At 38.4% G+C, this 288,358-nt stretch overlaps 2 protein-coding genes across 4 annotated transcripts; both read right to left on the bottom strand.

The window, feature by feature from the left end:
- Positions 1-45,023: 45,023 nt before the first annotated feature.
- Positions 45,024-141,966, bottom strand: SNX4 (sorting nexin 4). Of its 2 annotated transcripts, none has more exons than XM_036746028.1 (14): positions 141,740-141,966; positions 116,562-116,683; positions 110,279-110,414; positions 109,721-109,870; positions 109,263-109,310; positions 103,548-103,603; positions 98,222-98,294; positions 87,344-87,405; positions 83,320-83,385; positions 72,830-72,919; positions 52,030-52,129; positions 50,080-50,225; positions 48,997-49,111; positions 45,024-46,200 (listed from the first exon to the last, which is right to left on the bottom strand). In XM_036746028.1, exons 1-14 carry the CDS (start codon positions 141,887-141,889, stop codon positions 46,153-46,155), a joined length of 1,362 nt encoding a protein of 453 aa, XP_036601923.1. In that variant the 5' UTR covers positions 141,890-141,966; the 3' UTR covers positions 45,024-46,152. The 2 variants fall into 2 exon arrangements, with proteins under 2 accessions (XP_036601923.1, XP_036601924.1); XM_036746029.1 differs by lacking the exon at positions 141,740-141,966 and adding an exon at positions 134,912-134,973.
- A 19,773-nt stretch (positions 141,967-161,739) lies between these two features.
- OSBPL11 (oxysterol binding protein like 11) lies at positions 161,740-265,538 on the bottom strand. 2 transcript variants are annotated; one of them, XM_036746178.1, is made up of 13 exons: positions 264,772-265,538; positions 248,545-248,613; positions 219,225-219,400; positions 218,111-218,190; positions 216,940-217,122; positions 205,747-205,948; positions 201,419-201,564; positions 187,514-187,654; positions 181,464-181,959; positions 179,960-180,146; positions 169,665-169,847; positions 168,715-168,868; positions 161,740-163,479 (listed from the first exon to the last, which is right to left on the bottom strand). In XM_036746178.1, the coding sequence occupies exons 1-13, from the start codon at positions 264,924-264,926 to the stop codon at positions 163,414-163,416; spliced, it is 2,238 nt and encodes a 745-aa protein (XP_036602073.1). In that variant the 5' UTR covers positions 264,927-265,538; the 3' UTR covers positions 161,740-163,413. The 2 variants fall into 2 exon arrangements, with proteins under 2 accessions (XP_036602073.1, XP_036602074.1); XM_036746179.1 differs by lacking the exon at positions 264,772-265,538 and adding an exon at positions 264,513-264,580.
- Positions 265,539-288,358: the final 22,820 nt, after the last annotated feature.

Genomic DNA, 288,358 nt, shown 5'->3' with positions numbered 1-288,358 from the left:
AGTCTAGTTACCCTTAATCAGCTGGTGCCATTGAATGACCTTGTTCAACTATAAATCAACCAGGCAAACAATGTCAAAGCTGGAAGAGCCCTTAGGGGTCATCCAATCTAACACCCTCATTTCATAAATGAAGACCCTGAGACCCAGAGAGATGATTTGTCCAAGGTCATAAGTATAGGTATTAAAATAGCTGCATTGTGCTCCAACCAAAGGGTTAATAACATTTACCCAGTTGGGACCTTTTCAGGACACCTCATGCTGTTCCACTCACCATGAACTATAAAAACACTGCCCTCTCCAATCCCCATTTTCCAGTAAGAAAGACTTGCATACCTGGGCCCCAGTGCTATTTTCCCTTGGACTCCAGGCATTACCGCTGATTTAGTGCTATCCTGTACATGGGTTTTTTTTTTCTTAAAATGGAAAGGGGAGGTGAATAATTTCTCCTTTCCATATAAATTCCTACGTTTGTTGGCAGATGCCTTTCTAAATGAGTGCTTTCTTAAGTGAGGAATTAATTAGCAATTTTTGTGGTAAATTAGCATCTACTCTGGGAAAAGAAAAGGGAGGGAGCTCACACACCAAACATATGTGTCCAAAAGAGATTTATTGAAGGATATTTTTACTGTCAATCCAAGTTTCAGGGTTGCTGAAGACAGAGGATACTATAGTTCTTCAGGTCAGCATCCTGACAATGCTGTCTCCATTAGCTGTCTGGGCAGCTGTCCATGGTGTTAGATCAGCTGGTTGAGGGGAGAGAGAAAGGAGTGTAATAAAGATGAAATCCCAGTATATTCTCTCTCTCTCTCTCTCTCTCTCTCTCTCTCTCTCTCTCTCTGTCTATCTCTGTCTCTCTCTCTCTGTCTCTCTCTTTCTCAGTCTCTCTCTCAGTCTCTCTCTCTCTCTCTGGCTCTGTCTGTCTCTCTCTCTCTCTCTCAGAAAAGTCCCATCTTTGATATGTTTGAGTGATGTTTCACCCATTTTCCTCACTTTTCAAGAAACCCAGGGATGGGGAAGCAAGGTGTCATGTCATCTCTACATCCACATCTATATTTTGAGTTCTTTGAGTATTATAGTTGGTTAAAAGGGTCAAGGAGTGAGGAAAGGTAGTGAAGAGTCTGGCTCATGCTGATGGCTAACTATTGACTCTGTTCTCATAGACAGAGGCCTGCTCTTATGGTCTTGGCTGGGTGTTAGGAAACTTTCCAAGAGCCCTGGGCCCCTCTCCTTTGCACAGGTGCTCAGGAGCTCCTAAGAATCTGGATGGTAAAACAGAGAACAAAGGGAGCAGAGTTTGTTCATGGCCTGAATTTCTGATTTAACTTAACTCTTCTGAGGCAGTTTCCAAATGCTAAAGCATGCTATATAGTTACAGGGACAATACTCCACTTCAGATGGACCTTTGATCTCATCATTTGAAGTATTCCCCCCAACAATGCCTATCATGACCCATCTACATCTTCCCACGCAATTCTTGTGTATGGTGTCCTATAAGTTAATGACAGAGAGTTCATCCAATATTTGGGAGTAGGAAAGTGTTGCTCAATTTTTCCTGATATTACGAGGACGTTAGTGAAGTGCCCAGGCCGTCCACATGTTTGTGGCACCTAGCTCTTACCATGTGACATGCCCATCTCCTTTTCCAATTCTACATATCCCTGACTGTATCCTTGCTCCAATCCTTCTTCATAGCTCCTCATTGGTTATAAGTATTAGCCCACCCATCAAATATATCTCCATTGTCTTCTGTTTGGGTCTTGTCTTTATTATTTGTAGAATAGAATAACTGTAGTGTTCCATGACTTGCAACTATCCAATAATATGAATAGGATGTTAGTATTAAAAAGATGCAGTAAACTGGTTAACATTTGCTTTTTCCCCCCAATAATTTATGCATTGGGGCATCTTGCATTTATGAGATGGACCAGCAGGGAAATGTGTGCATGCATCAACACATTAAAAAACAACGATCAAGCAATATCCATTTATTTACATTCACGAGGGAAGGATGGCACTTGCAGCTACAAAAATCTTCAGTAGCAAACATAGCCTTATATACATGATGGGAAATTCCTAGCAGCTATAGATCAGTCATTATGAAGTAAATTGTCATGTAGCTTAGCCAGCCCTGACCTTTCAACCTTTATCTGAAGATCTTCGTGTTATAGTCTTTGGATGCTGCTCTTCTGCCTCAACCCAGGCCCTCTAGTCTACCCAAAACAGATGGCACTAGTCATATTTTCCTCTCTAATTCCTGTCTTTAAACTGCTTTACTAGGAAAGATAGCTTTTTAGGAGTCAACAAGGGGAATTGCCCCTTTCACCTAAATGCTGATGCAAGGGCGCATGTCTGTGCATGGGCCCTGTGCTCCTACAATGCTTGGAGATTAGTCATTTGAGAAAATTCTCCTTGAACTATATCTAAGCATTGGTTCATAGTGTGGCAAATCTCCCAACATAGACTTTTATTGGGTGGATGTAGTGCAAGAGTTTGCAATTTTTAAGTCTGGGGAGTGTTGTGAGGTAATGCTGGAGAAGGCTAGAGGTGAGGTAGACAAGGGAAAACAGCAATCACATCTAGGTCATGCCAAAGCTAGCAGAGCCAACAAAAGGGACTGCAGTGCTGGGAGAAGACGGTGCACCCCAGAGCACAGCTCTGACAAAAGCCAGAATACCTAAGAGGATTTCTGTGCCCAGAGAAGTCAACAAAGATCTCTGCAATGCTGTCTGGTTGCCACACTGGAAAGCTGGTGCTCTCAAGAATGCCAATACAGCAAGTTTCCCTAGCACCTTTCAGTGAGTAAATGGATATGGCCTTCCTACTTATTGTGGAGGAAGAGGGAGTTAACTGATGTCCCCAGGAGATACATAGAAATATGTGCCAGATTTTATATGTTGTTATTGCACTGCCATCTTGTTCTAACTAAATATCTTTTATTTTGAATTCATGCTTCATCTGAGTTGGGTTACACTCATCCAGGTAAGCAACCTCTGTGAAGAAAGAGCCAGCCATTCCCAAATGCTGCCCAGAGGACATTCATGGCAGCCTAGCATCCCAAGAGCAAGGAGGAAGAGACAGGAGGCAGTATGTTTTAGGGGAGTCAGATTGCCACTACTACCTCAGTCCCTGACAGAGATAGCCTAGGACCTTGAGATCCATAGCCATGGAATAACGGTTAACCCTTCCGCCCTTACCATCCCCACCACCCCACACCTACCTACCACTGACCCTGCTTCCATCCCGGCCCCACAGCCATCATCCAGGGACGCAAGCCTTGTGGAGAAAGGACCTGGCAACGGCTTCTGAACAGCCAGAGCTCCTAAAAACCCAGATCAGGGAATTCTCAACATCAGAGTCCTTGGCACTGTCAAGTGGTTCAACATCAGAGATGGATATGATTTTATCAGTGGAAATTACATTAAAAAAGAGGCATTACCATCTGCTTTGCTGCTGTGCCCTAAGGACCACGGGACCTGTCCATCTGAATATAGGCTGAAACCACCGATATGTGTTGTTTCTCCTGTTTTTAACAGGAAACTTTTAAACAGGAAACAGAAACTTTTAGTGAGTTCCTGAAAGCAAGACTGCCTCCGATTCCTCTTCGCAGCAGATCACATAGTGCTCTGCTTAATAAATGCTTTTTCATTCCTTGATTAATATAAATACATTAGTGAAGGCTTTGAGCTATAAAACTGAGTACAGGATTATCCCAACCATGCCACAGTGTACCTTACTCTGTCTAGCATGCAGGGGAACGTTACTCTAAGCAGGCAGGCATCAAATCCCATGGCCCAAGTCATCAGACTCCCCCTGGACTTCAATCTCCATACTATTCAGAGCATGGCCCCCTTTCCCCAGACTCATTTGCCTTCCATTTCTGATTTTATACCCTCGTTCCCCCACTTAAGGGCAGAGGTCAGATGACAGACACTTCTTGGGACCAATATATACTAGCTACCTTTTCTTATTCTCAGCTAGGGATCAACCACTTCCCCCCTCAGAGTCACTAGCTCATAGTTGAGGCCTTCCTCTAGGGATGAATCTCAAAGACTACACACTTTTATAATTTACAGATATAGTAAGTATAGGATAATACATACAATAGTGTATACAATAGATATATTACCTCACTTGGTCCTCATAAAAATCCTTGAAGGAGGTACAAGAATGATTATCCACATTCTACCGATAAAAAAACAGAGTCAGAGAGGTCGAGGGGTTTGCCCAGGGTCATAAAACCAGGAAATGTCAGAAGGATTTTTATGAGGATCAAGTGAGATAATATATGTAATATGCTTTGCAAACATTAATGCTATTAAAATGTCAGCTGTCATTAAAGCTATAAAAATGTCAGTTCTGCCAAAGCTTTGCCTCACTGATATAACCTTTGAAAATCCAGGGTCACACCCCCCACCACCACCATAATGATGCATCAGAGGAGGCCTTTAGGGAAGGTACTATTTAGAGAAACGTGAATAATATTATAAGACTACAAATAACCGCAGCGCCCACAGGGATCCTGTAAATCAAAGGCTCCGGGGTCACACAGGTGCGGCACCACATGGCACATCAGCAGACTCTGGATCAGGTGCTGCTTCTGAAATGACAAAAGAATGTTTTGCTCTCTTGGGGAGTGAGGTTCATCCTGTGGCTTGTATGAATAGGGGGTGGGATTCCACATCATTTAAGCTGATCTATAAGCCCATCTGCCTTTGGTCTCATTCTTAGACTAGAACATAGAGAGCTCTTCAATACCAAGAGGCGGCCTTTGATTTGCAATACATTCTGAATCTCTTCAGAACATAATTTTTAAAAGGGTCCATTTCTAAATGGCATGTCTGACCATTAACTGTAAAGGGGCCCCTCTCTTTGTAGGATATTGTTAGTTCAAATTGTAGCCAAGATTGTGGTATATGAATGTATGAAGAGCCTAGGTGGGACAGCGGACACGATGCTGGACCTGGAGTCAGAAAGTTCTAATCTGGCCTTAGATACTAGCCACATGACCTTGGGCAAGTTGCTTAACCTCAGTTCCCTCAAAATGTAATAGCATCTACCTTCCTGGGTAACCGTGAGGATCAAAGGAGATAATATTGTAAAGTGCTTAGCAATTTCCTGGCACATAGTAGGTGCTATGTAAATGCTAGTTATCACTGTTATGTCATGGAATATCATTGCCACATAAGACATAATGACTGTTGAAACAATGGAGAGTTCACAGAGACCTGGGGAGACTTGTATGAACTAATTCGGAGAGAGGTAAGCAGAGCCAGGAGGACAATTTACAAAATGACTGCAATGGTGTAATGGAAAACACCAAAAGGCATTAGCATTCTGGTCAATGCAGTGACCAGTTTCTCTGAGAGAAACTGAATAAAACAGAGAGAGGAAAGAGAACAATAAAAGAGAAAGAGACAAAGGGAAAGATTAAAAGAAGGAACCGTGAAGAGATAAAGAGAAAGAGTAAAAATGAAACAAACAGAAAAGACTAAAATGGAAAGAGGAATAATGACAGAAACAGAAAGAGGAACTGGGAGAATATCTCTCTGAGTCTCTGTCTTTGTCTGTCTCACTCAGTTCTTTCTTTTCCCATAAGAAACAAGACCATGGAAGGAGGGGGTCTACCAGCAGGCCGAGGTAGCAGAGTTGGCCTAGGGGTCAGCTGATGAATGAATGAATTCATTGGGCAGAAGGCCAGGAGAGTTCTGACATATTGAGGGAGAGGATATTTATAGTCATCAGAGGATGCTGTCTGATCTGTGTTTTCCAATATGTTATTATTCAGTTGTTTCAGATGTGTCCAACTCTTCATGACCCACTTTGGGGTTTTCTTGGCAAAGAATCTGTAGTGATATGCAATTTCTTTCTCCAGCTCATTTTACAGATGAAGAAGCTGAGGCAAACAGGGTTAAGTGACTTGCCCAGGGTCACACAGCTAATAAGTGTCTGAGACCAAATTTGAACTCAGGTCTTCCTGACTCCTGGACCAATGCTCTATCCACTGCACCACCTACCTGCCCATATATTTCTAGCTATATATAGCAATATATCTCTTGCTATTTTCACCCATTTCCATTTTTTACAAGAAAGCCATTGTTTCAAAATATATGTTGATTTATTGTGAAGTGTCTTATGAAGTTCTTCCCACAATTTCTTTACTTCCTTATCATCTGAAACAGATATCAGTGTATAAACAACAATTATTTTCATGATTATCTTTTTACAAATATTTGTCGGGGGCATTTCAATATAGGGTGGCCAAATTTCCTGGGAAATGATGTTTCTTGTTACCTTTAAGATCAGGATAAAACCAATTCTTCCACCTCCTTATTTTCAAGGAAAGCCTGTGTCTCATCTATCATTTACCCCAACTTGCTTTTTTCTTCTTGTTTCACATACAGCAAAAGTGACTGATATGGTTACTCAGTTCTATGTCTATTTATTAGACCTTGGACAAGAATTTCAACTCGGTAACTTTTCACTGGCTATGCCTTACGCCTGGAATGTTCTCCCTCTTCACTTCCCCCTCCTGGCTAGTTCCTTTAAGATGCAGCAAGAGGCCTTTCCACACCTGTTCTCCCTTCTTCTGCCCCTCCCCCCACTGCTACTGCCTACCCTCCAAGATTGTGGGGTATTCAGAAGGACTAGCACCTCTGGTGTGGGGGTTTCCAAGCCCTTTTCAGGGCTGCTTATCCACCTTTGGTGACCACCCGATTCACTCAACTCTCACTTGTGGCTCCAAGAAGCTGTAGCAAGGGCAGCAGCCACGCTCCAGTAAAACCATCTTGGTAGACATGCTAAACCAAGTTGAGGGCGACTGATAGGCCTCAGATCTGTCGGTGAGTTAGGAGAACGTCTACCCCAAGCATGAGAAGATTTCTCTGGGCAGAATGGGATGATGAGAACAATTTGCCCCAATAACCATGAAGAAGGCTAAAGCAGGTACTGTGGGGGTGCTTAGATCTTGGTCAGACATGGAAGATGCCACCATCATCCACTGGATCCCATACATTGCCAGTGGTCCTGACTCTTGTTCTGCCACTGGGCTTTGATGCTCTGGAAAAGAGTGAGGCTGACGACTTCTCGTGCAGTTCTGCCTCACTTAAGTCCAATTCATGTGCAAATCAAGGTGTCATCCCATAATGTCATTGGTTCTCTTTGAAAACAAAGGACAAAACAACATCTTCCATTTACACTATATAACCTCTATATGCCCGTGTATGAGCTCCTTAAGGGCAGGAATCATGTCTTTGGTTTTCTTGTTATCCCCAACACTTGGCACAGTGTCTGACAAATAACAAGCACTTGATAAACGCTTGTTGGCTCTTGGCCGACAGCTTGCCTCACACTTAGAGAATGAGCAGCCACGTAAAGGTTTAAGACAGTCTCAAGACAGAGCGATTCTTAGCATCCTCTGCCCCACTAGGTCACCATCATTGCTGAAATAGAAGAGAAGCATACAGGACTGAGAATCGTTTTATAGTTTTCTTCGTTTCATAGGTTGGGATGGCCAGAGTTCATCGCCAAAAGGACATATGTAACAGCAAGCACCCTAGCATACCCAGGATGGCCTGCTAGCACAGGTTCTTTAAACTGCTTTACTAGGAAAGATAGCTTTTTAGGAGTCAATGATCTTCTCTAATTACATTCATTAGTTCAAGGGAAAAGTCAGCACCCTGAACCTCAGAGAAAATACAAGCAGAGAAATTAGACCAACAGACAGGCCTGTGACTGCCTGAACCAAAGCAATATTACTATACACTTTACATACACCACTGGATCAAGAGAGCCTTTTCATTTGAGCAGTCAGGGAGCTCTGAACATATAGCTACTCAGAATCTCAACCAGGGAATCAAAACATCCTTTTCATAAGCGAACCTCCAAAGCAAAATACCAACTCAGAGTATATATATACTTCTCAGTGCCAGAAGGCATCATAACCCTCATGACTCAGTGCCTGATCAACTTAGTACCAAAAGATGTGAAAGCCTTCCTACAAGCAAGCCTCCCCTAAACAAGCTTCCCTTAATGGGTTCCCCATGAGGCCTACTAACATTACAACATATTATTGGTGATGAGTCTTTCCATACTTAGCTAGGTTGGTGCTCAGAATGTAACATCATTTTGTTGCTAGGACCATTCTGAAGCCTCCTTGGCATATCTACATTCTCCAGAGCTTGCACTATACTCACATGGCCTTTGAGAAGCCAGGGTCACCTCCACACCATGATGAGGCATTAGAAGACTTTATGGAGGAAAGGACAGTCGTATAAAAGAAAAAGCCCCAATAATTTTTTTTTCAATTGCAGTCAAGAGGACTTCTCTTCAGTCTTACTCATTCTCTTGGACTATTTTGTGTAAGGTTTCTTTTATGGGGCAATAGTCTCTCCATTCTCCTAGTCCAGAAGATGGGAGATGGTATGGGATAAGTCCCTTACGATCAGCCTTAGAAGTTTAGTCATTGTTTTCATGACCTCCCCTGTAAAGTGAAATCCTCCAACTGCAATCCATTTTCTGGAAAGGGAGTGGGGAAGAGGTGGAAGGGACTTGCCAGCCCACATCCTGTACCTAAATTGTTGTTTGTCTTCGTTCTCAAAGAGGACCGTGACACTAGGGAGGTGATGCTGTGACCAATAAAAAATAAAAATTATCTAAACAAAATCTTGACTGCAGGACATTTTGTGGAAAATCTTCCACTCAGCCTGGCGAATAGCAACAATAATTAGTGACATTCATATAGCACATCGAAATCAGAAAGTATGGAACCATGAATAGAGCGCTGGTCACAAAATCAGAAAGGCCTGGGTTTAAATTCTGCCTCTGACACTTCCTAGCTGTGAGGATGGGCAAGTCACCTGAACTTTCTGTGCCTCAGCCACCTCCCTAGGATTTATCTGCTAAGTCATAGAAGGGTCATAGGTTTAGAGCTAGAAGGGACCTCGGAGGCCATGGGATTCAACTCTCTCATTCAACAAATGAGGACGGTAGAGGTTACGTGACTTGCTAAGGGTCACATGGCTAGAAGGGTCTGAGACAAGATTTGAACTTCCTCGTGCCAAGTCCAGTGCTCTACCCACTGCACCACCTATGTGCTTAGGGTTCTGATCTGCATTGGTAGAAGGAGTTTCTACACCAGGACTGCTCCTTCACACATCATCTCATTTGAGCCTTGCCATAGTTCTGGCACAGTGAATGGAGCACTAGGCCTGGAGTCAGGAAGACTCATCTTTCTGAGTTCAAATCTGGCCTCAGACACTTACTAGCTGTGTGACCCTGGGCAAGTCAGTTAACCCTGTTTGCCTCAGTTACCTTATCTGTAAAATGGGCTGGAAAAAGACATGACAAACGACTCCAGTCTCTTTGCTGAGAAACCCCCAATGGAGTCATGAAGAGTTAGACACGACTGAAAAAACTCAACAACAACAACATATCCCTCAGGGATGGCTATAATAACCAGTAGCCACAGTCTGTTCTCTCATAAAGGAAAGTTTATCAGCTTAATCAATGGTGATGCAATGCTATATTACTTCTAACCTTAGGAAGAGGCCTCAAACACTCAGTTCCCTGGACAGAACTAGAGGCATGTTCTACCCTTCCCTTGTCCTTATTTCCTCATTCGTGTTCATATCCTGGTCCTATTTCCTGTGTCAGCTACAAGGGGGTGCCCTTCATACCCTCCCATGGCTAAGGAGGACACTGAGTAAAGGTTTCCTAGCTTCTTCTCTAGAGATTATACATCACTGAGAGCCTGAATTATGCCACTCTTCTCTCTCTAGACTGCTACCATGTGTGTTGGGGTGTAGGGGGAGTTCAGGGGAACTAGCACCTCCACTGGTAGGGCTTGCCCATCACCTTTGGTGCCCACCCAACTCTCACCTGTGGCTTCAAGAAGCTGTAGAATGCTCAGAGGTCACAACTCAGTAAACCATCTTGGCAGACAAGCTAAACCAGGCTGAGAGTAATTGACAGGCCTCAAACCCATGGGTGCATTAGGGTATGTCTGTCCCAAGCATGTAACGACTTCCCCTGGTGGAATGGGCAGATGAGAACAATTTGTTCCAATGGTCATGAAGGAGGCTGAAGCAGGTGCTGAGGAGCACTTAGAGCTTGGACATCAAAGACACTAAAGTCATCTACTACCTCCTGGGCCATCACCAGTCATCTTGACTTTTGCCCTGCCACCGGACTTTGATGACTCTGGAAGAGAGAGGCTGACGAATTAATGCAACTCTGCCTCACTTAAATCCAATTCACATGCGAGTCAAGATATCATCCCATGATGCCATTGGTCCTCTTCGAAAATGAAAGATGAACAGCAACATCACCACGCGTGTTAAAATTCCATCGCCATTTCCAAATTTAACCATCATGACTGCCTCATGAGGCAGCATTCTCCATCATTTAGCGAGACTGGAGGAATGTTTTTCAGAGATGACATAGGACATCATAGATCAAGAACTGAAATAGACCTCAGACACCATCTAGTCCAATTCCCTTATTTTACAGAGGGAAAAATTGAGGCCTAGGGAAGTTAAACAACTTGTCCAAGCTCTTATGCATAGTAAGTGTCAGAGGCAGAATTTTAACCCAGGTTCTCTGACTTTAGAGCTAGTTCCCTTTCCACTGCATCCCTATGGCATGGAAGAATCCCCTCCATCACATTGAGGGGAGAGAGAATGAAACTATGTGGCTTCTAATGGCATTTTGGACTACTGATAGAATTTGAGTTTGTTTTATAATAATAGAAACATTAAATTTAGAATTTGAAGAGACCCTAGTCCTTAGATGGATCATCTAGTCCAAAGCTGTTATTTTACTAAGTGAGAAACTAGGGCCCAAAGAGATGAAAAGAGTTACCTACAGTCACATAGGTAGGCATATATGTATATGTATGTATATGTATATGTATACGTATACGTATACGTATACGTATACGTATACGTATACGTATACGTATATGTATACGTATATGTATATGTATATGTATATATATCAGCATCTACATCTACATATAGCAGAGCTGGAATTTGAATTTACCTCTACTAACTCTAAATCCGGCATTCCTTTTTTATATAATTATACTTTATTTTAACGTTCGTTAAAAAAATGCTTGAATTCCAAATTCTCTCCCTCCTCCAGTCCCTCCCCCACCCATTGAGAAGGTAACATGATACCCATTATACATGTGAAGTCATGAAAAATGTATTTAGCCATGTTGCCAAAAATGCAAGGAACATAAAGTAAGTTCAAAAGTATGTTTCAGTTTGCACTCAGAGTTCATCACTTCTGTCTCTGGAGATAGATAGCATTTTTTATCAGGGGTCCTTTAGAATTGTATTGGATCATTGCCTTGATCAGAATAGTTAAGTCTTTCACCGTTGATCATTACAGTTTTTCCTGTTACTGTGTAAAATGTTCTTCTGGTTCTGCTTATTTCACTTTGCATCAGTTCATAAGTCTTCCCCAGTTTTTTTTGTAAGCATTCCCTTTGCCGTTTCTTATAGAACAATAATATTCCATCATAATCATATACCACAACTTTTTTCAGTCATTTCCCAGTTGATGGGTATCTCCTCAATTTTCATTTCTTCTGTCATCATAAAAAAAAGCTGCTATAAATTAAATCCAGCATTCTTTCTACTATGCACCACCTTACAACTCAGAGATGTTGCCAAGGACATTGCCTAGCAAGTTGAATTGCAGTCTGTGTGTGACAGTCCTAATGGGCCCCATGGAATGATAGAGGCATAACTAATAATTTTTTATTGAATTGAACAACATGGATTAAATATTCTATTTTCATGTTTCCCATCTTTCCATTCCATAAAGGCTGAACCCTCAAACCATCACACTATACAGAATTATGTGTAGCCCTCTGTGAAAAGGCCCATCTGTAATCTCTGAAATCTAGTGTAACATAAACTCCCATAAGTTTTCAGAGGTATCTAGATGGAGTAGTAGATAGAAGGGGAAGACCTGAGTTCAAATCCAGCCTGAGACCCTTAGTGGCTATGTGACCCTGGGCAAGTCACTTAACCTCTTTGACTCAGTTTCCTTGACTGTAAAATTGGGGATAATAACAGTACCTACTTTGCAGGATTGTTGTGAGGATCAAATGATGAAACATTTGTAAAGTATTTAGCACAGTAGGCTGAATATAAATGCTTCTCCATAATATACTAATGATCCAACACACAAGAATTTTTTTCCATTGCTACAAATTAGATCACCAAACAAATATTTTCTTTCCAGCCACAGAACATTTTGAACCAGAATTCACATGGTACAATTTAAAATCATGCATTTAATCAGTTCTGAGTTGAACAAAATTAGTCCTGAAAGAAATGCAAATAGATTTAAAGCCTATAAGGCAAAGTCAAACATGGTAGATCTTGTAAAACTGGAAAATAGTAACGTGAACTATTTCCCAATCAGAAACATAGTCCAAATATCACATAACACATACAATTTTAGAGCTGAAAAGAATTTTAGGGATCTTCAAGTTCAAGCCCAGAATTCCTGTAAAGAAAGGAACTGAGGCCCCTGGAAAAAGCGAGACTTGCCCCAGATCACCAGCTAGTTATGGACAGAGCAAGACCCGGAAGACAGGCCTTCAAGAGCAAGTCCAACTCAACTTTTTTTTTTTTTTTATGGGAGGAGCGATGCCTATTGCTTGACATCTCCTCATCAATATTTGTATGGGGCAGAAAGCATTTGACCGATCATCAGATATCCTCAGGCTCACAGTCCAGGAGTCATGCTTGACACTTCACTTCCTCTCACCCCCTCATGTCCAAACTGTTGGCATGGTCTGTCGATTTCCCCTCTGCAAAATCTCTTGATTGTGGCCCCTTCCGTCCTCTGACGCTGCCACCACCTTGGCGCAGACCCTCACCTCCTTATGCCTGGACTGTTCCAGTAGCCTTCGGTTTGCTCTCTCTGCCTCAAATCTCTCCTCACTCAAGTCCATTTCTGCTCAGCCACTAAATTATTTTCCAAAAGTGTAGGTCTGATCATGTTTTCACCCCACTCTTAAAAATCTAGTGGCTTCCTATCACTTGCAGGATGAGATATAAAATCCTTGGTTGGTTTGGTATTCACAGTCCTTCATAACCTGCCCCCTCCCACCTTTCCAGTCTTTTTACACCTTACGTCTTTCCCCTCACCATTCTCCGCCCCCACCCCACATACACACCATGTATCCTCTTCAGTCCAGTGACCCTGGTCTCCTTTTTGTTCCTCAAAAAACACTCCATCTCCCAACTCCAGGCATTTTCACTGACTCTCCCTATGCCTGGAATGCTGCCTCCTGGTTCCCTGTTTTCTTTCAGTTCTCAGCTAAAATCTCACCTTCAGGAAGCTTTTCTCAATCCCCCTTAATTCTAGTACCTTCTCTCTGTTGATTATTTCTAATTTATCCTGGATGTAGCTAATTGGTACATATTTGTTTGAATGTTGTCTCTCCCTTATTCTGTAGACTATGTTTTGCCTTTCTTTGTATCTCCAGTTCTCAGCACTGTACCTGTCATATCTTAACTTATGTTTATTGACTGACTCATTGACTGATCCTCAATAAACGAACACAGAAACTTCAATGTTCAAGAAGCCCCGAGATTCCCATCTCATGGGGTCAGTATTCTCACTATTTAACAAAAACTTCTGGGAAAGCTAAAAAGCAGTCTGACAAAACTGAGGTATAGACCAGGGGTGGGGAGCCTATGGCTTTGAGGCCATCTAGCTCCTCAAGTGTGGCCCTTTGACTGAATCCAAACTTCACAGAACAAATCCCCTTAATAAAAAGATTTGTTCTGTAAAACAAAAGACCACACCAAGTCTGTAGAAGGCCACATGTGGCCTCAAGGTCACAGGTTCCCCACCCCTAGATGAATATATGACCTAGATATAAAAGATCACATCATAACAAATTAGAGGAGCTAAAAAATTATCTTTGAGATCCATGAATAGGGAAAAAGAAAATTACCAAAGAAGGGATAGAGAAGATGAGAAAGATAAATTGGGCAATTTTGATTAACTTCAAAAATTTTTGCATAAACAAAACCAACATAGTTAAAATTAAAAAGAAAAATAGGTAACCAGGGGAGAATATTTGCAGCAAGTTTCCTGATAAAGGTCTTCTATCTAAAATATATAAGGAATTAATTCAAATTTTAAAGAAAAAGAGCCACTTCTCAATGCAGAAATGGTCAAAAGATAGGAACAGATAGTTCTCAAAGAAAGAAATCTAAGGTATCAATATCCATAATGAAAAAAATATTTGAAATAACTAATCGTAGAAATTAAATTTAAAGTAATTCTGAAGTTTCACCTCATACCTATCAGGTTAGCAAAGATGACAGGAAAGGAAAATTATAAATGCTTGAGGGGCTAAGGAGAAATTATCACTTTGATGTGCTATTGATGGAGCTGTGAATTGATCTAGCCATTCTGAAAAGCAATTTGGAACTATGCCCTACCCCCATTACTAAATGATGCTTTCGTGTTATCACTACCAGGCTTATGCCCTAAAAAGATCAAGGAAAGAGGAAAGGGAATCATATGTACAAAAATATTTATTTTTATATCAGCTGGTTTTGCTGTAGCCAAGAGCCAGAGAAGGGGGGAATGCCCATCTACTGGGTAACGAATTAGGGCATATAAATGTAATAAACTATTATTACACCATAAAAAATGACAAAATGAGAAGCCTGAGAAGATTTGTATGAATTGACATAGAACAAGGTGATCAGAACCAGAAGAACAATTTATACAATTACAACATACAACTTTGAACATCTTGAGAATTCTTATCAGTGTAATGATCAGCTACAATTCAGAGGGCTGATGATGAGGCATGTTACTCATTTCTACAAGAAGAGGAGATGAGCTCAAGATTGAAGATAAGACATTTTGGAACATGGCCAATGTGGAAATTTGCTTTACTCAACTGTGCATATTTATTACAGAGGATTTTTTTTAAGCTTTTTTTTTTTTTCAGTAAGAAGTGTATAAGGGTGAGAGAGATAGGGGCAGGGTAACAAAAAAAAAATAAAGAGGTATCCTTTCTCTTTTAATGCACAGAAGAGACCAGAAGGAAGATAAAAAAGAAACACAGATGAGTAGGACAGCTATGAAAACTCTAATCAATGCAATAATATACTACAATTCCAGAGGACTAAGCATGTTATCTACCTCCTGGCAGAGAGGTGACAGACTCAAAGTGTAGAATGATAGATTTTTAGACAGTCAATATGAGAATTTGTTTTGCTTGACTATGCGTATTTCTGATAAGGTTTTTGTCTTTTGGGTTTTTTAAGTATAGGTACAATGTAAAAGGGTGAGAGTGGATAGTGATAGGGAAATAAAAAATAATAGAATCTTTAAGGTGTCTCTTTTTAAATGCAGAGAATAGAACATAAGGAAGGACAGAAAGAAGCAGACCTCAGGACAGAACAACTACGAAACCTAAATGATGAACTTTGTTGTTGTTATTGTTCAGTGGTTTCAGTTGTGTCCAACTCTCCATGATCCCATTTGGGGTTTTCTTGGCAAAGTTACTGGAGAAGTTTGCTATTTCCTTCTCCAGCTCATTTTACAGATGAGGAAACTGAGGCAAATGGGGTTTAGTGACTTGCCCCATAGCTAGTCACATAGCTGGTAAGTGTCTGAAGCTGGATTTGAATTCAGGAAGATGAGTCTTCTTGACTGTAGGCCCAGCCCTCCATCCACTGCACCACCTAGTTGAACTTAATATATTTTTTAAAAAATCAAGCTGTTTATAATATCGACTTGCAATTTCACTTGTAGTCTTCCTTTTCTTTTCATACTATATATAATATATATGTATAAAATATATATGTAATATATATGCAAATGCCCATTCTATTTGGCGTTTGTTAATTTAAAAATGAAAATAAATACTCCTTCCTCCCCCCAAAAGTTTAGATCTTTCTTGACTTTGTCACAGTGTTCAGTACTATTGACCACCGTTTCCTCCTGTATACTCTCTCAACTCTGAGTTTTTGTTGACACTGCTTTACTGTTGACCATGATTCAAGACTATTCCAAAGGACTCATGACAAACAATGCTATGTACCTCGAAAGAGAGCTAATGAACTCTGAATACAGATCAAAACATTATTTTTCACTTTATTTTTCTTACTTTTTTTCTTTCAACATGGCAAATACAGAAATATGTCTTGTATGACTTCACATATATAATGGGTAACATATTGTTTACTTGTCTTTGTTACCTAAACTCACCCCTGGGAAGACTTACATGAACTGATGCAAAGTGAAGTGAGTAGAACCAGGAGAACACTGTACACGGTAACAGCAATATTGTAATGATGATCAACTGTGAAAGACTTCGCTACTTTGATCGATACAAGCTTGCTTTCTCAATGTGCGTAGGAAGGGCTTGAAGTAGGGAGAGAATTTGGAACTCAATATTTTAAAAAATGAATGTTAAAAAAAACAAAAAAAGCCTTTTAAAGTATTTAATGCATTTATTATTCTATGTATGTCAGAATGTTCTTTTATTATATCTGGGTATAAATGAATGGATGCCAAGTAACAATTTTGGTAATAAAATCATTTCTCTAAAAAACATTATATAGTTGATACAGGGGTGTGCTGTTAAATGTTTAGCAACTGGTTCTCCCTTCTCAAAAAAGAAACTATGCAGGACACATTTTTAAGTCTAATCCGCATTATTAATATCTTTTCCATCATTTTCTTAAGTCTAGATAATTAACAAAACACTTAATTAAGCCCTGATTGAGGTGTAAATGCTCACACTGAAATTTTATTTATATCTTTTTTTGCAGGGGGAAGGCAGGGCAATTGGGGTTAAGTGACTTGCCCAAGGTCACACAGCTAGTAAGTGTATCAAGTGTCTGAGGCTGGATTTGAGCTCAGATCCTCCTGACTCCGGGGTTGGTGCTCTACTCACTGTGCCACCTAGCTGCCCTGACACTGAAAATTTAACAATCAGCTCTGGAGAACCAGTAGGAACTGGCTCTAGCATGCTCCTGATTATATACCTGTCTCCCCGATCCTGCTCTTTGAAGATAGCCTAGAGATGGGCCAAAGCTAAACCATAAGGAGGGCAGGAAGGAAGGAGAGAAGGAAGGAAGAAAGGAAAGAAAAGAAAATGAGGAAGAAGAGGAAAAAAATCCAGTTCCATCAGCACATTGAAAAAAATCTGACATTGATTCTGACCACTGCAAAGGAGCAGAGGCCAAATTTGTTCTTTATAATTTCACAATATTCAGTTTTTATTATTTTGTAGTCCTCATTCTTTTGATTTCCATTTTTGTAATTATTGTATGTGTTGCCTTCCCATCTCTGCTTATTTCACTTTTCATCTCTTCATATGAAACTTTCCATACTTCTCTTCATGTATCATGATCATTTTCTTATCTCACAATAATATTTCATCACATTCATATACCACAAATTGTTTAGCTAGGCCCCAATTGATGGGCATCCATTTTGTTACTAGCTCTCTGCTATCACAAAAATACTTTTATAAATATTTTGCTGTATGTGAGGTCTTTATTTTTTGTCAATGATTTCCTTGGGGTATATGCCCAACAGTGGAATCTCTGAATCTCAAAAGTGTGGTATTCGAAAAGATATCCATCACATGATTTGCATAATTTGAAAGTGCTTTCCAAAATGGTTGTACCAATTCACAGCTCCAATGACAATACATTACTGTTTGTCTCTCCATAACCTATCCAACATTCAGTATACCCATCTTTTGTTATCTTTGCCAATTTTGTCAGCCATTAAACATTTATTAAGCACCTACTATGTGCCAAGCACTATGCTAAGGGTTGGGGATACAAAAAGAGGCAAAAAAACAGTTCTTAACCTCGTGGAGCTTATGTTCTAATGAGGGAAATGTGCAAACAAGGCATAAACAGGAAAAATAGTAAATATTTAAAAGAGGGAAGACACTAGAATTAAAGTGGTCTTCCTGTAGAAGATAAGCTTTTAGTTGACACTTGAAGGAAGCCAGGGAAGCCAATGTGAGGAGATTGGGAAGGAGAGCATTCCAGGCATGGGAAACAGCCAGAGAAAATGCCTGGAGGTGAGAGATGGATTGTCTTGTTCATGGAACAGTAAGGAGGCCAGCACTACTGGATTGAAGTGTATGTGTAGGAGAATAAGGTGTAAGAAGACTGGAAAAGTTGGGGGTGGGGTATTAGGTTAAGAAAGGCTTTGAACATCCAACAAAGGATTTTGTATTTGATCCTGGAGATAATAGGGAATCACTAGAGTTTATTGAGTCCAGGAGTAACATAGTCAGACTTGAGCATTAGGAAAATCATTTTGGCAGCCAAATGGAGGATGGATTAGAGTTGGGAGAGACTTGAGGCAGGGAACCCACCATCAAGCTATTGCAATAGTCCAGGCGATAATGAAGTGATGAGGGCCCATGCTAGGGTGGTACAGTGTCAGAGGACACAAGGAGGCATGCTTGAAAGATATTTCAAAGGTGAAATCAGTAGGCATTGGCAACAGATTAAATATGGCAGGTGAGGGGTGAGAGGTAGTGAGGAGTTGAGTATGACACCTTAGTTGGGAGCCTAAAGCATGGGGACAATGGTGTCACTCTCAACAGTAATAAGAAAGTTGGGGTGTGGGGTGGGGAAGGTTTTCAGTATATGAGATACAAATACAAACCTTGTATTTGTTTTGATGTGCATTTCTCTTCTTATTAATGATTTGGAGAATTCTTTCATATGTTTGCTAATTGTTTTCAATTCTTCTTTTGAGAACTCATATCCTATGACTACTTCTCTTCTGAGGAATGAATTTCAGTCATATATTTCTATTAGTTGTCTATATATCTTAGATATCAGACCTTCACTAGAAATATATAAATATTTTCCCAGTAGACCTCTTCCCTTCTTATCCTAATTTTATTTGTGCAAAAGCTTCTCAACTTCACATAATCAAAATTATTCAGAATTATCCATATTACAAAGGCGAAGTTCAAAACCAAGAAAGGAAAACGGACTTTCCCTGAGGGCAGAGTAAAAGGGAACCAAAAAAGAGAGAACAGTTATAGAATTACTGCCTGGCAGTCTGTAGTCTGGCATATGGGGGTAGAGTCGAGTCAAACAGACAGCATCTGTCTCACCTCTCCTCATGCGTGATCAGCCCACATAACCTTGTTCCTGGCATCCTTCCCCTGCTACTTGTGGCACCTGCCTCCCCCCATACTTCTCTTCTATCAGATCTGTGTCAGATCTTTCAGCTTCCCCACTTCCAGGTCCACGTCTTTTACACATCTGATTGGAAGGTGGGTTCCTCTTCAAGTCTGACTTCTTCTTGGGCTCACTCAAAATGACTGGCCCTAGACATTCATTACTGTCTTTTAAAGGTCAGACAAAGTGTATGTCCAATCACCATTTGTCTGATGGCATCACTCTCTTTTTTATTTATTCAAGAGACTTATTTGCACTTTATAAACAAATCTTGGCTACATTTCTACAGTTAGTTGAACACTTTCTTATCAACCTTTTTTTTTTAAAATGATTAAGTCCTGGGCTTTCAAAGACTGACTCCCTCATGCTAGTATAATGGATTTAGAGCTGGAAGGTACTTCACAGGCCATCTAGCCAACCACCCATTTTACAGGTGAAGCTGGGGAAGCCAAATGACTTGCTCAAGGTCATACAGGCAGCAAACACCTTGAGGCAGAGCTTGAACCAAGGCCTTATGACTCCAGACCCTCTTCACCATGCCACAAGGTATCTCCTATTTATGTAGTCAATTTTCTAAATCCAAGTGTAGGAGTTTACATTTATTTTCCCAGCTATTGTGGCTTTCAATTCCTGGTAAATTATGTTTTGTTTTATTTTCCTCGTTTGAAGATTATTCTACTTAGTAACGAAAATGTAAGCATTGTCCATTGTTATCATCACATTCACCCTGAGCAGCAGTATTTTACCTTCTTGGATTTTCCCCATCCCAAATAAAGCTGACATAATATTATGTTATTGTTGTTCATTCTTTGTTTTTGAAGGGGACCAATGACATCAGGGTGACGTCTTGACTTGCCTGTGAATTGAATTCCTCTGTGAGGCAGAGTTGCACAAAGTCGTGAGCCTCTCTCTCTCTTCTTGAGACATCAAAGTTCAGTGGACAGACAAAAGTCAAGATGACTGGCGATGGCCCATGATGCAGTAGATGACCTTAATGTCATCTATGTCTGATCAAGCTCTAAGTGCTGGACAGTGCCTGCTTCAGCTGCCTTCATGGCCTTTGAAACAAATTGTTCTCCTTCTCCTGTTCCGCCCAGGGAAGTCTCCACACTCTTGGAGTAGATGTTTTGTGTCACCAACTGTTCGAAGCCTGTCGGTTACCCTCAACCTGGTGGAGCCTATCTGCTGGGATGTATACGGGGTATTCAGGGAGGACTACCATTTCTGGTATGAGGGCTTGCCAAGACCTTTTCAGAGCTTCTCATCCCCTTTGGTGTCCACCTGTCGCCCAACTCTCCCCTGTGGCTCCAAGAGCAGCTGCATCCAGGTAAAAAGCTGACATAATAGGAGCATATGAAATATGGTGGGAGGGAAAGGTCCACATTTCTAACTAGGTTCCAGCCTTAACAGTGGTAGAGATTTGTGTTCCTGAGACTTAGATTCTTTGGAGACTCCACAGGGAGATTGCCTCAGGAGACTTCTGAGAAAGAGAAAGATAGGGTAGCTACATGGAGCAGTGAGTAGAGCACCGGCCCTGGAGTCAGGAGGACCTGAGTTCAAATCCGGCCTCAGACACTTTACTAGCAGTGTGACCTTGGGCAAGTCACTTAACCCTGTTTACCCCAGGTTCCTCATCTGCAAAATGAGCTGCAGAAGGAAATAGCAAACCCCTCCACTATCTTTGTCAAGAAAATCCCCAAAATGAGGTCAGGAAGAGTCAGACACAACTGAAAAATGACTTAGCAATAAATGTCATTTCCTGCTTATTGTTGTTGTTATATAAATTTTTTTGGTCTAGCTCTATGATTTCACTGGCTTAGAGAACTCCTGGCGAAGAAACCCCCTCTGTCAATGCAGAACAGCACTTGCTGCTCTATAATTTCCAGTCTTATGCTGCTTAACTTAGACTCTGTGGATACTGAAGAAATCTCAGGATAGATTTCAGGGGGGTCCATGAACTTGGATGGGAAAAAAATATTAGACCTTCATTTACACTAATGTTTAACTAAAATTTAGCATTTCCTTCAATGATTTAAAAATGTAATTCTGTTGGAACTCAATTTTTTTTAAAAAAAAACTAATGTTAATTTTTATTGACGTGTAGTAGCAATGCTGCTTGCAGCTGCTGTGGAGGTGTAAGACCAATAACACCAGCACACAGGAGGGCTGCTAGAACAGGTTCTTTGATTTGCTTTTCTAAACTTTAAAGGAGTCAACAATCTTACTTTAATTACATTCACTAGTTCAGGGGAAAGATCAGCACCCTGAACATGGAGAAAATGCAAGCAGAGAAATTAGCACAAACACTACAGACATGGCTCCAGCTGTCTAAACAAGGTCATACAATCACCTACATACACTACCAGATCGGGGGAGCACAGATACATCAGAGCAGTTGGGGGGGAGGGGCTCTGAACAAACAGCTACTCAGAGTCCCATCCAGGGAATCAAAAGGTCTTTCTCATAAATGAACCCCCAAAGCAAAATACCAACCTCAGAATTTATATACACTTCTCAGAGACAGAAGGCCTCACAACCCTAGTGACTCAGTGTCTAATTAGCTCAGTACCAAAAGGTGTGAAAGCCTTCCTACAAGCAAGCCTCCCCTAAGCAAGCTCCTCCTTAGGTAAGCTCCTTACCCAAAAGGTTCTATGTGACTCAGGATGTATCATAGGTGGGTACATAGGCTTATTAATGACAGAGAAGATCTTCCTATTCCATTAACATTACAACATGTAATTAAGAAAAAATAATTTTTTAAGTTAAAAAAATTATATAATTCTGTGCCGGGATCAATAGACTTGACTAGACTGCCACAAGGGTCTATGACACAAAAAAGGTTAAGAATCCCTATCTTAGAGAGTTATTTGGGGCATTAGTAGACTAAGTGACTTGCCAGGCTTACCCAGTCTGTGCTTGTATAAAGGGCAGGTCTTGAACTCCTATCTTCCTGCTCAGAGGCTAGCTTTCTCTTGTTAGACTTCACTACCTCTAGAGTAATTATTATTTTTTTAAAAAATCATTATTTATTCAGTATTTTTAGTTTTCAGCATTAATTTTCACAAGAGTTTGAATTATAAATTTTCTCCCCATTTCTACCCTCCCCCAAACTCCAAGATGGCATATATTCTGATTGCCCCATTCCCCAGTCAGCCCTCTCTTCTGTCACCCCACTGTTGGGGGCGGGAACGGGAGATGTTGGGGGCGGGAACACTTAGAGCTAGCTTGCTGCCATATTAGGAGACAAAGTAGGACTCAGCCTGTGATTGGACGATAGAGCTCGCATAGGGAGGGGTAAAGCTATAAGAGCACTCGCTTCGGGGAAGTGCGGCGTTCCGGGATGTAGTCGCGACGGAATAAAGAGCTCCCTGATTACCTCAGGTGTTCTGTCTGGTTCATCCTCCGCGAGGGTCGCGGAGGCCGGTGGCGCCCCAAAGACTCACCATGCTGCGACTTGGTGAGTGAGAGGACGGGCTAGCAGTGGGGGGACAGTAGCGCGAGTGCTGGAGATAGAGCACTCCGCAGGTGGCGCCCACAACGTGGGGCCAGGCCTTCTGCTAGGGACCGTCTGAGTCCGCTGGTCGGACTCTCCAGACAGCTCCAACCTTGAAAGGTTGGAAAGATGGGAGGGAAGAGTAGTATTCCCGCATTTTTGCCTGAGGAGAAGGGAGACGTGGCCGCGCAGTTATACAAGCTCTGCGCTGACTCCGATAGCCAGGAGGAGGAGGGGGCCGAACCACCCCCAGTGTATCCGTGGGAGGACCTTAGACGGGCAAGGCAATTTCAGGAGGGATCTGATGGGGAAGAGACCAGAGCCCGTACCACCTTGCCATTGAAGACAAAGAACAGGGAGGGAGGCGGCTATGGCGCAGTAGAAAACTCACGGGAGGAAGTGATAGGCCCTGCAGGGGGCGGGGGTCGAGATGCCTCCGCAAACAGTACGGAAGAAGCCGGAACTGGGTGGTCAGGAAGGGAGAGGCGGAGTGCGGCCAGCCCCACGCGTCCACAAACTTGGCTGGCTTATCAGGAGCCTAGAGCAGAAAAACCCGTGTGTAGCCTGGCGGCTTTTCAAAGGGGTCCAAAGAAACCTTGCACATCTGGGTTACTTGCCGCCAGTGCATCCCATGCTATGGAAAAGGGAGAGGAGATTGATTGGGGCGAATGGGGGCTTTATCCCTTATTTACTGACCCCCTTACAGGTACCCAGCGATATGGCCCCGTTCCCTTTAAAATGCTAAAAGAGTTGAAGGAAGCTATAGCTAAATATGGTCCGGCTTCCCCATATGTGAAAAGATTGATGTAATTACATCTGTCCCTTGCAACACCCGACAGCCTGCAGGGAAATTTGTAGGGGCCACTCTGGAGATGAGCTATTCCCCCCAGATAACTTGAATGCATGATAAACCGATATGGGTGGAGCAGTGGCCCCTAACTAAAGAAAAGCTCATCGCTCTTACAGACATAGTGCAGACTCTTATAAAGGAAGACAAAATAGAACCATCCCTTAGCCCTTACAATTCTCCAGTGTTTGTGATAAAGAAGAGGAATGGGAAATGGAGGATGTTGGTTGACCTTCGAGCAGTCAACTCCGCCATGTTGCCCATGGGGACTCTTCAGCCAGGTTTACCCGCCCCTACAGCTATCCCAAGAGGGTGGGCCATGATTGTAATAGATATCAAGGATTGCTTTTATAGTATACCTCTTCATCCTCAGGATAAGGATTAACCTCCAGGCCCCCAGTCTCCCACTAAAGCCTTACCAGGCACAAGAATAATGTGGAGAGATGAAGAGGGGAAATGGCATGGCCCGGTCACAGTTAGGGCCAGAAAACAAGGCCATCTTTCCTTTCATCCAGATGATAAGACTGAGGAGCCTGAAAAATGGCTGCCGCTCCATAGAATCAGAGATCTTGACTAAGAACCCAACCCGGTTCTCCGGGATGAGGAGTATTTCCTTTTGTTTTTCAGGAATTTTGATCATCGTGGGGATCGTCGGAGCTGCTCCAATCGAGCCAGGTCCCACTTGGGGAATACTCGACTGTTGGTGACTAATGCTTCAGCATTTGTGGACCCTGCAGAATCCCCGATCCAGGATTCGTTCCAATGGGACTTAAACAACACCCTCTGCTTTGTCCTGGGACGGGTGAACAAGACCTGGACATTCAATGCTACAGGGACAGATTAGGGGCTTGCTTGCCTGGCGACCCCTAGTCAATCAGACTGGGTGGGACCCTGACGTGCCCCGTTGGGCCCCCCCCATGTGACGCCCGAGTGGACATTGATGACACCATACCTTGGCGTGACTGTCAAATGCCAGGAGGGTACCCCCTTAAGGGGGAGCAAGGACAATCCTTTCGATTCACAGGACTGGACTGGGGAAATGGCACGCGATGGGTCGAAGACCCTTACAAATATTGGTTATTGTGTGGGAGAGGGGGAAGCTGTATGGGTCTCAACGCCCTTGCCTTTTTGAGAGGGGGATTGGTCTCAGTGGCCCGGGTGAATTGCTCCCCGGCCTCTGTGTAACGTCAGCCCCCTATTTGAGACCCAAGTTAACTTAGAAATACAGAAAAGCGTGGTACAATGGTTTCAGAGGGTGAAGAATTGGTTTGCAACCTGGGGAGGCCTAGGGGCCTCTACGGCCCTTTTAATTAAAGGCTATTATGGCCATGGAAGCTGGGGGAGACCCACAGGTTTGGCTCGCCGCCATGGAAGACATGTAACACCTTGGGGTAAGACGAGGCGTGCCCAGAGACGGGCAACTTCCCCGTGCCCGGCCACCTAAGACAGGCCCCGAAGGTGTTGGGTGCCTAGGACGGGTAAGGCTTAGGGTATTAGGGGACGACCTAAGACAGGGCACCTCGCACCCGGCGATGCCTGGGTCTCATTTATCCTGCTAAAGCTATCTGCAAGGCTGTACCAGGTTGTTTCACCTTGTAAAAACAAAAAGGGGGAGATGTTGGGGGCGGGAACGGGAGATGTTGGGGGCGGGAACACTTAGAGCTAGCTTGCTGCCATATTAGGAGATAAAGTAGGACTCAGCCTGTGATTGGACGATAGAGCTCGCATAGGGAGGGGTAAAGCTATAAGAGCACTCGCTTCGGGGAAGTGCGGCGTTCCAGGATGTAGTCGCGACGGAATAAAGAGCTCCCTGATTACCTCAGGTGTTCTGTCTGGTTCATCCTCCGCGAGGGTCGCGGAGGCCGGTGGCGCCCCAAAGACTCACCATGCTGCGACTTGGTGAGTGAGAGGACGGGCTAGCAGTGGGGGGACAGTAGCGCGAGTGCTGGAGATAGAGCACTCCGCACCCCACTGCCCCCATCCCCTTTTCCCTTACTTTCTCGTAGGGCAAGATAGACTTTTATGCCCCATTGCCTGTATATCTTACTTCCTAGTTGCATGCAAAAATTTTTTTTGTTGAACATCTGCTTTTAAAACTTTGATTTCCAAATTCTCTTCCCTCTTCCCTCCCTACCCACCCTCCCTAAGATGGCAAGCAATTCAACATAGGCCACATGGGTATCATTATGCAAAACCCTTCCACAATATTCATGTTGTAAAAGACTAACTATATTTTGCTCCTTCTTATCCTATCCCCCTTTATCCAATTTTTCCCTTAACCATGTCCCTTTTCAAAAGTGTTTGCTTTTGATTACCTCCTCCCCCATCTGCCCTCCCTTCTATTATCCCCCTTTTTTTTTATCTCCTTCCTCCTTTCCTGTGGGGTAAGATACCCAATTGAGTGTGTATGTTATTCCCTCTTCAGGTCAAATCTGATGAGAGCAAGATTCACTCATTCCTCCTCACCTGCCCCCTCTTCCCTCCCAACAGAACTGCTTTTTCTTGCCACTTTTATGTGACATAATTTACCCTATTCTATCTCTCCCTTTCTCCCTCTCTCAATATATTCCTCTCTCATCCCTTAATTTTATTTTATTTTTTTTTAGATATCATCCCTTCATATTCAACTCACCTTGTGCCCTCTATGTGTATATACATATGTATGTATGTATGTATATTCCCTTCAGCTACCCTAATACTGAGGTCTCATGAATTATACATATCATCTTTCCATGTAGGAATGTAAACAAAACAGTTCAACTTTAGTAAGGCCTTTATGATTTCTCTTTCTTGTTTACCTCTTCATGCTTCTCTTGATTCTTGTAATTGAAAGTCGAATTTTCTATTCAGCTCTGCTCTTTTCGCTGAGAAAGCTTGAAAGTCCTCTATTTTATTGAAAATCCATATTTTGCCTTGGAGCATGACACTCAGTTTTGCTGGGTAGGTGATTCTAGGTTTTAATCCTAACTCCATTGACCTCCGGAATATCGTACTCCAAGCCCTTCGATCTCTTAATGTGGAAGCTGCTAGATCCTGTGTTATCCTGATTGTTTTTCCACAATACTCAAATTGTTTCTTTCTGGCTGCTTGCAGTATTTTCTCCTTGATCTGGGAGCTCTGGAATTTGGCGACAATATTCCTAGGAGTTTTCTTTTGGGGATCTATTTGAGGAGGTGATCAGTGGATTCTTTCAATTTCTATTTTGCCCCGTGGCTCTAGAATATCAGGGCAGTTCTCCTTGAGAATTTCTTGAAAGATGATATCTAGGCTCTTTTTTTGATCATGACTTTCAGATAGTCCAATACTTTTTAAATTCTCTCTCCTGGATCTATTTTCCAGGTCAGTGGTTTTTCCGAATGAGATATTTCACATTGTCTTCCATTTTTCATTCCTTTGGCTCTGTTTTATAATATCTTGATTTCTCATCAAGTCACTAACTTCCACTTGCTCCAATCTAATTTTTAAGGTAGTATTTTCTTCAGTGGTCTTTTGGACCTTCTTTTCCATTTGGGTAATTCTGCCTTTTAAGGCATTCTTCTCCTCATTGGCTTTTTGGAGCTCTTTTGGCATTTGAGTCAGTCTATTTTTTTAAGGTGTTATTTTCTTCAGTATTTTTTGGGGTCTCCTTTAGCAAGTCATTGACTTGTTTTTCATGGTTTTCTCGCATCCTTCTCATTTCTCTTCCCAATTTTTCCTCTACTTCTCTAACTTGCTTTTCCAAATCCTTTTTGAGCTCTTCCATGGCCTGAGACCAGTTCAGGTTTTTCTTGGAGGCTTTTGATGTAGGCTCTTTGACTTTGTTGACTTCTTCTGGCTGTATGTTTTGGTCTTCTTTGTCGCCAAAGAAAGATTCCAAAGTCTGAGTCTGAATCTGAGTCCGTTTTTGCTGCCTGGCCATGTTCCCAGCCAACTACCTGACCCTTGAGTTTTTCATCTGGGTATGACTGCTTGTAGAGTATAGAGTACTTTGTCCCAAGCTTGAGGGGTTGTGCTGTTGTTTTCAGAGCTATTTCTACACAGCAAGCTCTGCCCCACCAGTGCTCCTCCTCCCCCAAGAACCACCAACCCTGATGGAGACTCAGATCTTAAGCAGGCTCTGCACTCCAGCTCTGATCTGCCACTTATTTCCTCTCACCAGGTGGGCCTGGGGCCAGAAGCAACTGCAACTGTAGTTCTGTCCTCAGACCTGCACTACCTCCACTGCCCCCAAGGGCAGTGACCCAACCTCAAACTCCTTTCACTCTGTCCCCGCAGTTTTTCCCACTAACCTTCTCTGTTGTCTTTGGTGTTTGTGGGTTGAGAAGTCTGGTAACTGCCACAGCTCACGGATTCAGGGCACTAGGGCCTGTTCCACCCGGCTCCCGGGCTGGTTGGTCCAGCGCAGCCCATGCTGGACTCTCCTCCTTTCCGCTGCCAGCTCTGTGCATGATAGACCTTACCCAGCAACCATCCAGGCTGTCCTGGGCTGGATCCCTGCTTCCCTCAGCTATTCTGCGGGTTCTACAGTTCTAGAATTTGTTCAGAGCCATTTTTTATAGGTTTTTGGATGGACCTGGCGGGGAGCTCATGCAAGTCCCTGCTTTCCAGCTGCCATCTTGGCTCCCCGCCCCCTAGAGTTATTATTTTTAAAGCAGATTTTTTAAAGACATTTCTTGTCCAAACCAGAACTTATCTTTCCCTCTAACCCTATCCCATTCAGTATTATGCTGGATTCCTTGATCTCCTTCACTCCAGGTATCCAACCAGTTGTCAAGTCTTGCTGTTTCTACATATTCCACATCTTTTACATCTGACCTGTCTTTTTATTTACTCAGCTACCTTCATTCAGGCCCTTATCACCTCCTGCCTAGATTATTCCAGCTGCTTCCCAATTAGTGTCCCCACCTTAATCCTCCCCTCTTTTTTTTTACAATTACTAAAATGATTTTTCTTCTTTTAAAAATTTAATATTTTTTAATTTTCCCCCAGTTTCACATAAAAACAATTTTTTTCTTAAATCAGATTTTTTTTTTTAGTTTACAATACTTAGTTCTACATGTTCTTGAGTTTCAAATTTTCTTCCCTTCCTTCCCCTCCCCCCCAAGATGGCATGCAGTCTGATATAGATTCTATATAAACCTTTGTATTAAATTTATGTACACAATAGTCAAGTTGCAAAGAAGAATTATGACCAATGGAATGAATCATGAGAGCAAAGAAACAAAACCAAAAAAGAAGAGAAAAAAAAAGAGAGCAAACAGTTTGCCTCAATCTGCATTCAGACTCCACAATTCTTTCTCCGGATGTGAATAGCTTTTTCATCATGAGTCCTTGGGAGCTGTCTTTGGGCCTTGTATTGCTGAGGAGAGCCAAGTCCATCAAAGTTAGTCATCACAGAATCAATATGTCTGTGGTTGTGCACAATATTCTCCTTGTTCTGATCGTCTTGCTCAGCATCATATTATGTAGGTCTTTCCAGGTTGTTATGAAGTCTGTATCTTCCCCATTTCTTATAGCACAATAGTATTCCATTACATTCATATACCACAACTTGTTCAGCCATTAAAAACAATTTTTAATGTTAGATTTTAAAAAAAAATTGAGTTCCAAATTCTCTCCCTCCCTCCTTTCCACTCCCATTGAGAAGGCAAGCAATTTGATATAGGTTATACATATGCAGTCATGCAAAACATACTTCTGTTTTAGTCATGTTGTGAAAGAAAATGCAGACAAAAAACTAAATAAGAAAAATAAAGAAGGTAAATAAAAAGTATGCTTCAGTCTCCATTTGAAATCCATCAGTTCTTTCTACAGAGGTGGATAGCGTTTTTCATCATAAGTCCTTCAGAGGTGTCTCAGATCATTGTATTACTGAGAAAAGCTAAGCCATTCACAGATGATCATCACGCAATACCACTGTCACTGTGTACAATGTTCTCCTGGTTCTGCTCATTTCATTTTGCATCAGTTCATGTAAGTCTTTCCAGGCTTTTCTGAGAGTATCCTATTTGTCATAAAATGATTTAAAAATTTTTAAAATAAAAATTAATTTAATAAATTTATTATTATTAAATATAATAATAAAATTATTGATTAATTTAATAAAAATTAATTTTTAAATGATTTTTAAAAATTATTTTATTTATTTTTAGTTTCAACATTCACTTCCATAAGAGTTTGAGTTCCAAATTTTCTCCCCACCTCTCCCCTCCCCCCACCCCAATACAGCATGTAATTTTGATAAAGGCTCTACATATACATTCATATTAAACCTATTTTCACACTAGTCATGTTGTAAAATGATTTTTCTTAAGTGCAGATCTCACCAATGTCACTCTCTTGCTCGATAATTCAAGTGGCTTTAAAATTTAAAATAAATTTGTTTAGCTTTTGAAGACTTTTGCAACCTGACCCAGACCTATCTTTCCAGCCTGGTTGTACACTCTACACAGCCCCTAAACTCGCTGCAATTCTCTAAGCCTGTTTAACAATGGGCCTTCCCTCCATTCCTCATACGAGTAACATTCCATCTTCTCTCTGTCTAACTTTTGCTTTGGCCATTTAGAATGTATTTTCTCCTCACCTCCACCTCAGAGAATCCCTCTCGGGGCGGAGCCAAGATGGCAGCTGGTAAGCAGGGAATAGTGTGAGCTCCTTACCGAGTCCTTCCAAAAACTTATAAAAAATGGCTCTGAACCAATTCTAGAATGGCAGAACCCACAAAACAGCAGAGAGAAGCAGGGCTCCAGCCCAGGACAGCCTGGATGGTCTCTAGGTGAGGTCTATCACACATGGAGCTGGGAGCTGGGAGCTGGGAGCTGGGAACGGAGTGAAGCAGAGCCCAGCTTGAGCGACACGGACCAACAAGACCAGCAACCGGGCAGAGCATGCCCTAGCTCCCTGAATCAGTGAGCTGCGGCAGTTACGAGACTTCTCAACCCACAAACACCAAAGACTGCTGAGAAGGTCAGTGGGAAAAGCTGCAGGAGTGGAAGGAGTTCGCAGTTCGGCTTCCAGCCCCAGGGGCAGCGGAGGTGGGGCAGCTACAGCTGTTGCTGCTTCCGGCTCCAGGCCCACCTGGTGGGAGGAATTAAGTGGTGGATCAGAGCAGGGGTGCACAGCCTGCCAAAGATCTAAGCCCAGTTCGGGTTGGGGGTTCTTGGGGAAGGAGCAGTGCTGGTGTGGCTGAGCTGGCACCTCCCCCGCCAACGTGGAACATAGAACTCTGTAGTCTACAAGCAGTCATACCCCACTGAAAAACTCAAAGGTCAAGTTAGGTGGCTGGGAATATGGCCAGGCAGCAAAAACGCACCCAGATTCAGTCTCAGACTTTGCATTCTTTCTTTGCTGACAAAGAAGACCAAAACATACAGACAGAAGAAATTAATAAAGTCAAAGAGCCTACAACAGAAACCTCCAAGAAAAACAGGAACTGGTCCCAGGCCATGGAAGAGCTCAAAAAGGATTTGGAAAAGCAAGTTAGAGAAGTAGAGGAAAAATTGGGAAGAGAAATGAGAAGGATGCGAGAAAACCATGAAAAACAAGTCAATGACTTGCTAAAGGAGACCCAAAAAAATACTGAAAGATACACTGAAGAAAACAACACCTTAAAAAACAGACTAACTCAAATGGCAAAAGAGTTCCAAAAAGCCAATGAGGAGAAGAATGCCTTGAAAGGCAGAATTAGCCAAATGGAAAAGGAGGTCCAAAAGACCACTGAAGAAAATACGACTTTAAAAATTAGATTGGAGCAAGTGGAAGCTAGTGACTTGATGAGAAATCAAGATATTATAAAACAGAACCAAAGGAATGAAAAAATGGAAGACAATGTGAAATATCTCATTGGAAAAACCACTGACCTGGAAAATAGATCCAGGAGAGAGAATTTAAAAATTATTGGACTACCTGAAAGCCATGATCAAAAAAAGAGCCTAGATATCATCTTTCAAGAAATTATCAAGGAGAACTGCCCTGATATTCTAGAGCCACAGGGCAAAATAGAAATTGAAAGAATCCATCGATTGCCTCCTCAAATAGATCCCAAAAAGAAATCTCCTAGGAATATTGTTGCCAAATTCCAGAGCTCCCAGATCAAGGAGAAAATACTGCAAGCAGCCAGAAAGAAACAATTTGAGTATTGTGGAAACCCAATCAGAATAACCCAAGATCTGGCAGCCTCTACATTAAGAGATCGAAGGGCTTGGAATATGATATTCCGGAGGTCAATGGAGCTAGGATTAAAACCTAGAATCACCTACCCAGAAAAACTGAGTATCATGCTCCAAGGCAAAATATGGATTTTCAATAAAATAGAGGACTTTCAAGCTTTGTCAGTGAAAAGACCAGAACTGAATAGAAAATTTGACTTTCAAACACAAGAATCAAGAGAAGCATGAAAAGGTAATCAAGAAAAAGAACAAGAAAAAGAAATTGCGTGGAACTTACTAAAGTTGAACTGTTTTGTTTACATTCCTACATGGAAAGATGATGTGTATGATTCATGAGACCTCAGTATTAGGATAGCTGAAGGGAATATACATACATATATGTTTATATATATGGGTAAATGTGTATGTATGTATATATCTATGTGTGTGTGTGTCTATATATATATATATATATATGGAGAGAGAGAGAGAGAGAGAGAGAGAGGGAGAGAGTGGATACAGGGTGAGTTGAAGATGAAGGGAAGATATCTAAAAGAAATAAAATCAAATTAAGGCATGAGAGAGGAACATACTGAGAGAGGGAGATAAGGAGAGATAGAATGGGGTGGATTATCTCGCATAAAGGAGGCAAGAGCAAGCAGTTCTGTGGGAGGAGGGGGAGGGAGGATGAGGGGGGAATGAGTGAACATTGCTCTCATCAGATTTGGCCTAAGGAGGGAATACCATACATACCCAATGGGGAATCTTACCCCACAGGAAAGAAGAGGGAAGAAGATAAAAATAAATGGGGGGGATGATGGAGAGGAGGGCTGATGGGGGTGGAGGTAGTCAAAAACAAACACTTTCGAAAGGGGGCAGGGTCAAGGGAGAAAATTCAATAAAGGGGGATGGGTTGGGAAGGAGCAAAATATAGTTAGTCTTTCACAACATGAGTATTGTGGAAGGGTTATACAGAGAATCCCTCTCTTGCTTCAATAAATAGGTCAAGCACCACCTTTTACCCACAGCCTTACTTGCATTCAAATAAATCCCCAGTTTCCACTCTCAGCCAGCTTAGAATGAATCAGTTCTCTATGCCCCTTCTCCCCTATTGCCCAGGTGGTACACGTCCTGCTTGTCTCTGCTTGCCTTACATTGGCACTTGTAAAAGCTTCTAGCTCCCTTTGTCTTCCTAAGTATAAAACAATGCCAGCCCTAACTCTCTTGGGCCTTTTTGGAGGCAGAATTGGTTTCCCCTGAATTTGTCCTATCATCCCTCCTAGAAACAGATAGCACCCCTTCACCATTTTGGTAGATTAGTCGATTAATCAACAAGCATTTATTAAGCACCTGCTGGTGTCAGGCAGTGTGCTAAGTGCCGAGGTTACAACAGCAAAGATTGAAACAGACCCTGATTTCAATAGGTATTGCTATGGCTGAAAAAGTTCACCTACTGGCCAGCTTTCTGGTGAGGAATCTCTGAGCACGGTTAGACAGACTCTCAGCCACAAACACAGAATCCACACCTTTATTCATCTACAAGTCCTTCCAACTTTGTAAATGTTAAAAAAGCTTATGCAAATGGAAGTCATTATTATTATAAATGGAACCTATCAACAGTGCTTACCTCTAGGTCCTCACGATAGGTTTTGGGGTTTTTTTTATGATTGGTTTTTAAAATATTTTCTGAATGACATAACTCCAGACACCTAAGGTCTGGGTACACTTTGGTTGCCTTTAACTTTTCTAACTCATTGCCTTGCTATCCAGATGACCCAAAAATGAAGTAATGTATGCAAAACACTTTGTAAACTTTAATACATTATGTAAATGTTAGCTATTATCGCTACCTAGCACTCCATAGGGGTAGCTACCAACTCCAGATATGAGCAGTCAGGTTCACTAACGTTTAAAACAGAATTGGATTTAAACACAGACACAGAGAAAGGGCTTACCGTACAAATCTCTAGAGGTGAGACACCATCCATGGGGGGAATGCTGCCACTAGAGATCTGTCTCTCAGACTTCCTGTACTGCCATGAGTGAGGCTCTATCCAGAGGGGGAGTTAGGGTTTGATCTTCTACATTAGCGCATCACCGAGGTCCATCTGGTGTCATGTTGCTTTCTCCTCAGCAGATCTCAGTTCAGACACTGCTCACTGCCCTCTGGAGCTCCATTTTCTGTGAGACAGCTCCCAGAACCACTGACTTCTACATTTTAATTTTTTTTAAGTTTTTTTTTTTTAGGGGGGAAGGCAGGGCAATGGGGGTTAAACTTGCCCAAGGTCACGCAGCTAGTAAGTGCGTCAAGTGTCTGAGGTCACATTTGAACTCAGGTCCTCCTGACTCCAGGGCCGATGCTCTATTCACTGAGTCACCTAGCTGCCCCCAAGAACGACTGACTTCGGTAACTTTATTTCCTATATATAGTTCAGGTTCTTCACAATCTTCTAATGTTTTGCCATGTTCCAGAAGATCTCTACAATCGCCTTTCCCAGGAGACTCTCTAGTAGCTGGCCCATGTGGAGTAAGGTGAATGTTTATAGCTCAAGACACCTCCAGATCAGAATACCTCTTTCCACACTTTTGCAATTTGAAGTCTTTTGCATACTTGGGTCCTGTAATCCCTGCCCTCTTTGCCAAAGGGCTCTCAGGGACTGCACTTCTTATTTGCATTCAAATAAATCCCCAGTTTCCACTCTTGGCCAGCTTAGAATGAATCACTTCTCTATGCCCCTTCTCCCCTATTGCCCAGGTGGTACACGTCCTGCTTGTCTCTGCTTGCCCTAGATTGGCACTTGTAAAAGTATAAAACAATGCTAGCCCTAACTCTCTTGGGCCATTTTGGGGGCAGAATTGGTTTCCCCTGAATTTGTTCTATCATCACTCCTAGAAACAGAACCAATCAATTGGTACCTAGAATGGTGGGAGATGGCTTAGGCACACCTCCTCAGTATCTTGAAACCCAAAAGGGAAGTATATCATGGCTTAACTGGAGACTTTTGGAATAGGAGGCAGGGACAAGGGTCCCAGGCTGTTTACAGACCCCACTCTTTATACTGAAACCAGGACTGAAGCAAACTGAGGCAATCCATCAATACCAGAACACAAATACAGAATACAGAAAAGAAACAAAACATATCATAAACTCAAATATTGAAACTAAAATATAAAGAAAGAAAAAAGCATGTCTTTTACACAGAAGAACGTAAGAGAGGATTCAAAATACATAACAATAGATTTTTATTTCAAGAAAACCTATATAATAAATAATACATACTGTTTTGAGAATTGTCCATCTTTTCTTTGTTTCCTTGTGAGTTTTCTTTTGTTCTCTGCTGTGCACTTTTTTACTTTGTTCTTTTTTTTCCTTCCCCCCCACCCCACCCCCAAAGGCTACAGTAAAGTTTAGATATATTTCTCTATAGCTATAGATATATACATACACATATATATACATACACAAATATATAGACATATACTTTCCCAAACATACTCTACTCCTCATCTTTGTTTTTATATTTGTGCATATCTCTTGTTTCCTATCCCTCCTGATTCCTCTACTTTACTTCCACCCTCTACCTTGCCCTCCTATTATTTGCCTACCCCCCTCCAAGGATCCCTCCCCTATCCTCCCATTCCCATAAATCTAAACACCCTTCTATACCCCCTTTTACCTATTCCCTCATTCTCCCCTCTAAAAATCTCTCCCTTGTCCTCTCCCCCCTCACTATAACTCTACCATTTTATTTCTTCTAAATTTAGAAGACTCTTATACTCTTCTAAATATATATGTATTGTTCCCTCTTAAACCCATTCCCAATGAAAGTAGGTTACCAGAACTACCAGTCCTCCTCCCCCATCTAAAGCCTCTGTATCCTTTCTTCCTCTTGCACTTCTTTTGTATAAAATAGTTACTCTTTTTAGCTGTTTCTAAATGGTTTTACTTTTTAAATTCATTATGAGTTCGACAATTATTAATAAGAATCTTAGACACACATTTTACATTTTATGTTATATAAAAGGTAAGCAGTCTGTTCTTATGAATCCCTTATAGTCAGTCTTCGGTATGTGCCTTATGTTTCTCTTGGTTCTTGTATGTCGAATCTTCTATTAAGTTGAAGATTTTTTAAACAAAGTCTTGAAAGTCTGAGGGTTTGTCAAATGTCTATTTTTTTCACACCAGATAATACTTAAATTTGAAGGGTATGATATGTTCAGCCACAGCTCCAGGTCTTTTGCTCTTCAATATATTGTGTTCCAAGATCTGCGGTCCTTTAATGTCTCTGCTGCTAGGTCTTATGTAATTCTAATTGTGACACCATTATATTTAAATTGTTTTAATCTTGATGCTTTTAATATTTTATCCTTGAGCTGGGGGTTTCAGAATTTGACTATGATATTTCTATGATTTTTTCTCATAGGATCTCTTTTAAGTGGTGTTCAATGGATATTTTCTTATTTACTCCTCGCAGGAACCAAACCTGTTCCTGGGATTTTTCTTCAGATCTTCTCAAACTGTCCCAGGAAGATCCTGGTTGTGCCCCAATTCTTCTTTGTCTCCACCCACACTTTGTTCACTCTAAGGTGCTAATTTAACTCTTTTGAGGGCTTGGAATTTTCTGACCTACTCTGCCATCTTCCCAGAATCCTCTCGAGTTGACTACTCTTTAAAGAAAAAAAACACCTAGCAGTGAAAAGGAGAGATACCACAGTAGTTTGTGTAGGCAAGGGGATGACTTTCAGGACAGAGAAAATCTGGACATATTTAGAAGAAGAGGCAGTAGAATGGGAAAGATTAGCTATGAAGAGACAAGGAGATAAGGGATAGAACAAGGTAATCAGTGAGTCAATAAACATTTTATTAAGCACCTATTATATGCCAGGCCCTATGCTAAGCACTTGGGGATATAAAGAAAGGAAACAGGTAGTTCCTGCTACCAAGGAGCTCACAGTCTAATGGGGGAGACTATATATAAACAACTACATATAAACAAGCTATATGCAGGATAATTTGGAAATAATCAAGGAGGGAAGGTACTAGACTTAAGAGGAATTGAGACCTGCTTCTTGTAGGAAGCTGGAATTTTAGCTGGGATTTAAGGGAAAGCAAGGAAGCCAAGGAAAGGGAAAGCATTACAGGTATGGAGGTATGACCAATGAAAATTCCAGGATTCAGAAGTGTTCTTGTCTGAGGAACAATAAGGAGGCCAGTGGGGATGGGGTGAAAGGTATGAGAAGAATGGAAAAGCAGGGAAGGGGCCAGTTGAGTTGAGAAGAGATTTGGGGTAGGGAGAGGTCAGAGGTATAGCACAGGTGTGCAGGAGGGATGTTTCTTCCTATGAAACAGAGAGAAAAGAGAGAATGGGCGAAGATACATTTTGAAGTGGAGAGGGAAGAGATTAAGAGTCCATGAAGGATGGTCTCGATCTTAGTAAAATAAAAAGTTGTGGGTATCTGCTGACAGTGAAAGGGGTTAGCATGGTGCTGAGTGCTTTAAGAGTGGAAAACATCTGAAACAGTAACAACATAGAATGTGATGGAATAAAAAGACAAATCAAAGACTGTTCACCTTAAATTAGATAGCATGAATTTATAGTTGGCCTCTCTATAATTCCTCCTTTTCTAGCTCCTTCACTTGCTTCCTGACCTCTTATGTGGGTGTTCCTCAAAAGTTCTGCCTTTGGGGGTAACTAGGTGGCAGACTGGAAGCACTGGCCCTGGAGTCAGGAGAATTTGAGTTCAAATCCAGCCTCAGACTCTTACTAGCTGTGTGACCCTGTAATGGTAATTAGGGTGGGACTTTTTTTTTTACTGTTTTCTCTTTTGGAATGCTGAGGTAATCAAATACCTTCGATGAGTTTTGCTTTTCAAATGTAATGGCAAGCAAAGAGGACTTTTTGTTGTCTTTGTTTTGGAGTGCTTCTCAGCACTAAGGAATCTTTGATTGAATTGGATGTCTTTGATGACCTGCTAAGTCAAGGGAAGGTCTAAGTCATGTGGGTTTGAGCTGCATGGTTGTGATGATCTTTGACTCTGAAGAAGTGTATATAAACTCAGAGGTTGACGGTTTGCCTTTGGGGGCACACTCATTGGAAGAGTATTGGTGATAAGACTCTGGCTAGCCGTTGAAGTAGCTCCCCCCCAACCCCCCGGCTTTGAAAAATCCAGATGTTGTTGCTTCTCTCTCTGTCAACTACGTATGTATTGCTATGGATAGACCGGTTTGTGTTATTTGCTCTGTTTATATAATTTCTGCTTATAATTTGTTTGCATTCTTTCTGAAGTTCAGGGTGCTGGCTTTCCCTCCTGAACTAATATTTAATTAAAGTGAGATTGTTAACCCCTTAAAGTTGCTTTCCTTAGAAAAGCATATCAAAGAACCCCTGCTAGCAGCCCTTCTGTGTGCTGGTGTTACTGGCCTTACACCTCCACAGCAGCTACTAGAAGCATTGTTGTTACAGACCCTAAAACCCAATGAAAGAAAGAAAGAAAGAGAGAGAGAGAGAAGGAAAGAAGGAAGGAAGGAAGGAAGAAAGAAAGAAAGAGAAAGAAAGAAAGAAGGAAGGAAGGAAGGAAGGAAGGAAGGAAGGAAGGAAGGAAAGAAGGAAGGAAGGAAGGAAAGAAGGAAGGAAAGAAGAAAAAAAGAAAAATTCTATCTTTGGTCCCTCCTTTCTTTCTATGGTTTCTTCTCTGACAATTTCACTTACTCTCCCAGATGCAACTGTCACTTCTATTCAACTGGCTCCTAAATCTAGGTCAGGGGTTCTTAATGCATGCTATGGACTTTGGCAATCTGGTAAAACTTATGCACACTGTCTTAGAATATTTTTAAATGCATAGCATAAAATACATAAGATTACAAAGGACAACAAAGATTAGTGAGACTGTAAATGCATTTTTCCTCCCATCTAAATTCTTTGACCTACTGAAATCTACTGAAACCTGGACCCCAGCCTAAGAATGCTTCCCTTACAACTTTAGCCCTAACCTTTCTTCTCAGCACCATTACTCACATCTTCAACTGCTTGCAACACATCACCTGGATGTCCCACCAGCAAATTCCACCTGAACCTTTCAAAAACTGGCTTTATCACATTTTCCCCAAACTTATTCTTCCTGACTTCACTTTTTTTTTCCCTGTGGTATTATTCCCAAGTTCAAAACCTTGGTATTCCTCTCCCTTAGTTTTCAGGTCCTGTCACCTCTACTCCTGTATTCTTTCTCAAACCTGTCCCTTTTTCTCTGTTCTCACTATTGTAAAGCCTTCATCTCTACCCAATTACTTACAGCAGTATATTCCCTGAGAGATCTGTCTCATTTCCACTCTCTAACATCTCTTTCACACCACTCTAGAGAGTTTTCTTAAACAAGTCTGATCATGTCATTGTCCTGATCCAAATTTTTAGTAGTTCCCTAATGCTTACTAAATAAAGTTTCAATAAACACTTATCAAGGTCCTGCTGTATGCAAAGTAGCACAGGGCATTCAAGGACTTTCACACGATGACAACGTCCTACTTTTCCAGCTTTGTGTCACATTATTTGACTTTTGGGTACCCCACTGGACTACTCTGCCATCCCCTCTCTATACCCTGTGTATTGAATTCCCTACACCCAGCCCATGGAATTCCTATCCTTCCTTTAAAACCCATCCCAAATCCAACCAAAGTGCTTCCCTGGCTTTTGCCATCTTGTGGGCAAGACCCCACAAAGCACTTTTCCTACATATCTTTTATGTGCTGATGTGCTACAGTTACTTTGAGTATATCACATACTCCACCTAGTCCCCGTAAGTTCTACAAAGGTTTATCTTATAGCTTCTTACCTATCTCAACCAGTCTGTAGTATACTGCTCTATATACAGTAGGAGTTTGGTGTTTGTTGAAACAAACTGAAATGTACAACCAAGGTTTCAGGCTGGTAGAGACAACTGATGCCAAGAGGAAGTTGACAGCTGGCAGAATAAGGGTTGAAGTGCACGTCTGGAGGGGTGAGCAAAGAGCAAGGTCAGGATGACTGACGAGAAGTAGGACAGGAAGTAGTAGTCCGAGAGAGGAATTTCAGAGGATGAAAGGGGGAGTACTTTTTTTTGACATGTGATTATGCCAGTGTATTGCTGAAATGGAGCAGAGGTGAAGTTCACTAGCTGAGGTCAAAAACCTTGAGCTAGGGAGTTAAAAGGGTCGGCAAACAATGTTGATCTTGAGGTTGACAAGGACGAGCCAGAAAATGGAAAGAGGTGAAGCCTGAGTTAGGTTCTGATAAGGATAGTAGATTTGCCAGGACAATGTTCTGGTGGTATTAAAGAAGGTGATTTAAGCATCAGCCTCAGAAAAGGGAAGGGGGAATAAGGCTTTATTAAGCACCTACTATGTGCCAGGCACTATGTTAAGTGCTTTACAAATCTCTCATTTGATCACCACCTGTGAGATAGCAGCTATTAGCTCCAGTTTGTCTTCCAGCTGAGGAAACTGAAGCAGAGGTTCAATAACTTGCCCAGAGTCACGCAGCTAATAAGTGTCTGAGGCAGAATTTGAACTCAGGTCTTCCTGGCTCTAGGCCTTACGCTTTATCTACTGCACCACCAGCTGGCTGGTGAAAATAGGTTGCCGGGTCACAATGGCCTGAAAGCAGCAGAGGTTAAGCAGGGTGAACTCTTTTCAACTCTCATCGAAATGGGAGGAATAGCTTCAATGGAAGGAAATGGTATCTTAGGGGAAGGGCAAATTTTAATTAATGCAAGGATGTGGAAGCCCTTATAGGAAAGGGGAGTTTGCTTGTGATAGGAGTTCCATGGGACAAAATAGACAAGGATGAACAAAGGAGTAGAAAGGAGTGGAGTGTGTCTAGGGCACGTTAGGTCTGGGCTGGCAAGGGCAGGTAGATCAGGTTTACGTTTAGTTACAATGAGAGCTTTGTTTAAGAGGGATTAAGGAAGCCCACCGACAGTTGTCAGGCAGCAGGGACACATTATGGGAAATAATTTAGTTATTTGAGTTTATAGGATTAAGCAGCCCCTAGGCTCCACTTTGGATAGATGTGTGATGGAAGCCTTAGGAAATTTACTCTGTGGGTACTAGACTTTGTGATGCCTGGTGACTTGTAGCCTTCGAAGTATGATGTAGAAAAGACTCTTAAAATTCATTCCCCAGATACTGGCCTCTGCCTTTATATCCATCCCCATTCCCCACCCGTTTACACACCCACACCCCACATGATGTTAGGACAAAATCTGAAATTAAACTCTTTTTGGATCACAAACACTTTTCTGTCATTTCATCACATGAAATGAAAATGACTTCTCAGAAAACTGTTAAGTACTAACAAATCCAGTACTTACAAGGAATCCTGCTTCAAAGTCTGACAAAAAGCTTTTACTTTTCTATATACTCTGCAGAGCACTTCAAATCCAACACACCCCTGCTAGATGACTTGCCGTAAGATGCTGCTTTCATCACAGCACTTCCCAGACTCCAATCCTTACCATGGCTCCATCATTTAAGGCCATTTCAGTGTTTTTACAGAGTAGCTAGAACGTCAGATTTGGAGTCAGGAAGAACCAGGTTCAAATCTCATCTGAGATACTACTAGCTGTGTGTAGGCAAAGACTTACAAAGCCTGTATAACACCAAGCATTGATGTGCATGGCTCAGACTTTAAGGGCCATAGAGAGGAGGCGGCCTTCAGATAAGGGAAAGATCAACGCCAGCTGAATATCTTTCTCATCCTCTTGGGTCTATACTATGAAACTCACCAGTGAGAAGATAGTCAAAGAAGGGTGAGCCACATTAAGTGAAATTGTAGCGGGATAAGGAAGGGATGGGATAGTTTGGGTAGAGGATAGGGTAATTGGACTATAGAGGCTTAAAGTTTCTCCAAAGCTTGTTAGATTTTCACAGCCCTGTGATGGGGTTGCAGTTCTTATCCTTCCTTGACAGATAAAAGAAACTGAACCACGGAGAGAACCAGAGAGAGGTCAGGGACTTTCTCATGGTCAAATAGGTAGCAAGTACTAAGTTGGAATTCAAACCCAGGTCTTACTACTGCCTCTCATAGCACTTTGTTCTGTCAACCTTCTAATGTACTTAATAATACTATGTATTCTACACATTCCACTTAGGTTTCTTGGCACCCTGCATTCTTGCCCTTCCCTTACATAGATGTATTTTAATAAATGTTTACTAATAGGACTGTGTGCAAAGTACCATGCGATAAGAAATAAAGTACTATCGTTCAGTTGTTTCCAATCTTTTGTGACCCCATTTTCTTGGGAGGGGCATTTCTTGGCAAAGATACCAGAGTGGTTTTCCATTTTCTTTTCCAGTGGATCCAATTTTGTCAGGCAATCAGAGGTTGAGTGACTTGTCCAAGGTCACACAACTAGGACAGGTCTGACGCTGGATTTGAACTTATATTTTCCTGACTCCAGGCCCCCCTCTATCCAGAGTCACCGTATGTGTACACACACACACACACACACACACACACACACACACAGTCTACACTCAAGGAGCTTACAATCTAAGGGAATGTTTTAATAAATGTTCAATTCTTTTAATTTAAAAAGCCAGTGAATAGAGTGAATTACTATCTCTATAAAAATAACCAAAACTAAGTTAACTTGGTTTTGTAATTGTTTTTCAGTCTATGGATTAGGTTGATCAGACATCCTTTGATAGGAAAAAAGTACTCTTAAATGTTGTAAAAGTACATTTGACATTAGTCCATTTTTCAGGAGTAACTGTTGCAGAAGATTTTTCCTTCAATGACGTAAATATTTATAAGGTACATGAAAAGTCTTAGGGCAGTTTTAAGCTTAAATAGCTTAATTTTGGGATTTGGGGGTATTCTGCATATGAATATACATGTAAAATTACAGTATATTAATAATAAACTCCTTTTCAATGTCATTCTAACATGGGACTGGAAAGTCTGAAATGCCATGTGTTATGGAGATTTCAGATTTAATTGTGAATTCTATATAGCAAAATCCTGGTTCTTCTGTTACATACTTTTTAAAAATGGTCGTTCAGTCATTTCAGTTGTGCCCAACTCTCTGTGACCCCATTTGAGGTTTCCTTGACAAAGATACTGGAGTGGTTTGCCATTTCCTTCTCCAGTTCATTTTACAGATGAGGAACTGAGGCAAACTGGGTTAAGTCACTTGCCGAGAGTCACACAGCTACTAAGCGTCTGACGTGAGATATGAACTCAGGAAGATGGGTCTTCCTGACTCCAGGGTCAGAATTCTATCCACTGTGCCACTAGCTGTCCCCAAATAAGTTTTAGTCAGTCAAAAAAAATTTTATTAAGAACCCACTATGTGCCAAGCACTGTCCTAAGCACTAGGGATACAAAGGCAAAAGACAGGCCCTGTCCTCAAGGAGTTCACAATCTAATGGGGGAAAACAACATATAAACAACTATGTACTAAAACAAGCTGTAAACAGAAAACAATCAACAGAAGGAAAGCACTAGAATTAAGAAAGACTGGGGAAGGGTTCCTGTAAAAGATGGTATTTAAGCTGAGACCAGAATGAAATCAGGGAAGCCAGAAGGCAGAGATGAGGAGGGAGACAGCCAGTGAATACGCCCAGAGCCAATTGTTTGTAGAACAAAAACGAGGCCGGTGTCACTGGACTGAAGAGTACATGGAGGGAATGGAAGAGGGGAGGTTTAAGAGACATAAGACTGGAAAGGCACATATGTGGGAGGGTGGTCATGGAGGGCTTTGAACACTAGAGGATTTTATATTTGTTCCTGCAGGTGACAGGGACTCACTTGAGTTTAAGGGGGTGGGGTGAGAGGTGACATGGTTCAAACTGCACTTAAGAAAATCACAACTGAATGGAGGCTATTACAGTAGTCCAAGCATAAGGAAATGAAGGCTTGCACTAGAGTGGTGGCAGTTTCAGTGGAGAGAAAGGAGCTTATTCAAGAGACATCACAAGGGTGAAATCAACAGGCCTTGGCAAGAATTTGGATAGGAAGGTTAAGGGATAGTGAAGAGTCAAGGGTGACAAGTCACGCTGCCAGCCTGGAGGACTGGGAGGAGGATGATACTCTTTCACCTGAACCTTGTCCTTAATACAAAAACAAATGTGTGTCTTTACCTAAAAACACATGTATTTTAAAATGATTCTTTAGTCTTCGTTTTGGTGTGTGTTATGTTGCAATCATTAGTGACTCACATAAACTTGAGTTGGGATGCAGTGTTGTTGTCTTTGTATTTATTTTAAAATGAGTTTAAAAGACTTCAAAATCACTTGTTATTTATATATGGTTTTTATTTTTAATTTTGAGAATTAAACCAAATAATTAAAAAACTAAAGACTGAAATGAATATTTTTTTTTGCTTTTTTTTGGCAGGGCAATCGGGGTTAAGTGACTTGCCCAAGGTCACACAGCTAGTACATATGTCAAGTCTGAGGCTGGATTTGAACTCAGGTCCTCCTGACTCCAGGGCCCGTGCTCTACTCACTGCACCATCTAGCTGCCCCTGAATACTTTTTTTTAAAGATGGAACTTGAAGACTAGAAGGAATTTTGCCTAGTGCATTTATATATTTTTTTATCTCTCTTCTGTAACCATATCAAAATGCTTTCTATCACAAAATGCCTCTGAAGAAATTTTTAAGGTTAGGAAAAATTTAGCTATTGAATTGCACAATTTTAAAAAGTAAACTAGTCCCTTAAAATATGAAGGGAAACTACTCCACAGCATCTTTTGGTGACAAGGTAAAAAAGTGAGCAAAAAAGGTGCTAATCAAGACATTCTATTGGATAGGTATCTATTTATTTATAGAAAATTTGAAAAATATTCAAGAATTTCATTTTACTTATTTGGAATGGAGCTAAAAAGAACAGTTTTGTTCCTTTTTTTCAAATTAAAGAAAACCTGATGGGAATAAGAAAGATACACTATACATTTGGCCGCTGTCAGTTTTTAGTTTGTGTCTACTGTTTGTCTTTTTTAAATGTCAAATGGAAAGGGTGTCTTATCTCAGACAAAAATGTTCATTTGAGGATCTTCTAACAGATGAGCTTTCCTTGTACCAGTTTTACCCTTCATAAAACTCAAGAGAATAATAAACAAAAAACGTTAAATCCCATTTCAGTATAACTCCTTATTTTTAAGACATTTTGTTCCAAAAAATTACATACAATGAAATACTGAAACAAACAAACAAACAAAACACCAGCAGCTGGGGACGAGTGGGAGAAGAGACCACAAGGTGAAGGAGAATGAAATCTAAGGAACGTATTCCAAGATATAGGAAATAAAGTATTAATAGTTATGAATCATTTTGTTAAATTAACACATCTCATATGAAAATTAGCACAATGCTTCTTTCCTTTATTAAGTCTGGCAATTTCCACAACAATTTGCAACATTTTCAACATGTAAAAAAGTCAAATGCTAACTAGTAGTGGATTATTGTTATTTTACATAATTAGAAACAGCAAGTTCACATTTAAGATTCTGCAAAGCTAGCAAAAAATAAAGATGCCTGGCTTCTGAACATACTGTATCATGAAAACCAAACAAAAAAAATCAATATAATTTATTCATTTTTCCTTTACAAAATTACAGCCAAGCAGTATAAAAGAAGGATGTTAATAATGAAGATACCACATATATTGTTGACATATAGATCTTATATACTGAAATGTTACATCTTGTACCCTGAAACACCATGTATCAAGAGCTAAGCCAGGTTAATTTAGGCTCATTACTCAGGTTTGAAAAAATGATTTGGAAACTTCCTTATTATATTTAACATATTCGATTAAAAGGCTTTCTACTAATTCATGACAATGGACTCCACTACTCATTTAAAGAGTTGTCTTCTTTGTTGGCAGTATAAAATTTTTGTCCAATATCAAAATTCTGGTGAAGCACAAAGTTGAAGGCATTTTCTAGTGTATGCATACATTACTCACAGGGGTGCTGAGGAGGTATGGGTGGAATAGCTTAGATTTCACACTAAGTTTCTGCTGAACTTTTGTCAAAGCAAATAGCTCAGCTATAAGGCAAGTAAAAATCACCCCCACAGCATTCTGGTGAGTTTCCACTTGGCCATCTTTTCTGCGTAAACCTCAAGAATATCATCTTAAGTAAAAACTCTCTAAATCGTTTTATACATTTATAGAGAGCATGGGCTAAAAGGACATATAAACATGACCTAACAATGGGACTTTTACTAGTTTAGAATCCTCTCAAACAATACTTAAGGACTTTTGGGGGGATCACCATTAAGTTCTTAATTTCAATGTTAATCTTCATTAAAACATCTCCTTTTTGTGCTATTCTAACAACTACAATCAGCATAAAGAACATTGTATTTACTCAAATGATTAAATTGTAAATTTCTGTGTATACCAGGTAGCAACTTAAGCCTCCATTATGTACTTGTGCTTCTGTTCTGGGGCACTTGATTGAAGAGGAATTCATTTCTATAGGATTACATCTTGCTGAAGCATTCTTTAGCATTAGTCCACACTTGAATTCCCTAAAAGAAAATGGAAACATAAATAGATGACCACAAAGGGTTCTGAAAACTAGGTACTTGATTCTCTTGGTCTATCAGATTTTGCACTGAGAGCCAAGAGATTATCAAAAAGCAATCCAAATAAACTAGGTTAATATCTAAAGTTTCAGAAAGTCCTAACTCCCATAATATGCCTATTCTAATACATAACACACACTGTCCGTAGGCCAGGAACAAGTGGTTTGGACTCCAAGAACTGCCATTATAAAACTAGAAGCATGATTTTTTTTTCAAAGAGTCATGATAAAAGTGGCATAACAGACATTAAAGACAAGTAGTATTGGAAAATGAGGTAAGTCAGTCATTTAGTGAGCATGAAAGATAAGAGATATACAGTCTAAATGCTGTACAAGTATCCAAGAAATAATAAAAACACCAGAGGAAGGTCTCAAGGGCATTGAATGAATCCTTTACGGAAGATTTATGGAAAGATAAAAAAAATTGCATAGGATGAAAGGCCTGCAAGATAGGAAAGAACTTCCTATTTGAAAGGAATTCCTGGGGAAAGAAGAAAGTGCTCTGGCAAATATTGGGTTTAGAATAACATCTTACACTATATGCTACAATAAACTCCAAGTGGATACTTGAATTGAATAAATTAAAGATTATACCGTAAAAAATTTGAAGATACCTTTCACAGCTATAGCTAGGAAGTCAATTACCAATCAAACAAGAATATAAGTGATTATATAAAGCAGATCATTTCAAATACATCAAATTAAAAAGGTTTTACATGAACAAAATTAAGCAACTAGAGAAAGAGCTGACTGGGGGAAGAATCTTTGTATTAAATATCTCCAGATAAGGGTCTGATGGGCCAAGAATACCAACAATTAACAGACATATAGACCCAAAGCTATTCCCCTGTAGAAAAGCTATCAAACTCAATTGGGTATCTTACCCCACAGGAAAGAAGAGGGAAGAAGATAAAAAAAAGGGGGGGAGGTGGGAGGGGAGGGCAGATGGGGGTGGAGGTAATCAAAAACAAACACTTTGGAAAGGGGACGGGGTCAAGGGAGAAAATTCAATAAAGGGGGATGGGTTGGGAAGGAGCAAAATATAGTTAGTCTTACACAACATGAGTATTGTGGAAGGGTTGTACATAATGATACACATGTGGCCTATGTTGAATTGCTTGACTTCATAGGGAGGGTGGGTGGGATGGGAAGAGGGGAGAGAATTTAGAACTCAAAGTTTTAAAAACAGATGTTCAAAAACAAAAAAAAAAGTTTTTTCATGCAACTAGAAAATAAGATACACAGGCAACGGGGCGTAGAAATTTATCTTGCCCTACAAGAAAGGAAGGGAAAAGGGGATGGGAGGGGAGTGGGGTGACAGAAGGAAGGGCTGACTGGGGAACAGGGCAACCAGAATATACGTCATCTTGGAGTGGGGGGGAGGGTAGAAATGGGGAGAAAATTTGTAATTCAAACTCTTGTGAAAATCAATGCTGAAAACCAAATATGTTAAATAAAAAAATTTAAAAAAAAGAAAAGCTATCAAAGGGATTTGAACAGTTCTCACAAGAAGAAATGCAAACTAATAACAATCATATGAAAGAATGCTTCAAATCAGAAATAAGTGAAATGAAGAGCAAAACAACCATACTCAGTAAATTGGCAAAAAATGACAAAAAGTAGAAACAGTCACTATTGGAGAGGCTAGGAAAGATGGGCCCAGTAATGCAATGCTGGCTGAGCTACGAATTTGTCCTATCTTTCTGGAAAGCAAATTAAAATTATTCAAAGAAAATGACAACATGTTTCTACTCTTTAACCGAGAGTCCTCTACCAGGCATATATCCTAAAGATCAATGACAAAAAGAAAGTATTAACAAAATATTTACAGCAATACTTTTTTGTAGTAACAAACAACTAGAAATGTCTATTGATTGGGCAATGACTAAACAAACTGTGGTGTATGAATGCAATGTAATATTACTGTGCCATTAGAAACAATGAGTGACAAATACAGAAAAGTGTGGGTAGCCATATGAACTGTTGTAAAGTAACCAGAAATAGGAAAATCATATACACACAATGACTAGAACAACAGAAATGGAAATAACAGCAACAACAAAACCACTGAAACTGAATGTTGGGAAATGGCCAAGCCTGGCCCCAAAGAAGGTCAGAAGGGGGTGGGGGGAGGGCTGTTCTTATGGATTAAGTTCAATGAATTAATTGCCAAATTCCACCTTGCTTAGCACTGATTGAAAATGCTAAAGACCTGAATTCAAATGGCGCCTCAGACATTTGACACTTACTAGCTGTGTGACCTTGGGCAAGTCACTTAATCCTGATTGCCTCACCTCCCTCCTCCCCCCCCAAAAGAAAATGCTAAAGAACAGCTGTGAAAACTGAAACACTTCATATAAATGCGAGTTATTATTAAGAAATAATAATGCAGTGTCCAAGATTTTGATCATTCTAGTGAAAAAAATTCTTAAATATCTAAAATATATACATCTAGAGGTTAATAGTATTATTTGTGAGTGCAACAAGTTTTTAGACAGATCCTCCGCATAAATTTACAAACTGAAAACATTACAAAACACTTAGATACCTGTCTATAAAATTTGATAAATGAGATAAAATTTTAAAAACTTAAAGATGCTGGCATTATTGGACTTTAAAAAGCAAAGAAATGAATTCTTCTGGCATCACAATAGCATTAAGATGTAATGAGATTCTAAAATTCTCCCCAAATGTACAGTTACAAATTGGCAGCTTCACTCAGGGTCTATTATGGACCTACCTTTTTGCACATACTAATCTGCATAACTGCATAGCTTATGAGAGCCTCTTTCAAATCATGGTTCTTTTGTTCTTTGAAGCGTTCAATATCTGCCCAAGCAGCTTTCACAAATTCTCTGTAATGAAATTAAGGCAGGGTCATCACTGTGCTTACTTATGTGAATTGGACTGTTTATATCAGTTACATTATTCTGGTTTATACTTTATGAATGTGTTTCAAATCACTGGGTAAAATAGTTCACTTCTGTGAAGATACACCTTTTTCTTTAATAATATATGCTTTACCACAGTATAATTCAACAAGTATTTACTGAGCGACTACAGTGTGTCAGTCTGTTTCAGGTAGTCTTAGCATGCAAAGCAATTTCAAATTGTACTTTTCAAGGAAGTAAGAGGATGCTACTTGAATTGGTTCTCCCAAACTTGGTAGATATATTTACATAAACCGCTTCCCTTTGTCATATGAAAATGTACAGCTTTTCTGTGAAAATGAGTATGGCTCATCTTTGTATTCCTACAGCACCAAGCAATCGTATATAAAGCAAATACTTAAACATTTAATGAGGTGAGTTTATCATGTGCTATGTTTGTTTTTGTGGACGACTATGGCTTTTTAAAAATGGTTTTAAAAATTTGTGTGAATGGCATTTGTCATTTTTATTCTAACAATAAAAGCATCTTTAAATTGATTCTGATTTCTTAGGAACTGGCTTTTGAGGAGATAAAAAACACAAATACTGTTGTCTAGGTCTGTTAGTTCATTACCTGATGGAAGCAAAATAAGAAGAACCAGTCAGATGGCAATTAAACGTCACAAAGTATAAAAACGTTCATGGCCAAATTTAATCAATATTTATCCTTTAAGACATCAAAATCTATAAAGCATGGAAGTTGTGCACATTTTCAGGTATGTAAATTACACAAAACTTTTAGGAGATCTTCAACTATTATGTCTTCTAATTCCCACTGCTACATGGATTCCCCTTTGAATAAGCTATCTCAGTGGAAAGCTAATCACCTCCATAGTGAGTAATATTTTATGCCTTCTAAAAGGAAGTTCTGTTACATTTCTCTGCACTTTTACCTGCCTTCCAGATTTTTAGACTTCAGTTGCTCTTCTCCTTCATTTATTTGTTCCTCTAGCACCTTTATTCTGGCTTCTCTTTGCTCTGGCGTTTCTTGACCGAACAGCTTACTAGTCATTCCTTTCAGGGAGAATGTCCTCACAGTCTAAGAGCAATTAAGTAAGTAAATAAATAAGAAGCTACTTCCTTCCCCACTCCCCATCCCCCAAAGAAGTAAAAATCTTGTGGGTATACTTTCAAAAAGTATCCTTTCATTTTAATTACAGTTATCTAAAAAGATTTTTATAACATAAAAGCAGATGTAATCTAAAAGCCAACTATGTAAACCAACTAAAAAGGTAAAAACTTGTTTCAATTTGCTTACCTCAGACTGAAAATGTCATCTACTCACAAGCCAAGAAAATTAAGCTTTGGCAACAGGTAGTAAAAGGAGAGTATCCTAAATTCATACTTCACTCCTCTCCTTTTCCCCACTCTTTGGCGATTAGTGAGGGAATGACCTCTCTTTTTACATGGTAGAAGAATGAATAAATCTACTCAAAAATGGCCTGGATTTTCCCCAGTTTTTTTTTTTTTAAATCAAACCAAACTACCTATTTCACATACCACTACAAACTACTCTCTTAACTACAGTTAGCTATGTCACATCACACACTAATCACAAAAAGAAGCAGATAAGAATATACCTAGGGCTCACTGTATCCCATCACCACTACAGGTAAAAACTGAGGGCCTGGCCCATTCACACTGGCTGTTCCCTCCTTTAATGAAGGGCTGCATGGCCTGGGGGAAAGAACAACAGACTAGTAGGTAGAAGAATTGGGCTCTAACCCTAGCTTTCTAGGTAATACATTTAAATCTCTCTAAGTTGAATAGTGGGGTGTGGTATAAAGAGACCTGGAAGTGACTTTGCCACCTGCAGTGTGACTGATCAAATCACTTTCACCTTTCTGGGACTTGGCAAGGGATGGACTAGATGACTAAGTCTCATCTCACTTTGACATTCTTTGATTCTGAATGATATTAAAAACAAAATTATATAATGTGATAGACCAAAATATAATGGTCCCCATTTTACTGTTGAGGAAACTTAAATACGTATAATACTACTTGCCCTGCTCATCTGACAGAGCTAATGGAAAAATTAAATTCAATTACCCTGTAAACTTTTAAAATCATCTACCAATATGAAGTATTATTACAGAATTCCATTATTATGGAGTTGCACAAAACACATCAAAGATTTTCCTCATAATGTCTACCTTACTCCCATGAATCAGTTTAATACCAATTCTATTAAAAACATCTACTACATACAGAATACTGGTTAACCCTAGGGTTATATAAATAGGATATCGTCACTGCCCTCATGAAGTTTAAAATAATTTTCTTCACAAGTACTCACAGAAAAAAAATTTTAAAATATGCAAAAACTCCTCTTTTAGAGTAACTAACTGAATCCTTTCAAGACAAACTAAAAATTAATTCCTATAAAACTGGCCCAGGCAACTAAAACTATAAATTGCACAACTGCCAATCTGCTTCAAAGAGGGAGTTTCTTCACCAGGAGCATTCCCTACATTGATAAAATCACAGGTCTGGATCAGTGAGGGCCCTACCGCTGCTCTCTTCACCCCCTCCCCCCACTGCTGCCATAAACATACAAATAAATCTGTTATCAGTTACCATTGTAAACACACAAAGCAACATCTACAGAGTTCTCTTCCATTCCATATTGAGCAACAGCACCAATTATTCAGCTTTTTTTTTTTATAAAAAGGTCTCACATAAATTATATACAAGTGAAGAGGTTCTTTCTGAAGCAGAACCTCTTATATTAGATGCAATGCAGCTGTATATTGATAACTATATACAATGCTTTTTTTAAACAAAGCTTAGTGCCTACAACTTCAGTCTTTTTAAGCATAAACTAAATGAAACATGCTCACCCCTGTTGCAAGTTCTTCGCACTGTTGCTTTTTGGATGCCAGATCCTGAGCAGCCATCTCCAAGTCATACTGCATTAGTTCATGTTTCCTACAAACCGCTCTACAAGGGAAAAGGAAGGCTGTCATTTAACTTTCTAATCATTTTTATAGAGAGAAGGAAGAAACTGGAATAAACACTTATAGAGGGCCAACAATGTTCCAGACACCGTGCTGAGCACTTCACAGATATCTCATTTGGTCCTCACAACCCTTTGAGCTAAGTGCTGTTATGGTTCCCATTTTACTGTTGAGGAAACTCAAGCAGACAGGTTTGCAGACCTGTCCAGGGTCACAGAGCTAGTAAGTATATGAGGCCAGATTTGAACCCAGGTCTTCCTCACCCCAGGGCTCTATCCACTGTGCCACCAGCTACCCATATCTAGAACTTTTAAAAAAAATTTAACAGCCCAATATTAAAAATACAACTAATTTCATAATTTAACCAACAGCAGAACACAGGACATTAACATATTAAAAACTTTGGTTATGTCCTTGAATAGATGTAGATATAAACACAACACATCTTAGTAATTTTTAAATATATGCATAATTTTATATACAATAAGGGACATGTATGGGAAGGGACCTGTGATTCCATTGTTACAGGGAACTCCCCAAGAAGAAGCTTCTTCTAGCAATGCAACTCACTGTCTCAGAGAGCTGTCCGGAGCACTGAGAGGGTCAGTCACTTGCCCAGGATCACACAGACAGTATGTGTCAGAGGGCAGGACTTAAACCCTGGTCAGCTTCCAGACTAGTTGTCAATCTGCTACATCAAGAAATGGATTAAAACTGCAATAGAAATAACTGGAAATGTGGAAATGTATGTTTAAGACCTTTCAAAAAATACAAGTTTTGTTTAATTTTTAAAAATTTTCTTGGGTTCTGATGAATATTTCATCTGTGCTTACTTGGGCAATACTACTAAAAAACAAAAAAGGCTATTATGAAACGATTCACAATTATGCAGTCCCTAAAACATAACCCCTCAATTAAAAACTCAATATACCACAGTGAGAATGTGAGGTGGGTGCTGTTTGTTTTCGCTGACACTGTTGGGGTTTGGTTCCATTAAAATAAAATCTCACAGGGCTGATTTTTATAATTTGATACATTAAGGACCTATGAGTTCATCAAGGAGATCTATGATCTCATCCACCATAATTAGTGTGGAGACCAACCCCTCTATGACTTAGTAAATGGTCTCAGAGCTACTGTGGCTCAAAAATTTATCACCTGTATAGCCAGCCCAACTAGACTGGGTTTCTAGTAATAGAAGTGTGTTTTATCACAAGGCCTATATTCAAAGCCTTTACTATAGAGGTTCTTAACCTGGAGTCCATGAACTTGGTTTTTAAATATTTGGATCAATGCTTCAATATTACTGGATGTCTTTATAATCATATGTACTTCATTTTGTGTATTTAAACTATTATTCTAAGAATGGGTCCAAAGCCTTCACCAGACTGCCCAAAGTCCGTAACACAGGGAAGGTTAAGAACCTCAGGTTAGTAACTTACAACTTGCCAGATCTTGTGCTCTGCTAGCACTGTCTTTAAGAACTCAGGGTCAGATCTATGCCATAATAAACTGGAGTAGGCCTTGTTGTTGTTGTTATTTTTTTAAATAAGTGGTAAAACTGAATTAAGATACCTAAAAACAATGCCATCATTTTATATTCATACTTGATATATGTTATACCATTAATTTAAAAAATGCTAGGCTGCAATCATTTCTTTATACTAAACACAGTATTTATCAGTGCCTTATACATAGCAAGTGCTCAATTGTATGCTCAATAGCTGTCTCTTAAAATTTCTAGATGTAAATAAAGTGAACACGAAACTGTTGAGTCATAAGATGAACATTACAGGATATTTAAAATGAAACTGGTCTCTTTTCCCCCAGTTTTATTATTTTTGTTGAGGAACAACTAAGCTAGGGCACCCAGACCCAAGAACCTCAAATATCCTCAATTCTTCTCCTTCCCTCATTCATTCCATATCCAAATATTTGGCAGGTATTTGACTCTACTTATAAACATCTCTTCCATCCCTCCACTTCTTTCTATTCACAAAATCATCATTTTAGTTTAGGCCCCTGTCACCTTTCACCAGGACTACTGCAATAGCCTCTAAAAAAAAAAGTTGGTTTTTTTTTAATCAACAAAAATCTACCTTCTCTCCCTTCCACCCTCTATCCCAGGGGACAAAAGAACAAAATCCCTATTAAACCATTTATACTCAAGCAAAACCAATTTCCACATTGGCCATTTCAAAAAATATCATTAAATTTCATTGTGTATTTAGTCTTTTACCTATTAGGATATGGGTAGCACGTCATTTTTAGTCCTCTGGAATCATGGCTGGTCATTACAGTGATAAGAGTTCCTAATTCTTTGAAAGCTGTTTGTCTTTACCACATTGTTGTCACTATATAAACTGTCCTTCTGGTTCTGTTCACTACACTGTGCATCAGTTCATTCCCATCTTTCCAGGTTTCTTAAAGGACGACAGTATTATGCAATAATAGTATCTCATTCATATACCATAATTTATTTATCTACTTTCCATCTGACAGGCACTCTCTGATTCCTATTCTTTGCCAGTTCAAAAAGGGCTATAAATATGCACATCTTTGTTTCATTTAGGACTAATCCCTCCCTTAACTTACTCTACCAATAATTTATCCTTGTCCTCTCCTCCCACTCCCTATTTCCCTGTTGAGTGAAATGTATGTCTCTACCCAACATGTGCATATATTCTTCCTTCCTTTGACCAGTTCAGATGAAAGTGAGGTTCAAATGTCAGCTGCTTCTCCTACTCTGTCCTCTCTATCTGTAGAGATGTCTACTTGTGCACCCTACTTACATGAAATCATTTCCCCTAATTTTCCTCTCCCTTTCCCTGTGATGTATTCATCTTCCCCTCTCCATTATTTCCGTAAGATGATCAAGATATTAGCAGAGCCACTCCAAAGCTTTTTGTCTAATTAGACTTCCTCTATAGCCCTTGATGAGAGGATTCAGTGGGAACACATAAAATGTAAATGGTTTATCTTTGCTTAGTTCTTCATCATTATCCATTCATGCTTACCTTTCTAGGTTTCTAATAACTCCTGTATTTGAACTTCAAAGTTTCTATACACTCTGGTCTCTTCATCAGGAATGCTTGGATGTTCTCTATTTCATTAAAGGCTAATCTTTTCCCCTTTCTAATTATATTCTAAGTTATTCTTGGCAGTAAGCCTATATTCTTTGACTTCTGGATTATGGTATTTTAGTTCTCTGCTCCATTATAATGGTGATTGCTAAATCATATGTGATCCTGACTGTAACTACTCTATACTTGATTTTTGCTTTCTGGTTGCTTGCAGTATTTTTTCTTTTGACCTTTGAATTGTTTGCATTCTAGTAAGGGGAGATGATGTGTCCTCATTGAACCCTATTATCATCAGAGGAAGTTTAATTAGGCAGAAGACCTGGGAGTGGTTTTCTGTTATATCTCAATGACCTTAAGAAAAGAATGAAGAAAAGAAGAGAATACATTGCAGGGGTAAGGGAAAGGAAAGTTAGGGGAAACTTATCTTATGTAATTAGGGTATACAAGTAGATTTCTATACAAATAAAGAAGTTCTGGATTTTGGATTAAATGTTCTTGGAAATTTTCATTTGGGGTTTTGTTTCAGTAGGAGACCAGTGAGTCATTTTCATTTTCCACTAAAAGTTCTGATCAATTTTCTTTTAATATTTCCTGAACGAGGATGTCTAGGTTCTGGTTTTGGTCTTGGTATCTAGATAGCCTAATGATTCTTTAATTTTTTTGTTCTTGATCTGTTTTCTAGGACATTTGTTTTGCTTTGATTGTTTAAGTCTTTCTGGTTGTCTCATGGAGTCATTGTGAACAGTCATTGTATTTGGACCATTCTAATTTTCAGGGAATTTGTTGTTTGGGCAAAGTTTTATATTTCTATTTCATTTATAAAAGCATTTTAACTTTTTTTTTTTCCTTTTAAACTTTTGCTTCTTCTCTTCCAGGAATTCTAGGTGAACTTGTACCCAAGCTATGCTTTCCTTTGAGTTTCTGCTTGTAGATATCTTGGAGTCATTTTCTTCTTCTGGGTTTACGTCTTGGGGGTCCTGTCATAATAGCTTTTTATGGTGGGACTCTCATCTGGCAAGCTCTGGTTGCTCAGAGAGACAGAAATGCAGGTTCCATTCTGGCCTGGGATTCCTGACCTGGTTATTTGTCTGCAGGCTTCAGACTGGCCTACGGGACGAAACTGAGACCCTTCTATGATCCCAGGGCCTAAGCTACTTCTTGATTTTGAACTTCCTGTTCCTGGGCACAGATCCCCTCCTCAGTCAGCCCTGGATCTACAACCCAGAACTGGGTAGCAAGCAACAAGACTGCCATTTGGTACCTGTTCCTGTTAAGATGCCCCAGGATGTGTCTGGGACCTTGTCTTACCCTAGCGCACAGCCTCTCCCTTACAATGGAGTGCTCTATTTGGCTGCTCCTGACCAGATGCTGTCCCTAGTGTCTCCCTGGGCTGGAAAAATGACTTGGTGTTAAATTTTTTTCTTGGATTTCCCTCTTAGTCTGGGACTTAGTCTGGTGAATTTACTTCATGTGTTTGCAAGAATTTGTGGGTGAAGGGGGTAGCTCTCTATAATTCTTCCTGCTATTCTGCCATCTTGGCTTTGCCCATAATAACTTTTTAATTGGGCTCCTTCCCTCAAGTTTCTCTCCTCTTCAATTCATCCAACACACAGCTGCCAGAATTATCTTCCTAAAGCACAGCTCTAGACATGTCATTAACCAACTCAACAAACCTCAATGACTCTCTATTTCCTCTAGAAAAAAATATGAACGCCTTTAACATAAAAAGCCCTTTACAATCTAGCTCCTGCCCATCTTTACAGACTTGTTTTACATTACTTCCCTTAACATATTTTACAGTCCAGCAAAACTAGCCCCCATGTGTAGAGTGCATAGCCTCTCCAGATAATGTGACTTCCTTCAAAGCTCAGCCAGGTGTTATTTCTCTAACATGAGGCTTTTAAGATTCCTTCAATTGTTAGCTTTTTCTCCTTAGTTATTTGTATTTACACAGGAGACAGTGTGGCAGAACAGATAAAATGCCAGACTTTATGAAGACCTAGGTTCAAATTCCATCTGTAATACACTTATTAACTATGCTAGTCTGCACAGTTTACTCATCTACTGTATAGATAACTCAAGAATGTTATGAGTATGAAATAACGTATATAAAATATGTTTCAAAGCTTCAAGCACTTTATAAATGACAGCTACCATGCCTATTTCCTTTCACTGTCACTACAAGTACCGTCTAGTTTTCCTCTCCTTTTTTCAAGGTTTACCCATCCACCCTTGTCTTCCCTAGTCCCTAAAACTATTTCTATTTTCCAGCAGTGGAGCTTTGCCCTCTACCATCAAATGTCTACAGGTTTACTCATCTTGCAGAAAGTTTCGCTTGACTCTGCCGTCTCTGTTACAGATCTATTTCTCTCCCTTATTTCACTTTCAAAGTTCTTGAATGAGTGGTTTCACTTCCTCATCACTTATTCTTCCTTGTTTTCTTTTTGAAGTCTTCACAATAGTGATTTTATTAAATGTTGCTTAATAAAAGCAGATGTCACAATTGTTAATTTAATAATTTACCAAACTGCAGTAACTGTTACAGTTTGCTAAGCATGTTTTGTAAAGGAAAGGAAATGCCAAAACCCAATGAAAGTTATCCTAATACAATCTAGGAGAACAAAGGAAGTTTTGTTTCTCAGACATTTAAAATCAGGTAAATACAACAGGTTAAGAATTCCCCCTTCCCCCGCTTAAGAGCTACATCTGTAGAAATACTCCGGTAAATATGAACTAGAAGGCTTTTACACTCGGAATACTACATGTTGGGTTTTGTCAAATGCAATGATGGAGACATTATTTCCTCAAGTGGCTTCAAGGTTGGTGGGTTTTGACCATTTAAATTTTTTGTCAAATTAGTAACCATTTCAGACGCTCTATCCTTAAATAAGTAGTCTTCTTTGCAATATATTTTTAAAATCCTCAGGCTATACCTTAAGACAAAGCAATCTTAATACTAAATGCAGCTCACAAGCTCTTAAGGCACAACGCTTTTGTTGACAAGATATGAAATAGTTCAAGCAGGTGTGGTGAAGGCTGTGTTGTTGAATGCTGCTGGTAAATACTGCAGAATGTTTTTTTGTCTTATATCCAGTTTTTTGTACTGTATCCAATTTAGTGACTGCTGCTCTGGAACCAGAGAACGATGACATTATTAGGATTTCTTTTACTGTAATTCAATAGCAACCAAGTTTCCTGACTTTAACCTTTTGTCAGCAAGAACCAAGTTCCCTACTGCATTAATACCTAATCAGCAAGGGCTTAACCTACACAAAAAAGATTTTATAATGGTTATTTTTTGATTGTAGCATTTGGCAGAACTGAAAGGAAAGGAAGTGGTGCTGCATGTAGAAGTGGTAACAGAAGACAATGGGGAGAAGATGAAATGTCACACAAAGTCTTCAAAGTCTTACAGATGTCCTCCATGGCAACTAACAAAGTCTGCAAGATAATCTCAATTCCCTCCAGGAAGCACAACATTCCTATTGGCTTTGCTTTTCTTGTTTTTCACTGCATAACACTGGCAATGAATTGGTAATCTTTTTCAAGCCATCAATTTCCAATGAAATACAAACATCTCAAACTAATGCTTCCAAGAAATTGGCATAATATAGAGATGGTTCATATTATGTAATTTTTATCTTTTAGTAACTTTCCAAACTCCATGAAGTCATCTCTTGAAAAAGAATTCATTTTACGCCTCACATGCTTTATACCTGTTTATTCATAAATTGTTCACCTATCCATTAAGTCTGATAAGTAATACATTCCATGTTCTTGGTATCTAGACCATGTATCCATTTTGATATTATTTTGGTAAATGGTGTTAAGATGTTGGTCTTAGAAAAAGATAGAATTGCACAAAATAATGAAAAATGAAAAGCGCTGAACCAAGAGAACACTGTATACAGTAACAACAATATTGTTTTAAGAACAACTTGGAGCTAATAAGTCATTTTGACTATTATAAATACCCAAACTAACTACAAAGGACACATAAAGGAAGATGCAATCTACATCCAGAGAAAGAACTAGTGTATAGAATGGTTTTACACATATATACATATTTGTGTCTAATGGTAGCCATGAGGGGGGAGATGCAGAGAGGGAAGAAAAAAGGGGAAAAACAAGTTTTACACGATAACTTTATCATAAATTGAAAAGGAATAATAGCGAGTTGCACTATTTAATAGATTTGCAGTTTCATGTACAATTATCCCCCCCCCCAATCTATGTTATGGAAATGCTTATTTCTTAAGTTCAGAATAAAATAAATGAAATTTTAAAAAAGAAAATGGATTCACAGCTTCTATACCACACATGGGTTATTAACAGCAAAGATTTCTTGTGTTAATTCAGGTCTGCTTCTTCTTAGACACAGTTTAATTGCTAGTTTTTCTTTGGGTTTAAGTTCTTCAAGCTTTTCAAACCTTTTCTTAATTTCCTGTCTTTTCTTCAGTTGCTATTCTTTCTCTTTGATTTTTTCTTTCTTTCTCCTTTTCTGAAACTTTTGTTTCTGTTACCTTATTTCTTCTTTGTTTTCTTCACCATCATCATACTACTTTTGCTTATCCTCATCCTTGCCTTCTCAACGGTTCCTGCTGGTCACTCTTCCCTCCTGCCTCTTTCTTTTGCCCCAGTTCCTCCATTAAAAACACATCCTGGGGGGGTGGAGCCAAGATGGCGGCTGGAAAGCAGGAACTAGCGTGAGCTCCCCGCCGAGTCCCTCCAAAAACCTATAAAAAATGGCTATGAACCAATTCTAGAACTGCAGAACCCACAAAACAGCAGAGGGAAGCAGGGCTCCAGCCCAGGACAGCCTGGATGGTCTCCGGGTGAGGTCTATCGTGCACAGAGCTGGGAGCAGAGCGGAGCAGAGCCCAGCATGAGCTGCATGAACCAATCACACCAGGAGGCGGGCGGAGTGTGCCCTAGCGCCCTGAATCAGTGAGCTGCGACAGTTACCAGACTTCCCAACCCAGAAACACCAAAGACAACAGAGAAGGTTAGTGGGAAAAGCTGCAGGAGTGGAAGGAGTTCCCAGTTTGGCCACTGCCCCTGGGGCAGCGGAGGTGGGGCAGCTACAAGAAGTACAGCTGCAGTTGCTTCTGGCCCCAGGCCCACCTGGTGGGAGGAATTAAGTGGCGGATCAGAGCAGGAGTGAAGAGCCTGCTGAAGATCTAAGTCCAGTCCTGGTTGGGGGTTCTCGGGTAAGGAGGACTGCTGGTGTGGCAGAGCTGGCACATCCCCCCAAGCGTGGAACATAGTTCTCTAAACTCTACAAGCAGTCATATCCCACTGAAAAACTCAAGGGTCAAGTTAGTTGGCTGGGAATATGGCCAGGCAGCGAAAACGCACCCAGATTCAGTCTCACACTTTGGATTCTTTCTTCGGTGACAAGGAAGACCAAAACATACAGCCAGAAGAAGTCAACAAAGTCAAAGAGCCTACAATAAAAGCCTCTAAGAAAAACATGAACTGGTCCCAGGCCATGGAAGAGCTCAAAAAGGATTTGGAAAAGCAAGTTAGAGAAGTAGAGGAAAAATTGGGAAGAGAAATGAGAAGGATGCAAGAAAACCATGAAAAACAAGCCAATGACTTGCTAAAGGAGACCCCCAAAAAATACTGAAAAATATACTGAAGAAAACAACACCTTAAAAAATAGACTAACTCAAATGGCAAAAGAGCTCCAAAAAGCCAAGGAGGAGAAGAATGCCTTGAAAGGCAGAATTAGCCAAATGGAAAAGGAGGTCCAAAAGACCACTGAAGAAAATACTACCTTAAAAATTAGATTGGAGCAAGTGGAAGGTAGTGACTTGATGAGAAATCAAGATATTATAAAACAGAACCAAAGGAATGAAAAAATGGAAGACAATGTGAAATAATCTCATTGGAAAAACCAATGACCTGGAAAACAGATCCAGGAGAGAGAATTTAAAAATTATTGGACTACCTGAAAGCCATGATCAAAAAAAGAGCCTAGATATCATCTTTCAAGAAATTATCAAGGAGAACTGCCCTGATATTCTAGAGCCACGGGGCAAAATAGAAATTGAAAGAATCCATCGATCGCCTTCTCAAATAGATCCCAAAAAGAAATCTCCTAGGAATATTGTCGCCAAATTCCAGAGCTCCCAGATCAAGGAGAAAATACTGAAAGCAGCCAAAAAGAAACAATTTGAGTATTGTAGAAACACAATCAGAATAATCCAAGATCTGGCAGCTTCTACATTAAGAGATCGAAGGGCTTGGAATACGATATTCTAGAGGTCAACGGAGCTAGGATTAAAACCAAGAATCATCTAGCCAGCAAAACTGAGTATCATGTTCCAAGGCAAAATATGGATTTTCAATAAAATAGAGGACTTTCAAGCTCTCTCAGTGAAAAGACCAGAACTGAACAAAAAACTTGACTTTCAAACACAAGAATCAAGAGAAGCATGAAAAGGGAATCAAGAGAAGCATGAAAAGGTAATCAAGAAAAAGAAACTGCAAGGAACTTACTAAAGTTGAACTGTTTTGTTTACATTCCTACATGGAAAGATGATGTGTATGATTCATGAGACCTCAGTATTAGGGTAGCTGAAGGGAATATGAATATACATGTTTATGGATATATATATATAAGTCAATATGTATGTATGTATATATGTATGTGTATATATATATATAGAGAGAGAGAGAGAGAGAGAGTGGGCACAGGGTGAGCTGAAAATGAAGGGAAGATATCTAAAAGAAATAAAATCAAATTAAGGGATGAGAGAGGAATATATTGAGAGAGGGAGATAGGGAGAGATAGAATGGGGTGGATTATCTCGCATAAAGGTGGCAAGAGGAAGCAGTTCTGTGGGAGGAGGGGTGAGGGCAGGTGAGGGGGGAATGAGTGAATCTTGCTCTCATCAGATTTGGCCTGAGGAGGGAATACCATACATACTCAATTGGGTATCTTACCACACAGAAAAGAAGAGGGAAGAAGATTAAAAAAAGGGGGGGGGGATGATGGAGGGGAGGGCAGATGGGGTGGAGGTAATAAAAAACAAACACTTTTGAAAGTGGACAGGGTCAAGGGAGAAAATTCAATAAAGGGGGATGGGTTGGGATGGAGCAAAATAGTCTTTCACAACATGAGTACTGTGGAAGGGTTATACATAATGATACACATGTGGCCTATGTAGAATTGCTTGCCTTGTTAGGGAGGGTGGGTGGGAAGGCAAGAGGGGAGAGAATTTGGAACTCAAAGTTTTAAAAACAGATGTTCAAAAACAAAAAAAAAAATGTTTTTGCATGCAACTAGAAAATAAGATACACAGGCAATGGGGTGTAGAAATTTATCTTGCCCTACAAGAAAGGAAAGGAAAAGGGGATGGGAGGGGAGTGGGGTGACAGAAGGGAGGGCTGACTGGGGAAGAGGGCAACCAGAATATACGCCATCTTGGAGTGGGGGGGAGGGTAGAAATGGGGAGAAAATTTGTAATTCAAACTTTTGTGAAAATCGATGCTGAAAACTAAATATATTAAATAAATAAATAAGGAAAAAAAAAAAAGAACACATCCTGACTTCCCTTCCCAAGATGGAGGAAACCCTCTGAAGCCCTTCCAAATTCCTCTCCAAACAACTAGAAAACTACCTCAGAATTGGTCTAGGAGCAGGGAAGCAGCTTGCCAGTAAGGCAGGAAAGGTCTGTTTCACTGGGGCAGGAGGGGAGCGAGGTCCAAGAGTAGCAGCAGCCAGCCTCAGAGCAGGGGGCCGGCAGCAAGGCTCTAAGTCTTGGGAAATACCCCAGCCAAGCCCTGCCTTCCTGCAAACCAGCAGTCCCCTAGGCAAGTGAGCAGTCTATGCAGCTCAGCAAGGGCCCATCCGAGCAATTTCAGCCCAACACAAGTCGCGAGGCAGGCCTTGACCCCACTGCTCACCAGTAGTAAAGCCCTGACCCAGAATGGGCCAAGTGTAAGACCCTGTCCCACCAGCATTGAGACCCAGTTTCTATAGCACCTCAGCAGCAGGGCCCAACTCCTGGGGCAGACTAGCAACATGATTACTCCTTCAGGGCCTGCTAGCAAAGAGGCCCTGTTTCCACAGCAACCAAGCAGCAGGGCAGGGCCCCACCCCTGGGGCCAATCAACAACAATATCCTTCCTCTAGGGTCAGCGACTTGAAAGGCAGTTACTAAGAATCACCTACCCAGCAAAACTGAATATAATTTTTCTGGGGGAAAAGTGGATATTTAATGAAATAGAGAACTTTTAAGCACTGGTAATTAAAATACAAGAACTGAATAAAAAATATGACTTCCATATACAAGACTCAAGGGAAACATAAAAAAGTAAACTTTATTACTATAAGAGCAACTAGAACTAGTATATGTACACACGGGGTGTGGATATAATGTGACAATACCCAAAAAACAAAATAAAAAGGTGAGAAAGAAAACCACACTGCAAGAAGAAGGAGGGGAGGAGAGTGAATGGGGAAAAATATCCCACAAAGGAGTCATGAAAAAGCTACAATAATGGAGGAGAAGATTTGGGGGGGGGGGGTAAACCTTACTCTCATCAAAATTGGCTCAAAGAGAAAATAACATATATGCTCAGTTGAATACAGAAATCTATCTTACCCTATAGGGAAGTAAAAAGGGACAAGGATAATAGAAGGGGCAGGGGAGAGTGATAAAAGGGAGGGTAGATTGGGGAAGGCAGTGATCAGAAATAAAACACTTGTGAGGAAGGAAAGGGTAGGGAATAAACAAGAAAGAGGGGAATAAACAAAGGAAAAATAGCATGGAGGAAATTATAGTTATCATAACCATAAATGTAAATGGGGGATGAACTCACCTATAAAACAGAAGCAGATAGCAGAATGGATTAAAAATCAGAATCCTACGATATGTTGTTTACAAGAAACAGTGAAGCAGAGGGATACACACAGAGTAAAAGATAAAGGGCTGGAGGGGAATCTATTACGCTTCAGCTGAAGCAAAGAAAGCAGGGGTAGCAATTATGATCTCAGACAAAGCAAAAGCAAACACAGATCTAATGAAAAGAGATAAAGAAGGAAAGTCTATATTGCTGAAAGGTACTGTAGACAATTAAGTCATATTAATACCAAAACATAAAAACACCAAAGGGTATATAGCACCTAAATTTTTGAAGAAGTTGAATGAGTTACAGGAGAAAATGGATAATAAAACTATGCTAGTGGGGGAACTCAACTTTTCCCTTTCAGAACTAGATAAATCTAACCAAAAAATAAACAAGAAAGAAGTTAAGGGGGTGAATGAAATTCTGGAAAAGCAAGATATGATAGCTCTCTGGAGAAAGCTGGATTAGAATAGAAAGAAATATACCTTCTCCCCAGTGGTACACATGGCACCTACACAAAAAATGACCATGTATTAGGACATAAAAGCCTCACAACCAAATATACAAAAGCAAAAATAGTAAATGCATCCTTTTCAGATCATAATGCAATGAAAATTACATTCAATAATGGACAATGAAAAGAGAGATTAAAATTTAATTGGAAATTAAATAATCTAATCCTAAAAAATAAGTGGGTCAAAGTAAAAGTCATAGAAACAATTGATAATTTCATTAAAGAAAGCAATAACAATGAGATAACATACCAAAATTTATGGGATTCAGCCAAAGCAATACTTAAGGGAAATTTTGTACCTCTAACTGCTTACATCAATAAAATAGAGGAAAAAACAAATCAATCAATTGGGCATGTGACTAAAAAAACTAGAAGAACAAATTAAAAATCCTCAACTAAACACCAAATTGGAAATCCTGAAAATTAAAGTAGAGATTAATAAAACTGAAAGTAAGAAAACCATTGAATTAATAGATAAAACTAGAAACTGGTTTTATGAAAAAAAACACAATAAAATAGATAAACTATTGGTTAATTTGATTTTAAAAAAAGGAAAGAAGAAAACCAAATTACTGGTATCAAAAATGAAAGGGATGAATTCACCATCAATGAAGAGGATATTAAGATAATTGTTAGGAGCTATTCTGCCCAATTATAAGCCAATAAATTTGACAACCTAAATGAAATGGATAAATATCTTTTAAAAAAAATAAATTACCCAGATTAACAGAAGAAATAAAATACTTCAATAACCCAATCTTAGAAAAAGAAATTAAACAAGCCATCAATAAACCCCCTAAGAAAAAATCCCCAGGACCAGATGGATTCACAAGTGAATTCTACCAAGTATTTAAAGCACAATTAATCAAAACACTATATAAACTACGTGGAAAAATAGACAAAGGAATCCTACAAAATTCCTTCTATGACACAAATATGGTGCTGATACCTAAACCAGGAAGAGCCAAAACCGAGAAGGAAAATTTAAGACCAATTTCCCTAATGAATATTGATGCAAAAATTTTAAATAAAATACTAGCAAAGAGATTACAGCAATATATCACAAGTATGACGCACTTATGACCAGGTGGGATTTACACTAGGAATGCAGGGCTTGTTCAATATTAGGAAAACTATCAGCATAAGTGACTGGGATTTACACTAGACCAATTTCCCTAATGAATATTGATGCAAAAATTTTAAATAAAATACTAGCAAAGAGATTACAGCAATATATCACAAGTATGACGCACTTATGACCAGGTGGGATTTACACTAGGAATGCAGGGCTTGTTCAATATTAGGAAAACTATCAGCATAAGTGACCATATCAATCCATATCAATAACAAAACCAACAGAAATAAATGATTATCTCAATAGATGCAGAAAAAGCCTTCAACAAAATACAGCACCCATTCCCACTAAAAACATTAGAGAACATGGGAATAAATGAAGCTTACCTTAAAATGATAAGAAATATCTAAAACCATCCACAAGCATTATGTGTACTGGGGATAAGCTAAAAGCCTTCACAATACAATCAGGGGCAAAGCAAAGATGCCCAATTATTTAATATTATAATAGAAATGTTAGCTAAAGCAATAAGAAATTAAAGGAATTAGAATAGGCAACGAGGAAATAAAACTATCACTCTTTGTGGATTATATGATGTTATACTTAGAAAATCCTAGAGAATCAACTAAAAAAAATACTTGAAATTATTAATAACTTTAGCAAAGTTGCAGTATACAAAATAAACCCATATAAATCATCAGTATTTCTATATACCACCAACAAATTCCAGCAGCAAGAAATAGAAAGAGAAATTCCAATTAAAATAACTGTAGACAATATATAATACTTGGGAATCTACCTGCCAAGGCAAACTCAGGGACTATATGAATACAACTATAAAGTCAGATCTAAAACAACTGGAAAAATATTAATTGCTCATGGGTAGGCTGAGCCAATATAAGAAAAATGACAATTCTACCCAAATTAATCTATTTATTCAGTGCCATACCAAATCAAAACTATCAAAAATTATTTTATAGAGCTAGAAAAAAAATAACAATTCATCTGGAACAACAAAAACTCAAGGATATCAAGAGAATCAATGAAGGTGATCCAGCCATACCAGATCTCTTCTATCAATCCCCCCTGACCCTTCTATTATAAAACATTAACTATCAAGGCAATCTGGTACTGGCTAAGAAAGAGTGGTGGATCAGTAAAATAGATTAGGTACAAATTACATTATAGTAAATGTACATAGTACATAGCATAAGATAAACCTAAAGATCCAAGCTTTTGGAACAAAAACTCATCATATGACAAAAACTGCTAGGAAAACTGTAAAACAGTATGGCAGAAACTAGGTATAGACCAACATCTCACACCAAATACCAAGATAAGGTCAAGATGGGTACATGATTTACACATAAGGGGGATACCACAAGCAAATTAAGAGAACACGGAATAATTTATCTTTCAGATTTATGGATAAGGGAAGAATTAAGGGCATAAGAAGATAAAGAGAGCATTCCAGAATGTAAAATAGATGATTTTGATTATATAAAGTTAAAAAGTTTTTGCACAAACAAAAGCAATGCAACCAAAATTATATAGAAGGCAGAAAATAGAGGAAATTTTGCAACAAGTATCTCTGATAAAGACCTCATTTCTCAACTATATAGAGATTTGAATCTGCTTTATAAAAATATAGGTCATTCTTCAGTTGATAAATGGTCAAAGTATATGAACAGGCAGTTTTCAAAGAAATCAAAGCTATCCATAGTCATATGAAAAAATGCTCTACACTACTGATTAGAGAAATGCAAATTAAAACAATCCTTAGGTACCATCTCACACCTATCAGATTGACTAATGTGACAAAAAAGGAAAATGTTGGATTTTGGAGGGGATGTGGGAAAACTGGGACACTAATGCACTGTTGGTGGAGTTGTGAACTGATCTAACTGTTCTGGGGAGCAATTTGGAACTATGCCCAAAGGGCTATAAAACTGTGCATTTGATTCAGCAATAGCATTGCTAGGTCTATAGGTCTATATCCCAAAGACATCCAAAAAAGGGAAAAGGACCTAGTTGCACAAAAATATTTGTAACAGCTCTTTTTGTGGTGGCTAAGAACTGGAAATCGAAGGGATGACCATCAATTGGGGAATGACTGTAATGGAATATTATCATGCTACAAGAAATGACAAGCAGGATGATTTCAGAAAAACCTGGAGAATCTCATATGAACTGACATAGTGAAGTGAGTAGAACCAGGAGAACACTGTACATAGTAACAGCAATATTGTTCAATGAAGAACTTCAAGTAACTTAGCTATTCTCAGCAATACAATGATCCACGACAATTCCAAAGGACTAATGATGAAGCATACTACCCACCTTAACAGAACTGATATTGTTTTAATACAAACTGAAGCAAGCTATTTTTCATTTTTTTCCTTTATTCAAGTTTTCTTGTACAAGATGACTAATATAGAAATGTTTTACATAATTGCACATGTATAACCTATATCTGATTGCTTACCATCTCAGGGACAGGGGAAGGAAGGATGGAAGGGACAGAATTTGGAACTCAAAACTTGAAATAAAAATATCTTAAAAAAAAAAAGAATGTGTCCTCATGTACAATCCCTCACCTGCTGCCATCTTGGGTCATATATGTGTGAGCATTAGAAGGGAAGAAGAGCTACCATTTTCCTCCAAGGCCAAATTTAGTTTTCGCTCTCTACTGAAACTACATTTTCAAAGGTCATGAATGATTTACCAAATTCAACAGCCCTTTTTTCAGCCCTTATTGTCCTTAAACTTCAGCACTGAATACTGTTGACCACAGCCTCTCTCTGAAACTCTGTTTCCTTTGGCTTCTATGTATCATATGCAATCCGGATCTTCTTCCCTCTTCTCTACTTCTTTGACTTTTTTTATTAGGCCCTGACATGTGAATATCCCCCAAGTTTCCATCGTCAGTCCTTTGCTCTTCTCTGTATATTTTCCTCCTCAAATATTTCACTGACTCTTCTGACTTCAATTATCACTTCCCAAATGGGATCTCAGCAACTGCAAACTCTATTCCAAGCTCTAGTCCTATTTCCAATGCTTATTAGATATTCCCCCTTGGAAATTTTTCTTGTCTAAATTTAGATTTAATGTGTCAGATTTTCTTCCCAACACCAGTTCCTTCATTTGACTTCTCTATTCTGACAATCAAATAAACATTCATTAAGCACCTATTATGAGCCAAGCATTGGGCTAGGTGCTGTCTCCTCCACTAGACTGTAAACTCCTTGAGGGCAAGGACTGTTTTTTTCCCTCCTTTTGTATCCTTAGCCTGCTTAGTAAAAATTTAATGGTTGATTAATTGCTGCAGATATAAAGACAAAAATGACATAATAATGGTACCAAAACTCTCTTAAACACTAAGTTCAAAAACCTGGGAGTTTTCTAATCATGAATAAGAGATGTACAAATTAGAACACCAATGATACTGATAAAGATGAAAATGATAAATGCCAAAAGGGTTTGGGAAGATAGGCATATTACTGCACATTGGTGGAGCTGCAAATATGTCCATCTATTCTGGAAAACAATTTGGTATTACATGAGAAATGTCACCAAACTATAGAAACCTAGCAATATCATTGTTAGGCATAACTCAAGAAGGTGAAAAGCAGAAAAAAAAGGTACCATTTATCGAATTTTTAGAGAGACACTTAAGCACCTACTATGCATCAGGCACTGTGTTAAGCACTGAGGACACAAAAAGAGTCAAAAGACAGACCCTTCCCTCAAGGACCTTGCAATCTAGTGGGAGAAACAACATACAATCAAATATATACAAATCAAGCTATGTAGAGAATAAAGAGGAAATAATTAACAGAGGGGAGGCACTGGAACTCAAAGGGGTTGCAGAAATCTTCCTGTAGAACATGGGATTTTAGTTAGGACTTAAAGGAAGCCAGGGAGCTCAATAGTTGGTGTGGAAAAGGCAAAGTGTTCCAGGCACAGGGAACAGACAGATAGAAAGCCTGGGGCTGAGAGATGGAGGGTCTTATTTGTGGAACAGCCAGCAAACCATTATCACTGGATCAAAGAGTATCTGTTAGGAAGTAAGGTGTAAGAAAACTCAAAATGTAGGAGGGGGCTAGATTATGAAGGGCTTTGAATGCCAAACAGAATATTTTTTATTTGATTCTGGAGGCAAGAGGCAGCCACTGGAGCATACTGAGTAGCAGGACGAGATAAGAAGTGTTTTAAGAAAATCATTTTAGTGGCTCAATGGAGGATGGATTGGAATAAGGAGACACTTGAGGAAAGCAGAATCACCAAGAAGCTATCCTCATAGTACAGATGTAGGTAATGAGGATTTATACTAGAGTGGTATCAGTGTCAAAGGAAAGAGGGCATATTTGAGAAAAGCTGCAAAGCTGAAATCCAACAGATTGGAGATTGGGGTGAGAGATTTGGAAGAATCCAGGATGACTCCTAGGTTATGAGCCTGAGGATTAGGAGGATGGTGTTGCCCTCAATAGTAAAAAGGAAGGCAGGAGGTGGAGGAAAGCTGAAGAAGAAAGATAATGAGGTCTGTTTTGGGCATACTGAGTGTAAGATGTTTACTGGACATCCAACTTGAGATGTCTGAAAGGCAGTTGGACATGCAAGATTGGAGGTCAATAGAAAAATTGGGCACGGTAGGTAGACTTGAGACCCATCGGTATAGAGATGGTAATTAAATCCATGAGAGTTGATGAGATCACCAAATGAAGTAGTACAGAGGGGGAAGAGAAGAGGGTTCAGGTCAAAATACTGAGGGACACCTCTGGTTAGAGGGTATGATCTGGAAAGAGATCCAGCAAAGGAGATAGAGAAAAAGTGGTCAGACAGGAGAAGCTGGAGAAAGTGGAATCCTGAAAACCTAGAGAGGAGAGAGTACTGACGAGGAGAAAGTGATCAACAGTGTCAAAAACTGTACAGAGGTCAAGAGAAATGAGGCTTGAGAAAAGGCCACTGGATTTGGTAACTAAGAGATGACTAGTAACTTTGGAGAGGGTAGTTTTGGTGGAATGATAAGGCTGGAAGCTAAGTGGTTAAGAAGAGGGAAAGTGGAGACACCAAATTATAGACAGCCTTTTCCAGGAGGTTAGCTACAAAAGGCAGAAGACAAAGAGGATGATAGTTAGCAGAGATATATGGATCAAGTGAGCTTTTTTCAAGATTGGGGAGACAGGGGTATGTTAGTAGATAGTAGGAAATGAACCAGTAGAGAGGGAGAGACTGAAAATAAGTGAAAGAGTGGAGGTGGCAGAGGGGGGCAATCTACTGGAGGTGGGATGGAGTGGGATCACTTGAACAGGTAAATGGGTTAGCCTTAAGGAGTTAGGCCACTTCATAATGTGAGACAGAGGAATAGGAGATCTGAGTGATGTGAGATGAGGAAGATGGGAGAAGGGACTCATGGCAAACAGCCTCAATTTTTGCTTTTTATGAGGCAAGGTTTTTAGCTGAGAGAGTGAGGGGGAGTCACAAGAACTCTGAGGAGGGATGAAAAGGTTCTGAAAAGCCACCATGGAGAGAGTGATAGTGAGTGGATATGAGAGGTACAGGATTGCCTAGTAGCAGTGAGGGCTCAATTGAGGTTGTGTAACTTAAATCTGTAGAGTACCTAGTCAGAAGAGCTGCACGATTTTCTTCACCTTTGTTCAGGAGCAACTGTGCAAAAGTGAAGGCAGTGAATGGTAGAAGTGACCCAGGGCTAAGGCCTGGCTGGGCATAACCAGCAATATATGTTAAGGAGTCTGAAGATTCAAGAGAAGAGTGTAGAGCTGAATTGGTTCACCTAGGGGGCAAGATGGGGAGAAGAAGAGAGTGGCTAGTGCAAGGGAGATAGTCTGAGAGAGAACTGAAGGGGTCAAGGAATCTGAGGTTGAAGTGTGGACAAAAGATACTGCACTCTTTGAAGAACAAAAGTTACGTAAGCAAAGGCAGAGGGAGAGGTGAAAAGCCAATAGATTGTGATCAGATAAGTGAATTTTCAGACTTTTTGCACATTTGTGGGTGATGGCAAGATCAAGGGCATGGCTAAGAAGGGGTGGAACAGTAGCTCATGGAAAGGAATGAATGAGGAATTGAATAGTTAGGGTATTTGAGGGAAAGTCAATATGTATAATGAACAAACTGTGATGTATGAATGTAATGGAATACTATTTTTGACCATGAGGATTCATAAATATAAAATAAATTCAGGTAAATTTGAAAGAATTTGTACAAAATGACATATAGTTAATGAACAGAATTAAGAAAACAATTTACACAAATACCACAAAAAGGAAAACATCAGTGAAAAATATCAGATCTGAGCAATGTAGTGACTAATTGTGACTTCAGTGAACTGTGGGTTTTCTTGGCAGTGGACATGGGTATTGAAAATTACGCCTGAATAGACAGACACAACTAATGTGTTGATTCGTTTAGCTGCCTTTATTTGTTGTGAAGATTGTACTGGGGGTTGGTGGGAAGTAGTCAGTTGGAAGTGATAGGAATATAAAAGGAAAATTATTTAAGGTTTTTCTTCTCAAGATTTGGAGTTATCTTTGATACTCTCTTCTTCTTGATCTCCATATCCAGTCAGTCTCCAAGTCATATCAATCGAGAGACTGATAAATGTTTTTACAAGTATCTCTGCCTTTCTACTCCTACTACCACCACCCTAGTTCAAATCCCTGTTATTTCAAACCCAGCCCATTCAAACAGCCTAAGTGAACTCAATGTCTTCAGTCTCCATCAATACATCTTGCAACACTGTTGCCAGATTAATCTTAAAACACTGTTTTCATTATTTTACCCATCTGCTCAAAAAATGCAGATGGTTCATCAGTGTCCACCAGTGTCTGTAGAACAAAGTACTATCCATACTACTCACCTTTACTTATCTTTTAGCGTATATATTTTTTCTCCCTTTTAGGGGAGGAAGGTGAGAGAAGGTTTTGATACAACAACGCTGCCCCCACAAGGAACTAAAGAGTTTAAATTAGTCTGTGACCTTCTAACAATGTTTAACAAAAAGGTACATAACAGATCTCCAAATATTTATTAAGGAAATGAATGAAAAACCACAGTATCTATATTCTGTTGGAGCACATGGCCTCAGCTTTGAATAACCAAGAGGCAAGGACTTGGAATTTTAGCTATACTTACCTTAATGCTTCTGCATAGAAAAGATATTCCTTTAGTTGATCTGCATAATGCTCCTCTTCTTCCAAAATATCATCAATAGAAGCTGCGTATCTGTTTTTTAAAAGACACAATGCATATATAAAATATGTATGCATACAAATTAAACAATTTTCCTAGCATACAAAGTATTAATATTATAATGCCTACATCAAGCATACGGATTTTTTTTTCAAAATTTAGTGAGGAAAGGCAATGAAACCAATGGAAAATAATGCATTTCAGCAATATTGGGAAATGCCTATCCCTCTTAACGAAGTGTTTATATATACATCTATATGTGTGTATGTGTATATCACACATATAATATTACACATATAATTTATTATGTATATAATATAAAATAAGTAGAGTCAAAATATGAAAACACATAGTGCTGTTTTCCAGCATTTAGCACAGTGCTGGCACATTATAGTAAGTGCTTAACAACTGCTTATTGACTGACTACTATTCTCTCCTCTGATCAGGTCATTTTCATTACCACACAATGATTTGTCTCTGTTCAGGCTGTTTCTCTTTTCTGGAATGAGTTCCCCGCTGTTTATCCAAGCCTTACCTATTCTTCAAGGCTCTCTTAAGGGCCTCCACCTCTCAAGTCTTATCTCCTTCATGAAGTTTTCTCTGACTAGTGGTAGTAATTTCATATGTGTTAAGCCTTATCTACTAGATTTGAATTAACATTTCAAGGACTGAGACCATGTTTTTTATTTCTTTGTGTCCCCCAGAGAGCCTAGCACAAAAACTGAGGGCAGTAGGCACCAAATAAACACTTTCTGAATGACTAAGGAAACAGAAAAAAAAATCAGAATTTACTTATCATCTATTATTTATTCCCTGTTCTGCTAAATGGAGTAGGCAACAAAAGTTGCTGAAAAAGACAATTGGCAAATATAAAAGTCATGGGTCATTTTAAATAGTGTCCCAAAAGTCTGGGTGCAGTCTTAAACTTAAGAGAAAGTAAGAAAGAAAGAAAGAAACAAAGAAAGAAAGAAAGAAAGTGGGGGCAATCTACTGGAGGAGATGGAATGGCATGGGATTGCTTGAACAGGTAAAGGGGTTAGCCTTCTTAAAGAGCTAGGCATTCAAAAAAAAAACTGGTGCAGTCCTAAACTTAAAGCTGCACGAAGACTTTTGGAACACCCTATAAAATGTTCATTTTTAAAAATGTGTACGGTAGGAAGACACAAAAATATACACTGAAATTATAAGTTAGGGATTTGCAATGTTTGCTTGGAGGAACTTTTTTCTACGTACAGATCAAATTCTTGGAAGTCACTGTTGAGAATAGTAAAAGCTTCTTTTAACTTTAAAAAAGTTATGACTGTAGATGCTAAGACAATGTTAACAAAAAGGCTTCTGAGCAACAACCAGACTGAAGGCAGTGGATAAAGTAAAGGGACAGGGAAAAGGGGAAGGGTAAACAAGCTGTTCTTAGGATAAAGATGTAGAAACAGTTGCTAAGGTTGATATTATTTAATACTTTAACAGAAATTTCATAGTGTTTAATCTTCCAAATAATCTAAGTTTGCAAATTACATTAATTCTTCCAGGTGAAATATCAAAATGAGAGGAATATCTTTTGATTCTTTGTGGGTAACCTAGAAAGCTTTAGTTTTAGTATGGGCAAGATCATGAATGCACTTAGGGGAGAAAAATAAAAATTTCCCATGATAGGCTCTGAAGTATCAGTTATGTCCCAGGAAAGGGACCTTGGGAGATACTGTAGACTATACTGTGATGACACAGTCCCAAAGTACTGGAAACAAAACAGGTTTTATACTTCTGTACTAAGCCATGTGTAACACAGATTTGCTTTTCAAAATGCAATTTGGAAGCAAAATGATATAATGGAAAGTACTAGATCTGGAATGAGGCCTGCACTTGAATCCCAGCTCTACCACCTTGGACAAGTCACTCTGGGCCTTAGATTTCTCATCTATAAAATAAAGGGACTAAGCAGACTCCTAAGCTCCTTTCCACCTATAAATTTACTTTTGTATAATCTTGTTTAATGGTTCTTAACCGTTTCTATTCACTAGTTAAATATCTAACCCTATTTTCCCTCCTCAGTCTTGAACGAAACTCTTTCCCCTACTAGTTCCCTATGAATTTCTTGGTGTTTCTCAGTTCTAGTTGGTCTGCAATTTTACCAGGTGTCAAAACTTTAATATATGGGGTTTTTTTTTATTCTGCTGCTTACAGTAACCTGAGGTCTGGGGCAAAGAATCAATTCCTGACAGAATGAGAAAGCAGAGGAGGAAGAAGAGGGCTACTTTTTCCTTTCCTCCCCCATTTGCTCCCGAACGCCCAATGAATTGTCCTAAGTTGGTCCTGCTTTACTCCTGACCCAGTTTCTCTAAAATTTTCCAGGTATCACTGTGTTCTTTGGACATGTCTTCAATACAATTATATTTCAATTTCCCCTAGCCCCTGGCTGACACAGAATTTCCTGATCTACAATAATTGTGGGGCAGAGGAGATTATTATGGACCTAAAAAAACCTTAGATTAGAGCAAATAAATGAAGGCTTGGCAGATCACATCTGAAAGACTGCCGAACTATGAAAAAGATGGTACTTTACCTATGCTATTTCAAACTATCCTCAATGCGACAAAGCAGGACTACATTAAGGTCATTTAATCAATCTGTTCTCTGCAACCATAGTTAATGATTCAACAAAGAATTCCAAAACTAGGGCTAGAATTTCTTTACAGATACTTGGGAAATTCTTTCAATTCAGAAGGCTCATCAGAAGTTACAGCTATCCAGGAATTGTTATATACAGACAAATGTACATTTGAAGTACACTTTTAAAAGATGTATAATTATCATGGACTACCTTCACAGAACCACTACATAACTATGTGTACTGTGTCAAATACCAGCCAACACCATGGAAACCCTACGCATTGCCTAACATTTTCAAAGAAAATGGGCTGCTGGAAGCTTTCAATAAATTCTTCTATTATTTAAAAATGCCATGAAAGCAATGAACATGAGCTTGGACAGACTTCAGGAGATAGTGAAAGACAGAACAGGCTGGTGTGCTATGGTCTATATGGTCACAGAGAGTCAGATGGGACTTGAATGACTGAACAACATTATTTTAAAACACAGGCTAAAAAACAACCAAAAAACAAACTCAAGGTCAGAAAGATACTTGGAAGCCTGAGTGTTAGGTTAAAATTTAAAAGTGCTCAAGCAACCCTGAGGGTAGGGATGGAGCCAAGATGGTGGATTACAGGCAACCCAGCTGAACTCTCTCAACATTCCTCTCCAAGTAACTTTAAAATAACACTTCATATCAAATTTGGAGTGGCAGAGTAAGAGGGCAGGTAAGACAATTTTCTAGGCCTAGGAAAACAAGGGAAGTTGGTAGGAGAGCTTTCTGACACTGGGGTGGGAACCTGTACAGAACCTATACACATTGCAGGAATAAGAGTAGCTGAGAAAAGCTTTTACAGTGGAGAAGAGGGGGGAGGTGAGGGGGAGCCAGTGAACCTTACTCTCATCAGAACTGGCTCAGCGGGAGTTAACATACATACTCAATTGGATACAGAAGTCTATCTTACTGAGAGGGCTAGGTGGCACAGTGAACAGATCACTGGCCCTGGAGTCAGGAGTTCCTGAGTTCAAATCCGACTTCAGACACTTAAGACTTACTAGCTGTGTGACCTTGGGCAAGTCACTTAACTCCAATTGCCAGTCTATCTTACCCTACAGGAAAGTAGGAGGGGAGGGGGTGATAGAAGGGAAGGCAGATTGGGGAAGTAGTAGTCAGAAGCAAAACTCTTTTTAGGAGGGACAGTGTAAAGGAGAAAGAGAATAGAATAAATAGAGGTGGGGAATAGGTTGGAAAAATACAGTTAGCAATAGTTAACTGTGAAAAAAAATTTTGAAGCAAGTTTCTCAAACATATAGAGAATTGAGTCAAATTTATAAAAATAATAGCCATTCCCCAGTTGATAAATGATCTAAAGAGATAATCAGTTTTCAGATGAAGTAATCAAAGCTATCTATAGCCATATGAAAAAATAACTCACTAATGATTGGAGAAATGTGAATTAAAACAATTCTGAGATATTACCTCATACCTATCAGATTGGTTAATAGAACAGAAAAGGTAAATGACAAATGTTGGAGGGGATGTGGGGAAAATGAGAGTTTAATGCACTGTTGGTGGACTTGTGAAGCATTGTGAAGAACAATTTGGAAGTATTCCCAAAGGGCTATAAAACCATGCACACCTTTTGACCTAGTAATACCACTACTAGGTCTGTATCTCAAAAGAGATAAAAAAAAAAGGACTTAAATATACAAAAGTATTTATAGCAGTTCTTTTCTGAAGGTAAAGAATTAGAAGTTGAGGGGATACCCACCAATTGGGGAATAGCTGGATAAGTTGTGGTTTGTGACTATGATGGAATACTACTGTAATACAAGAAATGATGAGCAGGATGCTCAAAAAAACCTGGAAAGACTCAGATGGGCTGATGCAAAGTGAAATGTACTGTGTACAAAGTAACAGCAATCATGTAAGATGAGCAGCTGTGAATGACAACTATTCTCAGCAATACAATGATCCAAGACAACTCTGAAGGACTTATGATGAAAAATGCTATCCATTCCCAGAGAAAGAACTGATGGTATCTGAATACAGACTGAAGTACATGCTTTTGTTTTTAATCATTCTTTATTTTTCTTGAGGTTTTTTTTTCCATGTCTAAGTTTTCTTCCACAACATGACCATTACGGTATGTTTTGCATACTACATACAGATATCCAATATTGAATTTCTTATCTTCTCAATGAGGGGTAGGGGAGTGAGGGAGATAATTTGGAACCCAAAGTTTTAAAAACGAATGATAAAAATAATTTTTACATGTAACTGGGGAAAAATAAAATATTAAATAAAAGCTAAGAAAAAAAAAAGCAGCTGAGGCTGCAGCTGCAGCTTCAGGAATTCTCAATCCAGAGATGACCAGGGGTTAAGACGACTGGTCAGAAAGAGATTACGGAGGACTCTTTGCTGGCACTGGGTGCAGCTGGCACTGACTGGTAACTCTCTTGCTCATCCATAGTTCTGGGGTACAATTCCATGGAGGAGAGGAGTGCTGGAGGTCAGTCACAAGACAGCAGTGGCCCTGGTAACAGTTCCAAGGCAAGAAGACACCTGTATTTATGGTTGCAGGGGAGCAAGGACCTGTTCTGGGTAAAGACCAGAGTGCAGACCAGGAGAGCAGTAACCACACCTCTCCCTGGATCACACCACCTTGGGAGCACCAAAAACTTGCAGAACCCCAGAACTAGCTCTGAAAACAGCTGCACAAAAAGGCCTGAAGCTTGGGACGGTGCCTCCCCACCCCCAGGTAAGCAGAGCCCAACTTTAACATAAAGTTCAAAGTCAAGAAATAGGGTGGTGATATGAGCAAACAACAAAAATAGAATTTGATCATAAAAAGCAATGGTGGCAGGGAAGACATAGATCAAGAATACAATGATTTCAAAGCAGCTATAAACAAAGACTCAAAGAAAATGCTAATTGGACCCAGGGCCAGCAAGAATTCCTGTAAGAGTTAAAGGAAGAGATAAGAATGGTAGAAGAAAAATTAGGAAAAGAAATAGTGATACACAAAAATTATGAAAAGAGAATTAACCTGGTAAAAGAGGCACCAAAAAATACTGAAAAAAAATAACATCTTAATAAAACACAATTAGTCTAACGGTAAAAGAGGCAAAAAAAAAAAAATCACTGAGGAAAAGAACTCCTTAAAAAACAAAATAGGTCAAATGGAAAAAGTTATTAAATCCCATTGAAGAAAATAATTCCTTTAAAATTAGAATTAGGCAAGTAGAAGCTAATGACTTCATAAGACAGTAACAATAAAACAAAGTCAAAAGAATGACAAAATGGGAGAAAATATGAAATATCTCATTGGAAAAACAAATAGATCAAGGGGAGGTAATTTAAGAATTACTGGATTAGGGAGGGCAGATGGGGGTGAAGGTAATCAAAAACAAACACTTTGGAAAGGGGACAGGGTCAAGGGAGAAAATTCAATAAAGCGGGATGGGTTGGGAAGGAGCAAAATGTAGTTAGTCTTTCACAACATGAGTATTATGGAAGGGTTATACATAATGATACACATGTGGCCTAGGTTGAATTGCTCGACTTCTTAGGGAGGGTGGGTGGGAAGGGAAGAGGGGAGAGAATTTGGAACTCAAAGTTTTAAAATCAGATGTTCAAAAACAAACAAAAAAAAGTTTTTGCATGCAATTAAAAAATAAGATACACAGGCAATGGGGTGTAGAAATTTATCTTGCCCTACAAGAAAGGAAGGGAAAAGGAGATGAGAGGGGAGGGGGGTGATAAAGGGGAGGGCTGATTGGGGAACAGGGCAACCAGAATATACGCCATCTTGGAGTGGGGGGGAGGGTAGAAATGGGGAGAAAATTTGTAATTCGAACTATTGTGAAAATCAATGCTGAAAACTAAATATGTCAAATAAATAAATTTAAATTATTAAAAAAAAATAACAAAAAAAAAAAAGAATTACTGGATTATCTGAAAGCTATGATCAAAAAAAGATCCTAGACATCATATTTCAAGAACTTATCAAGGGGAAAAAACCCTGATATCCTTAGATCCAGATGGTAAAGTAAAAATTGAAAGAATCCATCAATCACCTCCTAAAAGAGATCCGAAAATGAAAATTCTCAGGCATATTATAGTCAAATTTCAGAGCTCCCAGGTCAAAGAGAAAATAGTTCAAATAGCCAGAAAGAAACAACTCAAATATTGTGGGGCCACAGTCAGGATCACAAAAGATTTAGCAGCTTCCAGATTTAAGGAGCAAAGAGTTTGGAATATGATATTCTGGAAGGCAAATGAGCTTAGATTACAACCAAGAATAACTTACCCAAAAAAACAGAATATAATCCTTCCAGGGAAAAAAAAACCAGATATTTAATGAAATAGAGGACTTTCAATCATTCCTGATGAAAGGAGCAGAGCTGATTCTCAGAAATACAATGATCTAAGACAACTCTGAAGGACTTATGATGAAATATGCTCTCCATCCCCAGAGAAAGAAATGATGGTGTCTCAATACAGATTGAAGCTTACTTTTTTTTTACTTTATTTTTCTTGAGTTTTTTTTTGTCTATGTTTTCTTTCACAACACATCTATTACAGAAATGTTTTGCATGGCTACCACATGTATAACCTATATTGAACTGCTTGCCTTCTCAATAGCGGGCAGGTGGAGAGGAAGAAAGGGAGAGAATTTGGAACTCAAAGTTTTAAAAGAAGAATATTAAAAATTATTTTTACATGTAACTGGGCAAAAATAAAATACTTAAAAAAAGAAAAGAAAGGACCAGAGCTAAAGAATATTTGACATTCAAACACAAGATTCAAGAGAAGCACAAAAAAGTACACATGAAAGAAAAATTATAAAGGTCTCAGTAAAGTTAAAGTGTTTACATTTCTACATGTGAAGATGATACATCTAACTCCTAAGAACTTTATCATTATTAGACAGTTAAAAGGAGTTCACATAGACAAAGGGTATGGATGAGAGTTGATTATGTTGGAATGATCTCAAAAAAAAAAAAAGGAGTAATAAAGAGGGATTCACTGGGAAAGGAGGGAAGGGAGAGGTAGAATGGGAAAATTTTTCCCATATAAAAAAGTTACACAAGGAAGAGCTTTTATAGTAGAGGGGAAAATGGGGGGTAGGTGGGCAATGCTTGAGTCTCACTGTCACTGGAATTGGTTCAAAGGGGGAAGACACACTCAGCTGTGCAAAGAAACATAATTTATCCAATTGAGAAATAAGAGACAGGGTTGGTGGGGGCGGCGGGGGGGGGGGGGGAGGAAGGGAAGGAAGAATGATAAAAGGGAGGATGGTTTAAGGGAGGCAGTGATTAGGATCAAAATAGACTTTAGAGGAGGGACAAGATAAAAAGAGAGGGAAAAGAGAAGAAAATGGGATGAAAGGAAAGACACAGCAATCATAACTGTGAATGGGAACAGGATAAGCTTACTCAAAACGGAAGTGAATAGCAGAATGGATTAGAAGTCAGAATCCAATAATATGTTGTTTGCAAGAGATATACTTGAAACAGAAAGACACATGTAGAACTAAAATAAAGGGCTAGAGCAGAATCTAATATGTTTCAGCTGAACAAAAAAAAAAGCACAGGGTTAACTATCATGATCTCAGAGTAAAAGCAAAAACATATCTAAGTAAAAGAGATAATCAGGGAAACTACACTTTGCTAAAAGACACCACAGACAATAAAGTAATGTCAAAAGTTTTTACAGTAATAAAAGGCATAATGAGTATAGAACTGAGTCAAATTGATAAAAGTCATTCCCCAATTGATAAATGGCCAAAAGATATAAACAAGCAATTTTCAGAAGTAATCAAGGCTATCTACAATCATATGAAAAAATCCTCTAAATCACTATTGATTAGAGAAAGGCAAATTAAAACAACTCTGAACTACTACCTCACACCTATCATAAATGACAAATGCTGGAGGGGATGAGGGAAAAATAAGTTACATTAATAAGCTGTTGGAGTTGTCAGCTGATTCAACCATTGTGAAGAACAAATTTGAACTATGCCCAAAGGGCTATAAAACCATGTATACCCTTTGACCCAACAATACTACTACTAGGTCTACATCCCAAATAGATCAAAGTAAAAGAAAACTTACCTATATATAAAAAAATATTGATAGTGGCTCTTTTTATGGTGGAAAACAATTGGATATCACGGGGATGCTTATCAATTGGGGAATGGCTGAACAAACTGTGGCATATGATTATGATGGAAGACTACTGTGCTATGGGAAATGATGAGGGGGTAGTTTCAGAAAAACATGGCAGGACCTATATGAACCGATGCAAAACGAAGTGAGAGGAACCAGGAGGTCATTGTGCACAGTAACAACAATGTTGTAATAGTGACCAAATGTGAAAGACTTGGCTACTCTGAACAATACTACGATCCAAGACAATTCTGAAGAATGCCAGATGAAAAAATGCCGTCCTTCTACAGAGAGAGAACTGTTGAACTCTGAATGCAAATTAAAGTATAATTTTCTCACTTTTTTCTTGCTTTTTTTTGAAATGTGGCTAATATGGAAATACGTTTTGCATGATTTCACATGTATAACTGATATACTGCTTGCCTTCCAAGGGGGTGGAAGAAGGAGCAGAAGAGAGTGAGAGAATTTACAACTCAAAATCTATAAAGAAAACAATGCGAAAAATAAATAAATAATAAATTTGAAGGAAAAAAAGTACTCAAGCACTTAGCAAGTTTTGGAATCAAAGTGTTGGTTTGAGATTAGGATCACAAACCCTAAAGAATTATGGGAGTATTATTATGGCTGGAGCCACAAGGCTTAAAAACACCTAAAGTTTAGCACAACAATCTAAACAGGTTTTCCAAGAAAACAGATAAGCAGTAAATTGCCGGTTTTCTTGCTGGTCTTTTTAAAGTTGATACTTTTAAGCATAACTGTATCTTTGCACAGGAACCTGACTTTTAAGTTAGGAAGCTGGGAACTGAAGTATCAAAAAGGAATATTTGTGTGTCCTTAAGGATGGTGTTCAACATTAGGTGAACAACAAATTTCGATTAAGTTTGGGTATATGCACTAGAAGAAGCCTCAGTGAATCCCAAATGATGAATAAAGCTACATACCAAAAGCCGTATCATGAAGTGCCTTGAGTTATTATGAAACACCCAGAAGGCCACAGCTATGAGAATATGTATGTGAAGGGGTAAGAAGCAAAGCCATAAGGGTCAGAGCAAGAGGTTTCACTGAAATTCAGAAAATGCCAAACTCCAGGTCTACAAAAGTGGTACAGGCCTCTACTATTTGATTTTGAAAACTAGATTTCCAAAGATGTCATCTCAGGTAGTTTCAATGTTATCATCCACAAATTCACTGAAAATCAAGCGGTAGTATAAGATCCCCAAAAGTAAAGTCCTAGCATGTAGTCATCACTAAATAATGACAACAGTGATGATTCATATTTTTATGGCACTCCAGGGTTTACAAAGAACATCCCTCACAGGAGCCCCATGAGATAAATGGTGCAAATATTGACATTAAATGTTTAACTACGGGAAGTGATTTGACCCCTCTGGGACTGAATTTTCTTCATCTGTAAAATAAAAAGACCAAAGCAGATGATCTCTGAAGTTTTTTTTCTCACATTCTAAGAGTCAATGACAAATCTCCATATGTGCTCAATGTAGAAAGAACTACTGAACACCACAGACAATATAGACAAAGAATACAATAAGCATTTGTTGACATGAACTTAAATTGTTCATCTTCAAAATAAAGACAAAAACAGTGACAAATTCTATCATTAGGACACATCAAAAATTTTACATCTAATTATGCAACACTGACTTGGGACTTACACATCCATATGATGTCCTGCACTCTGTAGTCCATCTCCCATTTCTTTTTCTATGGCACTCCATTCACTAAGAAAAAAAAACAGATAAAATTATAAATATTATATAAATTAAGGATGTGGCAAGTTAACAAGCTAGTCTTCTATAGTATTTCTTTCCAGATAACATTTAAAGAGGGTGTGTGTATTTGATACCCAAGCAAAGTGTTCTGTTCAAGCAATAAAATCCAACTCAATCACGCTTTAAAATATTTTATCAGATGGGCGCACTAATACACTATTGGTGGAGTTGTGAACTGATCCAACCAATCTGGAAAACAATTTTAAAAATGTTCAAAAAGAATGTGACTAAACCACCTTTGGCCCAGAGATCCCACTACTAGGCATATATTCTGGAGACGTCAAAGACAGAAAAAAAGATCCCATATACAGGTGTCCTAAGAGTCTTAGAGCAGTTTTAATCCCTTCCTATGCTAGTAAAGAATAACTGACTGGAGAGTGGTTAAGCAAACTGTACCACCTGAATCTAAAAGAATTATTGCCTCAGTTCTGGCTCTGCCATTACTCACTGTGTGACCCTGATCAGTTCAGCTCACCTGTTTAGACTATTTCTTTATACAGAAATAAAGTAGAACAGTAGCATTAGCTCTGTAGTCACTGGATCTGGATTCGAATTCCATTTCTGGTGGTTAGTATTTTCGAGGCCTTGGGCAAGTCACAGTAGCATCCTGGGGGCTCAAGTTTCCTCATCTATAAAATGAGGGAACTAAATGGTTTCTGAGATCCCTGCCAGCTCTAGGCCTATGACCCTGTGATTTTTAAAATGAGAAAGTGGACTATATGGTTGGACTCTAAAGACACTTCCAACTCTAGAATTGCTATATTAAATTTATTAGACACATTAAAAAAAAAGCTTTATGTAACATTCATAATTTCATGTGCAATCCTCTTTTTCCATTCTTTGTATACAGAAATGTTCATCAATATCGATGTTTATCAAGTTCAGAACAAAGACTCTTCCTTTGGGGTCAATGCCCAAAAAGACCAGAGGAAGAGGAAATTGTACAGAAGTACTATAGCAGCTCTTTCGGCAATGGCAAAGAACTAGAAACTAAAGAGATATTGATCAGTTTGGAAAATGGCTGAACAAATTAAAGGATATATAGAGTGTGATAAAATACTAATGTGCTGCAAGAAATGAAGAGGACAGTTTAAAAGAACTGGGAAGGTGTGTATGAAATGATGCAGAGTGAACTGAGAAGAACCAGGAGAACAATTTATAGCAACAATATTGTAAAGACAAAAAACTTTGATAGACTTAAGAATGATGGTCAACTTGTTGGTGACCAACCATGATTTCAGAGGACTCTTAATGAAACATGCTACTCAACCCTCCCGACAGAGATGGACTCTTATTTCTGATTCTTTTTTAATTCTGCAGGGTAAAAAGTACTGTTTCTTCAACAAAACAGGTAATAAAGATCTCTGTGATTACTATTAATGAAATGAAAATTTGTTATGAAAACAACTTGTGAAATCCCAGGGAAAAAGTATAAAAATCTAGAAGGTAAGGTATAAAGCACCCTTTAAGTGCTAAAATTCTGTAGCTAAACTTTTAATTTTATTGTCTCTCTGTAATCACCATGTGGTTTGTTTTGTTTTTTTATTGATTAGTCATGTGACATCATTAGGGGATTTCTTGGCAAAGATACTAGAGTGGTTTGTCATTTCCTTCTCCAGTTCATTTTACAGATGAGCAAACTGGGGCAAACAAGGATTAAGTGACTTGCCCAAGGTCACACAGCTAGTAAGCGTTTGAGGCAAGAATTTTTTTTTAACTATTTTTTTCTTTTTATTTATTTATTTTTAGTTTTCAACATTCACTTCCACAAGGTTTTGAGTTCCATTCTTATTACCCCTTCCCCCAATCTGCCCTCCCTTCTATCACCGCCCCCCATCTCCTTCCCTTCTATTTTCCTGCAAGGCAAGATAGATTTCTATACCCTATGAGGCAAGATCTTTTGAAAAAGAAATTTATTTATTTATTTATTTTTAGTTTTCAACATTCACTTCCACAAGATTTTGAGTTCCCAATTTTCGCCCTAGTTCTCCCCTCCCCCCACCCCAGATGGCACGTAGTTTGATAAAGGCTCTATATACACATTCATATTAAAAACACTTTCACATTAGTCACATTGTAAAGAAGAAACCATGAGAAAGAAGAAACAAAACAAAGCAAAAAAGAGAGAGAGCAAATAATATGTTTCTATCTGCATCCAGACTCCATAGTTCTTTCTCTGGATGTCGACAGCATTTTCTATCATGAGTTTTCTGGAGTTGTCTTAGATCCTTGCATTGCTAAGAAGAGATAAGTCTGTCAAAGTTAGTCATTGCACAATGTGACTATTACGGTATACAATGTTTTCCTGGTTCTGCTCAATTCACTCTGCATCAGTTCATATAAGTCTTTCCAGGTTTTTCTGAAGCCTGCCTGCTCATCATTTCCTACAGCACAATAGTATTCCATTACATTCATATACCACAACTTGTTCAGCTATTCCTCAACTGATGGGCAGTCCTCAACCCTCAATTTCCAATTCTTGGCCACCACAAAAAGAGGTGCTATAAACATTTTTGTACATATGGGTCCTTTTCCCATTTTTATGATCTTTTAGCCTATAAGTGGTATTGCTGGGTCAAAGGGTATGTACATTTTTATAACCCTTTGGGCATGGTTCCAAATTGCTCTCCAAAATGGTTGGATCAGTTCACAACTTCACCAAAAATGCATTAGTGTTCCAATTTTTCCACATCTTCTTCAGCATTTATAATTTTAATGTTTTGGCATGTTAGCCATTCTGATAGGTGTGATGTGGTACCTCAGAATTGCTTTGATTTGCTTTTCTCTAATCAATAGTGATTTAGGGCATTTTTTCATATTACTATACATAGCTTTAATTTCTTCCTCTGAAAACTGCCTGTTCATATCCTCTGACCATTTCTCAATTGGGGAATGACTTATATTCTTATAAATCTGACTCTGTTCTCTATATATTTTAGAAATGAAGCCTTTATCAGGATGCTGGTTGTAAAAATTCTTTCCCAGTTTTCTGATTCCCCTCCTAATCCTGGTTGCATTGGCTTTATATAAAAACTTTTCAATTTAATGTAATCAAAATCACCCATTTTGCATTTCATAACGTTCTTTATCTCTTGTTTGGTCATAAATTCTTCCATTCTCCATAAATCTTACAGGTAAACTATTCCTTGCTGTCCTCTGAGGCCAAATTTGAACTCAAGTGCTCTTGACTCCAGGGCCAGCATTCTATCCACTGCACCACCTATCTGCAAACCTAGCTGCCATGGTTTATGAAGTCAAATTTTCAAGTTCAGCAGTCAATTTCCTGGCACAAATTGACCCCAAATTTTTTCTAGAAATCAAATCTGTAGAATTATCAAAATTTCTTATGTCTAATTTCCCATTCAAAGTCTGGTCTGCATTCCTCAGGTCTTTCCCCTATCCAATCCATCCTTCACAAAACTGCCAAAAATGCTTTTCCTAAAGTCCAGGTTTGATCATGTCACCCCTTCACTCAATAAATTCCAATGGCTGCCTATTATCTCTAAGACAATAGACTCAGTTACATATATTATTCTGATTCTGATTATTATTAATAAAAATAGTGAAGAGTAGTTCACATTTGTATAGTGTTTTGCATTTCACAAAACACTTTCCCTGAAAAACATACCTGTGAAGTAGATAATATAAGTATTTATTTTTCATTTTATAAAAGTGGACACTGATGCCAAGAGATGAATGACTTGCCCAAAGTCCCACGACAACTAAATGATGGAACTAGATGTGAAACTAGCCTCTTTGGAGTCTTACTTTCAATGTTCTTTTCACTATGGCATGAACATCATATTCTAAAAGTTCTACTGTCCAGAACCACACATTTACAAAGATACACAATTTCATGTAAGGCAAACTGACTAGAAACATGAGGATTTAGAACAATAATGCTTACCTGAAAACTCTTCCATAATTGCCATGAACTTTATAGACACCATAGAGTCGGTCTGCCACTCTCTAAAATAAATGTTTACAGAAGTTGATTTAGGTTGAGTTTATCTCACAATTCAGTTTAGTAAGAAATTATTTTTATCAGAAGATAAAAATTTTCCAATCCCCCGAAAGTTATTTTAAAAGCAATATACTAAAAAAAAATTATATTCTAAAAACAGTACAAAAGCTCAGTATAACCTTTTATAACACAAATATTAAATAAAAACTTATTTTAGTTATTGCATTATGTGTTGTTTTGACAAGTTAAGCCTCACTAAAATTTCCCAAATATTATAGATCCCACCTGAAGGTATAGCCAAAGAGTACAGCATTGGCTACACACACCATAGGTTTCCAACTGGTTCTCCGAAGCCCTTCCACAACCTAAGGATGCACTATATCCCTGATATTAATAAAACAGGAAAATCTGACTCCTAAACGCTACAAGAATCATCAGTGCTAGTTAAGCCTCTACTTAAGGAAGATACTAGTCCCTTTAACTATCTGAGGCCATCAACTGCAAGAGATAGATCAGATATATTAAAAAGCTTTCAAAATTACCACAGGCAGAACTCTGGAACTTTTGGAACTTTCCAAAGTTCTTACATTTAATTTCTGGACCCAAGCTTTTGGGACATGTTGGCTTACTCTGCCACCCCAAAAATCCTGTGTTCTGTCCCAGATTCCTAGATCTTACCTACCAGCCCATGTCACACAGCCTTTCTTACTCCTAGCCTATCTCTACACAACCACATGACCTAGAATTCTGCCCCAAAATAGTATAGACAAGAGGAAAGGGGAGAGTTGAAAGGAGCTGTAAGGGATTGCAATCTTTTTTTTTTTTTTTTGGGCAGAGGAAGGCATTTTATTACGCTCCCCGGGAGAGCGGGTGCAGTGCTCGCGGGAACACTCACACTGATACAGCTGCAGGAGCAGGGGTAACCATTCCCTCCACTCCTGCTAGAGTCATGGTTAGTTTACAATCTTTGTTTTTTACATAGTTTTCCTAGGTTATATAGTTTATATAAATAGGATAATAAGGATACAGAAGCAAAAGTGAAGTTAATTAGATTTTCCTTGTATTAAACTATATTCTTTTACTTCCCCTACTTTCCCTCTTTAACATATGCAAATGATGCAAATCAGTAGGCCTGGATTCTTGACCAAGACCAGACCCTAGATAAGCTTGAACTGGTTCAAGTGGGTTTGGCCTCTCTAATTCCCCAGACTGCCTTCTCAAAAAGCATGCACATGTGTACAAGCCTCTGACCTCTCACCTGACTGACCTTGAGGCCTGGTCTCTGCTAAAGCTGGGGTGGGGGAGGGCAGGGAAGCACACCTTTAGTTCTGTGGAAACAAAACTCTTCCTCCCATTTCTTACAACTTCCCCCTCTTCTTTTATTCAAATTTTTGTTTCCACATTTTTAATATTCCCTTACTCCCTTTCTCATCTGAATTTTTCTCCTTAATCATCACCCCCTTAAATATGGGAAGGATTGATCGACGCATTGAAAAATCAAAGGGGGCAGTCCCCTTTGTAAATACAGATACAGAGACCCAAAAGAAAATGATAATGCAACTGTCCCTTTAAGATTCAAAAGTCTCTTCCCATAAGCTGTCTGGCAGGGAACAACATCAGTGAAGTCCTCTGGTCCTTGGTATTTGTTCCAGCAATCTCCAGCATCTTCTTCTTGCCTTCTTGTAGGAACCAGCCTTCTTTCCATTCTCCTACAAAAGTTACCCTGGCACAATTTTCTAATCCTTATACCCTGATCATTTTTACAAATTCAAAATTGGAACTTTGGCCAATTGCCATGTTTAAGAAATTTTACATCAGAACCCAGTTCCTCATACTTTACATTAACTCCCTACATACTTTACTTAACATACTTTACATTAACATTTCCTCACCAGGAGGATAATATTTCACTAAGGAATTAACAGCAGACTCCAGCACCTACCTAAATACATTAGATAACCAATTCTTAACACAGTACATATATAAAACTTAGTCATGCCATGTTTCTTTGATGGCATGTACGAAATAAACCACAAGCCATTCTTCTTTTAACATTACTAATTGTAACAAAGCTTTAGACAAGCATGATATTAACCAAATAACAAAATATCCTCACAAGCCCTTGACCTAATTGTCTCCATACCATTTCCAAGAAAAAAAACCTAACAACACTAGTCCCAGTCCTAGAGTAATCTAAGATGTTCCATAATCAACTATTTTAATAGATTTACAAAACTTTCTGATTATAGAAATTTGCCACCAAGACAGTAGGGACTTAGAGTAAGGGGACCATATTTTCCCCAGCTTCCTGTCAACTCCAGGCAGAGACTGTGTCAAACTGCAAAGTGCATTGAGCCAGGCTTAGTCTGCCAGGTTTCAGTTGAGGCATCAGGTCAAGACGGTCCCACCTCAGCACATGCTGAACAGTTGCCCCCTCAACTTTGCCAAGAAATCATACCTGCAGCTCATGCCTGCCCTCCCACAGGGCTGCTGCCATCTTGGGTCAGCCTTCCTTGATACTCACACATGGAGTTAGACTCAGAAAAACAGTCAGTTAACAGTCCCATTAAAGGCAAGTTCCAATGATCAGTGACTATAAAGTCACATTGCTTCAGGAACATCCTTAAAGCTAGCTCTAAATAGCTTGCAAGCATTTCCTCCCTTTTTCATAAAATCTTCCCATTAAGATCGTAAGTTACTGCTCTGACACATTTGCATCAGTTTCTCCTCTATTTCTCTATTCTTCTCTAATTATACCTGATCTGAAAGAATTGAACCATATAATTTTTATCTTTATGTTTTAGACGATGGAATGAATTCAAATCCACATTTAACTTTTTCCATCAACACAATTCTACAACTTATCTCCTAAAGAGACTTACTTTGAAATTCCTTTCCCTAAACTGAAGATGTCTCTGATTTAGTTCCAGTGATTAATTACACTATTTGTATCAATACCTAATTGCTCTTATTTCACTTTAAAACATCTAAGGACCCTATCCCACAAAGATACAATATAACTTTATATCTCAGCCTTCGTCTATGGGATAATGATTCAATAATATTATCTCATAAAACTTCTTCCCCCCCCCTTTTCGGATTTTTGCTCCCACACTTCTTATTCACTCCTGTTCTCAATTTGTTTGAACATTAATTCACATTCTTCATCATCTTTCCCATCATCTGTTTTTACAATCAACATTTTTACCCTCCCTCCTTCATTAAAATATACTGCCCCCATACCCTGAATGGCAGTTTTGGTAACCAATTGTATAATACGGGGTATACGTAGAGGTAACAAGAATAGGCCACATAATGCTAGCAGGAAGACTCCAATAATTTGTTTCCACCAGGAACCCTTGAACCAATCAGACCAAGAAGGATTGAATGGACTGGTCCATGTCTGAACTGGGACATGTGCTAGTTTCCTGATACTATTAGTAATTTCTTTTACAGCCCATCCATTATCATCTATTTTTATGCAACGACTAGTGAGGTTGAGTTTCCCACAAACACCTTCCTCTTCTGCTAGCAAATAATCAAGAACCAATCTATGTTGCAGTACAGCCTCTCTGGTTTGGGTGGCCTGATCAGCCAGTAGGTCCAATGCCTTGGCAGTCTGGTTGGTGATAATCTCTACCACAGATTTTGAACAATTCTTTGTGGGGGGGCCACTCATCTCCCCACCCATTGGCATCCCTGGTGACTGTTAGGAAAGTATCTATCCCCCACTTGAACTTCTCATTTTGGGGCATTAGATCGTCATATAGCTGTATTCCCAATTTGTTCCCTTCTTGTCCTGCTAAAAAGAAAAATTTTGGTCTAACCAACCCCACATAGCACAAGGGATTGCAATCTTAGGTTCAACATATCCATTACACTTGCCTCCAAAAGAAATGTCTGACATAAATTTGTATTAAAACCGACTATTTACCAGTAAGTGTGATTCTTTAAAGCTATCAATCCTTACAGCTAACCTAAGTCTACCACGGAATTCAGAATTCTAGAAAAAAATTTTAGCCCAAAGGGTTTTTGCAGACTCCAACCCAAACAGGGAAAGGCACGTACTCCACTCCCTGCCGTGCCTGGTAGGTTAACTCTCCAGTTTCTGATCCTGCCCATGACATACGCAAGGAAGCTAACTAATTTTTGATTAATACTAATGAAGATGGGCAAAAGAAAAAGCAGCGAATCCAACCCTGAAAAGTAATGAATACGCAGCCTCCAGGGACCCTAAGAACAGGTTTGAAAAAAGGTTGCTTTTTTAGGATTAATCACACTCTATCATGTCATGCCCTGGGAGAGGTACAGAGGAATGGTTAATGTTTTTCCTCAGGTTGTAAGGTTTGTTCCCTCTTCCAGGAAAAAGAATGGGGAACAATAACAACAGAAAAGCATGATCCTGATAGCCAGGGAAAAGTAAGAGTTCTGTAAGGATCTAATCAAAATGAAAAGGAAACTTCAACCCCTTTCAGCAGATTTTGAACAACAAACATTCTGGAACATTACTTGAAGATGACTAATCTCCAGGTTAAATAGGAAAACAGGTGAGTGTTGCATGCAGTTTTCATTTGCAGAGAATGAGTTTGACATGGTCAGAGAAAGCACAAACAGATAAAGGGGACATCTCCTTTTTTCACTCAATACTTTTCAATACTAGAGGCAAAACCCTCAGTTACGATGGTAGAACAGGGAAAATGGAGAAAGTCTTTGGGACAAATAAACCTCTTCCCCAACTCACACATACACACTTCCTCTCTATCTACACACACACACACACACACACACACCCCTTGTGTATTTTGTGTATTTTTCTGGCTACAGAGGAGCTATACGGCAGAGGAATATCTCACATAAATACGTGAAATATATCTGTATCTTATATAAAAGTTATTTTACAAATTTAGGGTCATAATGAATAAGAGATTATTTGTTGATGAGCAGGGAATAAATAAGGAGATGCAGGGTAAGATATTAACTGGGTTCTTTAGTTACGTATTAGTAAAATGAAAATGTTTATAAAAAATTAAAGATGTTAAGAAAGAGACATTGGGGTAGGAGGGGAGTAGAAATTAGGATTGATCATGAATGGGAACTCAAAGAACAGTTTTTATAATCTGATCTAAACCAGTGCCTATTCTGGGCATGGGATCCAAAGAATTAAATAATCAACAAATACTGAGTAAGTATATACTATGCATCAAGTACTGTACTAAATGATGGGTATGGAAAGATGTAAATTAAACGGTCCCTTAATTCTAGTACTTTACAGTCTATCAGAGGAAACAAGAAGTATGCCTCTAAGTATATAAAAAGTAAATAGAAGGTAATTTATGACATCAGGCATCTAGGTGACATAGTGGACAGAATGTTGGGCCTATTAGCTATGTGAGTCTGGGCAAGTCACTTAACCCTGTTTGCCTTAGTTTCCTCATCTGTAAAATGAGTTAGAGAAGGAAATGACAAACCACCTCAATATCTTTGCCAAGGAAACACCAAATGGGGTCACCAAGAGTGGGACATGACTGAAATGACTAAACAACAATTTATAAGAAGGGAGAAGGCAGACACTAGTAACTGGGGTGAACAGGAAAGGCCTCATAGAAAAGGAGCTTGAACTGGGTTCTGAAGAAAGCTAAGGCTTTTTTTTTAATGGATGTGTGGATAGAGTACATTTTAGGCAGAGGAGGCAGCCTGTAAAAAGATACAGAGGTAGAAGATGGAATGCTGTTACATGAGGAATAACAAACAGTTATTAGTTTGGAGGGAACATAAAAGTGCATGAGGGGAAGTAATATGAAATGAATCTGGAAATGTAAGCCAGAGTGAGATTGTGAACACTTTAAATGCAAAATGGAGGAGTCTATATCTCATCCTAGAAGAAAGGAGGAACCACATTAGGGCTTTTTAAACAAGGAAATGAACAGCTTTGTTAGACTTTTGATTCAGCAATATCCCTCTGGCATCAGGGTAGAGAATGGATTAGAGAAAGACCTGAGGTAAATAAAACAATTAGGTCATTGAAACGGTCCAGGCAAAAGGAGATAAGGACCTAAAATAGGCTGGTGAGTGGACATACATTATGGAAGTAGAACTGACAAGACTTGACAACTGATCAGATATAGAGGGATGAAAGAGAACAAGGAGTCAAAGGTGACCCTGAGCTTGTGAAACTGGTTGTCTGGAGGGATGACTGCACCCTTGACAGAAATTGTAAAGTTAGGAAAAGGGGTAAATTTGGGGGCTAGGAAAATGAATTCTATTTTGGATATGTCAAGTTTGAGATGTCCTATGAAATATCCAATTGGAAATGTCTAATTTGCAGTTGGTGATCCAGGGCAGGAGCTCAGAAAGACATCAACTAGTATATTATCATGAAGTCTCACAATACACTTTCCTGATAAACCCAAGAAGCTAGAATATTCCTGGAATCTATCAGAAAAGGTGTATGTCTCTTCCAGTATAGGGCCTGGAAAGAACATAAGGCAACATGGCTCAAACTGGTCCTCTTCGAGAACGAAGGACAAAAACCAATGGAACAAATAAGAAAAAAGATATACATTAAGTTAGACAAAACTAGACTCTATACTACAAAAAAAAAAAAAACTATTCTGTACCTAAAACTTGACTATCATTAAAATATAGTATTCACTCAATATTAAATGATTCCATGAAAACATGTTAAACTAAATAGTTCCCTGGAATCCATATTATGCAAATAGGCAAAGAAATGATGTGTAGCAGGATTTTACAACTTTAGGATGAGATTTGGTGAAAAAATATCAAATTTGTTATTTCAAGAAAACCTTATGCAAGAGTTATGCATCATGATGAAAAATGCTATCATGTCTAGAAGAGAGAACTGATGAACTCTGAGTGCAGACTGAAGCATACTTTTTTCACTTTATTTTTCTTGCTTTTTTGGTGGGGGGAGTGCAAGATGACTAGCATGGAAATAAGTTTTGCATAATTTCACATGTATAATTGCTATCACATTGCTTGCTTTTTCAATGGCATGGAGAAGGGCTGGAGGAAAAGAAGAGAATTTGGAACTAAAAAATTTTTTTCAATAAACATTAAAATAAAGTATAATTTTTAAAAAGAGTATGCCTATAGTTTGTACTTAACATGAAAAAGGTCATAGAAAGAAAGGACTTAAGAGCTAAAAAAATGACAGAAAGCAGCTAGTCCAACATATTCATTCAAAAGATGAATAAACAGGGGCAGCTAGGTGGCGTAGTGAGTACAGCACCTGCCCTGGAGTGAGGAGGACCTGAGTTCAAATTCGACCTCAGACACTTGACACATGTACTAGCTGTGTGATCTTGGGCAAGTCGCTTAACCCCTGCCTTCCCCCCTCAAAAAAAAAAAAAAGATGAATAAACAGATCCAGAAGTAAAGTCACTTATTCAGAGCAGAAAAGGGTGAAAATACATCAAGGCTTCAAATCCAGTGCTTTGGAAACTATCTCACAGCCTGGGTGCTTTTGCTTTGTATGGTATTATTACTATTGTTGTTGAGAAAATGATGAAGTCCAAAACAGTATTACTCAGGTCTAGCGTAGAGAAAGAGAAGCAAAAAGGAAAAGAAGTTAAAAAATAGAAGTCAGAAAGAGATTGCTGAGTCAGGTTTGCTAAACCCAGATGATTACTTTTTATTATTTTCAAGTTTAAGAGTGAGGAAAAGTAGTTCAAGGCTCAAACACTTGAATTCTTAGCTATTATCTGATAACACTGCCACTTCTATTTTACATTGGCACGCTAGTTAACCCCAGGCCACTTGTTTCCCTGACTGATCTTGACAGAGTAAACAAAATCCATGGTGGACATGCAAAGTTTCCTTCTCCTTTTTTAATTCTGCCACATATACTCGTATATTGTTATTATCCCAGATACTTTAATTTCTTATTTCTGGCTACTTAATTATTACTGGTTTTACATACAAAGGATATCTGTTTTATAAACATAATTTAATAAGCACTTCCGTGCTTACGATGTGCCAAATGCAGTGCTAAGCACTGAATACGAAGAAAAAGCAAAACAGTTCCTATTCTCAATGAGCTTACATCCTAACACTAGCTGTATATATTTCGATGGCCAATTTTTTTTTTAAATGGAAGATAAATACTGTTGTTAGTGGTGTCCTCTTTATATTTAAGTGAAGAACCTCCCCATTCCTTCTAGTATGTCTAAATTTCCTTAACCTTAACTTCAAAAACATATTGGCCTCCACCCATATAACAGTTTTATTCCAATTTAACCAGGTCAGTTTCAAATGTTCCATTGCACATTAAGTAATCTGTACAAATATTAGCTGAAATCAGTTACTAATATTAAAGTCATAATTTTCCAAGGAGATATACACAGTCTCTCTCTCTCTCTCTCTCTCACACACACACACACACACATATACACACACACGTCTATGTAAAAATATTAAGTAATTTTTTATATAGGATGTCCTAAGAAGTCTTAGTGCAGTTTTAAGCTTTAATAACTTCAGCTTTAAAAATGTTATAAACTTAAAAAAAATCATCTGGAAGATTGTTTAAATTTCTTTTGGCCTTTTGTTTGTGAACTTTTAATTTTAATAAGATGCAGCACTGTTTTGTTATACATTGCACATGACACTTTCAACTGGTAAATTGGCAGAGGAAATACTCTTGCTTGGCCATCTGGTTTACCTGTTCTATTAGACTTCTTGTGAAGTCACATCAAAACTGCACTCTTTGGATGATCTTAAGGCTAGGATGACAAATGTAATACTTTCAATCACTAAGCAGCAGCTGATGACCTTTCTTACAAAGTCTGAAAATCAGTTATGATGATATATAGCACAAGATGGTGGTCATGTTGAATTTTAATTAGAAACACCACTATTTTAAAAGCAACCTTTCAAATGTTATTTTCTGTAAGTTTATACCATTCATACTTGTGAAGTTATTAAAACTTAAAACTGCATGAAGACTTGGGACACTATGTATACATCTGCACAATATGCATGTGTGTACAGACGTACATATATCCATATACATACTGACATATACATATGCATATGTGCGCACATATATACACAGATATACATATATGCATCATAATTTGTAAGAATGTCTTCTACATTCAAGTACATTTTTCTTTAAATTTGAGCTATGGCAATTATGTTAGCAACTTAACTAACTTTTCCAGTCACATAAAAGGGCCGCAAATTTTACCTTAAGAAATTCATCCTAAATTATGTGAAAAAATGTCACTCTATGAAATTCGATACCTACTATTTATAAGGTGTTAGCACATAAAGTAGTTTATTAATTAGATCCTAATAGAACAAAGACATGTCCCTCACCATTGTGCCAAGGACATAGGTCATCCAACAAGTATACGTTAAGAAACTGAATGTTACAGATAATATCTACAATATGCACCTTTTAATACCAAGAGAAGAGGCTAACTGATAGTTGAAGTCAATCAAAACACCTTTGCCTTTGTGATCATATCTTTCCTACCCAACTTCTTAAAATATTTACATTTGGCAGGATTAAAAGGCTTGGTATTCTTGTGTTTGCCTGTACATCCCAACAGGCTTTAGGCTAACAATGACAATTAGGCTTGTTCCTGAACATTCACAGGATAAACTTCACACATATAGGTTGTATTATGTCACTCTTAGGCATTCACTCCTAGACGCTCATTTATAGGGAAAAATACAGCTAGGAGATTTCAATCCAGACTTAAATCTTGATCTTCAACTCTGAATTCAGTCCCTTCTCTGTTATATCATACTATATAGAATCTGAGGACTCTGACAATGAGCTCCAATGTAACTTCTTCCTGAAGAATAATTCATTTAAGAATTTGCTGTTGCCTACTTGTGAGCCTAAAGCTCAGTCAGTTCTACTCCAGCTTTCAAAGTATACGTCTAGTTTAAATCAAACCACCAGACCCATAGTTAGAGGTAGCATAGCATCAGAGTGAAAATAACATTTGACTGGGAACAGAAGATCTAGGGTCCAGTATGAGCACTTAAATTAACTACAATAATATAAGCATTCAAGTCAATTTACGTCTCTGGGCCTGTTTTCATATTTGTAAAATAAGGATGGTAGATATAATGTAAAAGGCTATGCTCATATAACATGAAAATACAGGTTAGCCAAAAGGCTAGGTCAGTTTGGGAACTTCTCTAGGGATTCAAACGAATGTAGTAGGGCTGACCCGAGATACTCTATACTTCCCTGGACCTGTCACAACTTCCTCTTACAAAGACTAGGTTCTCAGTCTTTAGAATTTCTGAAGGAGTGAGAGTGAATGAGGCATCATTGTCCAGGCCCATCCACTCATCCAAAAGCATTTGGCTATCATCAGAGTAAAATTGTATTGGTATGAATGATTCACCCCTGAAATTCTAGCATCCAATTTCCTAGACTTTTTGTGCCTGCCATTTCGACAAACCTAACTGCCTTACAAGATTTTAAGAGTACTGATATAAGACCTCTTATAATAAATGAAACATTACAAGTCTTTAAGAAAAATTCAGAGTGGAAAGATTAGGTAGATCTTAAAGCAATTAGCAACATTTTCAAAATGAAATGGAAGATTTGACAAATGTGTCAAAACAAACACATATGCTAAATTAAAAACTTTAAAAGATGAATGTAGCCAAAGATCCTTTCACAAAATAGTCCAGAGAACATTTTGCATCATTTTTACAAAACACTGGGAATGAATGAAAAATTCTAAGCTATTGAACATATTTACTTAATCATGGCTAAATAACGGTGCTATCTTAAAATTCTCTGGCAAAAGGCATGTGAGGATTACTTACGGCTCTGACTCGAAGAAGGTGCGAGATGACAGATTGTAGTTCATCACCGTAGTGTTTCAGCTCAGTAAATCTCCTGGCAATAGGACACAGACATACATTAAGGAACAAGCATTTACAAACTGAAATAAAGCACTATGATCTAAGAACTGTTAATGATGATCCTGATTCTATTTTACACCAAGTTAGCTGTAGATTTTTCCTCAACTGATAGAATTAACAAAATTCTAAAAGAACACAACACATGCTTATTCGTCTGACATTTTCGAAATAAAATTAGGAGCAAGTCATGTTACAAATCTTTATTGTGTGGTAAGGGTTTTTCAGATAAAAATCATCTTGGAATTAGGGAAAAATAGACTTGTCTCAAGACTTTCTAATGGAATTTTTTGAACCTAGTCATTAAATAACAAATTCTATATGAAAATTTTCAATTACTTCCCTCTCTAGACAGGGTAGGAAAAGACCTTAGAGATTATTTAGCACAATCTCCTCATTTTACAAATGAAGAAATGGAGGACCAGACAGACTTGCCTGGGATTACACAGCTAATAAGTGTTAAAGCTAGGACACAAAGTCAGTTCTAATTCCAAAGGCAATGTTCTTTCAATTGAGGCCTCTCTCTCTTAAAAGACAGGTACTTTTGGTATACTCCGTATATGGTCTAAGGGTAGTAAGTAGGGAAAGTCAGTATGAAGGTTAATGATAAACTAACAATTAGTGCAGGTTAGTGATGTAAAAACAAAAAACCAAAATTTTTAAAAGTGCTTTTAGACTCTCTAGAGTGCCTTTTACCATCTTAATGTCCTACATGTGTAGTCATCAAAGGTATATCTCATTTACAATTCAAAGTTTCAATAGAATATATTATTTAAGAAGACAGGAAGCAAGGCTTAGAATATGAGCAATGCTCATTAATGCATAGCATGTCACAAGGTAAAGGCAATCTAAAACTGCTCAATATTTCTCCATCTCCCCTTTACATCCTACATCATTTTTCAGTCAATAAACCTTTTGAGAACCAAGTCAGGGGCCATAGGGCTCAGAAGAGTGGATGGCCATTACAAGAGAACATATCATCAGGATGGTCTCACTTCCTTGTAGTATCCTGCATGCAACAGGAGAAAATTTATTATCTCAAGCAACTTTGTAGGAGAGATCTAAAGACTGCTTTTTGTTGCCTTTTTTTTGCCTGCTGCTAACCAGGTTTTTCACTGCTTATTACTTCTCATTTATCTAGGTTGAGCATCAAGAGGCAAACAGTTCTCTAAGCCTCACTCTGAGTCTATTGCCTATGAATAAAGAGAACCTTCAGAATAACCTTAAATCCAGGAATTAGGCATGATTAGGCCTTTAAAGCCTTCCTCACAATAGGTTAGATAGATTTCTTGGTCTGGATTCCTTCCCCTCCAAGGCCAGCCAAGAACCTGCTGTACTTTAACAAAATTTCTGGGTTTAAAAATTCTGAAATGTTTTTATATCAAAGTTGCTTATTTGATCTATAGTAAGTTTAAATTGAGATAACAGGTGGCTAATGAATGTGAAGGAGGAGGAGAAAGCTTTTATTCCTCCTCCCACAGGAGTCATAATTAGAGAGACACTGGCAGATCTACAGGCTGCAAAGTCTAGTAACATACATTTAACAAACAGAATAGGACCTAAATTCTTTAAGTCAGGTACTGCTCATCTAGCAATAAAACTAGCAATGCCTGCAGACTCAAATGGGGAAGTCAACCCACTACGCAATGAAATCAAAAGAATAAACAAAGTTAGCCTCTATATACTGCTTGGAATTGAGAAGGCAGATTGTAACACAGTATCTCCTCCTTAGATTACAACAGATGTGAGTATATTATTGCATAAGCAGTATGGATAACCGAGATGTAAAGGCAGATTTTTAAGAAAGCTAATATTAAAAAAGGAGAGGACAATCCTGAGAAAGGTATTCTGAGACCAGGAAAAGAACTTGAACGGAAAGGAGATAAGTATAGGTAAAAAGCTGTTTTGGAGAATGAGAGAAAAGGAAGCATCAGTTCATAGAAGCTACAGAGAATGGCCACAGGTAAAGGCTAGAAAGCCAGGGACAAAGACTTGAGGAAAATTATTCAGGCAGTCAGAAAGAATTTAGAAAAATAAGACAGAGGCTTGCTAGAATACAAACTATTAAACTGGTATTTCATCCTGAACCCAAGAGGGGATCTGGTGATCAACACAGAACAAAGTGACTTTCCAAGGGCTGGGACTAAAGGAATGAGTTAGTTACACGGAAGTAAAAAAATAGAGAATGTAAAATGTCAAATTTAAGTAATTTTAATATCTAAAATGTTCCTACAGTACAGTTTCCATACCAAGATTTCCTCATATTTAAGTAAAATAATTTTGCAATTTAACCAGCGAGTAGGTGTATTTTGTGCTAATGACAATACTGAAGCAAGGAACAAGAAGTCAAAGTTAAAGCCTATGGCCCTAACCCTGTGATCTCTAGCGAAACCTAAAAGTCCTTTGAAAGCAGAGGCAGGAGGTCATAGACAGCAGGCTGCCAGGGCAGCTTCTGTTTGGTGGCCTTAGTTCCCTCTATCTTCCCCAATATTCCCTCCCTTATAATTCCTTTGCTGCCCTCTGTATAGGCTACCTCCAGCCCTACCTCATGCCCATGTTCAATCATTTTTCAGTTGTGTCTGACTCTTCATGACCCCTTTTGGGGTTTTCTTGGCAAAGATACTGAAGTGGTTTGCCATTTCCTTCTCCAACTCACTTTACAAATGAGGAAACTGAGGCAAAGAGAGTTAGGTGACTTGCCGAGGGTCACACAGCTAATATGTGTCTGAAGCTAGATTTAAACTCAGAAAGATGAGTGTTCTTGGCTTCTGGCTCAGCACTCTATCCATTGCACTACCTAGCTGTGTTTCTTCCTTCGAATATTCTAAATATCAACAATATGAGTGAGTATGAAGAAAAAGGCATGTCTTTTCCTCATTTTACTTACTATCATACTAAGTTTTATGTAGAAACTCTAATAAATATTCAAAGGTGATTTTAAACAACTGGTTAAGTTAGAAGGAAATATTTCTTAAATATATACTATATATGTTAAATATATATTATATGAAATAATATCTTGCATCTTAGATTTTAAGCACACAAAGGCTAGGCTTTTTTCCCTCCTATAAAATTTTTTTTTAGGATAATGGCAATGGATTATTTTTATTTTAAACTATAGTCATTAGCGGTTATACTTTCCCCCTTTAAAAGGCATAATGAGGTCAATTTATTATTGTTAATCTATTACAGCACGTTTTCACATGACCAGGTCAACTACAAAACATCAATCAAGTTAACTACAAAATTTCAAAAAGAGATATTCAAATGCTAACCAACCTGATTACTTGCTAAAAATCAGAATACTGCTATTTATATTTAGATATCTAGAACTACATTATGTAAAATCAAGTATAAGAAAGCTTATCTAAGCATGTAAAATCGGGTTGCTATGAAATCATTTATACAAACCACAGTCTACCTTCTCCTGAAGTATTAGCTAGAAACATCCTAATAGCTATTATAGCTTTATTCCTCACATCTGGCTAAAGCATTCTCAACTTAAACACATTTAGAACAAATAATTTCCTTTAGCTGACAAAGAAGTATGATGAAATGAGAACTCTTGAACTAGAGGAGACTGCTAAGATCATTTGGTTGAGTATCTTCTTTTTAATTTTTTTTTAACAGAAAAAACATATTTGTCAATAAGGTGGTAATAACTGAGAATATTGAGTAGAATTATATTCTGGAAGTTTTAGATAAGTAATACAGTAGCAACAAAAATAACAGAAGTTCCCAGGATCACAGATTTTAAGTTGGGGACCATCCAGTTCTTCTAGCACAATACTCTCATTTTATAGTTGAGGAAACTGAAGTCCAAAGAGGTTAAGTGACTTGCTCAAGGTCACACGGTTAAAAAGGAGAGTCAGTATTTGAACTCAAGTCTTCAGATTTCAAAACTAGCCCTCTTTCTACTACTACAAGATGAGTGATATCTTTAAAAGTATACCAAGAGGGGCAGCTAGGTGCCACAGTGAGTAGAGCACGGGCCCTGGAATCAGGAGGACCTCAGTTCATATCCAATGTCAGACACCTGACACACTTTACCAACTGTGCGACCTTGGGCAAGTCACTTAACCCCAATTGCCTGGCTGCCCCCTCTGAAAAAAGAGAGAGAGAGAGAAAGAAAAAGAAAAAGGGAAAAAAAAAGTATACCAAGAAAATCCGGGGAAAACAAAAAACCACCACAACAAAAAACACATTTTCCCCTACACATTATTATGCTGAGTAGCCAAATATTTCACACACACACACACACACACACCCCTGCTACTTCAATGTCTTATTATGGTATGGAGGTGGCTCTGGAATGGTATAGGATTTGGTTTTATTTGTCTGGTTTTTTTATATTGAATTAATATAATTTTTTTATACAAGAGCCACTTATCAACGAACATCCAAAGAAACCTCCCTCCAAAGCATATTCTTCTCCCCAAAAATAGTTAACTAATTCCAACTCTCTCATTTTACAGATAGGAAAACTGATAAAGAAAGCAGTTATCTTTACTGGTAGCAGTGCTGGGACTAGCACCCACATCTTTTGATTCCCAGTCAAAGGAGAAGCCTAACAGAATTAGACCACAATTCAAAGAGTGGAAAGGACCAAAAATTTGAAGAGTCCCTAACCCTCACCCCATAAGAAGGCCATTCCTGAACTCAACAGCTTCCTTTAACATAGCCATACTTACACATGAGTTATATTATTTCAGAAATTATCAATAAATATTCTTCTCATGCAATAAAAGAACCAACGTGGATTGAATTTGTGCTAGTATATTATTACCTATCAACTTTTCAATCCTATTCTCATAGGGTCTAAGATAAGTAAACTAAAAGTACAAAACTGGAGAAGGAGAAAGGAGAAAATACATTCCATCTCGACGAAAAGCAGGAAGTGAGGAAATATATTTCAAATAAAATGAAAGCAATTTTTCTAACTATTTTTTTAAATCCCTTCGACAATACTTAAGCCTACTGAAAAGAGACGGTGTAGCTTGGTTTTCTAAAAGATTTCCCATCAGTCAAACGTATCCTTAAACTGAATACTACCAAATCCAAGTTTCAAAGCCAGATTTAAACTGGTTTAAACGGAATCTTGTCAGACTTCAGTCACTACTTAAAATCTTGGGTAAATAAAGCGCATACATTCAGAAATGAAAAAATTAAATAGTTTTTGAAAAGCACAATTCAAAACAACATTGTAATTGTTATTAAAACAAAATCTTACTTGTCTGGGTTTTTCACTCTGAATGTTGCATTAAGAGCTTTTAACCTGGAGTCTGCCTGGAAAAAATAATTTGTTAACTCAATTACAATTATATTTCAGGGTATGAAATCAAACAGTTTTACTTTCCTTCTAGAATTAAGATGCTAAAATAAAATTTTCTTTACATTACAGTGTTAAATACATTTGAACAAGTGAACAAGTCTCACAAAGAAAAGAATTATATCATTAAGCTTTTCAGAAACACCACAAAAACTGGAGTGTAAACTAGGTATTAGTGAATGCCAAAGAAATGGTACAGCCCAGTAAACTGCAGTACTGGGAAATAGCTCTATGTTATTCTCAATTAATATAACAGAATACAGGCCACAGAAACAAAGTAGTTTATTACAAACAAAAGGATGTTAGGTTCTTTCTTTTTTGGGTTCCAGGATTTTAGGAAATAGAGGAGTGGATGAAAACAATTCTCGCTAGCAAACTCTATGAGGCAATCAATAAAATTTTTTCTTTGTCAAGATACAAATTCTGTTCTAACAAACATAAAGTGCTATGATGCACCATAAATTATGAACTGTCTCCAGTTAGAATAGATGTATAGCACCAATCCTCCAAATAACAGTTTCTTTAACTGAAAGATTTGTACTCAATAAACTCTCACAAGCAGCCACTCTAACAGTTGAAAAACTAATAATGGGTTCAGTAAATGGATAATGAAACACAACTTCTAACATGGAGGTGGGGGACTCCTTGGGCAGAGTATTATAAACACTACCATGCCTCATCACCACATTCTTTGTTTTTACTTATCTGTTTCTTTGTTACAAGGGAGGATTCAAAACTAGGGGAAGGGGGTGGGGAGGAATAACTAGAAATGACTGTGTTGCAAAAACAAAAAGCATCAACAAATTTTTTTTTAAAGAAGCAGCTACTCTAATGGTAGCTCCAGAATAAGCAGGAATCATGAGTAGTACTAAAAAAGTAGTTTACCCATCAATGCCAACAGATTTGTTAAAAGGCAATAATAAAAATCGCAATTGGTATGAAAAATCTGCATTGGAACTACTCATATCTACCAATACCATACTTTTATCCAATTCGACCCTGCCTTATCAGTGTTCCTGAAAAGCATCTCCCTGTAGCAAACATTTTCATTTACAGAGATTGCCAGAAAACCAACCAAACCAAAGGGAGTTAAAAGAAGAGAAATTATCCTCAAATTCTCATTGATTTTGCTGGTTTCTTCTTCTTTCTGAGATCAGGCTACTGGCCTTCCTCACCGCAGAAAACTTAATGGAGACTTACTTCAGCACTTCAAAAATCTGTGATTTCATTGGTAAGAACACTCCCTTCAATGACACATTTTTGTAATGGTAAGAAGGGTGGGGCTTTTTTTTTTTTAACTGTTTTCTCTCTGAGTGGTTCTCAGCACTGAGGTAAATCAAGTGCCTTTAATGAGTCTTGCCTGTGTTTCTTCAATTGAATCAAGAGTCTGATGACCTGCTTAAGAAACAAGGAATCCCAGTTCACACATGGGTTTGAGTGGCATGGCTGTGATGCCCCCTGACCCTGAGATGGGTATATATGATCTGAAGCTGGTGTTTTGTTTTGGGGCTCTCACTCACTGGAAGAGTGTCATGTGACTTGACCAGACGAGACTCTGGGTAGCCATCGCAAAGCCTCCAGCTTTGAAAGCCCACATGTTGATGCTTCTCTCTCTCAGGCAATTGCATGTATTGCTATAGTTAGAAAGTTAGAAGCCTGTCTACTGGTTGGTATATTTGTTCTGTTTATACAATGTATGCTTGTAATTTCTGTTTATATACTCTCTGAAGTTCAGGGTGCTGGCCTTTTCCCCTGAAGTGATTGATATATGTATGTTTAACTACAGTAAGACTGTAAACCCCTTAAAGTATTTTCCTTAGAAAAGCAGATCAAAGAACCTGTCTAGCCACCCTCCTGTGTGCTGGTGTTTTTGGTCTTGCTATTGGTCTTAGCCCCCCCCCCCCCACAGCAGCTGCTAGCAACACTGTTGTTACAATATTGCAACCTCTCTTTCACTTGGAGATGAACTCTGAAAGTTGTTGCCAAAAAAAAAATGACCCAGTAGCTAGCCTGGTGATGAGCCTCTCATATCTGGTTAGATTGCAGCTCAGACAACATACATGTACACACAATTTGGTACTAAATGAAACAAGTGAAAACAAATGAATTAATGAATGCAAAATCTCTTACAAATAAAGACTATAAAAAATTTAAGAGAGTTAGCATTATCCTGTGGTCTGTAACTAAATACACAATAAGAACCAAAGGGCTTCACAAGTCAGGACACTAAGACATTCACTTTAATTTTTTTGTTGGGGGGGAGGGGGAATGTCTGGGCCTATGACTTCATCAATGTATGGAATTCCCAGTATGGAAACTCTGTCTAACAAAGCAGACTGGCACGCAGTCTATAACTTAGTTTTATAGAGGTGCCAAGGAGAATGAGAAGTTAAGTGATTTGCCAGTGGTCACACATATCAGAAGCAAATCTTGAACCCAGATTTTCCTGAATCCTCCAAGAGCAGTCTCTCACATCCTGAGAATGAGAGTCAGTGTATATTAGAAAAAAGGCCATCCTCTTGTCCAACCCTCTACCCACTAGATCATGCTATCTTCATACAAACAGCAGTTTACTAAGGTGGATATGCCATGGATAAAAAATTGTGGGGGAAAAAATATAGTAGATATTCATAGAGTGACATAGTAGATAGAGCTGACCTCAAAGCCAGGAAGCCCTAGGTTCAAGTTCTACCTCTGACAGATTGACTGGCTGTGTGACCCTGGGCAACTCATCTGACTTTCTCAGGACTCTAGGTAACTGTCTAAGACTAAGTTGCGGAGAAAATACTGACCTGAATTGGTCAAGGGAGTTTCCTCTACCAATTAAATCACAGGTCCATCCCTATTCCTATCTTTCTTGAACCTAATTTTCTTTGGCATCACCAAATTACTGAGGCTTTTATTGAAGCAGATTACATGAAATATAAAAATCAAACACAATCACTTAATTTTATACATTCCACCGACTCTCCCCATTTACTCCCATCCCTTTGCCTCTGAAACCTCCCTAACACACTCATCACAATAGTTTAAATGTCCAGACCTTTATTCTAAACCATTTCAGATGTAATTTTTTCTAAATATATTACATACTTACCTGTTTCTTAAATTGAGCATACTGAACATAATCTCTCATAATGTTTTAAGAAGATGCTGGGCTTATACAGTTACAACTTCAAAGGCTACTGAGGTATGAAGGGCTATTCTCTCTATACTGAAAGGCACTAGCCTATATTATTTTAATTAATACCTACTTTTTAAACCTTTTTGTTTCTTCTCTTATAATCAAGGCTGTTAGCTGTCATTTCTCACTATTGTACATGTACCTGCCTTTATAGGTACTTACCCGATTTAACTTCTAATTTGCTGCTTCTAATTAACTAACTAAACAAATTAGTAAGCTTCTTAGTACTATGCTTGTATAAGCAAAGAGTCTGAGAGAGTGCTCAAGAAGCTCTCCCAAAGAGCAAAGTATGTTACCTTTATGGTGTCTATTTTGACTACACTTTTGCTTACTTTCTAATTTTTGGCCACATTCATGGTAATTGAGGCTGCCTAATAAGTGACTAATACTATCATATACAAATATAGGTATGTTGAGAAAGGATGTGCTTCCTGAAACAAAAATTTAACGTTTTTCTGAGGGAAGAAGAGAGCTAAAACAAAAACAACTAAGAATAAGATCAGGAATACACCAAGATATTTACATTTTTCAATCTTTCTTAGTCTGTTTAGTCTTTGTCACAATCTCATTAAGAAAGTAATTTTACAAATTATGCAGTAACTTTAGTGCTGCCTTTCCCAGATATTTTTAAAGTTCAAATTATATTATTACTCTAAGACTTGCCTAAATATTAAATGTCATACTTAAATTATTTAAAACAAAAAAAGATGCTGCCTTTATGGAATTACATATTTGGCATTTACAAGACTCCACATGTATTTTACACAGAATTAAAAAAATGTTTTGATACGATTTTTGTGACAACGTAGTAATATGTAGTTAGCTAGAATCAAATCCTGAATACTAACTTCTTAGATGAATCACTAACATAATACTTTTAAAAGCAAATAAATGTGTACAAAGTACCTTTTACTTATGCCCCTTTTATTAGTCTCAAACATATTATAAATATTTCTACAGATTCCTTATCAAAATAATCTGTTTTTTAAAAGTTTAAGATTTCTTTAAATCCATCCCTCAAAATGTACTCATTCCAGCATTCTCATAGATGATTTCCATAAGATAGTCCAGAAACTGACAGCATAAAGTCAGCAAGATTCCATTTTTTTAAAATGTGGGTTGAGAAGGTGAATGATTTATAAATTAGAATCAGTCTAAGTAATAACAAGAAAATTTAGAATTAATGAGTTTTCATCCTTTAACAAATTTAAGTCAGATAAGAACATTACATACCAACTCACAATTAGGAAACTGGTATTTCCAATTACTGTATTAGTATTTCCAAGTATTGTAGTTCAAGTACTGAAGAATTATCACATCAGTTACATATACACTTTTCTTATTTCTATCGCTTTGCTAAATTTCTGACACACTACTACTATGTAAGAACATTACACCTGTTAGCATTATGGGGTCTTTTTCTTTTTAAAAATTTAATCAAATTAGCTAATAAAAGACATTAAAATTCTTATTATTGGATAATAACCAGGGTTAGACTAGTTCTACCTATGAAGTAAAGCATTCTCAAGGTGACTAGGGGGCAAAATTTCTACGCTGAAGAGATAGGAAGATGCTAAGAATCAGTGAAACAATATGTTTCTTCATTTTCTATAGGTTGTGAATTTAGTTCCAGAATGAACTAACGTAAGCATCAGGCCACCAATATTCCCCTCAATTTCTTGCTAGCACAGTCTGACCCTGATGATGACCTAAAAGCTCTTTTTAGAAATATATTTACATACATGCAAATACACATACACATGTGTGTATGTGCAAATATGTGTGTATGCGTACATAAATATGAATGTAGGAGGAGGGGTTCATGCGCCATTTCTTTGCCTCTCTCCACCCAAGCTGCATTAACAACATGCTCCAAAATGCCTGTGGGACCATTTCCCTATCCCAAACAGAAATTCTAATGAATTTATAATGAATAGGTGGAAAAACCCAAGAAGGCCTGAACTTGCCTGGGTCTTGCCAAGAAAGTCTTATTTAAAATGGGTAGAATGACATTTTTAGGAATCACCTCTTTAAGCTTTTATTATATCCAGAAAATAATAGCAATGTGCCAACGGACAGATGAAATGAGACTAAGATGACCTATCTGCAGCCTGCTGAGGATGTAAGGCCAGACCACATACTGTAAAAATTTTTTCACCTTCAATGGAGAGTTTGCTATGGACAGGACTTTAATAATCAAAATTAAAAAGACATGATTATTAGACAAATATGTACTAAAAAGAATGAACTGTAGTGAGAAAAATTCTCCCACTGCTATTTCAACAGTTTCCTGATACGACTAAATTCCAGATATGGTCTTAACACAAACTAATAATGTGCAAATATGCAAGAACTTTATTGATGTTACTTTGAAATTTTTACCAAAATGCTAGGCATAAAATCTTCCTCGTTACAGATTCCCAAATTATTACCTTTAGCTGGAACCCTGTTTCATTCACTGTCTCCTTCCAGTTATTTTCCTAAAAAACAAAGCTATATTTTAGTTGTCATAACTATTACAAAACAAACAAAAAACACCCAATGCTAATACTGAACTTTCTTCCCAGGAAGAGATAGTAAAAAGAGAAATTCTTGATTTAAAAATTAAATACTCTATCACCATACAGAATCCAAAAGAGACTCAAGGAAGACCCAAATTCTTATACACTTATATTCTAAATGACTGCATCAGAAAAAGCAAGAGACATTGAACTATTTCCTATTAGGTAGGCAATATCAGTAAATACCTTCAGTAGTTCAATGAACTCAAAGTTTCAGCAAAAAGCAATGATGCAGGACACTCATTAAAAATAAAAAGATCAACCAGGCAAAGATGCTTCCAAATGTCTCCAGAAAATAAAAGGACTAAATGTGATGTGAAATAAAATACCTGTGTTAAAAACAAATAGAAGATTTTGTCTTCAGAAAGGACAGAATGTGAAGCCACTCTTAAAAGAAAGGTTTCCAAACCAATTCTTCGTCTTTCCACAAAATCAGGATCCATATTGTCTGCAGAGAGTTTATGCCAAACGAATTCTGCCTATGTAAGTAAATCAATTACTAATTAAGAAGAGCTTCAAAGCTAATTAAAATTAAAAACAAAACCAAAAGAATATACACAATTATTACAACTATATAAATGAAGTTTACCTTAAATTTCAATAAAACTCAGATCAAAATACTGGACAACAATGGTACCAATTTCTAAAATAAACATGTACCCTTTCTTTTAATCACTGGTAAACTACTAAAGTATAAAGACGTAAATATTCCATCAGTCAAGCTCACTGGTTTATGCTCACTTGCTTTACTGTTTTGGGGGATAGTACACTGTAATGGAAGCAACTCAGAATATGCTAGAATTCTAGATAATGTGTCAAGACAAAATTTATCAAAAAGAATTAAATAGAAATTTATGTTGCAGAAACAAAAACTATTAACTTCTTACCCTCTTTTCAGGCAGAGGTGGGACAACAATATGTGGATAGTAAACTAGCAAATAGTTTCTCAATAATTCAAATTCGCTATACCGTCTCCAGAGAGAGTCTGTAAGAACACTCTGGCCATCACTTGGTTCAACTGATCTAGGAAGGAAATAAAAAAGGGAATGTTAAAAAAAGATGACTTCAGAACTTACCACAAAAACCCTAGTTGAACTTATGTCAGACAAAACCTCAAAAAAAAAAAGTTAATAGGGACTCCTTAGTAAAGACATTTTAAAATACTCTTAAAAAACAACTCAGTTAATCTAAAAGAATAGATTGCAGAATATGGTAAAAAGCTCATTTATCTAGTATTATTTCCACGAATGTCCTTATCACTACAGTAAAATAGTAACAATTGACTTTAATAATGACCAAGATAATTTCAAATTGGAATTTCAACATCCCAATTCAAATAAACCCAATCCATGGGAATATACATTTCCAGCAAAGTGTTAAAATTAACTTTAAAAACAGAGAATCAAAGTTCAATTTTAATTTTACCCAATATCCAGGTCAAGGTACCACAAATTAGGAAGAAGTATTTCAATCTAATCTAAGCATCATATGTGTCAGCATTCTTCCAAATTCTCCAAGGAGAAATGTTTTAATCTTATAGAGCTGGCAATCAATGTTTCACCGACAGAAGTTTTCACATGAGGTTAAATAGGAAAAGCAAGATCTAACACATACATGTTGCAAAAAAATTAAAATATAGTTTTAACAATAATTTTCAATGATGCCAACTCAGTACAACTACCACTGGAAATGGCATAATTTTCAACATTGTTGGAACACCGATTTTTTCTGAGCTCTGAAATATTAACTCAATATAATAATTAATATAAATTACCCCCAAACCTTAAATAAAGCCATGGAATACAAAGGGAGGTTAAAACAATATTAGATAAATTACAATACTACCTAAATTAATTTACTTATTCAGAGCCATACCAATCTACCAAAGGACTATGTTATCGAACTAGAAAAAATAATGAAATTCATCTAGCGTACAGAAAAAAAAAAATCAAGAACCTCAAAGGAAGTACTGAAAAAAAAGTAGGAAATGAGGGGGCCTAACAATAAATATCAAAATGATTCGGTACTGTATAGTAAGTAGAAAGATTAATTAATGGAACACATCAGATACACAAAATACCAAAGCAAATGAACCTAATAATAGCCTAATGTTCCATAAATTCAAAGGACTCAACTACTGGAATGGGAACTCACTAGCTGACAAAAACCGCTAAGAAAAATGGACAGGAATCTGGCTGAAATTAGATTTAGACTAACACCTCAAACCATACACCAAGATATACTCCAAATGGATACGTGACGTAGATATAAAAGGTCACATCATAAGCAAATCAGAGTACGGAAGAAATTGCTTTTGAGATCTAAGATAGGGAAAGAATTCATGACTACACAATTCTGTAAGACTTAAGAATTCTGATCAACACAATGATATATACTTATGATGAATAATGCTACCTACCTCCAGATGTGCTAGACTACATGTGCAGAATGAGACACACATTTTTATATGTGGCCAATACAGACATCTGCTTTGTGTGATTATGCATACTTATGAAGGAGAGGGTGGGGAGAAAAAAATTTAAAAATATATATGTATATGTGCATGCATACATATACACATACACACACAAATACATATTAAAAATAAGCTATGGGAGGCCTTAGGGCCATGAATAATCGAGCTGTGGCGGTTACCAGATTTCTCAACCCACAAACACCAAAGAGAAGGTTAGCGGGAAACTGCGGGATCCAGTTCAGAGTGGTCCAGCTGCCAGCTCTGGGGGTGGAGGAAGTGGTGCAGCCATGGGGGTGGTAGCAGCAGCAGAAAGCTCCTGAGGCTGCTTCCAGAGCACCAGCGTCAGCCGCTTCCCCAGTCCCTGGCTCACACAGTGGGAGGAATCTAGCAGCAGATCAGAGTGGGAGTGCAAGGAGTGCTTTGTGGGCACAAAGGCAGATTCTGTTGCTGTGCTCTGCTTGGATCTGGATTGTGGTCCTGGCTGGTGGTTCTGGGGGGAGGAGGAGCACTGCTGGGACAGAGCCTGGGGTAACCGGGGAGTAGAAGTAGCTCTGAAAACAGCAGTGCTTGGACCCTAAAGCTTGGGACAAAGTACTCTCTACTCTACAAGCAGTCATATCCTGACAGAAAGCTCAAGGGTCACGTAGTTGGCTGGGAACATGAACAGGCAGAGAAAACAAACTCAGACTCAAACTCTAGATTTCTTTTTTGGTGACAAAGAAAACCAAAACATACAGCCAGAAGAAGTCAACAAAGTCAAAGAGCCTACATCAAAAGCCTCCAAGAAAAATATGAATTGGTCTCAGGCTACGGAAAAGCTCAAAAAGGATTTGGAAAAGCAAGTAAGAGAAGTAGAGGAAAAATTGGAAAGAGAAATGAAGGTGATGCAAGAAAATCATGAAAAACAAGTCAATGACTTGCTGAAGGAGACCCCAAAAATACTGAAGAAAACAACACCTTAAAGAATAGACTAACCCAAATGGCAAAAGAGCTCCAAAAAGCCAATGAGGAGAAGAATGCCTTGAAAGGCAGAATTACCCAAATGGAAAAGGAGGTCCAAAAGACCACTGAAGAAAATACCACCTTAAAAATGAGACTGGAGCAAGTGGAAGCTAATGACTTTATGAGAAATCAAGATATTATAAAACAGAACCAAAGGAATGAAAAATGGAAGACAATGTGAAATACCTCATTGGAAAAATCACTGACCTGGAGAATAGATCCAGGAGAGATGATTTAAAAATTACTGGACTACCTGAAAGCCATGACCAAAAAAAGAGCCTAGATATCATCTTTCAAGAAATTATCAAGGACAGCTGCCCTGATATTCTTGAACCAGGGGGTAAAACACAAACTGAAAGAATCCACTAATCGCCTCTTCAAAAAGATCCCAAAAAGAAAACTCCTAGGAATATTGTTGCCCAATTCCAGAGTTTCCAGGTCAAGGAGAAAATACTGCAAGCAGCCAGAAAGAAACAATTTGAGTACTGTGGAAACACAATCAGAATAACACAAGATCTAGCAGCTTCTACATTAAGAGATCAAAGGGCCTAGAATATGATATTCCAGAGGTCAAAGGAGCTAGGATTAAAACCCAGAATCACCTTCCCAGCAAAACTGAGTATGATGCTCCAAGGCAAAATAAAGACTTTCAAGAAAATAGAGGACTTTCAAGCTTTCTCAAGGAAAAGACCGGAGCTGAATAGAAAATTTGACTTTCAAATACAAGAATGAAGAGAAGCATGAAAAGGTAAACAAGAAAGAGAATTCATAAAGAACTTACTAAAGTTGAACTGTTTATGTTTACATTCCTACATGGAAAGATGATGTGTGTAATTCATGAGACCTTTCTCAGTATTAGGGTAGTTGAAGGAAATGTAGACAGAGGGCACAAGATGAGTTGAATATGAAGGGATGATATCTAAAAAAATGAAATAAATGTAAGGGGTGAGACAGGAATATATTGAGAGAGGGAGAAAGGCAGAGATAGAATGGGGTAAATTATCTCACATAAAAGTGGCAAGAAAAAGCAGTTCTGTTGGAAGGGAAGAAGGGGCTGGTGAGGGGGAATGAGTGAATCTTTCTCTCATCATCAGATTCAACTTGAGGAGGGAATAACTCAATTGGGTATCTTGTCCCACAGGAAAGTAAGGGGAAGGGGATAAAAAAAAGGGGGGATGATAGAAGGGAGGGCAGATAGGGGGAGGAGGTAATCAAAACCAAACACTTTTGAAAAGGGACAGGGTCAAGGGAAATAATTGAATAAAGGGGGCAGGATAGGATGGAAGGAAATAGTTAGCCTTTCATGACATAAGAATTGTGAAAGTGTTTTACTTAATGATACATGTGTGATCTATGTTGAATTGCTTGTCTTCCTGGGGAGGGTGGGTGGGAAGGGAAGAGGGGAGAAAATTTGGAACTCAAAGTTTTAAAAGCAGATGCTCAAAAAAAAAAAAAAAGCTGTTTTTTGCATGCAGCTGGGAAACAAGATATACAGGGAATGGGGCATAGAAATCTATCATGCCCTACAAGAAAGTAAGGGGAAAGCGGATTGGGGGCGGAGGGAGGGAGAGATGGGGTGACAGAAGGGAGGGCTGACTGGGGAAGGAGGCAATCAGAATATATGCATCTCGGAATGGGGGGGAGGGTAGAAAGGAAAGAAAATTTGTAACTCAAAATCTTGTGCAAATCAATGTTGAAAACTAAAATATTAAATAAAAGTGATAAAAAAATTTTAAAAATAAGCTATGGAATAAAACAGAAATTTTCACTTATATAAAGCAATATATCAAAAACGATAAATAATAAAATGGGAAAAATAAACAGTAAATACAGCTTCTGTATTAAGAACGTACAAAAATTCTTAAGATATAACCAGTCTTTAAAAATATTCTCACAAAGTTCAACTGACAGTAGGCTTAAGCTTTAAATACATTTGGGCTAACACCAAGTTCACGTTATTTCGTTTCAGTGCCAGCAGGATCCACATTTGCCAATATACAGCCAAACAAATGGTGACCCAGGAACATTACACTTGAGATGTAGTTTGTCTGCTTTAGAAGGCTAATTACAAATAGATTAAAAACATAAATTATAACTGACTCTTATGTGTACCCTACAGGAATCTTTTTTAAATGGAGTCTACACTTAACTGCATTTCATTTAAACTGGTAAGAATAAATCCTTAGTAGAATGTTTATGTAGCTTTCTACTCCAAAAAACTGTGTACTGGGGTAGAGAGCAAGCAAATTGAGGTTAGCCACTGGAAATACAAACATGAGAAAAAAACTAGTGAAAAAAACTTACAATTGGTTCTTTAGCTATTCATTCATTGAACATTTACTGGACTATGTGTAAGACTCAAAACATTGTGCTAACCTTTAGTGATTTTAGGATGAGGATTAAATGATTTTTTTCCTATGTAGATATCGTTAACCCTTTTAAGTGCTTCTCCCTCCTAATCTGGAGATACAGTACATGCATACAGTTTCTAACAAATTTCAACAACTTATTCGGTGGAGTAAGCTCCTATCCTATCCTATCCTCCCTATTTCCATGTTACTTGAGGCACTTTCCTTATTCTCATACTTATTCAAAAAAGAATTCTGGATTTAGAAATCAAATAACCTCCATGAAAATCACAACTCTGCTCTGTCTATTAACATGGAAGTATTTAGTTCCTATACAAGTACCAACTTATTTCTTAATATCCAACCTATAAATTAACATGAACAAAACATCCTGTACCATGCTGAGCTTGAGAAGAGAGAGAACAAAAATGATTCTTCAGACAATTGAAATTCCTTCTTACTAGGTGGCCAAGAGTCAATGTAGGGTTTCACTCAAGAGACAGTTCAGGTGCTTTTCTAATGAATTCCTTTGCTATTAGCCTGTCAGCTTAAATAGTATCAAACCTATAGAGAAGGCAGTATGGTACAATGGAAAGAGCAATAGCTCTGGAGCCCGAGGGCCTGGATTCAAATCCCAGCACTGACAATTACTGCTGGTATAACCTTGGGAGAGTCATTTAACCTCTGAGGTTCCTTTCAGCTCTAAACTTAATACTATATCATAGGATGAATCTTTCTGTAGGTTAGCTAGAAAACCCAATTACCTTTTGTGTTATTACTATAGAAAAAAATGTGTTCTAAGTTGCCAAAAAAAAACCTTTTAATTTTTAGAACACATTCTACAGACCTACTACCACCAAAAGAATAAATTCTCCAAGAGTTACTTCCTTCAGGAAACACATTAGTTAAAAAAGGCTCAGCTGCTTAAGCCTTAAAGGTTGTCCTCCATTATTCTTTTCAGGTTTTTCTTTTTTACCTTTTTGTCACAATTGACCTAAGCTCTAATCAATCTCCATTTGTCGCTACAAATTTCTACCTAGCACACTTCAAGACTTCTATTTGTAAGCTGATCCATGTTCCAATTGGGTTGACCCTAGCACTATTTCACATATGACTGGAACCAGGTCTGAGCAAAGTATGTATATGTTAAAAGACTCTATGTCCTCATATAACCCACTCTACACAAAGCAAAAAAAAAGAAAATCTTCCCCACTAACATATTTAAAAACATGCTAAAATATTAAGAACAAATTCAAATAGTTAATTGAAATATTATATCTGAAAAAGATTCTTTTTGATTAACTGCTAAAAGAGCACAGACTTGCTATAACTTTTATAACTCACCTGGTCTCAATGAGGTAAGCTGTGTAAGTTTCTTGCATGTTCATGGCATTTTTTCCAGTCCGTTTTTCTGCTTCTGAAACAGTAATTTCAATTTTCTTCGACCAAAAACTACCTTCTGTCATCTAACCAAAACCAAGGGGAAAAATAAAATTTTCACATTAGTAACAAAGAAAAAATAAACAAACACATAACATAGGAACATAGTGAAGCCATTTTTGAGACTCTAAATATAAAACCTTTCAGATTATAAGCATAAATCTTTCAGACTAGCTTGTTTTATCTTTTATAAGAATAATTCTAACGCCCTTGTTTTTGGCGGGTAAACTATTAGCTCTTCTCGCCTCCCCTCCCCCCCACTCCCCTCTCCTGTCCCCACAAGAGATATCATGCCCTTACCTGAGGGTGTTCTACCCAAAGGAAGGTAAATTCTGATGGCTGAAACCCACCTAGTTATCTTGGAGTTTACTGGCTGGATTTTTTTCTTAAAGTCCATTCCTTAAACCAAATTCACTCTGGCTCTCATAGATTGGCCAACAATAGGGTCCTTGCCCAAGCAGCACTTAATGATTATTTTGGGGCCCCAGGTGGCTCAGAGTGAATGTAAATATTGTTTCTCTTTGGCTAGCAACCCTGAGGGTCTTCCCCTCTGGCTTGTTTTTTTTTTTTTTTTTAATTAATGGGGCTATCCCTAGACTCACCTCTTAATTAGGCCTAATTACTGAATAGGCATTGTTTCTCTCAAGATTGAGAACTGGGAAAAACATTAGCTTAAAATGTAGCTGGCACTACATCCTGGGACATCTCCAGTCCTCTTGATCTACATCTGGCCACTAGACCCAGATGGCTCTCAAGGAGAAAGTGAGGCTAGTGACTTTGCACAGCCCTCCCCTCACTTCAATTCAATTGCAAGTTATGTTGTCATTTTCTTTGATGAAGGACCCTCCCCCCACACACAGAAAAAAACCTGGCAGTCATATTACTATCATTAATGGATTAGACATAAAGTAAATTTTTTTGAAACCTAATTATCACTTACCATGTTTTCAGTTACTAAAATTAAATGATTCAAATCACTGACCAAAATCAGAAATCCTCTTTATTGCTATGAAAGTGTACATAGAAATTTATGTTATCCAACCTGGAAAAACCTACACAACATAATGCTGAGTGAGCGGAGCAGAGCTAGCAGAACATTATACACAACCACAGATATATGGATTCTGTGAGGACTAACCCTGACAGATTGCTCGTCTCAGCAACACAAGGTACAAAGACAACTCCAAAGGACTCACGATGGAGAATGCTATCTACATCCAGAGAAAGAACTATGAAGTATGAATGCAGACTGAGGCACACTTCATGCTAGCCTTTCCTCCCCCCCCCTTTTTTTTCTTTTTCTCTCTTTTGTTTTTGGGTTGGTTTTGGGGTTTTTTTGGTCCTGTTTCTTCTTTCTCGTGATTCATTTCATTGGGCAAAATTCTTCTCCATAACTTGACTAGTGTGTAAATTAATTCAATGCGAAGTTATACATGAAGTTATATGGGATACCACGCCGTCTTGGGGAGGGAGGGGGAGAGGGAAGGAAGAAAATCTGGAACTCAAAATTGTGTGGAGCCGAGTGTTGTAAACTAAAAATAAAAAAAAAATTAAAAAAAAGAAAGAAATTTATGTTATCTTCCTTGGCCTACTCAAAGTTGGTAAGATTTGTTACACAGTATTTACAAATGACAAGTGATTCTTATAGGTATCAATTTTAAACTTATTTAAGTAATTTATTTTTTCTCACAACAACTACAACAAAAATTGGGACTCAAAAAGTTCAGATAAAAACCATATTCACCAGAAAGGAAGGTTTCTCCCTCCTTCTCCCAAAATAGCTTAACAATCAGGATAGTCTTAAATTCCAGTAAGTTTTTGCAGATTGTGCTGCAACAGTTAACAGGGATAAATCATTGCACCCACTCTAGGAATCCTGTCATCTGCTCTCCCCATTCTGAATTCTGCCCTGCGGCTAAACTGTTCTAACTGATGAATACAAATTCAGCCAACACACTGCATCTTCCTTGGAACTCTCCAACACACCTTCCTTCCCCAGGAAACTCATCATTAGGAAATTTCATTATCCTGTAAGATTGAATACACCTGGTACTCATATGTCATCAGTACCCTCTGCCCTTCTGATTAGATCCCCGCCTGGGCTTGGCAAAGAGTAGGCACGTAATAAATGTGTAATGACTGTCAGCTGGACAGACAAAAGGTAGAAAGGCATAGCAGTGAGAGATGCAGTATCATGTATGAGGAGCCACAAAATGGCCCATTTAGCTGGACCACAGCATCTGTAGAGAGCAATAACATTCAACAAGGCTAGAAAGGTGTTTTGGGTAAGGGTATGAAAGACTTTAAAGGTCAAACAGGACTATATTTGATCTTGAAGGTGACCAATGAATGAATGAAAGAAAACGAATTTATTAAGTGCTCAGTTTTGCCAAGCATTGTACTTAACACTGGGAATAAAAACAGAATAACCAGATAGTCTTTCCTCTCAAAGACTTCACAACTGGTAGAGACAACACATAAAAGTTCACTGGCAAGGCAGATGAAAAAGCCCTAAAGTCCTAAGGGTGCAATAGCAGATCAGATGGCAAGGCCTACGGGTGTTTAGGAAATAAAGGCAGGGCCTGGAGGACTTTAGGAGGAAGTGAAAGGCCAAATGGTAATGCCCAGTAAACCTCCATGTTTACCTGAGGGATTAGAGTTGGTAACTCACATGTTATCTAAACCAGGGCTGTCCAACCTTAGGTTTTTATTGAAACAATAGACAATATATTTTAATTTTCCATTTTAGTGAGAGCTCTGCTGTAGCTCGGCTTTGTTTACTAAAGCATTTATGTAAATTTCTACGCTTGTAGGCTGGCCACATTTTGGACAGCCCTTATCTAAACCATAAGAAGTAAAGGGAAGGAGGACTCCTTCCCCCTCCAATAGCAGCAGACCTTCTGGCCCTGCAGCTATCCAAGATGGGTTCTGAGAAGCCACTAGTGGTAGGTAACCACTACAATTTACTAAGTGAGGGAGTAATATGGTCAGTCTTGCATTTTAGGACAATCGGACAACAGTGCGAAGGACGGACTGCGGAAGGAAAAAGACCTGAGATAGGGAGACCTACTGGGAAGTTATGAAAATTGCCTAGGACTGTGCTGTCCGGAGCAAGATGGGCTGCAATCTAATCTCAAGGAGATAGCCAATCACGTGCTTGTCCCCAAAACAACTACACCCTCCCGCATACGCCATCACTCAATGTTCCCCCACTTTGCCCCCTCCCACCACTAGCCTCTAGCTCTAATGTAACTAGGACCCAGGCACCTATAACAGGCAAAATTCTTTGGCTCCCACAATCATCTATATACCTTTCCCTTCAGGTCACCTCATGACTACAGCTGGCACCACTGAGTAGGTGGGCTCTGGGGCTTCTGATGAGGGGGCATGATCATTCTAACCTCTCAGCTTTTATTATCCTTGATCCCTGATATTATTCTTAACTCCTCACTCTCCCTTACCCCTACATATTCTATAATTTACCAAATCTTGCTGTTTCTACCTCCATGACATCTCTCCTATCTATCCTCTTCTCACTGCTTAAAAATTCACCAGTTCCTCATTACCTCACCTGGATTATTGCAACAGCCTCTTAATGGGAATCCCTACCTCAAATGACTCTACTTTCCAATCCATCTTCCATAAAGCCCCCAGTGTTTTTTCCTAAAGTGCAAGTCTAACCACATCACTGTTCTACTCAAACTCCACTGGCTCAGAATTGACTCTAGGATCAAATGTTGAAATAAGTAATAATAATAATCTTCACCTCATCCTTTTTTTTTTTGCTTTTTGTGAAAGTTTTATGATGTACATTATTAGAATTAATATATGAATTTAAAAATAAGTATATACATGTTGACAGTGCATACCAACATGAGTGAGCAATCAAAACATTTTGGATACCACCAGTCCAGGTAAAAGGTAAAAGGGGCCTAAAATGGAGTGGTGGCCACATAAGTAGAGAAAAAGGCAGAAATGACATTAAGAAAGGACATTTGGCAACTGAATGGATATGTAGGGTTTGTGAGAGTAAAAAGTCAAGGATGACACTGAAGCTGCAAACTAAGAATGGTAGTGCTCTCAACAAAAATAAGCAAGTTCAAAAGAGATGTAAATTTTGGGGGAAAGACAATGAATTTAGTTTTGGGCATGCCGAGTTTGAGATGACTATGGGAATTCTACTCTGAAATGCCCACATAGACAGTTGGTGCTGTGGATATGGAGCTCAAGAGAGACAAAAGAGTTAGAAATATAAATCTGGAAATCATCAGTATAGAGCTGGTAATTAAACCAATCAATGTTAAGCTAATGAGGCCACCATGAGAGAATGCAGAGTTACACTGCAGTGGATGATCCATAGAAAGATGTCCGAAAAGTAGAAAGAGAACAAACACAGAGCAATTATGAAGACCCAGGGAGGAAAGAGTACCTAGAAGAAGGTGATCAATGTCAAATGCCACAAAGTCAAGAAAGATGAAGACTGAGAAAAGACCATCATATTTTGCAATTAAAAGAACAATCATGACACTAGAAAAGTCAATTTCAGTTGAGTGAGATCAGATGCCAGACTACAGAAAGTTTAGAAGAGTGTGAAAGCATACATAAAGCCTGCCAAAGAGTCTGACTGAGAGAGAGACAACAGTGAAGACAATCTGCTGTAGAATATGTAAGGGGATGGGATCAAAGTGCCATGTTGATGAGTTGGTCTTGGAAAAGATAATAAAGGACAATATCAAGGCGTTATGAAACAAAGAGAATAGGGAGCATACTCAAAGGTCTCTCCTAGTCCCACACCCCAATTTTATATGAATCCTACTAACCTACCTATTCCATTTCTCTACCCAATTTTCACTGCCAAACTTCTAAACATGTATCTACAATGCCCTCTAGTTTGCCACCCATTTACTTTTCAACCCCATTCTCCAGGTCTAAAACATCGGTTATCTTTGGATAAAAGGGATGAAAAGAACCAACTAGTTGCCAAATCCTGTTGATTCACCCTACAAAATCTCTTACATCTGTCATCATCTTTCTATTTTCACAGTCAGCACTCTGTTGTGAACTTGAGGAAATAATCTTGAAGCTAAGAGTATGGGAAATTAGTGACTGCCCCCCAGACCACCAACCCTCCTTCCAGCCAGGCCCCACACAGATAACACTGAAAGGATCAGCCCCTGTGGAGAAGGAATCTGCCATCCCTGCCATCACTAAGCGAACTGCCACCTACAGGTAAATCCAGAGCCCTGTGAATGGCACCACCCTCAGACCATCAGCCCAGCCCCAAAAGCTATTACCCAAGGGAATAATCCTTGTGAAGGGGCTTTCTCTCCCCCACTATCACCAACACCAACTGCTAATTACAAGCTCCCGTCCTCTTCAAAAATGAGGGATAAACAACAAAAAACAAGGAGGTGCGGCAACCCCAACCTCCTCAGCAGCTACAGTTACTCAAGACCCCCAAAAGAAAGTTTTATGACCCAAGTCCTCAGCACTGTCAAACAGTTCAAAATCGGAGCCCAAGATGATTTTCTTAACGTAAATGACAGTAGAGTTAGATGCATTACCATTTGCTTTGCCACTGAACACCCAAAAGACCATTGGCAGGGCCTTTTTATCTGACTTGCAGCAGAAACCTCCTCATCTGTTATCTTTCCCTTTATAATGTGACTTCCTTAAGGGCAGACACAGTCATGCTTACTTATTTGTATCCTCAACTTGGTAAATAATAAGCATTCAGGAGAGGGGTGGAAGAAAAAAGAAATAAGTATTTATATAGGACCTACTACATGTCAGGTACTATGGTAAGTATTTTACAAATATTATCTCATTTGATCCTCACAACAACGCTGGGAAGTAGGTAGGTGCTATGATTACCCCCATTTTACAGTTGAGGAAACTGAGGTATACAGAGGTTAAATGACTAGCCCAGGGTCATATAATTAGTGTCTGAAGCAGGCTGTGAATGCAGGTCTTCTCGGCTCCAGGACCTGCATATCCATCCATGGTACCCCCAGCTGCCTTTAAATAAATGTCTCTAAATGAATTCTAAAAGTCATTTTATATTCTATCTCTAGCACCTAGCACTGTAATACATATGAGTTTAATAAATGCTTTTTGATTTTATCTTTGCTATTAAAATAGCCTCTTATGCTACTCTCCTGATTACAAATATTCAATGGCTCCCCACTGCCTAGCTCATAAAATTTCAAACTCCTCTCAGTACTCCAGGCCTTCAATTTGTCTCAAATTATTTCCATTCATCTGCTCTACACTCCAGCTAAAATGAACCACTCAACATTCTTCTCCAGCACCATTTAAGTCACTCTCCATCCCAGATGTCTCATTTCTATACTATTCCTCTGGTAAGGCCCAACTAAAATGCAACCCTCAGCACTGGGCCGCCAACTTTGGTACTATCAACAAATCTAAAGTATCTTTCCCTCTTTGAACTTTCAGAGGTACTTTGAACCTTTCCCAGTCTAACTTTCTACCCTGCATTATATTTGTGTCAACTTTAATCCCTTCTACTGGACATTGAATTCCTCCAAGTAAGGAAATAGGGCTTATTTTTCATCCTCCATATATAGCACAGTGCTTAGCATACAATAGGTACAGAAGTAGTTGTTGAACTGAATTCAACTGGAAAAAAAATTATGAGTATGGCAAATGAGTAAAAATGGAAAAAAGGCAGAACTGAAGCTTTTATTGGCAGACATTATTTCAGTGGGCCCACAAAAGCATGGAACAGAACCAGTTGCAGGAATCTGAACACACCAAAAGTGCTGGAAAATCAGTTTTACCAGAATTAAACTGAAATTTAAAGAAATCAAAGGAATGAACTTATTTTCTCTTATCAGAAAAATAAGTCAAAACTATCGTAGGATCACTATAATCAATTTAGAGTTGGTAGAGATCTTAAAGGTCATCTAGTCCAACTCTTTTATTTTATAACGTATCAATCAATCAAAAAGCATTGATTAAGTAAACACTTATGTGATAGGCACATTGCTAAATGCTAGTATGGTCTCAGAATGATTAAATGACTTGCGCAAAGTCTCAAGTAAGCGAAACTCAATTTCTCTGTTTCCAAATCCAGCATTGGTTTGTTTGGCTTTTTTGGTTAGCTGCAAACAACTTGATTTTATCAAATGTACCTAACTATACAAAAAAAAAAAAATCACTCTGCATTACAGGAACATATGACTGAATGAAGGACTGCAATCATCTATACGGACAAATGAGGATGAGATAAAATTTTACTTTAACATGCCATCCAATTATACTACTAGGGAAAATAGTTAAAATACCTCACTCTAAAAACTTAATTGAATGAAAAAATTGCATGTTATAGTAATATTGGCAGTATTAAAGGATGTTATGAACCCCACCCTATGTGATCCTGACACATAAAAATCAACGCTGAAAGAACATGTGTCAACTACAATAATGTCTACATTGCAAGGAAGACAGAAAAAGTTTGGATAAGGCATTACCTGCTTTCCTAGAATTTACAGTTTTGTATAACACACATGCCTAAGTAATCATATTATATGATACATAAAAAGAGATGCAAGAGCAATTCTGTGATATTAGAGGAAGGAAATGTAAATATTAATGGGAAACATGGAGAAAGACTTCATAAAGGTGAATTTAAGGTGGGCTTGAAAAGATGCAATTAAGAAATGAGAAGGCACCTCACCTACTTCACTGCAAAGGTGCTGTCCTACGAATCTTAATATAATGCTTGACTTTTTAATTAAGGTATCAGGTTGCTAACCTTTTTTTTCAATTTTTTTTTTATTCCTTCTTGTAAGGGATGGCTCACTGGGAAGAGGCAGGAGAGAGGAATATATTGAGGAATATAGCTGATATAAAATCAAAAGCTATCGATAAAAATTTACTTTAAAAAAATTATAAGTTTTGCAGGTTTAAAAAAGAATAGGTAAAACTCTAAACAGGAAGAGATGGAGGTCATTACAGACTAACAAATGTTGAACAACGGCAGAGAAATGGAAAAGTATGAAGTGTGTGCAGGAGAGAATCACATAGTTTAACCTGGCTACAATCTACAGTATATGAAGGGAAATGTAATATCAATTAAGTTGGGACTTTTTTACTGTTTTAGAATGATAAATTAAGTGTCTTTGAGCCTTACTAGGTGCAAAGCCTATGTGGGTGTGAAGCCTTCAGGGTCCTGAGGGGAGCTGCTAAGACCAGACCCAATAGCATTCGCCTAAGTTCTGGTCGCTCAGATGACATCTGATGACGTCCAAAGGCTGTATAAAAAGAGAGAACAAGGCTATTTGCTGGGGGCTCTCACTCTTGGAGGAGTGTCGATGTGGAGACTCTGGGCAGCTGTAGTTAAGAGCCCTCCAGCTTGTGAACCCAGATGTTGATGCCTTCTTGGTAACTATGAATTGTATTTGGTCTGTTTATAAATTTATGTTTGTAATTTGTTTGTATTTGCTCTGAAGTTCAGGGTGCTGGCTTTTTCCCCTGAACTAAGTGAATGACATTTGTATGCTGGATTGAAATAAGATTGTTAATCCCTCAAGGCTGCTTCCCTTAGGAAAGCAGATCAAAAGAATATGTGCTGGCAGTATCCTTGTTGTTGGGCTTGTGTTGGTCTTTCATCTCCACAGCAGCTGCTAGATGAAATTGTTGAAACAGGAAGTAATGTAATCTGGGACAAGGCCAGACAAGAAGAGTAGTGACAGGTCGAGGAATCAAGCAAAAGATAAGATTCTTTGGGGGGGAGGGGTAGGGAGTAATAAGTAGTTTTAGGCATGCTGACTTTGAGGTTCCAACAGGAAAACAGAGTAGTAGATCATTAGAAACACAAAACTGGGTATATGAGAAGAGGTGAAGCTATACATATATCTTACTACCTCTAAGCAAATATGTGGATATATTTGCTTAGAGGTAGTAAGGATAGAAGAAAACAAGTACAGTGTAACAGAAGGCAAGGTATATAAGAATGTCAATACTACAGAGAGGTAAAAGAAGATGAAGACTAAAAAGGGTAGTAAGGAGTTATGGAGATTTGGTAAGAAGGAGGACATTATGTTTTATACTATGGATAAGTCAAAGAAAATGAAGAATTTAAAAAAAAAGCCATTTGGAAAGAGAGAAAGTACTACTGGCTTTTGAGAGAATGGTTTTAGTAGAGTAATGGTGATAAAAGTGTGAAGGTAACTGAGAGGAAATACAGGCAGCAATTATAGGCTGCTCTTCCTAGAAATACAGCAATGAAGTCAGAATAGAGAAATAGGATGACAACTAGAGAAAGGTATAGCACCATCAAGGGAAGGATTTTTAGAATAGGAGGAACCTGAACATGTCTGTAGGCAATGGGGAAAAAGTCAGCAGTAATGAATACATTTTAAAGTTTCCTCATCTATAGAATGAGTGGGTTGGACCAGGTGATCTCTTAGGATAAAGATCTCTTACGTCTTCCAGCTCTAGACCCTAAAACGAAGGAATGATTAATGGAGCAAGATAAAAGAGGAAATGAAAATATAAGGAATCAAGGGCAGTGGGAGAGTTAGCCTTGTAAAGAAGGAAAGCCACACCATCCTCTGAGATCAAAAGGAAGTTTAATGACAGTTGGTTTAGGTAAACAAAGTCAGGAAGCTCATGGATCTCAGATCAAGTAGTTTAGATATCTCAGTAATGTTGGAGGTTAAGGTTATTGGCTGAGAATCAAGAGAAAAGGTCAGCAAAAGCAAAGTGTTGAGGAAATATTTAGAATAGTTGCTATAGGGAAGTGTGCTGGGGAGTACATATGAGATGAACTGCTATGCATCACTGACTTGTCCAACTGAATGAATGATTATCAAAGCATTAGTTAATTATAATGATTTTAAGTTCCTATTAGAAAGTAAGTTCCTTGAAAATAGTGATTACGTCATTCTTGTATTTGTATCCCTAAAGCCTAGAATGGTACCTGGCATAGCGTAGGCATTTAATAAATATTTGATTGTTGCTTGATTTATTAGGTACTTTTTTCTGTTCAAGGCACATTGTCAAGAGCTGGGAATACAAACACAAAAGTGAGACATTACCTGCTCTCCATGAGCTAACATTCTAAAAGGGAGAGACAACATGCATATAGCTGTGATAGCAAGGGAAGGGAGTATCTGAGAAGTCATAGCAATAACTTTAAGCATAAGTAAAGATTGAATTAGATATGGATATTCCCTGTTCACTTTCCACTCTCTACTTAACATCCACAGTTAAACAGGCTCCAAGATTTGAGATCATCCTGCAACCTCTCTCCTTTCTGGAATGAGTTTGGCATTCCTCTAAGCCATCTATGTGAACCTATCATTTCTGTTGCTTTTTCCTAATGACTTTTAAACTAGAAGTTACTTAATCTCTCTGGGCCTCAGTTTCTTTATCTACAAAATGAGGAACTTCTTTATCTGTAAAAAGTTACAGTTAGACATCATAAATTGGCAGCAGACTTAGTCTGCTTCATGATTTTTGTCAACAGCATTCTGCTGTTCACAAATTAGAATAAAAAAGGAAGGTGAGACCATGAATGCCCAAAACCTTCATTGGAGGAGGGAGCTCAATTAAAAGACCACCTCATTTCTCACCTGGCTACACTATTTTGGGACTTCTTTGATTTTACCATCCCCCACAACTCCCAGTTGAGTCAAGCACCTTCACCCCATTTTCAGCTTCTTTTTGTGTGTTGGCTTCCACCATTAGATTGTAAACTCCTTGAAGGCAAGGTCTGTCTTTTTCTTATTTGCATCTCCAGCACTTAAGAGTGTCTGACACATAGTAGGTGCGCCATGGAAATGGTCTACATGGAAAAAAAACAAGAACATAACAGATGACGGACAAGGAGAATAGAGATGGAAAGAGGGTCTGAAGATCATGATGAAAGTAAAGAAGACACATGGGAAGAGTAAAAAAGGAGTAAGTGGGAAGGCAGGAAATTGCAGTCAGGAAAGAAAGTTGCAGACTTCAAGTTTTAAGCAGTATTGTTTCAAGTGATAGTAAGATAGAAGTTGTGACTACTCTGGAGAATGACTGAAGCAGAATAGTGGTGAAGGTCACAGGAACTGAATACAAGAAACTCTGATTACACAGAGTATTAAAAGAGTGATCAGTTCAGACACTGAAGTCCCTATGATGATGAAAAGGGGGGCAGTATGAACTCAAGGTAGGTGGCTGAATATAGTAGTGAACAAGTTCATTAAAAACCACTTGACGTCTTCATACACAAAATGTCTCTTGGATGAATAACATGTTTTATAATAAAAAAAATTTACATGTAACACCTCATAGTTTACAAAGTACACACACACTTCATAATGAAGACACTCAATGGAAATAAACAAAAAGTCTAAGGTAGAAAAACCGATACATAATAGTATAGAAACTCCTAAGAGTGTATATTGGGTTGTTTTTGTTTTGTTTTGTTTTTGTCTCTGGATCGCATGCCTAAGGACACAGTGCTAAACACATAGTAAATGCTTAAAAGGTATTTAAACAATACTCACTCCAACCACTCCAATTGCTGGAGGACCATGACACCAGGAAGATGATGAAAAAGCCCTAGGTCCTTATTGGATAGTGAAACTGAGAGAGGAGTAATAACCTCCCCTAAGCAGGTTAGGTTAGGTTTTTGTTATTGTTTTGTTTTGTTTTGTAACCATCCTCTAGACCAGATTAGGGGTAGGTAGGGGAAGCAGTAAATAAAGCTCTAGGCCTGCAGTCAGGAAGACCTGGGTTCAAATTTGGCCTCTAGACACTTAACTAGCTGTGAGATCCTAGGCAAGTCACTTCACCCTGTTTGCCTCAGTTTCCTCATCTGTAAAATTAGCTGGAGAAGGAAATGGCAAAACCCTCTAGAATTTTTGCCAAGAAAAACCCAAATGGGGTCACAAAGAGTTGGACATGACTGATTGATTAGATAGGCTCAGGGGACTAAAGGCTCAAGCTGGGGACATCATTTCCTGGCCAGTTGAGTACAACAAGCCAGGAGGAGCTTCAGGCACTGTCACTCGGCTTAGCTGGTGGAAAACCATGAACAACTCAGGCAAGGGAATTGGCTGAGTTCAATCAAGTTAGACTATTCTTAATGCGCATGTATATCCTTGCTGAATATTCTTCTACTGCTATCACTAAGTGAATCTCCTTTATGCTGAAACTGCTGAGTGACCTAAAGGTGTCTCATTCTAATAGAATATCTAACATCAGCTAAATACTAGGAACTGACCTGAGCCAGACCCAGTCCCGAACCCGTCAGTAGGAATGGAACAGAATGATCTGGATGAAGCAGATGTGGCAGAAAGTAAGCTCAGACTCATGCTTCAGGGGGTGCTTCTGGTAATGCTTCTAGAGAAGGCAGTTATTCACAAGAAGCCTCTCCCCATCCCTAGGACATTAGAGAGTGAACTAACTGCCCACAGCCATTAAGCAAGGAGAGACCAAAGTGACTAAGCACAGTGTACTCAAGAACAGTACTTGAAGTCATTCCCCAATTGATAAATGGTCAAAGGATATAAACAGGCAGTTTTCAGAGGAAGAAATTAAAGATATCTATGAAAAAATGCTCTAAATCATTATTGATTAGAGAAATGCAAATCAAAACAACTCTCAGGCACCACATCTCTCCTTTCTGATTGGCTAATGCTGGAGATGTGGGAAAACTGGAACATTTGCATTGTTGGTAGAGTTGCGACTGATCCAACCATTCTGGAAAGCAATTTGGAACTAGGCCCAAAGGGCTATAAAAATGTGCATACCCTTTGACTCAACAATACCACTTCTAGGGCTATATCCCAAAGAGATCATAGACGTGGGAAAGAGACCCGTATGTACAAAAATATTTATAGCAGCTCTTTTTGTTGTGGCAAAGAATTGGAAATCAAGGGGATGCCCATCAATTGGGGAATGGCTAAACAAGTTGTGGTATATGAATGTAATGGACTACTACTGTGCTATAAAAAATGGGGAACAGATAGACTTCATAATAACCTGGAAAGACCTATGTGATCTGATGCTGAGTGAGGGGAACAGAACCAGGAGAACATTATGCATGATTACAGACACACAGTATCTGTGATGACTTTGATAGACTTGGCTCTTCTCAGCAATACAAGGTTCAAAGACAGCTCCAAAAGACGCATGATAGAAAGAGCTATCCACATCCAGAGAAAGAATTATGGATGCAGACTGAGGCAAACTATTTGCTCTCTTTTTTTTCTTCTTTTTAGTTTTGTTTCTTCTTTCTCATGATTCATTCCATTGGACATAATTCTTCTTTACAACTTGACTATTGTGTAAATAAGTTTAATGTGAAGGTACATGTAGAACTTATATCGGATTCCATACTGTCTTAGGGGAGGGGGGCAGGGAGAGAGGGAGAGAAAATTTGGAACTCAAAAACTTGTGGAATTGAGTGTTGTAAACCAAAAATAAAAAATAAATTAAAAATAAAGTACACTCAGTAGGATGAAAAAGTTAAAAAAAAAAGAAAAAGAAAAAAGAAATGAGGAGCAGATGGACTTCATAAGAACCTGGAGAGTCTTATATGATCTGATGATGAGTGAAGGGTGCAGAACCAGGAGAACATTGTACACAACTACAGGCACATTGCTTCTGTGATGACTAACTTTGATAGACTTGGCTCTTCTCAACAAGGCAAGATGCAACTCCAAAAGACTCATGATGGAAAAGGCTATCCACATCCAGAGAAAGAATTACAGAATCTAAATGTAGATAAAAGCAAACTACTTAAACTCTTTCTTTTTTTATTTTGTTACATCTTTCTCATGGTTCATTTCATTTATAATTCTTCTTTACAACTTGATTATTGGGAAAGTAAGTTTAATGTGAAGGTATGTGTAGAACCTGTATCAGATTATACGCTCTCCTGGGGTGCGGAAGGGGGGAATTTGGAACTCAAAAACTTGTGGAACTGAGTGTTGTAAACTAAAAAAATTAATTAAAAAAAAAAGAACAGTGCCTTAAAGATAACTGCAGCAAACTGTCTTTTAGAGCCACCAGCTGCATTGCATTCCAGCATAGTAATTTAAGTATCCTTCAGGTTCCAAGACAGGATTTCTTAGAACTCAGTTTACCTTCAAAGCATCCAGAATGAATTGAATTTGGGGGAATTAAGGATTCTCACACCACCCCCAACCTCAGTAGAAAAGGACAAATGCAGAAGAATGAGGTGTGTCCAGCCAGGGCAAGAACCAGAGGCCTCAGTCTCTGCCATCTTGGTGACTAAAGGTCATCATCTAATCGCCTCGGGGAAAGCCTAAAGAAATAAGGTCTCCTTAGGAATTTAAGGGATTTGGATTTGAGTGTGAATGCAGAATATATTACTTAATTTTGAATGGCTTTTGGAAAACTGAGCAGATATACAAGTCTAGGAATGAGGTTTTGCTGCCTTTTGTATTGCTTTGTGTCTTTCCCAGAGCCCGGTAGCTGTATATTGAGCTGGACATTCCTTGTCTTGATGGCAAGCACAGTGAGTTGAAAATGTCATGAGCTCCTGGGTTCCAAAGTAGGGGCCAAACAGAAAAAAGAGGACCTTCCTATACTAGTAAGGGTGGCCACTGACAGGCAGGGGAACCCAAGCCCTGGCATGATCAGCCAGAATGTTTTGGAGTTGCCTGAGCCTGTGTGAAGCAGATACAAAGATAAAGAATAAAACTCACCTGGTCTTCAAAGAGCTTATCTGTTGTTGTGAAAAAACAGTATAGTTGGAGGTAAACAACATGCACAGCCAAATACAAAACATACACAAACTAATTTGCAACGGGTGGGGGAAGCCAGCCACTAGGGAGTAATCAGAATGGACCTTGTGTAGAATGGGGACCTATAAAGCAGGAGTTCTTAACCTTTTTTTAAATGTCATAGATTCCTTTGTCTCTCAGAATAATTTTTTTAAAATACACAGGATTACAAAGAAAATCAAGTATAATAAAATACAGTTATTAAAACTTTTTTTCAAAAGCAAGTTCATGAACCCTAGGTTAAGAATCTATGCTTGTGTTTGTCCTTCGTTTTCAAAGAGGACCATGATATCAGGGAAATGATGACATAACTGGCAGTTGACTTGGATTTGAGTGAGGCAGCACCGTGCAAGGTCACCAGCCTCACTTTCTCCTCCAGAGCCATCTGGATCCAGTGACCTGATATTCATCGAGATGACTGGAGATGACCCAGGATGCAATGGGAGACCATGGACCTTTTAGGCTCAGGCCCTTTTGTATACTTACTTAGAATGAGGTCATGCCCATTCAGTGAATAGGCCTCTTTAAGAAGTGAGTTAAGGGATGGCCCCTTTAATTAGAAAAAAAATCAAGCTGGAAGGGGAAGACCCTTAGAGTTGCTGTTTCAAAGAGAAACAGTTACCACTGACATTCACTCTAAGCCAAGAGGGCCCAAAATGGATTTTGGGAGGAAGGGAGGAAGGAAGGAAGGAAAGAAAGAAAGGAAAGAACGGAAGAAGAAAGAAAGAAATCTAGCCAGTAAACCCCAAGTCAAGTGGGAAGCTGCTGGCCATCAAAATTTACTTTCCTTTGGGAAGAACGATAAGGAAAGGGGCAGAGGGAGGGGTAGAGGGAGAAGAGAAGCTGAGTTATCCAACTAGCTAGGTCCCTCTCAGGAAGCTCCATCTACTCACTGGTTGTGTTTGCCCTTCGTTTTCAAAGAGGACCATGATATCAGGGAAATGATGACATGACTTGCAGTTGAAAGAATCTCTACTTAGAGAAAGTAGGAAAGAGTCTAAGAAATAGAGAGGAGGAAGAAGGGAATTCCAAATATAGGTGATAGACTAGAGATACATTGTCATGCATGGACAAAAGCAAATAAGTCAGTTTGCCTGAAACATAAGAGTACATAAGGGAGAGTAATGTGAAATTAGTCTGGAACAATAGACTCAATATAGACTGTGAGGGGCTTTAAATGGGGACTTAGTATTTTATCTTAGAGTAGGAAACCAAAGAAGTAACATTTGTCCAATACTTTAAGAATGTCAATTTGGCAGCTATGTGGAGAATGACTGGAAAAGGGAAAGAATGGAGATAAGCCAGGAAAGAGGTAATAAAAGCCAAAACTAGGGTTGTGCCAGTGGGGAGAGGGAGATGGATACAAGAGATGCTGTGGAGATGAAATTTAAAAACTACTTGGCAATTGACTGGATAAGGAGGATTAGGGAGAGTGAAGAGTCAGGGATTACTCTGAGGTTACAAGACTATGGAAGTTTGGAAGAGGGCAAGATCTGAGGGAAAGATAATGAGTGCTGCTTTGAACATACTGAATTCAAAGAACATACAGACATACCTATAAGATATCTAGTTAGAGAATACAACAGGCAGTTGATGTAAGCCTGAAACTCTGGAGACAGCCCCAGTCCTTGTGGAGCCCAATTATGTAGAAAAGGGCATGGGGAAACATAGGCAAAAATTAAAGTCCCTACTGTCAAAGAGATTCCTATTCAAGTAGCAACAGGACCAGCCCAGACCTCCCTTACCAAAGTGTGTAAAGCCCAGACCTAACATCACCTCTGAGGTCAGGAAGTAGGCTAAAAGAATGAGCAAACAAAAGAATTCCACCATAGGTATTATGGTGGCAGAGATGCTCAATTTACAACCCCAAAGAAGAAAATAACTCTAAAATATCTAGAAGCAATGTCTCAGGAAAAACACATCTTGAGCATAAACTCAACTAGATCCCAAGAGTTTTTGTTTCCTGGATTTTTTAAGTTAAAAATGTTTTCATTAAAAAAAAATTAAATATTGAAGGAAACAATTACAAAAGAAATGAGAGCTATGGAAAAAGATAATTGAAAAGGGAATTAATAGCTTGTCACAAGAGGTACAAAACCTTACCCAGCAACAAGTTCCCTGAATACTAGAGTGGACCAAATAGAAGCCAGGCAGTCCTGAGTTCAAATTTGGCCTCAGATACTTCTTGTGTGATCCTGGGCAAATCACTTAACCCAGTCAGTATCAGTTTCCTCCTCTGTAAAATGAGCTAGAAAAGGAAATGGCAAACCATTCCAGTATCTTTGCCAAGATACTTTGCCAGATACTTTGCCAAAGAGTCTGACACGACTGAAATGACTGAACAACAAAACAGAAACCAATGATCCCATAAAACAAGAAAAAGTAGAACAAAGTCAAAAGAATGAAAAAAACAGAAGAAAATGTGAGGTATCGCACAGCAAAAAAAAAGTGCAGAAAACAAACCAAGAAGAAAAAAATGTAATAATCATTAGACAACCTAGACACCATGAACTAAATAAGAACCCATCATATTTCAAGAGTTCTTAAAAAAAAAAACCTGCCCAAATCTTAGAAACAGAGACAAAAAGGAAATAGGAAGAATCCAATCACCTCTCGATGGAAACCCTGAAACAAAAACTCACAAGAACAAAACAGCTAAAATACAGAGCTTCCAGGTTAAAGACAAAATACTCCAAGCAGCCAGAAAGAGTCAAGTTACTGAATAGCCACAGTCAGGATCACCCACAATTTAGCAGCCAATAGGCTTACAACCCCTAACTAGCAAAACTATTGAGTATAATGCCACAGGGAAGACCACACACACACACACACACACACACACACACACACACACACGGAATTAGTCCTAAGCAAAACAAACTCTAAGGACATACAAAAATAGTCATATGTTTTTCTGAAGTGGAAAATGGGAATTTGAGGGAGTGACCATCAACTAGGGAATGGATCAAATAAATTTTGATATATAAATGTAGTATCTCCTGATAGAGAGATGAAAGACTCAAGAGTGCTGAGTAAGACAAATTCTTTATAGACATGGCCAGTGTGGAAATGTGTTTTGATTGACTATACATGATTGTAATGGGTTTTTTTTCTCTGCAGTTCTCAACTAGGGGAGGTGGGTTGGGATGGATGGGAGGAGGAGCTGAATTTTCGCTGATCTCTGACTCCAAACTCAGCTCTCTTTCCTCTGCACCTTAGTTGATGTAGCACAGTTATAAAATGTCTAAAAATGTTCCTCACAAGACCAAAAATTTCATCAATGAGGGCATTTTCTTTGCTGACAATCACAGAATGTGATGGTTCACACTTCAGCAAAAGATCTTATTAATTTTTCCCCCTGAGCAACTCACCACCTAGTAACCAATCTTTAGGTAATAGAGCTCTCCTAAACTAGTCCAATTAGTTGTCGGGTGACAGACTTCTTCACTAGCCCCAAAACTGAAACCTTTCCAGCTTAGTGAAACCTACCTGAGCTTGTACTCCACTGGCATGGCCTTCAAGAACTCGGGGGTCACTTCCACACCATGATGAGGCACTGGAGTAGGAATTTTGTGTACTTAAAATATTATGTAAACATAATTATCTCAAATACTACATAATTAGAATTCATAACCCCTAGCCTATCATTATCTTTGAGCTTTAAAATATATTAAAATGAAGTGCCACCATACAGTTTCCCCAAAGTCCTAAGACTTCTGGAATGCCTTGTATATATGCAATAATAATAATGATGATAAGGATGACACCTAACATTCATGTAGCGCTTTACAAATATTATCTCATTCGATCTCCACAAAAGCCCTGAGAAGTAGGCGCTATTATTATCTCCATTTCACTGATGAAGAAACGGAAGCTAACAAGAGTCTGAGGCCTCAGGTCTTCCTGTTACTAGGCCCAGCGCTCTATCCACTGCACCACTTAGCTGCCTTTGGAGCTTTAGAAAGCAAGTAAGAAAAATTTCAAGTCATTAAAATGTGAATTTTAAAATCTTACCAAAACGAATTTTATATAATTTACATAATTGCATATATGATATATAATTTATATCATTACATATGGTAAATATAATTCTTAAATAATTCTATAACATATAAATTATATCATTTATGTAATTGCAATGTTTGCAATTATATAGTTAACTAAAATTCTAAAAGTACTTTCAGAATGGTTCACAATCAAAATGTGCTAACTAGCAATTATTTTCTAAATACTAGTATATAAGACCATGAAGAAGTCAATAGAAAATAAAAACACATGATTCCTGCCCTCTGGAGGATGATAAACTAAAGTAAACAGCTTAAAGACAAACATATACAATGGCATAAAAATGGAAATGATTTTTAAAAATTTTAGAAGCCAAATTTATAAACCAGCAAATAATTTTATAAGATGCAAAAGGAAGAAATGCTTCTCTCCCCCTTATCATTAAGTTATCAGGGAATCTTAACCTTTTTTATGTCATAGACCCCTCCTGCATTCTAGCGAAGTCTAAGGACCCCATCTTAACATAATGCTTTTAAACATATGAAACCCTTAGGATTACAAAGGAAACCAATTACAATGAAGTAAGAATGTAATTGTTTTCCCATACAAGTTAACAACACTCCTGAAACCTATGCACTCACCTGTCCATAGACCTCAGCCTAAGAACTTCTGGATTAAACAAATATGAAGAATGCAGAGAAACAAGGAAAAGCATATATGAAGAGATGCAGAGGGGAAAAGAAGTACAGTTCAAAGGGTACATAATGTCAGCAACAATATAAATAAAATAACAAAAAGTACAGTGGTCGAGCTCACTTGGTCCATAGGGCAGATATATTAGAAAATGAATGTGATGTTTGTAAAAACTTTAAAAAATGAAATTGTCAACTTGTCCCAGTAAAGAAGTAGAGGATTCTGGGTGTAGGACTGGTGAATACTCTGGTTTTGCTGAACTGTTTCTTTGTTACAAGAGATAGGTTGTGCAATATCAGGAAATAAGTGGTGTGAAAAAAAACAAAAGGCATTAATAAAAAAATTTTTTGATAATCAGTTTTTGGGAAGAATGCATCCTGGAGGAAGGTTGATTTGTATATTCATGCAAAGTGTCATATCCCAAAAAACATATCAATAAATTTTATATTAAAAAATGCCAGTAAAACAAAGATAACCAGAAGATCTCATATCCGAGTATTTCCCTTACTTTTCATTTTCTCACGGGGAAAGAGTAGCACAGGAAGAGCAGGAATGGATGGATTACATTATCTTCCCTGCCCCAACCCACTACTCTTCCAAATGTCCCTACTTCATTGAGGATATTCACCCACATCCTTCCCAGCCTCCAAAGTTCTCAAGCTCTTTGTTACCCCCGAGTCTTTACCCAAAAGATACTTCTCTCTTTTTTTAATTGCCACATCTGGTGGGGGCATTTTTTCAATTCTCATACTTGTGTACATAATCACTAGTGAGACCTCTCTCCCTCTCTCTCTGTAGCATTTGATGCTGGCAGCTAACCCCGTTTTCCTGCATACTTATTTTCTCATCTCTGGACTGCTGAAAATCATTTATAAATATAAAACTCTCATAAAAAAACTTGGAGACTTTTCCACCCTATTTAAAAAATCTTCTAACTGAAGAACTGCAGTTTTGAATCCATTTGTTTAAAATACATATATTTTTTAAATCTAACAGTTCGCGAGAACAATTTCCATCAGGGAAGATGGAAATTTATTAGCCATATTTCAACTAAAACCTTTGCCTAAGTGGTAAACTGGATTAGAAAAGGTTGTCCCGGAGACAAGCTCCAAATAGACTTATGATGAAAGGGAGAGTAGCATATGATTCACATTCCCATCCTCTCATTGGTTGATCACACACTTGGGGCCAAGCCACCCATGATCCCCACTATGGAGACCCCTATTGTAAAGGGTAAGCTGTATTGACTAGTTTTCTCCTAAACCATCTCCTTCATCATTCTTATATCCACTAGTCATCTTCACATGGATTTCCCATAGGCATCTCAAACTCAGCACATCCAAAAACAGAAGTTTCCCCTTAAATCTGGCTTTTCTCCTCCTATCTTCCCTGTTGTCAAAAGTACCAATATTCTTCCAATCACTCAGGTTCACAACCTGGAAATCATCTTTGCCAATCTACTTTCCTTCACCCCAAATATCCAATCAGTTGTCAAGTCTTGTCTTGTCCCTTCTACAATAATTCTCACCCTAGCTTCAAGGCTCAGCTCAAGATCTTTTCTCAATCACCCTGTTAGTACTGCTCTCCCACCACCACCAAATTACACACACACACACACACACACACACACACAAACACACACACACACACACAATTTCTGTATTTACCTATGAGCATGTTGTATCCCCCTAGTACAAGAGTTCTAAACCAGGGCCCATGTGTTTTATTTTGATAACTGTATTTCAATGTAAATGATTTCCTGATGTATTTTTTGTCTGCATTCAAAAACATTCTAAGACAGGGCTGTCCAACCTTAGGTTTTTATTGAAACAATAGACAATATATTTTGATTTGCCATTTTAGTGAGAGCTCTGCAGTAGCTCGGCTTTGTTTACTAAAGCATTTATGTGGTGGCATATTGGACAGGCCAGTCCTTCTAAGAGGTCCAGAGACTGCAGTCTGTCAACATACAAAAAAGGTTAGAATGTAAATGCTCTGAGGTGAGAGACTGCATTTGGCAGTGTCCAACCTATGATGCATGTTTAATAAATACTTCTGGATAGATTTCCTAATCATAACTAACCTGAGCTACAGCAACAGCCTTCTCATTGGCCATCCTGCCCCCAGGCTCTCTCCCCTCTCCACAGGGCTGCCAAGGTGATACTGCTGAGGTCTGTTCATCTCACACCCCTACTTCCAAAATCTTCAGTGGCTCCCTACCTATTTACCTCTAAGATAAGATACAAAGTCCTCATCCTGGCACTTAAAAGCCATCCTAATATAGCATGCACCTATTTTTCCCAAATTAGTGTGCTGGAGTGCAAAGAGCACCCAGGGGCCCTGGCATCAGAGGACTCAAATTCAAGTCCTGGCCCTGCCAGCTACTAGCTGTGCGGCCTTGGGCAAGTCTCTCACATATCTCCTCAGCCTCAGATGCCTGTATATAAAATAAAGGGTTTGAACTAAATGACACTTGAGGTTTTCCCCCACCTCTAAATGTATGATCCCATGATTCTTCACACAATACAATTCCTCTAAAGTAACTAACCAGCTGTTCCCTGAGCTGGACATGCCATGTCCCTGTCTGTGCCCCATCTAAGCCTGACATGTCCTCTTTTCTCACCTCTAAGTTCTAGAATCTCTAGCTTTCTTCTAGGTATAGCCAAGTGCCATCTCCAGTCTTTCTTGATTTCTCACACACCCCCACACACCCTGTCCCAGTTGTTGTTTCTTTTTGCTTCCTAAAATTACTTTGTATTTACTTCACTAGGTACATACTGTATCTCTCTGTGAAATGTAAGCTCCTTAAGCAAGAGCCATATTTCACTGTTTGTTCTTGCTTCCCCAGCCCCTAACTTGGTGCCTTGTACAAAGTCTTCACTTAATAAACGTTTAATTGAATTGCTTAACTTAAAAAGACAGACCAGAGAACTTTTGCAAAGTCGGAGCTAGAAACACTGACCCCAGTAGAAATTTACTAAGTCAGAACTGTAATCAGATAAATAAGTCACTATTAAGGAGGGAAGGAAAAAATCTCAAATCTCCTACTTTTCAAGACCATCAATTTACTGGGTCTTTAAGGCACAGACACAAGCCACATAAAAAGTAAAAGCAACCCAACCGTACTCCCATTCCGCCTATTTTATCTTGCCCTAAATTCCCATACCAGAAATTTTCCACCTATCTTTCCAACCTTATCAGACATTACTCCCTTTGCTACATTTGGTTTTAAGTGTCGAACTAGAATTCTTGCTATTTTCACGCTTCCATCTACATCTTGGTGCCTTGCACTGCATAACAACAATGTTGCTAGCAACTGCTGTGGAGGTGAAAGACCAACAACAACAATCTTACTTTAATTAAACATACATATATCGTTCACTTAGTTCAGGGGGGAAAGTTGGCACCCTGAACTTCAGGGAAAACATAAACAGAAATTACAAGCAGAAATTATATAAACAGAGCAAATAACACACAGAAATCAACAGACAGACCTCTAGCTGTCTGACCAGGACATTATAGTTACCAGAGAGAGGCACCAACATCTGGGTTTTCAAAGGGGTAACTGCCAATCTCAGAGCTCATATAACCTGTTCAGGGCCCTGAGAGCTCAGCACCTACTTAGCAAAAGGGGTGTGGGAAAGACCTTTAATCACTAGCACCACATCATATACATAGTTTCCAATCAATTGACTCTTGATTCAAACAAAGGCAAGACTCAAAGACAGGGCTGAGAAGCACACCAAAACAAAAGACCCCACTTTGCTTGCCATTACATTTGAAAGGCAAGACTCATCAAAGGTACTTCACCACCTTAGTGTTGAGAAGCACTCCTAGACAAAAAAAACAAAGGCAAAAAGTCTCACCCTGCTTGGCATTACACACTGACACATCCTCCAAGCTTACAGTACTTATTTCTTCCTCATCTGACTCTTACAAACCCCATGTCCTTTAAAACTGACTTCAAGTGCCCTGTTCCATATGAAATTCACCCAGCTACCAGTGCCTTCCCCCCCAAAAATAATACTCACATTTATTCTGTACATACTTATAAATACAAAAGGTAGTTTGGACTACGGAAGAAGGCTGGCATCAGATCAGAGTGGGACCCTAAGCAAGTTATTCAATCTCTCAGTGCCACTGGTAACTCTCTCTAGGAATATAAGTTGCAGAGAAGGTACCTGATCTGAAAGAGTAGAGAAGTTTCTCACCAGGAGTCCCTTACACTCAAATGTATATGTATGTACATGTGTCCCTCCTCCTTCCCAAGAATCTAAATTCTATGAGGTTAGGGCCTATTTCATTTTTCTCTCCGTATCCCCAGGGCCTCGGCATAGTGCCTGGTACAAACCAAGTATTTAGTAAATGCTGCTGTATTGACTGAAACCATTTCAAGTCCATCCCACACAACTCTATCATCTCCGACCTTGTCCTCAAAGTTCTATAGACTAGAACTGGAGTTAGCCAAATTCCCAAATTTATACCTTACCAACTCCAACCACCTTCCAAACCTCCTATTTACCCAAACCTAACCTGCACAGGCTACCCTCCCCCCAAACAACAGCAGTAGGTTCAAATCCCCACCTCCTAATCTATTTTCCTTCCCTCGAGCCTAGTTTACTGTTCCAGCAGTCTATCACTGCAGTCCCTGCTTGCTCTCATAGACACTCTCACATACTTTGACATCCACACACACCCACGATTATCATCATCATCATTTATAGCATTTACACAGTACTTTAACGTTGGCAAAATATTTTACAAATATTATCTATATCATCTCATTTGATCCTCATTACCCCCTATTATTATCCTCATTTTACAGATGAGGAAACTGGGGCAAAGAGAGGATCACATGGTTATCTTATTAAGTATCTGAGGCAGGATTTGAACTAAATTCTTGAGTCTATCCACACTGCTGCACCTAAACTGCTCAGTCACACATTCACACTCATTCAACCATTCCCACTCACAGGGACACACACACACACTGATGCACTGGAATTCACACACTGGCAAGGACACACTTTCACACATCCAAAATCAAACACTCAGAATGACGGTCACACACTGAAATTCATGTACTGCAACTAACACACTCACAAGGACACACACCCCTACACACTCACATTCACAAACCACTGACACGCTGACATCCACTCACACCCCCATTCACAATCGCACACTCGTACACTCACACGGGGGCATCCACATTCATATACTCACTCCCAGGGACACACACATTCACACGGGGCAGCCATACACATACTCTCCTAGGGGCACACATTTACAATCACAGACTCGCACTGACACACCCATCCACACTCCCCGGGTCACACCCATTCAGTCACACGCTCAGATTGACACAATCTACACGCATACACTCCGGCTCCCGGGGTCACACCCATTCACAGTCAGGCACACGCTCAGACTGACACACTCGCACTCGGCCGTCTCCTCCAGCGCCGCCCCCCGCCCGCCGGCCTCTCTCCTCCCGGCCCTCCCCCGTCTCCCCTTCACCCCCGCCTCCCGCCGGCCCAGCCGAGCCCAGAAGCCGCTGCCGCCTCCTCCACGCCGAGCTCAGGCCCGAGCCCGGCCCGGGTCTCCTGCGCTCCTCACCGTGGCGTCCCCGGAGCCTGAGAGCCGGCCCTCGGCCCCGCATCCGACCCCGGCCGCTTGCTCATCCCCGGCAGCCACCGGGTCGGCGTCCAGGCCCCCCAGGGGCTCGGCCAGAAGCCCCGGCGGCACCTCGGGTGCTCCCTGCTCCATGGCGACGGGCTCAGCTCGCCCAGTGCGCCTGCGCAGCCGTCCGCCCCGCCTCCGCCTCGAAGCCCCTCGGTCGGCGGTCACCTGGGGGCGGGGGAGGAGGTTGGAGGAGGAGGCCGGCCAAGGGCGGGGCTGGGGCTGGAGGGGTAAAAGGGCGGGGGAGAGGGGGTGGGGGAAGGAGAAGGCTGACCAAGGGCGGGGCGGGGCGGGGGAGGGGAGAGGAGGAGGAGGAGGCCGACCAAGGGAGGGGCAGGGGCTGGAGTGGGTAGGAGAGGGGACCAAAAGTCAGGCAATGAGCTTTTATTAAGCAAGTCCCTACTTTGTGTAAAACCCGGGGTGCTAAGAAAGATAAAAGCTAGCCCTGCTCTCCAGGACCTCCTGGTCTAAAGGGTCGGGGAGACCGCATGCAAACATGTGCAAACATGTGCAAACAAGGTATTGAGGATCCGCAGAGGGGATCGTGAAGGGGGCTCAGGAAAGGCTTCCTGTAGAAGGTGGGATTTGGGGGGGAGGTCTGAAGGAAGCCAGGGAAACCAGGAGGGAGAAGGGGGAGCCAGAGAATATGCCCTGAGCCCAGAGAGGAGACCGGGGTCACTGGATCACAGATTATGGGGGAAGAGAAAGAGTAAGAAGGGGTCAGGTTTATGGAGGACCCCTATAAAAACCAAACAGAGGATTTTCTGTTTGATCCTGGAAACCCCAGGGAAGCCGCTGGAGCGGATTAGATGTCAGAGCTGGGCGATGCCTTATTGATGACCATGTAGGCCAGTGCTTTCATGGACTGGAAGTAGCACAGGGTGCGGAATTAGAGGATGATGGTACCTCTCAAGAAAAAGTGAAAACAGCAGTTACATATAAAAATGCTCTGAATTATTATTGATCAGAAGAAATGCAAATTAAAACAACTCTGAGGTTCCACCTCATGCCTATCACAGTGACTAACATGACAGAAAAGGAAAATGACAAATGCTGGAGGGGATGGGGAAAAATTGAGATTAATGCATTGTTGATGGAGTTGTGAATTGGTCCAACCGTTCTGGAGAACAATTTAGAACTATAGTCCAAAGCCTACAAAATTGCTTATGACCCAGCAATACCACCACTAGGTCTGTTTCCTAAGGTGATCAGAGAAAGAGGAAAAGAACCTATATGTTTTAAAATATTTATAGCAGCTCTATTTGTGGTGGCAAAGAACTGGAAATTGAGGAGATGCCCATTAATTGGGGAAATTAATTGGTATATGATTGTGATAGAATACTATTGTGCTATAAGAAATAGCAAGCAAGGTGATTTCAGAAAAACCTAGAAAGACTTAAATGAACTGATGCAAAGTGAAATGAGCAGAACCAGGAGAATGTTGTGCAAAGGAACAGCAATATTGTTCCATGAAGAGCTGTGATGATTTAGCTATTCTCAGCAATACAATGATCCAAAACGATCCCAGAGGATTCGTGATGAAGCATGTTATCTGCCTCCAGAGGAAGAACTGATACTATCTGAATACAGACTGAAGTATGCTAGTTTTCTCTTTCTTTTCAAGTCCTCTTGTACAAAATGACTAATATGGAAATGCTTTACATGATGGCATACAACACATATACATTTATATACATACATTACACACATACAAAACCTATATTGGATTGTTTATTGACTCAGGAAAGGGAGTGGTAAGGAAGGGAGAAATACAAATTTGGAACTAAAACTTTAAAAAATGTTTAAAAATTGTTTTAACATGTAATTGGGGGAAAATAAAATATTACATTAAAAGTTATAAACCACACTTAAAATTGCATGCTGATAAAAAAAGAAAGGATGAGCTGGTTGATTTTAGAAAAACATAGAAATACTTGCATGAAATGATGAAGAGTGAAATGAGAAGAACCAAGAGAACATTATATATAATAACTGCAGTATTGTTCAAAGAACAACTGGGAATGACTAAGTTATCCTAAGTATTATAAATACTCAAATCAATTCCAAAGGACCTATCTTCAGAAAAATAACTGATAAATAGAAGTATGCATGGTATAGTTTTACACACACACACACATCACATATCTGTGTCAAATATCTGTGTCTACTGGGGGATGGGGAAGGAAGGAGGAAGATAGTTCAGAACTTAAAATGTAACAAAAAAAAAACTTTAAAATATATCCATAAAGTTCTACAGGGCATCTTTAGGACTCTGATTATTCATTTGTTTATGTAGTTTTAATAGTCATTCCAAAGAGTAAATAATAAATATTATTAAACACTTGCTATGAGCCAGGCAGAGTGCTAAAAGCTTGGGATACAAATAAGAAAAAAAGACAATCCTTGTTCTCAAGTAGCTTACAATGGAATGTGGAAAGAATCCACAAAGGGAAATGGAAAAAGGAGGGGGCTGCTGCAAAAGAGGGTACCCAGGGTTGTTTTGTTTTTGTTTTTACTGGAAATTACTTACCTTTGTGAAGGTTGCCCTGCCTTACTAAATGAGCTAATTACAGAAATCCAGACAAGGGAAGTGATGGGGAAGAGGTGGTATGTAGTATTGATTACATGTACTGTATTTCACCACATAATTGTCGCAGATTTCATGCCAAATTTTTTTGCAAAAAAGTGGGAGGCAACCATTATGTGAACTTTTTAAAAAATTTTAAATAGTGCCAGTATTACTTAAAAATAATTTATTACTAAATTGTATGGCTGGCAGACAAACTGTACAGTTTAGCTAGTGCGGGAAGATGCAAGTCTTAGAATATCACATCATTTATCATGGCAGCCCAGCCGGCCTGCCTGCCTGCCACCCTTGCACCTACAGCTCTTCATTGGATTGAGTGACAGTATTGTTAGTTCTGCAGCACTCTAAACAAATCGCGCAAGTCGGCTTTCCTAAACATACCGACGATGTGCATGAACTGAGAATTCTAGCACTTCGAGAGATAAATGCATAGCCATATGCCACTGGTGAATACATTGCTGCTCTGTTTACCTTTTAAGCAGTGTGACAAACAGAATTATACCACATGATGGTTATGGAATGAAAGGTTACAAACCAAATTTTGAACTGAAAAAATACAGGGTGCAATAATTATGTGGTTAAATTATGTAATTACATTATGCAATCATATTTTTAAAAACTTTTTGTATCTTCTACCTTAATACCTATTCCTTTGTTTTTAAATGTCAGAGCTATACTATCTCCTTTCCCTCCCTACCACCACCCCCAAAAAAAAACCAGAAGTGAATAAAGGCTTTTTCAGTCTTCCTGTGAATTCAGTAAGATTGGTGCCAGTACTTGGGGAAAGAGAGGAGCTTTATTTATATATATTGGCAGAAGTCTAGTGCAAATGAAGTCGTTAAACTGTCCATATCCTTTGATCCAGTGATACCACTAGTAGGTCTATCTCTTTCAAAGAGATCTTCTTTCTTTACAGGAAAGATTTCCTCTTTTTTTTTTTAGAGGAAAAAGACCTAATGGAACAACAACAATAAAAATCTACAGTAGCTCTTTTTGTTGTAGCAACGAAATGAAAGCAGAGTCGATGCCCATCATTTGGGAAATGGTTGAACAAATCATGACATAAGAATGTAATTGAATATTGTGCCAAGAGAAATGATGAAAGGGAAAGTTTCAGAAAACCTAGGAAAATTTGCAGGAACTGCATATTCAAATGAACAGAATGAAGAGAATATTTTATATAGTGACAACAGTGTAAATAAAAAGAGCTTTGAAATCAATGATCAATGGAGTGATTAACCATGACTCCACAGGTATGATGACAAAGCTTGCTACCAACCACTTATGGGGTGGTGAGGAATTCAAGTGCAGAAGGAGACAACTTTGGACATGGTGTATGGGTGGATTTGTTTTACTTGGCTGTGTTGATTTGTTACAGGTGTTTGGTTGTGTTGTTTGTTTTTCAAGTTAGAGGTAAGGATGGGAGAGGGAAGCTAATAATAATGTTGCCAAGAAAAGAGAAAAAAAAGGTTAGTGAAGAATTTCAAAGAAAATGAACAAAGGAGAACAAAAGGAAGTTCAGAAGGGCAATTATCCTTTTTAGTTTTATTTTGTATACAGAAATGTTTTTGGTTTTGCTGTATGTTAAGGACAGACTACGAATATTTTAAATATTGTCTACTAAAAGCCTAGAGTATGTTGCACTCTGCATTGGTAGAGGTAGGATTCATCGAATAATTGTTCCCTTTGATCTTTCATCCATGTTTGCATGATGTTCATCTCATGTATTTCTATTATATAAGATAGTAAGTTCCCTTTTATTTCTCCTCTGTTCACTCCCACTTCCCATATCTTCCCCTTTCTCTTTTCTTTATTCTCCTTTTCTGCAGATTCCCTACCTGTGTTCATAAGACCATCAAAATGGAACAAAACCAACCCCAGGTCCTGTCTTACTTACCTTTCTCTATGATGCTTAAAGTTCTGAGAAGATAACTTATAACCATTTCATCATGGTATAGTCATTCCCAGTTAACCAATTATATACTTCTTCTATCTAAGACTTTCTTTTGACTCCTGTGTTTGCATTTCACATTGTCTACTCAGCTCTGGTCTCTTCATCAGGAATACTTGGAAGTCCTCTGTTTCATTAAAGAAGTCCTCTGTTGCATCATTCCCCTGTAAGATTACATTCAAATTTATTGAATAAGTTATTCTGGGTTGTAAGCCTTTTTTTTTTGCCTTTTATAATATCAGACTTGCAGCACTCCTCTACATTATCATGACAGCTGCCAAGTCATGTGTGATGCTGATTATGGTTCTTTGGTATTTGAACTCTTTCTTTCTGGCTGTTTGGAGTATTTTTTCCCGCTAAAAGCTCTGGATTTTGGCTATGACATTCCTGGGACTTTTCATTTTGAAATTTCTTTCAAGAGGTAACCAGTGGATTATTTCTGTTTTCACTTTGCCCTCTGGGTCTAATATATCTGGGCAGATTTTCATTCATGGTTTCTTGAAATATGGTATCTCCTTTTAATGGTTCAGATTTTCAGGCAGTCTAATGATTATTAGGTAATCTGATGATTATTAGATTATCTTGTTTTGACCTGTTTTCCAGGTCAGTTATTTTTGATAGGAGATACCAAGGCTGCAAACTCCAAGACACATAGGGGTTAAATTTAACAATCCAATTCAGAAATAACAATTTCTGTAAGCCATCAGGAGAAAGATGCTCACATACAAAGGAAAAGATATTAAAAAAATGAAAGGCTATTCTGCACCCACTAGAAAAAGGCAGGGAATGTAATAATGTATTCTGAAGAGCAATGAAGCTCAGTATATAGCCCAGAGTGACTAATCCTACAAATCTGAGCATAACTGTACAGGACAAAAGGATGTTCAGTAATAAAGAGTTTGGAATGTTTTTAGAAAGAAAACCACAACTGAAGAGATTATTTGTTTCTCAAATACTGCACCAACTAAAAGGCAGTAGGATTGAATAAATGCGGTAAGCAAGGACAGCAAAAGAGTGACAACAGAAAGACCAGTGAAAGACTTCTTTCTAAATTTTTATAAGGAGATAGGAGTAAAGGTGGAGATCTGGCAGAGATAACAATGAAGAGGTGGATAGGGAGCATTATACCCCAACCAACAGAAGGGGCAGCTAAGTGATGAAGTGTATAGACCTCTGGGCTTGGAATCAGAAAGACTGATCTTCCTGAGTTCAAATCCAGCCTCAGACAGTTACTAGATGTGTGACTCTGGGCAGGTTACTTAACCCTGTTTGCCTCAGTTTCCTCATCTGTAAAATGAGTTAGAGAAGGAAGTAGCAAACCACTTTAGCACTTTTGCCAAGAAAACCCCAAATGGGGTCACCAAGAGTTGGACATGACTTAAACAACTAAATAACATCAAAAGAAAAAAAACAAAAGACTGTTTAGAGATCTTAAATAAACCAATCTCAGAATAGAAAATAGATCTAACTGTAAAGAAACTACCAAAAGGGGGGATGGGGAAACTCCTGGTCCTGACTAATTCATGGGAGAATTCTATCAAACTTTTTGAGAACAGTTAGTATCCATATTTAACAAATTATTTTTTTATATTGAAGCGGGGGAAAAGGACCTTACCAGAATTCTTTTATGAGACAAATATAATCCTGATACCTAAACCAGGAAAATATTAAAACACAGGGGGAAAAAACCAACTACAGGGCAATATCATTAATGAACATTGACTTTAAAAATTTTAACAAAATTCTGTCAAACAGACTACAGTGGTTATTCAAGAAATCTTTTTTATGACCATGTGGTATTTACACCAGGAATGCAAGGATAGTTCAACATTAAGGGGAAAAAATCGACATAATTAATCATATTAAAAATCAAAACATCTAAAACCACATTATCATCTCAATAGATGCAGAAAAAGCTTTTAAGAAAATATGACACTTTTAATGCTAAAAATTCTACAAAGTATAGGCATAGAGGGACTTTTTTGGGGGAGGAACTTTTTAACATCAAAGAAAGCATCTATCTAAAACGAAAAGCAAGCATAATATGCAATGAGAATAAACTAGAACCTTTTCTAGTAATTACAGGATTGAGGCAAGGATGCCCACTCTTTCCACTATTATTCGATATAGTTTTGCAAATGCTAGCAATAGCAATAAGATGAGAGAAATTGAAGGCATAAAGACAGGTAAAGAGGAGATAAAACTATACACATTTGCCGATGATAAGATGGTTTATTTGGAAAATCCTAGAGAATCAGCAGAGATACTAATTGCGACAATTAATAGCTTCAGCAAAGTTGCAGGCTACAAAACAAATCCTCAAAAACCAACAGCATTTCTGTATAATAATAACAAAACACAAGAAGCAATGAAGCAATAACAGAAAGGGAAATCCCATTCTAAATAACTACAAAATACATAAAATATATGGGGACTGACCCACCAAAGCACCCAAAAGGCTTGTACAGATTCAATTACAAAGTATCCCTTAAGGAAATAAAGAACAATCTAAATAGTTGGAGGAATATCCAAATGCTCATGAATAGGCTATGCAGATATAATAAAAATAACAATACTACCAAAATTAATTGATGCTTTTAACGCTATAGCAATCAAATTATCAAGGAAATATGTTATACTACTTGATATGATAATAATAGTCATTTGGAAAAATGAAAGATATAGATTATCAAGGGAAATGATAAAGTTAAGAAGAGATGACGAGGGAATAGCACTTCCAGACCTCAAACTATATAATAAAGCAGCAATCATCAAAACCATCTGGCACTGGTTAAAAAAAAATAGACCGATGGAAAAGACAAGGCAGGGAAGAATTAAAAACAAGAGAACTCAATAACCCAGTGTTTGATGAAGTGGAAAACATAAATTACCTAGAAAAAACTCCTTATTTGCTTAAAAAAAAACTGCAGGGAAATCTGGAAAGTAGTCCGGCAGAAATTAGGATTAGACCAACAAATTACATTTTATTCCACAATATATTCTAAATGGATATGTGATCTTAATCTTACTAAAGATCATACTAAAAAAAAAATTAGAAGAGAAAGAGATCATACACCTTTCACAGCTTTGGGTAGGAGATGTGTGCTTACCCAAACAAAAGACAGAAGTAATTACAAAAGATAAAATAGATATCTTTGATTACTTGAAAGTGAAAAGCTTCTTCACAGACAAAATTAATGTCCCATGATAAGAAGGATAGTGGTCAAATGGGAAAAAAAAATCTTTGAATCAAATTTCTCTGATAAAGGTTAGTATCTAATAGGTGTGTGTGTGTGTGTGTGTATAACTAATAGCCATTCCCCAATAGGTAGATGCTCAAAGGATATGAACAAATAGTTCTCAAAAGAACACTCTAAACCACCAATAATAAGAGAAATGCAAATCAACAACCCTGAGGTTTTACCTCAAACCCTGAAGATTGGCAAAAATAACAAAAAATGGCAACCATTAATGTTGGAGGGGTTGTGGAAATGATAGGCATACTAATACATAGTTGATGGAGTTGTGAAATTGTACAATCATTTTGGAAAGCAATTTGGAATTATACAAATAAAGTAAATGGACTAAAATGTCAATACCCTCTGAACCAGAGACTCCATTACTGGGCTTATTCCCCAAGGCTTATTAAGTAGTAAGTTCCCATATATACCAAAATATTTACAAAAACTTTTTTTTTGTAGTGGCTAAGAATTGGAAACAGAGTATTTGCCCATCAATTGGGGAATGGCTAAACAAATTATGGTACATGAGTGTAAAGGAATATTATTGAGCTGTAAAAAATTATGTCTGTGACAAATACAGAGAAGAATGGAAAGATCTAGATGAACACTAATACTAAGTGAAGTAGAGACAAGAAAACAACATACATAGTAACTACAACAGCATAAATGGAAAGAATAACCACATACCATAAATAAATAAATAAATAAATAAATGTAAGAAAATGATTAATATCAAGCTAGATTCAATTGACTAGATATGACAGGACATGCCCCAGCCGGGTTTGTGGAGGTAGGAAATTCATATCTTTTACATATTGCACATGTCTTTGAGTTTTTCTTTTTTAAAAAATTAAATTATTTATTTTTAGTTTTCTTTTTTAAATTTTTATATGTATTAGTGATTTTATTTAACATTTTAGTTTTCAACATTGATTTCCACAAATTTTTGAGTTACAAATATTCTCCCCATTTCTACCCTCCCCACTGTTTCCAAGATGGCATATATTCTGATTGCCTCCTTCTCCAGTCAGCCCTCCCCTCTTTCACCCCACTCCCCTGCTGCCATAGCCTTTCCCCTTACTTTCTTGGAGGGCAGGATAGATTTCTATGCCCCATTGCCTATATATCTTGTTTCCCAGCTGCATGCAAATAAAAAAAACCCTTTTTTTTTGAGCATCTGCTTTTAAAACTTTGAGTTCCAAATTCTCTCCCCTCTTCTCTTCCCACCCACCCTCCCCAGGAAGACAAGCAATTCAACATAGATCACACATGTATCATTATGTAAAACGCTTTTACAATGCTCATGTTATGAAAGGCTAACTATATTTCCTTCCATCCTGTCCTGCCTCCTTTATTCAGTCGTTTCGCTTGACCCTGCCCCTTTTCAAAAGTGTTTGCTTTTGATTACCTCCTCCCCCATCTGCCCTCCCTTCTATCATCCCCCCTTTTTAAATTCCCTTCCCCTTACTTTCCTGTGGGATAAGATACCCAATTGAGTTATTCCCTCCTCAAGTTGAATCCGATGATGAGAGAAAGATTCACTCATTCCCCCTCACCTGCCCCCTCTTCCCTTCCAACAGAACTGCTTTTTCTTGCCACTTTTATGTGAGATAATTTACCCCATTCTATCTCTCCCTTTCTCCCTCTCTCAATATATTCCTCTCTCATCCCTTAATTTGATTTTATTTTTTTTTAGATATCATCCCTTCATATTCAACTCACCCTGTGCCCTCTGTCTATGTGTATATATATATCTATATCTATATATATATATCCATGTATATATATATATCCATGTATATATATATATATATATAGTTTATATATAGTTATATACACACACACATATACATTGGAGCAAGCTTCCACTTGCTCCAATCTAATTTTTAAGGTGATATTTTCTTCACTGGTCTTTTGGATTTCCTTTTCCATTTGCCTAATTCTGCCTTTCAAGACATTCTTCTCCTCATTGGCTTTTTGGAGCTCTTTTGCCATTTGAGTCAGTCTATTTTTTAAGGTGTTATTTTCTTCAGTATTTTTTAGGGTCTCCTTTAGCAAGTTGTTGACTTGTTTTTCATGGTTTTCTTGCATCACTCTCATTTCTCTTCCCAATTTTCCCCCTACTTCTCTTACTTGATTTTCCAAATCCTTTTTTGAGCTCTTCCATGGCCTGAGGCCAATTCATATTTTTCTTGGAGGCTTTTGATGTAGGCTCTTTGACTTTGTTGACTTCTTCTGGCTGTGTGTTTCGATCTTCTTTGTCACCAAAAAAGGAATCTAGAGTTTGAGTTTGAGTCTGAGGAGTTCATTTTCACTGCCTGTTCATGTTCCCAGCCAACTGCTTGACCCTTGAGCTTTTTGTCAGGATATGACTGCTTGTAGAGTAGAGAGTACTTTGTCCCAAGCTTTAGGGTCCAAGCACTGCTGTTTTCAGAGCTACTTCTACTCCACCGTCAGCCCAGGCTCTGTCCCAGCATCACTTCTCCTCCCCCCAGAACCGTCAACCAGGACTGCAATCCAGATCCAAGCAGGGCTAAGCAAGAGAACCTGCCTTTGTGCCCACAAAGCACTCCTTGCACTCCCGCTCTGATCCGCTGCTAGGTTCCTTCCACTGTGTGAGCCAGGAACTTGGGAAGCAGCTGACGCTGGTGCTCTAGAAGCAGCCTCAGGAGCTTTCTGCTGCTGCTACCACCCCCATGGCTGCACCACTGCCTCCACCCCTAGAGCAGGCAGCTGGACCGCTCTGAACTCAATCCTGCAGTTTCCCACTAACCTGCTCTTTGGCGTTTGTGGGTTGAGAAGTCTGGTAACTGCCACAGCTCACTGTTTCATGGCCCCAAGGCCTGTTCTAGCTGGCTGGCTGAGGGTCTGATCTGAACTGGCGTGGCCCACGCTGGGCTGCCTTCTGCTCTCAGCACCATACTATAGACCCTTCCTGGTGACCATCCAGGCTGTCCTGGGCTGGAGACCTGTTTCCCTCTGCTATTTTGTGGGTTCTGCAGCTCTAGAATTTGTTCAGAGCCATTTTTTACTGGTGTTTGGAGGGATTTGGGGGAGAGCTTAAAAGCAAGTCCCTGCTTTCCAGCTGCCATCTTGGCTCTTCCCCCTATTTTTAGTTTTCAACATTCATTTCCACAAGTTTTAAATTTTCTCCGCCTCCCTCCCCTTCCCCCTCCCCAAAACAGCATGCAATCCGATAAAGGCTCTACATATACATTCTTATTAAACATAATTTCACATTAGTCATGTTGTATAGAACAATTAGAACCAATGGGAGGAACCATGAGAAAGAAAAAAACAAAACAAAACAAAAAAGAAAGCAAACAGTATGCTTGGATCTGCATTCAGACTCCATATTTCTTTCTCTGGATGTGGATGGAATTTTCCATTATGAGTCTTTTGGAGTTCTTTTAGGTCCTTGCATTGCTGAGAAGAGCTATATTTATCAAAGTCAGTCATCGTACAATGTGACTGTTACTGTGTACAATGTTCTCCTGATTCTGCTCACTTTACTCAGCATCAGTTCATGTAAGTCTTTCCAGGTTTTTCTGAAGTCCGCCTGCTCATCATTTCTTATAGCACAATAGTATTCCATTACATTCATATACCACAACTTGTTCAGCTATTCCCCAACTGATGGGCATCCCCTCTATTTCCTATTCTTGGCCAGTACAAAAAGAGCTGCTATAAATATTTTTGTACATGTGGGTCCTTGTGCTGGGGGCTAGGGGCCTGGTTACTGGCTTTGTGTGCTGGGGCCTCAGGTTCTGGCAGCTGGAGGCTGTAGAGGCTATAGCATACCTGGTGCTGAGCTGGAGCTGGTGGTGGCAGCTGGTATGTGCAGATGCATGTGGAGTTTTACTGCATTTCCTCTGGGTTACAATGAAGCTCTCTGAGTGAGGTATTGGGGTGGGAATGGTCTGGCTGCTGGAAGCCACGTCCTAGATGGGGCTGAGCTAGAGCATGGGTAGCCATGCAATTGGTGGTTCTCTGCACTGGCATCTGCTGGTTCCCCTGTCTGTGAGAAGGCTGAAGGGGTGGTCCTAGTGTTGGTGCTTACCAGTCCACCACACTGGGGCTCAGGATCTCCTGCTGGTTTGCTGAGGTAGGGCTTCTTACTGGCTGGCCGGGATGCTTCCTGTCCTGTATTAGTCTCCTTTGGCCACAGCAAGAGGGACCTTTCCTGTTAATCTCCCAGCCTCAAGAGCTAAAAAACTGTTGTACCCCATCTTTCTACTGGCACCACTGTTCCAGGATTTTTCCTGGGGCGGTATTTTCTGGGTTTTTCAAGGTCAGCAAGGGAGAATAAGAGCAACTTACTGCTTATTCCACCATCTTGGCTCCTAGAAGTCTAGCAAATATGGACTTTTTCAATGTATTGCTTAGTTGTGCTGCTTTTTTTCCCTCTCTAAAAATACTATTTGTCATACGGGATGGCTGTCTAGGAGGGGGAAGGAAGATGCTTAGGATAACTATGATAATATAAGAAATAAGATTTAAATTTAAATAAATCAATTTTTAAAACTTATTTTAAAACAAGTTAGCAGGAGGAAAAAGGTATCTTGTAACTACTTTCTCATCTACATAAAAATTGTATGAGAATAATATATATATACACAGAGGATACACTTGATAAGGGTATTAGCAGGGGTTATAACCTAGGTCTCCTTACTCTCAGGATAATTTCTTTTCAAATCATCAGAGAATTTTAGAATTTTACAATTCATTTAGTATTTAACCTCTTTAATTTATATATGGGGGATTGAGGTGGTCCATCAGATATGAAGTGACTTTCCCAATATCACAGTCATTTAGTGGCAGAGCTGGCATTCAAACTGAGTCAGTAAGTTCTAAGTCCAGGGCTCTTTCCACCAAACTGTGTCATGCTGACTTCCAGAGCAAGTAATTCAGAGGAGATCTGATTTACTTTTTAGGCAGCTCTCAATAACCACAGCCAAGTACTCCTCATCAGTCATTGACCATCAATTATTTTGATGGTCAAGCTCAACCTGAACAGGGTTGGCTAGGGTTTCTCTGCTTGGAATCACTACAAGCTAAATTGGACAGAAGGGACTTTTGTTTTTCAGCATATGACATAGGACGTTGCAGCTTTTCTAAATAAGAGCCAAGACTGACATCTACTGGGAGACACTAGTACAGCAGGCAGTTGGGTCCTTTCAACTGAGGCATCATCAATTCACATTTATCCAGTAACTACTATGGACACTGGCAGTTAAAAAAAAAAAAAGCTACTGCAGATAATAGAAGACTAGTGACCAAAATGAAAGAATTGGTAGTTCTATTATATGCTGCCTTGGTTAGACCTCATGTGTGGAGAAGTATTGCAATCAGTTCTGGGCATCACATTTTAGAAAGGATATTGATAGGCTGGAGTATGTCCAGAAGAAAATAACCGAAATGGTAAGGGAACTGAAGTCAATGACATAGGAGAATTGGTTGAAAAAACTAGAATGTTTAGTCTGGAGAAAAGAAGACTTTAGGGGACATGATTGGTATCTTCAAGTTCTGGAGAATGGTCCTGGGAAAAGGGATTGGACGTCTTTACTTGATGATAGAAGGGAGAACTAGGAGTCAAAGATAAAACATTGTAGAAAAATAGATTTAGGTTCAACAAGTTCTTGTCGATTGACATAAAAAAGAACTTCCTAATAATTGAGCTATTCAAAAGTGTAATGTGTTGACTTGGTAGATCATGAGCTCCTCAGCTGCGGAGATATTTTATCCTCATGCACAAGTCATCATTTGTTAATATATACACCTTGTATAAATATACAATAGTAACCTTAAACCCAGTTCACTCTGAACCTCACAGACTGGACCACAATAGGTCTCTGCCCAAGCTCCACTTAATGGCTGTATTTTGGGCCCTCCTGGCTTAGAGTGAATGTCACTGGTAACTGTTTCTCTTTGGAAGAGCAACCCTGAGGGTCTTCCCCTCCCAGCTTGATTTTTTTTTCTTTTTTCCTAATTAAAGGGGCCATCCTTTGATCAGCTTCTTAAAGAGGCCTATTCACTGAATGGATGTCACCTCACTCTAAGTGAGTACCTGAAAAGGCCTTAGCCTAAAAGGGCCAGAGTCTCCCATTGCATCTTGGGCCATCTCCAGTCATCTTGATGAATATCAGGTCACTGGACCCAGATGGCTCTGGAGGAGAAAGTGAGGCTGGTGACCTTGCACAGCGCTCCCTTACTCAAATCCAAGTCATGTCATCATTTCCCTGATGCCATGGTCCTCTTCGAAAACGAAGGACAAACACAACAACGATAGTAGCATAGATGCTGTATGTCTTCCCTTTGCCATTTGTGTTACCTGAAATTTTGGCTCTTCTGAGATCATGGTGTTCCATGATGAACCTGAGAGAGAGAGAAAGAGAGAGAGAGAGAGAGAGAGAGAGAGAGAGAGAGAGAGAGAGAGAGGGAGAGAGAGGTTAGTTTGGTAAGCCACCTCATCAGGTTTCATTTTTCTCATCTGTAACATGCAGGAGATTGGAGTATATGGTGTCTAAGATCTCCTAGCTCTAATTCTGTGATCTTTTGATTTGTTCTCAATGAATTGATGTCAGCTCGTAGTGATTATTGCTTGTCTTTTGAAAGGCTCGCAAACCATCTTTTTAATAATATATTCTAGAATTTTTCCAGGAATCAAAGTCAAGCTCCATTGTCACAGAGTTTAAATTTTAAACTTCCTTTTTTGAACTAGGTTTGAATTCTGATCAACCATGATTCCACAGAACTGATGATTCCACAGGGTAGGACATCCTACCCACCTTGTGATAGAGAAGTGGTGGACTCAGAGTGCCAACTGAGATGTAGTTTTCGGGTCTAGGTCAATGTGGGAATTTATTTTGCTTCATTGTGCTTATTTGTTACAAGGTGGGTTTTTTTAAATTGAGGCGATAAAATAGATTTTTGTTCATTGAAAAATAAAATAAAATTTTAAAAAGAACTGTGCCAAAATGAAAGCTACCTATAGTCATATGAAAAATGCTCTGAATTACTATTGATTAGAGAAATGCAAATTAAAGCAACTCTTAGGTACCATGTCACAACCATCAGATTGTCTAATATGATAGAAAAGAAAAATGATAAATGTTGGAGGGGATATGGTAAAATTGGGACACTAATGCACTATTGGTGGAGTTGTGAACTGATCCAACCATCCTGGAGAGCAATTTGGAACTACGCCCAAAGGGCTATAAAATTGTGCATACACTTTGATCTAGCAATACCACTATCAGCTCTGTATTCTGAAGAGACAAAAAAGAGGGGACGTTGAAGGGGAAATACCTGTTTGTAAAAAAAAAAAAAAAAACAATAGTGGCTCCTTTTTTATGGTGTCTTTTGGCTTGAGCTTTTCTTACACAAAATGACTAATATGGAAATATATTTTACATGATCATATATGTATAACCTATATCAGATTGCTTACTATCTCAGGAAGAGGGGAGGAAAGAAAAGGACAAAAAGAATTTGGAACTCTTTTAAAAAAACAAACATTAAAAATTGTTTTTACTTGTAATTGGGGAAAAAATATTTTAAACATCTTTCCCTCTGCCTTCCATGATCAAATCCTGCTCTTTGTCTACAATGTGACCTCCAATCCCTTGACTCCTCAAGTCTCTCCCAGGGCAGCATCACTTCTACACTAGCCACACTCTCTTCCTTCCTCCATCTTGACCCTTTGGTAAACTAGTTCAGCTCTATATGGTCCTCTTCTCATGTTGCCTTATCATTATCACCAGTTGTGCCTCTCCAGACCTTAGCCTTGGAACACTCCCACCATCAGATACCTTCTCTGAGTTCCTGAATGAAGCTGGAGGAAAATCACACAACAATCCTGACTGGGTCCGCTATACATTTATATCACATAATCTCAACTAGATTCCTAATGGTGTTAGGACAATTGTTTTACATTTTCATAATTAACTCACTAACCCATTCACCACACTAACTCTTGCAAATATTTTCATCTCACCTGACATCTCCAGTGGCTGCCTACACCCCACCATCTCAGCTGAGAACTTTGCCTCTTAACATACTGAAAAAAATTGCATCCATTTGCCAAGAGTTCCCTTTTCTCCCTCCTTATCTCACATAACCCAGATGCCTTCTGCTACTGTATCTTCCCTCACTTGTCTCACGTGATAAAGTGGCCAACTCCTCTATCTGAGAAAAAGATTCCAAGTCTCCTCTAGCAGACTTTTTCCCCTATCATTTCCATTCTTTCACTTATCTTCAATCTCTCCTCATCCACTATTACCTTACTGCCTACAAGCATAGCCGGTGTCTCCCTCGTCCTCAAAAAATTCCTCCCTTGATCCTTTGCTATCATCCCATGTCTCCCACTTTTTTGGTGGCTAAAGTTGCAAAGGCTGTCTGCAATAGTTGTCTCCTCACTCTGTTCTTAATCCCCTATAATCAGCTTCCAACTGAACTGCTCTCTCCATAGTTACTAATGATCTCTTCATCCTCATCCCTCTGTACTTCTCTGCAGCCTCTGACACTGCTGCTTACCCTCTTCTTGATATTCTTTTCTCTCTAGGTTCTTCTCTTACCTCTCTGATCAATCCCTCTCAGTCTCTTTTGCTGTATTTTCATCCAGGTCAGACCCATTAAGCATGGATGTCCAAAAGGGCTCCTTCCTGGGTCCCCTCCTCTTCTTCCTTTACACTTGATGATCTCATCAACTCCCATAGATAATGAATCTGTTGATGAAGCTCATATCTAGTCATTCAGCCCTAACTTCTCTGATGAGCTCTAGTCTAAAATCTCTTACTGCTTACTAGACATCAACCTGATGTCCAGTAGACATCTTAAATGAAACATGTCCAAAACTGAACTCATTGTCTTTTTCCCACTTCCCACTTCCAAACTTCCATATCTTCTCAGTCCCCCAGGCTCACAACCTAGGAACCATCCTGGACTCCTCACTATCTGTCACCCCCTATATCCAATCTGCTGTCAAGGTGTATCCATTTCACCTTTGCAACATCTCTCAAATATGCCTTCTCTTCTCTGACACTGCCACCACCTAGTATAGTTCCTCATTTCCTCATGCCTGGACCTTTTTAAAAAAATAACCTTCTGGTTGGTCTGAAAGCCACAAGTCTCCCCCCACCATCCACTATAGTCCATCCTTCACTCAATTGCCAAAGTAACTTTTCTAAAACACAGGTATGACATGTCATCCTCTGACACAATAAAAACTCACTTCCAGCTCTGAATCTACAGTACTGTATGGCTTTCAACATACAGACCCTAGGTAAAATCCTGAGTTGAGATGCAAGAATCTTGTTTAATAAATGCTTTTGGATTCTTAAGAAATTAGCCAGATCTGAAATACTGAAATCATTTCAGGGTCATGAATCTGAAAGATTTAGATTAGCAGGCACTGAACTTAAGTACTTTTTGATTGAATTTTGGCTTTTTTTTTTAAAGGATTTCCTTTGTTAGCTCTGGGGTTCTCTAAGAGCCAAAGGCAGTATACATAACTGCTAATCTGGTTTGTCCCTTCTGGAGAATAAAATGTTTCTTTGTCAGCTGAGGGCAACAGTCAGCCAAATGCACCTCTTATTCAAATCATAATGGATATCTACTGGGTTTGGCATAAATTGTGTCAGAATTAAAATTAAAAAACAAAAACAAAAACTAGTCCATCTAGTCATCTTGGACCTTTTTCATCTTTTCTAGGTCAGCATATTTCTCCTAAATAAAGTTTCTCTGTCTAATCTGCAAAGTATGCCAAAGTCGATTTCCTAGAAGCTACTGAGAGAACTAGCTCGCTCTAGATTCTAGAATTTGGCTGAATCCCCAAAGCAGAAGAGGAAATGAAGACCTTCAAGCCAGTAAATCAAAGAGGCTTTACTGACATAAGCACATAAGAGAAAAGCTAAAGCCGGAGGAAAAGCTGAAAACACTTGCACGTGAGTGCAGACTCCAGAGGGACAGAACTATACTCAATTCAAAGGCACCTACGGGCCTGTTTTCCTGTGGGAAATCAGATGCAATCTTTTGCTGCTTGTACCAATCAATGTTTATATGCCAGTACAATTTTCATCATGGCATCTTGAGCAATACAGCGGGTTCCCAAAGTCTTAGTGTAGTTTTAAGCTATTTAAACTTTGAAACTTAAAAACTGCAATAAGACTTTGGGAACACTCTATATTTAACTCTTATGTGCTTATTTCTCCCGGGAATTTATGACACTGTTTTCTTTCTTTTTTTAATTTAAAAAAAATATTTTGCAAGAGGGAAGGCAGGGCATTGGGGGTTAAGTGACTTGCCCAAGGTCACACAGCTAGTGTGTCAAGTGCCTGAGGCCAGATTTGAATTCAGGTCCTCCTGACTCCAGGGCCGTCACTCTACTCACTGCACCACCTAGCTGCCCCCTATGACACTATTTTCTAACACTATTAGCATGCATGCCAGTGGATAAAACACTAGGTTTGGGGGTCAGGAACACCTGGGTTCAGTTTAACCCTTTATACTTAGTTGTGTGACCCTCCATATGTCATGGCCTTAGTATCCTCATTTGCATAATGAGTGGGTTAGCTCCAAATCTACGATCTTATGATCCTATTAGATTACAAGCTCCTTCAGGTCAGGAACTATCTATCTTGTGTATCACCTAGTACATTGTAGGTGCTCAAATGTTTACTGAATTACTACATGAATGGAAGTGAGCTCTTTACCTCTTGCTGCTGTATTTTCCTTGGTGGTCAGGTATTAAAGACAGTATATTTGTACCAACAACACATAGTCCATCAGTTGAATCAACCTGGTGGGGTGTGCAGAGCACTGTGGTGGAAAATCACTGAAAATGCTGGGGGAAGCTGGCAGGTACATAGATGCAGCATGACCAGTGACTTGGGCAGAGAAAAACCTTGAGTGGGTTGGGAGACAGCAACCGAGGGCAATCTTACAGCATAACAACCTGTGGCTTTTCTTTAAAGTATGTGTGGGGAATATTCTTAGCTCTCACGTATCATAATTTCTTAAAAGTCTGCAACATATTTATGTATGTTTAACAGAATAGAAAAGAGGCATTTCAATTCCAATTAAAGGTAAAGGAACATAAATGAAAAAATTCTATTTCCATTTCTCATTTCACAGCTCTTTCAGTGGGCTCAGATGAAGAACAAACTATATTTTTTGTGTGTGTAAAGATGGAGCTGCTGTTTGCACACACAAATCTTAAATGAGGAAAGGAAAATTTTAAATTGCAGATAGGATGGCAACTAAAAAAATCATCTTGAGATGCATTCTGGGTAAAGATTAAAGTTTAATGTACCAGTTTGAATACAAGATTCAGTGCCTTAACCAGGATCACAAATCCTTTAAGTGTCAGAGGAAATTGTAAACAATTTTTTCAGGGCTATTTTTCCTGAATAATGTTCAAACCATGGCTCTGGTTTTTCCCCTTCCGTCATGGATAGATCTGGCCATGTCAATTCTCTACTTAAAATGTATCCAGTGACTCTATATTGCCTATTGAAAAAAGTTCAACTCCTTTGTCTGGAATCTAAGCCTTCCACAATTTGGTACTAGCCTACTTTGTTTCTTGAAAGCTTTCTTGATGCCTTTTCTTTTCTAGAAATACCCCCTGCCCCTTCCCCTTAGCCCTAAAATTGAACCTTTCCTCATAACAAACTGGTTAGACAAAAACATGGAGTACAGTGACTTCATCAGACAACGTACAGAACATTCTGTTCTAGAAGTCTCTTGCCTCCCTTGAACATGGTGCTCTGTGCTTTCCCACCAATGAAGTACCTGGCTTTTACTCATATTATTCCTTGTCCCTACAATGTCTCCCTCTCCTTTTGGTATTCATTATGTATTACCATGTCTCATAGTTATCTACGTGTGTGTCTTAACTCATACTATATTGCAAGCATGAGGGCAGAAACTGGGTTTTAGCTAGACTGCCTAGCAGAAGGCTCTGTACACAGGAGAGACTTCAAAGTTGGCTGAATTGAAGAGAGCACCTGATGCCTTTATTGTGCAAGGTAAAGATTCTTGAAGATATGGGCTTGGAGAGAAAATTACTGACCTCTCAAATGAACAGAGCAAGAAATCTAGTGATATGAATTCCTACTTCTTCCCAATCGTCCAGTTTCTGAGAAAAGACAAAGGCTGCTGGTTGTTTTGTAGTTTTATTATTTTTCCATTTCCCCACACAGGGACTACGACTCATTTTGAGATTTTTCAGTGCATTTCACAGCAAAATGAACAAGGGAATTATTAAGTAGTTGTACATAAAGGAAATCTTTTGCATGTGTGATTTACAGTTTGTTGAAAAACTATTTAAACCTTTTTTGGATGTTCTCATTTCATTTATCCCTTTTAGTAGAACACAAGTGACAGGATCACACAGAGTTTAGAATTCTCATAATGATGCAATGGAACCAGCCACCTGAAATGACTGGTGAACAACTTTATTACAGATACACACTGATTGGAAGACTACATGAGAAAAAACAGAATAAGGCACCACTCTGGGAAAATTAAGGTAGTTTGTAATAACAAGTGTTGAGTACACAGTAAGTACTCAATAAATACTTGTTGAATGAATGTATAATGAAAGCCATAATCAGCACTATTCTCTTAATTGCCAGCAATTCTTAAGCTTCAATAAAATACTTATATAAAAAAAGAATATTTGTACCTGAATACATTTCCTAATGTTTCTATTTCATACTACCCTTTCTTTGACATGTAATGATTTCCAAAATAAAACAAAGCAAAACTACAGTTCATGTGTTCTCCATCACAATTAATAGCTCTTCCTAAATTAATGACAAATACTGACGGTTGCTTTGAATTTTGAATGAAGCGAAATCCAACTAATCCACAGGAATAGCATATAATACTGGATATTTGCTTTCAAAATGGAAAAAAATCAAGGACAAAAAAAAGTAATACATTTTTTTAATGTCTGCTATTCCCTTCACTGCCTTAGTTCAAGAAAGTCCCCAAACCTCACCACACTGACAAGTACATTTGTTAAAAACAGTCTCTCACATGTGATATTTATTAAAATCTGCTGAAAAGCATTCTGAAAGACATTTTTTCCATTCAAGTCAATTTTGTTTTCAAGTATATTAAAATGGTTCAGAGGGGAAAAAATTCTCCACGGTTATAATTCCAATCAATTTATAAATTTTTTTTTTTTAAAAAGGGAGTTCCAACAGAGATTGATACTTTTCTCAGACATGGGCACAGTCTTTTCTGAAGAAGAGAAGTGTCTCATCGCCCCAATCTGGCTGGTTTCTAACACTGATTCCAGGCCCAGTGACTGAATCTGCCTAGGTTGAGCTCTTCCTTCACGAATTTCTTTTTTGAAATACAAGCTGTGCAATTTCAGCTCCTCTGGTTTTGTTTATATGTGCAGAGAATAGTTAGTCCCTGACACAAAGCGAAGTATAGACCTTAAAAGAGGCTATGTTTCTTACATCAACGGAATCAGAGCCACTGTGCCCATACCACTGGGCCTGGCTGCTACTTGCAAAGTCAAGTGATCTGAAACTGAGCCTTAGTAGCAGGAACCAGATGCAAACGAATCACCTAATAATCCACGTAAAAGCCTGGAAGACGGCATTGTCTGCATTCTATGAAAGAAGTTGGTGGAAAGGTCCACTACCTTTCTTCAGTATCTTGGATTTTTGGTAGTACTAAAGTGCCCTGGTAGATGTGTCCTTTTAAACTGTGCCATCATAAAACAAGACACTCATTGCAATGACTCCATTCTGACAGTGTAAGGGGTAAAGGAAGCAGAAGAAACCAAATCCTGGGGAGTCTTAGCTAGCTCGTGTCACTCAGTAGGCTGTGTCACTGGGATCGTTTTCCAAAGGGGGTCATAATAAACCCAGCCTTCTCCCTGAAACGAATGGAAAAAGAAATTAGAGAAGGATTCCACTAAATGCTGTTACTCTGTAAGCAGAGATAGAAGTTGTCCACTCTGGAAGTAGAAGCCTCTTCCCACAGCAAAATAATAGTCTCTGTAGGACAGTCTGCTCTTTTGGCCCAGAGCATGAAGAAATGTCTGTACTTTTAGGTGTGAGGTAAGACCTCACCCACGACCAAAAATCAATTAATTAGCAAGCATTTATTAAGCATCTACTATCATCCAGACAACACTAGGCACTGAAGATACAAATAGAAAAAAATGAAACAATTCTTAATCAAGTGTGGCAATTGTGGTGATTATGCCAGGATACTACAGACCCATCTTGCTTACTGAAGTGAAAGAAAGCCCTTCTGCCGTACCAACGAGAAGAAAGCATGCATGTTTGACCTAATAAGGATATTTGTGGAGTCCTTTGGACCTAGTGAAGAGACAAAGGTGAAGAACAGGGGCAGAGGCATGATCAAATGTATGCTGTGGCACAGTAGGGAAGAAGATCTGGATGGAGCCTATGTTAGGGTAGCTACAACTGAAGGTGTCTTAGGGGTGGATTTTGGTTTGTAGGCTTAAATGGGAGAGTAAAAGTCAGGAGGTTCGGTGGAAAAGATCCCAAATCTTGGGAGTTTGGCTCGAAGTATAGTTTTAAGGGGCAGTTAGGTGGCGCAATGGACAAAGTGTCAGGCTTAGAGTGAGGAAGACTTATCTCTCTCAGTTCAAATCTGGCCTCAGAAACTAGCTGTGTGACCCTGGGCAAGTCACCCTGTTTGCCTCAGTTTCCTTATCTGTAAAATGAGCTGGAGAATGAAATGACAAACCACCCTAGTATCTTTGCCAAGAAAACCTCAAAAGGTGTCATGAAAAGTCAAGACACAACTCAACAACAAATAGTTTTGAGTCACTTGGCTTATTAATCAGTGGGAAGAGAAAGGAAAAGACCATTCTTGATCCTATTTCTAAAGCCAAATGATGTAAATAAAAGAGCACTGGATTAAATTAGAAAGTATGGGTTCCAAATATGTCTCTGAAACTGCAGAATGACCTGAAGCCAATCACTTACCTTGTTTGTGTCTCAGTTTCCTTACCTGTGAAATGGGATGAATAATACTATATGCCATCTACATTTAAGTGTTATTTTGAGGATCAGATAATATATTTACATTCTAAGAAAATAAAACATACCACCTAAGAAAAATCAACAGGCCTTAATGAATATATTTAATCATAAAGTGATAGGGAAACTCATTAAGAAGTTTAGTGTCAATGTGACACTGGTAGAAATTTAAGTGAATTTCACTTCTGCAAGACCTGTCTGTAAAGAGGTCTGTGCTTTCCTCATGAAGAGTATCTCCTTTACCAAGCCGACATAACTAGCAGATTAAAGAAAGGGCTAAACTTCTTGGTTACCAGTTGACATGACTTAACTGGTCACACCTGTCCAAGAGATGAGGTCCATCCACAAAACACTAGGTATAGATCAGACTGAGGTGTCTCTGTATCACTGAAAGTAACAACTCAAGAGAAGTTCTTGTTATGAATTCATTTATTCTTTCCAACATATATTTATAGAGCACAATAGTAATGATTCTGAAGGACACAAAGAAATATAATACATGGTTTTTCCTTTCAAAAGACAATCAATCTGTAGTATACTATTCAAGCCAGTAATACCTTCGAATTTTTTGGTGAACTCTACAATGCCTACTGGGTACAAAGTAGCTTGCTCCTCACCATCACGCTCTTGAGCACAGGGAGATACAATCCTGGCATCTTATCTTTACCTACTACTCCATCTACTCCATTACTAGTCCAGGAAGTAACTTATGACTCACTTCATTACTTTACTGTCTCTCTCTTCTCCTGGTCTGCCCTGTATGACAGAAAGAACGGTGAGGTATAGTAGAAAGCAACATTGGACAAGGAGTCAGGGATCAGCATTTGAGATTCAGTTCAGCTATGAGGAAGTCACCCAACCTCTCCAACTCAGTTTTTTCATCTGTAATGTAGGGAGAACTATACACAGGGTTACAGGTTGTAAACATGACATGTTTGTGAATGTGCTTTGAAAATGATAAAGCAGTATACAAATGTCAGTTGACATTTAACTAGTAAATAATGTTTTAAGATAATATCTGTTCATCTTTGATAACAATTTTACCTTAATCACAGTCATGAATTATCAAATTTTTAGCAGCATAAGCAACAAAACTTGTCTAAGATCTACTAAAACCTCATCATGACATGAAGGTAAGGCTGAGATCTTGAAGGCCACTCCAGCAGAGTACAAATTCTGTTAGGTTCCCCCAATCTGAAAAGGGGAGTCATGATGTGCTACTGTGTATTTCTGTAATTGGAGGTTATACTCACTGAGTTTGAAGAGGTTTATCACAAGACTGTTGGCTACTTGGTGATGAATGTTTTCAACCACAACGACTCAATAAGGCTACCGACTAAGGTAAGGTAAGACTACAATTTGCCTTGAAGAAGGAAATACTGATACCAGAAAACTCATGGATCTCTAAAAGTACCGAGATACGGTATAAAACATGTTTTCTCTTTGCAACTACCTAAATGTTATTATTTCCTTTTACTAAATCTAAGTTCAGTAAGTACCAAATAACTGTAGTAAAAACTTTTTTACTTATGTTCCTTCCCCTCCTCCCCTCTTTTCCCTGACCTTTATCTGTCTGAGTGGTCCTGGATTTTTCCAAAGACCAATCAAACCACACAACTATAGTCTTGTAGTTTTCCACACCAAATAGCAGCTAATCTGTTCCTTTTTGCTAATCTAGAAGTGGTGACACTGAAAACAAAGACAATTACACTTATTAATGAAAGGTGTTAAATAAGATTAATAATTAAGAGAACTATGAATAATAGTACTCTTAAAAGTCACCTCATCTATTCCCACCCCAGCTAGTCTCTTGGAATATCTCCAAAAACTTGGAATATCTCCAAAAACATCCTGCAAAATGCCATCAACTCTGAAACTCACACTTCTTCTATAACTCCTGTCCCTGGGGTCCCTCTCTCCCTCTGGTTGGAGAGGAGGGAGAGTTACTCTGTCATTCTCCACCAAGACAGCAGAACTTCATAAAGCCCATGCACCCCCAGGGAAACTCTTGGAAATGCCTCTCCCTCACCGCACCCCCCCCCCAGCACTTTTCAGCTTCTTTTTATGTCTGTATCTCCCAACAGTTTGTGAGTTCCTCAAGGGCAGGGACTGTCCTTGGCCTTTCTTTGTATCCCCAGTACTTAGCAGTGGCTGGCACAGAGTAGGTGCTTCATAAATGTTCACTGAATGTTGTCTAATAACTGTAATATTGCCCTGGATATTTTTAGTACCTTTCCCCCCAAACTGCTTTTGTGGGTACTATTTCATCATCATAATTATTATCATAACCTGAGACAAAAGGAGGTGAAAAGGCTTACTCTAGGTTTTACCAAAGTTTCTGGTAGAGTCAGGCCTAGAATAAGTTCTCCTATCTCTGCTCAGTGCTCTACAAGATCCGTGCCCTGTGGGACTAGACTATCTAACCAATTTGAGCACAAATTCTAGTCTTTTTAGTACTGTGAAGAACCAAAATTTTAGCAGAGGGGAAGAAGAGATGGGCTACAAAGCCTTGAGAAACACCACAATAGACAAATGAGAGAAGGGACCAGAATACTGGCATTTTAAAATCCCCTTCTTGTCCCAAAGGGGCATACTTTCTAGTTCTGGTATATATGCCTAAAAATGATCTGATTTTCTAACGGTTTTATTAGCTCAAGTCAAGGAGAGATTTGGAGGGTTCTGACTGCACTAAGACATGGTATGAGGTAAAAGGTGATGCTTGGTACTTGGCACAAAGCTGTTTTAGGAGGCTGTAATGCAAACAAGACCAAACAAATATTCTGTCCCAAAAGGGGAATTCATCTACTGTCAATCTGAAAAGATCAATGAAGTTCTTTTAATATTGGCCAAAGGCATTTTAAAAGATGTGTTAGAACTGCAATATTTTAGCTATCTGTGTGATTACAGAAACAGTAGCAGAAGAGTGGAAAAGAAAAGGATATCTAAGTACAATTTAGTACCTTTCTATCAATTCTTACAAATTTTAATCTTTTTTTTTTTCATTCACAGCTTTACAGAAAGAAAATTCCTTCTCTCATGTATTTACTGATGTCAAAAGCAATCAGTCTGTCTGCAAACCTGACAGGATGAAAGGGTCTTTCCTACTCTGCAAGGACACCCAATGTGCTGTTGGATGGCTATCAGAATTTTGTACTACAATCTGCCTAATGTGAACTTCCAGCTATTAGGCCAATTATCCCTTTCATATATAACAACTCTTCACCTATTTGAATTGAGGCAGTTACAATGACTCTTTTTGTTTTATCTTTTTTAGGTTAATCACCTCCTTCAATCATCCATCATATGCTATGTATTTGAGATCATTCACCACCCAACAGAAATACTTGTTTGTCAGTATCCCCTTAAAAATGTCATACCCAGAACTGAACATAATACTCTAGATGGGGTCTGCTTAAGCATAGAGGGCAATGGGATTTGGTGGATACCTGTAATTCTATTAATACAATCTAACACTGGGTTAGCATTTTTTAAAAAGACAAGAATTTTATTTTAAAAAATGCTATAAGGGACTGACAAGGATAGTTGACATGTGCCATGCTCATCTGCCAATTTGCTTACATGTCATGAACCACATGACATTTTTCTTCTCTGTTTTAGAACCCCATCTGCTGTAATTGCTGCGAAAAGAAGAGACAAGAACCTAAGATGTTATTAATATTCTCTGGACTACGAGAGGCAGTTCCAAGACCTTTAGTTTGACTCATCTATGCAGGATATATACCAAAAATGTTGACAATTATTCATCTTCCTACTTAATAATAACTGATATTTATATAGCCTTTTATGGTTTGCAAAACTTAAATTTTAAATAGCCACTTGACACCATTAGCTAAGTTTATTTTAAACTTGAGCATTAATAAGCTCACTGTAGTCAATGAAAACCACCAGATCTTTTCCAATAAATTGCTGTCAAACAGCTTTTTCTGACAAATTGGAATGAATAATTGAAAAACAAAGGATGGTTAAGCTGGGCTATTTTTGAAAAACAGATGTGAGACAGCAAGGCAGCAAACGATCAGCAAGCCAAAGTTTTCATCAAGCGGATAAGAATGAATATAAGAATGAATGAAACTTACCTCTTTAATAAAGTATTTGGTTTGCCACGGTGTGCCTGTCTCAGCACGGTGTCTCTCTTCACTCCTCTGACGCTCCTCTAGGGCTCGTTTATGTTCTGTTGCCTTATCAATTTCAGAATCCCTCAGAGACTCTGTGACATTTTTCCATAGTCGTCTGAAATCAGAAATTTTGGCTATTTTTTACATTTTACAAGTACTTTTATGAGTGAAACAAAAGCCTAAGAGATAAATTTGATTGTCTTTCAAATAACAGCAATTTTTTCTAAACCAGTTCTATTTTCTTTTCTAAACAAGATCCATAATTTCAGACCTGAAATGGAGCTACATGAATTTTGGTATTAAGGGGAACCAGTGAATATTAAAAATAAGTGTTATTGATACTTTTGGTTTTTTACATCACATTCACTTTCCTCTTTCACCCTCCAAAGGATATATTCCTCAAAACAAAAAAAAACTAACTAAATACAGCAACCGCATCTGATAGAGAAAGCAATATTTGACATTATAAAGAGTATCTTTGAGCAAGATTGCTATTACCTCTATATTTATATCTACATACGTAGGCTGCTATGCAACAGGGATTAAATACTTTAAAATTAATTTGGGGAGCATACAGACTAAATGAATTTTAATAGCAATATGTTCACTTTGGTTTCCATGGGTTCAGGAATATTTATAAGCTTGTTGAAATAGGATTAAGTCTGAAAACAGCTGATCTGAGAACATATGGACATTCGTTTAGAGACCTGATGTTTATAATAAACCATTTAAGAATTTCACTTAGAATTATAATATTGGTCATCTAGTCCAACCTTCTGATTTTATATATGAGGAAAGTGAGGCCAAAAGGCATTACATCATTTACCAAGGTCAGAAGTTAATAGAAGAAATGAGTCCAGAACCCAGGTTTCTAAATCCTGATTAGAACTCACCACACCATGACGACTTACCTAGATTCAAAAGGTCCCTGCTTTTCCAAGGGCCTTACTCTTTTTTTGGTCACAGATAATTTAGTCAAGTCCACATATTTTGTCTCTCCATTGCTGTAAGTGAACTCAAGGACACTATTCCATTCCCCTTGCACTCTGCATACCACAGTATTAGAAGTATTATGTTTTACTTCAGCTGTAACCCTAGAGACAGTGAGAAAATATAAAAATACAACTTAGTAAGTGGTATTAATCTCAAGTCTTTGAATTCTGAAATTGAAACTTCCTATGAACACTGTTTAAACTGGTTGTTTAATTCATCTCAATTTGTCAGTTGGTCTGGCTCCCTGGGGAGAAGAAAAAAAAGAGCATCATATGGTCCCTTCACTGAGAAATTTTTGATCCACTAAATAAGTCACATGCAAATCATAGTTATGGTAATGAACACGGGCTACGACAACGCTTCTACACTCAAATACTACTCAGATATTCACTAATGACAGCACATTTTGTTCTAATTTCTTTCTGATCTCATGGTGTAGTATGGCTTAGTTTTGCCTGAATACAGTAGGTTAGGTCTACACTACTTTGATATCTTGATATTCCACTTTTTTATGCACTTAAAAAAACCAAAACTCTGAATGTCTATTTCAGACAAAAACAGATATGCCAGTGCCAGGATCCAAATACAGAGATGGAATACGGCTGTTCAAAAATTAATGAAGATTTATCTGGCCAGCCTATCTGTAGGCAGGCAGGATGTAGCTCAAATGAGTGCTAGGAACAGTAACAGATCTAATAATTTTTTTACAGGTTTTATAGCAGGACAGAGGCAATAAGTTCAAATGAGACAAGAAATTAGCACCAAAAACGGTCTATGAAGGAATCTGAATTTGGCAAGTCAGGTTTTAAGGCTACAGTAGACCTGAAGTTAACTAGGGATCTATCTAAATACCAAGATTTGATCTTAAAAAAAAAAAAAGCTAAGATATTAGTTTAAAAGTCCAAGTTATCATTTGTATTAGATTTCTAAGCTATTCTATTATGGGCTGCTTGTGGGTATTATATTACCCGTTGTCCTTCATCCATAGTAGGCATTAAATGGTGCTGAAAGAAATTATCAGGAGCAAGTTGAGGGATTTAGGAACCAGGAGGTCAAAAAAGACTAGCTTATCTGACCAAAAGTAGGTCAAAGGTCAAGGAACCAAGACCTCAAGATGTTTGCAAGGAAGTCCAAGTTATCAGCTGTCAATGTTCAGTATCTGGGAATGACGATGGCAGGAGAAAAAGTGAAACTTTGTGGTTGACGCAGACATTGGTCCTGAATCTGTGTAGTCAGACAGAACAGTGATAAAAATATGATTGTGAACCCAATCCCAGGGCAAGGGTAATTTGTCCTCTGGAGTTGTTTTAACTTTTTCTTCAGTGTGAAAAGCCCCAGGTAAATAAAGATGTATCAGCTAATGAGGAATAGGAATGTAGGTGTAGTCTGTTTAAGGGCAAAATGAGATGGCCTTGCACTAAGATTTAGTTTTTAGGGGTTTGGGGTTTTTTTTTTGCATATGAACATGAATGGTCACTTTGCTATGTCTGTCCTGACGGCATGTGTTCTCAAGTTGCATTCTACATATCTTCTTCGATCCAGCTTTTCCTTGAAATTCCATCTCCTTTATGTAGCCTAACTGGATATGAGGTGATACTTAATATTCACCTTCTTCTCCATCTCCACACAAGCTCAAAACTATACTTAAAGTGCTGAAGAGGGCAGATTTAAAAGATATACTAACTTCCTCAGTCTCCTGGTTTCTGTTCCTCTCTGCAGTATACTCTTCAGTGTTATTTATTCTGATATTCTTTCCTACTCAGCTTATGGTCTTAATATATAATAATAGCTCATATTTATAGAGCCTGCACACTTGATAAACTGTCTTATAAATATCATCTCAGTTGGTCCTTATAACAACCTTCTGAGGTGGGTGGTACATGTATTCTTATCTTTATTTTATGAGTGAAAGAGGAATTTTGGAAAGTGGTAAAAGGATGGGCTTTGGAATCAGAAAACAGTGAAAAAAGTCCTGGATCTATTGCTTATTATGTGACCCTGGATTAGTCATTTCACCTCTTTGAGACTCACTTTCCCAATCCATTAAATAGGGGCAAAAACCTCTTGCCTATAAAGATGACAAATGCTGAGAATAGTCAATGTTAGAGAAGTTATGGAAAGATAAGCACATTAATGAACTGTTAGCAGAGAAGCATATGCCCAAATACTTGTAGCAGAATTTTTTGAGGTAGCAAAGAACTGAAAACAAAGTAGGTGCCCATCAGTTAGGGAACAGCTATAATTAAAATGTGGTGCCTGAATTAATGGAAATAATGAACATGATGAAGCCAGAGAAGCATAGGAAGGTTTAGATGAACTGATACGAAGTGAAGTAAACAGGCTAGGGAAACAATGCATACAATTGTTACAAAAAGTAAAGAGAAGAAACCAAAATCACTAAACAATCAAAACAGTGTTGTGTGAAACACTGCAAAGAACAGCAGACTTTTCTCAATGTTTTGATTGGCTTTGCTTGTTTATTTTCTCTTCTTCCTCTTTTTTTATTCCTTGTCCTAAGGAATGGCTCTCTGGAAAGGGGAAGGGGGAAGGATACAGAGGAAAATGTGGATGATATAAAAACAGAAGATATCTTTGAAAAAGAGCTAAAAAATTCCCTATGAACTGCTTCCTGTTCATAACTTTTAAAATTCTCTATTAAAATGGATGGTTGGCTTGGGAGCAAGGACAATACTTTCAGAAACATGGGTAATGTAACAAATAAAATACATTAATAAAGTTTTTTTTTAATTTAATCTCAAGCAGGATGATTTTGGAAAAACCTAGAAAGACTTACATGAACTGAAGCATGGTGAAGTGAACAGAACCAGGAGAACGTTGTACACACTAACAGCAATATTGTTTGATGAAGAACTGTTCTTAGCAATACAATGATCCAAGACAAGCCCAAAGATTAATGATAAAGCACATTATTTGCCTCCAGAGAAAAAACTGATATTGTTTGAATACAGCCTGAAGCATGCTATTTTTCACTTTCATTTTTTTCTTTTACTCAAGTCTTCTTGTACAAAATGACTAATATGGAAATGTTTTACATAATTGCACACATATAACCTATATCTGATTGCTTACCATCTCAGGGAGGGAGGAGGGAAGAGAGGGAAGAAGGGAAAGAATTTGGAACTCAAGACTTTAAAAAATTTTAATCCCTTCCTACCTTCATAGGATTGGTATAAAAACCAATTCTAATTTTTAAAAATATGGCATATAACCTTAGTTGCCCCTCTCACTACTGACTGAATCTTTCTATTCTCCTCTTGATTTAATTTCCCACAGTAATTAGCTGAAATTCTTTTCTTCCTTCTCAAGTCCCTAACTGTAACTATATTCCCAACACTCACAGTAGTATATTTAAATTACTTTACTGAGATCTAGAATATCTAATGGCTACATTCTCTCAAATCCCCTCTCCTCTATACCTACAAGCTTCTCTGTATTGTCATCTATTTTGTCCTTCCCTACTGGCACAAGAGAAGGGGTATCCCTAGTCTTCACTGAGGCTGTTTCCCTCTATCAGTGCTCCTAGATCCCTTCCCTCACTTTCCTTGCAGGACCTTTCTCCAGCAACCGTTTCTTCTCTCACACATATTTTCAATCTTTTCTTCACTACTGACTGTTTCTCATTTGCCTAAAAACATTCTTAGATTTCTCCAACACTAAAACAAACAAACAAAAAACAAAAACACCTTCCTTTGTCTTCTATTCTATCTAGCTATTGCTGTTTCTCTCCACTTTATGGTCAATCTAATGGAAAAAATTATCTGCACCCAATTCCTTCATTCATCACCCACTGGTTCCGTCTTCATCACCCACTGGTTGCTTAACTTTTTAAAATCTGGTTACCATCCCCATCTCTTTTTCTTATATTTTATTTTTCCAATTTACATGTAAAAGTAAGTTTTAACATTCATTTAAGAAAAATTTGCATTCCAAATTCTCTCCTCCTGCTCCATGCTCCCATCCCTGAAATGGAAAGCAACTTGATATAAGTTATACATATGCAATCATGTAAAACGTTTCCATAGTAGTCATTATTGTGAAAGAAAACCCAGACTAAAAAATTTAAAAAACCATCACAAAAAAAATAAAGTGAAAAACTTTACGCTTCAATCTTCATCCAGCCTCCATCAGTTTTCTCTTTGGAGGTGGAAAGCATTTTTCATCATGAGTCCTCTGGAACTGTCTTAGATCACTGTACTGCTCAGACTAAGTCATCAAGAGTTGATCATCATACAACACTGCTGTTACTGTGTACCAAGTTTTCCTGGTTCTGCTCACTTCATGCATCAGTTCATGTAAGTCTTTCCAGGCTTTTCCTGAGATCATACTGCTCATCATCATCCCCATCTCTTTATGTAATTGCTCACTATAGGGTTACACTTTCTGTTTTGTCCCTATTCCAAGCCATCCTTTCCATGGCTACCAAAAGCATCTTCATTATGGAGATTCATGTTACTTCCCTGTGCAAAGATATTCAGTGGCTTTCTACTGCTTATTAACCATAGTTCAAATTCCTTTGTGTAGCATGCCACATTCAAGGCTCTCTACAAATGGACATCATTCCACTCTTCCAGAGTTATTTCATATAACTCCCTTCCATGAACTCTACATTCCAACCAAACTGGAGTATATGTATGCCATCCCCTCTTCCTCCTCACCCCTTAAGGAGAACATAAGCTGCTTGACAAAGCAAGGGATATTTCATTTTTACATCCCAGCACTTAGTATAATTCCGTGTACACAGAACATGCTTAATAAAGGTTTGTTGAATACATCCTGGGATAGCTTCTGAGTCTTTACTCATGTTATTACTTATATTGCCCCCACCACCCTCATCTCCTTCACCTGGTGTCTCTAGCCATACTTTTAAAGCTCAACTTAAATGCCATCTCTTCCAAGAAACCTTCCCTTTTAGGACCACAAAGCACTGTATCTGTTCCCTACTTAGACCCCTTACTATCACATGTGGGCAAGCCATTTAAATTTTCTATTTTCCCCTATCATTTATACATCAATCAACAAATAAGTATTTATTAAGTGCCAACTATATGGCAGTAACTTTGCTAGGCATGCAGCATATGAATACAATAGGGAGACAGTCTGGGTCATTAAAGAACCTATATTTACTGAGGAGATGCAACATACTCACAGATTAGTAAAAATAGGCACATATAAAATACATACAATTCTCATTACATTAAGAAATATACCAAAACCTATATACAGCTATATAAAAACATTCTGCAAGTCTCCCAACAATTAGAGAAATGCAAATTAAAGTAACTCTGAGGTTCTAGTTCATACCCATCAAATTGGCAAAATTTTCAAACAAGGAAAATGATAAATGTTAGAAGAGCTATGGGAAAATAGATACCCTGAAGACGCATTGCTGGTAGAGCTGTGAAAAAGTCCAGCCATTTTGAAAACAATTTGGAACTACACCCAATAAGTCATTAAACTCTGTATACCCTCTGATACAACAATATCATAACTAGGTATGTGTATACCCTAAAGAATCAAAGAATAAGAGGAAAAGTCCTATATGTAAAAAAATATTTACGGTGGTTCTTTTGGTAGTGTCAAAGCACTGGATCTCAGAGGTCATCTAGTCCCTCCTCCTGACTCTACAGGTAAGGAAATTGAAGAGAGATGTTAAGTGACCTACCCAAGGTCACAAAGGTAGGTTTCAAGGAGCTGAGATTTGAAACCTCTAGGTCTTCTGCCTCTAGAACCAGCACTCTATCCACATTGTTAACACTGCATCCTGTCTGTATACCTTTGATTCCTTCTCAAGCAGATTGCCTCAATATTCATCTCTGCCTCAAATTCCTCCAGAATCATCGATGTTTTACTATCTTCAGGATCATCGAAGGTTAAAAACATACACAGATGTCCCCATCATTAAAAAAAGAAAAAGTCTTTACCTTGCCCCTAACATCCTCTTAAATTACCATCCTATAAGCTTGTCTCCTCTCACTGCCTCTATTTCCTCTTTACTCACTCACTTCTTAAGCCCTTGCAATCTGGTTACTCACCTCAATCAAAGGAAACTAACCTCCCAAAGTTACTAATGATGTCTTGACTGCCAAATTGGTGGCCTTTTCTCAGTCCTCACTCTTGACCCTTCTTCCTCTCCGCGTTTTTGTGATATTGCTCTTTCCTGGTTCTTCTACTACATCTAGCCTTTGCTTCTCAGTCTTGTTTGCTGGATCATCATCCATATCTTGCTCCCTAACTTTGGGTGTACCCCAAGAAGCTTTTTATGGTCCTCTTTTCTCCTAACTCTGTAATCTCACTTGATAAATTCTTCAGCTCTCTTTTGAATGTTGGCTGATGACTCCTAGATGTATATTTTTAGACTTAGTCTCTTCCTAAACTCCAGGCCTGTTATCACCAACACCCTATTGAATATTTCAAACCTAATATCCAGTAAGTATCCCAACATATACAAAAGAGAACTTGTTATCTTGCCATCTCCCCAAGCCTTTTTCTGAACTTTCTTATTTTGGTTGAAGGCACAACCATCCTTCCAGTCACCCAGGTTTACCAGCCATCTTGGGGTAATTATTTTTACCCTTTATTCCATATATAATCATTTGTCAATTATATCTCTATAAAATCTCATCTCTCTATTTTGAATGCCACTACCTTAATCTAAACTCTTACCATCTCTTGTCCAAACTATTGCGAGAGCTTTCTTACTGGTGTTTCTGCTTCCAGTCTCTCCTTTTTCTCAACTATCCTCCACACAGGTACCAATGTGACACTCCTCAAGTACAAGTTTGACTATATCACTTCTTCTTTGCTCAGTACATTCTACTGGCTCCCTCCAGGATCAAACAGAAACTCATCTTTTAGTATTTAAAACCATTCACAACTTGATTTCAACACTGCTGAGCTTATTGTCCATTCCTCCTCCTTGTGAACTTTATGGTCTTCTCTACCCAAACTGGCATTCTTTCTGTTCCTTATTCCTTCGCCCATCTCTACTGTTCTGAATAGGCTGTTCATTATACCTAGAAAGCATTCCTTTCTCACCTTTTCATCTTTGAGATCACTAGTTTCTTTCAAAGATCAGTTCAACTGTGGCCCCCTACATGAGGCCTTTTCTGATCTTCCTAAACTATTAATGTGTTCCCTGTCACATTTTAAATTTTAAAAAAAGGGCAAATTGAGACAGATCTCCAAGCAAGGTAACATTTATTAGCAGGGACATGGTACCTGTAAATAAAGGGACCAATGGTTTGCCTCCATTTATGTCAAAGATCATGAGCAAAAGAGCAGTTTCTCTTTTATAGGTTTTGAGGCATACAGAACAGGGTAGATGACATCATAGGATTGGGGCAATGTGATTGGTTACAGAGCTGAGGTGCAGAGAACAACATGATTGGTTGGAATTTTGGTAACTCGGACTCAAAACAACTCCCATTCTTCTCTTGTGAGACTAGGAAGTGCTTATTGTGTGAATGGAGGTGTGAAATAGTGGCTCCGACTTTTGGACAGCAAACCAGAAATCCTAAAGAACAGCATGGTGGAGTAAAGATACCAGGCCCAAATGCCCATTGTGTTCACATGCATTCTCCAAGGTCAGTTAAATTCCTTGGGGCAGGAGAGCTGGATTTTTAAACATAGCCATTACAGGCCAGCTGAACTCTGAACTACATTCAGAGACAAAGAACAATGAAATTATGAGTGGTTACAGGACAAAAATCAATTACTCGTAAATAAGACCAATAAGAAAATGACACAGGATCCATCTTAATCTTCTTACACCCATTAATCTTTATTCATTCATTCATTATGTTTTGTAAATGCATAAATGTGTACACGCTGTCTCTTCCAGCAGAAAGTAAGCTCCTTTTTGATTCAAATTTATGGGACTAAGAGCCATTCCCAAAGACTTAAAGAGTTAAAAGTTACAAATAGGCAGTTCTTCAGGAAAGAAATGTAGGCTACCAACGACCATATGAAAAACTACTCCAAATTACTAATAACTAGATAAATGGAAATTAAGGCAACTTAAGTGGGCAAAGACAACAAAAGAGAAAAATGACAAATGTTAGAGGAGCTGCAGGGAAATAGGCATACTGTTGCACTGTTGGTGGACCTGTGGACTAGTCTGGCCATTCTGGAAAGCAATATGGAGCTGTGCTTCAAAAGTCACCAAAATGTGCAAACCCTTTGACCCAGATACATAACAAAGAGATAAAAGAAAAAGGACTTGTGTGCAAATATAACAGCTTGGTCCAAAGTAGCCCAAAAATGTAAACTAATGGGGTGTGCCCTAAGGAATAGCTAAATAAAAGTTTATAAATGTGATGGATATTACTTTGCCATAAGAAATGGTGAAACAGATAGTTTCAAAGGAAATTGGGAAGACTTCTGAGTCAATTCAAAGTGAAATGAGCAGAATTAGTTGAAGAATTTATACAGTAATAACATTACAAAGAAAACCATTCAGATCAATGCAATGATAAGCCACAGCTCTAGAGGTCTGAAGGTGAAACATGCCTCTGACCTTCCACCACACCAGTGGTGTGCATAAAATGTAAAATGAGAAATACATTTTTGGATATGGCAAACATAAAAAGTTCCTTGCTGGATTATGCAGTTATGAGGGTTTCATTTTTCACTAAAGAAAACAAACCTGTTCAATAGGTGGTGGGTAGTCAGTGGGAAAGATAAATGCTTGTAAAAATTAACTGATAATTTTTAAAAGATAAAAACAAAAGTAAACTCCTTGAGGCTAGGATGGTTTAATTTTTGTCTTTGTGTCCGTCCCTAATGTCTACCACAACGCCTAGCATATAGCAGGCACTTAATCTTTACTGGTCAACTGATTACTACACAAATAACTATAATGTAAAATTATATATAAATGCATGTAGTATTAAAGTACCACATGAGATTATTAATGAATTAGGGAAATCAAGGAAGGATTCCTAGGTGAGATATGATTTAGGTATTCTGGGACAGATAATCATGGGGCAATCAGAGGCATTTCACTCAAAGAGAACAGAAGAAGCAAGGCAGGAAAAGGCAGGGTGTGCGCTGGGGATGCCAATCATGAAATATGGCTGAGGTGATGAATACATGAAAAGGAAGAGTACAAGATAAGGCTGAAGAGGTAGGGTGAAATCAAACTGTGGAGGGAATTTAATACCAAGCTAGGGACTCTGAACATTAGAAGTAAAAACTTTCTTTACAGCTCTCTTAGAAAAAGTTGTATGTTTGCAGTCCATTGACAAAGAGGTAGCACAGAGCTCATAAAGGTAGCTCTTTAAGCATGTGCTTTAAGGCTTCAAGAGAGAGCCAATATCAATGTATTACATTAGATTAGTGCAAGAAATAATTATTTCTGTCGCTTCATGAGTGAGACTAATCCTTATGAGGAATGAATGCCATTACAGAAGAATGGTATCTGTCTGACTCCATTCTCTACTTTTACCCCCAAAGATGATGGGATCTGCCTACTAGTCTAGAAGGACAAACTGATCGTTCCACAGTAATGCATGCAATCACTCTTGTCCCAAATTTCCTATTAGATAGTTTCAAAGGCTTCTCAGTCATGTCCAACTTTTCATGACCCCATTTGGGGTTTTTGCCATTTCCTTCTTCAGCTCATTCTACAAATGAGGAAATGTGGCAAACAAGGTTAAGTGACTTGCCTTCATACAGCTAGTAAGTGCCTGAAGCCTGATTTGAACTCAGGTGTTCCTGACTCTAGACCTAGTGAGTTTCCCTGATGCAGCAACAGCCCAAATTACAGTGAGAGTTGTTAAACCACCTTCTATGGTCTGAATTTAAACATAAACATCCTGAGCTCATAAATTGGGTCATGGATTACTTATTCCTGGGTTAGGGATTTTTATCCTACTTCCAGGATCCATCTAGAATTTCATCTTCTCTTGGGGAAATTCTAGAGACAGATCTTCTATCTAGAGCACAATGCCCAGGAGCTCAAAGGCTGGAGAAATTTTTTTTTAAAAAAAGTCTTGATGGATTTCATGAACTACAAATATAAAGATTAAAAAAAAACATACAAACACCATAAATACAAAAGACATTATCATCAAAACTATTAATAACTATTATTAATTCTGAATGTTATTAATGATAATGATGATAATTAAAAATGATGTTATCACATAGAGAATCATATTAAAGAAATCAAATAATACAAAGTTGTCCTTACCGGTGCAGTTTGCCACCATAGAATGGCTTAGTATGAAAAGTGATGCTAGCTGAATATCCGGTCTTTGCACAGTTGACATTGACTTTTCCACCTAATTCTACCCAAGGAACTGTTAAAATTGATCGGGCATATGCACATGGCAGGGAAAATGTGTACTCCTCTCCATGTTCCAAGAGACTAAGGATACCTGAAACATAATTATGTAACCATAACACTTTCAGCAAAAATTATAAAGGTAGTCAAAATAAATATTGCTTTTCTTTTCCTGTGTTATATTTAGAAACCATGACTACATTTTGCTCCATATACATATAACTTAGGGTCCTTACAATAACAGTATGTGCTAAAAATTTCCTAAAAAAAAAACCAAAAAACTAGAAAAACCTAGTCAACTCAGGTTGTTCTTATCACAAAACTACAATCTTGCCACAGCAGTATTCCTGGGCTGCGTGCCACAAAGAATATTATAAATCAAGGTTTTAATAAGGTCCTTCCATTGCTTCCAGTAAAAACTCCCTCGGACAAAGTGTCCAAAGCAGACCAGTTTTATACAAAATTGCATGCTTCCTTGGATCATTTCAGAGGGTGAAGCTCTAAGGCTTCAGTGACTATTAATCAATTTTGACAGTCACTAGCTTGAGGAAAATCTATGCTAACATATCTCCTCATTCTAGGGGAAGTTTAGTGTTATTAAGCCATAGACTCCAGACCTCAGGTATTTTGCTGATTTTTTTTTAAAGCATAAGAAAATAACGTTCCCTGAAAATACTAAAAATCAGTGCTCTACATGATACAACTCAGCATTTTTAATAACGAAAAAGATGATAAATACCTTTCGTATTGAAAAAGCTTATGCAATAAATAAATATTCAATATGCTTTGAGAGTTTCTGACATTCCCATTTCATAAGATAATTTGATAATCACACCTTCTTTTGTTTGGTGTTTTATGGTTTGCAAAGCACTTCCGTATAGTTTTGCTCTGATTCTTACAACCCTTAGGGGAAGTGGGGGCATGCATTATTATTCCTATTTTATAGAAGTCAGGAATCAGATACTGTCTCCAAAGTCAAAATAACAGAATTTCAAAGTGAACCATAGACTCAAATCATGTATGTCTAGCAAGTTTAAATTCAGAACAAAATGTTGAGCAAAAACATGTTTCTTTTTTACCAGTGAACAGCTGTTTTCATTCACCCATGTTACACTTTTCAATGAATCTGCCAAAAGTCTTGTGGGGATTTTAGTGTTCCTGATTAAAAAATAGCTCACTATGTTCAACCCCTTTTTATATACTGATATAGAACAAAAGTATAAAATGCTTTAAAAACGTAGGGATTTTTACAAATTTATCAGTACCTTCTTCCCACCATTACCCGGAATACCCTTTACACTAAATATGCCCAATATTTTTCCTTCCAGTTCATGATTCACTTTTACTTTGGTATCTAGTATTTTTTATAACATATGTACTTTCTTCCCCAAATAATACTTTTTCCACCTACCTTCTCCAACCATTGTCACTCCTATTGACATTCCCAAGAATTTGCTTTTAGTCCAAACATGAGCATTTACACACATCTTCCTCTCCGCACATTCTGCATAAAACCCTGAGACTGGAGGATGATGAGACACCTGTTCAGCAACAAATCTGACAGTATAGCAGTCTGCTTCCACCTGGCTCAAAGGCTCTGGCAGAGAAGCCTGATCTGGGATTGCCTGGGAGGAAGAGCTGGCAGTCATGCTGGATGCGACATCACTCTTTGGCATCCTCCAGGAGCAGTGAAACGTTTCTCCAATGATGGGATTGTAGGGTTTCTTTGCAATAGCTCCCTTACGGCCTTCATGAAATGAAGTAAGATAGTACTCTACAAAACGAATCATCCTGTCTTCAGCAGTAGTTCCATTGGTGATAGATATAAAGAGGTCTGGATGAGACATGAAGTCTGCATACATCTCCAGCAAAGAACGTTTCTCTAAAATAAAGGTAGGAAGAACCACCTGAAACCAACAACAACAAAAAAATCCAATAAGGACAAAGCTAATTTTTATGTGTAGAAATCATGCATATTTGCAGTTCAGAATTAATCTATTTAAAAAATTTTTAAAAACAGTGACAACAATTTAGATGGAAACTAAAAAAACACAGCACACCAAAAAAATCAAATGACAAAATTATAAAAGTCAAACAGGACTTAAATGAAGAGATATGAGAAGACACTTCCAACCTGCCCCTTCATGGAGGTGGGAGGTCCACAGGTGTTACACATTGCACATGATTTTGGATTTTTTCAATGTATAGATCAGTTGTGCTGCCTCTTTCCTCTCTAAAAAATACTATTTGTCATATGGAACGGCTTTCTGGGAAGAAGACAGAGAAGGATACACGGGATACTATGGTGATGTAACAGAAAATATCAATAAAAACTTATTTTAAAAAGGGGTGGAATGTTCCAAACCACTTAAAAAATAAACAAGTTCCAGAATCTGAGATCTAGAAGGATATAAAAGCCTTGCAGATTAGTTAGTAGATAATATCAAATATTTCATGCAAATTAAGAATATATCAACTCAAAAAATCAGAAGGCAGGGCAAAGGGGGTCAGATGAAAAAAAAATCTTCTCATTTAAAAAAACAGAGTCAAAAGGAAATCACTAGGAAATTTAGCAAGGGCAACCACAACCTTTCACTTTTCTGATTGCAGAGTGGCAAAAAAAACAAACACAGAGACACAGACACACATTGACATGCACATCTGGGTCCAAGTTGCAGGAAAATATGGCCTTCCCTGAAACTAGCAAAAATAAGTCAAATAAAGTTTTTGGTTAGAGGGATTACAGACTGGAACAAAGGAAAGGCTATAGAGGTATTTTAATTTTGAGTGCCAAAGAGATGAGTTGGAGCTTTGAATATTTAATTTGGGAGCTCTGGAGAGTCAAAGGACTCATAAATAAAAAGAATGGTCAAAGGATATTCTTTAAAATATAGTAGTGAAAACCAAAGTTAGATTAGGCAGGATCCAAAAACAACTGAAGTTTACTAAGAAAGGCACTGATCTGTGTTGACTCTTCTAAACTGTATCAGTGAATATTATTAAATGACTATAGGTAAATCACCACCACCCTGAGATCTCAGTTTCCGAAGAGTGGATGTACATAGAGCAACTAGTTTCTATCTCACATGAATGTTATGAAGAAAAATTGAAATAATGTATGTAAAATGCTTTACAAGTTTCAAGTTGCAAGATAAATGTCAGTTATTATGAGAGTTTGCTTTTCTAGATGGCCATGATGACTACCCAATATTACTTTGGCCTGCTGGCAGTTTTGGTGCTTAGAAAAAGGAAACCCAACCCTATTAAATATGGCAAATGTCACAGAGCACCAAATATGAAACAAACTAATTCCTTGACTTTTCTCAACTCTAGTCATCTTCACTTCTGTAGTAGAATTTTTTATACTACTATTACGTAAATATTTCTAAAATAAGACTGAGTTGAAAGACTAAAAGTAATTTCGTTTCTTTAAAAGTCCCAAAATCAAAAATTCTGGTTTCTAAATAGTCATTTTTTAAAAAAACTAAGTGATTATCTTAATAAAATAGAAAATAAAAGAGCAGAATAACATTTATCTCACACATCTAGTGTTCTAAAGAGCTCAGTGGAGCATGCAGTTTTAAGCTACTAAAGCACTAAGACTTTTGGGACATCCTGTATATATACATCTGATTTCTAACTGTCTCACAGTTAAAGGCACAATAATTGCCATTAAAGGAGTATAATCTGAGGAAAACAAACATTCTCACCCTTGTCATTAGTAACTACAAACTTAAAATATCCTTCAGGATTTAATGCTGATATCAAAAACCTCAATATAAGGGGGAAAAAATCTTCTACAGTCAATTCTTAATTATCCATGTAAAACAACAGTATCACAGATGATTCAAACATACAACCCAAAACAATCTACATTCAGCATATTACATAATTACTTTGTGGCAGATTTATTTCCTTATTTACTATTTTTTTTAGGCTAGAGTTAAAACAAGTAAACATGACGCTAGCTGGGCAAAAAGTGAAGGGAGACTGTCAGGAAAAGATAGTCTGCACAGTATTACCCACCTGTAGGTAAACAGGAATTGAATGGCATGATAAATGTCAGGCAGAGTGGTTAATACAGTTATCCCCCTTTCACATCGTGACTTTTCCCATTGTGGTTTCAATATATCATGGGGTCAGCATAAGAAATTAAATGGGAATTTTGGGGGAGTTTTGTGGAAGCTGCAGACAACATGCAAATGCCAGCAGATAACACAGAAAAAGTTTACAAGCTCAGAAATGCATAAAATACATGTATAATATTATACAATATCAAGTTTATTTTTTAATATCATAATAATTTAGACTTCTCCTCTAGTAGAAAGGGAATGCCAAAACATTTTATGTGGATTTTCCAGATCCCAGGGTGCCCCAAACCCCTGCAATGTGGAAGGGATAATTGTATAGTTTTGAGATGGTGAACAGTTTCTATATGAATCCTTGGTACAATCCGTGGTGGTGGCCCTTTCATTTAGTACAGAAGTAGCCCAAGAGACAGTAGGTCTTTAAGTCTATTAATTTCAACAAAGGAGGCAAAGTAGGAAATCTAAAGGCTTTTGAGCAGAGGAAAAATACAAGCAAATTTATGAACAATCAGGTAGTGGTGTGAAAGATAGTTTTGAAGGAGGGAAGAACAGATGCTGGAAGCACAATTAGCACCTCTTAGGAAACTGTGACAAAAATCCAGGTAGATGTTAGTGAAGAGAGGTGTCTGAAAGAACAAACAGGAGAATATAAGAAATAAGAATGCACTGGTAGGACCAAAAGGACTTGATAACTGATTGTATCTAGCAGGGGAGGGAGTTAAACAAACATCAAAGTTTCAAAGATGTGAATGGTAGTACCAGTAACAGAAATGATGACATAAAAAGGAAGGCTAGATTTGGGGGAAAGAGAATAAATCTGGTTTTGGACGTGTTGAGTCTGAGGAACAGGTAGAACCTTCCAAACACAATAGTTCAAGATGAAGATATGGTGCTTGTGAGAGAAGTAGGAGCCTTGAGTCTCTTGGGGATAATCACGTATGTAGAGATGAAGACTGAAGACTGAAGCTGTGGGGCTGATGAGGTATGCATGAAAAGTACAGGGGAAAAGGATGTAGGGCCAAGGATCGAACCTTAAGGAACATATACTTCAGAGAATTAACTTAAAAGAGATAAGAAACTCGCCAAGGAGACAAAAAATGATAGAGGAACAGAAAGAGAATCAGGAGAATCAAAGCTCTTTCGAGCCAAGTATACAGGGTATACTTGGTATACCAAGTATACAGGGTATACCCAGAAGCAGGGTATACAACAGTGGCAAATGCTGTAAGAAATCAAGGAGGATGGGGGCTGGGAAATGGCTTTGGCATTTAGATCCAAAATAATCTTTGAGAGGACATTTTCATTAATGTGGCAGGAACAAATGCCAGGTTTCAAGGAGCTGCAAGAAAGTGGGTTGTGAGCAAGGGTCAGTACTGGATACAGACAACTTCTTCAAGACATGGGAAGGAAAGGAGAAAGAGAAGACAGTGGCTGGATGAGGCTGACTGATCCAGAGGCCACTGGGACTGGGAGACGTGACCATGTTTGTAAGCAGAAAAAAAGGAATCCCTAGGGAGGGAGAGAATAAACTTGCATGGGAAAGAAGTGGATGATTACTGATGTAAAGCCCAGGAGAAGGCAGGAGGAGAGGAATCAAGGGCACACTCAGTAGACAAATCTGCCTTAACAAGGAGTAGTGATACCGATTCCCTGGAGGAAAGAATACTGATGAGACAGATATTGTGATGAGCAGAACAGGAGAGTAGAAGGAATTTCATTTTACTGGGTGATCTCAACATTTTCAGTGATACAGGCAAATGAGTCATGGAGGACGAGGTGGGGGAAAAGCCACAGCTTAAGGACAGAGGAAAAGTTTTAGAATTTTCACTGTGGGAAATGAAATAAAACATCAATAAGAGTAGAGGAGAAGGATAGCTAAGAAGCAGCAAAAGGCCATTTGAGGTTATAGATGATAAATTACTGGGCAGCTACGTGACAAAGTAGATAAAGTACCAGGTCTGAAGTCAGAAGACTCATCTTTCGGAGTTCTAATCTGGCCTCAGACACTTACTAGACTATGGACAAGTCTCTTAACCCCCTGCCTTGCTTCCTCATCTGTAAAATGAGCCAGAGAAAGAAGAAGCTAGTCCAGGTATCTTTGCCAAGAAAACCTCATTAGGTCATGAAGAGTTGCACGCGTCTAAAAAATAAGTGAATGACAAAAATACCAACAGGTGACAAATTATTAGTGGGTTAAATTAATTTGATCTCATGACCTTTTCCAGCAACACTAGGCAGCATGAAAGCAAAAGCTGACAAATCAGATGGTAGGGATTTCAGGTTGAAGATTAGTAGGTCAACAATGGCAAAACCTTAAGGGCATGGGGAAAGGATTCTAGGTTCAATAAATCAAATAAACAGCATTTATTAAGTGCCTACTATATGCCAGGCACTGGGTATAAAAACTTACATTCTCCCGAATGTCAGATGGTGGATAATGAGTCATTAAAATGACACATCACAGTAAGATCAACCTTTGTAGAAGTAGCGTGTGGAAAATCATTGGAGTTCAAGAGGTTGAGGAACTGTGTAGTCAGGATTGGAAAAATCATCAACATGAATATTGAAACCCCCATGGATAACAACAGGGGATGGACTGGAGAGAAAGACCTCAACTCAAGTGCCGAAGTTACTGAGGAACTTTGGAGAGCAAAAGATTGTTAAAAAAAAAAAAAAAGCTGGAGAGGTTGCACAGACCACAGATGAGAAAGGGTTGTATAGGAGTGAACATAGAGGAATGATCTAGAAACAGTAATGAGGAGTAAAGGCAACCTCTCCTTGTGGCTATGAGTTGAGGAAGTGAGGGATGATAATAGCAAGCATTTACATAGCACTTTAAGGTTTGCAAAGCACTTTACATAGCTTATCTCATGTGATCCTCACAATCCTGCAAACTAGGTACTATTATCGTCCCTATTTTACAGATGAGGGAAATGAAGCCAGGTGAGGTTAAGTGACTTGCTCTGTGTCACACATCCAGTAAGTGATCGAGGCGGTGTTTAAATTCAGGACTCGATGACTTCAATTTGGGCACTTTGGCCACTCTGCACTACCTAACCTCCTCCTTAGAGGGAGCCAACTTCAGGGGCATTTAGGGTTACTGGGGATGCAGGTCTTTAGGGGAGGGCTAGAGTTGATTGAAAACAAAGTGAAAAGAATGCTGGAGGAAAAGTTCAAGGACATAGGGATTTTCATGCTTTCTGTTCCACGTGAATACCAAGAAATGCTTCTTTTAGAAAAGTAAAGCATGCTATTGGAGTGGCTACTAAAAAACAAGGGAATACAGTAAAAAATACTGGCATCACAAATCAGATAACAGAAAATATATTTAACTGCGGAACTTCCTTCACAGTCAACCCACACTAGAACTTACTCTTGTTAAATCCATGCCCAGTTTAAGCTGCGACAGCAGATGTAGGATAACACTGCGCTGTTCTTCCACAGCTCCCAGGTCATCTTCCTTATTATCACAAGTGTCCTCCACTTCATCATCTGCATTTATTTCCTCAGGTTCCTGGATAGAAAACAAAGGATCTAGTATTTAAAAGTATTTATTAGCATAGCTTAAAAAAAAGGCAGAGAGAGGGCAGTGGGAAGACACTAACATGAGTTCAGGACCTAAAATAAATTACAGTGGGCCTGAAATAAATTACGAAGCAGGTAAGAATTTAAGTATAAAGTATACCCCTGAGCACAGGTATGGCAGTAACTGAGAAAAGTATTTTGCCCAAATGGAATTTGAGTTGACAAATTTTTAAATTAAGGCTCAAAAAAAACAATTGAGTGAGCTGTATCCAGCACTATATTGACGTCCCAAACTTAAGGAGACCCTTGAAGGAAATTTCAACTTCATAAGGTCTGTCATAAATGAGATAACATTAAGAAATATGAATCCAGTTCACCTTTAGGGAAGTGAAAAGTACTTGAGGCACTAGGAACCACTGTGGAAACACATCCGACAAAAGAACTACTAAGAATTAACCAGTTACTTAGAATGATATGAGTAGAAAAGGTAAAGAAGTCTCCATCTTTTTTAATGCCATATTAAGACTTTTTCTACATCTGGTAGAAATTTTTGTAATAACCAGGAACAATTTTTTAACAACTCCTTGGAGCCCCAGCAGTCACAGTTCTATTTTATTAGTGCAACTCTGAGAAAGGAACATTTTACAAAAGAGTGTAAAGTTTTTTTCCCATTGCTCTGAGAAATAATGTGAGGATCCAGTATTAAGATTCTCCATCCATAAAACAGGAAACCTTTCTTGTCAAAGACAGAACGGTCCCATGAGAGTCACCGTGGCCCCAGTGAAATCCCTACTTTGGACGGCACTTTGGACGGCATGAACAAGTAACACCTGTTCTACCAATCATCACAGTAGATACTTATTGACATCATTAGTCTTGAAAAAAAGAGAAACAAACACTGAAGAAACTGATGTCACCATTGCTCAATCCCTGCTCTTCTTGCACCGAGCTACTTTAATGTCTAACACCATGATCAAGAAGCTTTTTCTAGCAGTGAATTTTAATCAGTTTTGTGATAGTTTAAAATGACTGCTTTCTGCATTCCCCTCAAGGACTAAGGAACTTTAGCTACATAGAGATATAATAATTAATATTTGTGAAATGATAACAAGGAAAGAGCAAACTGCCAGATATTAATGAAGAGCCTTCTCCAACTTTGTTATATATGAAGTTAGGAATCCAAATGAATAGACTAATAATGCAAATACAGCTTTAGGACTATTAATAGATTACAAAGACTACTATTTCCTGGAATAATGCCATTAAAATTTAAATATAAAAGATGCCTTTTAAGGGAAAAGGCCAATGGTTTATATAGGTAAGTTGGTATACTTTGGATGGTGGGTTTTTTTGGGGGGGGGGAATGGGGGAAAGGTGTGCTGCAGTGGCATAGAATATACTCAAATTCTCCTAAGAACCTTTAAAAATTCTTTCTTTTCAGGAAATCATAGAATTGTAAAGCTCTAAGGAGACATTAAAACCCATCCGGTATGACCTGCTAATTATTAAGAAGCTGAAGCTCAAGGAAATTAAATGGGCTAACAATTATGAGAGTCACGACCTAATCCAGTCCAGCATTCTTTCTACAACACAGCTAAGAATGACTTATTAGTACAGTGAAATGAAGGGAAATCATTCTATTATCAAGTTACAGCTTTTGAAATCCTGATGTTTATTAAAGAATTTAATAGCTCTCTTCTTTCCTATGTACATTTTGCACATGTGTGCTCTCAAAAGATAAACTTCAGGGATAACAAGCTAACTTTCAAAAGAGCAAGGTAGTACCTGAGTTAATGAAAAATTAATTAATGGAAAAACATTCTAAACTTTCTAAAATATATGGAAGAAGCAACAAACCTGGGATGCTTGGCAAATTAAGTGGCAGAAGCTTTTAGATAATTAACTTCTTGGGGAATTTAGGAATTTAAAGAAATTGTATGAATTCATGTTGAACAAAGAAAGTAGAACCAGGAGAATAATATCAACAATGACTACAAAAGAGTAAGAGCAGATGATGAGCTTGGATTAAATGCAAGGACCAAGACTGGTTCCAAAGGACAAACCACGTACACTACCCTACTTTGAGGAGTGTGAAGTTACTGATGCCAAATGTTATATATGCTGACAGTTATGGACCTGTATGTTGGTTGGTTATGCTTACCTGTTTTCTCTTGTTACAAAGGAGGTTCTGGGTGGAAGCCTGGAATTGGGTAATAGTAGGGAATGACTGTGATGTAAAACCAAAGACATCAATAAAATTTAAAATGTTTTTAGAGGGAAAAAAAGAACTAAATCTTGGTGTTCCTGTTACCAAAACTAAAAAAGCTAAGACAATCTATAAAGGCTTAAAGGGAAACGTCATCATTCCACAAAATATCAGAAGCCTTTTGCTTTCCCCTAACTACTAAGAGTCAGTATAGATTTTGTTGGTGAATGTCTTCCTACCGTCTCCAAGGATCCCTTCTTTCCTTACAGCTAAAGGGAAATACATATTTGTAGAACAAGGGAATAGCAAACTGCCAGATCTATAAATCTTTTGGCCTCTGGTACACTCTCATCAGGCTGTGTGTTCAAGTGCATACATTCACTTTGGCATGCCTGGATGCTAGGCCCTGTCTTCTACCCTCAATCTACCTATGTTCCCTATTGCAACGGAAAAGCACCATGATACTAGGCAGGAAACTCACCTCGAAACTTCAGTGATAAAATATCCTTTGCTGGTTCATCCTGTCTCCCACCTGGGGGTATCCCCCAATGTTCCTTTTCTCTTCTCCTTCTACAAAGCTATCCCAGGAGGAGAAAGTGAGGCTGGTGACCTTGCATAGCCCTCCCACACTCAAATCAAAGCCAACTCCAAGTCATGACATCATTTCCCTGATGTCATGGTTCTCTTCAAGAACAAAGGACAAATACAACCTGTAAATACCATCTCTCTCTCCCTCCTCTGCCCAAAGAAAGGTACATTTCAATGGCTGAAGGCCATTGAAGGTTTACTGGTTAGTTTTCTTTCTCAACAACCAAGCCTTAAACCCAGTTCACTCTGGCACTCATAGACTGGACAACAGGTCCCTGCCCTCCTAGCACAAAGTGAATGTAAAATAGTAACTGTTTCTCTTTTGGCCAGGAACTCTGAGGGTCTTCCCCTTCCAGTTTGATTTTTTTTCCCCTCTGAGTTTTGATTAAAGGGGGCAGTCTCTAGATTAACTTCTTAAAGAGGCCTATTCACTGAATGGGTGTTACCTCACTCAAAAGTGAGAACCTGAAAAGACCTTAGCCTGAAAGGGCCAGGATCTCCTAATGCATCCTGGGACATCTCCAGTCATGAATAGCAGGCCACTGGACCCAGATGGCTCTGGAGAAAGTAAGGCTGGTGACCTTGCACAGCCCTCCCTCACTCAAATCAAAGTCAACTCCAAGTCATGTCATCATTTCCTTGATGTCATGGTCCTCTTCGAGAATGAAGGACAAATACAACAACAAGCTATCCCATAGGTTTAACTATCATATCCATAGAGATGATAGTTAAACAAAGGAGTTTATATTTTGATGACCCAGCTCTCCAGTATCTTACTTGATCCACTCAAACCCCCTAAAGATCATCCTCTATCTCTTTTGCCCTTTGTGGCTAAACTCCTTGAGAAAGACTATAATACATACCTAGGCATACAACACATAAAATACAAAGTCTATAATAAATAGGTTTCTCCACTTTCTTTGCACTCACTCTCTTCTTAAACCCTTAACAATTCAGCTTCTGGTCTCATCATTACTTCAAAACTAAAGGTGTCCCACAGGGATCTGTCTTGGGCCCTATTCTCTTCTCCTTCTATACTATTTCACTTGGTGATCTCATCAGCTCCCATGGATTCAATTACCATCTCTATGCTAATGATTCTCAAATCTATCTATCCCGCCCCAGTCTCTCTACTGACCTCCAGTTTCCTATTTTGAACTGCCTTTCAGATTATCTTAAACTGGATGTCCAGTAGACATCTTATACTCAACATGTCCAAAACTGAACTCATTATCTTTCTTCCAAAGTCTTCCCTTCCTCCAAATTTTCCTATTAATGTCTAGAGCATCACCACCCTTCCAGTTCTCCAGGTTTAAAACCTAGGTGTCATTTTTTGGCTCCTAACTATTTCTCACTGCCCCTATACATAACCTGTTGCCAAAACCTGTTGATTTCACCAAATCTGTCTCTTCTCTCCACTGATATTACCACAATCCTGGTGCAGGCCCTGAACACTTCATGCCTGCCTCAAGTCCCTCCTCTCTCCAATCCATCTTCCATTCATTTCCTAAAGTGCAAGTCCAATCATGGCACACTGCTTACCCCAAAACTCCAGGGGATCCCTAACACCTCCAGGATCAAATAGAAAATCCTGTCTGATGTTCAGGGCCCTTCTTTTTATTATTACTATTTATTAATTTTAATAGTTTAAAAAAAATCTTGAGTCCCAAATTTTCTCCCTCCTCTCAGCCCCTTTCCTACTCATTGAGAGGCAAGCAATGTTATCAATTATGCCTGTGATATCATGCAAAATATTTCTATATCAGCCATGTCACCAAAAAAAGCAAGTAAAGTAAAAAAAAAATTACACTTCAATTTGCACCCAGAGTTTATCAATTCTCTTCCTGGAGGTGAACAGCATTTTTCAGCAATGATTCCTTTGGAACTGTCTTGTATCACTGTATTATCAGAGTAGCTAAATCTTTCACAGTTGATCACTGTTGCAGTATTGCTGTAACTGTGTGCAATATTCTCCTGATTCTGTTCACTTCACTTTGCATCAGTTCATACAGGTCTTCCCACAGTTTTCTGCAAACCATCCCCCACATTTTTTTTTAAATTTAATTTATTTAATGTATTTAGTTTTCAGCATTGATTTTCACAAGACTTTGAATTAGGAATTTTCTCCCCATTTCTACCCTCCCCCCACTCCAAGATGGCATATATAATGGTTGCCCCGTTCCCCAGTCAGCCCTCCCTTCTGTCACCCTATTCCCCTATCCCCCTTTCCCTTCTTCTCTTGTAGGGTAAGATAAATTTCTACACCCCATTGCCTGTGTATCTTATTTCCTAGTCGCATGTAAAAACTTTTTTTTTGTTTATTTTTGAACATCTGTTTTTAAAACTTTGAGTTCCTAATTCTCTCCCCTCTTCCCTCCCCGCCCACCCTTCCTAAGAAGGCAAGCAATTCAACATAGGCCACATGCGTATTATTATGTAAAACCCTTCCACAATACTCATGTTGTGAAAGACTAACTATGTTTTGTTCCTTCCTAACCTATCCCCCTTTATTGAATTTTCTCCTTCGACCCTGTCCCTTTTTGAAAGTGTTTGTTTTTGATTATCTCCTCCCCCTGTCTGACCCCCCTTCTATCGTCCCCCCTTTTTTATCCTCTTCCTCCTTCTTTCCTGTGGGGTATGATACCCAATTGAGTCTGTATGGTATTCCTTCCTCAGGTCAAATCCAATGACAGCAAGATTTACTCATTTCTCCTCACCTGCCCCCTCATCCCTTCCTACAGAACCGCTTTTTCTTGCCACTTTTATGTGAGATAATTTACCCCATTCTGTCTCTCCTTTTCTCCCTCTCTCAATATATTCCTCTCTTATCCCTAAATTTGATTTTTTTTAGGTATCATCCCTTCGTATTCAACTCACCCTGTGCCCTCTGTCTATATACATATATATATACACCTACATATATACATACACACACACACGTGTATATATATATATATATATATACACATACACACACATACATATATATATATATATATGCATATTCCTTTCAACTACTCTGATATTGAGGTCTCATGAATCATACACATCATCTTTCCATGTAGGAATGTAAACAAAACAGTTCAACTTTAGGAAGTCCCTTATAATTTCTCTTTCTTGTTTACCTTTTCATGCTTCTCTTGATTCTTGTGTTTAAAAGTCAAATTTTCTATTCAGCTCTGGTCTTTTCACTGAGAAAGCTTGAAAGTCCGCTATTTTATTGAAAATCAATATTTTGCCTTGAAGCATGATACTCAGTTTTGCTGGGTAGGTGATTCTTGGTTTTAATCCTAGCTCCATTGACCTCCGGAATATTGTATTCCAAGCCCTTCGATCCCTTAATGTGGAAGCTGCTAGATCCTGTGTTATCCTGATTATTTTTCCACAATACTCGAATTGTTTCTTTCTGGCTGCTTGCAGTATTTTCTCCTTGATCTGGGAGCTCTGGAATTTGGCAACAATATTCCTGGGAGTTTTCCTTTTGGGATCTATTTGAGGAGGCGATCTGTGGACTCTTTCAATTTCTATTTTACCCTCTGGCTCTAGAATATCAGGGCAGTTCTCCTTGATAATTTCTTGAAAGACGATATCTAGGCTCTTTTTTTGATCATGGCTTTTGGATAGTCCAATGATTTTTAAATTCTCTCTCCTGGATCTATTTTCCAGGTCAGTGGTTTTTCCAATGAGATATTTGACATTGTCTTCCACTTATTCATTCCTTTGGTTCTGTTTTATAATATCTTGATTTCTCATAAAGTCATTAGCTTCCACTTGCTCCAGTCTAATTTTTAAGGTAGTATTTTCTTCAGTGGTCTCTTGGACCTCCTTTTCCATTTGGCTAATTCTGCCTTTCAAGACATTCTTCTCCTCATTGGCTTTTTGGAGCTCTTTTGCCATTTGAGTTAGTCTATTTCTTAAGGTGTTGTTTTCTTCAGTACTTTTTTCCGTATTATTTTGGGTCTCCTTTAGCAAGTCACTGACTTGTTTTTCATGGTTTTCTCGCATCATTCTCATTTCTCTTTCCAATTTTTCCTCTACTTCTCTAACTTGCTTTTTCAAATCCTTTTTGAGCTCTTCCATGGCCTGAGACCAGTTCATGTTTTTCTTGGAGGCTTTTGATGTAGGCTCTTTGACTTTGTTGACTTCTTCTGGCTGTATGTTTTGGTCTTCTTTGTCACCAAAGAAAGATTCCAAAGTCTGAGACTGAATCTGAGTCCGTTTTTGCTGCCTGGCCATGTTCCCAGGCAACTTACTTGACCCTTGAGTTTTTCTTTGGGGTATGACTGCTTATAGAGTAAAGAGTACTTTGTTCCAAGCTTGAGGGGATGCACCATTGATTTCAGAGCTATTTCTATACAGCTAGCTCTGCCACACCAGCACTCCTCCTTCCCCAAGAACCACCAGCCTGGACCTGACTCAGATCTTAAGCCAGCTCTGCACTCCTGCTCTGATCCACCACTTAATTTCTCCCACCAGGTGGCTCTGGGGCCAGAAGCAACTGCAGCTGTAGTTCTGTAGCTGCACCACCTCTGCTGTCCCTGGGGCAGTGGCCGAACCATGAACTCTTTTCACTCTGTCCCTGCAGCTTTTCCCACTAACCTTCTCTGTTGTCTTTGGTGTTTGTCGGTGGAGAAGTCTGGCAACTGCCACAGTTCACTGATTCAGGGCGCTAGGGCCTGTTCTACCCAGCTCCCAGTCTGGATGGTCTTGCCGCCGCCCACACTGGGCTCTGCTCCCCTCAGCTCCCAGCTCCGTGCGCGATAGACCTCATCCAGTGACCATCCAGGCTGTCCTGAGCTGGATCCCTGCTTCCCTCTGCTATTTTGTGGGTTCTGCCCCCCTCATTTCTTATAGCACAATAGTATTCCATCTCAATCACATATCCCAACTTGTTCAGTCATTCTCCAATTTATGGCTTTAAAAAAAACTTATTCTATTTATAACACTTTAAGAAAATTTGAGTTCCAAAGATCTGAAGACTTTTATGCCCTCATGGTTTAAAGTGTTATAGTTTGCACATAATTTTCATCTCAACAACTGTGTGAGATGTATGCTTCCTATCTATAATATCAGATGGGCAAGATGATCTAAGGTTCCTTCCTGTTCTAAATTTCAAAGCCCTTTGAAACCCAGACCCCCTTACCTTTCTAGTCTTCTCACAACTTACTCTCCACTACATACTCTTCAATCCACCAATGCTGACCTCCTGGCTGTTACATGGACAAGACACTTCATTTCTCAGCTCCTGTGGTTCCCCATGCCTGGAATGTTCCCCCCTCCTCATTTCTACCTCCTGGCTTCAAGTCCCTAAAATCCTACCTTCTACAGAAAGACTTTCCCAACTCCTCTTAGTTCTTTGCCTTGACTCCATTAATTATTTCCTATTTGCAAATATTTATTTGCTTGTTGTCTCACCCATTAGATTGTGATTAAATTTTCTTTTGCCTCTTTTTGTATCCCCAGGGCTTAACACAGTGCCTGGCACATAAGAGGCACTTAAATTCTTATTGACTGAGTGACTAACAGTCCTTTCCTTGAGCCACAGATCCTGCACCACTAACTGCCTACTGGACATTGCAAAGCAGATTTTTCCTGCAATATTTTAAACTCAACACATCCAAAACTGAACTCATCACCTTTCTCCCTAAAACATCTCTTTCAAACTTCCCTGTTTTTATCAAAGGCACCACCATTCTTCCAGTCTCCCAGGATTGTAATATCAGAATTATTCTGGACACTCTTCCTCATTCCACATAGCCAATCAGTTCTCAGATTTTGCCATTTCTACATTTACAACCTCTCTTACATGTGACCCCTTTGCTCCACTTACACAACTATTACCTTAGTTCAAGTACTTATTATCTCTCATCTAAATTATTACCACAACTCATCTAACCACTCCAATCCACCCTACACATAACAACTCCTTTTTCCTAAGGAAAAAATATTTTTGTTAAGCATAGATCTGTCTGTGTCACTCTCCTATTCAATCAACAGCAGGGGCTTTCTATTGTCTCCAGAATAAAATATAAATTTCTTTGTTTAGCTTTTAAACCTCTATTCGACACAGCCCCGATCTATCCTTCCAGTTTCCAAGGAGACTTCTCCTTCCCACATTCTTGTGATTCTAACAAAACTGATCTTCCTACTCTCACTCCCAACACTCTGCCTCCCATTTCTCTCTGTACCTTTAAAAGTGGCTGACTCCTATATCTGGAATGAACATCATCTTTACCTCTGCTTCATGGAGTCTCCTGAAGATGGCTGAAGTGACATCTTCTACGAGAAGCCTTTCTTGATTATCCCAACTGCTGGTATTTTCCATCCCCAAATACCTGGTATCTCATCTCTGCATATACTTGTATTTGTATTTACTTATATTTTTGATGTACATCTATTTGTTGTCTCCCCCATTAGACTATAAGCTCCTTCTAAGAAAGGATTGCTCCATTCTTTGTATTTGTATTTCCAGAACTTTTTACAATGCTTTGTACACAAAAGGTACTTATTAAATACTTGATTAATGAAGAGGCTGCACTAAAGGATTGAAGGTTTCTCTGCAGTCTAAAACTGTATGATTCTACAAACAATGACTGGGACTTCTCAGTGCTCCATCTTCCTTTTTTAATGCCCTTATCTCTAGCCTGATTTGCTACCCACTGCTTCTTTCATCTTCATTTTCTTACCTAATACTCTGGGGACTAGCCTCTTGTGTTTCCATGAGCCTTCACACCTATCCTCATCCACTCTATCACTTGTTTACTCCATGCTTCCTCATTTCTATTCTCTATGCCTGTGGAATCACTGTTATGTGAGGAAAATTTTGCTTTATGTTAAACTCATTTTGCACTTTTTTCTTCCATTTCCTCATCTTGACAAAAGCCTGGTATCCCTTTGAAGACATGATTTCCATGGCTGCTTTCTCTGCTGAGGATTCACTCTTCCCACTGCACTCAATTCAATGCAAGAGAAAGCGTCATTGGCTTTCTCAGTGTTCCCAAGTTCCATGAACAAACAAATGAAAACAGTGCATAGGATGGGAAAGGGTGGAAAACTAAAGCAATGAGTTCATTTGGACTCTGCTGCAATAATCCAGGGAGATGATGAAGGCCTAGGGTAAGAGCAATGGGAACGAAAAGGGTATAGATTTAAAAGATATTACAAAGGAAGAATTATATTATACCTGGTAACATATTAGCAGTAAGTAGAGAGGAAAAGAAAAGGGAAGAGTGGAGGGTAACTTCAACAGATAATATAATGTGGAAGAAATAGCACTGCATCTGAATATCTGCTGGGTCACCCTTCACATGTTCTTTCTTCTATTCTTGCTTCCAGTTTATAGTTATTCAGAACTATAGATAAGTCCAGATTAGTGTGAACAATGAATTTTCTAATATGGTCACATTACTAAACTTCCACTTATATTGCCATTCAGCTGGACTCAGTTACCATTACATAATTATAACTTTGCATAGTTCAAATTCAAATACACATGCCCACTTCAGGGAGTCCATTATTCACCATAATCAAGATCTAGTGGCATTCTATGACAAATTCATTGTATCCAATATCAATCTAGTCTCCCTCACTACTCAGAAATCCTATTTATCTACAGATTCTTTAACATACTTCCTCTAGCTGCTTTTCCAGACTACTTCCTTCTCCATAAAGCTCCCAATTCCCTACCAGGGTGGGGAATCTGCAGCTGCATGGACACTTGTTGCTCTCTAGGTCTTCAAGTGCAGCTCTTTGACCAAATCCAAAATTCACAGAACAAACCCCCTTAATAAAAGGATTTGTTCTGTAAAACTTGGATTCAGTCAAAAGGCCCTAGGACCTAGAAGGCCACATATGGCCTTGAGGCTAGAGGTTCCCCACTCCTGCAAACTCTTACAATTTCTTCTCCCTCTCTCCCTCCCCACCCCCTTACTCCTCTTGATAACCTTACTCCTAATTAAGTGAAATTACAGAGGCTATTTGGCATGAATTCCATCATCTACCTTTGTCCCTATAATTTAGTTTTTCTATTATTACAACTGTCCTTTCATTCTTTCTTCTAATCACAGAGAAAAGGGAATATTTGGCTTTTTTCTCTAATGGTAACTAATCTCTCTATTATTTGTGTCCTAGGGCCTTTTAGGGTCCTTTCCTTTCCTTTAGGGCCTTCCTTGTTCTGATGGCACCCTCTTTTCAGCATCTATGATCTCTCTCTTAGCACTAGCTCCTTACCTTCTGCCTTCTGCATAGTTGTATGACATCTTGGGAGACCACACTTGTGCCCTCTCTGGCTACCTATTTCCCTTATATTTTGCTGCCATACATTTTATATGTACAGCTTAGAACTGCTACCTTGTTTCTCATCATATATTCCCTCCTTAACGTTATGCAGTTTGGATTTTTTGCATCAATTTACTAACTGCTTTCATGAAAGTCTGTAATACCTGACTTCTGGACAAATCTGAAAGTCTTTTCTTCCTCCTCATAACCCTTGAAATCTCTGCTGTGTAAGATAATGATGAGAAGCCAAGGATAATTCCACTGGACCACAATACGAGGAAGAAACAACCTCGGATTTGAGTACTTGTTCTACCTACTTAAGTACTAAAAGAAGGAGCTATCATATATTTCCTGAAATGTTCTCCCTGTCACGTTTTCACTGACACTACCCTACTCCAGGTGTCATATAAGTTCTATCTCCTTCCCTGGACTGTCTTGCTCCTCCCATTCCATTTTTGCTACATCACAACCCTCGGGCCTCTGTTCTTGCTTGAGTCGGCCTCCACAAGCTCATTTCCCCATGACAGGCCTTAGCAACCACCCTGTATGTTTCTAATTTAAAGGGTTGACCAAAGATCTCTAAAGTTCCTTCCAGCTATAAAACTGTGATTCTCTGACTCCCAAATTTATCACACCAGTCTTGATCTCTCAGATTAGTTCTAGATCCATGTCTCCAACTGTTCACTAGACAGTTCTACTGCATTGTCTAAAATGCCACACACAGCATTCAACATATCCGGAACCAAGAGACCATCTTCCCTTTAGAAGGGAAAGGTCCAGACTTGTCTACTTTTCCAATGGTATCAAGAATAATTGTCTTTAACTCATTTTTTCTTTCATTCTTTATATCTAACCCAATTACTAAGACCTAGAAATTCTTCCTTCAAAATTTATTTCATCCCATCCTTTTCATTCGGAAGCAGCTTGGTGGTACAGTGGATAGACTTCTGCGCCTGGAGTCAGGAATTTCTGAGGTGAAAGTCAGCCCTGAAAACTTACTAATTAGCTGTGTGACCTAGGGCCAGTCACTTAATTTCCATCTGCTCCATTTTCTCAGACATAAAATGAGAGAATAATTACTTCCCAGGGCTGTTGTGAGGATTAAACAATATTTGTAAAGTGCTTAGCATAGTGACTGGCATACAACAGATGCTTAATAAATGCTTACTTCCTTTATTTCCACTGCCCCTCTCATTACCTCATGCTTTAATTACTTCATCAGCCTCCTAGACTCCAGACTATTCCTTCTCCAATAAATCCTGTATAATAGTCTCAGACTAATTTTCTCAAATTTAGCATATTGTTACCTCCAGGACAATAGTACTTGACTAAGAACCTAAATAAAGAGTCAGAGAATTCAGGTCCAAACCTCACCTTTGCTATTTTGTGACCTTGGGCACATTACCTCTCTGAACCCTACCTATAACAGTGCTTGATTAATGCAAGATATAAATCCAAATTCCTCTGCCTCAGTCTCAGCCTTCCTAGGCAATCTAGTTTTTCATTTATTCCTAACATAAAGAATTTTTTTTTGTTTCTCCCTGATTGCTTCTTAGGACACACCATGCTTTTCCCTGCCTTCCTTTCCCTGTCTGTGCAGTCTCCTCTTGTAATGCCCAACAATTCCTTGCCACAAAGCTAAATCTTGGCACTCTTTCAAGACTACCCTCAAATCCTTTTTCCTCTATGTTCCCTATTTCCACACCCTTTGGTTTTAAACCTCTCTACAATCCAACAGCACCATGAGCTATACAAGGTAATATTTAGGCTAGACTGCCTTACAATAGTTACATTTACATAATGCTTTAAGGCATACAAAGCACTGGACATGGTCTCATTTGGGCCCCACAACAACCCTACAAGGTGAATACTACAGGTACTACTATCTCCATTTGACTGATATGAAAACTGAAGCTCAGGAAGATTATGTGACTTATTTTAGGGTCACACATCTAGGAGGGAGAGTTGGAATCTTCTACATCCTGAGTACAGCAATCTCTCCACTATGTCACAATACCTCTCCATCAGCAGTTTCAAACTGTTTCATGTGTATATAATTTTTCTCTTGACAATTGAGATTCTTAAGCTTACTCTACATTCCTCATAGACCAGAGAACATGAGCACTAAAGAGTAGGCATCCAAAAAATATTTGCTGATTGACTGACTATACAAAAGAAGAGAATATGGACCATTCTAACCAATATAAGGAAAAATTATTTCAAAGAACTTGTTTTAAATATCACTTTAAAAGGAAAAAGACTAGTTGGTCAATTGTCTTATTCAGCAAAAGACTTAAAATTAGTATAGTCAGGAAGGAAAAAAAGAATGAAATTTTGTGTTGCTGGTTGTAATACTTTCTTATGTTCAAAGTACATAGGAAAAAGAGAGAAAAGTCTCAAGCTCCTTAGAAGATGCAGTATTTTGATTTTTTAAAAAGTTTTTACAGTATAAAAAGGATAAAAAGCAGAAAAGCTATGTGTTTACAAAATATTTAATCTTAGGAAAATGATGTGCTCAATATAGCAAAACAGACTTTTTCCAACACTAATGTAATATAAAAAGTAAGTCAACTTACCTCAGTAAACTGTAATTAAAGAAATACTTTTATGCTTTACAACTTCTTGATACATTTAAGGCTCACACCCTTTATCCATGAAATCCACATGTTCCCATTATCTTACCCTTGTTAGGAGTCCAGATTCTGAAATGGACGGCTCTTCTCTGACTGCCACTGGCTTACTCTGCTCAGGTGCAAAGGTTTGATCACTTCCATTCTTATAGTGGTTTGGCAAAGGTAGTTTTGGTTCCAGCCATTCGATTGTCGTCCCTGAAGAGGTAAGAGATAACTTTCGCTGTAACTTGCTCATAATATGAAAGGTATGGTAGAGTTGGCTTTTGCTTTGTTTGGAACCTGCAGAACTAGAAGCAGTTAAAACTATTCAGAGGTTCTGTAAGAGAGTCACTTTCAAACTCATTAGCATGCGCTCCAGACTGCACAATTATACACAGGAAGCTTGCAATTTGAAATCTGACACTGGATTGACATCCTAACCCTGAGAAAAGAAGCTTGCTTTTCGGTCAAGATTGGGGATGAAAAAGTATTTTGTCACCCTGATAGTCCCTATGTGAACTTCTGACCAAAAGCACATCTTTGAAAGGGGTGTTTTCTAACTATCAGCTTTAAGGATTTAAACCTAGGACCTAGTTCTTTTTGGAATTTTTTACTAAACGAGAATAATTGCCTCGAATCTAAAGGAGGAAAAACCAACTAAAAATGGCATTTAAAAAACATGGACATGCTTATTAATTTACATTCATGCTCAGAGATCTTAGACTAGACACTGCTATTCTCATTACCTAATTAATCAATGAAGCATTATTAGACATTTTCTGTGCGTCTAGAAAAATAAAGCCCCATGACAGATACCATCCTTTTCTTTTTAAAAATTTCTATCCTTTCTTTTCTGCATTTATATTTATTTTCCATAAAATGGTGGTTCTATGTGCTTTTAAGCTGAATAAATAATAGCTGGATTACTGAAAGATAGTAGTCACATTTGGAGACCTGTCATCCTCTCAGTTAATGACTCAAATGTCTTCTGTTACCCTCAACTAGTTTAACAAAGCAGATTCAATGTCTAATCAATAATGGAAAATGTTCCACTTGATTTCAGAGGCAGATCTAGGTTCCAATGAAGCCGGGTCATAGAATGCTATGACAAAACATTAAGGCTGCTGCAGTTGAAACAGTAAAGAGTAAGGGAATCACTCACACTGTAACACTGCCCATGTACTACAGAACAAGTGTAAATTACATAGTGCCCCCTGGAATATTCTGCCAATCAACTTGGTGGCATATATTTAAGTCTCACTTAACCACGGTCCTACCTGGGGAACACGAATGACTCATCCTATTTCAAGAACCATAGTAAGAGAAAAACAAAAGACTCTGACCTTTAATTTTGATAAATAAGTAAAATCAAGAATCCCTTACTTTTATGATTTTTTTAGGGAAGAAAAACCATATACCATTTAACATCATGAATAAAACTGCTGATGAAGAGCTTTGGTAAAGGGTCTGGTATTGTCTGTTCTCTAGAAAGAAATTATTTAGCTTTCATGACACTGTCAAAATTCTTCATGAGACCAGTTACTGGGCCTCAACAAACAACTCAAATTAGTAAATGAAGATCATCTACTACTAGGTATTTATGGTATCCTTGGGGTGTGGGGGGGGGTGGAGGTAGGTGGCAGATCTGTGATTTCACTGATGTCAGGAATCCCTGATGAGAAATTTCAGATGCAGATTAGCATCTGTTGTTCCACTTCTGCTACTGGACATCTGTTGGGTCACTGACAAGTGAAATGACCTGTCACATGTCAAAGGTTAAGACTTGAATCTTAAATGAGTATGTCCCATTAGCCACTTAGCCATGCTGCCTTTCTTTAAGATTAAACAAGGGAAAGGAAAGCAGTAAGCATTTATACATACACACACACACACACACACACACACACACCACCTATTATGTCCTAGAAACTGTGTTAAACACTTTACAGATATTACCTCATTTGAATATGTGAACCTGAATTAAATATACCTCACTTCATTTTCAAATTTTTCATCAAAGAGAATGAACATTTTATCTATTCCACAGTTATATTTTTCTTCACAAGTGGCTTAGGAATAAATTTCTACATATTAACTCTGAAACCATGACGATTACTTTAACGAGAGAAATTCTAGTAGCAACTCATTAAATTCCCATTAACCTGTTTGGCATTTAAAATTCTCATAACCTGGCCTCTCCCTACCTTTCCAAGATCCTTACACTACACCCCTCCACATACTCTACAATGCAGCTACACTGGTCGACTGGCTGTTTCCTCACCCAGAATGCTCCAGCTCCTTGTTGACATGTCTCTGCACTGGCTGTCTTCCAAGGTTAGAGTCCTCACCCTCCTTGCCTCTGACATGTTGATTCCCTGGATTCCTTTGAGACATCTCAAATCCCACCTTCTTCAGTTAGTACCATTCCCTCTTAGACTGCCTTCAATCTACTCTGAATATAACTTGTATGTATGTAGATATTTACATGTTGTTTCCTCAGCCTGTTAGAATGTGAGCTTCCCGAGGCTAGGGACTATCTTTGCCTTTCTTCGAATCCATAGCATTTAGTACAGGACTGGTCATATAGTAAGCTCTTAATAAATTCTTGTTGATTTATAAATCTGTGCTCCAAAACTGACAGTGTTGGAGAATAACGTCCCTTAGAATATAAGCAAATAGAAGGCAGGCCATTTTGTCTCTTGTCTATCATAAGACATTATAGAACACTAAAACTGTTTGGTAAACAACTATCTTTTTTAAGTTTAAGAACATTATTATTTTAACCTTTCCTTTTTATTCTGAATGTAAATGTAATGTTCTGCATTTCCACAGAACACAAAAAGACTATACAAAACCATAAATCTCCATTTCATACTTTTTGCTTTAAAAAAGTATGTAATAAATTCCATATATTACTTTCACAAATATTCTTGTCTGTGCTTTCTTCTGAATTTCCTCCTGTTTTCCTCTGTGCAAAAAAAAATTAGTTTCAGTAGTCTTTCGGAGGGAGAAGGGGAGAGAAGGGAGAATCAGTATTGCTAACTATCCTCTGCTCCCCTGTTACAAACTGAGAATAAGACAAATAAGCATAGTAAAACAAAATAAAACCAATCCGCATAGTGGACATGTCCAGAAATGCATGCCTCTGCATGTACCTTGGGTCGCTTCTCTGTTAGGAGTTTGGTAAATGTTTGATTAAAGGTCCTCTGGAGGCGTAGTTAGTCATTACATTGATCAGTTCTGGTCTTGCAAAGATATTTTTCTTTGCAGTGTTATGGTCCTTCTTGTCCTAGTTCTGCCCTCTTGGCTCTATGAGATTCTCTGAAATCATTTTTCATTTCTTAAGGCACAATAATATTTTACTGAGTTTACATACTGCAGTTTATTCAGCCATTTCCAATGGATGGGTGCTCTCTCTTAGAACTCAGATCTATGCTTCTCTTTTTCAGTCCCCCTTTAGGTTCAGTGCTTGTTTTGTTTGCCATTGTTTCCTCCTCAATCTTTGTCTCCCTCTTACCCTCTGCTTCATCTCCTATTTCTCCTTCTTTCTCTATTGACTTTGATGTATCTCTACACCAAACTTGTGTGTGCATGTGTATGTGTGTGTGACTGTATAAGTGTGTAAGTGCGTGTGTGTGTTGTTCAATTCAGATAAGAAATATGTGAGTCAATGACGAAGGCCCAATTTTTCACTTTTAATTCTTCTTGCTTTTGGTTAGAGAGAAGAATTTTTGGATCTTCGTACAGAATTTAAAAATATGTCAAAGACGGTCATAGCATAAAAAACCTGCAAAATTAAGTATTAAACACAGGGGAACCCAGAACCATGATTTTATTGGTGTGGAAAACTTCTGATGTGGAAAACCCTCTAACCAATTCAGGATGACCAATAATCTCTCTTCAAGGCTTGACTGACAGATTTAACTGACTGGCCCATGGTGACACTGTTAGTAACAGTAGGACTTGAAACCAGCTCTTTCTACCTCCAAGGCTGGCTTTCTATCCATTGGGCCACAGTGATTCTCCCTCTCCCTCTATACGTATATACACAAACACATACACCATATGGAGACTACAGCAAGGGCAGGGAGATGTCTGAGGTATAGTAGAGAAGTCTGTGCAACGACATTATAAATCTATCTTATAACCTTATCTGTCCACAGGCCTTGAAAAGCTAGAAGAGACCCTGGAGACCACCTAATACAAAAAAGAGGTCATGAATGAATAGAATTTCTGTACCAAAGTAAGTGTGTAATTCATGAATAAAAATCGACCCAGGGACTAAATAATGATTTTTATTAGCAAAACTTCCAGAAAAAGAACTGCAATTAGGCCATGAGTTAAAGTATAACTTTAAATACCTTTAATGTAGAGATTTACTTTTAATCCATACCCTACCTGAAGGTAAAGATCCTTTTTGATGTGATGCGTGTTGTAGCTGGAGAATGTGAAAGCAGTCATTTAAACAATTCATAGTTGCCATGGAAGTTGCTTTGAGCATTAAAAGATCTTGATCTAAGGAGGTAAGATGACCAGAAGCAGGAAGGCATTCAATGCGTCTAATTAAATCTCTTTGGTGTCCTTCAGCATGAGACATCATCTACAGAAAACAACATACCCGCTGGTCATTACTTAAGATTTTTTTTTTAAATGGCAAAGAAGAAATAACAACATTACTTTAAAGATCATATTATGTCCTAGAGCTTACAGGGCTACAAGTCATAAATCTCCAGGTTACAAGTTGAGTTTAGCTATGTAAGCTAGTAAGCTAGTTAGTTCCCTTTAAAATTAAAGGTTTGAGGAGAAGTCAAGTTGGAGCACTGAATTCCTGTAATCTCTTTTCTAAAGTGCTCTTTTCACCACAGCATGCAGCTTGATCTCATACATAAAAGCAAATGGCAAACACTGAAATATGTAGACACATATAACCATCAAAGAAGATACAGAAATCAGAAGATCTCTCTAGAGTGACTAGGGTCAGACAGTATTAACCTAGTAGTAGGAGGGTAATCAGGAAGGACACCAGGAGAAGTGAAGCCTCTCCTGTAGGACCTTGCTCATCTGGACTGGAGCCAAGGTATATGGAGAGCCACAGTATGGTCACAGTTCACAGGCCTCAAATGTTACTGGAACAAGTAAACCATGCTGTCCAGAAAAGGACATTATTAATACTCTTTGACTGCTTTCTAAATTGGAAAGGGATGTTCCACATTTTTAAACTCTATGGATAAACGAAGCCCAATTGTATCTATTCCCAGAAAGGGCAGCAAGGAAATAGCTTTCTCAGAATCCTTAAAATGTGGTACTGAGATGGTCTCTGAAGTTGGCAGTTCCTTTCACCATAATTCTGGTGAAGTTCTCCATTTCCTCATCCTTGGCACTGACTTATGAAGATCCGAGAAAGATTTTTTTTAATCTTACAGTGAATGCTAAACAAGAAGAAGGAAACGAGGCTGAGTGTCTTGAAAAATGGGAGTAGAGTCCTACATTATATAAAGTCTGATTTCTGTTGCTACTCCTGGTCTGGCAGAAACAGCTCTGGACCAGGCAGTGGATGACTTTGAGATCTATTGCAGCTGTTTAGTCATTCACTCATGTCCAACTCTTCCCTTTTATCCTCCACAATCTCTCAAAATATGTCTGAGCTCATGCTCATTACTTCCAAGACACCATCTCTCCATCTCTGTCATCCCCTTTTCCTCTTGCCTTCGATCTTTCCCATCAGGGCCTTTTCCAATGAGTCCCATCTTCACATTATGTGGACAAAGGATTTAAGCTTCAGCATCCGACCTTCCAGAAAGTAGTGTGAATTAATGACTGATTTCATCTTCTTGCTGTCCAAAGGATTCTCAAAATTGTTCTCTAGCACCACAAGTGTTGATTCTGTGGCACTCAGCTTTCCTTATAGTTCAATTTTCACAGCCTTATGTTACTAGGTGAGAAATCATAGCTTTGGTTACGCAGATCTTTGTCGGCAAGATGATGTCTCTACTTTTTAGTATGCTGTCCAGATTTGCAGTGGCTTTCCTTTAAAGGAGGAAGTGTCTTTTAATTTCATGGCAGTCATCAGGATCTACATTAATCTTTGAGCCAAAGAATATAAAAACTGACACTGCTTCCTTTTCCTTTCATCCTATTTAACAAGAAGTGATGAGAACATGTTCCCATGATCTTATTTTTTTTTTATTAATGTTAAGGTTCAAACTACTTTTTATACTCTCCTCTTTCACCCTTATCAAGTGGCTTCTTAATTCTTCCTCACTTTCTACCGCCAGAGTGGTATTTTCTGCATATCTGAGATTGTCAGTGTTTCTCCTGACAACCTTAGTTTTGGCTTATGATTCATCCAGCCTGGCATGATGTACTCTGTATATAAGTTAAATAAATAGGGTGAGACTATAGAGCTTTTCATCCTCTTTTCTCAATCTTAGCCAATTAGTTGTACCACATTTGGGTCTAACAATTGCTTCTTAATCCAAATACAGGTTCCTCAGGAGACAAGATGATGTGCTTTAATATCATATGACAAGTCACAAAATTTCTCTGTTGCTTAAGTTTTCCGTTAAGTCCTTTGATCAGAATTCTTAAGTCTTTCAAAGCTGTTTTTCTTTATAATTTTGTTGTCTTTTCTCCATGTCTCTTCATTTTGAATCAGTTCATACTACCTAGGACTCTCTGTAATCATCTTTTTCATAACTTCTTTTGGTACAATAATATTCTCCTGCATATATCATGAAGGCAGAATTCATGATTCCAAAGAAAATCATATATATGCTTGAATGGTTCAGAACCGCAGCATACAAGGAATTCTCTAAGTAGAAGGCAGAAGAATTAAAGCATTTATTCAAGCTCCAAAGCAGCAGACCCACGAACCAGTGTCCCCAATGCGATATCCTGGCCAAAAGCTTCCAGGCCCAATTAGTCCGCCTCACAAGAGTAAACCAGGAGGTTACAGAAAAACATGATGACATTAAACCAAATCATATCCGTGCTTCCCCCCTCCGGTAAGAAGATCACCCACTGGCCTCAAGCCCTTGCTCAGCACTCTCCGGTCCACACTCTGGTCAGCCCTGCTACCAGCAGCGCCTGCTGCTTCAGCTCCTTGTGCTTTGGCTGTTGCTGCTGCTTTTCCTGCGTTCTCCAAGCTGTGTTCTCTCTTTTTACAGTTTCTGACGTCATTCAGTGTTGTCTGAGCTATTGGCTCTGGTCTTAGCACCTCCCCTTAGGACCCTGGGAGCTTCACAATCAGCTTAGCACCTAGTAATTAGGGGTTTGGGGCAAACTCAGGAGCAAAGATCTAATCAGACCTTCCTCAGTGGGCCCCACCTGGGGCCCCACCTTAAGCCTATTCAAATGGGTGGGGAAAGAGCTTCTCAGATACTGATTGCCTTAACAATATACCATAATTTGTTTTTAAAACTGATTAACCTCCTTAGATTTCACTTCTTTGCTTTTTTTTTTCCATTTAATTTCCTCTTCAGGTTAAATTAGTTGGTTTTGCTTGCCAGCATTTCTTCACTATACTGTGTGTTTGACCCTCCTTTATCCAATTCGGATAAACATAAGGTTCATCTGATGAACTACTCCCTGCCTTCCTCCACCACCTCATTCTTCCTCCTTCCTATACTAGTGTGTTCTTTTAACTTTCTTGTGTTTGTATTTCGAAATAGCTTCTCAGTTCTGGTCCTTTCATCAAAAATGCTGGAAAGTTCTTGAAAATCCTTCATCACATTGAATGTTTATTTTTTTTCCCCTGAAGGATTACACTCAACCCTCAAAGGCATGTTCTTCTTGGTTGTAAACCTCTTTCATTTGCCTTCTGGGATATGGCCTTCCAAGGTCTCCTCTTGTTTCTAGTAGAAACTGCCAGGTCTTATGTGAACCTGACTTTTGTGATACCTGAACTTCTTTCTGGCTGCTTGTGCTAACGTTCATGTGGAGGCTTTGGACTTGGCTATGACATTCCTGGGACTTTTCCTTTTGGAGTTCCTTTCAGGAGATGATTGGACGGTTGTCTCCATTTTGTCCTATGGTTCTAAATACAGCATCTAGACTTTTTTTTTTAAAATCATGTTTTTCAAGGAACCCAACAATTATTAGGTGATCTCTTCTTGACCTGTTTTTCAACATTTAGATATTGTAAGACATGCAGCTATCTTACTTTGTTTTTAGTTTTTCCAGTCTTTTGGTTTTGTTCTAATGTGTCTTGCTGTCTCATGCAGTCACTGGTTTCTATTTTGGTCTATTCTAGCTTTCAGGGAGTCAAATACTATCAGTTTCTCTTCTAAGCTACACTTTTTGTAGTGACAAAAATTAGAAACAAGGTGAGTGGCCATGGATTGAAGAATAGCTAAGTAAATTGTCATAAATGAATGTAATGAAATGTTGTTATGCCTTAAGTCAACATGAGAAGGCACTGTTAACAATACTGTTAAGTAAGTTGGACTAGAACAACACAAAAAGCAGCCATAATAATGCAAATGAAAACAAGACCAAAAAGCAGCCAAATGCTGTTTAATAATTATGACCAATCTTAGTCCCTATGAGCAGATGGTGAAACACATCCCTTTCTCCTCTTAGTAGGAGGCAGGGAATTACAGCTGAGGAATGTTGCATATGCCGTAAAATGAGGTGATTGTACTGATTGATTTTGTTTAACTATTTTTCTTTTAGGGTACATTGGGAAATGGCTATGGTATTAAGAAAGCAACAATAAGGAAAGATTTTGGACAAGGTTAAAAACTTCTGGATTTGCAGGAAGAACTTGGTTCAAATCGCCCCCATAACACTGACCCAGCTGTGCAGTCCCCAAGCAAGTCACTGTAATTTCTATGTGCCTCTGAGTGTAGGTGGAAGAAACTGCCCAACCCAGGGCTGGGAAAAATGACAGATTCTCCTTGTAATTAAGGACAAAGGATGGAAGAGTGATGAGGTATTTACCTAGATTGCTATATATGTCAAAGTTTTCATGGTTGATCTTTTTTTCCTCCACTCAAGTAATAGGGTGAGTTTTTTTTTAATAAATGCCTAATTTAATTACCTCAAATAATTCAGTAAATAACCAGTTATTAAGCTTTTTGTTTTTGTCAGCTAATAAGATCATAGACTTAGAAGTGGAAGGGACCTGGGAAGCCCCAGAGTTCAACTCCCTTGTTTTACAGATGAAGGAATTGTGGCACAGAGAGGTTAAGTAACTTGCTGAAGATTACACACTGAGTAAGGTTTTGAGGAAGAATTTAAACTTGGGTCTTCCTGACTCCAAGTCCGGCACTATGTCTACTGTTCGAGGTTTTTTTCCCTTCAATTTTCTTTCTTTTTTTTTTTTAAATATTATTTAATTCTGAACTTAAGAAATAAAACAAGCATTTCCATAACAGCAGAATAGAAAAAAGAAAAGATGGGGGCAGCTAGGTGGCGCAGTGAGAAGATCACCAGCCCTGGAGTCAGGAAGACCTGAGTTCAAATGTGACCTCAGACACTTGACACACTTACTAGCTGTGTGACCTCGGGCAAGTCACTTAACCCCAATTGCCCTGCCTTCCCCTCTCTCAAAAAAAAAAAAAAAGAAAAAGAAAAAAAATGATTGTACATGAAACTGCAAATCTGTTTTATACAATTTACTATTCTTTTTAAATATATAAAGTTATCACATAACTTTTCTTTTTTTCTCCTCCCTCCCTCCTGCAGGCCTAGGGATGGCTACCACTAGACACAAATACACAAATATGTGCATACGTATATGTACACACATATGTAAGTCCATTCTAACATACTTTTATCAGTTCTTTCTTTGGATGCAGAGACCAGTTTCCTTCGTATGTGCTTTGTAGTTAATATGAGTATTTATAATAGTAAAAATGACTTAGTCACTTAATGATGTTCTTAAAACAATATTGCCATTACTGTAAACAATGGTCTCTTGGTTCTGCTCATTTCGCTCTTCATTATTTCATGCAAATCTATCCATGTTTTTCTAAGATCACTGAGCTCATCATCTTACAGCATATTAGTATTCCATCACGATTATATTACACAACTCGTTTAGCCATTCCCCAATCAATGGCTATTCCTGAAATTTCCAGTTCTTTGACACCACAAAGAGAGCTGCTAAAAATATTTTAGAACATAAAGGTTCTTTTCCTTTTTCCCTAATCATTTTTGGAAACAGAACAGGTAGTGGTATTGCTGGGTCAAAGTGTATAGACAAGTTTAACAACTCTTTGATCATAATTCCAGATTGTTCTCCAAAATGGTTGGATCAGTTCACAGCTCCACGAATTAGTGTCCCAATTTTTTCACATCCCCTTCAACATTTGCTCCTTTCCTCTTCAATTGTTTTGGCCAATCCAATAAATGCAAAATGGTATCTCAAGGTTATTTTAATTTGCCTTTCTCTAAACAATAATGATTTAGAGCATTTTTTCACACGACTAAAATGTTTTGATTTCTTCATCGGAAAACTGCCTGTTCATATTCTTTGACCATTCATCAATTGGGGAACGACTCATATTCGTATATATTTGACAAAATTCTTAGTATATTTAGAACTTGAGGCCTTTATCTAAGAATCTGTCTATAAAATGTTTTCCCAATTTTCTGCTTTCCTTCTGATCTTGGCTACATTTGTTATATAAAACCTTTTTAATTTAAGGTAATCAAAATTAGTCATTTTATACCTCACACTGATCTCTATCTCATTCATATAGTTCCTGAGTTTCTTTTGGTAGCTGTACTCCCAGATATTTTATACTCTCTAGAGTTATTTTAAATGGGGCATCTCTTATTACCTGTCTTTGCAGGGTTTTATTAGTGATATATAGGAATGTGGATGACTTATGTGTATTTACTTTATACCCTGCTACTCTGCTAAAATTATTAACTGTTTCAACTAACTTTTTAGTTATCTTTGGAATTTTCCAAGTATATCCTGATATCGTCTGCAAAAAGAGACAGTTTTATTACTTCACTCCCTATTCTGATTCCTTCCATTTCTTTTTCTTCCCTTATTGCTCTTGATAGGATTTTCAATACTAAATAATATTGGTGACATAATATTCCCCTGATTTTCAGCTACCAATTTCAGTTCCATATAGAGCAACTTAAACAGTTACTCTCATATGTAAGTATATCTCACTGAAACTATTCTTCATTTTATTCCTTTTTCTTTGATTTTTTTTTTATTCTTTAGAAAGACAATTCTTTTCAATATTGGCATTCTTTTAATCTCCCTTTTTTCACCCAATGTTTTTTCAGCAAATGGAATATAATTTCTTTTTTTTTGGTGTTAGAGTCAACATGCCTCTACTGCTACTAGTCATATACTTCCCTTTTTAAAGCATATTTATAAAAACTTTTAAAACATTTTAAAATTTGGAGTTGCATTTTCTTCAGAAACTGTTTCTACCAATCTAAAGCAATGCTACTGTATTCTGTTCCTTAGTGATGAGTGTTCCTCAAACTCAAAGATTCTTAAATGTGTCTTTACCAATAGTGATGCAGACAGATTCATTAGTGGTTTTGTTTTGAAGTTTTACTCATGCCCAGTATATCACAAGAATATTCCAGTACATTCACACACCACAATTTATCTAGCACTTCCCCAAATGATGGATACCCACTTTGTTTCCTGTTTTTCTGCTACTACAAAAGTGTTTCTACAAATATTTAGGTACATGTAAAACAGGTTCAATATAGTGATTTTTTAAATGTATTTTGCTATGGTAGTACCCTAAGTGGTATAAGATATGAACAAAATTAATGTTTTATTAAAGATTAAGATGAAAATCATATGGTTTTTAATTATTTATTACTGACACATCTAAAGAGTGCAAATAGCAAATGTTCAAGAAATTAATTATTATGGAATAAGTATTTAGAAGCAAAATGCACCTAGGTACAATTTTGTGTATCTCATAAATATTTAACCACAATCAGTTGGAGATAAATCTAACTGTTTATCCACACTCATCAGAATGTTCAATTTTAACCTACTCTGAATTCTATCTTAGGTCTGGTCACTTTTGTCTTTATATTCCCAGAGGCCTAGCACATGGCAATCACTGAATAAAAGCTTGATGATTGACTGATATTCTCCAGGAGATGGTAGATATATCTGAAAGCTCAGGCTGGCAGAGCACCTTCTTGCATCTCTTTTCTCTTCTGGAAAAGAATTTGGAATCACACTAAAAAAAAGTCACTAAACTATACAAAACTCCGTGATCCAATGATATCACTGCTATAAAGGTAAAAAACAAAGGAAAAGGCACATGTGCAAACATATTCAGAGTAGTACCTTTTGTGCCTGAAAAAAACTGAAAGTACATGCCTATTTATTGAGGAATGGTTGAAAAACTATAGTATAGGAATGTAACAGAATATTTTTGTGTTGAGATTATTTCACTATGTTTTTCCTTCCCCAGCTGCTAGCAAGGTACCTGTCATAAGCAGGCATTTAATAAATGTGTTGACAAACTGATTGATGAGAAACAATGAATATGAATAATTTAAACAAATTTGGAAGACTTGCATGAATGGATGCAGAGCAGAGTAAGTAGAACCAAGATGGGAATGTATATAATGACCAAAAGAATGTAAAGGAAAACTACATTGAAAGCTTCAGACCTCTGACCAATGCAATGACTGATTCTGATCTCGGAGGAAGGGTGATGAAGCATTCCTTCATCCTCTAGGCTAAGAGGTATTCAGCACAGGAAGGTAAAAGCTGAGACATGAGATGTCAGACCTCGCCAATGGATTGCTCATTTTGCTAACTATACTTCTTTAATACTGCCTTAGGTTTTATGTGTTTTTGGTCAAGGAAGGCATCAGAAAGTGAAAATGATTTTTTAAAAAAATCAATTAAGATATTTAGAAAAAAAGAAATTATTTCCCTTTGGAAGGTAAATAGACATCAAACAATGTTCTTGAAAGTTCCCTTTCCAACTCACAATTTCCTCTTTTAAAAATGTTCATAGGCTTATAGATTTAGAGCTAGAAGGGACTTCAGAGATCAAGATTAACCTTTTCATTTTATAGCTGAGAAAACTCAGGCAAATAGAGGGTGACTCAGCCAGTGTCACACAGCAATTAAATGTCCGAAGCAGGGTTCAAACCCAGGTCTTCATGATGGACTTATATCCAATTCTCTACTCACTCCAAGCACTGCATCTCTCAGGCATGTTAGAGTAAGTGCTTTTAGAATGGATTTTAGTAACTTTCATGCTATTAAAACTACCAATTTAGAAACCTGACACAGTAATTAACTAAAGGGGTTCTTAACCTTAACAAGCCTATGACCTTCTTTTAAAAAGATATCTTGATAACTGTAATTGAATATAATTGATTTTCTTTGTAATTCCATGTGTGATTGTATGCATTAAAAAACAAAAAAGGAGCTAAAAACTGTGCCAGAGGTCTAAGAAAGAAAAAAAGGTTAAGAATCTCTGAATTAAAGGGAGTTTTTTTAGGCCAGTAGCCTAAAAGTTAACTCTACTTATAATAGTAACCTAACTAATTTCTGAGGAATATTTTCTTTTCAAACAGGGAGAAACAGTCTGCAATTTGATAAACAGGAAAAAAGGAAAGTCAGAAACTGGTATGGTGGAAGACAAATAACATGCACATAACTAATTAGGAAGTAATAGTTTAGTTTCAATAATTATTTTCTGAATAATATTCAGGCTGCCACAAAATGTAATGAAACAAGCATTGAATTTTATAAGGTACATGAAACATGATACCTGAGTTCAAATACTGCCTTTTCCATTTACAACCTATGTGATCTTCAGCAAGCCACTAATTGTCTTTTAGCCCCAGAAGACTTCTGAGCTTCCTTCCAGCTCAAAATCTGACGATTCTTTTATTGTTTCTTCTAAATTAAGGCTTTGTAGTGAATTCATTGTTGGATGATTCTATTTCTATCAAGAAACTTATTTCTATCAAGATCAGTTAAGTCTTTGTATTCTATTTACTGTCAAATGTTTCTATTACCATCAGGAAAGAATATCCATACAGTACAGTCACTTTTACTGGGGAGTTCTAAAATAAATGAAAATCACATATAGCACAAATTCTCCTCTGTGCAGTTTTCCAAAGTGATCAGCTGCTGTCATAAGTTAACATAGGTAAGAGCTTTGCAAAACTTAAAGCACTATGTTAGCTACTACTATTCTTACTAGTATTATTATCTTAATATTCTTACTGGGCAGCTTAGGTGGTGCAGTGGATAGAGCTCTGGGCTTGGAATCAGGAAGACCCATCTTCCTGAGTTCAAATCTGACCTCAGCCATTTACTAGCTGTGTCACCCTGGGCAAGTCATTTAACCCTATTTTTCTCATTTTCCTGTCTGCAAAATGAGCTGGAGAAGGAAATGGCAAACTACTCCAGTACCTTTGCCAAGAAAACCTCAAAATAGGGTCAAGAAAAGAAATATGCCTGAAACAGCTCATCAACAACACCATTCTTACTACTATGTTTGAACAATGTAGATAAGGGAAATCAGTAAGGCTACTTCCTAACTTCTAACTTTAGGATGAGAACTGTGTCTAAGGGCTGGGTTGAAGAATTCTAGCATGTAACCTCCTGCTCCCTCCCAACTTAAATAGGTCAAATGAAGAGAAAAATAACAAAAGGAGAGAAAGGAAATAAATCCACACAATGCAATTCTTACAGGAAAAAAAAAAAACAAAAACAGAAGGCAACATCGTGATGTCAGATGGCTATCTGTGCCCTATGTTCTGAGTTCCCACTTTCTCCCCTAAACAGAAACTGCATACCTATTCAATGGAAAGCTCTTCTGGAAAGCACTTTACCAATCATTGCACAGAAGGCTCTGAACTATATCTAATCCTGGTACAGATGGTCAAGAAGAATTCATGATCTAGGAAGTGCTAAATTCCATCTGATAGCACAGGCAGTTACAATACTTAGTTATGATGGAAGAGCCATGGGTTCAAAGAACATCTAAGGCTGCTCAGAATATATACAGAATGTATTTCTGCCCATAATCTTCATGGCACAGAAGAATTCCACATCTTTCATAGATAGTACTCATAAGACTGAGAGGGAGAACGGTGGCAGCATCAGCTAATGCTCATCAGTGCTGTGTGGATAAGGTAGGCTAAAAAAGCAGGTGGCTCTTATTCATAAGCAAATGGAATTTTTCTCTGAAATTTACAAGCTCCAAAATTCCTTCTGATGACACTGATTTCCAATGATTCCTGGAACTACACTTGACAAACCAAGAAATGCTCCCGTTACGCTCCTTTTTAATCCTTCCTGTTCTTAGTGGATGAATTTCCCTGCAAAAGACCACACCTTAGACCCTGTAATGGCCTTTTCTTGGTACTTCTCACTGAGCTTGAAAAGTAGCAGGCTGGCAAGGCAGGCAACTGAAGGAAAACCAAAATGCAAACATAGCTAAATAATCTTCACAATCCTCTGTCTGATATTCTCAAAATGCTAATTGGGATACAATTATTAAAAGAATCCCAGAAATCTCTTTAAACAAAATTGTTGAAAAAGCTTTTCCATTACAACTGATCAGGTCAAAAATTCTTTGGTGTACTTTAACTTAACTACTTCATACTAACCTCTCTGACTTCCACAAGGTGGTCAGGTTGCAACTGAGTTCTTTTGCCCATGGACTGCAGTTTGGAATGTCCAACATTAAAAAGAGAAATGGCATTCTGACTCGGTCTCCTCTGTGAACCAGGAGAGTTACCACTACCTTGAGATGCAAGTGAGAAGCTCCGAGACTTCAGAGGAGGATTATTCTGTTAGATAAGCAAAGCAAAATATTTTTAAACCAAAAAAGTCCTCAAAATCTAACTCCACCATGTATACATATAGAATTTATTCATGTAAAATACTTCAGAATTACAAAAAAAAATTTTGTGGATAGCACAACTTAAGGCACCCAAAATGGAAGCCCCATACTGGTCCAGATATATTGGCCATATTCTTCTTTACCCACCCCAACTCTGGCTCAAGTAAAACCCAAATCTGGAATATAATTGATGCTTCTTTTCACTACATATGTTTTTTATTCCCTCTTTTCAAAGAGAACTAATTTTAGGAGTAAGGGCTATATTTGGAAATTGCCTATATTCAAACCAAAACAGTAAGTTTTATTACAACATCCTACAGTGAGTTGGCAATTGGAAAAAAAGGGGGGAAATGGAGAAGGCAAAAATCTAGGATCATAGACTCACAGTCCAATTTTGTAAATCATTATGCTTTTTAATTTTAGCTCTACAATTACTGGTGTTAACAGGAAGAAATGTCAAATTTAAAGAATCAACATCTTCTCTTCAACCACCATACCTGAAGAAAATAATATGTTCAGGAATACAAAATCTAAACGAACATTTTTTTCAAATGTTAATGAATATTTCTTCATGGAATATTCCAACTTTCTGATCACTGATTACATCAACGTCTTAGAAGAATGAAAATATTTATGCTTTTTTCTGAAGGCTAGACTGGAGGACTACAAATTATAAACTTGTTTTGACATTACTATGAAAAACTTCTAGAAGAGGATGAAAAGTACACATTCTAGACTAAGTTATTCTAGACTAAAGTTATTCCCTAAGTGTGTTTATCTTTCAATACATTTCCTTTTTCATTCTTCTCAGATTGTTACCTTTCAATTAGATATAAATATTACTAAATGATTCACATTTCAAGTATGCTGAGACCCTTCAAAAACATATTCTTTCACTATTTTCATCAATTAATATTACAATCCAATTCACATACCTTTCCAATAGCTTCTGTGTGATGTTGTGTACATATCTGAAGTCTGCTAACCCAATGCTGTCGTTCTTTAGCATCTGTGGCTAATAAAGACAACCTAGAAGTTATTTACTTTTAAATCTGTCTCTGAAATTTAATCAACACTTGATCGTCTATAACACTGAAGGAAGAGTTTAAATGACTAACTGAAAACCAAAAGTTTATCCTCAAATTCCAAAAACAGTCATCCCTGACAAGGCGGAAGAGTAAAGCTGAAGCCCACCAACCTAGCTAGACATTGCTGTGTATATAGGAAGTAATTCTGAACATACACAGATATTATACTGAGTAGATAAGCCACATGTAGAGAAAACAGGATTTGGCTACAAACTATGTAATTTTTCTTAGGAAAAATCTTCTCTTTGAAAGACATTTAAAAAAAATCAAATAGGAATTTTGCATTAAACAAAGTAGCTTAAAATATTTGGTGATACTATGCCTTCAGATCTCAGATAATACATTCAACTAGGACAACCTAATTACTGTGTTAAATACACACCTGATGTGTATCTAAGGAAAACACAAACTACTCCCAAATGAAAAGTTATTAAAAGTAAGATTTATGTCTAATTTTTTAAAACCACGTGTATTCAAATTATGCATATTAGTCATAGGGTAAGAGAGTGAAGGCTAACAGCTCAGATCACTGAAAGGATGGTGTATTTACTTAGGATAAACATAAAAAATACTGAAAAGGAATTCTATTTTAATGCATTTCTCAATAAGCAGGATATTATTTAGTAAAAAATATCATTACAAAAGCTTCTAGGGGAAAAGCCATTGCTACATATGACATGCTTGGTTCAATGACCATTTGGGGTAAAGTGGTTCATTCTTAGGAAGATTTTATAAACTCATTAAATATCATTATTCAACACATAAATTCAGTTCAGGGAGAAGCTCAGAATTTTGTGTTCTTCCCACTGATAGCTTGATAATTCATTAATTTCTGTTCTCCAAAAGACAAAGGAAAACAAACAAAAAAGAGGCACCAAACCAAAGTAACAAAGTAGGAGTGGTCTCAAGTGAAAAAGAAAAAACACCACATTAATTTTCACTTTAAGAACTCATATCATACCTCTGAGTTTATATTGCTCCCCGCTGGCAGCATTTACAGTGAAGGTATGAGAGTCCTCATCACTGGGGGATATTACAGCTCCAGCTAGATGCAAAGTACCTCTGGGCTTCTGATTTCTAGATTGTTCATTCACAAAGTACTCCAATAGTCCAGCTTCATTATTTAAAACGAAAAACCTATAATGATGAGGAATCTGGGTTTTTAAACATTCAAAGCTTCTCTATAAAACCTCTTGTCTGTGTAGTTATAGAAAAGTATAATCCACTAACAGTAAGAAGTATTTGGGAAAAGATGGCTTCAAATTTCCCAACGGGGAAGGATACTAAATTAACATAGGTTGTGGATTCTTAAGCTATATGATAAAAAGAGCCAGGAAAGAATTGGGTAAAGAAGCAGTTAGCTAGGGCACGGCTGTCCAACCTTAGGTTATCTTAGGGCTGCCTTAAAATAAAATTTTAGGGTCCAACGGTCGCACCCAGAATAAAAAATACAGTACACTAATAGAAAGTGGGGGAACATGCGCCATCAATAAGACAGGTGAAGGCGAAAGCAAACACAAAACAACAAAGTGACAACACAACAGTATGAAGGTAAGTGCATAATGACTAGTCTGCATTTGTACAGACGGAACACATCCCACAGATCGATTGAAAATTCTGTGCAATATGGTCCGTCCAAAATACTGCTTAAAAACACCAAAGAAAATTAATATCAACGAGATTATTTATTAGTGACGGAATTAAAAAATCTAGTATGCATTCCATGCAAATTATTATTTTATTTTTTCGTTTGAAAAAATTAAAACCCACCAGCAGTCTGCATAAAATTGAACTGCAGGCCGTATTTTGGACAGCCCTGAGCTACACAAAGGTAGGAAGCAATAAGGATAGATTTTTAATAATTCTCCTGGCTAAGTGGTCAAAGAATGGGAATGAGGGTTCTCAAAAGAACTGGAAACCACTTAAAAAAATGTGAAAGTCTGCTCCAAATCATTAAAAAACAAATGCAAATCAAAATAACTGAGGTTTTGCTCAAACTCACCAAATGGGGAAAAAAGACAAAAGACTGAGAAACTGTCAATGCTAGAGAAGCTACGGGAAGACGAGCACACTAATTCACACTTGCCCAGGGTTACTAGTTATATAGCTCGTGAATGTCTCATGACCAAATCTGAACTCAAGTCTTCCTAATTTCAGGCCCAGCACTCTATCCACTGTGTCATCTAGCTGCCTCTGAGAAAGCTCTTATAAATATCAGGATATTCAGAGCAACACGTTTGTGGTAGCAAAGATCTGGAGAGAGTAGGTGGCCATAATAAATGCTTTATGGATTGATTTATTGACCAACTAGGAACAGAACCAAGAAAACTATACATATACACACACGCAAATACATATATACACACACGTTTATATGTATACATACCTATGTATATATAAAAAGTAGGTGACAACATAAACAAAGAATAAAATAAAACAGAATGCTATATAATTATAATCAATTTCCAGAAAAGAGCTGAAAAAATTTACCTCCCTCCCCTTCAATACAGATGGAATATAGATATGGAATATTATGGATAAGGAAAATTGTATATATTGTCAGATATTGTCAATGTGTTAGTTGGTTGTGCCAACCTGTCCAAATTTTTTCCCCCAATTTCTTTTAAAATCTTTGTTACAAGGAATGGCTCTCTGTGGAGGGGAATATAAAAAAAGGCATCAATAAAAGTACTAATAAACATACACTAGAAATTTTTTTAAATTAAAACATTATCTGTGGCATATTGGTATTTATTTTATTACTGAGGTTGCATAAGTTACAGTAAAAAAGGCCAGTCTTTAAAGGCCAGTAATTTAAAGATCCTTGCTTAAGACACACACAAATGCTTTATCCCAGTACTAGTGAAAGGGACACTAGAAGAGACTGAGGACCGAGAATCATATTTAGACCAAGAAGAGACTTTAGAGACCCAACTCTTTAATTTTAAAGACAAAAAAAGAGGCCCAAAGAGAAAAATCACACAGTTAGGATTTGAACCCATGATCTTTTAAAGAATGATTTCTCTCCTAAATTCATCATAAAAGAGAGAAACTGCTGTCCAAAGAGATTCTGTGGCAGAAATTCAAGTTACAAGTTAAATGAGAACAATCCTTCTATTCACTGTAACATCCTCTGACACTGCTACCACTCTAATATAGGCCCTCATTACCTCACACCTGCATTACTGCAATAGATGGTGATATGTCTGCCTACCTTATGCCTCTCTGTTCCAATTCCTCTTCCACTGAGCCCCTAAAATGATTTTCCTAAAAGGCAAGACTGATCATATCACTGTCTAATTCAATAAACTCTAGTAGCTCACCATAGTTCTTCATAACCTAACTCCCTCTGATCTTTCCAATCTTCTTACACCTTCCTTCCCAACAAGTACTCTTCACTCCAGGGAGATGTTCACTGCTCAGCTCCAGGCATTTTCTCTGGCTGTCTACCGTGCCAGGAATGCTTTCTCTTCTGCTCCTAACTACTGACCTCTTGGCTTCCTTTAAGTCTCAACTAAAATTCTACCTCCTATGGCAAACCTTTTCCAACCCCCTTCATTCTGGGGCCTTCCCCATGTTAATTATTTTCTACTTATACTGTATACAGCTTGTTCAGTATATATTTATTTGCATGCTGTTCAGCTGTAAACTCCATGAAGGTAGGAACTATCTTTGGTAGTTTTTTGTATCTTTAGCACTTAGCACCATGCCTGGCACATAAAGACACCTAACAATTTTTGATAATTGATTATTGACAAAGAAACTGATTAAAGCTTTGCATTAGTTTAAAAAAAATTAGGATAAGAAAAAGTTCTAGTTCAAGTACTGGATTTGGAGTCATGAAGACCTGGTTGTTCAAATCTTCTCTGTGATGTGCAACTCATTAAGGTCATAAGTTATAAGATGGAACTTCTGACATCTATAAAATTACGGACCCAAAATAAAAGATCTCCAAAGTACTGATTTACCAGTTAAAAGACTAAATGAATTAAGAACTTGGCAATCATAAAACAGGCCAAGACTAGAGAAGACAAGAATTTAAAGTCAGAATATTTCAAATCCTGTTCTCTTTATACTACATTATGATGAAAATATAAATTAAGTTGAAATTCTATAGATGGGGGAGAGCAGAGAGATAATTTTAGAAAGAAGTAATTGGGGAAGGGGGTTTTTGTTCGCTGTCCAAAATCTGGCCAAAATAAGATGGAAACAGTCAAAAACACCCAAAGATGTACAGAGACACTGCATGTACTAGCAAATGAAGGGAAGAGGAAGAAGCAAATATTTGGAGAAGTAGTATGATGTAATGGAAAGAAAGGTACACTTCAACTCAGGAAACAATAAGGTTTAAATCCCATCTCTGAAACTTACTGATTGGGTAACCATGGATAAGTCATTTAACCTTTCTCAATAATAGTTTCCTCACCTATTACCAAAGGGCTATAAAAATGTGCATACCCTTTGACCCAGCAATACCACTTCTAGGGCTGTAACTCAAAGAGATCGCACAAATGGGAAATGGATCAGTACGTACAAAAATACTTATAGCAGCTCTTTTTGCAGTGGCAAAGAATTGGAAATCAAGGGGATGCCCATCAATTGGGGCATGGCTAAACAAACTGTGGTATATGAATGTAATGGAATACTATTGTGCTATAAGAAATGAGGAGGGGGCAGCTAGGTGGCACAGTGAGTAGAGCACCAGCCCTGGAGTCAGGAGGATCTTAGTTCAAATCTGGCTTAGACACTTGGCACATGTACTAGCTATGTGACCTTGGGCAAGTCACTTAACCCCAACTGCCCTGCCAAAAAACCAAAAAAAAAAAGAAATTAGGAGCATTATTATATCTTAATTATAAGAAATGAGAACTTCATAACCTGGAAAGACTTATATGAACTGATGCTGAGTGGGGGGAGCAGAACCAGGAAAACATTATACACGATTATAGACACATGGTATCTGTAAGGACTAACTTTGATAAACTTGGCTCTTCTCATCAATGCAAGGTTCAAAGACAGCTCCAAAAGACTTATGATGGAAAAAGCTATGGCCATCCAGAGAAAGAATTGTGGAGTCTGAATACAGATTGAGGCAAACTATTTGCCTTTTTTTTCCCCCTTTTTTGGTTTTGTTTCTTCTTTCTCATGATTCATTTCATTGGTTATAATTCTTCTTTACAATTTGATTATTGGGAAAGTAAGTCTAATGTGAAGGTATAAGTAGAACCTATATCGGATTACATGCTGTCTTGCGGGGGGGGGGGAGGGAGAGGAAATTTGGAACTCAAAAACTTGTGGAACTGAGTGTTGTAAACTAAAAATAAAAAAGAAATTAAAAAAAAGAAAAAAAATAAGTTTACTCATCTATAAAATAGGGAAAACTTACTTTGCTTGTTATAAGGTTTAAATGAAAATTTTTTTATGTAATCAATATATTATCTTGACAACAGATACTTTTCAAGTAACTCTCAAACAACCCCTCCTCCCCACACCCTGCAACAAAGTACATTCCCTAAAAATAGTATATTGATCACTAACAGAATTAATAAAAAAGAAGGATGTCCTTGAACTTTGATAGTATGTTACTAACACTGATTACATACTTGTCGTACTTAATTATGCATATGGTTCTTTTAGCTCTGCTTTATTCATTCAGCATCAACTTCATATAAATCTTTCCATATTTCCTCAAATTATTCATATTCTTCATTCCTTACAGTACAAAAATATTATATTATTATGTTACAATTTAAGTAATCACTGGGGAATCATTGGGCACATTTCTGTATCCAGCTTTTTGTTATCACAAATAATGCTTTTTCAATATCACTGATCAGAGTTATACTACAAAGAGATTGAAGAAAGAGGAAAAGGACCCATACACACAAAAGTTGCAGCAGCTTCTTTTGTGTCTGGCAAAGAACTGGAAACTGAGGGGGTGCCCATCATCTGGGGAGTGGCCGAATAAGTTATGGCATGTGAGTGCAATGCAATACCATTGTACTTTAATAAATGATGAAGGTGGATGGCTTCTGAAAAACTTGGGAAGATTTGTATGAAATCATGCAGAGTAAAATAAGCAAAACCAGGAGAACAACCTATAGAGTAACAGCAATCTTGTAAAGAAAATCAACTCTGAAAGACTTACTCTCAACACAATGACCCATCACAATGCTAAAGGATTTGTGATAGAACATGCTATTTACAGACAGAGAAATTATAGGATTCAGAGTGTAAAGTGAATCTTATTTTTTTTCTCTTTCTTGGGGTGGGAGGGTGGGGAGGCACAAAAAATGGTTAATGTGGAAATTTGTTTTCTTCACTATACATTATTTGTGATGGATGTTGGTTGTTTTTGCCTTCTCAACAGGTAGGGGAGGTGAGAAAGGAAGGGAGAGAATTTGGAACTGATTTTTAAAAAGTCTCTGTGCTTCAAAAAACAACACAAAACCCGAACCCCAAAATAATGTTTTTTTTGCAAACTTAAAGCACTATAAAAATGTCAGCTATATTAATTCCTGTGAAACTTCCTATGAAACTACCTACTGCCTCTTCTCTTTCCCTTCTCTGAACTTTCACAGACTTTCACATGTTTTATTAAAATTTCACCTTCCACCTGGTATTCTAGTTTTCTGTTCATGCCTATCTCCTCCAATAGACGGTAAGTTCCTTGGAGGCAAAAACCATGTCCACAAATTGTATCATCCATGTACTTAAATTGAATGCCTTATACGTACTAGGGACACACAAAAATATTTGCTGAAAAGATGAATGTGGGCTAGCATTTATAGATGTAAATTACTTTAGAAACCTTCCTAGGCGTTTTTCCTTTTTGTCTGAGAGTTCTATAGATGGCAAAGAAGAAAGTTTTAAATAAAAATCCTGTACTTGATCTATTTGGGAATAGCCAGCGGAATTGTTAAATAGCCTGAGCATAATTCTATCACAACAAATCTTTGCCTGGAAAAAACATAATGCAGGGGGTGACCTTTATTTGGAATCTTTAAAAAATCTATTTGGGCTGCAGAAGGGCTAAAAATATATGAGGACACATAATCCACACAGGAAGGAAAGCTTAAGTTAAAATGGGATATTCAATTCAGTCCCACTTTGATAAGAAGGAGGGGGAAGATCTCTGTCTCTCTCTCTCTCTCTCTCTAACCAATAAAAAAAAATTGGGTAGATACTTTTAAAAGCTGAATGATAAATAAATGGTGATTTTAATTATAATTATAAATATAATCTTAAATTATAATTTTCAAATGCTATGGAGAGATGCAACTCTTACCTTGAAGGAACTAATACAAGAAAATTAGGAAATTTTTGTAGGCAAAAGGCCTTTCAGAGAAAAAAGAAACTAGTAAATTAACATCTAGGATATTTTTCAGAAAGTGAATATCTAATCCTTAAATCATTTCTTCATATAGGAGCAAAAACTTTTTGATACTCAAGAAAAAATAAAATGATGTAAAAAGTTTCCCAAGCAATCTTCAAAAGAAGAAATGCAAATATAAACAGCCATATAAAACATCCATATGAATGAACAATCTAAGTATAATAAACGAAATATGAATTAAAGCAAGTCTGAAGCTTCACTTCTCACTCACTGGTTTGGCAAAGGAGACAAAACTGTAAATGTCAAGGAGACTACAGGAAGACAAACAGAGTAATGTACTGCTTCTGAAGCCATGAATTGGAATTCTTCTGGAGAATGATTTGGCATAATACTAGAAAAGTCAATATATTGTGTCTGTCAATGTCCTAGGCATCTATCTGAATGAGGTGAAAGACATAGGGAAAGATCCCCCTGTGTACAAAAATATTTATAGCAGTCCTTTGTGTGTGGCAGGAAAGAAGTGGAAACAAAGGGAGTGCCAATGGAATGACTGGATATTTAGTAGCATATGAATACAACAGAATATTAAAATTCTATGATAAGAATCAAATATAAATTGGAAGACTAATAACTGAAGTAAGGTAGCAGGATCAGGAAAACAATTTACAAAATGACTACAATAATGTAAAGCAAAACACTACTGAAAGATATCAGGCCTCTCGCAAACTTTAACTTCTTAAGATTGAAACTTCTTGGGTTTTTTTTTTTTTTTGGTTTTTTTTGGCAGGGCAATTGGGGTTAAGTGACTTGCTCAAGGTCACACAGCTAGTACATGTGTTAAGTGTCTGAGGCCGGATTTGAACTCAGGTCCTCTTGACTCCAGGGCTGGTGCTCTATTCACTGCACCACCTAGCTGCCCCCCAAGACCGAAACTTCCTAAAACTGAAAGTTGCACCCGCCCACCCCTCCCCTTTTTCTGGGTGGAGAAGTGGTGGATTCATTTAGAGTGTGACAGCCAACACTGCATTAGTGTGCCTATTTTTCTACAATCCTTCAACGTTGACTGTTGCCATTTTTGCCAATTTGCTGGGTATGAAGGTGCAGCCTCAAGGCTGTTTTGATTTGCATTTCTATTTTCAGAGATTTGGGGTATTTTTTCACGGTTATGAATACAGTGTAATTCTTTGATAAATGTTTGTTCAGATCCTTTAACCATTTATGTATTGAGAAATGGCTATTAAACACACACAGACACACACACAGACACACAGATACAGACACAGACACACACACACACACTCTATCTTGGATACCAAAACCTTATTAGGAAAATGTGATATAAAGATTTTTTTTTTCCTGTTTGACCACTTCCCTTACCTTAGGGGCATTAATTAATGTTCTCTGCAGAAGCTTTTCAGTTTCAAGTCATCAACGTTATCCATTCTATCTCTTGTAATTACTTCTATCTTTTGATTAAGAATACATTTCTTACCCGTAATTGTAAGAGGTATATGGTCTGCACCTCTTCTAATTTTTTGTAGTATGATCTCTCACATTAAGGTCATGTATCCATTTAGAATATATTGGGAGCGAGGTGTTGGAATGAGCCTAATTTCTGACAGACTGCCTTCCAGATTTCCCAGCAGTTTTTGTCAAGCAGGGAGTTTTTTCCAAGGTAATTTATGTTTTCCATTTTGTCAAAACACTGTTTCTACATCTCCCATGTCTGTTCCACTAATCTATCTTTATTTATCTATTCTTTAATTAATAACAGATAGTTTTCATGACTGCTGTTTTATAATATGGTTTAATATCTGGAAGTACTTATCCTTCCTCCTTACTTTTCATCATTTCTCTTGATATTCTAGATCTTTTTGTTATTTTTTTTATCAAGTTCTGTACAGTATCCTCCTGGTAATTTGACTGGTTTTGCACTAAAAGTGTAAATTAATTTTAGTAGTATGGTCATTTTTATTATATTGACATGGCCTAGCCATGCACACTGAATATTCCTCTACTTATTTAGGTTGTCCTTTATTTCGTTAAGGAGTACTTTGTAAACTGAATCTATACAAATCTTGTGTACTTTGGGAGGTTTATCTCCAGATATCTTATGTATTTTGTAATAATTTGGAATGGGTTTTCCCTTTCTATTACTGCTTCTTGTGTTTTGTTATTACAAAAAAAAAGTTGTGGATTTTCGAGCATGTATTTTGTGGCCTACAACTCTACTGAAGCTATTAAGTGACTCAATTAAGTTTTTGTGGGCAATATGCAATGTTGGAAAGGTAGACTGATAGGCACACTAATACCAATGTTGATGGAGCTGTGAAATGGTACAACCCTTTTGGAAAGCAATTTGGAATTATGCAAACAAAGTGACTAAAATGTCTATACCTTTTGAACCAGAGACTCCATTACTGAGTTTATATCCCAAGGAAGCCAGCAATAGGAAGAAAGTCCCCATATACTCCAAAATAATTATAGAAGCACTTTTTGTGTTAGCTAAGAATCGGAAACAAAGCATATACCTGTTAATTGGGAAATGGCTAAACAAATGGTAGTACATGAATGTAATAACTGTGCCACAAGAAATGCTGTGTGGGATGACTACAGAGAAGCATGGAAAAATCTACATGAAATGATGCAGAATAAAGTAAGGGGAGCCAAGAAAACAATATACATAGTAACTACAACAATGTAAATAGAAAGAAAAACACCAAAAAGTCAAAAGTAAAAATAACAAAAATATAAATAACAATTAGGACTTGAAAGAAGAGATATGAGAAGACATTCCCCCCAACCTACTGCTTTGTAGAGGAGGGAGGTCCACAGCTGTTACACATTGCATATTTTTGTACTTCTTTAATGCATCAATCAGTTGTACTGACTTTTTTTTTCTTCTCTACAAAATTATTTATTATGTGGCATTGTTCTCTGGTAGGGGGAGGAAGACAGATACAGGATATTATGGTGATAAGGGAAACTGAAATGTAGATAAAAATTACTTTTAATAAAGAACATGGGCTCCTTGAGAGCAGAGGCTGTTACTTTGCTATCTGAATCCTCATGGCTTGGCACATAATAAGCAGTGAAGAAATGCATTTTAGTTAATTCATAGGTCTGGAACTAGGAATAGTGAGACAAGGGTCAGTTGGTGACTTTGCACAGTCCTCCCTCACTCAAGTCAAAGCTGACTGCAAGTCATGTTATCATCTACCTGATGTTATGGTCCTCTTCAAGAGGGAAGGACAAACCACACTCTGTGAGTACTGAGCTGCCTGAATGGGGACCCAGCTGGCCAGTTCCAGTTGGGGAACTCAGCTCATACTCTCCTCTCTGGTCCTCTCCTTTCCTTTCCTCTCCCCTTACCTGAGGGTGTTCTGCCCAAAGGAAAGAATATTTTGATGGGCGAAAACTACCTACTTAACTTGGGGTTTACTGGCTAGATTTCTTTTTCAAAGACCAAGCAAGCCTTAAACCCAATTCACTCTGGATCTGGATTGGACAACAAAAGGGCACTGCTCAAGCACCACTTAATGGTTATTTTTTGGGCTGTCCTAACTCAGAGTGAATGTAAATAATAACTATTTCTCTTTTCGTCAGCAACCCTGAGGGTCTTCTCCTCCCAGCTTGATTTTTTTTTTTTAATTAAAGGGGCCAACCCTTGATTCATTTTGTAAAGAGACCTATTCACTGAATGGGTGAGAACTTGCAAAGACCTTAGCTTAAAAGGGCCAAGGTCTCCCACTGCATCCTGGGCCATCTCCTGACTGATATCAGGCCACTGGGCCCAAAAGGCTCTGGAGGAGAAAGTGAGGCTGGTGATTTTGCACAGCCCTCCCTCACTCAAATCAAAGTCAATTGCAAGTTATATCATCATCTCTCTTATGTCATGGTCCTCTTTGGTTTTTTTTTTTTGTTGTTGTTGTTTTTGGTTTTGGGGCTGGGCAACTGGGTTAAGTGACTTGCCCAAGGTCACACAGCTAGTACATGTGTCAAGTGTCTGAGGCTGAATTTGAACTCAGGTCCTCCTGACTCCAGGGCCAGTGCTCTACTCACTGTACCACCTAGCTGCTCCATCATGGTCCTCTTTGAGAATGAAGGACAAACCACAACTACAATTCTACTACAAGGGAGGATTCTAATTGGGAGGTGGGGGGGGGAGAGATATAAGGAGTTTTTCTGTTCTTTGTTTTCAAAAAAGGCCAAAGACATCACAGGGTGATGTCTTGACTTGTGTGTGAATTGGATTTAATTGAGGCCAAGTTGCACAATGTCATCAAGTCTTAATCTCCCAAAGTAGGTAGTGGCAAGACAAAAGTCAGGACAACTAGTGATGGCTCAGGGTGCAGTAGATGACCTTGGAATCTTCAAGGTCTGACCATGCTGTAAGCACTCCAAAGCACCTGCTTTAGCTGCTTTCATGGCCTCTGGAACAAACTGTACTTATCTGACCATTCTACTGGGAGAAGTCCTCACATGCTTGGGGTACACACCCCCCTAACTCTCTTGGGTCTGTGGACCTGATTTAGCCCATCTGCTGAGATGGTTTACCGGGGTGTGGCCACTGTGCATGCTACAGCATCTTCGAAACACAGGTGAGAGGTTAATGCCAGGTGGACACCAAAGGTGGATAAGCAGCCCTGAAAAGGGTTTGGCAAGCCCTCAAAACAAAGGTCCTAATCCTATACGGAGGAGTACAGTTACTGGAAAGTGACAGTGATGTTTTTTAAAAGCATAAGTAAGATATTTTTCTAATAATATCAAAGTTCCTCATCCCTGTGTCCAATTCAACAAGTACTGGGTCAGTATTGTGCTTGATAAGGTAGAGGAGGGAAGAAAATGGGAATGTTAAAAAAAAGGCAAGAAATTAGGATAAAACGAAAGTAGAGCAGAGACAATATATGGAAGCCCCTCACACTGGTCCAATAACAGTAAGTCATGGGAATGGGATTTGTTTAATGAACAAAATAGAAAAATAAGGTGATTTAAATATGAGGGTATGTAAGATAACAAATCAGGTTTATAATAATTATGTATCTATACACACACACATACATATCATACAATTTATGTTCAGTCATTTTCAGTTGCATCCAACTCTTCATGACCCCTTTTGGGGTTTTCTTGGCAAAGGTGCTGGAATGGTTTGCTATTTCCTTCTTCAGCTGATTTTACAGATGAGGAAACTGAGGCAAACAGGGTTAAGTAACTTGCCCAGGGTCACACAGCTAATAAGTATCTGAGGCCACATTTGAACTCAGGAAGATGAGTCTTCTTGACCTCAGGCCTAGCACTCTATCCACTGTCCTACCTACCTACTCCCAAGATAACTAATTGGAGAAAGGGAACATTAGACTTATACACACATACTCCAAGGAAAAAAAAATTTAAGAGAAAGCCCAGGTATAAGCACAAACAAGAATGGCAATTGTCACTTCTCTTTGTACTTCCTATCACAGGGCCTGCTCAAAATTTTGAGCCTTCTTTTTCTTTCTCAGTAAATGATTTCATATCTCTCTTTACTGAGAAATACAGGTATCATTACCTCAATTTCCCACCTCTTCACTTCAAAGTTTCTTTATATTTTCATTCATCTTATCCTATTTATCTCCTGTCTCAAAGGAAATGGTATCCTTCCTGAAGGCCCAACGTACTCAGAATCCTCTAAGATTTTGCTCTCTTGACCACCTTTTCCTCTAGTGTGTTGTTTTCCTTTGTACTCATTTCTTTTGCACTACCTGCAAACAATCTCAGAAAGCCACAAGTGAGCAGAACTGCTTACCTGCCTGCTAAAGATTTTTTATGAAGCTAGTATGAAGTGGGGTTAGAGTGTAGTCAAGGTAGATTGCTTGACTTTGAATCAGAAAGACCAGGGTTCAAATCTCACCTCAGCCTTGCCCTGCATCATCCTGAACAAGTCGCTTAACATCTCTGGGCCTCAGTTTCTTTAAGTGTAAAATGAGGGGGTTGTGCTCGATGAATTCTAGCCCTAACTCTAAGAGCTTATGATCCCATAAAACAGGAAAAATAAAAAAATCAGTTGAACCTGGCAACAAGGTTACTAAATTGGCGTGTATTTTCCTATCAGGGGTATAATATTCAAACTTCTGGCCCAACAGCTTGAGTTTCTGAAAGGTAAAACCAGGACAAAAAGGGAGCTAAGATTCATAGCCTATGACCAAGCCTTACAATCTAATCTTCTCACCTGGGGGTGGGTACCTTTTACCATCTTTACCTTATTTGTGTCAAGAGGATTACAAACTTCCACCTTCAGTTCAGCTAGCTCCATTCTATTCCCCCCTCCTTCTAGATTCTAGAATCTAGAAGCTCTTTCTCAAAGTGGTCCTGGGATAATTTGAATAAGTCCACCCAATACCTTGAAGGAAAATAGGGGAAGGTGGGATAAGAAAACCAGTAAGGAAGTAGTTCCTGAGCTACAAAACTCAAGGAGCTAAGGAGTGCTGATGGAGGGAGACAAAAAGTCTTAAATCTCCAAAAACCAGTGTAGGGTTGAAGACAAGAGTCTTTTAAAAAAACAGAGTAAGAAGGGAATAGCATCATAGCATCCCCAAGAGCCCTATGGCATGGTGCTATGGGACCAAGATGCAGGAGAAAAAGTTTTGTTTTGTTTTTTAATCAGAAGCTCTCTGGCCTAGGATATGTTTTTGAGCTGCAAACATACTCCCAAGTATTTACTGCATACATACTGGCCAGGGGCTAAAGAAGTGGTTCCTTAGTATAGGCAAGCAAAGCTCACCATCTGCTGGAGAGTTACACAACTGCAGAAATGTCTGCTAAGGGTCTAAGTCGTACAGCAAAGTTGTAGTGTCGATGAAGCCAAAGAAGGCTGACCTAAGCAAAGCAGCAAAGAAATCTTAGGAGAGTAACCAGCACCTGCTGGGAGACAAAGGTACAGGAGACAGAAAGGGGCCTTCCCCCTTGCAGGTGTACTATAAAACATGGGAACTATGTAGGGTCTTAACTCTCTATGGGATCAGATGCTAGTCTTTTCTGTGTCTATTAAGTTGTAAATAAGACTGTTTCATGTTTTGAGCCTTGTGAGAGTGAATGCTTATAAGAGAAGTTAGTGACAATTCTTGGGGGACACTACTGCTTCATATGAGGGGAACTATGAATCCGAAAAGTATATGTGGAAAGCAGGAACAGGAGAAAGCATCCAACTCAAGGGTTGTATGTGTCACTTAGATTTTAAAATTATTTTCTAATAACTTTTTGTAAGAATTTTTTTTTAAAGATTTAAATGGAGAGTAGGAAGCATTAACAATAAATCCAGCTGGTTATCCCAGATCTGAACCAAAGGAAGTTAGATGACTTTCTTCTCTAGGCTAGCTCCACAGAGGCCCTTTATTTAAAGTTTGTGAAAGAGATGCCTCCATCCCAATTTGACATAGCACAACGGACACATCACTGGGTCTGGAGTCAGAAAGTACTGAGTTCAAATATGACCTCAGAAACTAATTTTTCATCTGTCAGTTAATAAAAGGCAGTCGTTGATATAACATCTAATTCTAGCCACCAGTCATGTCTTATCAGGTACTAGATTTTCATAGTTTGCAGTGACACTTGCAGAATTTCTACCATTTCCTTGCATAATCTATATTTATTACTAAGTCTGGGCTCCTCAAGGATAAACCTTTTGTATTTTCAACTGGCAAAGACTTAGTCCTAAATTGCCATCATAATTCCACTAATTGTATCCTGTTTCCACAAACAAATATGTGTAAATGTGTCTTATCTGTGTTCTCCATAAGTCTACCACATGGGATCCCTTCTGATGTGCTAGGGACTTCTCACTTTTTCCCGATTTCACAAGGAAACTGGAATACTCAGACTGTCTACCTGTCACCCCTTGTCAGGTGACCAGCCCATTTTCTCCTCCTATCAAAATTTACCTGATATCTTCTACTCTTGTGCCTTTTTTAAAATCCTCAATTATTATTTGCTGAGGCCTGCTCACATTTACCACATAACTCTCCACCGCCCTCTGCACTTTCAATTCTTTGGAGAATAATGTGTTAAGCCTGGCAGACACACCACAATACTAGTAGAATATTATACGAGTCTTCGTTGGCAATACATTGTAGCTTATGTGCACCCATCATATGTTCATTTCATTAGCCCTTGGGGTCATCAGAAATTTTGATCCTTTGGAGATTGTTCTAGTTTTCTATTTCCAATAATATGAGAATTTTTTGGGGGGGGGGTTCATAGTGATTTCTTCAATGGGAGAAATTTCTGGTGCCAACTGCGCCCTGCCCCCCAACCATGATAGAGGTCAGCAATTCATCTCTAACCTACAGTGTTAAAAGAGTTCCCTACGGCACTAAGCAGTTTATGTGACTTGTCTATGATCACACAGTTAGTATATTTCAAAGGCAGAACCTGAATCTTCTTGACTTCAAGACCAACATTCTGTCTTGTGCACACTGACCCTCATCAGAAGACTACAGATATGTTTTTGTTTCGGAGAAACTTTGGGATACTTAAGTACTACACAATCTTCCTAATGCAATCCAGTCCACATACTTCTTCCCACTTAATTGAGCCCGACTCTAGTCCATCAGCAATGTCTACCTAACATATACCTACTTACAGACCAGCTCAATTATAACCTTAAGGATAGGCTTTCTTTATTTGCTTCCTTTTTCCCAAAATTGGGGGGTGAGATATAATAATGAAACTAATTTGTGAGTACCTGTAGTGTTCCAGGATTTGATGTGATCAGCACAATTATTCATAGGATTAAGAATATCAAGGAAATCAATGAAAAAAAATGTGAAGGAAGGTGGCCTAGCAATACCAGATCTCAAATTGAATTACAAGCCAGTAATCATCAAAACAATCTGGTACTGGCTAAGAAACAGAGTGGTAGATCAGTGGAATAGATTGGATACTCGATATACAGTAGTAAATGACCACAGCAATCTAATGTTTCATAAAGTCAAAGATCCAAGCTTTTGGGACAAGAGCTCACTGACAAAAATTGCTGGGAAAACTGGAAAGCAATTCTGCAGAAACTAGGTATAGACCAACATCTCACACCCTATGCCAAGATAAGATCAAAAGGTGATACCATAAGTAAGTTAGGGGAGTATGGAATAGTTCACCTGTTAGATCTATAGATAAGGGAAGAATTTAGGACCGAACGAGATAGAGAAGCATTGCAGGACATAAAATGGATAATTCTGATTAAATTTAAAAGGTTTTGCGCAAATAAAATCAACACAGCCAATATTAGAAGGAAAGTAGAAAACTGGGGGAAAAAATGTCTACCACAAGTGTCTCTGACAAAGGCCTCATTTTTCAAATATACAGGGAACCAAGTCAAATTTGTGAGAATATGAGCCATTCCGCAACTGATAAATGGTCAAAGGATATAAACAGGCAGTTTTCAGAAGAAAAAAATCAAAACTATCCATAGTCATTTAGAATATCAATAGCTAAATTAATGTTTATAGATGCCCAAAAACCTGATTCTTAGTAGCTTCTGCATACCTTTCCACTGTTACTACAGAAGCAAAAGGGAATGCACATCTTTAAGAACAATTTTCTATTTTCCTTTGTTTCATGGGTTTCCAAGGCCAAAAGAATTATCATTTAGTATCAGCTTATTGGTGAAAAATTTTCCATACTTGAGTAAGCTATTCCTTAAGCCCTAGATACAGTCTGTCACTAGGACTTTACTTGAAATTGGCCCAAAGTGACAAAACCTGCCAGAACTTGTACTCCACTGAGAAGCCAGGTTCACTGCAATAACAACAACAGCTAACATTTACATGGCATTCACTGTGTGCCACATTATACCACTATGAGGCACTGGATAAGGATTCTTATGGAGTAACAAAGATAGTTTAGGAAAACTATGAGATTATACAGTTTTGAAAATGTAACCTTCTAGGAAGAAAATTTTAATAGTAGTAGACTAGACCCTTCAATTAACACCAGAAAACTTCTCTTGAAGCTGCTGTACTGATAATGTATTTTTGCTTAATTTAAGATCTTCCCCATCCATTAATAGGCCCATGTGACCTGCTTAAGTCACATGGAAGTCTGTCACGTGATAGAAGGAGCTTGCTGTGAAACAGGAAAGGGTGGAGCAGGAAGGAAGTGAAGTGAGAGTAGTTAGGGCTGAGGCAGAGAGAGGAGGCAAACTAGCTGAGCTGTGAGTGTGTGTTTATGGGATGGAGCTGCTCTCTGCATTGTTATTGTGTATTAACTTCTTTGTTGCTATGATGGATTTGGTCTTGTCTTCTATATGGAAAGTCTGTGATATTTTGAGATTCAGAACTATGACAGCATATTCATAGTTGCTGTCGGCACCGTGAACACTGCCTTGGCAATACAGCTACCTGGAAACATCCTGAAAAGTACTCCCTACTTAATCCAGATCCAGCTTCCTGACAAAACTAAAGTGGCGCATCTTTTAAAAAAAATCTCTCCAACTTGTATGCCTAAAGATTCTCAGATGTCTGGAGCCAATTTGTTGCCTTTTGGCTTTTATATTTTTTTAATGGATCCCTTTGATAGCATCTAATTTTAAGGAACATGGATGTCAGGATTGAGTCTATCGAAGCTTTATGCATAAAAAAATCTAGATATGGGAAACTAATTACTTATTGCTCTTTTATCTAGTCTGAATAAGAATTAGATAAAACAAAATAATTTATCACTGAAGTCTCATAATACTAAACAGAAGCCTATATGATAAGTCTGTACAGAATTGTAATTACTTCTCTAACTAAGCAACTTCTTATCTAATATTACTACAGAGGATTTCTTTGCTTAAGACAGACATTTTAGACTAGGCAAAAAACAATCACTTCTGTTGGATCCACAGGGGGCTGAAACATGCTGCTAATTAGGGTAATCATGGAAATTGGGGGTTGAGGGACAAGATGGCTGGTGTTGAAGGCAAAGAATAAACCAAAGACTTGGACTGGTTTAAGTTTCTTAGGAGCAAATCAATCCAAAGGATTGAGCTTGGAGTGGGAAACTGGAGCTGGAGTAGGGATTTAAGGGAAGAGCTATGTGGAGGTCAGGAACATGATACTAGAAATATTAGTGAAACAGCACTCTGTCTGATGCAATCTTTCTCCTTCCAAGAAGCTTTGTCTTTTTATTGTAGACAGAACATTCCCCACCTTTTCTATTCTCTGACATGTGGATACATGCTCTGATATCCCTCACTGTCCTGTTGCATTATTAGAATTATATTAAAGACACCATTCCTACTGATACACTGTCTTAACAAAACTTGTGGCCTAGTAGTATAGCACTAATAGAAGACTTCTAAAAACTCTGGAATATGCATATCATGTGATGTTTCCTTGGTCCTTTCCTCACTGGCACTGTGTAGCCAGAGTGGCCTTTGTTTTCTTTGAGTGACTCAGCTTACCTCATTGAGCTTCGTTGGGCTATACCTGGGAGCAGAGAACTTCCTGTGTGACCTCTTCTGGGGTAGGAAGTCCAGAGACTCATAGCCTGCGAGCAGAGAACTTCCTGTGTGATGAGTCATGGGGCTGGCTGGGGGGAGGTGTTAGGTCCAGAGCCACGCCCTGTTGGGTATTAACCTAGTCTGCGCTAGGGGGAGGGGCCAGCTCAAGAACCAATCGGCTCTGGTCATTCAGGCGGTGCTTGATGATGTCAAAAACTCTATAAGAGGGGAGAGGACAGCTTGAAGACTCCTTTTCCTTTTCTGGTTGGAGCCAAAGACGCCTACAGCGGAAGCTGAACTGCCGGTAGCAGAGCTGACCCACGTGGAGCGAGGAGTGCTGAGCCAGGACTGGAGGCCAGTGGGTAATCTTCTTACCGTAGAGGGGAAGCATGTATATGATTTTGCCTTATACTATCTCACTTCTCTGTGGCCTCCCCTGGTTACCCTTGTAAGGTGGACTTATTGGGCCTGGAAGCTTTTGATGAAAATATCAAAATGGGGACGCTGTTTTGTGGGCTTGTTACTGTGGAGTGTAAATACATGCTTTAGTTCTCCTGCCTTCTGCCTAGAGAATTTCTTATATCCTGCGGTTCCGAACCTTTCAGGCACATGTGAGATTCTCTTTGAAATCATAAATTCTGCCTTCCTAATATGCACTGTTGCCTCGACAAGCTGGATGAAATATTCTACTCATTTCTATCAGCAATAGTAGTAGAAAAGGCAATGGGGGATATAGATCAGGGTCAACGATAACCTACTCTTCTGGTAAGAACCAGTCAAATACAGACTTGACACTAAGAAAAGTAATCCTAACTGGCAGGCCATAACAGTCATCAGAAAAAGCTACCAGTTTGACAGATGTGGAGATTATAAGAAAGTGGCTGGAACTTTTTCTGACATCCGGGGGCTCCCCAGGAGTGGAATGACAGTCAGCTTCTCTTTACAACCACTCTGACCTCTAATAGGGTGTATTACTAGTCAAATACAAGAACTAGAAAGTTGACAGAGTAAGTACAGCCCAGGCCTCTTGCACAATACTCCAGGAAAGATGGAGAAAGGGTACCAGACTAACTGGTAATAGAGAAATCCAAGACCAAACTATAGAGGGTGCCTTTTCCCAGTTCAGTTAGGCAGCGTGACTAGCCAGAGGTCTGACAACACTGAAGGGGGGTTGCAATTGGGGACTACAGCTTTGTACCCTGCACATGGTACTCCTACAGATCTGGAGTGAGTCTACAGCTGTGTCACTCTGATCCTTTTAACAAAGCAACAGAAGCTGTGAGGTCAGCAGCTACTTTCTGGAACTCCAACCAGGGTCAAGCCTGCTGCTGTGTCACTTGCAAAGTTCAGGCCAAGCAGGCAGCAATCAGACTACGCCACAGACTTCTTAGGACACTGAGAGTTTATAATTCTCTGTATTCAGCCACTCCTGAGGTCCTCGAGTTCAAGGTCTGGAGGAAGCAGTAGTAGGACAGATTAGGACCACATAGGTCACATAATTCCTTGCAAAATTGTGCAGTGCATGGCCTTGACACAGAATCTCAATTCTGGAACTGAGAAAAATGAGTAAATAAACTAAAAAGACAGTGATTCCACAACATCTAAAGGTAAAGCTGAGAACAAAAACACAGCTTAGTAATGAAGTAAATTAGAATTCCTGGAAGAAATGAAGAGTTTTAAAATGACATAAATAAAATGAGAGCTCTTGAGCTGCTGTCAGCAAACCATAGCCTGAAGGCCAAATCTGGCTTACCCCACCCTTCCCCTCACCAGTTTTTTGTAAGGCCTTTGAACTAAGAATGGTGTCTACATTTGAGTACAATAAAATTTTATTTTAAAATGTAAAAACTATTCCTAGCTCCTGAACCCTAAAAAAAGAGCTATGCAATAGTCATTTGCCAATTGCTACTCTAGTGGAAGGCAATGGAAAAGAAATGAGTATTTCAGAGTAAAGACTAAGAAGGAGAAAGTTTAGCATTGGAGGCCCAGGGCGGCACAGGATAAAGTGTTTGACCTATATTCAGGACAACCTGAGTTGAAATCCAGTCTCAGATAATTACTGTGTGACAGTAGACAAATAACTTAACCTCTCCTAGTCTCAGGTTCCTAATCTGTAAAATGGGGATAATTAAAGCACTTACCTGTGTTGTGAGGACTGAATGAGACAGTATCTGTGAAGCACTTTACAAACCTTTGGGCACTATACAAATGTGAGCTATTCTTATTGTTATTATTAATAATGATGGTGGTGATGATAAAAACTAAGCAATACTCTGAAAATTACAATGGACCAAATAGAAATGTTACTTTGAAACAAGAAATGTGAAGAAAATTAAAAAACTAAAAAAAAAAAATAGAAGAAAATGTAAAGTGTTATCTCTAATAAAAAACAAAGGAGCTGGGACACAAGTCAAGGAGAAAAAAAAAATCTAAGGATGACTGGACTATATGAAAATCCTGACTATAAAAGAAAACTGGATACCTTATTTCAAGAAATAATGAATGAAAAACTACACAGATCATTAGAATCAGAAGGCAAAGTGTTAAAAAAAAGCTACTTGTGACCTACTGAAATCCAAAAATTAAAACTCCTAGGGACGTCAAAGTCCAAATCCAGAGATTCTCTATCAAAGAAAAGACTACTTTGAACTGCTAGAAAGAAAAAAGTTCAAGTACCAAGGAACCACGGTGAAGACCACACAAAGACTTAGCAGTTGCCACTATTAAAGGAAAGGAGACCTTGAACAAAATACTATAAAAGGCAAAAGATAAAGTCTTACAGCCAGGAAGAACTCACTTGTCAAAATTGAGGGAAAAAAAAAGAAAAAATGTTGAGTATAACCCTAGAGGGGGGAAAAAAATGAACCTTTAATGAAAAAGAGAACTTTTAAGAATTCCCAATCAAAATACCAGAACTGAGCAGAAACTTTGACACAGAAAGGTAAAGAATACATTTGATCAACTGGAAGGGCCTATACAAGGATGAACAGCTTACAATCTAATGGGGGAGAAGAAACAAGTGTCCTCAGAATCCTAATATCTTAAAAGAAAGCTAAATAAGACAGAGGGTCTGGGGTGATTCTGTTATGCTTTATGATCTAAAATAAGAAAAAAGGAGGCAAAAAGGATTGCCCAAAGAAGAAAGAGGAAGTAAGGAATTGGAAATTACTATGTGACATAACGGAGGTTTGTAAATAGAATATTATACAGGGAGGAAAAGGTGGGATAAACAGAAATCATTTGATTTTCACTTTTATCTAACTTTCTAACTGGACAAAGGAAGAGTAGAATATGTAGACATACCCAAATATGTATGTGTATGGGCAGCACACATGTGAACACACACAAACAAATATGAACACAAAAAATGTGTATTACCTTTAACTTTTTTTTTTAATGCAATTTATTTATTTAACATATTTGGTTTTCAGCATTGATTTTCACAACAGTTTGAATTACAAATTTTCTCCCCATTTCTGCCCTCCCCCCCCACTCCAAGATGGCGTATATTCTGGTTGCCCTGTTCCCCAGTCAGCCCTCCCCTCTATCACCCCCCTCCCCTCTCATCCCCTTTTCCCTTCCTTTCTTGTAGGGCAAGATAAATTTCTACGCCCCATTGCCTGTGTATCTTATTTTTTAGTTGCATACAAAAAGTTTTTTTGTTTTTGAACATCTGATTTTAAAACTTTGAGTTCCAAATTCCCTTCCCTCTTCCCTACCCACCCACCCTCCCTAAGAAGTTGAGCAATTCAACCTAGGCCACACATGTATTATTATGTATAACCCTTCCACAATATTCATGTTGTGAAAGGCTAACTACATTTTGCTCCTTCCCAACCCATCCCGCTTTATTGAATTTTCTTCCTTGACCCTGTCCCCTTTCCAAAGTGTTTGTTTTGATTACCTCCACCCCCATCTGCCCTCCACTCCATCATCCCCCTGCCTTTTATTTTTTTTTTTTATCTTCCTCCCTCTTCTTTCCTGTGGGGTAAGATACCCAACTGAGTATGTATGGTATTCCCCCTCAGGCCAAATCTGATGAGAGCAAGGTTCACTCATTCCCCCCTCACCTGCCCACTCCCCTCCTCTCCTAGAACTGCTTCCTCTTGACACCTTTATGGGAGATAATCCACCCCATTCTATCTCTCCCTATCTCCCTCTCTCAGTAAGTTACTCTCTCATCCCTTAATTTCATTTTATTTCTTTTAGCTATCTTCCCTTCATCCTCAACTCACCCTGTGTCTGCTCTCTTTCTTTTACATATATATATATATATACACATACATACACATACATACATATACACATAGATACATGCATACATACACATTCACTTATATATATACATAAACATATATATATGCATATATATATATGCATATTCCCTTCAACTACCCTAATACTGAGGTCTCATGAATCATACTCATCATCTTTCCATGTAGGAATGTAAACAAAACAGTTCAACTTTAGTAAGTCCCTTGCAATTTCCGTTTCTTGATTACCTTTTCATGCTTCTCTGGATTCTTGTGTTTGAAAGTCAAATTTTCTATTCAGTTCTGGTCTTTTCACTGAGAAAGCTTGAAAGTCCTCCATTTTATTGAAAGTCCATATTTTGCCTTGGAACATGATACTCAGTTTTGCTGGGTAGGTGATTCTAGGTTTTAATCCTAGCTCCATTGACCTCCGGAATATCGCATTCCACGCCCTTCGATCTCTTAATGTAGAAGCTGCCAGGTCTTGGATTATTCTGATTGGGTTTCCACAATATTCAAATTGTTTCTTTCTGGCTGCTTGCAGTATTTTCTCCTTGATCTGGGAGCTCTGGAATTTGGCAACAATATTCCTAGGAGATTTCTTTTTGGGATCTATTTGCGGAGGCGATCGATGGATTCTTTCAATTTCTATTTTGCCCTGTGGCTCTAGAATATCAGGGCAGTTCTCCTTGATAATTTCCTGAAAGATGGTATCTAGGCTCTTTTTTTGATCATGGCTTTCAGGTAGTCCAATAATTTTTAAATTATCTCTCCTGGATCTATTTTCCAGGTCAGTGGTTTTTCCAAGGAGATATTTCACATTGTCTTCCATTTTTTCATTCCTCTGGTTCTGTTTTATAATATCCTGATTTCTCATAAAGTCACTAGCTTCCACTTGCTCCAATCTAATTTTTAAAGTAGTATTTTCTTCAGTGGTCTTTTGGACCTCCTTTTCCATTTGGCTAATTCTGCCTTTCAAGGAATTCTTCTCCTCATTGGCTTTTTGGAGCTCTTTTGCCATTTGAGTTAGTCTATTTTGTAAGGTGTTGTTTTCTTCAGTGTATTTTTCAGTATTTTTTTGGGTCTCCTTTAGCAAGTCATTGACTTGTTTTTCATGGTTTTCTCGCATCCTTCTTATTTCTCTTCCCAATTTTTCCTCTACTTCTCTAACTTGCTTTTCCAAATCCTTTTTGAGTTCTTCTATGGTCTGGGGGCCAGTTCATGTTTTTCTTGGAGGCTTTGGTTGTAGGCTCTATGACTTTGCTGTCTTCTTTAGGCTGTATGTTTTGGTCTTCTTTGTCACCAAAGAAAGAATCCAAAGTCTGAGACTGAATCTGGGCGCGTTTTCGCGTCCTGGCCATATTCCCAACCAACTAACTTGACCCTTGAGCTTTTCAGTGGGGTATGACTGCTTGTAGATTACAGAGTTCTATGTTCTACGTTTGGGGGGGAGGTGCCAGCTCTGTCAGAGCCTCACTCCTCCTTCCCCAAGGACCCCCAGTCCAGACTGGGCTCAGATCTTGGGCAGGCTGTGCACCCCTGCTGTGATCCGCCACTTAATTCCCCCCACCAGGTGGGCCTGGAGCCGGAAGTAACAACAGCTGTAGCTGCCCCACCTCCGCTGCCCCCGGGGCTGGAAGCCGAACCACGAACTCCTTCCACTCCCGCAGCTTTTCCCACTAACCTTCTCTGCAGTCTTTGGTGTTTGTGGGTCGAGGGGTCTGGTAACTGCTCACGTATTCAGGGCGCTAGGGCCCCCTCCGCCCGGCTTCCGGTCTGGATCGTCCACGCCGCTCAGGCTGGGCTCTGCTCCACTCCGTTCCCAGCTCCCAGCTCCGTGTGGAATAGAGCTCACCCAGAGACCATCCGGACTGTCCTGGGCTGGAGCCCTGCTTCCCTCTGCTGTTCTGTGGGTTCTGCCGTTCTAGAATTGGTTCAGAGCCATTTTTATAGGTTTTTGGAGGGACTAGGGTACGGAGCTCACTCTAGTCCGTGCTTACCAGCCACCATCTTGGCATATTACCTTTAACTTAACTGGGAAAAAGTGAGAACTTGGAGAGAAGGGAAGATTCAGGCTAAGATTAGTCATAAGCAAAACAAACTACAACTTCAGGGAGTGGATAGTGAAAGTGAGGCTTAATAAGAAAGAGAAAAGTAAAAACCCTCAGATTTCAGCAGGGGGAAGAGAAGCAGGGAGCAGAGGCAGACTGCATCGAGTATAGATGGATGTCTAGTACACAAAACGCTCTCTACCCTCTTTTTAATGCGAGAGAAGAAAACATTGAAAGGATAGGATGGAGGGAAATAAAAAATTAAAAGCCATGATCATTAAGTGAATGGGATGAATCTACTTATGAGTATGGGAGAGGAAAGCAAAAGAGATCAGAAAGTGGTATCCAACAAAACTCACTTGAAATAAAGATTCACATGGATTTTTAAGGGACTGAAGGGAAATCTAATATGCTTTAGATGAACTCACAAAAGCAGGGGCTGACAGTCATGACAGATAAGCTAACAGCAGAAGACACAAATAGGGAAACTACATTAGCTCAAAGGCACCACAGAAAAATTAATACCGATATCGATATATCTATACATCTATAGATGGATTTATCAAAAGATATAAAAGAAAGTTAAACTATTTACAAGAAGAAATAGAAAGTAAAACTATAATACTGTACTCCTTTTAGAGTACTCCTATATTACTGTACTTCCTCAATGTACTCTTTCAGACCTATACAAATCCACTAAGATAAAGAATAAAGCAGTTAAGGATGAAAGCATGCATTGTGCTAAGAACTTACAAATATCTCATTTGATCCTTACAACATCCCGGGGAAGTAAGTGTTATTATTAACTCCATTTTACAGTTGAGGAAACTGAAGCAGGCAGAGCTTAGGGTTTAGGGTCACACAGCTAGTAAGTGTCTCACAGAGAATTTGAATTTAGGTCTTTCTGATTCTAGGCCCAGCACTTAATTATTCACTGTGCCACCTAGCTGCCTCTGAATAGAATTTCAGAAAAGCTAGTTATTATAGATCTATGATGACTCCAGGATATTGAAAGTAATATACATGTTCTTAAGCAATATATAGTACCTTTACAAAAATTAACCAAGTAAAAATTTCAAAAGCAAATGCAATACACAGAAACATTAAATGCATCCTTTACTAATCACAATACAATAGAATTATCTGCAACAAAGGGTCTTTGAAGAAAGCACTAAAACCAGCTGGAGACTAAATCAATCAACCCTAAAGAATTAGGGAATCAAAACAGAACTCATAAAAACAACAGATTAAGTTTATCCAAGAAAATGACAATGAAACATCCTAAAACTTCTGGGATGCAACCAAAACAGTTCTTACTGGGAAATGTGTATCTCCTCTTTGCTAGTCAAGAACTCCCCAAGGTAATTATTGACTGTGGAAACCATGCTTCACAAGCTGAAGTAAAGGTGAAAAAATAAGGATGAAAGCTATAGTTCACATAAATGTGTTTTGGGTAAATAAACATACCAAGTTACTATAAGAAAATTCTATGCTGTGCAGTAGGTTATCCCAGTACTATGACAGCAAAAGGTATTGAACTAGTTTTTCGTATGGGTGCTCTTTCTGGCTATCAAACTGAGGGTGATAAGCCATGGATCTTGGCATGGAGGGCTCTAAATTATGGAGTCCAAAATCATGAAGTTAACTTGCATCCTCAAACAGAGATGTAAGGGAAAAGGCAACAGAGGAAGATAGTTTCTTTCAGGAATAAGCAGGTGGTAAGTTCCAGTGAATTATCTTTTGGCCAAAATTTGTCTATCACTATCCAATTAGTAACATATACCTGAAACAAAGGTGGAATTAAAATTTTTCATTATTCAATCGTTTCCACTGTATCTGACTCTCCGTGATCCCATCTGGGGTTTTCTTGGCAAAGATATTGGAGTGGTTTGCTGAGGCTGATAGCCTCAGCTGAGGGGCAGGGGGTACACAGGCCAAGTTTAGAACCAGAATTTCTTAGAAACACCAAATCCAAAGTGGTAGGGATGGGAAAAGAAATCTGAGAGGCATGCTTTTAAGCCAGAGAGAACAGTACATATAAAGATCAGGAGATAAATTGCTAAAAGTGGCAGAGTAATTCCTCTTTATCTGATGTATTACACTCCCTTTCAGTATCACTTCTTTATTGTAGTGGTAAAAGTTTCCTATCCCCCACCTCCCTGTATTGATGTGTGGGTCTGTGAGTATGTTGGTCCATATGGTAAGTTTCCTTGCCTTGCTAGCACAGTGGAATTCTAGGATGGCAAATTTCCCCCTTGAATGTATTCTCATTCTCAATATCACTGTCTTTAAGTCTGATCATACACATAGTAGGAATAATGAGATTACACAGCTAACATTTGTCTAGCATTTGTTTGCAAGGAGTTTTAAAAATATTTCAAACAAACAATATCATTTGATCATCACAAAAATTCTCTCAGAGCTGGAACTATTATACCCATTTCACAGAGGAGTAAACTGAGGTTCAGAGAGGTGAAGTAACTTTCCTGATATCATAGAACTAGTAAATGTCAAAATTAGGATATGAACCCAAGTCCCCCTGACTCTAGGTATAACACTCCTTCCCATACACCATGTTGCCTCTCTAAACATGAACCAAAGGCACACAAATTCCAGGAAAAACCTTCTGAAGAGTAAAGAATTTATAATACTTCATTCATACTGTTTTCTGTGGGATGTTTCTTCTAACTGCATACTAATATACTGCCAAGTCTCATTTCAGCCCCATTTTTGTTCAAGGAACCACTATTCTCTAGTTACCCAAGTGGTAAACTTCAGTCATCCTTGACTCTATTCTCTCCCTTACCCTACATATTAGACCCCAATGGATACCTAACGGCCAGGAAGCACCACAAGGACTCCTCATTTTCCCTTTTCTCCTCCTGGCTAGCCACTGACTCTCCTCACCTCCATTCCTACTCCCATAGGAGGGAACTCATTCCACTGCAACCCTCATGCCCATTCCCTGCTTTTTCCAATAACTGTATTTGAATTTTCTATCTGTATTTCCAGTGCTAAGCACTTGTTCATAATATACAATAGCATTATAAAGACATACATAACAATATTATAACAACTTTGATAGAGTTAAGAACTCTGACCAATGCAATGACCTATCATGACTTTGAAGAACTAATGATCAATTATGCTTCCCACCTCCTAACAAAAGAGGTGATGTACTGAAGATGATACACGAACTTTTGGATATGAACAATTCAGGAATTTGTTCTGCTTGATGATCGATATTTGCCACAAGGGTTTTGTTTTACTTAAATGCTTATTCATTCATTCATCTTGTAAGTCATCAAATCTTGTTAATTATTATAAATTTGGTATTATCTCTATCTCTTAAATGTTAATATTAGAATCAGGGGGAGAAGAAACCAGTGTCCTTTCAAAACCATAAAATCTTCAAAGAGTACTGAGGGAATGAATTTATTCTGTTCTGAGGGCCTAAAGAGATGAAAAAGAGAAAAAAGTGTAAAAAGGGGGGAAAAGGTGAAACTTGCTACTTCTCAAAAATAAGTTGTACAAGAAGACTACAAAAACATAGAAGAGGTGGAGTGAAGTGGACATCAAATAAATTGCAATTTTCTGAAATGAATGAAGGTAGATTGAACACATACACAGTTTAAAAATACATCAAAATCAACAGGGAAGTAAGTGAGGATGGGGGTGGTTAAAGAAAGAAAGGGGAGGACTGTCTTAAATTGCTTCTTGGACAACTGGGGAGTGACTCGTGAAATAAATTGTGTGCGTGAATATAATGGAATATTACTGCACAATAAGAAATTGTGAGAGATCATTTCAGCGAATCCAGAGTGGTATGAACTAATGCAGAGTGAAGCAGGCAGTGCCAGAACAATTTACACAGGTGTGGTAAGACTGTAAAAAGAATCAACTTTGAAAGACTTAAGAACTCTGATCAAATCAATGACCAATTATGTCTCTAAAGAACCTATGAAAAAAGCATGCAAGCCCGTTCCTGACAGAGGTGACAGACGTGAGACATACACATTTTTGGACATAGCTATTGGATAGATTCCTTATATTTGACTACATTGTTACAAAGATTTTGTTTTCCTTTCTCTGCTTTTAAAAGGGGAAGTATTAGGGAAGGGGAGGTTTGCAATAATGATGACAAAAAAAGGTGGTGGGTTGTTTTTTGGGGGGGGAGGGGGGGAATTATAAGTTTAAAATATAAGAAAGAAAAAGAAGGAAGTCCAGAAGGAAACGGAAAAGGAAGACAGTTCTGAAAGTAAAATGTACGCTTTACTGTATAATGGAAAGAAGAAAAAAAAAAAAACCAAGCAGCATGGAATGGATTGAGTTACAGCTTCAAAAGAAAATTGTCTTTTTCTCTTCTGCTATATATATATATATATGTTCTTTTGGGGGTAGTTTAGAATGTTACATATGATTTTGATGATGAAGATATAGGGGATATTAAAATATGGACAAAAACATTTGCAAGAATGGAAAACTCTTCAGAAAACGAAAATTTGGGGAACTAAGATGAATTTCTGGTGATGAGTATGTGAAGTTACAAGTGCATAAAAAGATGTATGGGTTACAATCCACTTTTACAGATCAAGCATACAAATGTATTTGCTATTTATCTTAGTCTTCTAGTAAGAAAGTTTATATAAATTAAATTTGTTGAAACTGTTGTGAACAGTAGTGTTCAACACTACTATGACAGAGAAAAAGAATTCCCAGAGAAAAAAAGACATTCCCAATCCAAAAGAAACAAGTTATAATAGCAGAACAACGGGCATTTGGTTTTAGACTTTGGGGATAGCAATCAGTTTCATAGAAGAAGTTGAACATTAAAGTTAGAGTTCATTATTCTTCCAACAATCCTTTCTTCCTAGTTATCCCTTATCAATATCTATCACAGGAGTGGTTTCTCAGGGAGGAAAAGATAATACAGGTATGCAAAATTAGTGTGGCATGCAGATGGCTAGCATTATCTGATTTCCATTTTAAAAAAAATACTACCATACAGCAGAATGCAAGAGAGTAAATAAATGAAGACTTAGAGTAACATCACTGAGAACTGCTGACCCTAGCCCCACGGTGTAAACCATCAAAATGTATGAGTGATCAATCCCACTACCCTTTCCATTACTCTGCTATCTTATAAGCAGAAAAAATTGATACAAAATAATAAAACTTACCGGTATTGCCAGCCAGTGACAAGGTTGGTATATTTCATCAAATAGCCACAAACATTTTCCATGTGATCACTGTTTCAAAAATAAGAAGAGAGTCAGCCATAAAATAGTGAAAATCAAAAGAAATCCCAAGAAGTATACTATACAGCTGTGCAAACAGCTAGTCAGCTGTATTGTCTATAAATGGCTCAAATAATATTAGAAGAAAAGTATACAGTCATTTAAAAAAACCCATTTAGTTTAATAAAGCTTATAGCCACAAAACTTTACTTTATCAGCATTTTTAAACAAAGCCTAGTTATATTAATGGAATGACTTTTAAAAATATAACAAAGGTAAAGCCAATGTTTTCTTTTTTTGTCCAGAACTACAATTCCATTGATGTAGGGAATTCCTACTAAGGGAACATGCTTCATTTCTGCAGATCAGAAACTGTTGTGCAAACAACAGTCTTTTGAGAATTGCCTAACTTCTGTGAGAAGTGAAGTACTGAGAGTTACAGAATCAGTCTGAGTCAAGAGGTATGATGTGAATCTGGGTCTTCCTGACTCTGGGAATAGGTCTCTCTTCATAATTCCATGTTGTCATATTAATGACAATGCTAAAATAGTAGAAATTACAAATTTCATTGGTCCTGAAATAAGTTCTTACTCCACTACCAGAAACCTCCCCTCTGCTCATAAAAAAGCACTTGTGGCACCCTATACATCATGATGTCTTTTAATAAAGGGGTTCCTTAAATATGTGTATTGTGAATGTATATGTAGAACCTATATCACACTGCATGCCATCGGGGGTGGGGGGAGGAAGAAAATTTGGAACTCGAAAGCTTGTGGAACTGAATGTTGTAAACTAAAAACAAATTAATGAATTTAAAAGGAAAAAATAAAAATAAAGGATTTCCTTCATTTATTTTAGTCATTTACATTAAGAATTACAAATAAATAGGGTTATCAACCCTTAAACTGTCACCAAGTAATTATATAAATGTTCTATAAATAAAAGAGTCCCTCATGTGGTAATACTACAATACAATAAAGTTTCAATTAAAGGGCACCCACAAAATCAAGTCTTTTACACAACTTTTAGAAACTGTTAATTCAGTGAAACACTAATGCACTGTTGGTGAAGTTACATACTCCTTCAACCATTCTGTACAGCAATTTGACACTATGCAATACCACTACTAGGTCTATATTCCAAAGAGACAAAAAACAAAAAGGAAAAGGACCTACACGTACAAAAATATTTATAGCAGCTCTTTTAGTAGTGGCAAAGAATTGGAAACTGAGGGAATATTCATCAGTCAGGGAATGGCTGGACAAGTTGTACAGAACTGTGATGGACTACTACTGTGCTATAAGAAATGATGAGCAGGATGCTCTCAGAAAAAACCTGGAAATATTTACATGAACTGACTCAAAGTGACATGAGCAGAACCAAGAGAACATTATATACTGTAACAGCAATATTATATGATGATCAACTGTGAATGGCTTAGCTATTCTCAGAAATACAATGATCCAAGATAATTCTAAAGGACTTTCACAATATGACTAACATGGAAATATGTATTACATGACTGCACACATATAACCTATACTAAACTGCTTGCCTTCTCAATGGAGAGGGTGGAGGGAGAGAATCTGGAATGCAAAAAAATTTTTAAATGAATGATAAAAATTGTTTTTAGATATCATTGGGGAATAAAATACTAAATTTTTTAAAAAATAAATTACTGAGGGCCACAAGTCAGAAAGAGTTAAGGCCCATAATAACAAAATCACAGATTTAGAACTGGAAAGGACCTCAAAAGTCATCAAGTCCAACCCCTTCATTTTACACATAAAGAAACTGAGGCTCAACTGAGCCTCGAACTGAGGTTAAAGTGCCTTGCCCAAGGTGAGACAAGTGGCAGAGTCATGGTTTAAACTTAAACTTCCTGACTCTAAATTCAGAGCTTGAAAGCCAAAAATAAAAGCAAAACAAATTTTAAAAATTACACATACACTGCCAAATAAAAAGATTTGTCAGGGAAGGCCAAAGTGGGCCAAATAACAAAATGGCTATTAGATGAGAAATCTTGGGTAAACGGAGGAGAAGCAATGAATAATAAGAAGACAGACAAATGGCAGTAGAATGAAACAAGGTTTTAAATCACTGCTACAATCTGGGTAATCTAATTTTGATAACTATTTCTCATTTTCCATTCTTCAATGCGTTTGACATTAAAGCTAGAAACTCGAATTATCCCACTCCTGGTTGTTATCTTTTCTTTTTCTGCACTTATATCCTATTCTATGAGAAATATACCAATGCTGTTCAGTCTCACCAGATTTAACAAATTGTTTTGTTCTAAATAAAAAATATTTAATGTGTTTTGAATCAGTTTTTTAAAATCTACAAATGCCATAATTATTTTTCTAGAATTGGAACATTTCTTCTTTCTCAAATACACAAGAATACTCCCCTCCATTCTCAATAAGCCCCACAAAGTATATACTTTAGACCTAAAGGCAATTAAGATGGGCTAAAGATAGGCTTGGGAAACTCTAGCTAAGGTTAGAAAGTCTAGGGGTTCCCACCAACCACACCTTTGTGCAGGTGGGAGTTCCACAAGACTGGAACTTTGCATGTATTTTCGGCATTTCTCAGCTGTGCTGACTTGTTTTGATTTTTTTTTCCTCTCCTGCCTTGTCTTTTTTTCCCCCTTAAAAATTTTTATTGCCGTATGGATGGCTCTTTAGGAGGAAGATAAAGGATACTGAGAGAAAGTTAGGTGAGGTAAAAATAAAAGATACCAATAAAAATATAGTTGTTTTTTTTAAAGTAAGTCTAGATGCCAACTTCTTGCCCTAGGTAGAAAGGGAGAAAGTGGAAGTGACAAGGAGAGGTAGTTTTTTCTACGAGTTTCCCTCTGAAAAGGAAAGAGAACAGACTCAAGTCTAAGGCTGGTTAGATATCTTTCTTATTGTATTATTTCTTATCTTTATTATTTCTGACTCTGTATCATGGATTTAAGTTGTTTAGTCCAACTTCCTCATTTTACAGATGAAGAAATAGTTAACAAAGGGTTACATGATATAACAGAAGTCATCCAGAGAAGCCACAAAGCAGAGATTCAAACCTACTTCTGTAAACTTTTTTTTTTAAATCCACCTATAAAAGGGGCAAAAATATGGTACCAAGGAAAATGTGCTGAATTTGTACCTAGGTTCTCAGGTTCTCTTCCCTATTCTGCTATAAAGTAACCTGGATGACATTAGGAAAGTCATTTAAATCTCCAAACCTTAGTTTCCTCATTTCTAAAAATGACAGGTTTAGACTATTTGAGGTCTAAGCCCCTCCCGAATCTAAATCTATGATCCTCTGATAAGGAAAACCTCTAAGAGACTGCAACAACCAGATCACATTTGGGCAAAAGAAACCTTTCCAATTGGAAATGCACAGTATCTTGTTATAAAGAAGGTTGGAAATAGCTGATACAAGCCACCCTGTGCTCAAAAGTTATTTCATACTTTTTAAAACAATGATTTCCTTCTCGATTTCACCTTAACAATCATTTGGCTCTCTTTGGCCCATTTTAATAAACAGACAAACCCATTTACAAATAGACTTTTCTCTGCAAATCGGCCTATCATCATCATGATACTAGCTTATATTAACAAAGTTTTCAGACTTACACTATGTTTTAAATATATTGTCTCACTTGATACAACCAATGGCCCTATGAGGTAGGAAGTACCAGTATAATTATTTCAATTTTGTAGATGAGGAAAGTGGGAGCCTAAATGATGTGCTCTCATATGACCCAAAACCACATTACTAGTAAGTGGCAAGATCAGCTTTTGAACCTAGGACTTCTAACTCCAAATAAAGTATTGTTTGCACTGCATTATGCAGATTCACATATACAATAAGGAAAAGAACATGCATAAATGACTAACTTTGAACATTGTTTAAGAAAAAGGAAGAAAACCGCATTAAGAAATTCAGTGTCTCTATGTAGAGCAAGGAAAGATCATATTGCAAATACAAATTATTTTTGCTAAGAATTTGTACTTAATCTGTAAAATTCAGTTCTAATTTGTAGTGTCAACCTGAAAGTTTGGTTAAAAAAGGTAAACAAGCTAGGTGATATGTAAATTCTATCGAACTTGTATGTACAAGGAGTCAGAGAATAAGTTCTGACTGTGAACAAAAAGTGAGAAGGCTTAAATACATTTTAGAACCATCCCAATTCAGGGTGGCTGTGTCACTCAAATTTATGATCTCCATATATGATTAAACTTAGTATGAGAAAAGGAATTTTCTTAATTGAATAGGTGGTAAATAGAATAAGATAAGAGAGTTGACAAAGTATTCACTGAAATTATAACTCTGGATCTCTGTGTTTAATTTACCATTAACATACCATAACAGTATATGTCCATAAAATATTAAGATAAGAAAGTCACATTATTCAAGAAAGTGTCTCAGGTTAAGGGTCTCATCTTTAATGGTCATGGACAGAGGAAAGAATGCTCTTAAGTCAGCCCCATCTGGCCTTGTTGACACAGGAAGAGGTATTCTCTGAGTAAACTCAGAGAACAAAGAAGCTTAGGTCCAGGCTCTTCTTCTGGTTGATTAGTTCAGACTCCAGCCCTTATTGAGGTTATTAAATTGATATTAAATGATTATCATTAGCAAATAGTATTCTGATACCACTCTGATGCTTCAGTGTATATGATTTCATCAACACTGACACTGCTTTCTCCAAAGTACAAATCACAACTTATCCATACTTTCTCATTGTGTGACTCTTAATCATGACCTCCTATAAATCCTCTATAGGGAGTTCCCTCAACATGTTAAGGGCCTTCCTCTAGTACTCCTGACATTATATGGATACTAATAGGCACAGCAAGCTGCCCATCAATCTAACTTTTCAGATTATACAACTCACTAATTATAGAAAGATAAAAAATCTTAAAGTGCTTACTCTATTCCAGGGAGTAGATGATTTACAACCCTTATGCCACTACTCTAGCACAATTTCTTGCTCTTACATACCCACTATGTACCTCTCCACTGACCTTTGGATGTACCTCCACAGTAATTCTTTGGAGACTGAGTTTGGCTATGAAAAGGAAGAGATATATAGGGCCGATAGTTTGTGGGAATGGTAGGTCAAGTGCACATTTTTGAAGGACAGAGAACCTGTGAACACTTACAGGCAACAGGGAAGGTGTCAGTGGATAAAGAGAGGTTGAAAATTGTTAGTGTAAGAGAAAGGAGATGATCAAAGGAGCAAGCTCCCAAAGGAGTCAGGATGGAAGGTTAGCCTTAACACAGAAAAGGGCCACATCTTCCTCAGAGATTAGACTAAAAGAGAATGGGAAACCATAAAAAAAAACAAACCAGAATGGGAAATGGTGTCAAGAAGTTGTGAGCCACAGAAAAAGGGGAAAGAGGGAGGCCACAGGAATTGCTCTCTCTTTTCTGAATAAAGGATGAGGAGTGGTCTTCAACTTTGAGGATGGGTGGAAGTGTTGATGTAGGAGCCTTAAGCTAAGAAGTTTTGTAATAATCTCTGTGAGGAGTGAGATAGAAAATCATATTATTCTCTGCTCGAAAACCTTTGATGGCTCTTCAATGCCTATAAGATAAAATTAAGGCATTTTAGCAGGGCATTTCACTTTTTTTTTTTTTTTTTTTTTTTTGGTTTTTGGCAGGGCAATTGGGGTTAAGTGACTTGCCCAAGGTCACACAGCTAGTACATGTGTCAAGTGTCTGAGGCCGGATTTGAACCCAGGTCCTCCTGACTCCAGGGCCGGTGCTCTACTGACAGTGCCACCTAGCTGCCCCGGGGCCACCTAGCTGCCCCAGGGCATTTCAATTACAAAATCTGGATCCAACCTACTTCTTCCAACCCTCCATATTGTCCTAAAAAAACCCTATACTTCAGCACACACATGCTCGCAGACTCAGATGCACACACGCACGCGCGCGCATGCACACACACACACCCCCTCAACAACTTAGTTCTTGACAATTCCCTAGCCATTCCATGGTCTTCCACTTCTAGGCTAACTATCTAAATCTTAACTAATCATCCTTCAAAGTTTAGCTTAAGTACCACTACCCCCTAAAAGACAGCCCTGATCACAAGCCCAAAGTTTCCTTCCTCTCCAAAGCTTTATACTCCACCCCACTTATCCTGTGCTTTGTGTTGTTAATTTTTCTAGTTAAACACACTATCTCCTGGTCTAGATGGTCAATGCCTTTCAAGTAAGGGTAAGTAATAGACTTGGAGCAGGGAAAGGACCCTCAGAAGTCATCTACTCCAATGCCCTCATTTTACAGATGAAACTTGAAGCCCAAGAGTAAAGTGATTTGCCCAAGACCATACTGCCAGTAAATGGGAGATTCTACTGTGAACTTTGGTCCTAACTCCAAATCCAGTACTCTTTCCACTATATATCTCTACCATTTATTCCTCATAATGAATTCTCAACAAACATCAGTTGATTTGTTAAGTTCCTTGACTATGAGTTTGGTTGCCTGATAAAGCAGTTTTCTGTACTTGCAAAGTTTTATATCAGATCCCAATCACTCCGAAGTTCATGAGGCCCGACCTGAAAACAGTATGCCAATACTATTTGCTTTACTATAATTTTGATTTACAAAATCCTCACCATATTACTTCAGTTTCCAAAATACATTAGTAGTAACTTATATGCAAGATGATAGGTATTTTGGTAGTAAGGGGTAGTATGAATATGTAACAGATTAGAAGTCAGGAAGCCAAACATTCTCTTGTCACAAACTAGCAGTGACCTTGAACATGTTGCCTAAACTCTCTAGAACCCAGTTGCTGCAACTGTGGGAGTTGGATTCTTAGATGAACTCCCTAATGACCCTGTATTTATTCTCTGTATATTCATTCTTTACATAATTATATATGTACTTGTCTCCCCCCATCAGAATGTGTAAGCTTCTTGAGAGTAGAGAATGTTGCGTTTTTTATATTTGCATCCTACAAAGTGGCACACAGCCTGACACATAGGAGGTGCTTAGTAATTGCCTGTTGATTTATTAATTCTAAGGTCCTTTTTAGATCTTAAAAAAAATGATGCTACATAATTCTTAGTCTCTCCTCCCCTTCACTGGCAAACTTCTCAGTGAGAACACAAAAAGTCTTATAACCACTGTTTGCATTTTCTCACTACTTACTCATTCTTCAACCCTCTTCAATCTGGTTCCCACTTATTCTACTGAAATGGCCTTCATTAATGCTACCAATGACCTCTTAACTGCCAAATTCAATCTTTTCTCAGTCCTTGCACTCCTTTACTTTTCTTCAGGACTTGAAACACTGAAAAATCATTCCTTTCTCAGTACTCTTTCTCCTCCTTTGATCTCTGTGATGCTGTTCTTTCTTTCCTCTCCCTCAAATCTACCAGCCAATTAGGTGCCAAGTCTCTTCAACTCTGGAGGCAGTGGATAGAGCAGCAGACCTGGAGTCAGGAACACCTGAGTTGAAATCCGCTATCACAGACGGATGGACAGACAGACAGACACACAGACACACACACACACAGACACACACACACACACACACACAGAACGGTGTGACCCTGGGCAAGTCATTTAACCTCTGCCCAACAAAATGGATCCATTGGAGAAGGAAATAGCAAACCATTCAGTAACTTTGCCAAAAGACCCACAAATGGGGTCCCAAAGGGTTGGACAAGACTGAAAAACAACTCTTCAATTCTACCTCCACAATATCTCAGCATCCAACATGTCCTCTCTACTTACAGTGACACCACCCTAGTTTCAGCCTTTATCCCTCTTGCCTAGACTACTAAGATAGCCTTCTAACTGCTGTCTACCTCCAGCCTCTGGGATTTCTCTGTTCTATAGTCACTGAGCTGCCAAAATAATCTTCCTAATGAATAGCTCTGACCAAATCACAGTCTCACTAAAAAACTTGCTGTGTTTCCACAGTTCCCAATAAGATAAAATATAAACTCCTAAAATTCAACAGCAGTTCCCAAACTTTTTGGTCTCAAGACTCATTTACACTCTTGGGATGTTTTGCACGACTGCCCATCTATAACCTATGTCAAACTGTTTGCCTTCTCAATGAGGGGAGGGAGAGGGAGAAAATTTAGGACTCAAAATTTTTAAAAATGAATGCTAAAAATTGTTTTTACATGTAATGGGAAAAACTTTTAAAATCTCAAAGAGGTTCTATCTATATTTACCACATTAGGAAAATAAAAGCTGATATTAATTTATTTAAAATGATAAATTACATGTCAAATAAATAACATTTTAATGGAAAATAACTTTTCCAAGACAAAATAATTAGTAGAAAGTATGGCATTGTTTTACATATTTTTGCATATCTCTTGAATATCTGGCATCACAGAAGATAGCTAAATACTCATATCCGTTTCTACATTTAATCTATTGTGCTATGTCGTTTTGGTTGAAATGTATAAACAAAAGCTAGTCTCACACAGATGGGTAGCTGTAAAAGGGAAGAGTATTCCAATAGCCTTTTCCAGATAATTCTGGATACTGTTCTGTGACACTACACCAAAACTTGACAGGTGGTAGTTTCTTAAAGTTAGATACAATGTGGAATCTGAAATCATGTAAAAGAATTTTTTGTACTCTGTTACATTAAAATTTGTTGGTCTATCTTACACTTTGAATAGATCTTTTGCCTACAAATGATTTAGTAACACCATGCCCTGGTCATTTGGAAAATAGTGTTTCACTGAATTTAGGAGACCTTCCAAATGCTGCCACATTTCAATATACAGTATCAAAACAACACATTCCTTGATATCACCACCAGTTTCATCAGATGTCTTTTAAGTATAGAGAAGCTGTCCAGTTCACAGTATAAAGGTTTTTCACAATTTTAATTTTCACTTGAAAGCTTGAAATTTATCATTAGCAACAAATACTATCAGTTGTTTTCTTTGAAGTGACAGGCCCACTTTGTTCATTTTTCCAGAAAATGTCTGCCAAATAACCTTACTCTGAATAATCATAGTTTGTCTATTCAAGTAAAAATTATGTTCCATGAAAAAAATGAATAGCTCTGCTTACAACTCAAACAATCTCATGAGTGCTTTTCTTTAAAACAATCATTGTACTGTGATATACAGAAGTGTCTCGCATACTTTCCATTTTCAGCACACAAAATATTAAAAAGATGTGTATTCAAGGGTCAAGATTTAATAAAATTAATCATTTTTATTACTTCATCAAGGACATTCTTAAGTGAAACTGGCATTTTTTTTTTACTTCAACTGCATGGCCCTGAAGAATACAATGAATAAAACAGTTTGGTGCCACTACCCTGATTGTGCCAGCCCTGGCTATCATTGCTTTTATACCAACAATGCAAATGAAAACACAGTAGTTCTAGGTTAAACCAGGAGATTAAAAAAATATTTCAACATCACTACTACCTTTTGTTGTCAGTCACTCATATAAAAGAGTATTTCCAATGATTAGTTGGTGCTGATGGAGGAATATAAACAGAACAGCAACATCTGTAGATTAATCCATCTAATCAACACTAATATATCTGTACAACAAAAGTACATTTCTGTAGATAAGACAACAACTCAGTCTTCACATGTGCAGCTAAACCTTTAATTCAAAGGTCATGAAGCTTCTGGACAACTCCACTGTATACTCATGTGAGAATAAGAGTGGAAATGCCAAATTATGTCTTCGTACTTGGCAAATTGTTTTGATTTGGGGGACTCCCAAGAGTCACAGATCATACTTTGAGAACCACTGCTCTACAACATGGCTCCAACTCAGTTTTCCAATCGCATTTCAAATGACTCTTCTTCACCTTCTTTTATGTTCCATACACATTTCCTCCAAGTCTGTGTCTGCTGAAATTCTCTTTTTTCAGCTGCCTCCTTCTCTACCAAGCTATCTGCAGCTGAAAGTGATCTATTCTTCCTAAAATTTTCTGACAGTACTTTTTCAAGATCACTGATTTTTATCACATTCTACCTGATATGACACTGTATACAAATTACATTTTCCCTCTATTAGTCTATATGTCCTCTGTGGGCCCAAGACTATCATGTTCATCTTTGTATACATAGCACCTTAACATTATTGCATTGTATACTGTAGGTAAATAAGTGTTTGCTAGATTGAATAGCACATTGTTTTAGCTTTATGTCACTCAGATACACTATACAAAAATCAGAACGCTGCTCAGTCAACCACATGATTCTATTCCAATCTGGCATCTTTCTCCATCCTTACACTTTCATTTTTGTAAGTCTTTTGCATGTTTCAATGGACTGAGGACAAGTTAACAGAAACCTGGGGCTACCAAGAGATAGTTACCTATCACCATCATGTTAGACAAAGGACACTGCAGAGTGCCAAGGTAATGGCAGGATTGTGCCATTATATACCTCAGAATTTCCCAATACCCATAATAAGATATTTACATAATTGAGTCTCCAACTACCATAAAAAATAGAAATTCATTAGGCACTATTTTTTATCCTAGTTACTCCCAAAAGTCAGGGCAGCCTAGGGTAAGATCAGCCATCTGATCCATGCATCAGATCAGAAGAGGACTAGGTCCTAACTTCCTTTTCTAAGATTATGATTTTATATCTATTTAGGATTGGCATAAAAGCTTTGCTGGAGACTACTTACTTTAAATTTTTTTTCTCGTTTCCTTCCTTTATGCTTTTAGAATCCAAAACTTCTCCAACATTTGATTATAATTGTGTTTTTTAAAATGCCTTTCAGTTAACTTCTCAATACCATTCATTCATTTGACACTTATTTAGCAAGCATTTATTAAGTGTCTACCTGTGAAAGATGCAGGAAACACTGAACTAAAAAGAAGAAAAAGTACTCATATTTGAATGGAGAAACAACATGTACATCAGTAAGTAAATACAAAAAAGATTGGGGAGGTGATAAGTCATATCAATATTAGTCAAGTAACAGACTTTTCTAAGATGGAACATGATTATGTTTCTAGAGAGTTAGCAACACTCTTTTAAGAAGACATCCTGCACCAAACTATTTTAATTCCTCTTTGTGGTGTGGAAGCAACTGTGGGTTGTCAGGGCCATAGCAACAGAGTACAAGATCTGACAGATCCTATCAGCCTCAAGAGCTTCTCAGGATGGGACTAGCAACACAGGATGTCCATGTTATCTGAGCTCTAGTTGAGCTAAATTCAGAGGCTAACTCATCATCAGGTTGGCCACAATGTAATGGATTACAATTAGAAAGTGCCCACACCAAGGAAATTATGGATATTCTAAAGCAGTAATGACACATGGTGACATGCTGAAGAAAATCTAGAAGTATGAAGTACATTTTGGCAAAATATTTAATAAAAACTTATACTTATAACAATCCAATTCAATGAGTCTACATCACGGCCTTAATTTTAGTTTTTCAAAGACTTTATTATTGATATATACATATTAACCTTAAAACATATCTCAAGAAAATTAGGTGCCCCAAAACCTTATTTATCTTATTTAAATTTAATTTTTTTGGTTATATTTTAAGTTCTAAACTGTGAGCCTCCCTCCCAACACAGCATTAGAGAAGGTTACCACTTGACATATATGTCTAAAACCATTCTCTGCATACTTCTATTTATAAGTTCTTTCTCTGGCAATTAGCAGCATCTTCCTTCATAGGTCTTTTGTGGTTGATTTAGATATTTATAATACTCAGAATAGCTTAGTCATTCATAATTACTCTTTGAACAATATTAATGCTACTGTATACCATGTTCTCTTGGTTCTAAAACCTCATTATCTATGGGAATTAGTTCTATATATTTTCCAAATGACTTAAGTTTATTCCTTAATATACTAATTTTTTTTTATTTTGACCATTTTCATTTGAAATCTTAGCCTGTCTTATGAAACAGAGGGCACAAGACTTAATTTTTTCTTTATAAACATCAAGTAACACAAAGCTGAGAAGTAGCACAGAGTATTGGAAAGATGAATCAAGAAGACTTAGGTTCACTTCTTGCTTATACACATTTCATTTCTTTGAGCCTCAATTTCTTCTGCCTTAAAATAGAGACAATACTATCTGTAGTAGCTGTAGAGACAATAGTACCTAAAGTAGTAGCTACTTTACCTGGTTATGAAACTCAAATGAGGTGATATATACAAAGCACTGTGCAAACTCTGAAGCACTATATAAATGACAGTTCTTATTATCCTAAATACTCAACTCCCTCTTTAAATGTTTTCAAAAGCATCCTTCAAGACCCTGTGCCCATAGGTGAAGTCCTCCCAAGGTCTCCATTTGGGGAAGAGGCCCAAGCCAGCCATCTCTCATTCCCCTCCTGGCTCTGCTTTCTGACTCTCTGGACTTGGACACCATTCCTCAGTATTGATACTTTCCTCTTCCCTTCGAATTCCTCCCCACCTCCCACCCCTTTTCAGCACCCTTTTTGAGTTCTGTCTTCCTCCCATTAGAATATAAGCTCTTTAAAGGCAGAGACTGTCCATTTCTTCCCTAGGATGTCTATCCCCCTATGCCTGGAATATACTGTTTAATAAATGCATGTTGCCTGCCCGCCTCAAGTCCCTCAGTGATCCTAACTGGGACTAACAGCTAGGAACCAATAGTCCAGGAACCAATAGTCTAGGATAAAGTGCCTACTTTTTCCTCCCAATTCTTTTGTTTTTTTCTCTCCTAGAAAACTGAAAAAATTAATATGGTTCCTAAATCAAAAGCAAACTTCTCAAGCTCTGAATCATTACACTGTGCAGCAACACAAGTCTTTCTCATTTTTAGTTTTTCCTAAGTTTTCAGATGTTAGTTCTCTTCTGCTTACTTCTTTTTTTTTAATAAATTTATTTTTTATTTTTAGTTTACAACACTCAGTTCCACAAGTTTTTGGGTTCCAAATTTTCTCTATCTCGCTCTCCTGCCCCCTTCCTCCCCAAGACAGCATGTAATCCAATGTAAGCTCTACACATACCTTCACATTGAACTTATAATAGTCCAGTTGTAAAGAATTATAACCAATGGAATGAATCATGAGAAAGGAGAAATGAAACCAAAAAAGGGGGAAAAAAAGGAGAACAAAAAGTTTGCCTCATCTGCATTCAGATTCCATAATTCCTTTTCTGGATGTGCATAGCTTTCTCCATCATGAGTCCTTTGAAGCTGTCTTTGAACCCTACGCATTGATGAGAGGAGTCAAGTCTATCAAAGTTACTCCTTACAGATACTGTGTGTCTGAAATCGTGTATAATGATGTCCTCATTCTGCTCCCCTCATTCAGCATCAGTCCTCTGCTTACTTCTAACAGCCTTCCCATCCCTCTCTTAGAATCTGTTAATTTTACTATGATGAGCTTCAGTTGTGCATCTCCAACTGTCTATTGATATTTCAAACTGGATGTACTGTAGGCATCTAAAAAATTTACACATCCCAAAATGAACTCTGAAAGCACTCCAGGTATACCCATTTTGGATATGACTTCTCTGGCCCTTTAGCACAGTGCCTAGCACATAGTAGGCACTTAATAAATGTTTACTATCACTGATCAACTTGTCCCTCAAACCCAGGCCGCTCCTGAACTTCCTCATTTCCACTGACAACACCATCAACCTTTCAGTCACCCAGTTTCATACTTGATTCTTCACTCTTCCTCATCTCATGTATCCAACCAGCTGCCAAATCTTGTTATTTCTACCTTCACAACATCTCTTCCATTGGTTCCTTTCTAATCACCACCCTAGTTCAAGCTCCTATTACTTCTCTCCTGGAGTTATTATAATAGCTTCCTAATTGGTCTTCTTGCCTTAAAATCTCTCCCTTTTCCAATCGATCCTCCACACAGCTACTAAAATTAGCTTCCCAAAGCATAGATCTGATCATGTTATTCCCCAATTCAGTAAACTGCACTGACTTTCCAATACCTCTGGGATCAAATACAACCTCTGTTTGGCCTTTAAAGACCTTCATAACAGGGTCCGCAACGTATCTTGTTATATATTAACCCCCTTCTCTCACTCTATGATCCAGACTGGCTTTCTGTTCTTGAGACACATCACTCATCTCTATTCTTGGTACCTTTGCACTCGCCCAAAATATTCTCCCTCTTCACTTCCATCTCTTAGAATATAAATTTCTTCCAAGGCTCAGCATCACGAGTGCCACCTTTTACATGAGGTCTTTCCTGATCTTCTCAAGAGCTAGTGTCAGCACAACCCCACCCCACCCCCAATTACTTTGTATGTTTTGTGTATTGTAGGGAGTTGTTTCAGGAAACAATTATCAGCCCACTGGATCTGAGAATCTTGTTTCCTTCAAAACTCTGCTCAGAAGCCACCTTCTATGTGGTGGAGGAAACATCCCCTTAACAACTAATAATCATTTCTGCGGGGATGAATCAACTCATTGCTAATAGGATGATTATCGGCCCCTCTCCAGAGCTTCAGAACCAAGGACTTCTATGGTTCCTGATCGTCCCCAACTGCTACTACCCTCCCCCCATAAATTTAGCCTGCATCTACTGTGTGTGTATATATGTATGTGTACGTGTGTATGTGTGTGCATGCGTGTGCACCCCCGTATATTTTACATAGGTGTTGTCTCCCATAAGAGAATGTAAGTTCCTTAAAGGCAGGCTGTTTCATTTTTATCTTGGTATCCCTACCACCTAGGCATAAGTCTGTCACATGGCAGGTGCTTGATAAATGCTTTTTGATTCACTGATATTTTTAAAAGGGAAACCAGTACAAGTAAGCCTGAGTATACATTAAATAAATGCCAATAAGGCTGTAAGTGAAAGACTTACTTGAATCCTACCTCAGACAATTTGTATCTTTGTGAAGCCGGACAAGTAACTTACCTCCTCGGGACTTGGTTTCCTCATCTGTAAAATGACAGGTTTGGACTTCATGACTTCCAAGTTCTCTTGCAACGATAAGCCTATGACCCTATGACTAATCAAAGTGTGTGATTTTAGTGCAGTGACTTGTGACACTATTTCCAGGGCTCAGAGACCTTGTGAGCTTACTTCCTGGTTCGGGTCTGTATTTTGGAGAATTCTCCAGAAGACTGACCTCCAGATGAGTGAGATGGGTATATATCAGGCTTCATAATGAACTCAAAAATAATTCTTTTCCAGGCTATAGAGAAACATCATTTTGGATTTTTTTGGCCTTACCCATAATGGGTATTAAATATCTTCATTTGAAAGATATGCCTACAAGGATGATAACAGCTATCATTTACACATGGCATTTATATGTGGCAAAGCAGTTTACACACGTCATTTTATCCTCACAACAGGCCTGAGAAGTAGGTGCTTTTATTATCCCCATTTAAAAGCTGAGGAAACTGAGGCAGAGAGGTTAAATGCCTTTCCCAGGGTCACTTAGCTAATAAGCTCCTGAGACAGAATTTGAACTCAGGTCATTCTGACTCCAAGTCTAGCAATCTACTACAAACCAAACCTCTTTTGTGACTTGATCCATAGTTTACTAACAATAAGGTTAAATTCTCTACTTCATCTGTATAGACACATATTGCCTGACTTTGAAATGGAATCACACAAGATCTGAGAGTGAGCTAGCTAGCTCTAAGTGTATCTAGGATTGCCTTTATGTGCTAACATGTATCCATATAGAGATAGGCACACACCTCCCACTCAAAATCTTAATTCCCTTTCATAACCCTACTCAAGAACGTTAAGATCAAGGAAAAGGCTTGGAATAATAAACACACGACGAGCTTAAAACTCAAAGAGTGTGGAATAATCATTTCTGCGGGGGTGATTTACCGAATCAATTCATTTCTAATAGTGAGGATGGTTATCTTCTCCACCCAGAGCTTCAGAACCAAGGGCTTCTATCGCTGCTAAAGACCCGGAGCACAAATCAAGGACAAAGTCACTGAGCGTTTTTAACTTTTCCCACCTCCTCCGATCCATTCACAACAAAGGAAACGCTCAGCCCGGGAAGTGACCCATTCTCCGGAATCTCCCCTCGGCTCCGCAGGGGTGCCGAGCCTCCGATCCCACAAGTCCCTACCGGGCTCGAGTTTGGAAGCCCTGGATCAGGAAATCTCGCCGCTGAGGCCGAGCAGAGGTCACAGGGCGGAAAGAGGGGAGCCGAGGAGCCGGCGGGCCCCCGCCCCGCCCGCCCCCAGCCCGGGCAGCGGAGGGGATGGACGTACCTGTACTGCCAGCCCTTAGCGCTGCTACTCCTGCCGCCGCCGCCACCGCTGTTGCTGCTGTTTTTGTTGCTGAGGGTCGCTGCTGAGCCCAGGCTCTCCAGCTTCCCTTCGCTCTCGGACACTTTCATGGCGGGCCCCGGCTCTCCTGCCTGCATGGTCACTCGGAAGCCCACCACCACTCGGGCTTCGGGGGATAATACTGCGCTGGAGGTGGGGGGGTGGTGGGGCGGGGCTTGTTCTTTTTTTGGGGTGGGGGAGGGTAACGGAGGGGAGGTCTTTGCTTTTAGGGGTTTTTTTTCAGGTTTTGTTTTTTTTTAACGGCCTGATCCTAAAGGGATGCGTCCCAAAGAACCGGCGGCGGAAGGAGTCCTCGACTGAAACGGGGACCACCCAAGGGACGGGGAAACTGAGTCCTCCTAGGAAGCGGCATTTGTATAAAAAAAGGTGGAGTTAGGGCAGGACCGGTGGGAGGGAAACTTCCTGAGGCGGCTAGGACAGAGATGGAGAAGGGGGACGGGGCTATCAAAAATACAGATCTCCCAGGGGAAAAAAACCACCACCGGGCCTGGGGGGCTTGGGGACATATTTCAGGGAAGAACGGAAGCCTCCCCGGGATCTAGGAGAACGGGCAGGATGCCTGCCTTGGGCTTGGAGCGGCCGAACCGGGAAGGAAACCCCGGAAGCGAGGAGGGAGGGAGGGATGGATGGGGGGCGGGGCAGTGGGGGGGTCTCACAGCCGCCCGCCCGCTCGCGCCTGGGCTGCGGGCGGGCCGGGGCGGGGCCGGGCTGGGCAGGTGGGGGCTGAGTTCCCTCGAGGCCAGGCGAGGTGGGGCGGGGCCGGGGGAAGGAGGAGGAGCCCCCTCGACCTCTCCCTCTCTCCCTCCTTCCCTTCCTCCCTCCCTCCCCAGGACCGGGTCTCCCCGCCCCCACGAAGGAATTCTCGGGAGCCAGGGGCCGGACAACGGCTCTGGCTTCTCGGGAGCAGCCCCCTCAACTCCACCCCCGCCCGCCCGCTGACTTGACCGCTTTGCCTCACCCTAGGCCTAACCGTCTCTTCCACCCCGGCCTCGTCCTCCGCTTTCCCTTCCGGGTTAGCCAGCGCTCACTTCCTCCCGAAGGTGAAGTGCCTGGCGCCATCTTGGAAGAAGGCAAGAGGGCGGGGAGGGTGGTTGGTCTGGAGAGCTGAGGTTGGAGCGCGGCGAAAGCGATGGATGAGAACCGGCTTTTGGATGCCGAGTCTCACCTGTTGTATGACCCTGGACGAGCGGGGGCGAGAATCAGCCAGACATGAATTCGCCTGTCTGTGTGACCTTGGGCAAACGACTTTAACGTCTCTGAGCCTCGGTTTTCCCCTCTCTGAAATGGGGGCAATGATAGCCCGTACCCCAGAGGGTTGTGGTGAGGGGAGATAAAGCTTTTTCTGCGTTAAAATGCAGTGCACGTGTTAGCTGTCATGAACATGTCTTTCATTCCTCCAGGAAATTGCTGAACTGTGTGCCAAGGTCTGCATTAGTAGGACAAAAAGAGAATGGAAAAGGGGGTGTCGGAAGAATGGAAGGACCGTCTGTTTTGTTCCAATGCCCTTGCAATGCAGCGAGAAATGTGCTTATCAGTGTTTGAATGCAGGGCGAGCTCCATGAGAGTAAGCACTGTTCAACTCTCTGTATCCACAGTGCCTAGCGCATAGTAGGCACGTAATAAACAAATGTTTGCTGATTCGAGCATTAAGACCAGACTTCGAGGGCCATGAGAGCAGAGACTCAAATAGGTTTTCTTTCTTAAGCAGGCGTTCAGTCAATAGAAGGTCACAGGATGATGGTATTTAGAGCTGAAAGAGTTCTGAGAGATCTAGTCTAAACCCCGTATTTTAGAGTTAGGGGGAAAGTACTTTTCTGATCACAGCATCTGACAGATGAGAGTCTTCAGAGGCCCTCCATTCCTTTCTACAAGCCTCCCCAAGGCTCTCTGATCCTGAGGCCTCCCATGTCATTATTTAAAATACATAAACATCAGTGATGGTGATGATGATGATGATGATGGTGATGGTGGCACCCAACCACCTCCCAGATAGGTCTGCACTTGGAGCGACCAGGTTGTTCCTGGTTCAAGCCAGGAGCGATAAGGATATAAACCAGCAAAGGTAGAACAAAAGTGCCAGATCCCTGGAGGACTTTGGTACCAAGCAGAAGCAGCATACAAAGGCCCCTGACAAGAGCGAGCACACCCCAACCTTGTTGTTCATTGGTACTGTGAGTTATGCAGGTCCAGGAAAAAATAACATGTGCCGCGTGCTTTACAAATATCTCATTTTGTCCTCAGGAGGAAGGTGCTATTATCCCCATTTTGCAGGTGAGGAAACTGAGGCAAACAAGGATTAAGTAAATTGTCCAGAGTCACAATTAGTGTTTGAGGCAGGATTTGAAATCGGGTCTTCCCGACTCCAGGCACTAGGGTCTATCCACTGTGTCAGGTACCTGCACTACAGTGCCATTTCCTTGCTCTAAGTGTTTTCCCCCTTCAGGAGAACTGTAAATCTAGGTTATAGTATTTTAAGTCTGGAAGAATGTAAGTAGATCCCTAGGGGAAATGGGCTTTCTTGAGAGGAAAGGAGAGTTTTTTTAATATTTATGGATTTGGATGTTTTATATTTATCTGTTAGAGGCCATCATAACACCATTACCCTGTTACTTGAGATTTAATTTGGAATTAAGTGATGTGCTTGTAAGTCATTGAACAGTTAGCAAAAGGAGGTTTATTTTGCCCTGATCCAGCAAAGATGTGCAACAAGAATGCAACAGCATTTAGTCCTGATAAGTTTCCCGGGTCGCCACTTGGAAACACTATCTGATCAACAGGTTAAGAAATAATGAGTGCATAGTCTTCGGACATACACCATGTTGGAAAGGCCCCCAATTCTTATTTCCTAAAGAATTTATGTCCTTAAGTGATGAAGAAACTGCATCAACGGATGCAGAGACCCGTCAAGTCACAAGGACAGTTTTGTTGCCTTGTAGGGAAAGCTGATCCCTATTTCAGGAAATGAGGGTACCCTAGTCCTCTCATATCGGCTAAATAAAGTCTGCTCTGTTGTCTTGGACTAAGTGCTTGCATGAGATGAAGAGCTCTTTACCTGTTCTGCAGAGACCTAGACATAATCAGAATCTGATATTCCCAGGGGAATCCCTGGGTGGGGGGCATGCACCTTTGAGTTGTTATTATGAGATGCCTCCGAGGTAGCACCTGGTTTATGTAAACCCAGAGCTTTGGTTCTGGAAATAGAAATATAAATCTGCTATGGCCACACTTCCTTGATCATACTACTCTAGTTAACTTTAAAAAAAAAAAAAGAAAGTGAAATTAGTCCAGTATGACTTATTCTTGATGAGGTGGTATATTGACTCAGTAATCACTATAATACTTCCGTTTCTAAGGACTCACAAACTAATTCCTTACTAAATATGTTGTAGAATTTTTCCAGGCATTTAAGTCAAGCTCTTTGACCTATAGCTTGCAGATGCAGGCAGGCTCTTCCTTTTTGGAAAATTAGGCCAACATCTGCCCTTCTCTAGCCTTAAAACACCTCTTCTCTCTGAGATCTTTCAGACTTTACCAACCACAGCTCATCAGCACATCTACCAGCTCTTTTAATATCTTATTTATAGTACTATTTCATTCATAGGTGGTCCTGTTCCTCATTTCATGGAAGTTAGATGCTTCTAGACAGTTTCACTTGTCTTGGATTTCTCATACCTGCAAATCACTTTTATTTTGTCTTGCCAATACAAAGATTATTATTCTTGAAAGAGAAAACAAAAGCAAAGTTCAGACATCCCACACCTTCATTATTTTCATCCCATTTACCTCCAGAAGCAGTATTACACCTTTGATCCTTCTCTTACGTAGTGACATAGAGAACCCAAGACTTTATGTTGTTGAAGGATCCCAGAATCATAGACTCAGAGCCGGAAGAGACTTTAAAATTAATTAATTAAACATTTTTATTAATTTTACTGAATTGAAACTAGGATAGAGAAAAAGGTGGGATGATAAAAGAGAGAGAGAGGCTTGGAAAGGGGAAGAAATGAAAGAGGAAGGCTCCCTGGCATCTTTCTAGTATTAGACAGGGCCTGGATTTTGGCTTCCTTCAGCGTCCTATCACATCCCCATAAAATGCCCCTCCTTGATACTATAATTCCTCTTTCAAAGCTTCTGTCTTCTCTCTTCCCTCCTTGTTCTTCCTCTCCTCTCATTCCCATTCCTTGTGCTTTATTTTTCTTTCTTTTTCTTATTGTTAAGTCAGCTCAAAAAGACTTCAACACTCACTACGTGGCATTTTTATTAAACACTTTCTGTATTGCTAGGTGCTAGCACATATAGAAAGTCTATAGAATTTGTCTAGCACCTAGCAAAAATTGTGTTATGTGGCAGGCACTGTGTTAAGCACTGAGCACCCAGAGAAAGCAAAAGTAATGTCCCTGCCCTGAAAGAGCTCACACTCTAATGGGAGAGACAACTTTAAAGTAACTATGTAGAGGTAAGATTTATACAGAGTGGATGGAAAATTAGAGAAGACTCTAGTAGTAGAAGAGACTGGGAAAGCCCTCCTGGAGAAGGTGGGATTTGGGCTGTTTTGAAGAAAGGAAGGCTATGTGCTTGCTCCCATGCTTTTTAGCATGGTATTTTATGTTGTCAAATGTCTTCAATCAAGGTCAACTACTGCTACTGATGGTAAATTATTGAATTTGAAAAGGCTGTAAACCAAGACTAAAGTGGAGGGAGAGTTGGTGTGCGACTTGTTTGCAAATGCAATAGAGTGTGGATTGATTCTCTACTGCCTGGGCTAATTTTAGCCTAACAATTGACACCAAGAAAATGGAGGGTCTCCACTAGCCATCACCAAACCGTCCACACGTAGAACCGTAGTCTGTAGCAAATGGAGAAATTTTGAATGCTGTGGATAACTTCATTTACCTTGGCAGCATGCTTTCCAGGGATGTACACATAGAGGATGGGGTTGACTCAGGGATTGCCATAGCTAGCTCAGTGTTTGGGAGGCTCTGAAAGAATGTGTGGGAAAGAAGAGGTATTAGGCTGCCTACCAAACTGAAGGTCTACAGAGCCATTGTGGTGACCTTATTACAGTATGCCTATGAAATCTGGACAGTCTACCAGCACCAAGCCAGAAAATTAAACCAGTTCCATTTGAATCATCATAGGAAGATTGTGAAGATCATCTGGCAAAATAAGATACTGGACACTGTGGTACTTTCTGTAGCTGAACTGCCAAGCATTCAAACTCTACTTCAATGAATGCCGCTCCAATCGGCTGGTCATGTTGTTCAAATGCCAGATGTGTATTTGCCTAAAAGACAGTTCTGCAGAGAACACACACAAGACCAGTTGTTCACATGGTAGTCAGAGATATAAGGACACTCAAGGTCTGTCTAAAGAACTTTGGTATTTTTGATTGTGAGATTATGGGAGACACTGGCACAGAATCATGCGGCATGGTACACCCACATCAAAGAAGGTGCTATGCTCTGTGACCAAATAAGAATTGCAGTAGCTCAAAAGAAATGTGAGATGTGCAAATTTAAAGACATCTCCTTCCCCAGTGTTTATGTGAACTATTGTGCCTGTGTGGTAGAACCTTCCAAGCTCATATCAGTATGATGAGCCACAGCCAGGCATACTGTTCATTGACTCCAACATCAGATTGTCATTTTGGTCCTCTTTGAGCACAAAGGACAAACAACGGTAGTCAAAGAAACTGAGATCCATGGATATTTAATGAATAGCCCAAGGTCACATAAGTAATTAGAGGCAGAATTTGAACCCATATCCTTTCACTCAAGGGCCAGTTCAGAAAAAAAGGATAAAAGTGTTCCAGTTCCCTTGGGATAAGCCTATACAAACTAAGAAATGAATTACTTTGTATATTAAAGTGGCCGTACTTAAGAGTAATGATGTGGGAAGGCTGGCAGCCAGGACTGGGTGAAAATGAGAAGGAAGTCAAGGCAAAGTGTCATCTATAAGGCTGGACTTATTGCTGGGCATTACAGAGAATAAAAAGCTCTGAATCTCAAGGAAAATGTCATGAAGAGACCTTTTACCTTTTGCTATTTGCAAAATAAATTTTGCACTGGAGAGGATCCCCAATTGACACTCTCCCTATACATACCTCTTCCATTGTACCCAATCCTTATTCAAACCCACCCCATGCTCCATTAAATTGTATGTAATATGTAGGCCTATGGGCTACGGACTGTAAAGTTTATTTAACTATCCCAGTGAGTTTGCTTCTTGGCCAGGAATTTTGTTCAAGTGATCTTGTGATGAATGAAAAAGTGACTGAACTCCAGCCAAAGAAAACCACAAATTCATATGCATAATTTTTTCTGACAGTCAAAATATTTCTGCAGGAAGCCCCCAGATATGACCTATGGATATTCGATCTTTTTTTTTCTTTATTGTGGCTTAAAGATTTTTGTTTTATCACTATATCTTTGAAGTTCTCATAATAATATTCCTTGTAGATATAATTTTGGATTTCTCCCCATTGGAGTCTGTGAATACATTCTTTTTGCAGCTACTACTTGTTCTTGCTAACTTTAGGAAATGTTCTTGGATCACTCATTTCTTGAACTACTACGTCTCCCAGAAGACTTAGTGGAGTTTTAAGATCGTCCTGTATATATATATATTGTCCAAATCCTTTCCTTTTTCATAGTATGCTAGCAAACCAATTATCCTAGAATATGTGTCTGCCTCGTAGAACAAAATTTTCTACTGCCTTGTTGCTGCTAGACCTTTTTCTTTTCAAGTCAAGAAAACTCTTATCAAGATCTTTGACACTACTTATACTGTCTAGTTTTCTTTGCTCTACTGATTTTTGTCTGTATCCAAATCTTCCTTTATTCTCTTTAGGGAGACTAAGACTTTTCCTCTGTTCTCCAGGTCCATTTTTGGCCCCCTGGTGGGCTGCATCAGTCCAACTCTGGTCATGTTCTTTGACTCTGCTTTCACTGTCTGCTCTTATTTCCTCTACTGCTTTTTCTTTGTATTCAGATCTTCTTTTATCATCTTTGGGGAATCTAAGGTCTTTCTGATCTTCTCCAGGTCTATTTTTCGTCTCCTGGTGGGCTTCATCAGTCCAGTTCTGGTCCTGTTGTCTGACTCTGCTTTCATTATCTGCTCTTATTTCCTCTACTGCTTTTTCTTTGTATTCAGATCTTCCATTATTCTCTTTGGGGAGGGTGAGGTCTTTCTGATCTTCTCCAGGTCCATCTTTGGTCTCCTGGTGGACTTCATCAGTCCAATTCTGGTCATGTTCTTTGACATTGTTTTCACTGTCTGCTGTTGTTTGCTCTACTGACTTTTTTCTGTATTCAAAACTTCCTTTATTAACTTTAGGGAGTTTAAGGTCTTTCTTATCTTCTCCAGGTCCATTTTTGGTCTCCTGGTGGGCTTCATCACTGAAACTCTGGTCACATTTTTGGACTATTTTTTCACTTTCTAATAGTCTTTGTTCTACTGACTTTTTTCTGTATTCAGATCTTCCTTGATCATCTTTGGAGGGTCTACGGTCTTTCTGATCTTCTCCAGGTCCATTTTTGGTCTCCTGGTGGGCTTCATCAGTCCAATTCTGGTCATGTTTTTGAACTGTTTTTTCACTGTCTGCTATTGTTTGCTCTTCTAACTTTTGTTTGTCTTCAAATCTTACTTTATTTTTTTGGGGGAGTCTAAGGTCTTTCTTATCTTCTCCAGGTCCATTTTTGGTCTCCTGGTGGGCTTCATCAATGAAACTCTGGTCACATTTTTGGACTATTTTTTCACTCTCTAATAGTCTTTGTTCTACTGGCTTTTTTCTGTATTCAAATCTTCCTATATTGTCTTTGGAGAGTCTACGGTCTTTCTGATCTTCTCCAGGTCCATTTTTGGTCTCCTGGTGGGCTTCATCAGTCCAATTCTGGTCATGTTTTTGAACTATTTTTTCACTGTCTGCTATTGTTTGCTCTTCTAACTTTTGTTTGTCTTCAAATCTTACTTTATTCTTTTGGGGGAGTCTAAGGTCTTTCTTATCTTCTCCAGGTCCATTTTTCGTCTCCTGGTGGACTTCATCAGTGAAACTCTGCTTATGTTTTTTGACTATTTTTTCACTCCCTAATAGTCTTTGCTCTACTGGACTTTTTCTGTATTCTGACCTTCCTTTATTATCGTTCAGGAGTCGAAGGTCTTTCTGATCTTCTTCAGGTCCAGTTTTGGTCTCCCATTGGGCTGCATCAGTGAAACTCTGGCCACGTTTTTTGACTATTTTCTCACTGTCTAATAGTCGTTGTTGTACCAACTCGATTCGACTTGCCATTGAGTCCAATTTCTTTTTAAGTTCTCCCATACCACTTTCCATTTGCTTACGTTTTATCTTCATGTCTTGCCAAGAATTTGTGTCTGTATTCAAATTTTCCTTTATTCTCTTTAGGGAGTCTAAGAGGCTTCCTATCTTCTCCAGTTCCATTTTTGGTCTCCTGGTGGGCTATGTCATTAATACCTTGGGAACAAAACCACAGCAGCTGTAAAAACAAAAACAACAACACAATCTCTGAAAGCAAAAAAAGAAAAAGAAAATCCATTTCTCAGATAATGAACCCTATGATTGTAGTCTTTAAATTCTTCCTTACAAGAGAATCAAAAGTGGAAGAGAGCCAAAGGAAATGCATACCAACCAGAATGCAAGAAAAGGCTGAGAACTCAGCTAATATGGATAATAGGAACTGTTCAGAAAAAAATTGGTCCAGCAAATTTCTCTGATAAAGGCCTCATTTCTCAAACATATAGGGAACTGAGCCAAATTTATAAAAATAAGAGCCATTCTCCAATTGATAGATGGTCAAAGGATATGAACAGTTTTCAGAACAAGAAATCAAAGCCATCAATAGTTCCATATAAAATGCAATTTAAAACTGTGAGGTACCACTTCATACTTATCAGAAATGCTAAATGCTGGAGGGAATGCGGAAAAATAGGGACACTAATGAACTGTTGGTGCACTTATTAATTTGGTCCAACTATTCTGGAGAACAATTTAGGACTAAGCGCTAAGGGCATACATGCAGACCCTTTGATCCAGTAATACCGCTGATAGATCTGTATCCCAAAGATAGCAAGTGTAATTTTGTCACTATATTTTTCTTTCTTTCTTTTGGCAACATGGCTAATAAGAAAATATGTTTTACGTGATTTCATGTATATCATTGATATCATATTGTTTGCCTTCTCAGTGGATGGAAGGGGGGTGAGAGGGAGGGAGAGAATGTGGAACTCAAAATTTAAAAAAACAAATGTTAAAAATAAAAAAAATTTTTTAAAGGAACCATTCAGGAAGTAAAGAAAGATACGCATTCAAAAGCTTCCAAGAGGAAATAACTTACAAAAGTGGAAAATAATTAGGAAGAAGTATGAACATCACTAAAACAAGTAGAGTATGTGATGCTTATGTATACATAATAAAAGCAACTCATATTTGTAGAGTGCCTTAAGATTTAAAAAATGTCTTGCTCACAACAGCCCTGTGAGTAAATTACTGCAATTATTATGCCCATTTTATAGATGATGAAACATCTCATATCTGGCTACTGTTAGCTGGCCAGAGATCACAGAACTAGTAAGTGTTAAAATCAGGTCTCTGAATTTCAAGATTAATAGTGTTGCCCCCCCCTCATTATGCTACACTAACTATGATGCAGCATCGTGCTAAGGACTAAAGAAGGAGAGACAAAGAAGTATGATTTAGTCCCTGTCCTTAGCTTGTTTTATATTGTTAAAAGTGCGGTAGTAATGAGATCCCCTAGAGAAGGCAAAATTCCTACAAATTAAAAGGAAATAGAAGAACCTGAGGTTCAGAAATTTTAGCAGCTATTTCAGGATGGGTGAAATGAGGTCATTAGAAGCGAGAAAGCTGAGTGCTGATTACTGAACCTGGACTAGCCAAGCCAGTTATGCCTGCTGAGGATTTTTTTGTAATTTCAGGGCTGTCATTCTGGGTCACAATGAGCATAAGGCCTAAGGACAAAGCAATCACATGACTGGGTCTCCTTTAAGCCAGGTAGTAATGTGATGGTGAGGATTATACCTTAGTCTAGGATAGATTTGGGGCAACTACAGTGGATAAAGTACCAGGCCTGGAGTCAGAAAGACACATCTTCCTGAGTTCAAATCTAGCTTCAGACATTTACTGGCTGTATGACCCTGGGCAAGTCACTTAACCCTGTTTGCCTCAATTTCTTCATTTATAAAATGAGCTAGAAAAGGAAATGGCAAACCACTCCACTGTCTTTGCCAAGAAGACCCCAAAAGGGGTCATGAAGAGTTGAACATGACTGAACAACAACAAAGGGAAGGGTTAGGATTTAGGCTGCCTAGATTCAGTGATTAAAATCAGAGTAGGTCTTTGGCAATAGTCATTACAACAGGGCTTATATTACTCTTAAGTGAAACAGCTCAGATCTTTTTTATTCCTTTCCAGACTGACCAGCCACTACAAAGTTAAAAAGCCATTTAGTCATGGATTAGGCATACTTCCTCTCTATTTTCCTGCAAGGGCACCAATTGAGATGAGTGGATTATAATGTCCAGGGGCCCCAGGACTCTGTCCTTCTATCCCCTCCATACTTATTTCATTACTATTATTGCATTCTGAATTTGGAGCAAGGGTTTTGATGATGGACCAGGGGATTCAGAAAAGCTAAAGTCAATAGCAGTATATGAATATCACTGGCAGATTCTTCCTAAGAATGTCCCTCAACTCTATAGCCCTTCTAGTCAGATTGGGGTTCCTTGCAATATATTTGAGATTCCTGAATTTTGAAATTTGTGTTGTCATTCATGGCTAGCACAGGTTATGAATATGGTCAGGTGTCCAGCCTCTGTGACCAAAGGAGAAGATGATTGAACACTGAGTACATGGCCTTAAATCACATAGGTTGATCATATAGAACAGATGGTTGGAACTTCCAACCAGTGGTCTCCTATAGACCTAGGAGATGCTGAGTTGATATTACCAGTGGGACAAAGAACAGTTCCAGAATTTCAAAAATTAATGAAATATAATATGGGAAGTAAAATTCTTCTTCCTGACACTAATGGAGAATTTCCCATAAGCACAAGAAAGCTTTTCTTTTCAAATGTGGAAATGAAGGACTTCTGGTACCAAAATGGTGGAGTAAGAGGGACTCCCCAGAGCTCTCCCAAATTTCCCTCCAAAACAACTTTGAAAAATGCCTGAGAACCAATTCAGAATCAAAGGAACAACTAACCAGCCTGGGACAACTTGGAGGTTCAGAAGGAAAGGTCTGTCTCACTGGGCTGGGAGAAGAGCATAGCTGATGAGCAGTGACAAGAGGTCACACCCCTGGGGGCCTTCAGTGAGGCCCTAGTGCAGGCCATCATCAAGGCATCATCCCCATTGCTGGCCATCAGTGAGCTCCCCCTCCCCACATCAACTGCAGGCCAGTAGTGGGACCTTGCTCCTGCAGCAAGCCAGCTGTGAGGCTCTGCCCCTGGAACAAGCCAGCTGTGAGGTCCCCAACCTTGGGGTAGGCCAGCAGTTAGACCCCAACCCCTGGGGCAGACCAGTAGGGAGGCTGTGCCCTAGTAAAAGCCAGCAGGGAAAGCCCCTCTTCAGCACAATCCAGCAGCTAGGCCTTGAAGCCAAGATCCTGAGCCCTGGCACAGAAAGCTTGGGACAATGCAGGAGCAAAGCTCAATCCTTACAGAAAAGTACAAAGTCACAAAATAAGCAGAAAAATGAGCAAAAAACAGAAACGACCAAAGAAAGTTACTATGGTGAGAAGGAGGCTCATGGCACAAACTCAGGAATAACAGTGTCAAAATAGCTACATGTGAAGCCTCAAAAATGTAAATTGGTCTCAAGTCCAAAGAAAACTCCTGGGAGAGCTCAAAAAGGATTTTAAAAAGCAAATAATAGAAGTAGAAGAAAAATTGGGAAAAGAAATGAGAATATTGCAAGAGAATCATGAAAAAAGAGTCAAGAGCTTGGTAAAAGAAACACAAAAAGGGAAAAAAATATACAAAAATTCACCAAAGAAAACTTAAAAAAAAGAATTGACCAAATGAAAAAGGAGTTGCAAAAATTCACTGAAGAAAACAACTCCTTAAAAAGTAGAACTGGCCAAATGGAAAAGGAGGTACAAAAGCTCACTGAAGAAAATAATTCTTTAACAAGTAGAATTGAACAAGTGGAAGGTAATGACTCCATGAGATATCAAGAAACAATAAGATGAAATCTAAAGAATGAAAAAATAGAAGACAATGTGAAATATCTCAATGGAAAAACAACTGACCTGGAAAATAGATCTAGGAGAGTTAATTTAAGAATTAATAAACTACTTGAAAGCCATGATAAAAAAAAAGAGCTTCGACATCATATTTTAAGAAATTATCAAGGAAAATGTCCTGATATCCTAGAACCAGAGAACAAAATAGAAATTGCAAGAACCCACCAATCACCACAGGAAAAAGATCCCAAAATGAAAACTTCCAGGAATATCATAGCCAGATACCCAGAGCTCCCAGGTCAAGGAGAAAATATTGCAAGAATCCAGAAAGAAACAATTCAAATATCATGAACTCACAGTCAGGATTGCACAGGATTTAACAGCTTCTATGTCAAAGGAGCAGAGGGCTTGGTATGGGACATTTTGGAAGGCAAAGGAGGTAGGATTACAACCAAGAATCACTTACCCAGCAGAACTGAGTACAACTCTTGGTGGGGAAGGGGGAGGAGGAATGGATATTTCATTAAATAGAAGACTTTCAAGCATTTGTAATTAAAAGACCAGAGCTGAATAAAGAATATGATCTTCAAATGCAAGACTCAAGGAAAATATAAAAACATGAAACAAAACATAAGAAATGCAATAAGGTTAAGCTGTCTATATTCCTACATGGCAAGATGATATTTGTAACTCTTAAGAACTTTATCACTATCAGGGCAATTAGAAGAAATATACATAGATGGAGGGTGTAGATGTGAATTGACTATGATGGGATGATGACCAAAAAAAACAAAATTAAAGAGCGTGAAAGAAGATTGCGCTAGGAGAAGAATGAAAAGGGAACTACAATGGAGTAAATTGTCTCATAAAAGGGGGTGAAAGAGCTATTACAATGGAGGAGAAGATGGAGGGTGGCAGGCAATGCTCGAACCTTGCTCTCATCAGAATTGACTTACAGAGGGAATAACATACACACTCAGTTGGGGATAGGAATCTATCCTTATAGGGAAATAAAAAAGGGACAGGGATAAGCAAGCATTATCTGTAAAGGGGATAAGCTAGAAGCCTTCCCAATAAAGTCAGGAATGAAGCATAGATGCCCATCATCATCTCTATTATTTCATGTTGTACTAGAAATGCTAGCTATAGCATTAAGAGAAGAAAAAGAAATTGAAGGAATTAGAATAAACAATGAAAAAACAAAATTATCACTCTTTGAAGATGATATGATGGAATACTTAGAGAATCAATTGAAAAACTAGTTGAAATAATTAACAACTTTTAAAAAGTTACAGGATAAACCCATATAAATCATAAGTATGTATTCTATGTATTATGCATTTCTATTACCAACATTATGCATTCTATTACCAACAAAGTCCTACAGCAAGAAATAGAAAGAGAAATTCCATTTGAAATAATGGTAAACAATATAAAATACTTGGGAGTCTACCTTCCAAGACAAACCCAGGAACACAATTACAAAACACTTTTCACACAAATAAAGTCAGATCTAAACAACTGGGAGAATATTAATTTACTCATGGCCAAGCCAATAAAATCAAAATAACAATTCTACCTAAATCAATCTACTTATTCAGTGCCCTACCAAACTACCAAAAATTATTTTATAGAGCTAGGAAAAATATTAACACAATTCATCTAGAAAAGGGTCAATAATATCAAGGGAATATTATTCTGTTAGAAGAAATTATGAGAAGTATAATTTCAGAAAAATCTGGAAAGACTTAAATGAACTGATACAAAGTGAAGTGAGCAGAACCAGGAGAATATTGTATACAATAACAGCAATATTGTAAGATGAACAACTGTGATGACTTAGCTATTCTCAGCAATGCAATGATCCAAGCCAATCCCAAAGGACTCATGATGAAAAATGCTATCCACTTCCAGAGAAAGAACTGATGTTGTCTGAATATAGACTGAAACAGCCTTCCTTCCTTCCTCCCTTCCTTCCTTCTTCCTTCCTTCCTTCCTTCTTTCTTCCTTTCTTCCTTTCTTTCCTTCTTTCTTCCTTTCTTTCCTTCTTTCTTCCTTCCTTCCTTCCTTCCCTCCTTCCTTCCTCCCTTCCTTCCTTCCTTCCTTCCTTCCTCCTTCCTTCTTCCTTCCTTCCTTCCTTTCTTTCTTTCTTTCTTTCTTTCTTTCTTTCTTTCTTTCTTTCTTTCTTTCTTTCTTTCTTTCTTTCTTTCTTTCTCTTTCTTTCTTTCTTTCTTTCTTTCTTTCTTTCATTCTTTCTTTTTCCCTTCCTTTCTTTGTCTTCTTGCAAAAAAATTGACTAACATGGAAATGTTTTGCATGCCTGCACATGTCCAACCTATATCAGATTGCTTACCATCTCAGAGAAGAATGTGGGAAGGGAGGAAAGGATAGAATTTGGAACTTAAAACTTAAAAAAAAACATGTTAAAAATTGTTTTTATATGCAATTGGAGATAAAAATAAATTTTAAAAAAAAAAATGAAGAAGGGGCAGCTAGGTGGCGCAGTGAGTAGAGCACCAGTCCTGGAGTCAGGAGGCCCTGAGTTCAAATCCAGCCTCAGACACTTGACACACTTATTAGCTGTGTGACCTTGGGCAAGTCACTTAACCCCAATTGCCCTGCCTTCCCCCTCAAAAAAAATTAAAATTAAAAAATGAAGAAATGAAGAAAAGTTAATGTGGGACCAAAATAGTTCCTCTGATTTTAGTTTGGAATTCTCTTACATTTTCCCAACCCAGTGCAAGTGATTTAATTATGGGTAAAATCATAGAAGCACAGTCTTAGACTTGGATAGGACCTTAGAAATCTTCTGATTCAATCTCCCATTTCCCACAAGAGGCTGGCCTCTCTACAACATCCTAGATAAGTGAGCTTCAGTCTCTTAACAACTTACAAGGAAAGGGAATGGATTACTTCATAAGGCAGTCAGTCCATTCAATTACTGGACAACTCTAATTCTTAATTTCCACCTATAGAATAATATAATTTTGTAGGTGGAAGGGACCCTAGAGATTTAGCTGCTTCATTTTATAAATGATGACACTGACCCCCAGTGACACTGAATTACTTGCCCAAGGAATTAATGATTATCAAAGCCAGGACAAGATTCCAAGTCTCCTAACTCCCAGTTCAGTTTGCTTTTCACCACACCACTCCATTGTTCCTAGTTATTGTCCTCTTGATCAGTGGGTCTCCAAAGTGGAGCACCCTAAAGGATGCTCAAGATGAGCCATTAGAATGTGACAAGAAAATATAATTGCTGGTTGTATATATATATATATATATATATATATATATATTTTTTTTTTTAAACAAAAAAATGAGAAATTTATCTTCACTAATAGTTAATATGCAGATTGACATTGGCACCCTTATTCATGTCAGATGGTCACATGTCCAGAATAATATTGAGGGAAGAACGGAGATTCCACAGTGTAGAGGAGTTAACAATGATACCCTCCCTAATTCACTCACTTTTAACAAATTTGCTACATATTGCAATTTACATGTGCCTCATTAAATTAATCTCTGCATTGTTATCTAGTTTTAATTAGATTAACCCACCAGAAAACGGACAAGTGACTTAACAAGATTTCTGCAATGAATCCCAAGAGTGGAGATAATAATAACAATTTGAAAACAAGTGACCAACAAGAAAATAGCAGAACTGACATTTCTCCTACTTCTAGCAGTTCTTCTGTCAGTCATATATAGTACAAGATAAAAAACAATGACAACATAGATCAGAAAGGAGCGAGCCTCCCAAAATTGATTATCAAAAACATTATTTGAAATATGGATTTACTTCCATTATTAGTAATTTTTTGTTTTTGAAATGTTTTTAATTTAATATTTTTCCCAGTTAAATACAAAAATAATTTTTAACATTTGTTTTAAAAATTTTTGAGTTCCAAAGTCTCTCCCTCCCTCTTTATCTTCCCCACTCCTCGTAAAGGCAAGCAATTTGATAAAGGTTATACATGTACAGTCATGCAAAACATATGTCCATATTAGTTATGTTGTTAAAGAAAACACAAAAAAAAAAGAAAACCAAGAAAAATAAAGTTAAGAAAAGTATGCTTTGATATACAGTCAAATGCCATCAGTTTTTTCTCTGGAGGTAGAGAGCATTTTTCGTCATAAGTCCTTCAGAATTGTCTTGCTGAGAATAGCTAAATCAGGGATGGGGAACCTGTGGCCTTGAAGCCTTGTAGGTCCTTGGGTGTGGCTTTTTGAATGAGCCCAAGTTTTACAGAACAAATCCTTTTATTACGAGGATTTGTTCTGTGAAGTTTGAAGTCAAAGAGCCTCGCTTGAGGACCTAGAGGGCCGCATGTGGCCTCAAAGCCACAGGTTCCCCTGAGCTAAATCAATAGCTAAGTCATTCACGGTTGATCATCACACAATATTGCTGTTAATGTGTACAAGTTCTACTAGTTATGCACATTTCACTTTGCATCAGTTCATGTAAGTCTTTTAGGTTTTTCTGAGAGCATCCTGCTCATCATTTCTTATAGCACAATAATATTCCATCACAATCATATACCACAACTTGTTCAGCCACTCCTCAATTGATGGGCATTCCCTCAATTTCTGATTCTTTGCCACCGCAAAAAGAGCTGCCATATTTATTTTTGTACATATAGGTCCTTTTCTCTCTCTTTCACTTTTTAAATCTCTTTCAGATAAAGATTTTGTAGTGTTAGAATTCTTTTTGAGCTCATCCAGGAATTCTTTTTTGGGGCCTGAAACCGATTCACATTTTTCTTTGAGACTTTGGATATAGCAGTTTTGACTTTGTGGTAGTCTTCTGAGTCTGTGTTTTGATCTTCCCTGCCACCATACTAACTTTCTGTGGTCAGGTTCTTTTTATGTTGTTTGTTCATTTTTCTGGCCTATTTCTTAATTTTTTTACTTTAAGTTAAAGTTGGGCTCTGCTCCTTGGGTAGAGGGGACATTATCCCAAGTTTCAAGTTTTTTATGCAGCTGTTTTCAGAGCTAGTTCTGAGTGGCTGTGGGTTTTCAGTTCTTCCAGCATAGTATGATCTAAGGAGAGGTGTATTTGATACTCTTCTGGCCTGTGCTCTGGTCTGTGAGTGACTATATGCACTCTTTTCCACTCTGAAACTGTGACTAAGGCCCCCATTCCCCTGCAGCCACAAGCTCTGGTGTTCTAATATTCTTCCTCACCTTGGGACTGCAACCTTAGATTGTGGCTCTGGATTGCAACCTGGACCCATGTATGGGTAATGCAACACTCTTGCACCCATTGTCAGACCCCTGTAATCTCCTTCTGACCAGTTGACCAACCCCCTTACCATCTGTGGACTGAGAGCTCTGGAAGCTGCTGCTGCTAATTCTGTTATCCCCAAGACCTGCTGCTGTCCTGGCCTAGCATTGCCTGTGATAGACTGTGCTCCACTGTCACCCAGATGTGACAGACCTTTCCTGCTGACCTTTTAAGTTTTCTTGGATGCAGGAAAATTGTTTCACTCCATCCTTTTGTGGGTTCTGCTACTTCAGAATTCATTTTGAGGTGTTATTTTAAAGTTGTTCAGAGGGGAATTTGGGAAAGCTTAGATAAGTTCCTGCCTTTTTTTCTGTCATATTGGCTCCCAGTATTATCACTAATTATTAATGATATTAATAATGTGCCTTGGAATACTGTGCTTCAGATTTTAGGAAATGTTAGTATGACAAGACATTTAAAAATTAAGCCTTTGTTGCTAAAAACAAGATAAATGTGCTACCTATAAAAACTCTAATATCTCCACAGTTTAAAACTTAGAAACACAATTTTCTAATACTTTAAAATTCTTCAAAATGAAGAGTTACATTAGGCATTGAATCAATTTATTAAAAGTAGGAAAATAAGTCACCTTCCAAACAAATGATTGACATCAGGGAAGATATGATTTCAAAACCACTTGCCTAATGAGATTTGAGAGAGAGAGAGAGAGAGAGAGAGAGAGAGAGAGAGAGAGAGAGAGAGAGAGAGAGAGAGAAAGAAGGAGAAGTAAGGAAGAAAGAAAGAAAGAGAAGGAAGGAAGAAAGAAAGGAAGAAAGGAGGAAGGAAAGAGAATGGTCTGCAAATAGGCCAGGGAGATTCACTTCAATTTCTAGGGATGACCCTAGGATGTTATTACTAAAGAAATACAGCTAGGCGGTGCAGTGGATAGAGTGCTGGGCCTGGAGTCAGGAAGACCTGAGTTCAAATGTGAAGTTACTTAACCTCATGTCTACCTCAGTTTCCTCAGTTGTAAAAAGGGAATTATAATAGTACCTACTTTCCAGGGTTGTTGTGAGACTCAAATGAGAGAATGTTGGTAAAGCATTTAGCACATGGCAGCATTTGATAAATGCTTATCTCCCTACTCTGTGCTTTTTTGCTTAGTGATATCAGCTCCCATTGATTCAGTTATCATCTGTATGCTGATTATTCTCATATCCACTTATCCAGCCCTAGCTTGGCCTTGAAGGTGGCTGCATCAGTGGCGGCAGCAGCAGCTTTAGGAACTTGTAGCCAACAGACAAACCCAAGAACTGTATAAACACAATTACAAAAACGCTTTTCACAAAAATAAAGTCAGATCTAAACTATTAGAGAAATAGTAATTGCTCATGGGTAGGCTGAGCCAATATGATAAAAATGATAATTTTACCTAAATTTATGTATTTATTAAGTGCCATACCAATCAAACTACCAAAAATTGTTTTATAGAACTAGAAAAATAATAACAAAGTTCATCTGGAAGAACAAAAGGTCAAGAATATCAAGGGAATAAAAAAAATGTGAAGGTAGCCTAGTAGTACCAGATCTCAAACTGTATTACAAATGGGTAATCATCAAAACAATCTGGTACTGAATAAGAAGTAGAGTAGTAGATCAGTGAATAGATTAGGTACACAATACACAATAGTAAATGAACATAGTAATCTAGTGTTTGATAAAATAAAAAATCCAAGCTTTTGGGACAAGAACTCACTATTTGACAAAAATTGCTAGGGAAACTGGAAAGCAATTTCACAGAAACTAGGTGTAGACCAACATCTCACACCTTATACCAAGATAAGGTCAAAATGATTTAGACATAGAGTGACATCATAAGCAAATTAGGAGAGGATGGAATTTTACCTGTCATATCTATGGATAAGGGGAGAATCTAGGACTAAACAAGAGATAGAGAGCATTACAGGACATGAAATGGATACTTTTGATTACATTAAATTAAAAAGGTTTTGCATAAACAAAACCATTGCAGCCAAGATTAGAAGGAAAGCAGAAATCTGAGGGGAAAAATTTATAGCAAGTTTCACTGATAAAGGGCTCATTTCTCAAATATGTAGAGAATTGAGTCAAATTTATAAGCACATCAGTCATTCCCCAATTGATAAATGGCTCAAGGATATGAATATGCAGTTTTCAGAAGAAAAAATCAAAGCTATCTATAGTCCTATAAAAAATGTTTTAAGTCACTCTTGATTAGAGAAATGCAAATTAAAACAATTCTGAGGTACCACCTCATACTTATCAGATTGACTAATATGACAGAAAAGGAAAGTGACAAATTCTTGAGGGATACGGAAAAATTTAGACACCAACACACTGTTGGTGGAGTTGTGAACTGATTCAAGCAGTCTGGAGAACAATTTGGAACTATGACCTTTGACCCAGCAATACCACAAGTAGGTCTATATCCCAAAGAGAGAAAAGGAAAAGGACCTATATGTACAAAAATATTTGTAGCAGCTCTTTTTGTGGTGGCAAAGAATTGGAAATGGGGGGGATGTCTGTCAATTAGGGAATGGCTGAACAAGTTGTAGTATATGATTGTGATAGACTACTATTGTGTTATAAGAAATGATGAGGGGGATGATTTCAGAAAAACCTGGAAAGACCTATATGAACTGATGCAAAGTGAAGTGAGCAAAATCTGGAAAAAAATTGTACATAGTAACAGCAATATTGTATAGTGATCAACTGTGAATGATTTAGATAATCACAGCAATACAGTGATCCAAGACAATTCCAAAGGACTTATAAAAAATGCTCTCTACCTACAGAGAATGAACTGATGGGGAATGAATGCAGATCAAAGCATACTTTTTTTACTTTTTTATTTTTCTTGGGTTGGGTTTTTTCTGTCTGTTTTCTTTTGCAACATGGCTAATATACACATATGTTTTACAGGACTTCACATTCAAATTGCTTGCCTTCTCAAGGAACAGAGAAGGTAAGGAGGGAGGGTGAGAATTTGTACTCAAAATTTTTAAAAATGAATGTTAATTTTTTAAAATATGTAACTGAGAAAAAATGACTATCATATCAAACAAGTCTAACATCATATGCAATGTTCCACATCCATAGATTCTCACTTCTACAATTAATGTTCTTCTTAATATGTCCTGAAAAGAACAAAGTACTACAAGCTGATCAGCATCGAGTAGAGTAGAATCGTCTCCTCTGTCTTGAACAGCATTTTTCTAATTAATGTTATTCATGTTTACATTAGTTTTTTGGCAGCCATAACATGCATACTGTTTAATTATATTGAGTTTGCAGTCAACTCAAAACTGTAAGTCTTTTTCATGTGAACTAGCCATGTCTCTCCCCTGCTATCCCTATCCTGTACCTGTATTGTTAATAATTCACTTTACATTTTATCCCTATTCATCTTGCTATTTGGGCCCTATAACTTCAAAGTATTTCAAATCTTCGGAATGCTCATGTACCCACTTTCCTCAAGCAGAACGCAGCATGTTCTCATGCCCTCCCAGCTTTATATCATTTACACATGGGATGTGTGACATCTGTCTTCATCTAAGTCATGGATTTAAAAATATTGGGGGTGTGTGTGTGTGTGTGTGTGTGTGTGTGTGTGTGTGTGTATCTGGAAATTCTCCCCTGCCAGAGGTAAAGTAAATATATAAATAAAATAATATAAAATATAAAAATAAATATATAATAAAAAGAAATAGATATGTTTAGGTAACATCTGGTTCTCTTGTATTCTACTGTATATTATATTCTACTTACATATTCTATAATATTGCAATTGTGTTCTAAGAGAGAATACCTTCTCACACTAACTTCAACTTGTTCTGGTAGCTTCAGTTCTTCTTGCATCCCCCCCAACTGGGGTCAGCCCTATCATTTCCCGCATTAGCCTGCCATGGTGCTATCTGGCCAGAAATCTCAACCTTTAGAATCTTACCCCCTCCCCACCTCCTTCTGGATTATGCATACAACGTATAAATACAGTGTTTCCAAAGTACCATTACTAAAATATACATAGTCTCCCTGAGAAGAGAGGAAGAATAGCTGCACCCTCCACTGCTACCAGGCTAGATCTTGAATATACTAACACAAACTAGTTTATCTGATTTGCTAATTGTCCAATATTTTCCTCCCAGCCTTGATGAAAAGAGACAATGGACAGGTACATGTCAGTGGGTTGGAAGAAGACTGAGAAGATGGAGATACTAAGACCATGAAATACTGAGGGTAGACAGCTGGGCACCTAAGAGGGAACAATACCGAGGTTGGGAAGTTGGAGCCAAAGACAAACTTTATTTATTTGGCAATATTGCCTGAACTCCTTACCCTTTTCACTCATGTACAAGTACTATTGTGATCTATACATGAGCTTATATATTTTCATTGCATGTGGCAGTTTTTATATGCATTAATACTTAAATATAGTGCTTTCAGTTTGCAAAGCACTTTACATATGTTTACTCATTTGAGTAGATACTCAAGAGAAGGTACTTTATCTCCCATACAGGATTGTAAACTTTCTTTGGAAAGGAACCCGTTTCCTTTACCTTCCTGACTCTGCATCTCCTGACATCCCTTGGCTAGATCTGTGCTCATCAGTGCCCAGATATAATTCCTTGGCTTTGCTCTTCTCAGCCTTTTTGTTTACTTTCAGTCTAGGTAGCCTCTGTGTCAATTGTGATGGTGGCACTTGATATGATCACTCAAAGCATGGGCTAGGACAAAGCCTCATTCACCATCGAAGCAAAGGACTCAGGCACAGCCTCCTCAACCATCTCTCAGGCAGCTAATCCAGGACCACGAGGTAACAGTTTATACTTTCTTAAACACTCTCCTTTTGTAGCAGATTTTACTTAAAGAGGCTGTTTGGGAAGTGAAATCAGTATTTGAATGTGCATATTGTGTTCATTCTAAGGTTGCCTGACTAGGATGTGGAACCCAGAAATTGCTCCCTTTGATTATGGCTTTCCTTTCCATGGTGGGGGCAAGGAGACAGATAAGATAATATCAGGTTTGCAAGGTTCATGGATTGTTCTGATTTCTACTTTTAGAACACGTGCCATATTGTTTAATATGAAAGATTATTCACTGAGCCACATTTTCCCCCTGCCAAGGCTACCATAGTATGGTTCTAATTTAGGTTCTTTCAGATTCCTGTCAGAGTTAATCTGCAATCTTTCATATATATGAAGACAACATTTCTGATGCCCTGAGCAAAGCAAGTTTTGAACAGGTTGTGTAAGCTCTTAAAGTTCCTTACATGTGAAAGAGCCTCTATGTAATGACTTGTAATTTCTTAGTCAGAGGGATTATTTAGTGTTGGTCTTCATTTCCTTTTAGTTTCTTTACTCTTCAAGTTGAAGCTTGACTTTTAGAATGTCCAGAAAGAGAGTGAAAGCTATTGTTTTATAAAATTACCTCTCTCTTCCCCTCTGCTCCCCACCACTGCCTTTTAACTTCTAAGCTGGAGTTCAGCTACAGAAAGTAGCCCTGGGAGAAGTTGCCCAACATAAAACAAAAAGCACAAAAATTCCATGGCCACCAGTCTGTGGGCTGGTGACATTGGCAGGGTCATCATCCATTCTTTCTACAGTGGTCTACTGTTTCATGTCTGACAAATCACATCCTATTTTCCTACAAAAACCCTCACTGATTTTCTTCTTCTGAATCATTCAAGATGATTCTGAATTTATCCAGGCAATTCCAATATTATTTATTCCCAGGACAGTCTATGAAATTAAGAGACATGGACATTCACTAAAGAACAATGCCAGATGCTAACATGTGATTTCAGATCAGTATGACAGAGAGACAGTGTCCTCTGTGAGTCATTGTATCCAACTCTGTCCCATTTCCATCCTCTATAGTTTTGATACAACTATTTCCTTTTGGTTCTGGTCTTTTTTTTAAGCTATTAAACTTTAGCTGTCACCTTGTGTAATGGTTTTAGCAGGCCAGGCTGTTAATTAAATGGAGGTTTTGGTCTCTCTGCCAGTGGTGGCAATGCACATTTGGC

This window comes from Trichosurus vulpecula, chromosome 2 (genome assembly GCF_011100635.1).
Source record: "Trichosurus vulpecula isolate mTriVul1 chromosome 2, mTriVul1.pri, whole genome shotgun sequence".
NCBI classification, from domain to species: Eukaryota; Metazoa; Chordata; class Mammalia; order Diprotodontia; family Phalangeridae; genus Trichosurus; species Trichosurus vulpecula.
The sequence above is the reverse complement of the archived record's forward strand: the minus strand, read 5'-3'. Positions and strand labels throughout refer to the sequence as shown.

Bases quoted from the DNA above. Each gene is read 5' to 3' on its own strand.
- SNX4 (XM_036746028.1), bottom strand. From the start codon at position 141,889: ATGGAGCAGGGAGCACCCGAGGTGCCGCCGGGGCTTCTGGCCGAGCCC. The intron at 109,311-109,720 runs GTATTTTATTTC...TTTGTTTTTTAG, and splicing joins TCTATTTGTTTTTAACACAG to GAAAATAACTGGAAGGAGAC. The intron at 49,112-50,079 runs GTAAAAGTGCAG...ATTTCATTACAG, and splicing joins TCTAAAAATCTGGAAGGCAG to AGAATTTGTGAAAGCTGCTT.
- OSBPL11 (XM_036746178.1), bottom strand. From the start codon at position 264,926: ATGCAGGCAGGAGAGCCGGGGCCCGCCATGAAAGTGTCCGAGAGCGAA. The intron at 180,147-181,463 runs GTAGGTGGAAAA...ATTATGTTTCAG, and splicing joins AGTGACAATGGTTGGAGAAG to GTATCCTTAGTCTCTTGGAA. The intron at 168,869-169,664 runs GTAAGTCGTCAT...TTCTGATTTCAG, and splicing joins CAGGGACCTTTTGAATCTAG to ACGACTATGGAAAAATGTCA.